General features: G+C 42.0%; 6 protein-coding genes and 1 non-coding gene across 11 annotated transcripts in view; 3 read left to right on the top strand and 4 right to left on the bottom strand.

Annotated features, from left to right (window-relative positions):
* The window catches only part of IPMK (inositol polyphosphate multikinase), a 21,528-nt gene extending 10,310 nt beyond the window's left edge, over nt 1-11,218 (bottom strand). The window contains exons 1-4 of the mRNA XM_075288060.1: nt 10,834-11,218; nt 3,787-3,872; nt 2,673-2,769; nt 2,117-2,289 (exon numbers count right to left, since the gene is read on the bottom strand). Of these exons, the coding sequence (XP_075144161.1) occupies nt 2,117-2,289; nt 2,673-2,769; nt 3,787-3,872; nt 10,834-11,044 (567 nt within the window). The 5' untranslated portion in view covers nt 11,045-11,218. The remainder of the gene's footprint in view (nt 1-2,116; nt 2,290-2,672; nt 2,770-3,786; nt 3,873-10,833) is intronic.
* Nucleotides 11,219-33,816: 22,598 nt separating this feature from the next.
* On the top strand, nt 33,817-38,905 carry CISD1 (CDGSH iron sulfur domain 1). The gene is made up of 3 exons (XM_075258319.1): nt 33,817-34,006; nt 37,831-38,033; nt 38,520-38,905. Exons 1-3 carry the CDS (start codon nt 33,982-33,984, stop codon nt 38,607-38,609), a joined length of 318 nt encoding a protein of 105 aa, XP_075114420.1. The 5' UTR covers nt 33,817-33,981; the 3' UTR covers nt 38,610-38,905.
* A 12,693-nt stretch (nt 38,906-51,598) lies between these two features.
* On the bottom strand, nt 51,599-69,057 carry UBE2D1 (ubiquitin conjugating enzyme E2 D1). Its single transcript, XM_075257585.1, has 7 exons — nt 68,870-69,057; nt 57,380-57,443; nt 57,253-57,284; nt 56,810-56,887; nt 55,767-55,872; nt 54,669-54,762; nt 51,599-54,321 (listed from the first exon to the last, which is right to left on the bottom strand). The coding sequence occupies exons 1-7, from the start codon at nt 68,891-68,893 to the stop codon at nt 54,273-54,275; spliced, it is 447 nt and encodes a 148-aa protein (XP_075113686.1). The 5' UTR covers nt 68,894-69,057; the 3' UTR covers nt 51,599-54,272.
* Nucleotides 69,058-71,113: 2,056 nt separating this feature from the next.
* Nucleotides 71,114-82,560, bottom strand: DNTTIP2 (deoxynucleotidyltransferase terminal interacting protein 2). Its single transcript, XM_075288260.1, has 7 exons — nt 82,501-82,560; nt 77,379-79,186; nt 75,616-75,754; nt 74,789-74,884; nt 73,748-73,912; nt 72,931-73,040; nt 71,114-72,398 (listed from the first exon to the last, which is right to left on the bottom strand). Exons 1-7 carry the CDS (start codon nt 82,552-82,554, stop codon nt 72,305-72,307), a joined length of 2,466 nt encoding a protein of 821 aa, XP_075144361.1. The 5' UTR covers nt 82,555-82,560; the 3' UTR covers nt 71,114-72,304.
* Nucleotides 73,387-73,517, bottom strand: LOC142183641 (small nucleolar RNA SNORA84). Its single transcript, XR_012711793.1, has one exon. It is a non-coding gene; the product is annotated as a small nucleolar RNA SNORA84 (small nucleolar RNA).
* Nucleotides 82,561-82,852: 292 nt separating the features above from the next.
* On the top strand, nt 82,853-89,401 carry TFAM (transcription factor A, mitochondrial). Its single transcript, XM_075257578.1, has 7 exons — nt 82,853-82,975; nt 83,922-84,073; nt 84,276-84,346; nt 85,081-85,230; nt 85,863-85,958; nt 86,853-86,909; nt 88,491-89,401. Exons 1-7 carry the CDS (start codon nt 82,899-82,901, stop codon nt 88,734-88,736), a joined length of 849 nt encoding a protein of 282 aa, XP_075113679.1. The 5' UTR covers nt 82,853-82,898; the 3' UTR covers nt 88,737-89,401.
* Nucleotides 89,402-130,494: 41,093 nt separating this feature from the next.
* On the top strand, nt 130,495-274,060 carry BICC1 (BicC family RNA binding protein 1). Of its 5 annotated transcripts, none has more exons than XM_075257495.1 (21): nt 130,495-130,762; nt 190,229-190,275; nt 211,501-211,570; nt 239,630-239,709; nt 241,508-241,666; nt 245,367-245,420; nt 247,309-247,503; nt 249,960-250,211; nt 250,431-250,562; nt 256,669-256,843; nt 257,852-258,013; nt 259,337-259,533; nt 260,195-260,333; nt 261,038-261,194; nt 261,281-261,437; nt 263,032-263,071; nt 263,518-263,672; nt 264,685-264,838; nt 266,674-266,831; nt 268,980-269,079; nt 271,961-274,060. In XM_075257495.1, the coding sequence occupies exons 1-21, from the start codon at nt 130,579-130,581 to the stop codon at nt 272,089-272,091; spliced, it is 2,898 nt and encodes a 965-aa protein (XP_075113596.1). In that variant the 5' UTR covers nt 130,495-130,578; the 3' UTR covers nt 272,092-274,060. The 5 variants fall into 5 exon arrangements, with proteins under 5 accessions (XP_075113596.1, XP_075113594.1, XP_075113597.1 ...); XM_075257493.1 differs by having other exon boundaries at nt 266,671-266,831; XM_075257496.1 differs by having other exon boundaries at nt 261,278-261,398; nt 266,671-266,831.
* The last annotated feature ends 14,298 nt before the right edge of the window (nt 274,061-288,358 follow it).

Raw genomic sequence — 288,358 nt, 5'->3', positions numbered from 1 at the left:
CAGGCCTTTGTAATGAGGGAGAATCAGTATTTCATGCTACCCATTGGAAAGGCTGGGCAATTAAGACCTAAATCAAAACCGCAATAAATTTTACATTCTACCTCAATTACAATTAATAGCGATAATTTAGATCACACCCCTTTTAAAGCTCGAGTACGTGTCGAGTGAATCTCACAAGGTTCGCCCAGCGGTTTCATTAGAATCTAATTATACTCTGGAGTCCCTTTAGATGCCAGAGTACAATAAGAGGAAGCCCGTGGGAGGTGATCTAACATGAAAACCAGTGTTACTCACCTCTCCTGGGCATCCTGCATGGATTCCTCTACTCGTCCGATCTTCTGATGGATGTCATGGACCACTGAGGCCTATAATTGGCCCTTAATCATGGCATTTTGATACATAGAGGCAAGCATAGTGATTCTGTGTGACTCTCATGACCACTGAGGCCCAGTCACATGCCTTAGCGGTCCCTGATGTCAGTCTGAAGAGAAGAGGAAGCTGTGCTGGAGCCCAGGAGAGGTGAGTAACATTTAGCACCATTTTCAAATGTTTGAATCCTTTAATAACTGCTATTCCACAGATTCTGGTGCAGTTGGAGGTTTTTCTTTCCCTCTAGCCCCCACCATTCCTGAGCAATCAGTGATGTTAGTTTCAACACCCAATATGCCAAGTAGATTGTCAAGTGGGTGATTCTAAGCGGAATCAGACAGGCAAGGAAAGCCCATCTGACCATTATTAGCATATTAGGTGGTGAAACTAAGCACCGATTGTTTAGTAACAGTGTGGACTAGCGACAAAATATCAAGTGTGGAAATTAGAGGTGCAAATCCTTCTGAAGCATGCAAAGAGTTGGAGTTATGGGATGTGATGACATAGGTCTCCTTTAGGTCAGTTTTTCTGGAGTCTACGTTGCTGGAATTTGCACAACATTTATGAAATGTCTTATGGGGCTTGATATATCTATGATTTCTGTCCTAAGATGTTCCTCCACCTTCTACACCAACCCCTAACAGGAGTGATATTGCAATTATTGCAACCTGTTATGAAGTAGCATATGACAACCCTGACTAACCCTAGACTAACTTCAATTTTTCTCCAACCACATTTCAATAGTTAAGTTATGTAAAAAATTATAATTTTTTTAATGCAAAAATCCACTTTGTAACTTTCTTTTCTTATGCCAGAATTCTGGAGTGCAAGGCTCGATAAATTCCTCCTATTGACATCTATGGAAAAAATGTCGTTGTCATGCAGTCACCAGTGAAGAGGTCATTTTGCAGGAAAAAGTAGGAGGTGAACTGTGACCATCAACTACTGAGGCTCCTGTTCTATCTTTATCTAGACAACATCAGTCATTGCAATGCCTGGGATAATAATGAGATGATTACTAAGAAGTGATCTCTACAGAACAGGAAGTGACTACCTATCGTAAGCTTCAGGAGCCATGTGAACTTCACATACTGTAGACAGAGAAGTGTGCCGTGGTAACACCATGTCATAACACAAGTCTTCCCCTTCATTTTCAGGTCTGACACCATATCTACACAAGCGGCAAACAAAGTAAGATCTGCCGAGTGGATGTAGTAACTTGCTTGGATGTAGAAAGTTTGGGGGAAGGAAAAACATAAGTCATTGCAGTGAAAATAAGAGGTCCTCCAGTTCAAGAGACACTCTTTGTAAGCGCTCTCCACTCAGGCCATGAGATATTGGCCATGAACATTGCACCGACTCTATTAACTCCAGATTTGTTAATAAGGTAAGTATGAGTATGCAGAATCCTTGGCCTCCTATAGACTACATTTTTAGTGCCAGAGTGTTCTTCATAGAGTTCAATGAACTGTAGTGAGCACAGCTGAACTCTGTATATAACCGGGGAGAGGCCAGCTGCAGTGGGAAATAGGACCGGAGCCAATGTACTCGAGTGTTGGAATTTAACAGCCCATTAACACTTTCCTAACTGAAGGGTAATATGTGAAAATGGAATGTGGGGGATAAGGGTACTGCAGAATTATTACATCAATATTTTAACATGCCACATACATTTTTCTTTTAACGTTTCAACTGCCACATAACATACTATAGGGGACCCCAAACCATAAGAAATACATACACTTACCCTCATGCCTAAAACCAGGAAACCAATCTCTTCCATCAAAGGATACTTGCTGATCTGCTGCTGGATCTTCTCAGCTGATGCATGTGGATCATAACTCTTTTGGCCGATTTTTACATCCATAATACATGCCTTATTAAACTTTCGAGTTACATCTTCCAGTTTTAAATAAAGATCTTAAAAGAAAATAACAAAAATAAATAAATTGCCGTGTAAAACTTTACGCTGTAGAATTCCCTCAACTCCTTCACATAACTGGCTGTACAGTTGCTTCTGATATTAATCTGGCAGTCTCTGGTTGCTGTGGGCTGTAATCTGCCGCTCTCTTGTCTTAACTGCACTTTCCATCTCAAAATCTATGAGGAAGATAGCTCGCACAGATTTCACTGCAGTCAGTGTTAAGTGAATGCCCCACGGGACATCCCACAGCAAAAAAGTGCTATACGGAACATGGGACAAACCACTTCCAGCCCCATATTGTGTAATGAATGACATCGGGGAGAAGGGTCTCTACTAATACCATACATTAATACAAGATAAAACAACATAATAAGTGTACCATTTGTAGATCCTGGGGGTGACCATGTTCCGTAATATTTTGGTAAAAATATTTGTAGTTCACGCAGCTTAGGATCAGTGCAGTCACTTGAGAAAACCTGAAAAAGAGAAGAAAAACACATTTTTTTGGCCATCTTGCTATAACTTCTGGCAGTGATCCCTGTACAAGAATCATCTGTGAAATGTTAACGTGACTGATCTTCATCTTTTATCCCCTTGGGAATAGAAAACATCAAATATACGGTAGCTGTGAAGTCAACATTCTGCCTAATGACTCTGTAATGGAGCAAACGTGAAGTTCACTGGTTCAGATATCAGACTATACTGCCAATAGTCGGTGCGCAGACAAAATGATATATCACAGCAAGCCAGTGAGGCTTAGGAAAACTCCTCAAATCAAAGAAAACTACTAATCCTAAAGTCTGGCCAGTATAGAAAGAACAAAAACCATCAACTGGGAACAAAAGTAGCAACTTGCAGATAGAAGGGAGAAGAATCAGCTCACATAGGTTGGGCTCAGTTAGTGGGTGCTCAGATTCTCTAATACCCAAACACTGTTCTCCGCTGTTCCTAAGACAAAGCTGCCCATCTCTGCTCAACACAATTGCCTTTTAGAAGACCCTCTTAGGCTAAGGCCCCACATTGTGGAAACGTAGCTTTTTTTGTGGTTTTTTTGAACCAAAGTCAGGAGTGGATCGAGCAGAAGGGAGAAGTATAAGAACTTTTTATAGAGTTCCCATTCCATATGTAGCCATTTTTGGCTATGGCTGAGAAAAACGCAACAAAATCTGCAACAAAAAAAAAGCTGTGTTTCCACAATGTGGGGCCTCAGCCTTAAAAGGAGTTAAGCCACCAAGAATATCTACACTGCAACGTAAGATAGAGAATAAATAGCTAATCGGTGGGAGTCTAACCGCTGAGATGCCCACAGATCCCAAAAACGGGATGTTTTCTCTCCCATTGTAAATTCAGCCTGGATGAATGTGGTAAGCCCTTGCTGGACGGGACGCAACACCAACACCTCGACTATGGACTCCATTCACAGAATATGAAAATGGGCCTTAGAACCAGATAACAGTTTTGCAATTCAGCAGCCAGACAAAATATGAACATACCATGTTATAGAAGTCCAGTTCTCTTGGTCCACGTGGTGGCGGCTGTAATTGCTTTAAGACAGAGCCATCAGGATGTTGTAGTATGCCTGAAAGTAAGACAAGATTGTAAGTGTTCAGCTCATTTCAGAGGCAAACCCCATGCGATAGTGCCGTACGACAGGCTGCCAACGCTCTGCCCTCTCATCTAAGATGGGTTCCCTTTGGTTGGAGGGGAGAGAGAGTATCTGGGGGTCAGGGCTGGGCTGAAAGGGGTTGTCCAGGGAGCAATAAAGCTTACCAGTATATTCTCTGCTCTGGTTACACGTTATAACCAATTTATATAGACTACCGACATTTACTTCTGCAGACGGCTGCGGGGGAGGCCAGAACTCACATTCTTCTGTCTCTCCTGCAACTGCCCCCGCTCAGTGATATCACCCACCTCAGACTCTAGACATGTAGCTCCATTAAGTAGAATGGAGGTGGCCATGTTACCAAGAGTCAGAGTGGCTGCGGTGAAGACAGGAATAAGAGTTCCAGCTTCCCCCACAACGGGACCCGGGATGTACATTAGTAATAATGTCTGACCAGTGCAGGGAATACACTAGTAAGCTTTAGTAGTCCCTGGATAACCCCTTTAAGCCTAGTTCCAACCCTAACCTCAATCCCTACCCAGATAACCCCCTTTCCACCACAGCTTTCTATTTAGGTTGTGTATCAACCCAACAGGATACCTAAAGCATTAACCATTGAGTGACATCTACATTGCACCAAACTGCACTTAGAGATTGTAAGATTTAGAGGTTCTGACACTTCCTGAAGCAGGGGCGAGCATTCGGCAGCCATTATACATTCTGAACTGGGTCAAAATATTCCCATCAATGTAATAATTTGTGCGGCGTATCTCTTTAATAAAGTTCTCCAGTGTGTGCATTTATCTCTATCACGTTTATAAAGTTTACGTAACACAATTATCCACTCACAATAGATGATGAACACAGCTCCCCTCCCCCTCCCTACACAGTGACCTTTACACAGGTCAAAGAGCATGCTCAATACACCCTCCCATAGAAGCCAATGAGTTGGCGCCAAGTGATAGGATCCCTATGGTACAAAAGTAATGTACAAAGTCTGACTAATATTTAACCAGTATCTTTTCTTCATCCTTTAGAAAAATCCCCTATAACCGTCACGGCAGGGCGCTAGCTTCCTCAGGGCATGAGATCCATCATCATTATGGTCTCATCGGTAGTACCCAATGATCCAATGTGCCCTATAACACACAGCCAATGTCCCACTGCAACTGCCAAATTGGCGCTAGTTCCCAGGATTTTAACCTCTCTTATTTGCCATTGCTAATCCCAAATGCTACAGATAAGATATTTGGGAGAGAGCTCCCTTAGTTTCATTAATCACACCCCAAAATGAGATTGCGGGGTCCCAATGGGTTACCACAGCAGAGACCCAACAAACACCCCCAGGTCTGTCATTGGTTGCTGCCTATTAGGCCATGACAGAGGCAGGATCATAAGACATACGCCATTACTCATTCACTATGGCAGTACGGTAACCTTATCAGACGCCAGAGTAAAGGAATTTCACTGTACTTTCTCCATGTTCTCACATGTCTCGTGCTGCACCTTTTCTTAGGAAAGAATACTCCGGCTAACAACATTGCTCTATGGGGTGAACAGGACACTTCAGCAAATGGATACACTGAACATGTTTATTATGTGGCTTTCTTACCCTCTGAAAGTGAATGTGGCTACCCATGGGAAGAACATGCACTAGGGAAATATACAATCTACATAGGGCCCCAAAATGCAGAAAATCTGTTTTTTTGTTGCAGATTTTGCAGCAGTTTTTTCAGTCCAAGCTTCTAAAAGAAGGGAAACTATATAAGAAGCTCTTATACTTCTCCCTCCTGCTCAATCCACTCCTGGATTCTATTCTGCAATGTGGGGCCTCAGCCTAAAATGGAGGTCAAACCCAAAGCTTAGCAAAAGCTGTTCCATTTACCAAAGTATTAGTATAATCAGAAACAACCTAAGCCCCCTGCCCTGCCAATACAGGACCACACTTGTCTTTAGGTTGTGTATTGTATCGCAGCTGAGTCCCATTCACTTGGATGAGCATAAGCTGTAATACCAGGTACAACCACTGGACAAGTATGGCGCCTTTCCTGGAAGTTGGAAGCAGCCTAGTGGGTGAATGACGCACACCCCCAAAAGTGGTGGTCTCAGTGGCCCCCAACCAATCATCCATTTATCCCCTATTCTATGCATAGCTGATCATTCATTTTCGTGGTTAACCCCTTACAGCTAAGGCCCCACTTAGCGAGCCACAGACACACAATGCTGCAGAAAAGACCATGGCGAAAATGCACCATGTTTTTTTTTCTGTGGCATTTTTCACAGTCCGCACGAGTTTTCCTCTGTGGACTTACTGCTTCTATGATGCCAATACAGAGGACACCAGCGTTTCCGGAGATATAATGGAGATGCTGCGATTTACATTTTCGCTATAGATTTTTCTTCTGTAATGTGTGGATGGGATTAGCAGCAGCGGCCAAAATGTCACATTTTTTCGTAACTTGGGCCCCGGTCTTAAAGGTGTTCATCTCATCAGAATCAAACACACAAGACAACAACATATAAGTCACTCAGCAAAAATATCTTCTGTACTTGGAAGGAAGTTAATGCAACATGGAGCACGTCAGCACTTTCTCAACTCGGTCTTGCACAGGACACATGGTTATCTTGAAACTTTATGACACCTCTCTACTATGTTGAGCCCGTAGCAACAGTTGCCCCCATGCAAAGCTCCAGCAAGCGATTTGTCAGCAGTGCTGTCACCCATATACACTCCTGTAATGATTCACAGTGCAAAGTTTAACCCCTAATGTAAACAATGTCATATACAAGGTGCGGCAGCAAAGGACTGCTCGGTGCGAGTGATATTCTGCTGTCTGCAATGGAAACACTACTAGAATAGTAGGAGCTGAAAGATAAAACAGCAGTCATCATTTACTAACAATTCACCTTGTGTCACCTCAGGAAACCGCACAGCCAGCAATTTCCTAATCCCTACTGCTACCTTGTCAAGCAGAACTGAGTTGGTTATAGAGCGGGGTATTAGTGGGGGCTGGCCAGCTCTAGGACACGAACATCACCACCTATAGAAGGAGTGAGTTACATAAATGTATATTCTTACGTGACCACATCACATAGCTTTACCACAAGGGAAGTTCCATCCTTAGTTATCTTAAAAATTAAGACGTGTTCACAGTGAGTGGAGGAGGAGGGGCTGGTTTTCTTCACACAGTGAACGGAGGAGCTGGTTCTCCTCATAGAATCTCCAGGTCTGCACACAGCTTTCCCTGCCTGTACACTGGGTGGAGTGGTTTAATTCAGATGTGTTGTGGAACCAGTAGGTGGCGCTGCCTTGGCTCTGGGAGTGTTAGGCTGAGTTCACACAGAATCCGCCTCAAAATACGCTGCCAAAACCGGTTCCCATTGACTTCAATGGGAGCCGCTCGCTTCCTTTTTCCTCTACCTAGTAGCGGAGAAAAGAAGAGACATGACCATTCTTGCTGCGAATTCCGGGAGTGACACTCTCTCCCGGAGCTGAATGTCGTGACTGTTGCCGTCAGCATCCAGTTGCAGCTAGCCGTTTTTTGGACCGATTCTGAAGCTGCCTCCACGTCAAAATTCGGTCCAAAAAACCCATGTGAACTTAGCCTTAGCTGTGCGATCTAGGATCCAAGTACCCAACCTGACTAATACCATGGACAGCGTTCTAAGCAGTATGGGGTCCATAAATCCTTCCAATGTATCACATCATTTAGGCTCGGCCACCCCAGCCATCTCTGCTCAAACCCAATTACTAGCTGACCCTAACCACAGAACCCCCTCATGGGACGCGCCCGACAGGACCTGATTTTACAGGGTAAATGAAGCCTAACAATTTTACCATAAAATGACAACGGTTGCAATTTCCCAGATTGTTATCTGACCAATGTAGCCGCTTTCCATCAGCTAAAAGTGATCATGTTGTCACAACACACAATACCAAGTGCCAGCGCTTACACAAGCCTCTGACACCAGCAACTAAAGGTGCCAGCTACTGACGTAAAGGAGTTGTGCCAAGTGTACAGTGGATAGGTGAGAAGTATCTGATCGGCGGGGGTGCAACTGCTGGGGGCTCAGGAATGGGGGTCTCTTGCAATCCCAGTTGAATAGAGTGGCGATAAGACAGGAGTGACATCATGTAACTCATCTCTATGGTCGGTACTTGTCTCCACCAGAGCAGCAGTACTACAATGTTCAGAGGGGACCCCTGTGATGATCGCAGCAGAAAGACCCCCACTAAGCAGCTATCCCAGGTGGTATATTGTAGAAGAAGCTCAATGGGGCTGAGCCAAGTTACATACAAGCATTCCCCTCACCAACAGCTATAGCACAAACCTCATAAGAGACCCTAGAGATAATATTTACAGTCCTATGAAAAAGTTTGGGCACCCCTATTAATCTTAATCATTTTTAGTTCTAAATATTTTGGTATTTGCAACAGCCATTTCAGTTTGATATATCTAATAACTGATGGACACAGTAATATTTCAGGATTGAAATGAGGTTTATTGTACTAACAGAAAATGTGCAATATGCATTAAACCAAAATTTGACCGGTGCAAAAGTATGGGCACCTCAACAGAAAAGTGACATTAATATTTAGTAGATCCTCCTTTTGCAAAGATAACAGCCTCTAGTCGCTTCCTGTAGCTTTTAATCAGTTCCTGGATAAAGGTATTTTGGACAAACAATTCAAGTTCAGTTAAGTTAGATGGTCGCCGAGCATGGACAGCCCGCTTCAAATCATCCCACAGATGTTCAATGATATTCAGGTCTGGGGACTGGGATGGCCATTCCAGAACATTGTAATTGTTCCTCTGCATGAATGCCTGAGGATTTGGAGCGGTGTTTTGGATCATTGTCTTGCTGAAATATCCATCCCCGGCGTAACTTCAACTTCGTCACTGATTCTTGAACATTATTCTCAAGAATCTGCTGATACTGAATGGAATCCATGCGACCCTCAACTTTAACAAGATTCCCGATGCCGGCATTGGCCACACAGCCCCAAAGCATGATGGAACCTCCACCAAATTTTACAGTGGGTAGCAAGTGTTTTTCTTGGAATGCTGTTTCTTTTTGGACGCCATGCATAACGCTTTTTTTTTTTTATAACCAAACAACTCAATTTTTGTTTCCAAAATGAAGCTGCCTTGTCCAAATGTGCTTTTTCATACCTCAGGCAACTCTATTTGTGGCGTACGTGCAAAAACGGCTTCTTTCTCACCACTCTCCCATACAGCTTCTATTTGTGCAAAGTGCGCTGTATAGTTGACCGATGCACAGTGATACCACCTGCAGCAAGATGATGCTGCAGCTCTTTGGAGGTGGTCTGTGGATTGTCCTTGACTGTTCTCACCATTCTTCTTCTCTGCCTTTCTGATATTTTTCTTGGCCTGCCACTTCTGGGCTTAACAAGAACTGTCCCTGTGGTCTTCCATTTCCTTACTATGTTCCTCACAGTGGAAACTGACAGGTTAAATCTCTGAGACAACGTTTTGTATCCTTCCCCTGAACAACTATGTTGAACAATCTTTGTTTTCAGATCATTTGAGAGTGGGCTGTCCATGTTCGGCGACCATCAAACTGAACTAAACGCGAATTGTTTTGTAGAAAGAAATGGTCCAAAATACCTTCATCCAGGGTCCAGGAACTGAGTAAAAGCTACAGGAAGCAACTAGAGGCTGTTATCTTTGCAAAAGGAGGATGTACTAAATATTAATGTCACTTTTCTGTTGAGGTGCCCATATTTTTGCACCGGTCAAATTTTGGTTTAATGCATATTGCGCATTTTCTGTTAGTACAATAAACCTCATTTCAATCCTGAAATATTACTGTGTCCATCAGTTATTAGATATATCAAACTGAAATGGCTGTTGCAAACACCAAAATATTTAGAACTAAAAATGATTAAGATTAATAGGGGTGCCCAAACCTTTTCATAGGACTGTATCATATGGAAACATTGTTACGTTTCTGCAACAAATCTGTGAAAGTAGTAAATAAATAACAAAGAAGTATTCAGGAAATGACAAAGGTAATCGCTATATCAGTGCCCCACAGATCACAAGTAAAGGGGCTCCGTACACCCCCCCTTCGCCCCAGTGTGGAGTACAGGGGTGCAAATGGTCACTCCATTTAGTTCTATGGGAATTTCGGTGATAACTAAGTATTGTAGGCTATGATCACAATTGTGCCAGATTGTGAAGATCCGCCAGAAGTTACCGGACGAAAAACTACCGTAAGTTCGACTTTTTTGTCTGGTGAGTTCAGTTAGAAAACGGACATCATTATAGACAAGGGGATCCATTTGTGTCATTAGTGGGACCAGAACAACGGACTTCCTAGCGCAGACGTAAACGTATCGGCCATCTCAGATAGACCAGAGGTGCACAGGCACCATTTGCTCCCAATTACATGGGGGCCCTGCCCTTATGACCAATGAGGGTCCCAGTGTTCAGACCCCACAGGGTCATTATCACAACACCCCCTATAAAAATTGTGAACGCCATCTCAGCCCCTCACCCAAGGAGGGGGGGGGAGGGGGTGAAAACTTTCACGTGTCATTAGCCACCATATCTGGGCTGACATACATAAATCAGATGGCGACAGTGCCAAATATTACAACCACAATACAGCTACTCACTATCGCCACCTGCAGTCAAAACACTGTGAAAATCTGCCCTATGTAAACATCAGCTGTACTATTACACCCACAAGATTCCTGCAGGGGTCTATTCACACATACAGGTTTTGTTCAGGTTTTTCATGTTCTTTTTAAAGCCAGAACCAGACAATACAAAGAAGTGAAATCTGTTGTCATCACATTCTCTACTTTCACAATCCGCCTCGTTTCAGCTTCAAACCCCGAATGAAAGAACCTGCCAGTGTGAACACAGCCCTATCCGTATGAATGAAGGATCGCACGGATACACACCAACTTTATATTTGCCATAGGTATGGCCGGCCACCTGATGCGAGAGGGGGACGCAGCCATTGAGTAACTTGTGGTCTTTGCGTAGCAGCTCTTTCTCCCCGGGGGTGTGAGGATGATGATGATGATGAAGATGATGATGGTGAAGATGACGGTGAAGGTCCAGGCTGCCCGGTGGCAGGGGCTCAGTGGCACTGTGCGGCTGGGTGGCCATCGTGCTGAGGTGACTGTGCCTATTCACCGGCCGCTCGCCATGTCCCTCAGCTCCAGCATGCCGAGCCCCCGCTCAGGTACATAGACGGCACCTCAGTGTGTGCGACAAGCGCCGCGGCTGGGCTCTCTGCCTCCTGCGTCACCGCGTTACTTTTCTGGCAGCCTCGGCACCGCCCACTTCTCCACTGCTGACGTCACGGACGCTCACACGTACAGAATGCATGGCCGGGAGGGGGCGTGAGCGCTCGGCGACGTCACCCGGGGTGTGTCCCTCATGCAAATCACGGCCGTAGGCTTGGTGCTGTGCGTTAACCCTGCTCTCCCCAGATCCTGAGCTGTCCTTTATTCCATAGGGCAATAAGGGTAGGGCTGAGGCTAAGCAGCAGGTGCAAAGGTCATGTATGTGCACAGAGAGATAGCACCGTGCATGTGCAGTGTAATGGCTTCAACCGGTGGCAGTCACATGACTTTGAGGCCAGGAGCCCCGAGCAGACCCCATTGGTTATACTGGGGGCCCCCAGGGATCTGTCCTAGTGGTTCTTTGAAAACCTTGCACCTTCCAAAAGCTGGCACTAGGAGCAAGGCTTAAAGGGGCTCTATCATTGGGAATAGTCATTTATAGCTAAGCACATCCTTGCATAGCAATATACAAAAAGAGTGAGGTGGCACTACTTAATGATTTATATTTTGTACATCCTTGCATAGCCTTTAAGAAAGGCTATATAACACCTAGCTTTTGTGTGTAAATTGCCTCAGTAGTTTCTGAATAAGTCCGTTTTATCCATATGCTAATTAGCCTTCTCCGTGCACCGGAGGTCTCACCGTGCACCTTCTTTGCTATTCTCTATGTGTATATACAGCAGAGGCTGCTCATTTCTCTGCTCTCATACACAGAGAATAGCAGACTGTGATCACAGACACTTCCGGAGTGCACGGAGATCGCTAATTAGTAGAGATGAGCGAATAGTATTCCAAACTATAGTTTCGAATACCTCACTCCCATAGGAATGCATGGGAGCGGCTGAACACCAAGGGGTTAAGCGCCGGCCGCTATAATGCATTCCTATGGAGTGAGATAATAGAATCAACTCTACTAATTAGCATATGAATATAAGTTTAATAAGCACAGTAATGTCACTGTCATGTTACAATAGTAAGATAGTGCACACAGTGATGTTATCTCCTTCCATCACCCACTGCTCTTAGTTGTTGAGCCCCATAGCAGTATGTGATGCCCTGGAAGAGACTTGGCCTGGCTACTGCACCACTTTAGTAAACACTAACTGATGACTGACTGTCTCTTTGTCTGTATTGCAGGATACCATGCAGCCTGTGGTAAGGAGGGTGAGGGCTAGAGTGCACTGTCATCATGTGACCAAAGATGGCCGTGTCGCCCTGTGACTTCTTCACTAATATCAGTGACTGGAGTCACATTGCAACGCTCACCCCCACCACCACCATTCAGTTAGATTCCTGGGATACATTCATTACCTGATCAGACATAATCTTGCCCATCATTTGATAACCTTTGTCATAGACTATCATGGTCTCAGCACTTGTATGGCCACCGACTGTCATGTTATAAGTGAGTATATTCATTGCCTGATCCCTATGGATAATACCTTGTAGAATAGCAGTTTCCTCTGGGTGAATTGTCTGTATAACACATGATTGGCTCCATTGTCCTGTCTCTACAAACATGTCCTCATTCTGGATTCTCCTGGATTGTTTGCTCTGTTAATATTCACCACTCTATTTATGGAGCGCCCACTACATTGTGTTAGCTGATCACATTGTTACTCTGACTCCTTATCACGGGAACTCCCTGTCTATCAATATTTGGTTTCATCTACATTTCCTGCATATGTTTATTTTGTTTTATTACTATTGAAATTATAAATAACTAGATAAGTCTATGACAAATATACATTGTAGATCCACCTTCTACACATAGGTGGGTCATCTTACCATCAGACATGAGAATGAATTTTTGTATCAGTTAAGTGTAGTACGGAGTCATCATCTGACCTCCATGGCCTTCTAGGGGGCTCCTCTCTACCTCTCAATGCCTAAGAATCCGGAAGTATACAGATACATTTAGGTATTGGATAAAAAGATGAAAAATATTCAGATCAATATCAGATCACCTAGCACCCCCACTGATCAGCTGTTCTCAGCAACAGATACACAGTGAATGGAGCAGGAAGCAGACAGCTCTGTTCTCTGTATAGTGCTCTTATTCATTTGAATCAGAGTTAAGCTGCAGTTGTGTATCAATTGCTGATTGGTGGTGGTGCCATAGTTGGACCCTACTATTCTAATATTAATATTTTTAGCCCAGAAAACCAATGTAAAGTGTGCCATCTATTACAAAAGCTATTCTCCCATGGAAGCATTGTTTCCAAGATAGAGTATCTTCTTGGCACCATAGAGATCACCATATGGCAGGGCAGCGAGTGTCTGTGACTATGTGCTGTGTCATACAGTCTTAGTCTTGTACATTATGTTTTAGGCTGGTTGCACATGATAAGAATGCTGTCCCCTATATACAGAACAAGGGATAATGGAGATCTCAAGAGAAATCCAAACTTTCTCATTTCTACCATCTTGTGACATCTTTTCTTGTGATATACATAGACTATCTTTGTAGCTGTCAATATGTAACCTATATGAGTAGTCCATGCACAGATTATAGGCTGGTGTACAGTCAACATTGCATGAAAAAGTGGTCTTCTAGAGAGGTGGTCTTCTTCAAGAAGATGACCATAATGGAAAACTGAAAATCTGTCACAAAAATGGGGTCTGGGTTAGGGGTTAGTCTCAAAGCCCCCCTATAATGAATAATACTCCCAAGTGCATCTTTAAATGAATAACCTCTCCATGTAATCCCTTATATAATGCCCCTTATTAATAATCCTCCATGTATTTCCTAATGAAAAGGTTTTCCAGGTCATCAATAGAGTAATCTGCAGGGTTCCAATACCCGGGACCCCCACTGATCAGCTGTTTGAATAAACCGTGGTACCTGTGTAAGCACTATGATCCCTTTTCTGTTTACATTGTATCATTCATAGTGGCTATGTAATGACCACCCTTCTATTCATAATGCCCCCATAATAATAATGCCCCCTAATGAATCCTCCCTTATAGTTATAAAGCCCCCTCCGAGCAACCCTTATACTATTAAAATACCCACAACTGGGCTAAAAAAAATTTTTTAAAAAAAACCTAAAAGTTATATTCACCTGCCTGTGATCCCTTGATGGACAGAGCTGCCTCCGTCATCTCCTCTTCTTGAGCTGCTCTCTATGTGCAGTGTCCACACATAGTGCAGAAGGTGCGTTGCTGTGACGTCATCGCACCCCACCTGTACCGAGACGCAGACATCTTTTGTCTGTGGTGCAGGTGTCTTGTGCCTGACGTAGCTTGCGCTTTACAATACAGTTACTCACAGGATGGGTCTTAATAGGTTTCCTGCAGTTAATAATAAAACATGTACCAATGGCGCCCCTGGGTGGGCCCATACATAATCAGTTGCACCCCCACTACCCCACCGGGAGATCTTCTTAAAGAGGTGGAAAGGTTTTCTTATATTAGTAATGTCTTCTCTGCACCTTTCCCCTGCTGTAGACCAGGCATAGACGTTTATTCGGTATGTGGTGCATTGTAGATAAATTTGTTGTTGAATATAGCATTTTCAGGTTCCGGCACACTCAGACTTTGTCATGGTATCCATCTCTCCCTTTCACTCTACCAGTGAAGCAGAAACGCAGTAATATCAGCACTTTTCCCTTCCTCAAGCATTTCTTGAAAATCCCATACTACACAGGTCAGCTACTTCAATCGAGAGTAACTTTTTCATGGCTTTGCTCTTTTCCATTGTACGTGAGATAATAAGAGCGATGGCTTCTGAAAAGGTTTGTTAATTTTGTGTTTTCATCAGCCCAGTTGCTCTATTTTTCGTGTTCCTATTTCAGAATTCACAGGAGCTTAACACCCACACACTGCCACAGGCTCAGGAGCTTTCAGGGAGCCTCACATTTCCATCTGTCATCCACCGCGCAGCACTCGATGGATTTCTTCTGCCTGCTCACCGCTAGTAGAAGCCTCGCTGAACCAGCCTGGATTATGGCGCTCACCGTGAAAGGTCACCACATATAAATGATAGGTTTCTTTATAATAAATGGCTGTGTCAAATGTATTACATAAGAAGTGCTCATGTCATCATGTAGACCAGGCCATACACAATGGGATATTTTGACCCCATACAATGATCTGACTTGAAAACTATAAAACCATGCACACCAGCTTTAGACGTGCATTGAAAGAGTTTGCAATGCTCACTGCCGCACCACTGCTTCCTCGTACAGTCTTTGCTATACATGACCAACTTCTACAGCTGCTGGGATCAGGCATTGCCATGAAAAGAAACTCTACCATTTAGTCCATGCTTTTGGTTTACTTACCATCTTCCAGAAAACTCAATGGGGGAAATTTACTAAGCAAATGAGCGAGAATCATGGAATAATTTAGGCCGAAAAACTGTCTACCGCCATATTTATCAAGTGTTTTAGGCACTTTTTACATGCATTTAGGTTGTAACTCTGCAGGAAAGTGATGTGCCTGTTGTGTACAGTACAGGCATGAGAAACAGCCCCTACAGATGATCCTAGGCTTAGGCCATAAAAGACTAATTCCAGGACAATCCTTATAACATCCCCCTTGGCATTAGCTCAGAGCTGCCAGGCAAGTGACCAACACCTTCCTCCGCCACAGCTTTCTGTCACAAACTTGTGTGCTCTTAAAAACGCATTCATGGAGGTCACATGGACCCTTTATGGCTCCTCATAGACTTTACTACACTAGTTGCTCACTTGTCACTCTAAGGCTGTGGACTAAATGCCCCGACCCCATGGCATTTTACAGCCCCTGAAAAGTGGACTAGCGAATCCCATTCCCACATTACAGAAAAAAAACCTCAGCGGAAATGCTGCAATTTCGAAAACCGTTCCATTTTTGAAAATCTCTGCATGTCAATTATACCTACGGAAACGCGGATAGTTACCCTGTAGGTTTAATTGAAGCAGAAAGTCCAAAGAGGAAAACTGTGGACTTTCTGTGAAAAGTGCGATGCGCTTCCACTGCATGAAGCGTCAGCCTTAAACCACTTCCCCAACATGGTGGAAAATAACCTCACCCAGAAAGCATATGATATTTTTTTTCTAATTGAAAAGGGAAGAAATGGACACTGGCAATGGCAGGAAAACACATCAAACCATGAAATGTCTCACCCACGTACGAGTGGTGACATCTTAGTGATTTGTAAGGGATATCTCAATAAGCAATGGTGTAACTAAAGTCTTGTGGGCACCAGTGCAATCTTTTATCCGGGGTCCCTTACCTCATCCCTAGAGTGAATTCTTAATAATGAAGGTAACGGGCGCTAAGGAGTTTAATCACCCTTACTGTGGTTAGGGTAATCTGTGATCTCCTTGGCATATTGGCCAGATGGAAGCTGCAATCTCAATACTGATGCCAGTGCTTATGGGCGCCCTAAGGCTCCAGGGCCTGTAACTGCACTCTCTGCACCCCCTCAAGTTACTCCCGTGTCAACAAATATAGCTAACTATTGTACATATCAGATCTGTAGGGATCTGACTTTCTGCTCCCTAATAAACAGATGTTCAAAGAGGCCATGGCCCTGAGCTAGGTGCCGCAACCTCTTAATTATATACGCCAGTCCATATACCAGAATGCTATACAGTGAGTATTTCAGTAATGTCCCATTCATTTAGAGACAGTGCTGCATATCATAACCTCAGCAAATCCCTTTAAGATCAATGAGATGCCATGGCTGTCCATACCTTTATATGAGAATCAGATGATAAAGGTTCCTTTTATTAGATCAAAAAGTTTTATCTCATTGGAGCTGTGAGCAAGAGTCACCATCGGAGAGACAAGAAACCCCGCGAAAAGTAAAGTTGCATGCCATTGGAATAGAATTTGCAATGGAATTTGAAGCATTGGACTCTCTCGGGGTAAAAAGCAAGACCGTGTCACTGTTGGAGGAGGGGAATTTAGCAACAGCATGTTACATTGTCGGGATAAAATCATAGAGCAAAAACCTTACATATGTTAAAGGTCAATTCAAGACAGTTGTACTGTACTCTTATAATGCAAGTTTGAAGAAAGTGTATAACGTATTGTAAGATGTAAAGATGGCCGTCATGTCCCCAGGCACTGAGTGTCAGGGAATGGGCTCTCTGCCATTGCTTAGGTATTACACTGGCCATAATTCCATTGCTACAAAGTAACATTGCTTACTGTATATTACATTGGTGATGAATCATAAGAATTGGACATCTCTTTGCAGGTGATAAGTCCTGACTATCTACGACCTTCAGTAATGGGATAGATATTTTTGCAATTCTTACCATTTACAGTACACTAAAATATCCTCATTCATCCTTTCTAAAACAAGTTTAGCCGGTTTTCCAGTCGACTGTATCTGGTAAAGGCCGGCCAGCAAGTTTTAGTAACAACAAAGCATATACAAAAGATCTTATATGTGGGTCTTATCTGCAGTGCTAATGGAAAAGTCAAGGGTCACCTCTGATTCACTATTAGGGAATCTATGAGGGAATCTGTCAGGGAAGACATTCAATATTCTTTGTTCCATTAGGTTAAGCTATACTTCGATTACCATATATATGGAGATATTGGTAACACTAGTATATAACAAGTGTGGTGGTTACAAGGTGGAGCTCTACAGATCTTGATAATGGTCAACAATGGACAAAAGTAACATTGGAGATTTAATGTTTGTCACAATGAACTTTAGCAGCTAATGTCAAGGAGGATGGATGGATGGATGGACATGAATAACGTAGTCTGAAAATCTAAATTAGGCTCCATATACAGAACCGTGTGCTTTGTCATTTGTGGCCGAATGGGAGAAACAACAGGAAAATGGTCAACGGACATGCGCAGTCGGCGCTTTTGGATGAAGACACGAAGGTGAAGAGGTAGAAGAAGTGGTCCAGAGAAGAGGATTGAGGCGTCAGACCTATCCATAGGATAGGTGCTCAGCATGTGATTTGAGGGGTCTGACACATGGACCACACACAGATCAACTGTTTTGGCAGGCTCTGGGTGACAGAAGTTACAATGTTCCAGGGGCCACACGGTGGCTCAGTGGTTAGCACTGCAGCCTTGCAGCACTGGAGTCCTGGTGTTCAAATCCCGCCAAGGGCATAAAACCATCTGCAAGGAGTTTGTATGTTCTCCCCGTGTTTGCATGGATTTCCAACCCATATTCCAAAAAACATACTGATAGGGAAAAATGTACATTGTGAGCTCTATGTGGGGCTCACAATCTACATTTAAAAAAAAAAAAAAAAAAAAAAAAGTTACAATGTTCCTCTCCTGTTGTGCAAACAGTATAGTATCTCTCTCCAGGCTACCCCCACAGTATAATTCCCCCTCCAGATGCCCCCATAGTATAATGCTCTAGAAGATAATGATCCTCTATGACCAGACATGTAACCATGTCAAGGAAATACTGCCTACATCTACAGGCGGTTTGGTCATGACTATAGAAGTTGTGTTGTTTACTGTAAGAGCAGGAACACCATGGAGCTAACTCTCAGCTATTACACCGTACCCACATGAGATTGCTGAAATGGGCTAATCCAGGCCTGTGTCTTATTGACATTGGGATAAGGATAGAATTTGTTTCCTCTTAACATTTTGCAACTGCTCCTAAGAAGGTTGTGTTTGCTTCCCGGGGTAGACTAACATTGTAAGGTGATACATTTTCTCTTTGTAATTGCACTATCTTATTAAAGGGATTGTCCAGTTTCAGCAAATAAATGTCATTGCTTCTATAATGATAAAAAATCTACAATTGCACATACTTTTATATACTTTCTGTCTCAATTCCTTACAGTTTTCTAGAGCTTTAGTTTTTACTACCATGTATCTGTATATAGACACGTCATCACCCTGTTGAGAAGGGTGCGGGGACATCGCATCATGTGTCCATGAAACTCCTAACTATGAGCACACTATATTCTTCACACTATATTCTGTTGGCCTAATACAGGCGCAAATCTGTCCCGGTAATAACTTTGCCCTTACTTTGACACTTTGACAAAAATCGTAAGGCTACACAAAGCACAGACACTTAAAGTCTTCTCTGCTGCAGGCCTCACTGCTTGACATATAAACACTTCTAACAGTGTCGTGAACCAGAGATTTCTTACTTTCAGCAGGAGGAATTTCAAAAGACCATTTAGAAGAACTATAAAACCATGGAAATGAGATCTAAATGACTTTCACATACTAAAAAGTGTATAATACAGTCCCTGAGACATTATAAATGGGCTGCTATCTGTATATTGTAATGACATGACATATAGAATAATTGCATATAATGTATAAGTTTCTAACAAAGTACCTTGCACTGTCTAAGGAGGTGCATGAGGTCGGTCAGTACTTATTAAGATATTTTGGCCTTGGCTTTATTAAATCTAATGTATGAATTCGATTCATCTGAATGTTTAGTCAAATAGCCCCTTCCCCCTCTCCAAGTTACCCCCCTCCTGTCTGCCACCATTTCCTCACTCCAACATACACGTCCAATTCAACCAAGAAATGGATTGGTGGTTGAAATACAACAAACCTTCTACATCATCTGTCAGAGGAGAGTTTGGAAGACTTAATACACATATGTTGACTGACTCAAAAATCCCCCCCAAAATCTTCCAACTCATCTCTAAGGCTGGATTCACACTAGCGTTGAAGTGTCCGTAGGGAGAGTCCACCACAGAATCCACTTAAAGAAGACCGCTAGAAAGCCGACAGTGCGATGAATTCAGAGGGGGCGTTCCTTACCGTTAGTCATGATGCTCAGTGGTGAGAAACACCCCCCCCCCCAACAGTACTCATCCATAGACATGTACTGTGGGGGTGTTCCTCACCACCCAGCATCGTGACTGGCGGTAAGGAATTCAGCGCACTGTCAGCTTTCTAGCCATATATACCATGTGTGCCCGAGGACATGAAAGGTCCTCTTTATCGGTGGAAACTGGGTGGAAACCTGGCAGACCCCATTATAGTCTTTGGGCTCCACAAGTTACCCTTTCTAACTTCTTTTTAAGTGGATTGGGTTTCCATCTTTCGGGCCCCATGTGTACTTTAAATACGGAAACCTAAATGCTAATGTGAACCAAGCGTACTATGCATGGGGCCCTTATGAGTCTGCTGTATTCTCCCATCACTTCTGTTAGCAATATAGCACAATATTTTCTGCTGTTTAGGCTAATAGGCGAGAAGCTCTTTCTCTATATACTAGTACTACAATATATTCAGGTGCTTTCAAAAGAAGAACACATACTATTGAGGCAAATATACCAACCTTTAAGTTTACCATAAGGTTTGTGGACCTTACAAATGTATAAACCTGGAGAATTTCCTTCTTTCTACAATATACTGAATGTAGGTGAAACGCGTCATGGCATCATAGCTTATGTTGAACCACAAATTAACAGTGCATTAAGAAAACCAGAACTAAAGATGGCGTCCAAATCTTACAGGATGCCACTGTTATCGATATACCAGATTATGAAGCATTCTGAACAACATATGGCTTCTCTCATATAGACAACTCTTTTTAACTTCTTTAGCCCATCTGGCCATATATTTATGCAATGTCAGGGTCCACCATGTGATATACAGATATATATATATATCTGGGGCTACCTGAACAAGCAGCATTGCACAACTGGAGATTCTGTGTTGGAGAAGTTGTATGTATGATGTCTACTTGTTGTAGTTGGACATACAAAATAAGGTTGTCAGTATGAAATAGCCTTTATTATAGATTCCTGTGCGTTCAAGTTCAGACACACAGTACGTGTCACTACGCACCGATCTCAATGAGGCATCTACTCATATCTGGAAATTTTAAGGAAGTCATACACATCATATAATTGTTAGTAGTAATTTCTCCAGACTCCACTATAAACCTGTACAATCCGGTAAATTGAGTTTACATTTTTATTACCATGTTAAGCGGGTAATAAAGTGATGCCAAACACCTCTGCCAGTGATTTATTTCCTATGGATCAAAGAATTTCAACATGGGGAACTTTCCTTGTGAACCGGGCCTAAGGATAGAGGAAATATCTGTGTAAAGTGATGTATACGAGTCATTCTGTTACAATTCATGCAGATTAAATCCTAAGCAATTAATATTTGCAAATTCTACATGTAACAATATAAGGGGCCATTCACATGGCAGAACATGGAGAGGAATTTTTTAAAAATATCCTCAAAAACAAAGCTTTTGGTACTGCCTCCCATTAAAAACCAATAGGAAGCAGATTCTGGACTTGCTATGTAAGGAGAGTTCTCGCACCTTTTTAGGAGTTCCCTGATTCAGGCTAGGTCCACACTTGCGCCCGGTCTCCGTTCTGGGATTCAAGCAAGCACATTTTTCAGATGGAAATCCAGCAGAACACATTATAGTCTATGCAGTAGCTAAAGTTTTGCAGGCCCCAGTGTGATCTTTTCTCCGGGGCCCCCTACCTTATACCTACAGCGAATTCTTGATAGTGATGGTTCCGGGTGCTAAGGAGTTTAACCACCCTTAGTGTTCTTACGGTAATCTGTGGGTCTCCTTGGCTTATGGGCCAGATGGAAGCTGCAATCTCCATACTGATGCCAGTGCTTATGGGGTCCTTAAGGCTCCTGGGTCCCAGTGTGACTGCAACCTCTGCACCCCCTCAAGTTACACCATTGAGTCTATGGGGTCTGTGGGTTTCTGCTGGTAACTGCTTTTTAAATGCATTGGGTTCCGTTTTTCAGTTCCCGAAGAATGGAAACCTGAATGCAGGCGTGAACCCAGCGTTGGCTGTTTCTCATTTCCGTCCAGTCCATGTTTGTGAGTATAGGTGGGAGCACCGCCTGGGGGGACATGAGAGTCACTGTCACCTCGTGTGAATTCTGGGTAGTCATTGTTTTAATCCTAATGAAGTTGCCGACAGTCCTCATTGTCCTGGGACAATCCCAGGATCGAACCGTGAAATGGGCAAGATTTACATATAATTCTGCCTAAAAATGAGTGGTCTGGGATGGTTTGGGGTCATTCCCAAGTATTCCTGAGAGGTGGGGTACTTACATGTCTCAATTGTTACCGTGCAAATGATGGCAAGAGTGCAACGGGTTCAACCAACTTTCCCCTTACGTGCATTTTGACTTTGAAAAAGTAAAAAAGAACTCAAACTTTTTAGGAGATAATTCCTAACTAAATCCAATGTATTTTAGAAAATGCATTAAATTTCTACTAGGCAACATGGTAGCACGTGCCGGAGGCTTTATTCTAGATCATCATTAGAAATCAGGACATGCTGTAATATTTCAATAGAAAAATAACATTAAATGCAATTCTTCAACTCTATCTGGGGTTAGAAAGATGAAATAGATACAATGATTAGATAAATCATTAAGCTAAAATCAATTAAAACAATATTGTTCTCTTTCCTACGTGACACGCAGGAGGAAATCTCAATTAACCAGACAACAAGACCCAGGGACATTGTACAGAGCCCATAATAAGATTAAAACTCACCATGGATATTATCAGTAGCCCTGAACAGATGAAACCCAGTGCCTGCGGCTAGAACAACGCAAAATAATAAGCATATGTCATTTAATGTACATATGTATTTTAGTTCTAAGTATTATGTCTAAGTCTGTGATGAGGCAGGGCCTTAAAGGTGAAGTTCCAATAATAATAATAATAATAATAATAATAATAATACATTTTATTTATATAGCGCCAACATATTCCGCAGCACTGTACAATTTATAGGGTTCAGATACAGACATACATAACAAAGAACGTCGTTTCACACAATGGGACTGAGGGCCCTGCTCAAAAGAGCTTACAATCTATGAGGTAGAGGGGGTGACACAAGAGGTAGCAGGGGCGGCATTGCTTATACAGTGTTCCAATTCCAATAGAGCATTTATGGATCTATCCAAAGTATATCCCACAAATGCCTTAGAGATGCACGTCCCACTTCTTCCACCTTCTAATTGGTAGTCTATGAATCCCTGTTTGCGGCTGAAATGAAGGGAGAGATGATAACACATGCATAGGTTCCTTTATTCACTTGTATGGGAGTTACACAAATAGCCAGGCAGGTAGTGAGCAGACCATGGGTGGGACCATATATATATTTTATACAACTTACGCATAGGCAACAGCCAAGATGGAGGAAGGCCAGGAGGTTGGGAGGAGTAGTAGTATCTGTAGTCATGATGTCAAGGATATCTACCAGGCCTCCAAGTGTTCCTCAGGAATGGTGTAGTACAGAGAAGGGTGTATGATGGTGGTTGCAGTATCCCAGGGGCCCATTCTAGTGGTGAGCCTTTCTGAGACTGGTGGTGGTTGGAGTGCCCTTGATAGTAAGTCCAGGATTAAGACTGATGTGGAAGTAACAGCTCACATTTCTTACTTGGAAAAGAACAGATAAATAGCAAATATTCATCTATACAATTGAGTTACAATTATTTAGGAACATCCATGTTTGCTGGGGCTGAGGTCGGTTGATGGCACTTCCTAGGTAAGTCAGTGTCTCCCTTGCTACAGCAGTCTTCCTCTCATATAGTGTGCTCTAACTCTTCCTCTTATCCACAAAAGTGACTGCCTTTTTCTGGCCCCCATACAGTATATGACCCCTATTTTGTAGACCACCACACAGTATATGACCTTCTTTTCTGAACCCCCCCACAGTATATGACCCCTTTTTATTGCCCCCCACAGTATATGAACCTCCTTTTTTGCCCTCCACAGTATATGAACCTCCTTTTTTGCCCCCCACAGTATATGAACCTCCTTTTTTGCCCCCCACAGTATATAATCCCACTCTTCTATTTGCTTACCCTTCCACGCTGATATCCAGGACAGCCCATTGGAACCTCCAAAGCAACTGTAGCCAATGCTGAAGAACACTAGGACGCAACTAGAGGCGGTGGAGGCCTTGCCTGGTCAGGGGCATGGATGGGTGAGTAAATTATTGGCCTATACCCAGTGGAATAATACAATAAAAAGCAGCATATTGTCAAAAAGAAAGACATATTAGCATATTAGCAAAAAAGAAGCCCCCCTAAATGCTGCACTAATGTCTGAATGCTGCCGATTTCTCATATATCTCAGATGTATGCGGCCAGCGCTTACAACTACACATGGCCGCTCACTTATAAATTCACTTATGAAAAAGACATTTTATACCAAATAGGGCAGCATTCACATACACAAACATTTATTACAAGTTACTTGCAGAGCGAATTGTTGATATTCTCAATTAGTACAATGTAACACATTCATATACAACAGGAATGATGAACTGTTTGGATTTCATATACACATCTGGAACAGGCTGCGTTTCTTTCCGATACATCTTGTTTAAGCAAAGGAGGAAGTATTTATTAAAAATGACATGGTACGTTAACTAATTCGCTGTCATTGAGATCATATAGTTTTAATTAAAACCAAAGATTCTTGCGTGCTGTCCATACGTTGCGTGCAATGTCATTGTTAAGAAACTAGTCTATATACGTGCATATATATATATATATATATATATATATATATATATATATATATATATAGACCAGTGTAGGAATTTCCAGTTATCCCGAACTACCCTTTAAAGGGGTTTTCCAGGTGAAATAAATGTTGACTTTAACATAGATCAATTAAATTCTGACAACCAGATTCCCATCAATCAACTGTCTGAAGAGCATTCAGGTGAGAGCATTTGTAGAGTGGTTGTACTTGGTATCGCAGCTCAGCCCAGTCACTTGATCTGCAGGGGTCCCAGATGCAGGACCATCATGGATCTTCAATTGACGACCTATCCATCTTGAACTGACTGCGCTGTTTGTAGGAAAACTTCCTATGGGTCGTATCTTGAGCTGAAGTGTGTATAAATCTAGAGGATAGCTTGTGTGTCAAGGATACTTGACAGTATTCAAGCTAAGATGTTCATTCTTTATAGGAGCATCTACCACAATCCACAGGGATTCTCATCTCCTATTAATACCATGTATGTGTGGACACTTACTCTATGTAAGATACAGAAACACATACATGATCGATGTGGATGCTAGCGGATAGACAAAATGGATTGAGCTTGTATCACATTTTCAAAATATATGTAATATATGTTTCTCGTGGCAGCACGGTGGCTCAGTGGTTAGCGCTGGAGTCCTGGGTTCGAATCCTGCCAAGGACAATATCTGCAAGGGGTTTGTATGTTCTCTCCATTTTTACGTGGGTTTCCTCCCACACTGCAAAGTCATACTGATAGGGGGAAAAATGGTTCTCGTGAGAAAATTCTTTATATATGCATTGTTGTACAACAGGCTTTGCCTATATGAATAGTATAAGTGACTAAAATAAACTTTGCAATGTAACTTATCAGATAAAAATTCTTCTCTCCACTTATCTGGTTCCTTTCCTCCTTCACCCCTCCTCATAAACTGATCATTGACTGCCAGATCTATTTTGAGAAACAAGATGCAATGTCACCTTACAGAAGTATCTGGTTATATACTGTCCATTAAAGTCTATGGAGAGGAGAGGGGAGGGGAGGGGAGAGGAAGAGGTTGCAGCTGCAGAATGAGAGAAAAGCACAGACATACACAGATGCTCTTGGGTTCTGTAATAAGTTTTTTATCTTACTCCAAGTGCTGGGGTCACAGATACACAACCCATTACTATTACTACTCTATGATATCCTCCATGCTGCTGATGGTTTTCGAGAGTATGCAATGGAGAGATAATGGAGCCAGACCGCCTCTACTCTAAGAGATGACATCATAGTAGCTAATCTCTGCCCACAAACTCAGGGACTAAGTAGAGATAAGAGGGGAAAACTGGTAAAAAGTGCCATATACAAGTATAGCCAGAAATGACAGCTTACGCTAGGTTCACACTAGCGTTCAGCAGTCCATTCTGTGGTTTCCATCCAGAAGACGGAAACCTGTCAGACCGGGTCCGGTCGTGAGCGAAACCGTTTTTTTTAAAAATCGCACACAGAGTACTGCATGTCTGACTCTGTGACCGATTTAAAAAAAAAAAACGGTTTCGCGTCGGAGAGCATAAAAAGCTCACCGGCACTCACGGCCGGACATCTTTCAAACCCATTCAAATGAATGGGTATGAAAGATGCCGGCAGGTTTCCGTCTCCTGCCTCTGTTTTGTGCAAGAAACGGAAACCTGCAGAACGGAGACCGGGCGCAGATGTGAACGAGCCCTTATCCTGACAAGTCACCTGGAATGAGAAGAATGCTTTATGGACTGTACTGTAAAAACAGTAATAACATCTTGTCTACATGAAATGTCTAAACATACTTAGCTTATATTAACAGCTTGGAGCTCGAAATGTTGTTTCTATCTCCAAACTAAAATTCAGAGAATCTCTAATAAACCAACTTATATTAGTCCAACCGCCCCATATCAGGCAATCATTTCTAAATGATCAAATTATTTCAAATGATATATTTTTATTTTATTTTATATATTATTAATTCTATATATTTTATATATTTTTTTTCTTCACTCACTATAATATTTTTTTTCCAGAGCTGTAAAGAGTGCCCATCGCCAAGTCTTCAATATCCCAATGACATATATTATCACCGTCCACCAAGATCATTGTTCATGACTACACAATGCAAAAAAAATCTCAACTAAATCCCCATGTGGCAAAATCGCACCATTGTTGGCGCTGTCTTTACAGTAACAGCAAAGTGAGTGAGATATTGATATAATCTCATCCCCACACTAAGCATGTTCATGGTGGCAGCATGTGGCTAAGAACATAGCATGCTAAAGGGGAATCAGGAGCGTTTTCCCAAAAGATTTAATAGGGGAAGAAAGAACAGAGAGGACATCGCCGCAAAAACTCAATGAAAATTGGTTTGGGAAAAAGTACAATGCATTTTTCCTGCAACAATTTTCATTTATGTTTTACTACGAGGTCCTTAGCCTAAGGCCCCGTTCACAGGGGGAGCGGAAGGGCGCATTTTGGCACCGAGAGTGATGTGGGGAGCTGAAATACGCTTGCCACGACTGTCACAGCTTCTGACAGTCGTGGCTTCCCCCTCCGGAGTAGGCTCAAATGAATGGGCCGACCCGGAAGTTGCTGCCGTGAGGCGGACGTCGCAACTCAACAATCCGCAGAATCTGCCTGAAGAAAGGGCAGCAACTTCTTTTTTCCACTATCGGCAATATGCTGCTAGTGGAAAAAAGAACGCTAGCGGTCTCCATAGACCACCATTGTGAGGGGGCGGATTATGATGTGGATTCTGCGCCATAATCTGCCCCCTCTGTGCCCGTGTGAGCGGGCCCTTACACTATTGTGATGAGAATGTCTTTACCTGGGTTCCTTTTGCTGCATTTTTCTTGGGCAGAGGGAACCCAGGTAAGACACTTTCATGTAAGTAGAGGGTAGAGAGCCCTTAGCATTATTGGGCTGCGCTCTGTGATGTTTTGAGACTTTCTGCATTTGCTACATCTTTGGAGCGATTTTGGTTGGAGGACTGCATTATGATTTTGAGGGAATTGGGGAATGATACTGTGTGGGTCCTGAGCTGGGACATTAAACTACATGGGGGGCCACTGAGGGGGTAGTATAATGTGTAGGAAGACTTAGGAGACAAAACAAAGTGTTGGAGTCATTAGGTAGAACATTGTGTAGGGGCATGAATAAGGCTCCTCCACCCTTTGACCGCCCCCTTCAGAAAATCCTGCATATGTCCCTGAAAGTGGTTAAGTTGTTATATCTCTAGTTTATGATGTGGTGTCATAAGGCTCCACAATGGAAAGCACCCGACAACCAGTTACCTCCTACCTAATCTGTCTCTTCTTTGGGGCGTCTGGGACCATCGCAGGGGTTACAGCTGTCGTGAAGACTTGAAACCTATAGAAAGCAGGATATACTTATGATCCATATAAGTCTATGGATGCAGCTAATAAAGAGCTCACGGCATCCTATTTGGTTATCTGTTACTCTCATGGCTTTAGAACATTTCCAGTAAACTGTTGGGATAAGAATAACATATTACATTACTCCGCTTTGTCGCTTCTTTATAAGTGAAGTTGGTTTTAGTTTTCGAGCTTTTATCTTTTTTAGCCTTTTAAGGTTTTCGAGGCGGCCAGAAGTAGCTGGATTCATTTAATGATATTCATCATCCGACAAGTTGCATGTCTTGTGCCAAAACTTTTCATTAAAGAGTATAAACAGTGAAGCCTCTGAAGTGACCTGTACAGCTGTTAGATTCTCACTGATGGGATTACAATTTGTAACAAATATTCCCTACCATAGCTGGGTGGAGTGCGGTCCTGCCAAGCACAGAAGACTGTTTCTATTTATGGGGAGGGGGCTGGATACAAACTCAGTGACAATTGATTTTGCATCATAAGACTATCAAAAAGGAAGCTGAGATTCCCCAAGCCACAACTAGGAGAAGGACAAGTCCCTAGTTACCAAACCATCATATATCACATCTAGTCAGGCTATACGCGGCAGAAACAATTCTACACCGCTGCTGATACAGGCCTAAACAGTTTGCCCAGCGAGACCCTGTACATCTGCCAACTTTAGATGATAACTCAGGTACCTATTAACATTATGTAATATTACAGGACGTATCGAAGAAGTCAGGGTGTATAATTAGGGAGACAGAGATGTTCCTGAACTCGTTAGCCTGTTTATGGGAAATTTGAAAAGCTAATTAAGAAGTATAAGAATAAGCTATAATTATGTTACATTAGGGAACTGCTTACATACAGTAATACAATGTATCCTCCCACTATTACAAATACCACGGAGTTATGTTCTCAATAAAAAAGGGTGAAGCTCATTTGAAAGGATTTAGTAATTCTCCATGGACAGTAATCAGGGTCGGATGCTTCTTATAGGCAATCCTGACTCTGGCTTCCCATGGCGATTACTTAAAGGTTTTACAGCTCCAAATGGATTTCTCATACAGATGACCTATCCATACGTCATGAGCTATCATCAGCATGTTATCTGTGGGGGTGCCATACACAGACCCCACACAGATCATCTGTTCTTGCAGCCTTCAGGCACCAGTACCTGGTGCAGTAGACAGGAAGCAGAAGCGGCCTACTCCAACTTACAGATGACCTTTCATGTCCTCCTGCACAAGCGGTTTTATATACTGCTCAATTCAGCGCACTTTTGGCTTTCCCGTTATGTGTCCCTGTGCTAGAGATATAAGAGCGATTAGTTTCGGCACTGATCTCTCCCCACTGTCAGAAAGGCATTCCTGACAGTCTAGCTGGGTTGTGAAGACAGCCCCTCCTTATCCATAGATTTGTACTGGGGACGGGGTGTTCCTCACAGCTCAGCGTCATTGCTGGACAGTAAGGAATGCCCCCTCTGACAGTACAGGGCTTATGGACGAGTACTGTCAGGAAGGGCCCAGCTAGGCTGTCAGGAACACCCTTCTGACAGTGGGCAGAATCAGTGCCAAAACTAACAGCTCTGATATCTCCAGCTCCGGGGGACATAATGGGAAAGCTGACAGTGCGCTGAATTCAGTCGGCTTTCTAGTGGTATATAAAACCACATGTTCAGGAGGACGTGAAAGGTCCTCTTTATGTAATGTGAGCAGAATACACCCTCGTTCACACTATAGAAGTCACCCCATAGAATTGCTGTGCTGCTCCTATAACTTGAATAGGGACTGCCTGCACACACTTACCGTCCGCTGCGACAGCTTCCAGCCCCTGGAGGATGCAAGAACAGCTGATCTCTGCGGGGTCCTGATGTTGGACCCCTACAGACCATATACTGACATCCTAGCTAGGTAGTATAAATATGAAAAACGTATTTCCTCCTTTCATTTGCAGTAGGTAATATTACAGCAGCAGGAGCGCACATCCGATTCTGGTTCTTTTTCACATGGAATCTGCTTCTCTGCTTGTTTGATCGATGTTTTCTTTAGTAAGTGATTTTTAATGACGGCTAAGTAGGTGGTCATTAGAAATCATTATGTATTATAGCGCATTACATTAACCATTAGTGACACTCATACCCGCACAGTTGTTTTTGTTGTAGCATACTATACAATAAAGTGATATCTTTCCTATAAACTTACAAAATATATCATACTGACAGATGAAACAAGGTGAATGGAACCTCCCAGCGTATATGCAGAATGTAGAACTGAAGCGCAGTGTGCAGTCTAACATACCCCCATAACTGTAGCTCCCTGGGCAGATTCTAGAGATCAGCTAGGTTACCTTTGAGTATGTTGACAGAAGGTCTAAAATATTTTAGACAGGCTTATTCTTACGAATATAAAGCAATAATATAACCTGCAGTATTGGCCATAAATAGATGACCATGACTATATACTGCCACCCAGTGGCACTTTTCTACATTGCAGCATGTATGAAGGACATTTGATACAAAGTATAATTGCGTATATTATTGTGTTATATGTTTGTTTTATAAGAGCTGTCACTAGATTTATATCAATACTCATTGGGTGTCAACGTAGAGTTTGCAAAATATTTAATTTTACCATGTGTTTCTTTAGGAGTGGCAAGTTGTACTTGCAGGAATACATGTACCTAGTTGCACCATGGAAACACACCGTTCTATATATAACCTAGAAATTGAAATGTTTAGTTTCCAAATTTTTAAGCCTGGCTTCAATGGATTTTTCACTAAAATCTTTTATGATATTGCAAGGGTGCATTTTAACATAGCGGTGGTAGCATTCGCCAATGGTCACTACACCGGCATCCAGTCGTGGCTGGCCGCAGGAGGTGTTTTTTGGAGCTAGATTCTGAGGTGGCCTCCATGTCTAAATCCGGTCCAAAAAACTTTGTGTGAACTCGGCCTAACAAGCGCACAGACTTCAGGCCACCTCCTCATGGATACGTTCTTACAGTGTTGGCCAAAAGTATTGGAACCCTGCAATTCTGTCAAATAATACTCATTTTCTTCCAGAAAATGATTGCAATCACAAATTCTTTGGTATTATTATCTTCATTTAATTTGTCATTTAATGGAAAACCACAAAAAGAATTGTCAAAAAGCCAAATTGGATATAATTCCACACCAAACATAAAAAAGGGGGTGGACAAAAGTATTGGCACTGTTTGAAAATCATGTGATGCTTCTCTAATTTGTGTAATTAACAGCACCTGTTACTTACCTGAGGCACCAAACAGGTGGTGGCAATAACTAAATCACACTTGCAGCCAGTTGAAATGGATTAAAGTTGACTCAACCTCTGTCCTGTGTCCTTGTGTGTACCACATTGAGAATGGAGAAAAGAAAGAAGACCAAAGAACTGTCTGAGGACTTGAGAAGCAAAATTGTGAGGAAGCATGAGCAATCTCAAGGCTACAAGTCCATCTCCAAAGACCTGAATGTTCCTGTGTCTACTCTGTGCAGTGTCCTCAAGAAGTTTAAAGCCCATGGCACTATGGCTAACCTCCCTAGATGTGGACGGAAAAGAAAAATTGATGAGAGATTTTGTGCAGATGGTGGATAAAGAACCTCGACTAACATCCAAACAAGTTCAAGCTGCCCTGCAGTCCAAGGGTACATTAGTGTCAACCCATACTATCCGTCGGCATCTGAATGAAAAGGGACTGTATGGTAGGATACCCAGGAAGACCCCACTTCTTACCCAGAGACATAAAAAAGCCAGGCTGGAGTTTGCCAAATGATGTTTTGGGGTTGCTTTGCTGCCTCTGGCACTGGACTGCTTGACCGTCTGCATGGCATTACGAAGTCTGAAGACTACCAGCAAATTGTGCAGCATTATGTAGGGCCCAGTGTGAGAAAGCTGGGTCTCCCTCAGAGGTCATGGGTCTTCCAGCAGGACAATGACCCAAAACACACTTCAGGTCAGCACTAGAAAATGGGGTACTATTCCGTTATCGGGCCAGCAGCAGCGCAGTTCAGCAGCAGCTTTCGGGACAGCAGTTCAGCAGCGGGAATTACAATGACATCCGAGGACTGCTGGCCCGATGCTTGTGCCCAGTAACCAGTACATCGATGACCCCCCTCCCCCATCCTTCTCCTCCTGCCAGTGCTGCCCCCCAGCTCTCCTTACATCTTCCCCGTACCCTCTCCCCGCCACACGACTAGGCCTCACCTCAGCGCTAGTACCGAGACCGAAAGGAAAGACACCGGGGCTCAATCCAGGCCCTGACAAGAAACACGCCGACTATAGGAACGGTGAGCTACAGCGAGCCGGAGGGACAAACTTTCTGCAGCGTCCGGCGGCTATCTAGTAGCATTCATTGCTCAAGATTTACGGTGAGGCCTATTACAGGGAGAGGGTACGGGGCAGATGTAAGAAGAGCTGGGGGGCAGCACTGGAAGGAAGAGGAGGATGAGGGCATCGATCGATGTACTGCCTACTACACACAAGCACGGCCTCTATCATCGGGCCAGCATCGGCTTAGTCATGTGGCGGGGAGAGGGTACGGGGTAGATGTAAGGAGAGCTGGGGGGCAGCACTGGAAGGAGGAGGAGATGGAGGGGGGGTCATTGATGTACTGGCTACTGGGCACAAGCATCGGGCCAGCAGTCCTCGGATGTCATTGTAATTCCCGCTGCTGAACTGAACTGCTGTCCCGAAAGCTGGTGCTGAAATGCGCTGCTGCTGGCCCGATAACGGAATAGTACCGAAAATGGTTTGAGAGAAAGCACTGGAGACTTCTAAAGTGGCAGCAATGAGTCCAGACCTGAATCCCATAGAACACCTGTGGGGGAGAGATCTCTTGATGGCAGTTTGGAGAAGGCCTCCTTCACATCTCAGGGACCTGGAGCAGTTTGCCAAAGAAGAATGGTCTAAAATTCCAGCAGAGCCTTGTAAGAAACTCATTGATGGTTACCGGAAGCGGTTGTGCGCAGTTATTTTGTCTAAAGGTTGTGCTACCAAGTATTAAGCTGAGGGGGCCGATACTTTTATTTTTGGAGTTTTGTGTAAAATGATCAATGATTTGACTTTTTTTTTTTCATTCTCTTTTGTGTTTTTTCATTGCAAGCAAAATAAATGAAGATATTAATACCAAAGAGTTTGTGCTTGCAATCATTATCTGGAAGAAACTTAGTATTATCTGACAGAATTGCAGGGGTGCCAATACTTTTGGCCAACACTGTAGCATCTATTAATAGGTTTCCCTCCACAGATTCCAGTCCGAATTTTTTCTTTAGCCCCCACCATTCCTGAATAACAAGTGCAACGGGGCACAAAGAAGGCACAGCTAGGAGGCGTGACACACATATATATATATATATATATATCTATATATATATATAAATTTTTTTCTTCCACAGCATGCTACCCCTCTCTCTTCTGCCACTTGGTAGGTATGATATAAGGACAAGCCTCTGACCTGCCTCTGTAGCACTACATGTTTAATACAAGAGCACCCCCTTAGCCCTGATATCCTATCCTGAATTATTCTCTCAGTTCCCATTACTGCCTCTTCATGTTCCAGCCCTTTAAATAACCAGCAGTTTTCTGAGCAGACGTCTTGCCAGAAACTGACATGGCCGCCAGAGCGCGTGCACCCGGCATTCCCTCTCATAACAGAGAACAAATACTATAGAATCATTGCTGTGGACGCCATTTTGTTGTAGCCATCTATCCTTTACTACTTGGTAGACGAAGTTGGCTGCGTCACACAACCTGCGGACCTATAGGTGTTGTCTTTGGCGCCCTTGTCTTCCCTCTTGTGTCTGTTTCTGTAGAGATCAAGGCTCGCTCTTGTGTACGCCGGAGAGGTAGTGCTTAGCGCCGGAGACGTGAGCCGAGTGCCCAGTGTCCTTGAGACTCCCTAGTACAGAGGGCGGCAGGAGAATGAGCTCTAACTACGGGGTGCGAGGTAAGAGGCCAGCGCGGCCCCTACTGTTGTGTTGGGCTTACTACACTGCCATGTCTTGTGTAATCACAGAGTAGCATTGGCATGTCCCAGCATACACTCCCTGGTCCTGGCTGAGACTTGTAGTCCTACTTTGCAGATTGCTTTCCTAGACCTATTTGCAGGTTATTCCTGCACACTCTTACTCTATAGCTTCTGTAGTGCTCACCACAATGCACATAAGAAAACCTATAAAGCATGGTGACCAGTCTTGAGTACACCATGTGACGTACATGTGCCAACAATCATTTTGTGCCGCCGCGGTTAATCGTTGCAAGGGTTTGATCCCGGCTATATAACCCCATGGCTGTTTATAGTAACATTGGGTGTGACTTACTCATTTATGCGTAAAAAAGTTGCAAGCCTCGGCTTCTTAGACTCCAGTTTGTGCAATAATTATTGCAATTGACGTTTTTCCACTTTCTATGCCAGTTACGTGAAACTTTCATTTACAGTGGTTTACTCACCGCTCTTCCACTGGCGCCAGGTATATGAAGGTTGGCATTCTTTATGTGTCTCCCCTCTCTGATTTCAATGTGTCTATTCCCATGGCATAAATAGGTTCTATCTATCTAGTAGCCTAAGGGAGGCCCATAAGCACTGGCATCAGTATTGAGATTGCAGCTCCCATCTGGCCCATAAACCAAGGAGACCCACGGGTTCAAGAATTTGTTGTAGGGGGCCCCGGACAAAAGATTGCATCGGGGCCCACTATTTTAGTTACGCAATTGTGTCTATATTAACAGATCTCTAAATAAACTCAAATCTAGGAGGGATCAGAAAAAAGGATGACGCGCTGGCGCTTGTACTGTGACTATAGCCTTAGATCAGACTTGACTACATCAGATTTATCACAGTGTCTAATGCTGAATGATAAATCTGGTGCATTTTTGGACTCTCTAATCTAGTTACACAACCTACTTATTGACTCAATTTATGCAAAAAAAGCCAAAGTTTTTCATATTGAGCCCTGTTGGTTTTCAGTAAACCCCTCCCCTCATCAAGCAAGATGTAAAATCGATTGATAAATCTGGTGCCGGATTTATAGTCACATTTTGTATAGGATTGTCATGCGCGGCAGAGTCTAGAAATCCAGTGTTGGCCAGGACTGAAGTGACGCCTGGCGCTGGATGTGACTGCGATGAATAATGTATCACTGCCGTTTAATCCTTTACTACTAGATTGCTCTCTGTTGGGTTGGGTTGAGCTTTAAACATCGCTATGTAATTTCTGCCAGATTATTTGTACTGAAGTATTTTGCACCAGACTGTGAGGTCTCTCTACAGATCAAAACATGACTTGCAACAATATCCCTACATATATAACGCCTACTCAACCGTGTCGCTTCTGGAGGAGAGTGCGGCGCCTAAAGGAGGCGGCAAGTGGTTCACAGACACACAACTTTGCTGTGTGCATGGACCTACATGGTGGCCAATCCTGTAGACTTCATCAGAACCGGTTGGCCAATATAATGTTCCTTTGCTCTCAGAGAAAGATACCTGGCAGCAGACGGTTTCCCTCTCCCTTCGGAAAACATGTGCATGCTCAGCTATACCGAGTATACATATGTGTGATGTAGTGGGAGGAATAGCGGTCGGCCTAACTCGCACTCAGCTATTGAAGATGTATGTCTACATTAAAGTTGTCCATACTCGTGATATAACAGGTCTGGTAGGGCTTATCTAAGAATAGCATCAAACCTCCAACTTGATTCCCCTCATGGTGGATGTTTCGTTGGTCGCTGTAGAAACCAGATTGACGTTGACTGTGTCTATGTCTAACCCCAACATTCACGTCTTTTTCTACCTTTTCCTACAATAGAAACTTCACCTATGCAGCCTATAGATAAGTATTTAAGGGTAATCTGACTGCTGGGGCCCTCATGATCATGAAACTGGGTTCCCATGTCCCCTGTACGAATGGTGCAGCATTACCAGTCCTTTTCGAGATGAGCGAAGTACAGCACACAGCTATCTCTGGCAGTCCTATAGGGCTAAATGGAGTAGCAGTACCCATGCCGACCATCATTCCACGTATACTAAGGGATAAAGGAACCCGTTGTCTTAATTAATGGGGACTCCGCTGTCAGAAACCCTATGAAAGAATGGGGTAGGGGATAGGTGTTTTACAGGGAAGGGTTTCAACTCCCACTTCCACCAACATCTATTGTAAATGAATCCTAGCCTTCCGGACTGGCTCCTGTGATTGGATCTACCAGCAGTTGGCCCCAGTTGGTCTTCTCTCCTTTCTCATGTTCACTGCTAGTTACCTAGGATTTTGGGGAAATATTGCAGAATAACTAGGCAGATTTATAAACTACTGATCTACCTTACTACAGAATTCTGGATGTGTGGGATACCGGATTTGGTGATATACCGGATTTCCTAGGTTTATATCAGTTCTACAGAAACTCATTATTTTGAGAAGTGGGTGTAGAGTCGCATTGCTCTCGCCCTCGCTGGTATGTAGTGTTGTTTCTTCTGGGCTGGGTGTGAGCAGTAGCACGTCTGAGTTATACGCCTCACCGTGACAGGTTGTCATGCCTGAATTGATGACTATTTTATACCTTGCATCTTGTCAGAAGGGTAAAGCATTGTAGGCTTTGGGCAATTCCTACTTGTGACGATAGGCTCATGTCATCCGTCGCAACGGATCGCATAAATGACAGACACAAAGAGATCCCAAGGGACCCCATTGACTATAATGGTGTCTGTTTTTTACTGAAACAGGGACTTAAGTCTAACTAATATATTTTAGTTTTCCTCAGACGGGCATCAGCCTTCTTCTAGATCAACTTGGTAGGTTTACAAACTGGACTTAGGACTTTTGTCTTCATCCGACCATATCTGCTGTGTAAGTAACTGTAGAAACTGCTGTGTCATGGTTACAGGCAGTTTCTAAGACTGAACAGTCCTGTACTATATTGCAGCTTAAAGGGGCTGTCCATGATTTAGTATACTATTTAAAGGGAATGTATCATTACGTTTCTTATTTTTAAAACCAGACACCATAGGCAGCAATAGGTTGGAGTAGTCTTATTGAAGTCTATGGAATAGGTCATTAATAAAAGGTCAGTGGACATCATCCAAGGGCCCTCCGTTGATCAGTTGTTTGAAGGGGCCACAGTGCTCTTACAAGCGACATGACCTCATCATTGTTTACTTTGCGCGCCATTTGTTTCATAGTGACTGTGCGATTTAACTACAGCCATGTCCCTTAGAAGTGAATGGTTAACGATTATATCACATAGCTGCTGCGGAACAAATGGCAGCAGATGTAAGGCCTCGTTGACATCTGTCTCGGTAATCCGTTCGGGCGAGTCCCCCCGAACGGACTACTGAACGCATTGGCAAGCGGTGTGCAGTGAAAGCACACGAATCCCTATAGACTATAATGGGGTCCATGTGTTTTCTGCCTGCATGACTGGTGAGGAAAGCACACGGACCTCATTATAGTCTATGGGGTCCGTGTGCTTTTACTGCACACTGCTTGCCAATGCGTTCGCCATGCGGACTTCCCCGAACGGATTACAGAAGCAGATGTGAAGGAAGGCTAAGAGATGAAGAGGTCATGGCACTCACATGAGTCTCACAGACCTCCTTGAAACCTGATCAGCCTGAGTCTCAGGTGTTGGACCCCTGCTCATCTTTTATTGATGAAATAAGAAAACCCCTTTAAGCTATGCATTGCCTCTCAAACCCTGCACTAGGCATAACACATTTTCAGTTTTTCCTGCTGTTTCTTTAAATGTCCCATGTATTATATCTGTTTCCTTTGTTTTTTGACAGAATGGGTTGGCGCTGCCGCTTTGGCTGTTGGCGCTGCCGCTGTAGGATACCTGGCTTACAGATCCCTCTCCTGCAAAGATAAGTGTTGCAAATCCATGGTGAACCAGGGCATACAGAAGGATAATCCTAAAGTTGTACATGCCTTCGACATGGAGGATTTGGGAGATAAAGCTGTGTATTGCCGTTGCTGGAGGTCCAAAAAGGTAACAAACGCCAAAAAAGTACAAAATGACCCACTGCGTTGTCACATGAATAGGGCTGAGTTATAATACCAAGCATGGCCACTACACCGTGCGCAGCACTATACAGTGAAGAGGGCTCATCTCTCACCAGAACAGCGCAGTCTGTCGGGTTTCGAACTCCTACCAATTACAAATTGATGACCCATCCTAAGGAAATAATCTATATAAGTCCTAGAAAAGCCCGCAAAATTGTTAAAGGGATAATTCACAGCACCAGCATTTTTTGGATGCCAACAGTCCGTAAATCAGCCCCTCTGTATTACAATACAGTGGCCTAGTAGGACACTTGACATGGAGTTCATGGACCCCTCTATATAGTATTTTATATAGTTGTTCCTTGTAGTACTTGTAAGCTTTGATGATAAATATGGAGTCTCCTATGTAACTCTTTATAGAGCATCTTTTCTGTACTACTTCCATTGGTTGACTCCTTTCTTTACCTTCCAGTTCCCATATTGTGATGGCGCTCACACAAAACACAATGAGGAAACCGGTGACAACGTTGGACCTTTAATCATTAAGAAGAAAGAATCCTAAACCATGAGCGACACTAAGAATATCCAATGACACCGCAGTATCCGTCATTGCTCTATAGCAATAGTCTACCCACCGCCCGTACCTGTCATCTGCCTTAAATGTTAAATGCCGCGGTGGTGGAAGGTCCTGTGTGTCATCTTCTGGCAGGGAAGTGGGAACTCTATTTGTTCTGTACGTGTTTGAAACCACTGTATGAGCCGTGTTCATCCCTCAGGTGGACGCTCGCTTTACTCTCTGTTGTGAAACGCAGACATTGGAATGTAAAACCTGGACATTAAATTATATACAAAACCTTATATGTGTGATGTTTACTGACATAGGAACTGGTACATTATAGGCAGAGAGTAACCATGACCACAAACAATACTGCAGCAAGTCCACTAGGGGCAGAATTAATCCACAAGTACCAGTTACATAGTTAGTACCGTAAAAAAAACCACATATGCCCATCAGGTTCAACCAGGGGATGGCAATGGATATGACATTCTAAAAATCTCCATAACCAACAATGCTATTTTTCTATAAAAAAAACAAAACATCTAATACTTTTTTGTAGCTGTCAGCTGTGACCAGCTCCTGCAGGTAGGCTATTCCACAGTGCAGAAGCCTTCTCAGCGTTTGAGATTAAACCTTGAGGTCTCCCCCTCTCCAGACAGAGCTGGAGTTGTCTCTTGAGGGGATTTTACATTGTTGCAACATAACCCATAATTAGAGATGAGCGAGTAGTATTCGAAACGGCAGTTTCGAATAGCACGCACCCATAGGAATGAATGGACGCAGCTGGCTCCATTCATTCCTATGGGTGCGTGCTATTCGAAACTGCCGTTTCGAATACTACTCGCTCATCTCTACCCATAATCTATAAGTACACCCAGGTCCTTCTCCACCAGTGACTCCCCCAGATTGACTCTCCCCCCGTGCAGAAGCGTGCAGATTATTGTTACCTAGATGCATAACTTTACATTTATCTACATTGAACCTCTTTTCTCATGTAGATACCTAAATACTCTCCAAGTCTGCGTGTAACCTACTTACATCCTCTATAGTCTGTACTGTACCTCATAGCTTGGTGTCATCTGCAAAAATAAAGACTGTGCTATTAATCTCCTCTTCAATATCATTAATACATGAGTTATTATAACAGAGGACCGTGTGATACACCACTTATAACAGTGTTGAACCCTGGGGTACACCGGTATGACTCTAGCATGGCTCCACCTTGCCAACATGCTCTAAACAGTGGGCACCTATCAATAATGATGAAGTAAAAGTTCGGCCGGCCCTTTATGATATCGACATATTTCACATTACGAGAGATTTTTAGCCCAAAGATAGATGGCAAGCACAGCTTTGATCGAAACTTTGGTGTGAGACTTGTCCTCTGCTGCGACTGTGGCAAAAAAACGAACGCAACTGAGGCGTTGCGAATTTCTCCCTGCCCTCCACTTCTTGCACTTGCTACAACGGAAACCTTTGTAATCTTTCTGACGCATACGCTTGGATCAGCTGCTAACTGTTCTGGTGCAACAAGCGGTGCCAAGAAAACACTGTTCTTGTGGTGGTGGTTGTTGCTGCTGGTGCTGTTGCTTGGAAAGAAGTAGCCATTTTGACTAGCGGTGTACTCAGAAGCCAGTTTCTCAGTGGATATTAGAGCACAAAGCTCAAACATACTGTACTAGGATCTTGCAACACCATTTTGGCTGATTCACAGAACGGTAGGTGGACATACTAGTAGAATACCTTGCTAAAAATATAGTAAATAAAGTAGAATTTTCAGTGTCGCACAGTATTACTATGGCGTGAAGGAGCCGCCTCACAGGCAGACTTGTGGAGTTGCCCTTAGCAACCAGAGCTCAGCTTTCACTTTACCTCAGCAGCGGGACACAAGCCCGATGTAACGTCATACATTTTTGTGGCGACATGCTAGAGTAACAGGACTTCACTTCTACCTAGGTCGATACATGATAAAGTAATACCGGGTACACCACTGTAACAGCAGACCCAGCGCTGAACCCTGGGGTACACCACTATAACAGCAGACCCAGCGCTGAACCTTGGGGTACACCACTGTAACAGCAGACCCAGCGCTGAACCCTGGGGTACACCACTATAACAGCGGACCCAGCGCTGAACCCTGGGGTACATCACTGTAACAGCGGACCCAGCGCTGAACCCTGGGGTACATCACTGTAACAGCGGACCCAGCGCTGAACCCTGGGGTACATCACTGTAACAGCGGACCCAGCGCTGAACCCTGGGGTACACCACTGTAACAGCGGACCCAGCGCTGAACCCTGGGGTACACCACTGTAACAGCGGACCCAGCGCTGAACCCTGAGGTACACCACTGTAACAGCGGACCCAGCGCTGAACCCTGGGGTACACCACTGTAACAGCGGACCCAGCGCTGAACCCTGGGGTACATCACTGTAACAGCGGACCCAGCGCTGAACCTTGGGGTACACCACTGTAACAGCGGACCCAGCGCTGAACCCTGGGGTACACCACTGTAACAGCGGACCCAGCACTGAACCCTGGGGTACACCACTGTAACAGCAGACCCAGCACTGAACCCTGGGGTACACCACTGTAACAGCGGACCCAGCACTGAACCCTGGGGTACACCACTGTAACAGCGGACCCAGCACTGAACCCTGGGGTACATCACTGTAACAGCGGACACAGCATTGAACCCTGGGGTACACCACTGTAACAGCGGACACAGCATTGAACCCTGGGCTACATCACTGTTACAGCGGACCCAGCACTGAACCCTTGGGTACACCACTGTAACAGCGGACACAGCACTGAACCCTGCGGTACACCACTGTAACAGCGGACCCAGCACTGAACCCTGGGGTACACCACTGTAACAAAGGACCCAGCACTAAACCCTGGGGTACACCACTGTAACAGCAGACCCAGCACTAAACCCTGGGGTACACCACTGTAACAGCGGACCCAGCACTGAACCCTGGGGTACACCACTGTAACAGCGGAACCAGCACTGAACCCTGGGGTACACCACTGTAACAGCGGACCCAGCACTGAACCCTGGGGTACACCACTGTAACAGCGGACCCAGCACTAAACCCTGGGGTACACCACTGTAACAGCGGACCCAGCACTGAACCCTGGGGTACACCACTGTAACAGCGGACCCAGCACTGAACCCTGGGGTACACCACTGTAACAGCGGACCCAGCACTGAACCCTGGGGTACACCACTGTAACAGCGGATCCAGCACTGAACCCTGGGGTACATCACTGTAACAGCGGACCCAGCACTGAACCCTGGGGTACATCACTGTAACAGCGGACCCAGCACTGAACCCTAGGGTACATCACTGTAACAGCGGACACAGCATTGAACCCTGGGCTACATCACTGTTACAGCGGACCCAGCACTGAACCCTGGGGTACATCACTGTAACAGCGGACCCAGCACTGAATCCTGGGGTACATCACTGTAACAGCGGATCCAGCACTGAACCCTGGGGTACATCACTGTAACAGCGGACCCAGCACTGAACCCTGGGGTACATCACTGTAACAGCGGACCCAGCACTGAACCCTGGGGTACACCACTGTAACAGCGGACCCAGCACTGAACCCTGGGGTACACCACTTTAACAGCGGACCCAACACTGAACCCTGCAGTACATCACATATAACAGCGAACCCAGCACTGAACCCTGGGGTACACCACTGTAACAGCGGACCCAACACTGAACCCTGCAGTACATCACATATAACAGCGGACCCAGCACTGAACCCTGGGGTACACCACTGTAACAGCGGACCCAGCACTGAACCCTGGGGTACATCACTGTAACAGCGGACCCAGCACTGAACCCTGGGGTACATCACTGTAACAGCGGACACAGCATTGAACCCTGGGCTACATCACTGTTACAGCGGACCCAGCACTGAACCCTGGGGTACACCACTGTAACAGCGGACACAGCACTGAACCCTGCGGTACACCACTGTAACAGCGGACCCAGCACTGAACCCTGGGGTACACCACTGTAACAAAGGACCCAGCACTAAACCCTGGGGTACACCACTGTAACAGCGGACCCAGCACTAAACCCTGGGGTACACCACTGTAACAGCGGACCCAGCACTGAACCCTGGGGTACACCACTGTAACAGCGGACCCAGCACTGAACCCTGGGGTACACCACTGTAACAGCGGATCCAGCACTGAACCCTGGGGTACACCACTGTAACAGCGGACCCAGCACTAAACCCTGGGGTACACCACTGTAACAGCGGACCCAGCACTGAACCCTGGGGTACACCACTGTAACAGCGGACCCAGCACTGAACCCTGGGGTACACCACTGTAACAGCGGACCCAGCACTGAACCCTGGGGTACACCACTGTAACAGCGGATCCAGCACTGAACCCTGGGGTACATCACTGTAACAGCGGACCCAGCGCTGAACCCTGGGGTACACCACTATAACAGCAGACCCAGCGCTGAACCTTGGGGTACACCACTGTAACAGCAGACCCAGCGCTGAACCCTGGGGTACACCACTATAACAGCGGACCCAGCGCTGAACCCTGGGGTACATCACTGTAACAGCGGACCCAGCGCTGAACCCTGGGGTACATCACTGTAACAGCGGACCCAGCGCTGAACCCTGGGGTACATCACTGTAACAGCGGACCCAGCGCTGAACCCTGGGGTACACCACTGTAACAGCGGACCCAGCGCTGAACCCTGAGGTACACCACTGTAACAGCGGACCCAGCGCTGAACCCTGGGGTACACCACTGTAACAGCGGACCCAGCGCTGAACCCTGGGGTACATCACTGTAACAGCGGACCCAGCGCTGAACCTTGGGGTACACCACTGTAACAGCGGACCCAGCGCTGAACCCTGGGGTACACCACTGTAACAGCGGACCCAGCACTGAACCCTGGGGTACACCACTGTAACAGCAGACCCAGCACTGAACCCTGGGGTACACCACTGTAACAGCGGACCCAGCACTGAACCCTGGGGTACACCACTGTAACAGCGGACCCAGCACTGAACCCTGGGGTACATCACTGTAACAGCGGACACAGCATTGAACCCTGGGGTACACCACTGTAACAGCGGACACAGCATTGAACCCTGGGCTACATCACTGTTACAGCGGACCCAGCACTGAACCCTTGGGTACACCACTGTAACAGCGGACACAGCACTGAACCCTGCGGTACACCACTGTAACAGCGGACCCAGCACTGAACCCTGGGGTACACCACTGTAACAAAGGACCCAGCACTAAACCCTGGGGTACACCACTGTAACAGCAGACCCAGCACTAAACCCTGGGGTACACCACTGTAACAGCGGACCCAGCACTGAACCCTGGGGTACACCACTGTAACAGCGGAACCAGCACTGAACCCTGGGGTACACCACTGTAACAGCGGACCCAGCACTGAACCCTGGGGTACACCACTGTAACAGCGGACCCAGCACTAAACCCTGGGGTACACCACTGTAACAGCGGACCCAGCACTGAACCCTGGGGTACACCACTGTAACAGCGGACCCAGCACTGAACCCTGGGGTACACCACTGTAACAGCGGACCCAGCACTGAACCCTGGGGTACACCACTGTAACAGCGGATCCAGCACTGAACCCTGGGGTACATCACTGTAACAGCGGACCCAGCACTGAACCCTGGGGTACATCACTGTAACAGCGGACCCAGCACTGAACCCTAGGGTACATCACTGTAACAGCGGACACAGCATTGAACCCTGGGCTACATCACTGTTACAGCGGACCCAGCACTGAACCCTGGGGTACATCACTGTAACAGCGGACCCAGCACTGAATCCTGGGGTACATCACTGTAACAGCGGATCCAGCACTGAACCCTGGGGTACATCACTGTAACAGCGGACCCAGCACTGAACCCTGGGGTACATCACTGTAACAGCGGACCCAGCACTGAACCCTGGGGTACACCACTGTAACAGCGGACCCAGCACTGAACCCTGGGGTACACCACTTTAACAGCGGACCCAACACTGAACCCTGCAGTACATCACATATAACAGCGAACCCAGCACTGAACCCTGGGGTACACCACTGTAACAGCGGACCCAACACTGAACCCTGCAGTACATCACATATAACAGCGGACCCAGCACTGAACCCTGGGGTACACCACTGTAACAGCGGACCCAGCACTGAACCCTGGGGTACATCACTGTAACAGCGGACCCAGCACTGAACCCTGGGGTACATCACTGTAACAGCGGACACAGCATTGAACCCTGGGCTACATCACTGTTACAGCGGACCCAGCACTGAACCCTGGGGTACACCACTGTAACAGCGGACACAGCACTGAACCCTGCGGTACACCACTGTAACAGCGGACCCAGCACTGAACCCTGGGGTACACCACTGTAACAAAGGACCCAGCACTAAACCCTGGGGTACACCACTGTAACAGCGGACCCAGCACTAAACCCTGGGGTACACCACTGTAACAGCGGACCCAGCACTGAACCCTGGGGTACACCACTGTAACAGCGGACCCAGCACTGAACCCTGGGGTACACCACTGTAACAGCGGATCCAGCACTGAACCCTGGGGTACACCACTGTAACAGCGGACCCAGCACTAAACCCTGGGGTACACCACTGTAACAGCGGACCCAGCACTGAACCCTGGGGTACACCACTGTAACAGCGGACCCAGCACTGAACCCTGGGGTACACCACTGTAACAGCGGACCCAGCACTGAACCCTGGGGTACACCACTGTAACAGCGGATCCAGCACTGAACCCTGGGGTACATCACTGTAACAGCGGACCCAGCACTGAACCCTGGGGTACATCACTGTAACAGCGGACCCAGCACTGAACCCTAGGGTACATCACTGTAACAGCGGACACAGCATTGAACCCTGGGCTACATCACTGTTACAGCGGACCCAGCACTGAACCCTGCGGTACATCACTGTAACAGCGGACCCAGCACTGAATCCTGGGGTACATCACTGTAACAGCGGATCCAGCACTGAATCCTGGGGTACACCACTGTAACAGCGGACCCAGCACTGAACCCTGGGGTACACCACTTTAACAGCGGACCCAACACTGAACCCTGCAGTACATCACATATAACAGCGAACCCAGCACTGAACCCTGGGGTACACCACTGTAACAGCGGACCCAACACTGAACCCTGCAGTACATCACATATAACAGCGGACCCAGCACTGAACCCTGGGGTACACCACTGTAACAGAGGACCCAGCACTGAACCCTGGGGTACATCACTGTAACAGCAGACCCAACACTGAACCCTGCAGTACATCACATATAACAGCGGACCCAGCACTGAACCCTGCGGTACACCACTATAACAGCGGACCTAGCGCTGAACCCTGAGGTACATCACTGTAACAGCAGACCCAACACTGAACCCTGCAGTACATCACATATAACAGCGGACCCAGCGCTGAACCCTGAGGTACACCACTGTAACAGCGGTCCCAACACTGAACCCTGAGGTACACCACTATAACAGCGGACCCAGCGCTGAACCCTGAGGTACACCACTGTAACAGCGGACACAGCGCTGAACCCTGGGGTACACCACTGTAACAGCGGACCCAGCGCTGAACCCTGGGGTACACCACTATAACAGAGGACCCAGCACTGAATCCTGGGGTACACCACTATAACAGCGGACCCAGCGCTGAACCCTGAGGTACACTACCATAACAGCGGACCCAGCGCTGAACCCTGAGGTACACCACTATAACAGCGGACCCAGCGCTGAACCCTGAGGTACACTACCATAACAGCGGACCCAGCGCTGAACCCTGAGGTACACCACTGTAACAGCGGACCCAGCGCTGAACCCTGGGGTACACCACATATAACAGCGGACCCAGCGCTGAACCCTGAGGTACACCACTATAACAGCGGATCCAGCGCTGAACCCTGAGGTACACCACTGTAACAGCGGACCCAGCGCTGAACCCTGGGGTACACCACATATAACAGCGGACCCAGCGCTGAACCCTGAGGTACACCACTATAACAGCGGATCCAGCGCTGAACCCTGAGGTACACCACTGTAACAGCGGACCCAGCGCTGAACCCTGGGGTACACCACATATAACAGCGGACCCAGCGCTGAACCCTGAGGTACACCACTATAACAGCGGACCCAGCGCTGAACCCTGAGGTACACCACTATAACAGCGGATCCAGCGCTGAACCCTGAGGTACACCACTGTAACAGCGGACCCAGCGCTGAACCCTGGGGTACACCACATATAACAGAGGACTCGGTGCTGAACCCTGGGTTACACCACTATAACAGAGGACTCGGTGCTGAACCCTGCGGTACATCACATCTAACCAAGGACCAGTCTGAGCTGCAGTTTCAATATAGAAGCCAACAATCCAGATATCCATACAGTTTAAGTCCAGCAACCAGGAGAGAATCCACAGCATTAAAGGGTTTGTCCCACAAACAATACATGTACTCTACCCACAAGATAAGTGTCTGGGTCCCACCACTCACAAACCAGTGGTCTCTTGCCCTGACAATGGAGCAATGGTCATAAATTCCTCTGTTGATCCATTTAGCTCTATAGGATGACAGCAGGGTTTGGTGCTGTATCAGACATTTGCAAATGTCTTTCCGTTAGAAGGGGGAATTGCTACCCCAATTCCAGTGTTTGGTAAGACTCTAAATAGAGAGGACGCCAGTAATTAAACACTTCTATCTTGTCTAGTAGATGGCATGTAAGTGTTGCCCATTTTTATACTATGACAGCACCAAACACCAGAGAGGATAAGCCTTGACCCTAATAGGAACTGGAACACAAAGAGGTTAAATCCCCCCATTATTCTCTGTTCCTATTAGTTTCAGGTCACAAGGAAGTCTCCGGTACTTGGAGCTTTTCTTTTCCCCTTCTGACAGTGGGGGTTGGGGACTTGTTTGCCTTGCACCCTAGGAGGGGCTGCTATATGTGGTGCAGGGATGGAGGCCGCCGGAGCATTTCCTGGCTCCCCATGTCATTCCTCTTACCAATTGAGGGGGAGAGGGGGGTTGTTGTGACTCCTTTTATTATTCAGAGAATAGAGAGACACCGAGCACACTTATAGTGTAGATGGTCTATTATAAATATATAGATGAATTATTTATGAAAGGAACTCAGGACCTGGTGGCCTCTCACCTGATCGGGTTGTGACTCCGTTCACAACACAGTTTTAAGCAATTTTAGGCTTCGTCAGAGTGGAAGTGGCAGCACGTCTCTATAACACTGGTCAAAAACCAGGAGGATGCACCAATGGAAGAACAAAAGGACGGCGCTCTCAGGTCCAAAGGAATTTATTCGAAAAGAAGATTGCACTAGTGCAATCTTCCTTTCGAATAAATTCCTTTGGACCTGAGAGCGCCGTCCTTTTGTTCTTTCATTGGTCCTTTTATTATTCAGTCCTTCTCAATCGTGCAGGAGGGGAATGTTACAGGCAACTCAAACTTGGGATGTGCCTGCAGGGAGACCTATATTGGGACAGACTGATAGGACAGGACTGACCAACAGCATCCTGCCCCTGCTTAAAGAGCACAGAACATGCAGTTCCACCACTGTCCACAAGAGGGCATGAGATGTCCACATGTCAGACACTTACCTAAGTACATACTTGCAGATTTGCTTTAACTGCCGTTTTTTTCTGCAGATTTCTGCCCAATTTCTATTCAGTCAGACCAATATCAATGCAGGTCCATGGATATTTGGGCGATGTTAATTTTTGTTTCTTCCCACTGAAATCTGTATCCTCTGCCTCAATACGGATCTAAGGTGCATGTATCACGGTCATAAGACATAGATTTTAGATTGTATAGTGTATATAAGTCCATTGTATCCTGACAATAATAATTATATAGCGCCAACATATTCCGAAGCAACTTACAAATCACAGGGTCCATGTACTGAGACATTGCATAGTAATAAATCAATGCACACAATAGGAGGACCGACCCTGCTCACAAGAGCTTACAATCTATCAGGAAGAAGGGTGGACATGAGGTGGGCATGTTTGTGGGTAGTAAGATCTAACTGACCCGGGTGGTGCATTCTAGAGAGTAGGTGCAACTTGAGAGAAATCCTGGAGAAAGTGGTAAATTTGGATTATGGAGGATCTTAGCCTTACTGGCAGCATGCAGAGCATGGGTAGGATGGTAGACAGGGATAAAGGAGGAGATAAGATGTGCAGCAGGATGGTATATCTGACAGCCAGTTCTCTCATGTAGTTCTTAGCAGTACACAGAATTTTGAGTCCTGTGTGGTGTGTCTACTGCATTATTGTCAGTCCATGCGTGGCCCAGCAGATAGACCTTTCCTTGCAGAGTATTTATTTTCAGTGGTCAGGGGTGCAAGGATGGTGGCCATATTTGGGCTCTAGTGCTTGTGTGGCCTTACTGTTAAGTAGTATTCTGGTTGGGATCAGTATTTGTAAGCCACAACCAGTAGAGAACACAGGAAAAACTATAATGTAAAGATTTTCATCACTGTGTTTACTGTGATATCGCTGTGTGCATCATCCTTGTACTGTGACATCGCTGCGTGCATCATCCTTGTACTGTGACATCGCTGCGTGCATCATCCTTGTACTGTGACATCGCTGCGTGCATCATCCTTGTACTGTGACATCGCTGCGTGCATCATCCTTGTACTGTGACATCGCTGCGAGCATCATCCTTGTACTGTGACATCACTGCGTGCATCATCCTTGTACTGTGACATCACTGCGAGCATCATCCTTGTACTGTGACATCACTGCGAGCATCATCCTTGTACTGTGACATCACTGCGTGCATCATCCTTGTACTGTGATATCGCTGAATACATTATCCCTGTACTATATCAGTGTGCATTATCTTTGTACTGTGACATCATTGTTTATTATACCATACTGTGACATCATTATGAGCATTATCCTTGCAGTGTGAGATCATTATGTTAATTATAATAAATAAAAATAGTTATCAATCATACAGGTATTCTACTCTACAAACATTGCTTTCCACAAAAGAATCTGGTGCCTATTATTCCCATACTGTAATGCCATGTGCATGAACCCTAAACATGGCCTAACGTTTCTATCTAATAATCAGGCAGAGTCTGTCCATTTATGTATGTAACGTCTAGTATCTATAGATCAGAAGCATTTAATATTCTACATAGAGATGTTTCATCATCTTGTAAGAAACTCCTCCCAGAGTCTTGATCCTTCTCTTTCCATAGAAAAAAATAATTGGAGATTCGGGCATGGTCACGGAGGAAAATCTTAACCTCCCCAATTATATCTTTTTCTTGGTGACACAATGAGTGATCCTACTATTCACACAGCGCTGCAGAGCCCTTCAGTACAAACCCTACAGATACTGAGTCACCTGCCAGGAGCTCATTGTCCATAGAGAGATTTCTAGATGTAAGAGACATTCACCCGGCACATTCTAATGGTAAAGTCATGTCCATGAGAACAATAATAATGTTTAATTGGGATAATTAGGAAGAGCTACTTAGTAAAGATGAAAGAAAACCTACACTACAGATGTGACCGATCCTTTATCCACGTCATAGGGGGCGCTGATGTCATCATGAGTGATCCTTTAAAAGAAATGACAGAGAATTGCTAAAGCAGAGGCATCAATGTAACATGGAATACAAAATCTGTAAGGCCTGGTTCACATCTGTGTTCAGTATGCTGTTCAGGGAGTATGCTCGGGGACACCCCCCTCCGAACAGAATACCGGACGCATTAAAAAGCAGTTAGAAGAGAAACCACACGGACCCCATAGACTATATAAAGGGGTCCATGTGTTTTCCTCACGAATCAGAGATTACCTCCACTTTTCCAGTCTTGTAGCGCCCCCCCTCCTTCCACTGAACAGAAATGTTGCAGGTGAAGGGACCACATTACGATCAATCTCATCCAAGGACTTTAGTAAATACCTTACATCACCAAGTACAATTAGTATGAGACTGTATAGCGGAGGTGGGAAAGAACCCTCTAAGTGCAGTCATTTCTATTCCTAACACTTATTTCTTACAGGAACGACTCCTCAATACAAGTGAAAATCTCTTTTCTTGGCTAGAAATGCTTCCTTCTGCACACTCGGAATATTTCCTTTTACACTTTAACAGACACGACAGCAAACATGGGAAGTCTCATCTGAGGTTTCACTGCCAATGATTTCGCTTTCAACTTCATGACCCGATAAAAGTTTAACCTCTTCACTACTGCTGTATAGCCAGCGTTGCTTCTAGTTACAAGTACACCACCAGCAGACTGTGTGCTGCCATATAGGTCATGGCTAGTGTATCACACTCCATGATAGTAAATCCAAACAACCAGTTTTGGATGGATTCTTGCTGCCCTTACACTAAGGCCTTGTGTTGGGTTGGTTGTCGGACGTGGATATCCTGCAGGGGACCCACCTGGAATAGTCTGCATTGCAAAAGGTTGAAAATGGTTCTGGACCTGACCTGCTGGTGGGTGGATTTATCCTCGGTGATGTACAGCCCAGGCCAGCATTATGGTCCCAAAGCCAAACTGCAGACTTAGCTCTGGATTTACAGGCTTTGATCAGGAAACAATCTAGTAGGGCTCAGCAGCTAAATGCACTTTGCAGATATGGCATTTATATTGTGAGCCCTGCATGGGACAGTGACCACAGTATCTGAAAAGTGCTGCAGAATATGATGGCGCTATACGATACATAAATCAATCACAGTGAAAAGACGACAGTAAATGGAGCCCTGGCCACTTTCTCAGGGACAACTTTTTGTTCCCCATTCACAATTTATTTTTTTTTATTACCCCTTTGTGCGACATTATTCTTGCTCTTTGAAAGGTTCATTATTAAAAAAAAAAAATTAAAAAAGACGATAGAAATAGTAGAAAACGCACTTTTATTTGTATGGAAAAAGCGACAGTAAGATTTGTAAAAGATTTGTGATTTGTATTATATTGCCCATATGAAAAAAAAAAATTAAACTAGAAAAATAAAAATACAAAAAAAAAAAAAAGAGCTAGAAATAAAGATACAGGTTTTCTTCTCAGCAGTGCAACTTGTGTTCACATTGCATTAAACTGGTCAAGTATGCAACAGAAATAAAAAAAAAAAATACAAAAAAAAAAACCAACCCAGGAATGAAAACGAAAAACTTCCCCCTGTAACTAGGAGACAGAAACTTACAAGTGCAAAGATCATTTGAAGTTTTTAAGAAATCTGCAGTCACTTAATGTGGAGTCCAAACTTTTTGAGACAATTTCACCTTAACAACGGAGTGCTTGTAGAGGAGGGGGGAAAAAAAAACAACAAAAAAACCCAAAAAACACTAACATGAGCTTACATACAACATTAAATAAATTTACTTAGTCTATACAGTAAAAAATACAAATTAAATAGTCAGCTAACAGAACGAAATCTGAACACGGACTTACGACAACGACAAAGCTTTATCATTAGAAGATGCAGACGTACAGGTGTCTTAAAAACAGCATTAGGCTGAGGCTACACTAAGGGAAAAAAAATACCGCAGCAAGATCTCTGCAACGCGTGGCCTCAGCCTTAGGGTGGTGACACACAATGTACCCCATGTGGCTATAGCTGCGCCCACTGATACGGTTACTTCTCTGGATTCAGATGAATTTCAGCCACATTTACTTACTGGCCACACGGTTTTGCGGCTATTGTGCGGCCAAGCATGAAGATCGAGCTGAAATGAATGGGCGTTTCACTTAGAGAGAAGGCTCTGGGTGCGGCTATAGTTACTTCCATTACATGCGGCACCACCCCTTAAATGTCTATTGCAAACTGCACAAACTCATTGTTCCAAATTAACTACAGAAACGAGCGTACACTTGTTTGGATCGGTTTCTTAAAGGGTATAGCATCCGTGCAACCAATAATTTCTAACTAGAACAATAATTAAAGAATGTTGCCAAATAATTGTGATCAAAATGTCCTATTGTTTTATGTCTATATCTTCTACGCAGATCTATGTGTTTCCTGGGTGACAGATTACATAGAAATCCTGTGTATCCCACTTCTGCAGTCTCTTACCTGTCTTCTTCAGGACTGTATTAGGACTGCAGGATCTGACTACACAGAGTTTGTGTGCAGTCTGTTATCATGGTGACACAGGCCTGGATAGGACCTGTAGACACATGTAGCAGTAGATTCCAATACTTTGCTCCCATAGGAATGCGTGTTAGCGGCCGGCGCTTAACCCCTTGGTGTTCGGCCGCTTACATGCATTCCTATGGGAGCGGAGGTATTTGAAACTATTCGTCGAATACTATTCGCTCATCTCTAATCATTACATTTTAAACATATTACAACGATTAGAAGACAGCATTGGTTGCTAAGGTGTATATACCCTTTATTGTACTGTCCTGAGGGCTAAATCCCCTATTCCCCTGGCAATGGCCGCAAGAACCTCTATCGATGACTTGGATCACATAACACATCAGGCTTTGCTGACACTTGATAGGAGAACAATTGACCTAAGACAATGCATTGAGAAGTGATCATTCTATATCCATTTCTGTAATAAGAAGTATAAGTGATCTATACTTTAATACAATCCTAGAAGCAAAATTTCACATTTATTAATTTAGGGTACAATAGAATAGGCACCTGAAGTGTTAACACTTTATAATAGTCAGACGTGAACCCCAAGAAGACCTGTCCGAAGGACAGAGGTGGTGATCATTTGCATCGCAGCATCCCATGTACATGTCTTCAAAGACAAGCTATATATTCCTGCCTACTGTTAGATTTTTTTTCTTTAGATACTAGCAGCCTAAATCATTCAGAGCATTTTTCTATTCTACTAGATAAGGCCACGTTGCTTTATTTCTAGAGCACCTTGTGCCGGTGACTCCTATTCAGGTCAACAGGAACTGTACACAAAGAGAACAGGTAATGGTGGCGACAGGAGCCCAAGACAATGCTCGGAGCACTACTACCCAAAGTCTATGAAGAAACCCCTTCAAATCATTCACACTTGTGCCCGATGTCCGCCCTGTGCCATTCTGCTGGTTTCTGTCCTCAGACCCAAGAAACTGGACTGGGAAGGGCTTTAAAACCCATTCATTTGAATGATTTGGTTTTTTTAAAGGTGACCGCCGGTGTCCGCCTGCGACCTCTCCACGGACAAACCATGTTCGACTTTGTGCCTGGCCGAAAAAAAAAACAGTTTCCCCGCGTAGAGGACCCAGGTGGACAGCGGCGGTCACCTTTAAAAAACCATTCAAATGCCAGGTAGCCCTCGCCAGTCCAGTTTCTCTGGGCTGAGAAAAGAAACCAGCAGAATGTTACAGGCCGGACACGCAGCGCAAGTGTCAACGCCCCATTAGTCTTAACATTTCAGGTGGCCAGTCTAATAGTCCCTAATGTATAAAGTAAGAGTCACCCTTAAATGATAGTTAGACATATTTTTTGGAACATCTGGAGAAGTAGTTAAATGCCCAGAACACAAAAATGTTTTGTTTTGTTTTTTCGGTCTCTGGAACAGTAAACTGCGCCTGGGATTCCTCTAATCTTGAAAAACCTAGAATGTACAGTACACTGGAATGTATGAAACGACAGCCTCACACGCCTGCATATCTCTGAGTCCAGTCTTTTGCTATTTTGTTGTATCTGTAGTGAGAAAAGAGGGAGGTTTAATAGAAAAATCGGAATATGACATTTCTAGTATAGCATATTATCAAACTAGGACCTCAAACACAACTTACCACCTATCCACGGGATAGGGAATAACTAAGTCTGTGGAGTCTGACGGCTCGGACACCCCATAAATAAGAAGACCTCAGTACTCCCAGTTAAGCAGAGTAGTGGTCGCACATACACCCAGTGGCTACATTCAATTCTAGGGGCCTGTAAGAATTAGCCAAGTAATGTACTCACACTTCTTGTGGATGGGGACAATGTGGGTACAGCCCCTTTAAAGGAGCACTAACGGAAAGATTCCATGAGGGAAAACTTACTTTTCCTTGTCTGTCTTGTAGATCTGTGCGATGTCTGGCACTAAAGGATCATCTGGGTTGGGATCACAGAGTAAGGAGCATATGGACAACAAAACTGGAAATAAAAAAACCCCATAAATAAAGTATATAAAATGTAATAGGTTCATCCTGACATTGATATACTTTAATATGAAACCTGTGTGCACAGCGCCTGGAATCCTGCTGGAAAGGAGAAAGAATTATGTGCTGCTGTCTGTCAGCCAATCAGCATCAATGGGCGTGTTCTCAGCCGCTTACATCACTGCGCCTGCATCGGGGCAGAGGTCACACTGTACAGACAGTGTAGGCCGTGGTTTTGCAGTCTGCACATACAGCTGCCATCGCTCACTAATGGGGAATTCTGTATGGGATTCCCCGTTCTTGAGTGATCAGGACGACAGCGCGTGTCCCAACAGAGAGGCCTCTGTGTTCCCTTTCTGGCACGCGTGCTATAGCTTCCCCTTCATAGGTCTAGGGTATCCTTATTTGAATGGTGTGGCAGCTGCTTTGATCTCTATCAGACTGGTAAAGAGAAGTCATCTCATGTACAGAAATGGTTTCTGCCTTGGGTTGCATACTGCTAGATGGCTACAGGGCTGTTACCGATTTTCCTTTGGTTTATTGAACAAAATATACTTCAGCCCAAGTTTATCTTTCAGACAGATCGAGACGAAATCCACCTAAAAAAAATGCCTCCTGACTATATGGGACGGTGATTGACCAAGTCTGTACAGAGCTGCAGACTATGTTGGCGCTATATAAGTAATAGTAATAAATGACATAGAATCAGACAGACCTGCTCTTTGCACTGAAATCCAATAGATAAATAGCTTTCTCCATGCGTGTTACCCTGAGTAAGGGGTGAAAGCTACCTGTATGCAAACAGTTACTAAAGGGCTTAATGTACTATGGAGGATTATAGGATGGAGTCTACTTACACACGGTAGCGGATGCATCTCATGTTCATGCATTTGATAGAAAAGTCTAATACACTGGATTTTTTTTTTTTTTATTACCATGGACATCACATTCATCAGACTCAAGTTTACACAGAAAACAAAGTCACTTGGTGTCATTTACCTTTTGATATAGTCAGCGCCGGAGACCACTGTGACCTCAAGATATCAAGACAGATACTTCCATTGCTGTTAATGTTTGGATGATAGATTTTTGTTGTGAATGCAACCTTGAAAATGAAAGAAACAATGATACAGTGTCAACTAGACAATACAACGCAATACTGCAGACAGCAACGAAGCTGGTACAGAAGGGGATGGGGGGCGGACAACAAAACTACAGTTCCCAACCAATGGCATGTCTACCCCAGTCTCATGTCTCTAAGTTACTTCTATATCTGCGCCAGAGCCACCGTTGTAGTGTCCACTGAAAATTGGCGGAGGAAAAAGTCCTGCACTGACGATCTTTCCTTCGTCGGCTACCACGGACACTCAATGAACCCCATTATAGTCAATGGGATCTGCTGGGCTCCAGATGTAACTGCTGGTTTAGCGGTCTGCCATGACCGTAGTGACACCAGTGTGACTGATCTACCGAGCGCTTGTAATGCTCAGTACAGTGTAGGATCACAGTTTTGGGGATATTTTGACATACGTTATTTGAGTAGAGGTACTTGGCTTAGTAAAGCTGTGAAACACTGATCCGGTCACTTTACACTGGTTTTTATGGTCTTCGCTGATAAAATATCCCGTTAACTCAGCTACAACTGTATACTAAAGTCCACTGAAGAAGAATATACCTACAAGCACACTGTTGTACGTTTTCCAGGACTGTAATATTGAGTTCACTTCTCAGATCAGTGACATCACATACATTGGTCACATGGCCATGATGAAGCTCAGTCCCATTCAAATTAACTGGATTGAGCTGCAATACCAAGCACAGCCCCTATACAATGTATGGCACTGTGCTGGGTAAGTAATGAAGAGGTCAAAGAAATGGAGATCCTAGTGCTAGAAAACCCCTTGTGTTAGTCTGTGACTAGTAAGAAACAGGCGTTACTGGCAACCCAGTGTAAAGTGTCTGGAGAAAGTCACTAAGGTGACCGATGTATCGGAAGTATACACAGTGGTATATAATGTATAAAACATAACGCATCCTCATACCTTTGGTGGCTTAAATGGATAGTCTGTGGGAAACTGGATTGTAAGATAGAAGACGCCACCTTGATACGGGCTGTCAGACTGCAGCAAAAAAACAAAAACAAAAAAAAAAACTACTCAACATATATTTGTTAGAAGTTCACAAATGTACAAAGTCTCTTTATGTTTTCATAAAGTTTTACATTCTCCTTTTCACATCAATACCCTATGGGGCGTCACAGCCTTAAGCTGGGTTAACGGCGCATTTTTGTAAAAAAAATAATCTGAAAAAACAGATATGGTTTTGAAAAACGAGCAGTTTGTCTATGAAACCTCATGAACTCCACCATGTAAAGCCAGCCCTAGATACCTCTGCCCATGGCTGTTTTTTACATGGTTTTTATGGGTTGCACTAGAAGGCAGCACAAGGACTGCTGTAAGACAAAGGAAAGATACGACATACTTACAGGTCCCATAATTGTCGCTTGCCAGTGAAACACTGTTGAAAAGACCAAAAAGGCAACAAATAAAGATTACCGGTGTATATGGAGAATAATGGACAATAAGAGATGCAGAGAAGGATATTCAGCTTACAGTCCTCGGAGACGGGTCCTGCTGAGCACTGGGCCGGGGGATCCCGCTGCAAGTCAGTCAACTCCTAGGAACGAGAGGGGAAGAGTCATCAGTATCTCCAGGACACAAGCATGACGTTGCACGTGGTTACAGGTAGAGATGAGCGAGTAGTATTCGATCGAATACCTCACTGCCATATGAATGCGTGTAAGCGGCCGTACACCAAGGGGTTAAGCGCAGTGAATATTTGATGAGCTTAACCCCTTGGTGTCTGGCCGCTTAGACGCATTCCTATGGCAGCGAGGTATTCGATTGAATACTACTCGCTCATCTCTAGCTATAGGTTAAAAAAAATAAACACTATATAGTGGATTAGTCACACAAATACATTGTAAGTTCATTTCTACATTCTACAATTCTCTGGCCTTGATGGTATACAGTATATATAGTAAGGGTATATATTACTCGGATACCCAAATAACTGCTGTGTAATACCACCTGGACTGCACATCCCAGTATTATACATTGATCTGTAGCGAGTCCCTACGTTATTGGGCATGCTACCACATGGCTGCCACCACCACTACGGCACAGCACTATGTGAACAGCACTATGTATCAGTAAGTACATAGAGCAGTGTAGGGATAAGGAACTTTGGGTATGAAATTGGGCTCACAGGTGCCCTGAGGGCATCCCGATACTTGGCAAGTGCTTTTTCGATTCCCCCATCCAATAGCCCCCTTGGTGTTGACTGGTGCCTATAACATTGTGTTACATCTCTCAGTATGGGTGTAGTCTTGCCCCTCACTCGGTAGAACTGCCCATGGGTATAATAGCATGGGAGACTTCAGTGCCTTACAGTGATGTAATACCACCAATCACCTGCAAAGCGGAGGTGGCACAGGCGTTCCTGATGAGGGTCAGAGCACTTGCCAGGCTTGGGACCGCCCTCACGGCACTTGAAAGATCATCTGCATATCCAGAGTACTTTTTGTCTGCTAAGACCCGTACCCAACACAAGACCTCCTACCATAGGTGTCCTGGATTTTTAACCGCAGCAATAAAGTATAGGGGAAAATGACGCAAGACAGGATAAAAGGATTTATTCTAAGACGTCTCCTTTAAGAAAAAACCCTACAAGACAAAGCTCAGCAAGCTCAGACATAACATTATCTTTTTTTTTGCAGTTCTATGGTAGTGTAATACGTCTAAGAAAGGAAAATATAACCAAAAGACTCTGCATGACATTTCACATCTAGAAGCGGCGAGGTGGGAAAAAAGCTATTAGCAGCTTCACACTTTACAGCCTGAAAATATATGCAGTGCCGAACTCCTACAGACCGCAGTCACAGCACAAAGGGCTGACTAAATGCACCAACCTTTCATAGAAGGCTTCGTGTGAGCAGCAATACATGGCAGAACTTCAGGACTACAAAGAAACCCGGTGAAATAAGACAAGGCTCTGATGTATTACTAAGGCTCTGTTCACACACAGTGGTAAACGGCACAGAAAGAGCAGTAAGACTATAACATAAAGGGAGTAATAAGATGGCTATGCTAAGGAACCTCCTGGAGCTCCAGCATTAAAGGGGTTAACCTGGCATATATTTACCAATAGCCAGGGGGTCCGCTCCAAATCCCCCACACCCAATCAGCTGCGACATTCCAGCCATGTCCTCTTATTTGATTACCAGACACAGCGCCTTTATTTTGATAGTGGCTGTGCCTGGTATTACAGCTCAGTCACACCTTCTTGAATAAGGAGGTCATGTACTGCAGTACCGGGCACAGCCACTAGTAAAAGTACAGAGACAACAATAATGGCCGCAAATGTATAAGTGCTGCATGGACCTATACAAGGATATCTATCCATACAGATACTCGTACATCAGTGGTCACAATCTGCACAGCGCTGTGGAATATTTTGGAGCCATTGGTTTTTTTTTTCTTCTTATTTTAGTAGCCAAGAAATAAGACCTCCTACCCCCCATAAATAAGAGAACAGCAAATGTCTTGGAGTGCTGGACACCCGGATAGAGGGATTTCGCCACTTACAGTAGATTCCTATTACAGAGACCGCTCTGTATACAAGTGAGAGCGGAATAAATGCAGAGTGTTCTTCATAGGGACGAGAAAAATGTCACTTAACCAGTTTATGTTCATCGCTGTATTGGGAGATAAGACACGGAGTACATAAACAGCGAAATGCAAACATCACGCGGCCGCTGCTAACCTTACAGCGACCTGGAGTGGCATCAGCGCAAGGTCAGTCATTTTTTGGTGCTTTCATAAATCCCTTCAGGTCAGTGTGAGGCCCCAGGCAGCAGCCACGCTTAATAAGACCCCATTGTAAGCCAACTATGACTTGTACCCACCTTGTCAGAAGATTGCAACGTATACTAATATATAGTAATAGTGAAGGATACATCACCATAGGCGCCACCTTGTAAAAATACGTATACTGTGCTGTATATGGTTTTCATTCTATACTATTTTATGGAATAGCAGAGTACTACGCTACGCCTTTTCCCAATCCACCAGTCCAACTGGGGCCAAAATGACACTTGCTTGGTCCCCGTAGGGTGAATGAAGCCCTATGGCTATACATCAGGAACACTACAAGGCCTAACCTAATATCCGTGAAAATGGCCGTGTGTCCCCGTGCAAGTGCAGATCTTATTCACATGGCCGCTGTACATTCTGTTCAATGAGTCTATTCACATGTCAGTTTTCACAAAGATAGCTGGTGTCAGTGTTTATGAGAACTGTAAAAGACAGGCCATCTATATACTGGCCAATGTGTGAATATACACTCTCAATTCAATGTGTTGTCAAAACAGGCATTTGATAGCGGCTGCAAAAATGTTCATCACACAGCGGTGTAACTAAGCCCCAAGAGTAAAAATTTGTAAAATTTGCCAATAATTTCGAAGCAGTCTTCAATTTCAATGGGCAGAACCTATATAGCTGTCGTATATACCTCAGTATATATACCTCAGTATATATACACACGTGAGATCTATCTCGTGACTTTGGATTTGACAAGTCTCACTAGCAGAGATCGCAGCCAGGCAATGCCTTCATTGTAAGTAATGAAACCGTGTTCCAAGTTGCCATAACAAACACAAGAACTGCACGAAGACTATCCGAATTGGATCTCGTGACCGCTGTGTTGTGGCAGCTTCGCATGTAACAATGTGACCGCATTCATTTTCGTTACCTGTGATGGAGGCGGTATTACACTGCGATCCTGAGATGAGCGATTATTGTGGCTTGTATACATCCCTACATGCCATACAGCTGCAATCGTCTATCATTGACTTTCATTGTAAAATGCTGCCAAAGGTCGGCCTTTCAGAAGTCTCAGATTATTCTTTCCCAAATGACTTCACATATCTTCAGGCAAGACCGCTCGCAGAATCCAGAGTAGGCCACGCGAACACCGGGTAAGGACAGAAGAATGACATGTCTATTATACGCTGTTCTACTTCAGTACTGTTCATTCTGCCTCTGCCCACTCTCGCTGGCACACTGCCGCGGACGTTATGTACAGTCTGCACGGAGGAACGTTACCGATTATTAGGTCTGTATTGTATCTGCCGGCAAACTCATAATATATCCTAAATCACGACAGAATCAACGCCATATATTTCGCAATCTGAAGTTCTCCAGGACTTGTTAATAGATGACCTATCCATAGGCCCCCCCTGGATCAGCTGGATGATGCAGCAGCAGCGCTCCCTGGATGCCACATCTGCCTCTCAGACCATGTGATGTCACTTTCAGTCACATGACCTGATCGCAGCTCAGTTCAATGCAAATGAATAGGCCGAGTTGCGATCTCACAATTGTATGTTGTTGGGTGGGTACTGAAAGGTCCACATCGCTCACGCAAAAACAGCTGAACGGGCCAGGCGTCGGACACCTGAGGATAGGTCATCAATTATGTAGCCTGGAACACCCCTTTTGATTTAGAGTGCAGTGGGCGGTCGTAGTCTGTGACTGACAGCTATGTCTATATGCATGGTTATACAGGGAAGGCAGTCACTGACTCCGTCCACTAGACTCTTAAGCAAAAAAAAATAAAAAATTAAAAGCAGTAATTAATCCGTAAACTACACAACATGCCGAATATTTCCCTCTATATCAGTCTACCCTGCTCCTCCTGTTCTATAACATGCTGCTAGTAGAAGGGACTGTATTTTCAATGTGATAGGTTCCCTTTAGCCCCTCAACAATGTCATGATAAATGTGAACTGGGTCAGTATGGCGTGGGCTCAATTCCTCTATATGCAGGGAATGCCCGCTATGTTACACAGCAGACCCCCTGGTGATAGCACAATGACTGCAAAATCTAAGACTTTACATCACATCAAGCCCACCATCTTTACTGGTGCCAGGATCAAAGGGATTCCCAGATGCTAGAGAATGTCTTAGAATACCTATTGACTAGGCGTAATCTTAGCATGATATACTTCTGATAAATCCATACGAACCCCATGTGACTTCAGCAGGCATAGGCAGGGTGTAAATGTTACAAGGAGGCCTAGGCAGGTGGCAGGTGTGTCTTCCTGGTCATATGATAGAGGAAAAGAAGTATGTGTTGAGGAAGTTTCAAGGCAGGGTGAAGTACCCCGGGCTCTGCAGTGTCAGACATGGGTCATTGGGGTGAGAGTGAGCGTACTGATGAAAACTGCGGCTCACCCTGCAAAAAGGAGAACAGCTCTGTAGATGGGTGATGGGTGTCAGAATCCGATAAAATTTTCAAGCTTGAGCCAAAATGACACTGAAAGAAAACCTGAAAGAAGTAATGTCTCTCGAAGAGACCGTCATAGGAATAAACATAGACAACCAGTACAATGGTGGACCTCATCACTTACGCCCAGGAGAAGAGCAGAATCTGGGCAAGCGGCCTAATTTGTGAACAACGTTTTGGCGGCTCAGCTTTCAGATCGGGCACGAGATCAGAGCGGGCGAGGGGCAGAAGCAAATAAATCAGTGAGACGGAGAGGTTACATTCAAGATACAGAACAAAAGACCAAACATCGGACGTTCAAGGCAGCGAAACACCAAACCTAAGGATATTTTCTATCCACGCTACACCATTGTCCCCGGATGAAAAGTGTAAACCTAGTTATTGTTTTGGCTACAAACCGTGCATGTTCTCACTAAGCAGGCATCCAGCATGTGGACTGGAGAGGTGGCAGAGTGCCCGGATGGAAATCCGACAGGCCAGGCATTTATGGATCTGTTACACCCAGTTTCAGATTTAAGTAAACATTATCTAACCCATCGACGGTTATCCAGAATGTAACTGGAGAGCGGAGAGAGAAAGACACAATAAGAGTGACATTGCGGCCTAAAGTGACTTTACAGAGTTAGATTTGGAAGGACTGTGTTATATATACATATTATACTGTGTGTGTGTATATATATATATATATACACACACACAAAACAACCTTGGCACCAATTCTTCCTCTCTGTAGTAATGTCTCTGCACTGCTGCATGGCAATATATCACCAAGCACAATGATGAAGAAATTGACAAAAATGCAAATACTACATATATTAATACAGTCCTATGAAAAAGTTTGGGCACCCCTATTAATCTTAATCATTTTTAGTTCTAAATATTTTGGTGTTTGCAGCAGCCATTTCAGTTTGATATATCTAATAACTGATGGACACAGTAATATTTCAGGAGTGAAATGGGGTTTATTGTACTAACAGAAAATGTGCAATATGCATTAAACCAAAATTTAGCCGGTGCAAAAGTATGGGTACCTCAACAGAAAAGTGACATTAATATTTATTAGATCCGCCTTTTGCAAAGATAACAGCCTCTAGTTGCTTCCTGTAGCTTTTAATCAGTTCCTGGATCCTGGATGAAGGTATTTTGGACCATTTCTTTCTACAAAACAATTCAAGTTCAGTTAAGTTTGATGGTCGCCGAACATGGACAGCCCGCTCTCAAATGATCTGAAAACAAAGATTGTTCAACATAGTTGTTCAGGGGAAGGATACAAAACGTTGTCTCAGAGATTTAACCTGTCAGTTTCCACTGTGAGGAACATAGTAAGGAAATGGAAGACCACAGGGACAGTTCTTGTTAAGCCCAGAAGTGGCAGGCCAAGAAAAATATCAGAAAGGCAGAGAAGAAGAATGGTGAGAACAGTCAAGGACAATCCACAGACCACCTCCAAAGAGCTGCAGCATCATCTTGCTGCAGATGGTGTCACTGTGCATCAGTCAACAATACAGCGCACTTTGCACAAGGAGAAGCTGTATGGGAGAGTGATGAGAAAGAAGCCGTTTCTGCACGTACGCCACAAATAGAGTTGCCTGAGGTATGCAAAAGCACATTTGGAGAAGCCAACTTCATTTTGGAAACAAAGATTGAGTTGTTTGGTTATAAAAAAAAGGCGTTATGCATGGCGTCCAAAAAGAAACAGCATTCCAAGAAAAACACTTGCTACCCACTGTAAAATTTGGTGGAGGTTCCATCATGCTTTGGTGCTGTGTGGCCAATGCCGGCATCGGGAATCTTGTTAAAGTTGAGGGTCGCATGGATTCCACTCAGTATCAGCAGATTCTTGAGAATAATGTTCAAGAATCAGTGACGAAGTTGAAGTTACGCCGGGGATGGATATTTCAGCAAGACAATGATCCAAAACACCGCTCCAAATCAACTCAGGCATTCATGCAGAGGAACAATTACAATGTTCTGGAATGGCCATCCCAGTCCCCAGACCTGAATATCATTGAACATCTGTGGGATGATTTGAAGCGGGCTGTCCATGCTCGGCGACCATCTAACTTAACTGAACTTGAATTGTTTGTCCAAAATACCTTTATCCAGGATCCAGGAACTGATTAAAAGCTACAGGAAGCGACTAGAGGCTGTTATCTTTGCAAAAGGAGGATCTACTAAATATTAATGTCACTTTTCTGTTGAGGTGCCCATACTTTTGCACCGGTCAAATTTTGGTTTAATGCATATTGCACATTTTCTGTTAGTACAATAAACCTCATTTCAATCCTGAAATATTACTGTGTCCATCAGTTATTAGATATATCAAACTGAAATGGCTGTTGCAAATACCAAAATATTTAGAACTAAAAATGATTAAGATTAATAGGGGTGCCCAAACTTTTTCATAGGACTGTATATCTCCCAACTCTTCTTTTCAGGATGTGACATCTTGTCTGTTGGTCACATGCTCAGTCTCATTCATTTTAATGGGACGGAGCTGTAGCATCGTCATGCGACATGAGGTGACTTATGAGAAGAAATTGGCCCTTTAACACTAACAGGGCCCAGGTCACGTCACGAGAGTTGTGCCACTATAATTGTGTAACAGTGGTCACTGCACGGCCGATGAATGATATCTATTGGCAATATACTGCATGCGCCTAAATTATTGGGCTGCGTTCTCTTTATACTTCTGGGAGATTTTTATTTGTATCAGCTCCTAAAATCTAAGCTCATACACACACAGCCATGAACACTCTGTATGCTTCACTATGGTGGATCCTACAACAGTGTATACTGAGTGCACTATAGATACACAATGATATACTGTAGCAGCGTGTACAAGCCCTCAGACAGTGGCGGCCCCTGTTCTCAGGTATGGTCCTCCGCTGCCCTCCCATCTCTCTAACAATGAAGTCTTTCATCTGCATCTACCTAGTGCTTCCGGATCAGACAGGTTTGGAGAGCCCTCACCTCACACCCCCTGTCTCCAGCTCAGGAACGTTCTTCATGGCTCATTAACTCTCAAGCTGTTCAATAAATATCCAAAAGCCCCTCAAGCAGGAAGAGGCCCCCTCTCACCAGGCCTGAGATGATTCACTATAATGGCAGCATATCTATAGACTGAATCACACTGGCCACTCAGGGGTTACTCACGACTGAATCACATTGTACTGAGTGGACAGTAGTCAGCAATAAAGCCCTGCTGACAGTAATACAGGGGAGGGGGCAATGCCGGACTTTAGAGAGAGAGTCCTGTACATTACATTAGAGAAGAACAATATACAGGCATGGAAAGTAACCCATCTAAGGGCTATCATCGGGCACCTTTATACAATAGGCCCAGACTTGGAGTAAGTGTGACTTGGAGTGAAGGGTCATAATAGGGAACAGCAGAGCACGGGGCAATATTTTAGAGACAGGGATCCTGGAAAGCCGCACATCAACCACTAGAGGACTTTCACTGGAGCAGAGAGCGAACAGACACCATGTAAAGCCAATAGAAAAGCCTGCAGACACTAAAAGGGAGTCTGTCAGCAGAACCCACTGATAGATAGGTTGGGGTCCCCTTATGAATCGCCGCCAAGATGTCACCATTTATGTCAATATGCAAAAGATCTCTTTGGAACAATGGGGGTGTTGTCATTGCCCCATAGAGGTAAATGGCAACGCCCTCATTGCTCCAAATATCTCATTTGCATATTGACAAAAACAGGCACTCTCAGCAACAGCAATTCATGGATAGATTGGTCCTAACCTATCTGCAGGCCTGGGTCAATAGGCTGCAATCTGATGACAGACTCCCTTGTGAAAACCTTGCTGACTTGCAGTAAGCCACGCATCAGATGTGAATATAACCCTAAACTGGAACAAAAGGCTGTGCGACTTTCTTTTTCATACAAAAGCTTCCCCCGGTGAATATCTCTATCCATAAATACAGCTATCATATATCCTCCAGTCTGCGCCTGTCCTCAATGACCCCTTGTGTACATACAATGTAACCATGGACAAGGTACGCATACATAACACTGTGTACACAATAAAGATGGCACTACGCTAGTGGCAACAGGTTCAGCAGCTCTATATATAACTCATGCAGGGCACGTGGCTCATCTGTAAAGTGTGTATATACGGGTGTAAGAGCGAGGTGCGCTATGGCCCTGGTATAGCAATAGTACACTATATATATATATATATATATATATATATATATATATATATATATATATATATACAATATATCAATAGGGACACAAATATCTACCCCAAGTCAGATAACCTGCAGCGCAGACGTCCTGAAAGGTCACACAATCACATAAAGGTCGGACGCCGCGCACTAATCCTCTTCTCATCACAAGACTCTTTAGCTGGAAATACTTTATTTCTGCAGATTTTATTGGACTGGAAGCTGCTATGGCTTTGCTGTAGGTGCCAAGTGTGTCGGGTGGAAGTAATCTCCTGCTCTCCAGCTGCTGTGGAACTACAAGCCCCAGCAGGCTCCATTCACTTCTATGGGAGTTCTGAGAACAGCAGAGCTGTATAACTACAACTCCCAGAATGCACCTACAAGCTGAAGTGTCAAGGGTTTGCTGAAGTTGTGCCCTGGTGCTAGGACTTTAGGGGCACAATGCCCACATGAGAGAAGATCAGTAATCTCTGTAATGACATGACGGTGTAATAACCAGCCAGTTACTAGATTCCAGTAGACCCGCAGTGTTTTGGTTTTTTAAATCAGATACTTTGTATGTTTTCAACACAGATACAAAAACAAAAGGAACAGAACATATAAACCTTAGTACAAGTAGGGGGAAAAACAAAGCTTATGACATCACAACAACCCCTATTACAACTCCACTGTGTTTATCCTCATGTACTGTGACATCACCATGTACAATAGTCCTTACCATCAGCTCTATAGTGTTTATTGTTATGTACTGTGACATCACCACGTATAATAGTCCTTACCATCAGCTCTATAGTGTTTATTGTTATGTACTGTGACATCACCACGTATAATAGTCCTTACCATCAGCTCTATAGTGTTTATCATCATGTCCTATGACATCATTAAGTGTATCACCACTGTGACTAGTATTATGGTGCTGTTACTTCCTTGTACTATGACATCACTATGAGTAACACCACTGTGACTAGTATTTCGGCACTATTACTTCCTTGTACTGTGACATCACTAGCTGTACAATGCCTGAGCAGAGATAGCACTGTTTATTACCTCTGGATTGTGAAATTCTGGGTAGAATAAATTGTGATATTATACTATAAACACAATAACATGGAACTATAATGAATACAGTGATGGAATATGACTTATAATATGACATCATCATGGTGCAGGTATAAAAGACGCAGTGGAAACTTACATCAGCTGTTCTTTGCCAGATACCAGCCTTATTACCTGCACGCACCATTGCAGCAGGCCCCTATGGCTCTCACTGACATCCATCTTATTGAGATTTTTTCCATCGATATATAGAAAGTCTTATCACTAGGCTAATATTTAAAAACCCCGTCTACACCAATTGTCCAATACTGGGATCACTGCTCAGCAATGGCCGCCATGATGCCGGCAATACAGCACATGACCACGGATTGGCTGCCGCAGAACCTGTACTGGATCAGTGGGAGATGGAATGGATATACCCGGTATCAGATACACAGCAGCGGCAGTGGCTTAGTCACTTGTACTCTACGGGCGGTCTGATCTATAGCAGTTACATTAATAACCCATGACCTGATCACAAGTGATGTGAAGTTATGGATGGTAGACCACCGCACAGTCCTCTAGTGCTAGCGAATGGAGTTGCATTGTGACCCCCAGCGACTTCAAATCTAGCACTGCCCAATGTTTGGGTGACTAGAAGTCGTAGCACACTAGGGGGTCACAATGTACCCCCCTACACTAACTTCAGTAAAGGAATCCCAGTGTGATCCTGCAAGCCTTGGTCATGCATCTGGTGCCACAACCAAAGCCACCATCTAGCCTTATGGTTCGCGGGAAGGAGTGACAGGGGATAATATAGCAGACAGAGCTCAGCATCATGGCTACAGGTCCTGGGCAAGGAACCATCACACAACACCCCCTGCAGATTGGCCAGCGGTGGTGCACGCTCTGCTGTGATATCACCTCCATGGACAATGGCTGGTACGGTTCACTATATGGTTAGGTTACATGCACACGTCTAAGGGCATGTTCACACAGCGCCTTGTGTATGGGACGAACATGCCGCTGCCGCCTTCCATTGTTTCTAGCTGCAGTTTCTTCATGGTCCCACAAGCAGAGCCAAATTCCTACGTGAAGTAGTTGCCTGACCCTCTTGGTGCGGTTTCGGCGCCGATACCAAAGCAGGTGACCACACACAGCTCAGCGCCATTAGCCTAGATCTGTATATATATATACCCACACAAAGTCACAGAACCTCAGCAGTGCGCTCCAATACGAACATACACAGGATTGTACATCACATCTGGTCAGATAAACACCAGGACCAATAAGGCAACCATTTTGAATCAGTCCAGAGAAAGCTATACATCTCCATACTGAATGTGATGTCATCAGAAAGCAGTCACTAGCGATGCAATGCAACTAAATGACGTCACATGGGTTAGAAACCATCCGGCAGTGCTCGGCCGCTAGGGGGCGCCCCGGCAGTGTGGTATTTCTGGGGAGATGGATGGAGATGACAGAGCAGCACAGCAGCAGGCGGCCTCCATTGTTTCCCCATAGTCACACTTACTTTCTGTATTCTCTTCAGTGCCATGGAGCAGCTCAGGAGCGGAGCGGAGGGTGAGACAGGATGCCGGGCTGGTGGAGGAGGAGAGCGGGTCCTGCTGCCGGTGCCTCGGGTGACGCGGGCCTGTCACTGCGGCGCTGCTGTGCTCAGAGGAAACGAGTCACTCGCGATGACTGCCGGCGCGTATCCTGATTCACTGTGGGCGGAGCCGAGCGCTGGTGGGCGGGGCTCCTTTCTCAGCACTTTTCTGTTTTTTTTTCCTTTCCGCTATTAATCGCTGACGTCACACGCAGCATCCCGGGAACTGTAGTCAAGCGGCTTTTTTTTCTTTTGAATTTATACAAAACAAACTTTATTGATATAAGAATTTAACAAAACACACTAGCTGACTGCCTGACTTTCTGTGTGTCTGTCTCCATAAGACAAATATACCATCTTTTATCCTTATACACATTATTATGATTTATAAAGGAAATTCACCCAAATTATACAGATATGAAGAATTTTTTTCAGACCTAAATAATTTATTTCTTATAAAATGTCCTAAATTTTCTTTTTACCAATTATTTTACAATATACGTAAATATCCCTAAATATGCTCACAGAAAAATGACCGATGATGTCACGTGTACAGGTGAAATATATGTGTTTACAGTTATCGTGTGTATATAGTGCCGCCATATTCCACCGCACTTTACACATTATAACCAACTGGATGATGTGCACAAACTAAGGCGATTTGTGGTAAAACACACCATTTTGTCTAGTGCCAGGTGTACAGGCGGCCTTAAAGGGGTTGTCCAGCCTCTAATCAAATCTTCATATTGATTAGCCATCCACAGGATAGGTTATCAGCAGGGGCATAACTTGAGGGGTGCAGAGGGTGCAGTCGCATCGGGGCCCAGGAGCCTTAGGGGGGCCCATGAGCAATGGCATCAGTATTGAGATTGCCGCTTCCATCTGGCCCATATGCCAAGGAGACCCACAGATTACCCGAACCAAACTAAGGGCTCATTCACACTACGTAAACGTTAGGTTTCACAAGACTTTAGTTACACCGCTGGTTATCAGTATGTGATCTGTCAGGGTCCGACAACCAAACCCCACACAGATCACCCGAACCAGCAAGGATCATTTAAGCTGCTAGTGTACAGGCGGTGTGCTCAGAAGTGCTCCTATTCAAGTAATAGGAGTGGAGCTACAGTTCATTGGAACCACAGATAGGCAGTTTTTAGCAGCCTCTGGGTATCTGAAGCAGCGTGCCGGTGGGCCAGTGGCGTGTAGCACGGCTCCGATTCAAGTAATAGGATGGACACAGCAGCCCATTGCATATTGGCGGTTCCAGTGAATTGCAGTGTCACTCCTATTACTTGACTAGGAATGCTTCTTTGCACACCACCTGTACACTAGCAGCTTAAATGATCCATGTTGTGTTCTGGTGTCATACCACAACATGTCACATACTGATGGCTTATCCTGTGGAAATTTGATTTGGGGCCAGAGAACCCCTTTAAGTTGTTTTTTTTCCCCCTGATAATATTGCAGATTTATTGCTCTATAAAAGAGAAAAAATAAATAAATAACCGCATGTTTTTTTATGATGTGGTAACTGACTGCATATATAATAAATATATTGTCTGGCGTATTCCTGCAAAGAGGTATTCCCACCTGAGACATTTATGGCACATCCAAAGAATATACCATAAAATGTTTAATAACGCAGGTACCATCTCTGGGACTCTCTCCTACCTCCATAATTAAGGTACTTTGATCCGAGTGAAGTTGACCCTGATGCACATAGTTAAGTGGCTGCTTGTGTTCTTAGCAGTTTCTGTAATTCCCTTTTACCAGGCTTGAGGCTGGTTGAGAGACTTATGCCCAGAAGACAGGTACGGATGGAACCAACATCCATTCATCCTTTATGGCACATCTTAACCATGTTACACACATCTGCCATTCTAGGATCTGAAAAAAAACATTTTAGGCTGAGAACCCACATTGCAGAAACGCAGATTTTATCTTGCAGATTTTACTCGGTTTTTGGAAACAAAGGCAAGATTTATTACAAAAAGAATGGGAAATATATAGAAAGCTCTTACAGTTTTACCTTCTGCTCAATCCAAGCCTGGCTTTGGCTCAAAAAAAATTTAGCAAAATCTGCCTTATGCTCTCTGTAAGAACCCAAAAAGACAACACCTTTGGCATCTATAGTAAACAGGATTTTTTTTTATTTTTGGATGTAAATTCTCTTTATGTGGTTTGTCTGTGCAAAATACAGTTTACCACAACAGACTTGTAATGTGTGTTTCATACACAAAGTTGACACTCTGTAGCTTCTAAAACCAAGCAGGTTTACTGCACAGGCCCGTGCGTGCAACTATGGAGGAATGCAACCAACATATAACCATCACACATCATGCCAACATGTTAAATAGGGGATTCCAGCTTCTAACATAGGCCATCAAGTTTAGATCTGCAGGAGTTCTGAGTATCAGACTGGTACTGAAACAACACAGCTCATGGTAATGTTGAAATACTATGACCCGCGCTGCTCACACGTTATACAAACTGTAGTAGGGAGTTGCACTGCTGCCTCATTGAAGTCTAAGCACTGCAATACTTACATCTGCCACTAGTTTGTACAGCGAGTGAGCCGCGCAGCTTGCAGTATGTGAAAATTACCGCAAACTACGCTGCCTAGTTACCAGAGATCTGTAGGGGTCCAGGGTGTCGGCCATAGGATAGGATAGACCATTCATGTTAGAAACCAGATAAGCCTTTTAATACTTGACTCAGTTCCATTTTGTTAAAAAGCAGGCTAACCCATAACTCCCAGTCAGGTGTCTACAAGGGTCATGTTCATTTAAAAATTTCTAACATGCCATAGAGACCTGCCAGATTTTGTGATTGGTGGGGTTTAGGCACCAAAAGATGTTAAAACAGTCACAAAAAAAAAAAAAAAAAAGATTGGTTTTTTTTTTTTTTTAATCCTCCACATTGGCAGTCCTGGGGTCTCCCCCCTTCCGGCGACTGCACAGCCAATTACTGACCGCTGTGATGTCTACGAAATGTTAGGGCAAGGCTTCAAAGAGAAACTTTCCAAGAAGTTGGAAACCCTTTACATATATTATTTCTCGGGACTAGTAGGTCTCAGCTCGCAGATTGTCACCGCTGACATCTTATAATGTGTCTGTGTTATGAATGAAGCCGTATCAATATATTACTGAACGTTATAGTCACATGGTGCATAATCGTAATATCTGCAGTATGGTTGGATCCACCTGTGGCTTCAGATCTCGAATATAAAAATCTACAAACATATAGTAGACCTAACAAAAATTAGGCCGAAATTATTTTTTACAATGAGTTTGTAATTTACATATTTCTTCTTACTGTCTTACAGTAAAAAAATAAAGAAAACTCTCTGCAATGTCCAGATTATTTCCGGAACTTTTTCTTCTTGCGATTCTTTTTGCCTTCTGCGCGGGCGGCCTTTTCTGCCATGATCTCCTGATACTTCTTTTTATTGTATCTAGAAATAATAAAAAAAAATGTTGAAGGACAATGCTGGGCAGAATATCGGTACCAAATAACCAGGGAACCCAAAAGAGGTTTTAACGTTTTTTTGTTTGTTTTTTTTTTGCAGGAAGGTGGCTAACCACTGAGCCACCATGTTGCCCCAATACAGGTGGTCTTTTGAGTGCAGGTCCTGAACTCGCGGATTCCTTACACACTGTACTGCAGACCCTATAGCTCAGCCCCAGACAGGACTCGTCGCTCATGGGATTACTCAAGGTGGCTCATAATTTCCCTGATGCCTTTTGCATGACAACAACTTTCCTGGCTGACAAGTCAAAGGAATAAGACGATCGACAAAGTCCAGCAATGCGTCTGACCCCCACCACCACTGTAGTCGTTTTGCTTTCTAACTTATTATTACCTACATTGACTGACAGCTTTGACACTGAGTATTTCATAAGATACAGACATGTACATGTCAACGCATTATCAGTAAAACTTGGGTCTGTGCTAGTTATGTGAACATCTATAGGAATGAACGTTACCTTCTAAACTTAGAATCTGCAATAAGTTCTTCAACAATTGTCCTCTTTCGGTCCTTCTTGGGAATTCGGGAATGGTAGAAGTCTATAGGGTTATCCACAACAGTAGCAACCTGTGAAGAAAAAGGGAAATAAAGTGTAAAGTGCACTACAAGTCAACACAGGGAAGTTTTCTGTGACCATTTTAATTAAATTTGATGTTAAACAACATATTAAATTGATTAAAAGCAGTTGCCCTTAGGATAGGCCATCAATATTAAATCTGTGAGGGTCCAACAGCCTAGGCCCCCTGAAGATCAGCTGTTCCAAGACTGTACAGCTCCTGGTAATGTTTTTGGGTTTTTTTACAGAATGATAGAGATTAGGGCACAGGGTCTGACAACTTACCACCTGGCTAGGTGACAACATCCCACATGTCACAGACACAAGACTGTACTGAAGGATGTCATAATAAAGGAAACCTGTCACTGCAACCGGGCTATGGCAGCTAAAAGGAGAAGTCAGCTGCCATGCATAAATCACAGCGTTAATATTGGCCCCTAATCTAACTGCAGCACTGAATAGGACTCAGGCTCCAGAAACCACAGGGCCCACTCCTGGTAATGTTTACATTCCTCGATCCTTGCTGCTCACTCACTGTACAAAGAGTAGTGACGGCTTTAGGTACTTCACTTCTTCTAGTAAATTCTATGGGGTACCAAAAACCCACTGCTACAATTGTACAGCTAATAAGCAGCAAGTCTCCAGGCATGCAGGTTGTGATTGTAGTAGCATGTTGCTTTATCTCAATAAGACAGACATTCTTCATCTCATTCCATACCTCAAAATATTTCGGAAATCCTTCACGATCATTCTTCTTGTAAAAATGTTTTGGGTCCATTGCAGATCTCATTTTCAAAGCCTTCAGGTCATTCTTTAATTCCTCTGTCATATCTGGGGCTTTCATATCAAACCATCCCCTGCCGGTTGATTTATCCCGTTCCTCCTGCAACACAAGATGAACAAATATTTAATAAGTCATATGTAAAAGCTGGATCTGTGTCTTTGTCCTACTCATTAAATTCACTCGTTAGAATTTCACATTGATTTTAAGACGGATTCTGCCTCAAAATCAGCACCAAATTCCATCCCAATTCTGCTATGCCTGGTTTTCAATGGAAGGCAGATATTAAAGTAGGGGGTTGAAAAAAATAAGCATCTTGCTACATCTTGGCGTGAATTCCTCACCAGATTCATCTGCAAAACCCCCAGTGGGAGCCATTCAGGTTCAAACAACACCAATCATGGGGAAAAGCTGTGTCAGAAAGTGAAAATGAAAGCGGAATTTGATGTAGAATTACACCTAAACTCAGGCCTGAATGAATGAGCCTAATCAGGAGGGAGCATTGCACCGCTGAGTCAGCCACGGAATCCGCGCCAAGATAGGGCACGTTGCTTCTTTTTCCCACTAGCTGAAAAAAAATCGCTATCATTTAAAAAAGCGAGAGACTCCCATTGAAATGAATGGGAGACTTTTTTGCAGGTGGATTCCATGTCAAAATCCGTCTGCAAAAAACTGTGTGAACTGATCCCTAGTTTATTTACACAATTTTTTTTTTTGGTTGTTTTTTTTTTTTTTTTTTTTTAACCCAAATACATTGAAAAATGTGTCACCGGGACCCGATGTCAAATTTAGGAATCCCCTGTAGCACTTTACCAATATAAAAGTGTCTAGAATTTTTGTGGGAAGAGAAGGGGACAGAGGTGTCAATGAACAGCATTGAATATAAACCACTGTTCTAACCGGACGGATGAGCCTACATGAGTACCCTGGGTCGGTGAAATCAGAATCATTATCCAATTAGCTTTGTGTCTTACTTACCTTGCGCAATCTTTTTAATTTGTGATAGGATTCTCTATACGGTGGGACACTTTCTTTCTTCTCAAAGTCAGGAGTTATCACACTTTTCTTAAGAAGCTAAATACAAAAGCAGATAAAAAGACAAAATCTGAAGCCATGTGCAAATTTTCAAAGGAAATGATTCACTTTATTTCTGTACTTTTATATGCATTCTAGAGAAAGGGGGTCTGATCACTAATAAAATGAATTGCAGTGCATTGTAAACTAATGACAATTCTATTACAGGCTGCACAGGACAGTCTGTAATAGAAGTGCATGCCATATAAGCCTTCAATCAGCTCCAGGCTGTCATGGCAAAAGATTGCTGGCCCCAGATCTCTATTTTATGGGGAAGCGATCCCCCCCCCCCCCAAATGGATTCCACCATGCGTATTATACAAACCTTGGTCAGTTTTGTATAATACAACAAAGACCCATATTTAAATACCTGACGTCCACCATAGTATTACAGCAGATGTCGGGAAAGGGTTAAAGGAAGATTGTCACCAAGACCCAGTATATCAATCCAGCACCACAGATGGGTGAGGATCACCGGATTCTAATGGAGTTTTTCTCCTATGAATCGGTGACTTCGTTTTGAAGATATCCCCATTTTTGTCAACATACTAATAAGCTCTTTGGAGCAATGAGGGATTGTTGTTTACAACTTTAGATGCAATAGATCCAATTATTCGGTGACCCGAACCTATCTATCTGCAGGGCTAGGATGATATGCTGGATTCTCATGACAGACATGCACACATGAAGTACATCTATGCAAAGTATGTGTCCTACATGCGAAAAAGTACCTCATCTTTCTTCTTATTTCCCTTCTTCATTTTGTCAATTAAACTTGGACCAGGATTTATCTTTTCGGCATCAAAATTGATATACAAGCCTCCCATCTTCTTTAGGCTGATTCCAGTGTCTATACTGGTTGACAGGGAACTGAAAAAAAATAAATAAATTACTAACAAAAAAGAACAGCATTTAATATGGTGTTAATGAGCATGTGTTATCGCCACTCAATTCAATCTAGGGGATCACATATGGAAAATTGTCCCTTAGCCTGTGGATAGGGAATAAGATTGGACCCCTTTAAAGGGTTCATTTATACCTCCTGATGCTCGGGCAGGACGAGTACTGGTTTAACATACTGATCATTGCTTCTTTGGATCATATTTTACACAGGCTTCTGCAGGGATGAGAATCCTTAAAGGAGTTGTGCTGTTATGCATACCTATCCCCTATCCACAGGACCTAAGTGTCCGATCTCTGGAAGCTTGACCGTTTGGACCAACCAGTGATCAAGAGGACAGAGGACTGAAAGTTCCCCTAAGTTAAATAACTAAATAAATGGAGTGCCAGTGTGCTTGTGTGAGCCATAATACATTCACTTCTATAGGGCTGCGGGTAGTGCTGCAGATTATAGTCCCATTGTAATTGCATTGAATGGGACTGGAAGCAGCTCTTCTCCTGTTCACGTAATAAGGGCAGTGCTGCAGCCCCGTCCGCTGTATAGCAGTGGTGTCAGGGTGCTGCAGTACTGTGCTTATTACTTGGACAGGATCCTTTCAGCCCTGTCCAGTGCACTAGCTTTCGGTGGTGGGAGTCAGTCTGATCAGCTGATTGATGTGAAGTCCATGAGTTGTACTGACAGCAGATGACAACCTATCCTTGGGATAAGTCAACAGAATAAATATAAAGCCCACCTAAGGCATGGAAAATTCCTTTCATACACCGTGTATCCTGCCCAAACAATATGGACTTTACAGCTTTTACGACTTGTCACCGACCGCCTCTGATGCTTTTTTTTAACTTAATAACCATGCTACCAATGACACAGTCAGAGACACAACCCCGTCACATTCACACTAGTCACCCCTTGTCAGCCGCCATCTATACTTATAATGATGCCTGAACCAATCACCAACTGTCTTCCTTCATCACGAGCCAGGACTCCTCCCATTTGAATCTGGCACCAATCAGGTTAGGGGATATCTAAGTACAAAACACTTGTCCGTAGCAACCAATTACAGAGCAGCTTTCATTTCAAATTTTGCTCTGCAAAATTGAAAGCTGTGCTGTGATTGGTTGCTACAGGCAACTAAGGCAGCTTTTCTTTTAGACAATGGCTGACTTTTATTCCTCCAAATTCCAGTACAGAAAAAAAAAACATTTAAGAGAAAGATTGTCTTATTGCTTATGGGAACCCACTACAGGACAGCTTTCATTTCAGCACTAAAAGACGACATTGGATTCTTTCAGTTTCATAAATTTGCCCCTTCATATTTTTCTAGATACAAATCTTGCACCTAATTCAAGAATGGAGGGGGTCAGGGATCTCCTTACAGTGACCTCTATGAATGGAGAGGTGGTCACACATACACGGCTTTCTCAGTTCACTTCTATGGGCTAAGCCCACGTACTCAGCTACAGATGTGAACGAAGAGCGCTGTACCTGCACAACTATCTCTCCGTTCAGGAGGGCCCAAGTCTTCCTGAGATAGATGCAGGCCCCATCTCTGGAATCTGCACATATCAGACATTTATGTCTTATCCATAAACTTACAATCCAGTTCTCGGTCTTTTTAGTAACGTTTCCTCTTCATCCTCATCTTCAGATTTATCTATAAAATCTTCCTCCTCCTCCTCCACATCATCCTCCGCCTCCTCCTCCTGTTCATTTATCTCCCCTTTATCAGTGGCTTCCTCTTCTTTATCACTGACATGATCATCAAGGTCCACAAAATACTTTTTACTAGAGTCCATCCCAGGAGTTGTGTCTATAACAAACAGTCCACCTGTATCTACATTTTGCAGCTTGTGCGCGGGTGCTTTTTTGGATTTTTGCTTCTCAACAACATGTTCATTGTCCTCCTCATCTACTTCTATATCATTCTCATCCTCTTCCTCCTCAACTTTATCAATAAAATCATCATCATCTTCATTCTCATCATCCTCCTCCTCAGCTTTATCAATAAAATCTTCATCATCATCATCATCTTCATTCTCATCATCCTCCTCCTCCTCAGCTTTATCAATAAAATCTTCATCATCTTCATTATCATCAGGTTCAAGGAAACAGGATTTACTAGAGCCAGGAGTTGTGTCTATTACAAATAGCTCTCCTCCATCTACATTTTGTAGCTGCTTCCCAGATGCTTTTTCAGATTTTCCTTTCTCCATAACTTGTTCATCTTCCTCCTCGTCCACATCATCATCACCATGTTCTGACTCTTTACTGTCATGACTATCAATTGACAAGCATAGGTTAATGTTAGCAGACACATTCAGGTTTTCCTGCTCATTTGGAAGGTTTTCAGTCGTATCTTTGTCATCTGTGACATGGCTTTCCTCCACCGTAGGCTCTTCTTCCATGAATTCTTCTGGAAGTTGAACCAGTTGGTTGGGAAGATTTTCTTCTGGCTCTAATTCACTAGATTGCAATAAAGACTTCTCACTGGTTCTCACTTCTTTTGTCGCCACGCTTTTCTTCTCCTCACCATCATTTCTGGACTCATCATCAGAAATAAGAATAGCCTTGTGTTCCTGAACTGCTGGCCGATTTCGCAATTGTCTACGAGGAGAAGCCAAAACATTTTTTTCTCCCACAGAGGGTGCGGCGTCTGATTTTACATCTTGCATCTTAGGACTCTGTTTCTTCAGATTCTCTTGATCATCATCTTTATTAGTTTCACCAATTTCATCTATCTGGACATTGGGCTTATTTCTCCTGCTGAAACGTCTAGCAACGGGTTCTAGAGAAACTCCAGAGCAACAAGATTCAGCATCAGACGTTTCTTCCATTTGAGCCCGATTTCTAGAGCTCCTTGTATTCCTAGTGATAACAGATTTAACTTGTGAAACAGAAGACTCTGATTCTTCATCTGAAACATCTGCAGGTTCTGGTAGAAGAATTGACCTTCGACTTCTAGTAGAGACAGAACGTGAGGCAGTTCCAGGTTGTTTTTTAGTGGCCGGGGTAGACACCGATAAACAATCTGATTCTGCTTCAGATAATGCTGCATCTTCCTTGGATTCGATAATAGGATCAGTGATCAAAGTAGACTGGTGACGTCTCAGCTTTCTGGTGGAGTCTGTTACTTGCCCAACCCTTTGCCTACTGCGTGTTAGTCTCGTGGAAGTATTGGAGGCCGTAGATTCTACTTCAGAAACATCTGTATCTGACTTTTCACTCCTATGCCTACTTCTGGTGGTGATCCGTGGACTGTCTATCACTGTGTCTGATTTTAAGGGACTTCTACTTGTTACTATGGATTTACTCTCCTCTGTGCTATTATCACTAGTCTGGACATCTTTCTTAACAGATCTTCGGGTGTGCACTGGGGAAGTTGGGGGATCAACTTCCTCTGGTGTCTGAAAAAAAAGAAAAGAAGAAAGAAAAACAAATATTGTTAATGGGGTTGTCCAGCCAGAATAACTAGAAATCATACACTAGTCTAAACATCCTCCCCCCCCCACTTTCTAAATAACATCATTTATCAAGAATGGATAGTTAACCATATCCCTGGGGTGGGCATGTGATCGCCCCAAGGACATTTTCTGATTATCCGGTGACTATCTGTTTCCCCATTTCCGGAAACGGATCGTCACTACTACTCCACCCTATTATACTTACCATCCAGGCTTCTTCCTGCGAGATGGCTCCTCCCTCTGTAATGACTGTGTCTATGCTCACGCTTCTCCACCTCTACTGGGCTTCCACACATGCGCAGTAGAGGTGGATCATCACTGCTGAGAAGGAGGATTATAGGAGCAGTACTGGAGGAGCCATCTCACTGGAAGAAGCGTGGAGGGTAGAGATGAGCGAGTACTATTCGAAACGGCAGTTCCGAACAGCACGCTCCCATAGGAATGAATGGGAGCAGCCGGCGCACAGGGGGTTAAGCGGCCAGCCCCCGCTGTGTCCATTCATTCCCATGGGAGCGTGCTATTCAGAACTGCCGTTTCAAATAGTACTCGCTCATCTCTAGTGGAGGGCAAGTATAAAATATTGGTCGGGGAAATGGGGCAACACGGTGGCCCAGTGTTTAGCACTGTTGCCTTGCAGCACTGAAGTCCTGGGTTCGAATCCCGCCAGGAACAACATCTGCAAGGAGTTTGTATGTTCTCCCTGTGTTTGCATGAATTTCCTCTCATTCTACAAAGACATATTGATAGAAAAAAAAAAAAAAAAGTACATTGTGATCCCTATATGGGGCTCACAATCTACATTAAAAAAAAAAAAAAAAAAAAAAAGGGAAAATATGGATCGGGGGTTGGGCTAGGTAAGTAGGTAAGGGCGGGATAGTTAGAGGTATATGGGTGCATTTATTAACCCATTAGTAGCACTAACTGACATTTTTTTTTTTTTTTAAACAACCTTTTTTTGCCCAGAAACCCCACTTAATGGTATATGAACAGTTCAATAATAGACTATAAAAGAAAATCCACAGGTGGCAAATTCACAAAGAATTTGTGTCAAACTGCCATATGGTTTTACTAAATTTTTTGCACTAGTTTTTAGAAATCTGCACTCATGGAAGTGACTAGGATGAGAAACACTGTAGTGATACAGGCTGTGCATAATATTTGTGGGAAAACATTCATGTTACTTATCAGAACGAAAACAAACAAAAAAAGGAATAAACACCAGAGAAGGTGAAGCAAAAACAGTAAATAAAAGACTGAAATAAACTCATTCATATTGTAGTACATAGGGGCAGTATTCTAGTATTTAGTGCTGATTGATTAGGTTCTCCATAGGAAACCCAAAGGACGGAGAACCTGTCCGCTTGAAAAGCGATTACCAAAGGACACCCACAGACTATAATGGGGTCCGCCAGGTTTCCAGCAGTTTTATATTAAAACGGAGAAGAGTAAAGTCCTGAATGCAGGACTTTGCTCTCCACCGATTTCAGACGGAATCTGTGACGGAATCTCCAACACAGATATGAACCTAGCTGAGTAAGGGCGGGTTCACATCTGCGCCCCAGGTCTCCGTTATGCAGGTTTTTGTTTCTTGCCCGAAACTGGGCAGGAGACGGAAACCTACAGGCATTTATCAAACCCATTCATTTGAATGGGTTTGAAAAGTGTCCGGTCATGAGTGGCAGCGAGCGTTTTGTGCTCTCCGTGGCGAAACCGTTTTTTTTTTTTTAATCGGACATGCAGGACTTTGTGTCTGGTTAAAAAAAACCCGGTTTCGCCGCGGAGAGCACAAAACGCTCACGGCCGGACACAGTCTGCCAGGTTTCAGTCTTCTGTCGGCATTGGACAGAAACCTGAAAACGTAGATCTGGCGCTGGTGTGAACCCAGCATAAAGCTGAAATATGCAAAGAGCAACGTCATTTTCCTTCCACCATAGCAGGAAACATGATAGATATATATACACAGTGGGAAAGAGTTATCAACATTAGTATACGCTATATCAGTCTTGACAATCCCTGAGCCACTGGAGGATAAGCTTCATCACCCTCCTCATCATTTTAAAGGGGTACCCCCATGAAAAAAAGCCATATTTAAATTCATAGAAAGAGTTTTGCAAACATAAAAAATGATATCCATTGTCTTGATCTATTAGATATGATTGGACATGGATATGACCATGAATGCAGGAACTTTCTGTGGTCTGGGACCCAGCCGAGATTTCCTTACTATGGCCAGGTTATCAGGCAGGGAAACTATATGTATGAGAAGATAATCAGCTACAATAAGGGAATCATGGCTGGATTACAGACCACACAAAGTTCTCGCATAGATGTATCCATCAAGACAACAGACTACCCCACTTAAATGGTTAGAGAAAATTCTTTAAAGCTCTGCAAAATTTGTCATTGTTTATATTGGTAGAAATGTTTAACTTTTCATTGTCTAAAAATGTAAATACGGTTGTGTTTGTGAGGATATTCATGGTAAGGCCTTGTTCACATCTGCATTCAGTATTCCAGTCAGGGAGTGCACTTGGGGACCCTCCAAACGGAATAACGAACACATTAAAAAGCGGTCACCTGAGAAAGCTCACAGAGCCCATAGACTATAATGGGGTCCATGTGTTTTCCACACGAATCATGCAGAGAGAAAAGTGCTGCAGATCATAACCCCTGCGGGAATAGAGCAGTGTACAACTGTGATCACCTCGATGGGGCTAATTCTAAAGGAGATACAGCAGAGGCCCCCAATGCTGTACTGTGTAATGGGGCCCCTATCCATATTATGCCATTTAAAATAGTGGTATATGTGGCAGCAAAAGCTGTCCCTGAAATACGACGCTCTGTTAACCCCTCAGAAGTGAATATAGGTGTAGTCAGCATGTGCACTACAACTGTATCCACACGGGCAATTCAGGGCCCCCTGTTTTGGTGGACACTAGAGGTCCCTCTACTGAGATCCACAGAGATCAGACACTAATAGGAACCCCCTGTAACAGAACGGACCATCACAAGACTATAACACCACCAGTCATGCTCAACGTCACCTGCTACTTATAAACATCTGTGGATTACTTGACATTTTACCATGTAACCCAGACGTTGTAGTTATATGTCCAGCTATGGAGGTGCCCAAAATACCAGACATTTCATTTTATAGCCATACGAGTACAGATGGACTTCCCCTTTAAATTCATCTGTGCTGCATCTAAGGTCCAACAACCACACAGCCCACCCATTATCCCCCCTGGATACATTACCGGCTCCCCCTGCTTCTGTGGCTCTACACGCGTGCTTCGCCTGGTCGCCACCATCTTGCTAACTAGCAGCTAACTCACGCATGCGCACTACGCTGCCTGAGACAACTACCTTTACTACGTGCATCCCTGAAACCGCTCCGACTGGAAACATTGCGGTTGCACCAGCGTTCCGGGACCATTCACCTATATGAACTCAGTCTGTTAAAGCAATTAGCATTAAGTCAATAAAAGCTCTTCCGACATTTATTATACAGAGTTCCAATAGATATAATTGTATAGAACGCGGTTATTTTCTATGTTTGCCCTTATATGGTAAGCGGAAGTGACGGACGCGCCAGATAGGACCCAGCATGCTGTGCGACTGAGCGGGACTCCAGGGCCGTGTTTGTCCCGCAGATATGGTGTCCCTGCTGTCAAGAGGTGTCGGTCTCCTTGCAAAGTCCTTGGCCGGGCTGAGCTGCACACAGGCTACAAGGTGTCAGCCATGGGGCGGAGGGGGATGGTGTCTGTCAGCCATAACATTGCACATGGCCTCCTGTGTATAATCTGTTATCATAGAGGGTCATATTACTAAGGTCTAGGCATGGGCGCTCAGAAAGCATTGACGTGCATGCACACTGTGCAGTTAAATGTGCGGTAAAACTGCAATGGAAAAAATTGCATGCAGTTTAGTTTCATTTTTTGTGCAGTGTATTTAACATGGTGCACCTGTAACGTAAGAAACTGGATGCACCCTTATACAGTGTATTAACCCCTTAAGTGAGTAGTCCAGGATCAAAAATGTTATATTATAGCTACGTGACAACTTAGGTGATGTCTCCCACCATATGACCTAAGATTTATTAATTTTAGTGAATAAAGTTGCATTGCTTGCTTATAAAATATTGCTCAGCTTTTTTTTTTCTTTTTTTTTTGCCGTTAAAGTTGGGACACTAAGATTTGCAATGCAACTCCATTCACTAACATTCGTGAAGGTGTCACAGGATTTATGGCCAATATCACAGTTCAACCCTAGCCCTAATTTTAATATTCACTGATACTTTCCTACTTCCCACACAACCTCTTTAAGGATGCGGTCTATTTTGACACTGCATTCACCCCCGTCTCCCCCCTCCAAACAAACCCCAAAACATAAGAAACCGACATCTCGATCTACCTGCAGCACCGCCACAGTCATATGTTCATTAATAGAAAACGCTTCATATACTGGCTAAAGGCCACCCCTTTCATTTTGTGTACTTACTTTCTGGACACCGTGTGTGTGTGTGTGTGTATATATATACTGTATTTTTTATTAAAACATAAACTTATTTGGTATTCCTATAATCCTGGTGACCCATAAAGGGGAAATGTGTAAACCTCCTAGTGACCAGCACAGTGATATGAAATGATAATTCGGTTACTGTACCTCTCCATTGCAGATGCAGCGGCCTCCAGGGCTCACTGTCGGCTGTACACTGTATCTCAGCCAGGTGGTTCTCAAACCAGGAAAGAGAATTACCAAAACGTCCCCTCTCATCCTATTTCCGTTTTGTGATCGAGCAGCGACCGGCACTATCGAAAAAGTATCCTGGTGAGCACCCGCAACCGCTTTGATATTTGGGATAGACCTCTTTCCCTATATGACATAGCGATCAATGTCTGTCCCTGAGTTCAGACTGCATGAAGCCTTAGACAATACAATCTTTATATATCCTGTGTTTGAATTAGGAATATTTGGCCCCATATATTTTTTGCGTATTTTTAATATATTTGCTTATTTTTTTATTACTTAGAGGCAAAACCAGCAGAAATTGCTAAAATGCTTGGCCTGGAATGGAAAGGACTTTCAGAATCCTCAAGAAAAGTAAGACGTATTGGAATATGAGACATGTCGGATTTCTTTTCCTTTATTTTAAGCAGTTTGGTTACCATCTTTATTTTTCTAGATGTTAAGGAAGTAACAAGTAAATTTACTTACTGATGAAGTGGTGCCTCTGGTGTCCTTCACCATTCACTTGTTTATTACGGTGCACTCCAGTCCCAATATGGCTGCTGCTTAAGAGTCATGTGATCAGATTAGTGCAGGAGCACTCCATTGAGTAACACTGTGCAGGGCACTGCACACATGCTCCTTGCCCCCTGCAGTGTAAGCCAGTGCTTGCTAGTGATTTATGCCATGATACACATTGCAAAGCATGTCAAAAGCCTCACAACTAATGGAAATGAATGTGTTTACTTTCACACCTGCAATTTTATGCAAAAATCCATATTAAATGGGTTCTCCTAAGATCGCAGCTTGTCACCTATTTGCAGTACCCCCACAATTACAGGGATCCCATGTTATTTGTACAGACCAGCAACTGAACATGAGCATTGCCTCTCCATGAAAGACTGGACACAGGATCCCATTCCATATACCGTGGGGGTCTCAGTGGTTCAATCCCCTATTCAGGCACTTGTCACGTATCCTGTTAATATGTAATAAGGGGCAAACTTGGGAGAACTCCTTCATATAAATATATGCAATAATTCTCAGTAGCCTGAGCTTGCACAGCCAAAGGGAAAACTGAGTCTTGTTTTGGTTTTATTTTATTGTAGCTATACATAGAGGCAGCGAATGAAGAACAATTGAAATACAAGGATGAAATCCGAAAATACAAGGAGAAATTGAGTCCCCTTGAACTGGAGCTGTTGAAGGAACAAAGGAAGCGAAGACTGGTGAAGAGAAAGCGCATAAGACTTAGCAGGGTAAGAGGACGTAAAGCTGCGGATATCAAATCAAGATATCAAGTTTCTAAATCTGATCAACGCTCTGCTCACATCACTAGAGTTCACAGCCGAGTGCTGTCCATGATGCATAAAAAGTAGAGCACCCTTTGCTTACTGTGCGATCTGAAACACTGCTTTGTTTTCATTGACGCCAACTTTTCCATTGAAATTCAGTGGCATCGTGAAAAAGTGATGCCATCTGTGCCATGGAAAACATGGCCGAGAATCCTCATGCAAGTGTAAATATAGCCTAAAATCACGGCTAGATATGGTAAATGGTACATATTGCTAAAATACATGCCTGTTACCAACACCGTGTGAATTATGACCTAAATAAAAATTGCAATTAATTGGGCATTTTAAGATGAATGATTTTTAAAGCCCACGCCTCTACAGGTGGATTGACCATTACAACCTTTTATATGAGGTTATAAAAAACCTGACTTTGGGTTATTGAGGTCTTCAGGTGATGGCTTTGTGGATACCGAATTGAGGGCAGAGTAATCATGTCATGTCTCCCAGTATATTTTGCAATCATTGTTTTCTAGGTGTTTTGCCATCATTGTTTTCAGTCTATAACTTATTGGGGTTTTTTTTCTCTCTCTCTTCAGGAGCTGACAATACTTGGAAAACCCAAAGGAGCCCGGAACGCTTACAACATTTTTGTATCTGAACGTTTTCAAGAAGCTACAGCTCCTTCCTTATCGGTATGCACTTACATTGTTTGTTACAGCTGATGTGGGTTTTTATGTTAGTTTTTCTATTTAGCTACAGTATAAGAAGTATTTTATTGTGCTGATTGAGGGTTTTCTTCTTGGTGTTTAGATTGTCACACTTGGTTTAGCTACATATAGTATTTTAGGATTCTGCAAATCAGCAGTTCACTAATATTCAGGCAATATATCAGCAAACCAGAGATACATCTTAACAATTCAGTAGCCCCTTCTTTTTTGACTTTAATGACTTTTTTTTTTTTTACATACTAGTCTTCATGGATTGGGATCAGGCAGATGTGTCACCACTAGACTTGCTTTTATGGGACCTCTGTGGTAGATTAGGGAAAAAGTTAGTTTGGTGAAAGATATAAAACTATAGGTTGGGGAACACTTATTGCATCCTTACTTGTCTGCCTAGTTTTCTATTGTGCACAATTGCCATCCTTTCTGAGTTGGTGCTCCTTTGTTTGAGAAGCTCAGTGGATTCCAAGTAGCAATATACCTAATAGCTCTGTATTTTATGTCCCAATCTCCTTTTTTCCCCCTAATCTTGGTCCTCTTCTGTAGTCTATTCCCTAACTGAGGGGTTATCACTGGTTGTAGTTTAAACTTTTGTCGGCATTCCCATGGTCTAAACATCCATAGCATATAGCCCTCTCTCCTGAGCTCTACAATGAGCTGTAGATAGCATAGTTCTTCACCATTGTAACCCACCCAACAGCTGTGTGAGTACATAGGACCAGTTGTTGGTCTCTGAATGTAACCAAGATCCACCAAGTAATGTAAATGATTGCCTATGTTTAGTATAGATAGATAGATATGGGATTGTGGGGATATTTTTGTAGGAAGTTTACCATTACAAGAATGTTATCTGTTTTTATACAGGGCAAAATGAACTTTCTCCATGGTGAGTGGAAAAAACTGTCTCAATCACAGAAGCAGGTGAGAGGGGTTCTTATAATCACCTTTTACCTGGTTGAAATGTTTCACCCACTTCAAACACGTACAGCCCTATCCACAGAGGTCTAAACACTGGGACCATTGACAATCATGAGAATGGAGGTCCCCGAGTACCCTTCTGAATGACACAATAATGCTCTTGTGTGATCACTGCTCCATTCACTTCCATGGGACTCACAGAACAATGTACTCTTCTATCTGCATAAGTCCTAAAGAAGTGAATAAATTGGAGGTCACATATGCACTTTACCACTCCATTCATATATGGGACTCATGGACCTTGTGATTGCCAGGGTCCAAGTGTTGTTCTCCTTTATAAATGATCTGTCGTGCCCAATGATGTACCGTACCTCATCTGATAGGTGTTGTCACCCTGAGCATTTTAGTGTTTTGTTGAGCCAAATCTGTTCAGGCACTCCAAAGATATGTCTTTTTAGTATTTGTGCAAATTAGATTATAGTAGCCAAGCGGGCAGAAACACTGCATGATTTAAAGTACACAGAGAGCCCAGACCCTAGAGAAACCACCCACTAGAATATCCTAAATTGCATCAACCATTCATGAACAGTGGGCATTAACACTGTGGTTCTCTACGTACGATCGTGTTTCTCCTAAAATAAGACCTACCCTGAAAATAAGCTATAGCTAGATTTTTCCAGGTTTTTTGGAGTAGGCTTGAAACATAAGCCCTACTCCCTCCAAAAATAGTTTAACCCCTTCCCGACATCTGCCGTGTGAATACAGCAGATGCCAGGTCCTTAACGCTCTCCCACAGACTGCAATACATTGAATTGCAGTCTATGAGACAATGGCAGATTCAGGGGTTTTTATAAAAAAAAAAAAAAAAAAAAACTCAAACAAACAAAACTTCAATTCCCTCCACTTTCTATAGAATACATATAAAACAAAAAAAAAATTACTGTGAAGCACGAGGTGTCCCTGTGTCCGAAAATTCCCAGTCTGCAAAAAATCAAAAGTGCTGAAGTGATATTTTTCGCCTTTGATAAAAATTGAAAGACGTCCTCTGGTTAGAACAAAAAAACAAATACACATCTGAAAAAAGTCTTCAGCACAAAAGTCTATATATAAAAAATCCCAATTTTTATTTGGTAAATTTAAAAAACATTAGTAGACATCCCTTCTGATACAAGTGGACCAGTTGTACCAAATAAAAATTGGGATTTTTTATATATAGACTCTTTTGTGCTGAAGACTTTTTTCAGATGTGTATTTGTTTAAATTAAAAAGTGGTCAAATGTGTGACTGAAAAAATTAAGACCTACCCCGAACATAAGCCCTGTCTTATTTTTGGAGAAATACGCTATATGTCATGCAGTGCTTTGCTGTGAACCTTTGAGGCCTGGTAGTAGGTAATCCTTGAAGATCCTGCACTTACCCGTTGGGTAATGAGTTATACCTGCACTGCACTAAGTTTCGAGCACATGCTAAGGAATGATCATGTACCGACAGGGTAGAGCCTTCTTTTTTTTTTTTTTTACCACTTCAGTCTTCTTCATCTAACTTACTCGGTGCGCTGAGATGATTTTTCATATTTTCTTACAGATGTATATGCAGTTGGCTGTAGATGACAAAATCAGGTACGAAAATGAAATGAAGGCTTGGGAGGAGCAGATGCTTGAAATTGGGAGAGAAGATCTTTTACGGCTGAAGTCAAGAAAGCGACTTAAAGTCAAACCCGGGATGCATATAACACATCCTGTAAACAAGCCCCTTAAGAAGACCGTCAAGAAGGTGATTAAACCTGCTAGAGGACATGGGAAGACTGACAAGTGGAAGAATGAAGAATAATACCTGGGCGGGATCCATCTTTATATCCGTGCCATGCAGACTGCCTTATGGACCTTAATGGTAAATTACAGGCCCATGCCCTAGGGCTGCTACATCAGGATGGCAGTGATGTGACAACCAAGGCCATGGCAAGTGATTGTATGGACAGTTCTGCCATGAATAATGTGGTTTTTGGTTTCATCCTAGCCCAAAGAGGACTGTCCTGTTGTCCACAATGACTCCATCCATTTCAGCAACACTGTTGGTCAGTTTGACTGTTAAAACTTTTTGCTCTTAGGGAGCGTTCACACTACCTTCGGTGTCCGACAGGTAGTGTCCGCTCAAAATCTGTCACGGACATTAGGAGCGGACACTAGCTGTGTCCGTGACACCTGTCATTCATTTCAATGGACTTGTCGGACATCTTCACTTGTGGACAGGAAAGGACGGGCACGGAGTGCAAAAGAAAGCACCCGATGCCCATTGAAATAAATGACAGGTGTCACGGACACAGCTAGTGTCCGCTCCTAATGTCCGTGACAGATTTTGAGCGGACACTACCTGTCGGACACCGACGGTAGTGTGAACGCCCCCTAACATGCTATTAATAATCTGCAAGTATCAGTGATTGAGAGTTCATTTTTTATATTCAAAGAAAAAAATAAATAAACGTATTCTAAATCTCTGATCTGCCAAACGTTGGTGATGATTTCCTCCCCTAGACTATTATGGCATGCCATTATTTTGCCAAAACCCCATTGATCCCATGAATGAGATGATTCTAGATCTCAGATAATTTACTCAGTTGACCGGAGAGTGATCATACATGTGTACCCATCTCTCCTCCAAGAATGGGGACTACGACCCCCATCATGCTGGCAGTGACCTGCCATAAAAATCAGTGGTTAAATACAACACGGTAGTGACCTTTAAAAAGTTCTAATTCCAACATTATGGGCAAAAATAGCACTTTTGCCCATATGAACAACAACCCAAATGAACCCACAGACAACAGCGAGCGTCCCATAGGGAGAAACATTCTCAGCAATTATATTCAAGGGACCTTTTAGTAAGTAGAGATTGTCCAAAGTCAAGAATGCTTACATATATCGTCACTAAAGCAATCTATTTCACTAGATCTTCGTTTTATGGTTCCGATTAAAACATGGAAAAACTTAGTTTTCAGTGCAAAGTTAGGAAAAACTCTTCAGGCCTTGTTTACACAGTGCTGTTGTGATGCTGTTTTTGATGCATTGCTGTTCTTTTGGAAAAAAAAAAAAAGTAAGTACTAACTTATGGGAGTCCATGAGCTGAATCTGCAAGAGAGAGGAAGATGGCGGCTGTTTGGTTTTTTTTTTACAATAGACAAAAAAGTTGCTATTCTAAGCGTCCATCTACCCGAAACTATCACCATCTAATCCAAAACTCACACGGACACAGGTGAAACTCGGTTGTGTGATTCTAGGCTTTGCTGTAGAGGTAAACAAGGGGATAAGATTTAGGGATGAGTTCGATGGAGTTATATAAATGTTTTTCTAGATCTTCATTTCTTTGAGGAATTATTATCCATATGAGTCTCTGATCCATATTCACAATTAATTTCCATTTCTTTGCCATTTTTTTTGTTTTTCTGGGACAAAGCAGCTTCCATAAAGGTCAATTAAAAAAATTCACAATCTCAGATAATCTGTCTATTAAGAATTTCAGATCTATACGGCTGCTCAGCTGAATCCCTTGGTGTGAGGATAGTAGTAAGATCATTAGCTACATATACTAATTCCTAAAATGACCTGGAGGGGGTGCCATAAACACACACAATGCATAAGCCTAGAATTGTGGCAGACAGTGCTGAGACCAAACCTTTTAGGAGATTTATAAATCAGGCGACCCTGTGTTGTGTGGCCTGGGTCCTGAGGAAGTCTTATACATCTTCAATATAGGCGGGAGATTCAGGCCTTTGGCAGGAGATATGTTGGGATCATGGGTTTCCTAGATGTCATTTTAGAAATCAGATTTGTTTCTGTTCCAGCTGCTTTCCAAGATGTAGGCCATGTTCTCCAAAGATATTACGCTATACTTAAGTATGACCCATAGTTTGAGTGGGTTTGTAGTGCAGATCTCTTATGTCACATCACCTGATATTGGGGCTTGGGTCCACCTCTGGATATTTGCACTCTCATTTTCATAGTGGATCACAGTTCTTTTCTCAGAAATGACAAGTCTATCAGAAGCCAGAAGTGGGCTCGTGCTGGCCCCTGGAGGTCTCTGAGGCAGGATGGGGCTCCCAGCCCGAGCAGTGCACAGAACAATATGCTTACTGTCCTACGAACATCTCCACCAGCCAATATATCCATGGAATAAACACTGCAGCAGAAGAAGCGCACTCCAATCCTCCCCTTTTATGATTTCTTTTTGGAGAGCTGCTCACTTGCTGCCTTATGTACATGCCGTCATCTGCCTGATCACTTGGGACTTGCACCCACTGACGGGTCAGGTCTCTTTCTGGTGCTGCTCTATACAACTATCCATGTAATAAACAAGGCGCACTATTTCATAAGCTATCCAGTTTATTATTATTATATAGATACATCTGCTAGTACAGATACATCTGATATCCAGGTGCAGGGACAGGCTAACCAGTGTCCTCTCTCCGCAGGCTCCATCTTGGTTGTTAGGCCCCAATTACCACTGTGAGTATCCATCCCTGGATCACAGAACTAAGAGCTGGATACACTAGTAGAATACCCGTGGCTAGTAAATAAAGTGAAATATAATAAAGTAACATTTTCAGTGTCACACAGTATTACTATGTATTACTGTATTACTATGACACCTCAGTAATGAAAACCCCCTCACAGGCAGACTTGTGGAGTTGCCCTTAGCAAACCAATCAGAGCTCAGCTTTCACTTTACCTCAGCGGGGGGATACTAGTGAGATGTAACGTGATACACTTCTGTCAAGGTGGAGACCTGCTAGAGGAATGGCGAAGTAACTTATGTCCATGTAGCTCTACAGGGGCCTCAGTGTAAATTTTAGGGTCTGGCCCAATGCCCTCCAGTCTGACACTGGTCACAGGTCCTAATGCCTAATGTTACCGGTCTAATACTCATACAGGAACTGACAGACCGCCTTTGAGGGTACATTTACAAAGTGCAGCTGCCATATGTGGACAATGCTCTAGACAATGCCCTTCCTATCTGCGGTGACCATTGGCCACACGATTTTGTAGGTAAAATTGAGGATGATCAGGCTTTGGGCTGTTTGCAGTAGATGGGCCATATGTAACTTGTATATACATGCTCATCCTCAAGTATTGTAAGGGGCCATAAACACTGGTAAACCTGGTTAGCGTCCTCAGTATTAGGCCCCATAAGCATGAAGGGATCTGGATTGTACTGTGTATGGTGAAGGACAGCAGAGCCACGAGGAGGTCCGGACTCTCAGCATCATAGATCACTAGGAGTCCTGGTCTCCTGCTTATGTACGGACCACATTGCCCCATGTGGCCTAAAGGTGGGAATCTGTAAGGGCTATATTGTTAATAATATAGACAGAGTATAGTAGTATTATATGAACAGTATGTCAGGTTAATAGTAAGAATAAAAGTAACAATTGTCTTATTCTTTGGAATCATTAAAATATTAGTGGTCCCTATACAACTTGTCAGATACCCTACCCTGTTCATAGTGGTTGGTACTACTATTTTCACAGTATATGGATATATATTTTTCTACCTTACCTATACTTATCATGTAGTACATATGTTATTTGACACACTTGAACACTTTATAGCTCTGTTATTAACGTCACAGCGTATTGATATGATGCGGTAGTTTTACAATATTAGATCAATGGGGTTCCAACTGGCGGGATAAAGCTGCAACGCTGAGCCCAGCTAGTAAAGATATATGCATGAGATCTGCATCCCCATCATTCATCTGATTGGTGGGAACAGGGCCATAGGGGTGCAGAGGTAGAAATCGCTACTGAGCCCTCAAGGGGATCCCCCAAAGGTTCTGCCATAGAAAATCTAGTACTATACTAAATGGCCCAAAGTAGTAGATAGGGGCCTCATTACAGATTTTGCATTACAGAAGTTTCATCTTATGCCTCTGGGCGGGAATGAGAGTTGTTCCCCCAGAGATCTAATATTGATGGACTATCATAAGGATGGGCCACCAATTGTAGAAATCTGGATGACCCATTAAACATGGATATCATTGAATTGCTCGGCTCCAGTAAGTAATTGTTCAGATAAGCTAATTGTGTGTTTTCTGTATCATCGCCTGAAAGGCCCATCATGTTTTTGGCTTTCATCACTGCATGCCAGAGATGACTATAAGCATTTTTGTGAAAGGCCAAGGTTTTAATGCACAATGGGATTGTACTTGTACAAAATGCTTGTTTGTGTGACCTATTACATCATGTGAATTGGCTTAGATTATCAGGCATTATGAACAATTAGTTTATGAAACAATTTACGCAACTTAAACACAACCTACGTCCGTTCACATTGGAAGATCTTAAGGAACCTTACAATATATTTATATGAACTTCACAAACCTTCACCCTTTGCTCAGCTCTCAGGGGGACCCTACAGCCCTTGTTGAGCTACCAAAGGTGACAGATTCAGCAATCTTCATTAAATGTAACCCGGGACCTTATACAAAAATGTGGAACTACAAGCCAGATCTGACACCTGTGGTGTGATCCTAGTTTACTGGAAAACAAGTATAAATAGAGCCTAAGAGACCTCCAGATGTTAACTCCATTGCTAAAGAAGGACACCGAGGGTAAGATGTAAAAAAGGAGACAAAGCCAGTTTTGGCGTGTCAGCTTGTTGAATACAAAGACCTCATAAATGGGTGTAGAATTTGTTAATAGGTATACGTGGGCTATCATTCTTAGCATAGGCAGAATATAGAGAATATTTCATGTCCTCTACGATGTGACATATTATACTGCTGCGACACTGACAGTCCACTGAATTCAGCACTCTGTTAGTTTTGCAGGTATATGCCCCAGTGCCAGAGATATTGGTGCTATTATTTTCATCCGCCAGAGGTGCCGGACTCAGAGTGCAGGACAGTGAAGAATGCCTCCCATGACTCTAAACTTATATAGACTTGTACTATCATGGAGGACGTTCCTCACCACCCCGCAATGACGTTGAGCTGTGAGGCTGGCCCCTCTGAAAGTGTAGTGATGTTGGTAACCTAATCTAACAGGACCGATATCTCTGGCATTGGGTGTGTACCTGAAAGGTAGCACTGCACTAAATTCAACTTTATATTATATGTCACATCATAGAGAACATGAAAGGTACTCTTTGAAGGAACAGACAGAATTTGTAGTGAGGTACCAGGTGATTGTAAAGTCCTAGTATCTCAGCGGCAACAAATCTGAGGCTCCCTACTATGGCATGCAAGGTCCAAATACAGGGTGGGCCATAAGTATGGATACACACAGAGAGGGTAACACATCATCACGTAGCAATTGCAAATACCCAGATTTCCAATGATGAAGTTGAATCCAAAATGGTGGCTTTGTAGATGGCTGCCATGGGCGTCACCCGGCCACAAATATTTCCGCAATCCCATGTACCAATATGCAACAAATAGTAAAGTGATATTAGGAATCACTTCCATTGTATCTGGGTGTATCCATACTGACGGCCCACCCTGTATAGTCGATATCAGGCAGGGCAGACGTCATCTTGCTGTCACTGCACTGCAAATATAAAGTGCTTCTAATTTCAATGGCCAGATAAAAGTATAGCTAACGGTGGATTATAAAGACGTTTTGGGGATATCTTGTCGATGCCCTGTCCTATACAGCACTGTGAATGAAGACATAGAAGGATCTGCACAAGCTTATACCTAGAGAAGCTCTGTGCTTAGTTCTCCAAATTCTCTGGAACAAACTGTCTCTAAGTGTACCTAGAAGAATTGATGGAGGCCGAAGAGTGGTCGTACCAAATATTGATGGGATTTAGATTTCTCTTTTATTCATTCACTTCATTGTGTTAATTGACTTCTACTTTTGAAGGTATTCTTAATTTGCAACCTCTTTCCCACAAAACTTTTACACATTACTGTAGCTTCCAGGAGGTTTCAAGAGGCTTTGGCAAGCAAAATGAACTCTTCCCAGGCTGACCCATCCCTGCCCCAATGGACGTCTTTGATCTTTTGCTGGATCTGCTCTTGTGGAACATGTGAGGTCCAACATCAGTGCATTAGATGGCAGCCTCGTGAACAACCTTATTAACACTATCGTGCAAAATCTTTCTCTTATCTGAGGTTGAGGTGGTAGATGTAATATTAGTCTGGTTACAGACAGATTGCTCCTCTCATTAAATGAATTTTTTTTATATCATTTGATAACTTGGAATGTATTTGGAGAGTTTATCTAGAGGAATTTCTTGCATGTTTATATTGCTACCTATTTTCTTCTCGCATTTTTCTAGATTTTTGTTTAACCTGACATCCATGCGGCTGAGATAAGGCAATGACCTGCTGGTAAAGACAGGTGAGCAGGACAGAAAGAAGACTGTTTTATTGTTTCCAATGAATGTGTATAAACATTTACTTCGCCCCCATGACTGATAACGGCAGAGGGTAATATGCTAAAGGTAAGCTGAAGTCAGTATGTGTCAAGAGACCAACTCTCCAATTAATAGATGTATTGTATGTATTCTGCAGCCAATATTTAGTACAGGAACAAAATGAAAAAATAATTCCTTATAAAATAGTCTGTTTTGGCTTGTCCTCACTTGGCGGTTTTATATGGATAATTTTGCAATTCTATACCGGTCCACTTCTGCTGCACGTGGCTCTTATTTACGTAAGATTCTCGGGACATTGGCATCTTTAGATATCATTTTGCTATTAACGGGTCCTCCAGCCCCTTGATGTTATGAACCAAATGCAGTGCAAGACAGAGAATTAGTCCCGGGAAACCGGACTCCCCTGCATACTGAGGTAAAACAGAGCTGAGTGCCCAACGCCCTCCGGGTGTTTGGAAAGAAGAAGGTGGACAACCTCTCGAGGTTAAGGCCCCATGTAGCGAACCGCAGCTAAAACACAGCAAGATGGAAGAGTACAGTCCTCACAGGCCAGCGATGACACTTAGCTGTAAGGCCCATCCGTCTGACACCAGGGCTCATACCGGGAAAGCAGACAGTCAGCTTTTTAGCAGTATATACTGTATAGTATAATATAATACCGCTAGAGAATAAAGAATTTTGTGGGCGTGCTACTTTAATAACAAGCCTTTTTTTCTGAAGGTTCCTACATGTGGGAATGTCACTGCTTTCCCTTGATATACAAGTAGAAATTTCAGTATACGACTCCTGTTATTTATAGTTACATAAAAGTCAGAAGTACATATCAAATCGAGTAGATTTTATTTGTTTCTCTCGCTTATCTCTAAATTCTTAATGTATACCCTTCTGCAGTTAGAATCCCTAAAACTAACACTTCTTTGGTTAGGCTCCCGCATTACTCCATAGGATATGATGCCGTTTCAGAACATAACTTTGACGCAGTGGGATGCATCTCTGTGGCAATGTGGCACATATGATTTGGATAGAATTTTCCGACGTGGATAAATGCGCCATGATGCGCCAAAATAGTGTTGAAAATTTTTGGCACAAATTAAGCCCATTAAAGGGATATATAAATGCAGACTAGACAGTCTGGAGATACACCAGATTTATCATCCAGCATCAGTCACTGTGATAAATCTGGCTTTCCACAATCTGAAGTCTAACCAGGACTCACATATCAAAATCAGGAGGATAAATCAGGAATGTGAATATGTCCAAGCCAAAAATCAGTCTGAGAGGTAACGTCAGAGCCAAAATCAGAAGACAAGCGGATTAACAAGCCAAGAAGGAAGCGCTTACACTTGTTCCTTCTGATAAATCCACTCTTGGTTTTGTCTCATAAAATACTGCTAATTCTGCAACAAAAACATACTTTTCTGTAACGATATCCATAGATATATCACTGACTTAAAGCCTTAGAACCACAACTACTCTTCCTTTTTCACGTTCAGCATACTATAGTGAGAAATCATTTCGACGCTGGCAAGCATAATGCAATAAAGTATTTTATTAAGTGTGATTCAATACTTGTCATTTATTTATTAAAACGACCTTGCGGGTTTGCTTTACAATGGAAAACCGTTCAGATAATGATGCAAAATAAGATTCTCAGATGTAAAACATAAAAGTTTCACTATGAAAAGATATATTAAAAACACATAATTGCTGTTAAATACCTATATAAAAGTACAACACGTCAGGCCGCCAAGCTTGGTGTGGACATTTATTACATCTATTACATCATTGTGGAGTGGTTTATATGTATTTTTGTTTCAAGCTAACATTTTAATGCTATAGGAACATAATTACATGGTGCCAATCACTGTCAATGTAATGGACACATGGTAAACCCAGCTAGACACAGTCTACAGCAAATCTGAATGGAAGTCATTGTTAAGTTATGCATTTACTCTATTATTATAACTTGGCTTGGGCTGAGTTTACACAAAGTGATTTTCTCTATGGTCCAACCAAAAAATGTCCAATCATAGAGATAATTGCTATGTGTAGATGGGCAAAATCATTGGATATGACAATCAAATGACCTGTAAATGATTTCCCTTTAATCACTATTGAATTTATATGATGGGAGAAGAAAAATCTAAGTGTATCGGGAATGTGTCTAAACATATTTTAAAACCAAGTCTACAGTAAAAAACGAAAACTTTGCCTTGCTTTTACACCTACGGTATACTTACAGTACTTCTATATATTTTGTAGAGGCTTTCTATTTGAATGGTCACAAATTTTTCAGACAGCTTAGTCCCATTTCATAGAGCATGGACCAAGATATAACACCCTTTAATTGAAAAATGTTTTTTGCTTGAAAACCTCTCTAAATTTTCTGCTGCTAGGTGTCTCCCTTCTTGCTAATCTGTTGTTTACTCCCTGTTACTAGGGAAGATCCATCATTAGAAACCAGCAAGCTCAAGACCAGAACACAGGAAATAAATGGCAGATCTCTCTTCACAGCCTCTGCATGTTTATGGACAGATTTCCTTGCCTGTACACTGCACATAGGTGAGTCTGCAGCTTATCATAGCTCACAGTGAGTATAAGGAGAGTCTATCTACTTCTGACTAGCTGCTTATGTTATTTCTCATGGGATGCTAGTCATGGACTGTAAGCAGATTTCTCTTTATCAGGGATATTTTAAATGCATCTTATCCCGTATCTCCTATATTATGGTGTCTTGGGCTTTTCTCAGCTACGGGTTACATTAATTTCTGGCAGAATGAACATCACATTAAAAAAAGAATACAGGAGTAGTAATAATGGATGGGGGACATATGTATTGTACAAGTCCCCTGCCTCAGTGAGAAACACAAAATGTGCTGTAGCCATAATGGGGCTATTAACCATGTATGTAGGCTTATACAACTGGATTGCTCAGACAAGATTCTGCAGATATTTCCACTATGAATAAAACGTCAGATACCTTGTAAAGCTCAGATGTTTGTTCTCCTTCCTAATTCCTAACCCTTATAAATATTTGCTATGTTAGACATGTAGTAGAAGTGCAACCCAATCACAGTCACTGCCTCTACATACTATATTTGCTAGCTCACATTGCACGTAATACGCCTCACTCTCTTCTGATAGTACACACTTGTACAATAGTGCCAAGGCTGCTGTAATCACAGGACTTTATTAACCAATGAGTTTATTTCAGCAATATCTGTCTATATCACTTGCCTCTAACTAGCAGCTCAAAGGGAACAGTCTCTACCTGTATTGCATATCCAACCATGTTATTAAGATGATATAGCATGGCAGTATTGGACATAAGAAAGCCGCATGCACATAGACATTTCAAATTTAGAATAACATTTATTTTTCATACTTGAAGGATTCCTTTTTATAGAGTTCTGAAAATATAATGTCCAATCAGCAAAATATGCACAGTGGTCCCACAAGTGATCTCTGGTTGAACATTTTTCAGCGTTTCATTGTAACATGAACCATCACATACATTCTCTTGGTAAAGTGGTTGGGAAGGGCAACATAAAATTGGTGGCAACCAGAACCAATCAGTTTGCTGTGCATTGCTGAGATGCATCTGCTGATATGCATCCAGTTGTGCTTTTAGGCAGTACAGTATTACATGTACAGTACCGTTCTCTACCTGTGTTACATGTACTATACTGCTATTGCCTTGTATTGTATGTACGGTTATGCTCTTTACCTTTGAAACATATACTATACTTTTACCAGTGATATATGTACTGTACCCTTATCTACCTGTGCCTGTGATACTTGTAGTGTCCTTCTCTGTACTTGGTGTGGGGGTAGCTCAGTAGAAGCAGTGGTGCGGACCCAAACAGTCAAGACACAAAATGTGCAGCAAACAGGTTTATTTAGAAAAACAAGAAAATAAATAAACCTTCACTTCAGACATAAATGAGCAAAACCAAATACAGCCTTAACTTCAGGCAAAAATAAAACAAAACCCTGCTCGTCCGAGCGACTAACTAAACAGAAATCATAACCTAACTATACGTGTGGCTTACTACCAGCCAAACAAACAAAAGAAACACAACTTTTTCTCACTGGATTCAGGGTTACAGGACAGACCCAGCCACCTCCTCTCACTCCTTGGGGTGCAGAACCTGCAGCCTTTTTCTGGCCAAGGACTCACACCTGGAGCTGAGGCCTACTCAAGACCCGCACTGGACCACACATAAGTTAAAAACCTGGGGGAGATATAGCGAGGTTCCAGCACTCTGCCTGTCACCTTCTCACAGTGGGTTACATGTACAACAATATGCAGCTCTGTACCTGTACTGCATGTACTGCTCCATACCTGAAGTACTGTATACATAATGTACTGTCCTTTAAGCCTGCTAACTATGCAGATTTTTACCTGTGTCACATTTACTATTGAAATAATAGGAGCAGAGCTGCAGTACTTTTTCGACAACCGCTATAGAGTGGATAGGAATGGACTGCATCTTCTCCCCGTCCACTGCTGTAGCTTATGGCCCCTGGACACTGATGGAAAGGCTGATCGTTGTGGGTCCAGATATTGCACTAACCTGTGGATAGGGCATCAGTATGATAAAAGCATTTGGGGTTAGAAAAACCCTTTAAAACAATTTCTATGTAACCATGTACCCAATGGAACCCCTCAAACAACCCCACACTGTGACCCCTCCTACAAGTAACTACTAGAAGAACATTTTACAGCTTCACACGGTATTTCTTCATTATTTCAGTAGAAAACACTTGACAGCTACAATCCTCAATATCTCTGCTTATTATATGCTGTCATGCCGAGCAGCCATTGGAACCGTACACTATTACCATTTAAGTCACTAGAATATTGTGCTCTTCATTGCAAACCTTTTCTGCTCTTTCTACATCGTCGTCCCGTGAAATAAGGCATTTTTGGCATGTGCCTCTGCTTATCTTCATGGCAGGACATTAAGCCTTCAGAATTACATAGAAGACCAATTGTATTTTATTGAATCCCTTCCAAGTTTCCGGTGTATTTTTAACTAGTGACCTCTTAAAATATTGATGTAACATAGTATTATTTGGATTGAAAGGTGTTTGCACAACAGATGTGCTACAGACACTGCGATCTATAAATTTGACTCCAAAAATACTAGTTTTGGCTTTGTATTAATGCTTTGGCTTTATTAGAATTCATTTATTCCATGTTTCATCCATTTCTGCTGTCTCACATTTAAGGGAAATCTGTCAAGTCAAAATTATTTAACCGTCTGATATTTTAGTATTCCGTCATTGAGTTAATCCCTAATTTGTAGTCTTGGGATGGTGCCATATATTTCCTAGAAAATGATCACTTATTTTGGTTATTATGTAGGTTTCCGTCTTTTGACTCATTGACTCATGATCGTTGCCCCTTTGGAGGATGTGTTATTGGAACATCAATGTAGAAGAGCCCTTAAAGGAAACCATGTACCCACACAACATAGCAACAACAAATGGATGACATTTAATTGCAACTGTTGAGGAGTTTTAGCCTGTGGGTATGCTGTAGAAAGTTTACTATTTGATTAAAACCATTTATCCAGAGGATATGCCATAAATGTCTTATAGATACAAGTCTGCCTCTATAACTCTTATAGATGTAGATTCTACTCTAAATGTCTTATACATGCAGGTTCCACCTCTAATTTCTTATTATGTGGGCACCATCTCTTCCCATCTTATAGATTCGGTTCCATCTCTAAATTTCTTATTATGAGGGCACCACCTCTTCCCATCCTATAAATTCAGTCCTTGTCTCTGGGCGAGTTCTATCAGGAATAGGAGACCCGTTCCTCAATGCTCAGCGTCATCGCAGGGCGCTAAGGAACGCCCCCTCTCAAAGTACAGCGCACTGGACGTTACTGTGAGGAAGGGTATTCCTGACTGACTGTCAGAAACGCCCTTCTGACAGTGAAGTGCTACGGTAACGACATCGATGGCTCTTCAGCAGGGACACAGAACATGAAAGCAGACAGTGCGCTGAATTCAGTGCACTGTCGGCTTTCTAGCGGTGTATTATACCACATGTGCCCCGAGGACATGGAAGTTCCTCTTTAAGGAGAAATAGCACCACTCATGCACTAAGTGTACTACTGTAATGTGTTCATAAGTCAATCCACAGGAAATGCTGATCAGTCCAGTCCCCTATCATGATGATGTATCAATATGTTCATATGTAAGAATGAGTATATGTTATAGGTTGGACTTGGTGGACCTGTGTGTTCTTTCAATCTCATCTAATTGGTACCTATGTAAGAAATATTCACAATCATGGAGTCTCCTTCAAGGTGGGATCAAGTATATGTAGTCAGAAACTTGGTGTAATGGAAGGCTTAGTAAAGGAAGAGAGCATGTGGCTGGAGAGACTATAGGGATGAGTCCTTAGTATGGAGAAAATAAGACTTGACCAGAATAATGATCAAGTAACTAAAGGTATGGAAAGTGGTTCACTAGAATTAGCCATTACTTTCCTCAGTGACCTCTAGGCACTGGCCTGGCCAAAGAGGTTCAGGTGACTGCTGCATCTAGGAACCACTCATACGTCAAAAGTATCCAAAATGTGACTGCTGAGGCCTTTGTGTCTGCACTAGGGGGTAAGTGAGTATCACTTTTTTATTTTACACCATCCCCTGGTGCTCTGGGTGTTTCCTTTTTATACTGGAAAACCCCTTTAAGTGACTACAGTATTTGTATAGTGTTACAGTCCCTTCAGAGCAACACTGTCCCATTTACCTGAATGATGCTTTGCTACAGATTTCATACTATACACAGTACAGAGTCAGAAGTAGTTGGCTCCATGCCCTGTATAGTGGTGGGTGCCAATACTGAAACTCAGTACTCTGTACTGGTGGGCAGTCATTATACAGGGACTGGAGGCTTCTAACTCTGTACTCTGTATAGTATGGGCATCGTACGTGTCTTCATACTGTTCATCTATTTGGGGGCTGCACATCAAAGTTTGAAGCCTTAACACACCATTCTACATGCTTTATCTATCTCACCCCTGTGCAACCATTTCCACCTTCCCCTTGACAGAACTGACCTATTTACAGCTCACTCCAGGCATAGGCAATTCATAAATTCTATATTTCTATAAAACTCCATATTAAACACTTGCAGATTATGTAGACAAGTTTGTAGTAACTTAAAGTCATCCAAAGTGTTATTTCTTAGAAATGAGCCAATGGGTGAGTGAAGAAGGATGAGAAAAACATGCCACTCCATGTAATAAGACCCAGATGGCAATGTTTATCACTTACGACAGGTTCTTTATGGCAAATGGACAAATCAATTTAAAAAAGTAACCTTAGAACTAAAGCAAAGTTCTGTGTAATTCTAGCAAAAAAATGAAGGGAAAAGTTTCTGGAGCCATTTGGAGTTCATTGATTTTATTTACTGGGATTGTCGAGGATTTTAAAATTGGATGCTATTTTTTCCAAAAAACAGCACCACACCTGTCTGCAGGTTGTATGTGGTACTGCAGTTTAACCCCAAGTATATAAAAAGGACATCACAAGGTCTGAAACGCTCAATGACCTACATCATCCTATAGGAGCTGCCACTCTAAGAATTTTGGTGTCCTGTTTATCCAAATCCGTTCATCCTTTCCAAAGATATAGGCCCAAACAGCGCTGTGGGGAAAAAAAATGTGGCGGAAATGTGTTTTGTTTTTTCCCACATCACTTTTTACAGAAACTCTGCAGAGTTTTCCTCTGTGGACTTTCTGCTTCAAATATACCTAGACGGAAACACCCAGCGTTTCCATTAGGAGTAACTGACATGCTACCATTTAGAAAAACGCGCCGGTTTAGGAAAACGCAGAATTTCTGCTGCGGGTATTTTTCTGCAATGTGTGGATGGGGTTCACTAGCATCCCATCCACTTTGCAGGGACTGTGTTTTTTGCCACTGCGTTTAACTGTTGTAGAAAAGTTAATCTACCATGTTGAATTTTTTTGGGTCATTGCTTTGTGTCATAGTTGAAAAGTTGTTCAGGCTGAACGACAGATCTGTATTCAGTCAATGGAAACCTTATCTTAAAAGGAGTCTACCACCACCAACATTGCCTCGGAATCACTTATATTGCTGTTATAGGTCTAGTTAGGTACTATTTTCTGTCAAGCTTACAGTACCACCAATGCGATATGACCACCAATGCAGAAACTTTCTAAGGTCAGAAAATCAGCCACGATTTCGTTATTGTGGCCAGGATATCTCTGATATGAAGTGAATGACTTTTGGGATATAGACACATGTAGCATAACGCAACTAAAAACATTGCAGAAATTATTTTTTTTGTGGAATTGTAGCCAAAAAATACCGCTGCTGCCCAGAAGACTGCGGTGGAATCGCATCACGTTTCCAGACTCTCTGTCCCTATTATACATACAGTCCTATGAAAAAGTTTGGGCACCCCTATTAATCTTAATCATTTTTCGTTCTAAATATTTTGGTGTTTATAACAGCCATTTCAGTTTGATATATCTAATAACTGATGGACACAGTAATATTTCAGGATTGAAATGAGGTTTATTGTACTAACAGAAAATGCGCAATATGCATTAAACCAAAATTTGACCGGTGCAAAAGTATGGGCACCTCAACAGAAAAGTGACATTAATATTTAGTAGATCCTCCTTTTGCAAAGATAACAGCCTCTAGTCGCTTCCTGTAGCTTTTAATCAGTTCCTGGATCCTGGATAAAGGTATTTTGGACAAACAATTCAAGTTCAGTTAAGTTAGATGGTCGCCGAGCATGGACAGCCCGCTTCAAATCATCCCACAGATGTTCAATGATATTCAGGTCTGGGGACTGGGATGGCCATTCCAGAACATTGTAATTGTTCCTCTGCATGAATGCCTGAGGATTTGGAGTGGTGTTTTGGATCATTGTCTTGCTGAAATATCCATCCCCGGCGTAACTTCAACTTCGTCACTGATTCTTGAACATTATTCTCAAGAATCTGCTGATACTGAGTGGAATCCATGCGACCCTCAACTTTAACAAGATTCCCGATGCCGGCATTGGCCACACAGCCCCAAAGCATGATGGAACCTCCACAAAATTTTACAGTGGGTAGCATGTGTTTTTCTTGGAATGCTGTTTCTTTTTGGACGCCATGCATAACGCCTTTTTTTATAACCAAACAACTCAATTTTTGTTTCCAAAATGAAGCTGCCTTGTCCAAATGTGCTTTTTCATACCTCAGGCAACTCTATTTGTGGCGTACGTGCAGAAACGGCTTCTTTCTCATCACTCTCCCTGACAGCTTCTATTTGTGCAAAGTGCGCTGTATTGTTGACCGATGCACAGTGACACCATCTGCAGCAAGATGATGCTGCAGCTCTTTGGAGGTGGTCTGTGGATTGTCCTTGACTGTTCTCACCATTCTTCTTCTCTGCCTTTCTGATATTTTTCTTGGCCTGCCACTTCTGGGCTTAACAAGAACTGTCCCTGTGGTCTTCCATTTCCTTACTATGTTCCTCACAGTGGAAACTGACAGGTTAAATCTCTGAGACAACGTTTTGTATCCTTCCCCTGAACAACTATGTTGAACAATCTTTGTTTTCAGATCATTTGAGACTTGTTTTGAGTAGCCCATGATGCCACTCTTCAGAGGAGATTCAAATAGGAGATCAACTTGCAATTGGCCACCTTAAATACCTTTTCTTATGATTGGATACATCTGGCTATGAAGTTCAAAGCTCACTGAGGTTACAAAACCAATTTTGTGCTTCAGTAAGTCAGTAAAAAGTAGTTAGGGGAATTCAAATCAATAAAATGATAAGGGTGCCCATACTTTTGCACAGGTCAAATTTTGGTTTAATGCATATTGCGCATTTTCTGTTAGTACAATAAACCTCATTTCACTCCTGAAATATTACTGTGTCCATCAGTTATTAGATATATCAAACTGAAATGGCTGTTATAAACACCAAAATATTTAGAACTAAAAATGATTAAGATTAATAGGGGTGCCCAAACTTTTTCATAGGACTGTATATTGAAACCGCCAACGTTTCCGTAGGTATAATTGACATGCTGCAATTTACAAAATCACCAGCATTTTTGAAGATATTTTTCTGCAATGTGTTGATAGGATTACCCAGAATCCCATCCACTTTGCAGGCATTGTTTACGCTATATGTTGGGCCCCAGCCTAAATCTGCATTCAAATACATTTTTCAGTGTACTTGGGGCATGACCACATTCACACCAGCATTTTTACCTGCAGATGCTTCACATTGAAAATTTGAGACCTGTCAAACTTTACATTAGGAGGTGGTGCAGTGGTGTTGCTATGAGTCAGGAATACAATACAGTCTGAGATGTATATGTTTTTGTAACAAGCTGGTTCTCCTATTTTTATCTGCAGGCTTTGGCAGGCACGGCCATGCCTCAGGTGCATGGGACAGCTCATTTGCGTACAAATTAAAAATTGATTTTCTTGGCAGTAAGATTACACTTTGACACAAAAAGGTCACAAACTGTCCCTACAACTGCATGTAAACTTTTAAGAAGTGATTTGGTGGTGGCAAACTACCTTTATGTTGCTGAAAATTGGCAATTGCAAATATTCCAACATATTTTTAAGGCAATTTCCCTACGTCCCTATTCAGGCTAAATATGAAAATAAAATTGTGAGGCCCCCATAATAGTGACAAACAGAGGACACTTCAAATTCAGTCAGCCACATGAACCTCATAACAGTGACAACAAAAGAAACCCCTCAAATTTAGTGCCTATCACAGGAACCTCATAAAATTGATAAGAGGGACCTTCAAATTCAGTGCCAGCCACAGGACCCACCTAATTGTGACAACAAAGTGGCCCCTCAAATCCAGTGTCAGTCACAGGACCTTCGTAACAATGACAACAAGAAGAGCCCTCAGATTCAGTGCTAGACACAGGACCTTCATAACAATGCCAACATGAAGAGCCCTCAAATTTAGTGCCTATCAGAGAAACCTCATAAAACTGATAAGATGGGCTTTCAAGTTCAGTGGCAGACACAGAATCCTCATTGCAGTGACAACAAAAGCAGCCCTCAAATCCAGTGCTAGACATAGGATCTTCATAACAATGACAAGAGGAGCTCTCAAACTCAGTGCCAGCTGCAGCACCCACATAACAGTGACAACAAAAGCAGACCTCAAATCCAGTGCCAGACACAGGACCTCATAACAGTGACAACACAAGGAGCCCTCAAATTCAGTGCCAGACCCAATATCTTTACAATAAGGACAAGAGACCTCTCAAATGTAGTGCCTATTACAGGAACCTCATAAAATTGATAAGAGGGACCTTCAAATTCAGTGCTAGACACAGAACCCTCATTACAGTGACAACAAGAGGAGCCCTCAAAGTCAGTGCTAGCCACAGGACCCTCATAACAGTGACAACAACATAACTCCTCATATTCAGTGTCAGCCACAGGATCCTTACAGCAGTGACACCACCATTGTGATGTTGAAAAATATTAAATTGCTTGATTTAGAAAGTGAACATTATAATTTTGTTATCTTACATTTTAGGGTAAAGTTGTATAAAAGCAGATATTCCCTTTGTGTATACGAAAAAATGGCCTGGTATAGAATCACTTTTTGTTTATTGAGGTTACCATTTGAGTGTTCTGTCCATGTTTGTCATACAGCATAACCTGCTTCCCATAAATCACTAGCTAATATGTGCCTGTGTCTGTCTGTGCTAGAGCCCCACGAGGTGAGATACTGCTTAGAACAACTATGGTCTTTGTACTAGGCTGTGTGATATGTTTGCTCTCTATAAATTAGACTAATAATAATATCTATGTAGTCAGCACTAAACCTGCCTGTACGATGGATGGACATGTAATGGTCAGATAATACAGGTCACACTTCATCATTCTCCACAACAGCACCATCGCTGCACATAGGATACAACAATATCAGCAATGTTCCTGGAAACGGTATATTGTATATATGGATCCTATGAATGGAGAAAGTATTAGTGTTGAGGCTCTGACTAATCGCAGCTACACATTACGAAAAAAAAAAAGAACGCTGGCGAAAAGCTGCATTTTCGAAAACACTTGCATTTGAAAAATGCAGCATGTCAATTTTACTTATTGAAAATACTCGCGTTTTACCTATACATTTAATAAGGGAAGAAAAAACGAATAGAAAGATGAAACAACAACGCCATGAAAAACTGTGTTTATTAGCTACATTCCCTAACATGAAGCCTTGGTCTTACACACTGTGTTTTCTATCTGCGTCTCACTACATGGAACCTTAGACTCATCTAGGATTAGGCAATTGCAAGGTTCCATGGTTGCCATAAGACTCTCTGATTCCCTGCCTCTCCCTATGATGAGATCACAGGTTGACAATCACATGCCATGGTGTGGAAGACAAAGAATGGAAGGAAGGGTAGTAGGTAGAGGAAGGTGTTAGTAGAGTAGGTAGGGGAAGGTGTTAGTAGAGTAGGTAGGGGAAGAGGTTAGTAGAGTAGGTAGGGGAAGGGGTTAGTAGAGTAGGTAGGGGAAGGGGTTAGTAGAGTAGGTAGGGGAAGGGGTTAGTAGAGTAGGTAGGGGAAGGGGTTAGTAGAGTAGGTAGGGGAAGGGGTTAATAGAGTAGAGAAAACAAGTACACTGCTCAACTATCTCCAAAATGTATAGAAATGTATGAAGAATGCCCAACCTGCTGCTCCATTCATACAGGGCACCCCATGACTGGAGCCCCGGAACCAGATATTGTATTTAACTGTAGGTTAAGTATATAAAGGAAAGCATCACTTAGAGACTAGACCTGTAGTCCAGGGTCAGGGTGAGGGGCAGGACTGGGGTCCGACTTATGTGTCCCTATTTTGCCAACTTGAACGTTGCTAAATGAGCATATTGTATTCCTCTTCAGTAAATGTCACCCCTCTTCTCCAGGTTTATAATACTTACCCCCAATTCCCTCCACCGCATGTATTGTTCTCAGTCCATCAAAGATTTCCTCTCCAGGGTCCATCCCTCATCTCCTACCATCCCACTCTAGACATCTGCATAGATTCTGTATATCCTTCCAGAACTTGCAGAATTTTTCTTCCAAACTTCAAAAACTTACTTGTTAACGTTGCTTCCTATGAAGCTGTAAGTGAAGGATGGGCACATTAGCTTTGCTTTGTTTGCCTTCCAAACATTACTGGAAATAAATGCGCCTTGTTAGATATTTAGACCTTTGTACATTTTGGGAGATTTCTGCAGCTGCAGTAACATGGTGCGTAGTGAGAGTTACATAATTCTATTGGAATCATCCGGGCAAAAGAGGAAATATTGTCAGACTGAGTTTTTCCATGGATTCTGGTTGCATAAATGTACATATTGCCAGTAAATTGGTGTCTGTATTACTAATGTAGATAGTTGACAGGTCTATATTTTACCTTACCTATAGAAGTATTCATGAATTTCATAAACAACAGATGTATTATTAGAAAAGATAAAAATTCAGTAGTTAATCTCTTTCAATGGCTAATGGTAGGTTTTCCATCCTTCAGGTCTGCATGGGGACCCGAAAGACGAAAAGACGTAAATCTTATCTGTTTAAAAAGCACTTGCATGTGGAAACCCACTGAACCCATAGACCAAATGGGGGCTGCATGGTTTCTGCCCTGTTTCCACCAATATGATACTGAAATTGTTGGAGAGAAAAGTCCTCCTTGCAGGGGCACGGGACAGGGAGTATGTTAGGGTGCATTCAGACTACGTAACGCCGGGCGTGTATGAGAGCCGTACACGCCGGCATTACGGCAGACTGCCGAACACTTCCCATTCACTTCAATGGGAGCGCTCGTAACAGCGGCGTTTACGAGCGCTCCCATTGAAGTGAATGGGAAGTGTTCGGCAGTCTGCCGTAATGCCGGCGTGTACGGCTCTCATACACGCCCGGCGTTACGTAGTCTGAATGCACCCTTAGTGTGAACCTAGCATAACTGAAAAGATGATGACAAAGATGAAAATTTAGAGACTACTTAGGTCTCTTCAATGGGCAGGATATAACACAATATCTGAAGACTCACAAGTTTATACACATCAGGACATAGTAACACTGTGCTAAATGAGACAAGTGATGGAAGACAGAGCTCTCAATATAAGGAGTAAACAATCACAGCAGTAAATATTGGAGGAGTTCTTAGATAAGGAGTGTGAGTTTTATTGTCCCCTGATTGAGATCTGCTCCCTGGTTGTGATGCCCTCACCAAGTCTAAGGGCACATTCCTTCAAGTGATGTAGAATGGTCAAAAGTTGTCTTGAGTTTACACTCCCACACGTTTTTGTTTCTCTAAGGGGGCGTTCACACTACCGTCGGTGTCCGACATGTAGTGTCCGCTCCTAGTGTCCGCTCAAAATCTGTCACGGACACTAGGAGCGGACACTAGCTGTGTCCGTGACACCTGTCATTCACTTGAATGGGCATCGGGTGCGTTCTTTTGCACTCCGTGCCCGTCCTTTCCTGTCCGCAAGTGAAGATGTCCGACTTCTCAAGCGGATAGAGGAACCCTGCATGCTGCATGGAAATGTTCCTGTTGGAGAAGACAGTGAGCTCCTGGTGATGATGTTCCTTAAATTAGGGGGCTCTGCCTATAACACAGGAGAGGGGTCTGGGAATATTGATTTTGAAAGGGTCATCTCTTTGTAATACTTGATGGTGAGGGTTGTGGGTGACAACCATGGGCACTCCGATCGGTTTATGGCTTTGCTTTGTACTGTAATGACTCACATCTTGGTGCTCTGGTCGCTCTAGAAATTTGGTTTTTAACTGTTTTTGAGGCCACCAAGATGTTTGTCCATATCTTCAGCATCAGAACATATGTGGTTTTATCTGATGGCTTGGCTATACATAATTGAGTCTTTTATATGTTTCAGATGATAACTGTTCCACCTGAGGGATGTTGGGCAGTCACTTGGCTTCTAGTAAATTGAGGTCTCACTTTTGTTGTTCTGTATTTTGAAGACAGTAAATTAGTAGCTGAGTGTCAAGTTGATAGCGGGATGAAACTGATAGAAACACTCATGGAATGTTTTCCATTATTGTTCAGAACCCGTCTAGATAATTACATTTTACCATTGGGGACATTTTCCAAATACCCCCCAAAAAGCGGCAACACACTTTTGACAATAATTTGGACCTCTTAAACTAGCCAAATATTTGTGCCTGACTCTAAACTGATGCTCCAATTAATCTCTGTAAAGAGGAACCCTGAATGAAAATCATTTATATTTGCTTTCCAGTAGTAAGCAGAGTATCACTATGTAGAGACCAGGCTGTAGGGAGAGTGACTACTCACTGAGTATGTGTGACCACCAGCATTCAATTCATTAGGTGAATGGTGGGACAGACTGCTCTCTATTGTACATGCCCCTGCATCAGAGACAAATGCAAAATATGCTGCAGTCATAAATGGGCTATTAGCAGAAGGAGAATGATAGGACACATGTATAAAGAATTATACAGCCTGCGAACAGCCCACCCAGCAAACCCTGCAGATATTTCAACTTGGGATGAAAACTCAGGCACCCTTTAAAGGATCTGATGGTAACAGATAACACATGAGATGAGCCTTAAAACAAAAATCCAACTCTGACTTTCTGGTCCCCACCAATTGCCATCCCTTGTAGAAAAGAATGGTAGCATGACCTCAGTTTCTTCAATCTATTTTTCTTGCATTGTGTGGGTGGACTACCAGTAATGTTGAAGAGGGATGATGCCAACCTCAGCTGAAACCGCTCCTTCCCAAAGATGCCACAGCATAACTGCCAAGACATGTAATTTACAAATTGGGCCAACCAATACAAGTCATAATAATGCATCAACTATAATAATTTGACATCAATTTTATTGTACCTTTCAACAAATGTTTTCAATGTTGATGTTCCTCAGAAATTCCTGTGCCGGCTCAAAAACTGAAGTTTTCTTTTCCTTTAAAATTTTGACTCAAAAGTAGAAGTAAAATAATACAGATAATTTCCATTTTGCTTCGACATCCAAAAAGCACTCTTCCAAGAATTTCCATGACACGTGACTTTGTCAGGGGAATTTGTTTAGTTATTCCTTTCAATCCCAAAGTTTCAGATTACCAACAAGAAAACTGGCAGAGCTGCTCAATTACTTCTTATAAGTTCCAGTCAAGAACAATTTCAAGACACCGTGGAGAAAACTGCCTGCAATAACAAGAACCTCTGACAAATTAAACTGTAAATAAAGTTAGGAGAACATTTACATATTATATCCAAAGAATTTTGTCTCACCGTACGAGATGTACTTGGAGCAGGAAACGTGCGCTCTCGGCAGTCTACCATTGCTCGTTCCAGCCATGATAAACTAAGAGAAACACACTTTGAGTATAATGGCAAAACAATCACAATGGCAAAGCTTGATAAACGGGTTTGAGGGGTAGAAGGTCCTTCAAGACCTCTTAACATGTTTGTGCTCTTTCAGTTGAAGTATAACAGGGTTCTATAAATAACATTTAGCTTTTGGAGTCCATTTGGAGCCTCATGTAGGAAATATTGGTCTTGTTACTCATGGCAGCCAACCAAAGCGTTCATACTTTCCAAGTTTCTGAGAGAATAAAGATGGACAACAACCTGCTCTTGTTTTAGTAGCAACCATTGTTGAAATTGGTTTGTAGTATTTTAAACATGGGCAGCATGGTGGTGTGGTCCTTAACATGGTTGCCTGGAGGCATCAGGATCCTGGCTTTAAATCCAACCATAGACAGTATCCATATCCATGTGGAGTTTGTATGTTCTCCATGTGCTTGCGTAAGTAGTCTCTGATTTTCTCCCACACTGCAAAAATATACTGAAAATCTTTGTACATACCTTGGCCAGGCAGGATCGTCTCATGCCCACATGGTGCCAATCGCTGGGCCAAATTATGTTTATACTCTGCCTATATATGGTGTCCAAGTTATACCATAGAGTGTTTACACAGTGCTAAATAATACCTGGATTGTCAGGGGGGCAACACGGTGGCTAAGTGGCTAGTACTGCAGCCTTGCAGGGCTGGAGTCCTGGGTTCAAATCCTGCCTGGAAAAACATCTGCAAGGAGTTTGTATGTTCTCCCTGTGTTTGCGTGGATTTCCTTCCATTCTACAAAGACATACTGATAGGAAAAAAATTGTACATTGTGATCTCTATATGGGGCTCACAATCTACATTAAAAAAAATAAAAATAAATAATACCTGGATTGTCAGACACGCCACATAGTCCTACAATGCCAACATAGTGCATTGACTAACTTATCCGGAGACTCTTATAATTCTCCCATGACAGTATTGCTTACAGAGACCGTTCATTCTCCCTTCTTTGTGCTGGTTTCGATGCAAATCCAAACTACTTCTGCATTGTACGTTAGGATTCTGCAGTTTTTTGGCAGCAGAAAGTCAGTTAGAGTAAAAAAAAAAAAAATCATTAAAAATAAATAACATAAGACTCTCCAGCAACACTTCTGTCTTCTTCTCCCTACCGCCTCTTCGCCACGTCATCGGCCGCTCTTCAGCCGGCAGAGACGAGAGCGCATGTCAGTTCAGCCATTTTCCTGTGGCCAAGTGGACGCTCGTGTAAGAGGCCACATGAAAATGGCCGAACAGACATGCACAGTCAGCTCTTTTGGCTGATGACGTGGCAAAGAGGTGGTCGGGAGAAGAAGACAGAGGCGTCACTGATGAGAGTTCGGACAGTACAGGGGACACCCCCTGTGCTTTTTGAGCAAATGGGAATGCCCTCTGTGCTTTCTGAAGACTCATTTGCATATGGCGAAAAACCAAATAACAGCGGAACAGCGGCGCGGATCAGAATGATAAAGGTAGGAGAAGAATAGCCTTTATGTGGCCTTAGTTCAAAAAGGAATTCTAATGATAGAATCCCTTTAAAACAAAACTTTTTCTACAAAGAGACATAAATATCTATTATTGTATTAATGAGGTACATAATTAGAAAACAATCGAAGGAAAACCATAAAAAATTAATAAAACTAATAACCACTAAACTATGGTGAGGCATGACTGGGTAGATGGTATTGACAGATGTAATCAAAACCTGCAAGTTTTGTCCTTTTTATCCAATATTAGATACATTTTATTTGTGCGATGGACTTCTACCTTCACCATGTTATGGAACCAAAGCTTGACTTTTATTTGGCTATTGCAGCACTGCTACTAGTGTCATCTTTGTGCGGTGGATGCTTTTTACTGATACTGTTGCCCATAAACTTACACTTTGAAGGGCCATACTTGTGTGGGGTTTTATTGGTACAATTCATCCAATTTTGTTTGGTCCTTCAAGATTATCCCGTCAAGCTTTGACTTTTGACTACAGCTGCTTCTGTTTGCAGATGTTTTGCCAGTCTTTGCATGTCGAGATGCGATTCCAAAACCAGTAGACCACAACACACCCATCAACTCAGGTCACCAACGCCCCTACCAGGCATACACCAATATTCAATACCTTCTGAAACTCTGCCAGGTCCGAGATATCAATCACCTAAAATAAATACACACATATTTAGAACAACACAAGTAATAAAATGTATTAATAATGATAAAAACTATGTGACTGAGAAAGAAGGGGTCATTGATGGTGAGAAAGAAGAGGTCATTGATGGTGAGGAAGAAGGGGTCATCGATGGTGATAGCAGGTGGGTCAGGAAGTTATGTAAAAATAGGGCTGTTCCAGTTATTTTGTCCAACCCCTTATACTGTGAAATTTTAATAACAAAACAACTCTCTTAAGAAAATAACTAATGAACCTAGACCAGATTTTTCCGTGCCCTTGTATGTATGTTGATCCTTTCCTCTGGATGGCCTACTCAATAAGATTTCACTGTATATACAGTCAGCACAGAAGGAACCTGAACTTTCGTGTTTTTTTCCATCATTATACGGGCACATAGTAAGTTAGGGGTTGGTACAGCTGCTCTTGGCAACAAGTGACATTGATGAATGAGGAGATGCTTGGATGACTATACAAATTCCCGCTCGGAACCAACAGGACATGTAGTATCCAGGCAGCTGTCACATTAGATAAGGATCCTGCTCAGTGAAGCCAGTAACATTTTGGTGTCATTGATCTTTGCTTACTTATAAATGGTTGATAGATGTTCTTCTGACATATAGTGGAGGGCACATGAATTCAGAAGAGTATTACATAGTAACATTGTGATGACTTACAAAGATCTCTATAGTTACTATATTGACTCAGTGGTTCTACGCGTGCTGCTTTTAATACATTGTACCACAATTTTGCTAAAAGAAAGTGACTTGGATAAGTGAAGTACATGTTTAGCCGGATGCCAAATTTATAGAGTCTATAAACTTAATGGAGTCGCTAATTTATAAAGTTTATTGCTTGATTCTTGGCTTCTCTGATGAGTTTCAATGGATAGGTGTAACTCTTAGACATGATGTAAGTTTACATTAAAGGGGTTGTCGAGAGGGCAAAAATTTTGTTAAAGGGGAGCAAAATGGTTTACAAAAAACCCCCCAAAATATAACCAATCCTCCACCATATACTAGGTCCTTGCTGGTCTCTACTTGCTGGTCATGTTCTGACACAGAGGAAATGCCTAGACATGGCCTTTTATCTAAATTCTGGCTGCAGTGGTAACCCGCCTGTTCTGGCATTTTCAAGTATTTCCTAGTTAGGACCAGGATGTAGAGACCTGTGGGGACTCGATTTATTATTCCATAGCACTTTTACAGAAATTATCAACACTGTCCCATGTAGGGCTCACAATCTACATTCCCCATCAGTATGTCTTTAAAGTGTGGAAGGAAACTGGAATACTCTGAGACTCCTTGCAGATGTCTTTTGGTCAGATTTGAACCTGGGACTCCAGCGCTGCAATGCTAATCTCTGCCCAATAAGTATCTAGCAACCACAGCAGTTGGGGAATTAAGAATTATTTAGGCTCGTGTGCCTGAAGTTTAAAGCTTATGCACTGAAGTGGGGTGTCCTTGGATTCAGGGCACAATACACTTGGGTAGGACTCCCTCAGTGGACTCATCTCATCAGACATCAATGACTGCTAAGGTGGCAAGCAGTGGTACGATGCACTGATTTGGGACCCTCAACCCTCTAGCCACTTAACAGTGTGTTTTATTGATCCCAAACAGCCTGTTTCCCTTATTTAAAACAAACTGCATCAATAAAACCTGAACATGTGTCCTTACCCTTATTAACTAATAGACACTTCTCTTGTCAGATTCCTCAAGACCGATCAGACTATTACACGTAGACAAATAAGACAAGTATTACAATGAAAAAGCAAACCTCAAAACATAAAGCTTACCAAACCTCTTATTCCAAAAATTTACATGCATTGCCAAAGTGCTAAATGAAAAGCATAAAAAGTACAAAAAAAAAAAAAGGAAAAAAGAAGTCTTTATTTCAGCACTGTGCAAAATAACAGGATTGGTTGGTGGACTTGTGCCATAGTAGACGTGTGGTAGATTATTACATGATTACTGACACATGTTCGAGCAATAAATTGCTCAAATCCTGTTATTATCCTATCATATTCTACTTCAACACCAACCCAAAAAACACAGCTAATAAGCCAGTGTCCCTAGGAGAACTCCGCTGCATGATAATCCGATCTACCGTACTATTTCATTTGCACTTTTGTCTACTAAATAGGTTTTCACCGCTGGTGCAAGGCTGGAGAATGAATGGTGACTACTAAAGGGTTTATCTAATTTTTGGAAATGTTTTAGGGTTAATGGAACAGCTCGCCATAGTAGTCAATGGAAAGGGGGGGGGGGGGGAGAGTGTGAGAGGGAAGGAACAGACACATGCGCAGACAGAGCCCACTGATGCTAATACTAGATTCTGTTCTTTATTGATATCAGTACAGTTCAGTACTTCTCTTTAATGTCCTGTATGCTGCTGCTACTTCTGAATTGGTTAGGTTTCATTCACATGACTTTTTTTTTTTTAGAGATGAGTTTACAACCAGAAGTAATCTGTTTACATGGATCCTGCATAGATGTAAGTCTGCTGAGGAATCTGTGAAATCAGTCCAAGAAATACCATGTTTTATTTGATCGTTCACACAGATCATTAATATGATAGATCCATTGAAGTTTATGGGGCCATGTGCTGACCGTTAATACAATGGCTAGCACGCGGTTGTAGAATCCGGTCATGTGAGTGAGCCCTGAGTGTGAGAGAGAGTCAGAACTCATTAAGGCCTCGTTCACATCTGTGTTTGGATTACGTCTAGGGGAGTCCTCAACTGCAAGCGGTGTGCCAGTGAAAGCACATGGACCCCCTAGACTATAATGGGGTCCATGTGCTTGCCGCCAGATCTCCAGAGGGATCATGCGGACAGGAAAGTAGTTTGCAATCTACCTTACTGCCTGCATGATTCGTGCGGCAGCGTGCAGCCAGCACACGGACCCCATAATAGTCTATAGGGTCCGTGTGCTTTTACTGTACACCGCTTGCAGTTGCGTTTGGTATTCCGTTCGGGGGGTCTCCATGCAGACTCCCTGAACGGAATACCGAATGCAGATGTGAACGAGGGGTCACAGCCATTTTTGCAATGTCCGTCACATGGCCATTTAGAGAACACATTCATTTAATGTGTCTATTCACGTCTGTTTTCCTGACTGACCGTTTTTAACAGCCACCAAAAACCTGACATGCTCTACCATTGTCCTTTTCCATGGACATAAGGAGCCAATACAAACCACTGGATCCATCTTTAACAGCTGTAAGTCAGGCATACGGTTTGTTCAGGCATGCCGTCCCTGAATCCACTTGAAAAATGCAGAGATATTTTTCAGGTGGAAACCGGGCAGAAACCCAGCGGACCACATTATAGTCTAGAATCCCATCCACTTTGCAGTGACTGTGAAACACTGACGTTTTTGCTGCAACGCTTCCACCGCGACCAAACCACGGCATTTATGCCACGTGGAGTTCCAGCCTCATTGTGATTTTTTCTATGCCACTATTCCGGGGTGCATGGCTTGATATATCCCTTTATGAATCTTAGGGGGCATTCACATGGAGTAAAGCAGCGCTGATTCTGCCACAATAACTCGCAGCAGAATCAGCGCTGATAAAAGACTCCCATTGACGACTTTCTGCTTCAATTATACCTATGCGGAACACACCACCGTTTCCGTAGGTATAATTGACATGCTGCGCTTTCCAAGAACGCAATGGGTTTTGAAATCGTAGCATGTCCGCTGTGGATATTTTTTTGCAATGTGTGGATGGGATTAGCCAGAATATTAGCAGATATTGTAAAACACAGCGGCGTCGCCTCTACGTGGGGCTCGGCCTTGAAATATCTTAAGTAAAATGTAAGAGTTATTATAGACTTGTTACAAGGATTTGTTCCAGAATTCTTTTCACATACCCTAGAAAAAAATAAATAAAATTTAATACAATCTTGTAAAAGCATATTTTGTTGAAATTGATGTTTTTCTGAAAAAAGACAGAAGCGAGAACAAATCCCTTACACAAGTCTGAGATGAGCGTGTTTCCTCCGCAGCATTAGCAACCTACTAAACTGCCTGGAGAATCTCTTGCTTAAGATCTCAATTCCCCGACATTATTTATTCCATATTGCAGGACCATTAGAATATATCTTTTCTATCAAAAATGAATCCCAGACGCCGCCGTCTTTGTAGCAATGTTTGTTCAGTTCAGTGGTATTACTCGCTTAGGACAGTCAGGCAGCCAATTGTGAATGGTGCTGAATACCAACCTCTAGGTGTCAGTAGTGTGCAACCAAGAGCGTAAAATAAAGTATAATAAGGATTATTGCTCAAATTTTTTTGGTATTTATTTAGAATTTTTCCTTGTGTTTGTTTTGTCTACACTTCCTAGTATGCAATGACTACAATCTAATATACGGATAGTATTAATAAGACTAAACATATGGCATACATAAAAGCTAAATAACTGCGCAACAAATTGGATAAAATATCTTACAAGGATCCAGCATTACCGCCTGAATTATATTGGACAGCATTCACAGTTCTGCTTGCTGACAGGCTTGTAGTCAGACACATTGCAGATTGGCAGCGCTCCCACAATGCATGGGACAAAACGTTCCTACATCAGATTGCCGTACGCTTTAGTAATTTCTGTGATTTATATAGGGCCAACATATTCTGCAGATCTTTACAGATATTGTCCCATATAGGGCTTACAATCTAAATTCCCTATCAATGTGTCTTTAGAGTGTGGGAGGAAACCTCACGCAAACAAGGGGAGAACATACAAACTCCTTGAAGATGTTGTCCTTGGTTGGATTTGAACCCAGGACCCCAGCGCTGCAAGACAGCATTAGTAACCACTGAGCCATCAAGATGCACAGTTATCCTGTAATACAATGCTAAATGAAAACCAAGAATATGGTAGCGCATGGAGTCCACAAAATGAACCTGTAGTAACTTTTGTACTGCTACATGGAGTCAATGCACACAACATTGCCACTTGGGTAAGGCTGGGTTCACACAGTACCCGATCTCTGTTCATGGATTCCGTTCCGATGCCTGCAGGACTTTTCTCACCGCATTTTTCAGGTGGAAACTTGACAGAGCCTATTACGTCTATGAGGTTTGTAGATTTCCGCGTGTAACTGCTTTTTATGGGGATTAGGTTTCCATTTTTCGGGACCCCAAACAGACCCAAACAACCTGAAACCTGAACGCAAATGTGAACCTAGTGTAAGCCTATAGGGTGCTCGTACACAATGGGCTTATTTACTAATAGAGATGAGCGAGTACTATTCGAAACGGCCGTTTCGAATAGCACACACTCATAGGAATGAATGGAAGCGGCCGGCACGCTGACTTTGCCGGCCGCTTAACCCCCTGCATTCCGGCTGTGTCCATTCATTCCTATGGGTGTGTGCTATTCGAAACGGGAGTTTCGAATAGTACTCGCTCATCTCTATTTATTAATAAAAAACCAACATTTTTATGTCTACATTTACGTCAACATTTATAGTGCGCAGCATTTACGACATTTATGGACAGTGTGTACTGGGAAGAACTGAAAAATACGACACCCTCAACTCTTTTTGAAAAATGTGCCCCAAATAGACATGGTGTAATAGTTCATGAAACAGAAAAGAACAATTATGGCGCAAGCTTACTTTTCCGAAATGTACTGAGTTTAAAATGGCGTAAACTTATGAATTTTCGCCAATTTACTTGTGTGCCATAAATTCCTATCGTGTCCTACATATTTGTCTCCTCAGTAAGCAAAAGATGATTTGTGTCTGCTTATGTTGTGCCAAAAATTGTAGGTTTTTTTGAGGCGTTTGGGAAATATATGTTTCTCACAGAGTGCACGTTATGTTTTTTGTCTACATGTTTTGCACCTAAAATGTTTATATATTATGAGCGGAAAATATTTGTTTCGTGGTGGAGCTCGACACTTGTAGGCTAGGATCATATCTGTGTTTGGGTTTCCGTTTGAGGGGACTGCTTGAGGAACGGGAACCTGAGCTGCTTAAAAAAGCGATAACCCACGGAAACCCACAGACCCCATACAAAAAATGCAGAAATAAAAGCTCTGTTTGCAGCACTTTTCTCTCCACATTTTACAAGTGGAGAGGGGAATGGAGGGGAATGGAATCCCCGTATGGAGAGTCAACGCTGCTGGGAACCCAACCTTTACTCAGATATTAGAGTAAAAAAATTTGGCTTCTAGAAACTTTCCATACTTATGAAAGTTCACACAATAAATAGGTCTAAATATGTCTAAACCTAAAATTAAAAAATTGTCATGCCTTTCCTTTCTTCATTACATAAGACAATACAAGTATTTGATCTAGTAAAATAACCATTGAATAATTGTTTCCAGCGGCTGAAAAGATGTTTCCATTGTGCTATTTATCCAACGCCACAACAATTAGATTCTGTCATCAAATATTTCACTAGTGTTTTTTTCCTTATAATTATGTCATTTTTATTAACTTTCTATTATTTGCCTATTAATGTGCAAATGGTTTAGGCAGGTGCGGAAAAAAGGCTGCAAAGTAAGAACTAAAATAGAAGAGTTAATAGAATATTTTTCTGAAGAATATTTTTAGCAATAGAATATTTTTATATTAAATAGATATTAAATAGAATATTTTTAGCAATTAAAATTAAATGAATCTAAATTCCATCAATACTGGTGTGAACTTTGCCCTTAGGAGGAGGTGTCCTGGAAGTGATGATATGGCCCCCATAGAGCCCTGAGCTCAACATCATCCATTCTCTCTACAAAAAATTCAAAAACTTTTTCAATGCATCATATGTACTCCATAGTTGTATTATTCATTTACAACCAGTCTTGCAAAAAACAAGCCCTAATAAGACTTACATTGGAAGAAAAATAATAAGTTTATAGGTCTATGGGGATAAAACGTGAAAACAATGACAGTGCCCCGAAGGCCGCCTCCTCCAAGGGTTAGAGCACATATCCTCTATTCTTAGCCCATGACCAGGCATTGTCATCCACTACCGTTTTTGGCTTTGTGACTGACACTTTCTGGTCTTGTTCTCCCAAGTCCTTATCTAAATTTTTGTCTGTGACCAAATTATTGTCTTTCGGAAAATTAGGCTCAGTGGTCACCGAGACCTGCAGTGAAGTGATGTCATTTGACTAATAGATACACATAGAATGTCATAATTTGTAAAATAATGGGACTTCAAGCAATATATATTTTTTGGAACTTAAAGTAGTCATGAAGAAAGAAAAACACATTAAATTCATTGCTTTGTGATGTATTAGGTTCCCAATGTTATTGCAAGTTATTGTAGCTCGCCCTTTATTCATGCCGTAATATCCAGCGCACTGCCAGTTCTATAATAATTGTACGTTAGACTGAAATTTCATTCTAAAGATGAATATAACTATAATTCAATAAAAAGGTTACCTTACACCAGTGGTTATGAATGGCTATGAGTGACATCTTGGTGGGAATCCAATGTAAGAATTTAATGGATGGATTTTAATAGATGAAACCATCTGCTGACAATTAGAAAAAGGTAAATCGAAAATGATTTAGGTTTGGGTTTCAAGTACAACTTCCTGAAAGATTCATCGGCCAATGTAGTAAAAAACATTAGAATAGTTGTCACTCCTGAATGAAGCACTTCACCTCACTTGGGTGCTAACACCTAACAAATCTGTCCTTTTTTATCCTTGTTTTTTATAATTTAGTCAATATTTATTGTATTTCTACTGTCTCCACTATTAGATTCCCAATTTTTTGGAAAATTTGATTCTGAAAGTTGTTTCTACTCTGTGAATATTGGCACAGAAGTTGTTACATTATGACCTATTTAATGGATAGAATATAAAAATATATATAGTATAATAATATAAATATATATAATAAAAATAAAAAAACTCTGTTAGGCTGTATTCACACTGAGTAACGCTGGCGTTTTTTGTGCTTATTTTTGCACATAGCGCTGTGTTAACGCCGGGCAACGCCACCGCAAAATAGCGCGGCGTTAAGGCGGCGTACACGCGGCGTTAACACGGCGCTACGCGGCGTTAACGCGGCGCTATGTGCAAAAATAAGCACAAAAAACGCCAGCGTTACTCAGTGTGAATACAGCCTTATACCTGAAAGGGATTCTATCATTAAAATTCCATTTTTCACTAAGCCCACATCGAGATAGCCTTAAGAAAGGCTATACTTTCTTCTACTTTTAGAATTCTTCTCTGTGCTGCCGTTCAGTAGATATCCTGGTTTTCGTCGTTATGCTAATGAGTCTCCAGACAGCACAGGGGACTTTCCCCCATTCTCAAACAGCACTGGGTGCGTCCCCTGTTCTGCTTGAAAACTCTTCAGCACCGCCTCCATCTTCTCCACCTCTTCATCCAAAAGCACTGACTGCGCGTGTCCGTCGGCCAATTTCCTGTGGACAATCAGGAGAGGCCACAGGAAAATGGGTGACGAACATGCACAGTCAGCCATTTTCCTATGGCTGAACGGGAGAGGTGCAGTTGGCGCTTTTGAATGAAGACGTGCGGTGACACGGGAGAAGAGGCAGAGTCTCAGAAGAAGATGCAGGCGGTGCTGCAGAGTTTTCAAGCAGCACAGGAGACGCACCCAGTACTGTATGGAGACTTATTAGTATAACGACGAAAACTGGGATATCTACCGAACAGCGGCGTGGAGAAGAATTCTATACATAGAGGAAGAATAGTCTTTCTTAAGGCTATTCTGACATGGGCTTCGTTAAAAACGCGATTCTAATGATAGAATCCCTTTAAGGCTGAGGCCTCATGTAGCGTAAAATCACTGTATTTTACAGTACCTGAAGAGTGGATGGGATTCTGACTAATTCCATATGGTGAAAACCACTGCGGAAAATAACGTAATGCGTTTCCGTCTCGGTCCTTTCCAGTGTGGGGCCTTAGCTTTACAGTCTGGGTTTTCTGTAATCTCATCCACATATTGTTCATAAAAAAAAAAAAACACTACAGAAATTCTGTGTTTTTGAAAAACACTACATGTTACTTTTACCTACAAAAATGTTGTGTTTTCCCCATACACATATATGGGGTGGGGAAGGTAAAAATGAAAAACAGAAATACAGTGAAAAATTCACGGGTTTTGCAGAATTTTTTCTATGTTTTGCTATGGTGGTCTTAGCTTGAGAGACAGAGAGGCTCTCGTGGCATTTGTAGAGGGTGCTAAAAAGCCTCCCCATCCAGGCCAGGTCAAGACCTTTTCTTGTTTCTGGGGTGAGACAATGGTCCATCTAGCGCTACATTACAGACTTTGGTTACATCAAAGTAAAATATTGGATACTGGTCTATACTTACAACAGAGTGTAAAATGGTCGACGAAAAAAACAGTAAACAAGTAATGAGACGGCTATTTAGAGTGATTCACATCATCACGGCACCAGCACACAGTGCCCATAGTGAATGGCGCTTTATAGGACGGCGCAGCTTACACAACTGTATTGACCAATTACTTTGTAAGGGAAAGAATCCTTTTATAGCCTTCGTTAAACCCATGAATAGACCCGCAGCTACGTTACTTATATTGGGGCAGCGCACAATGCTTCAGCATTCCTTCAAGTGCAGTTCTCAAAAAGTATTGTTTGTCCTTTAAAGACAGTCTCATGAGTGAAAATGTCCAAATAATTGAACTACATTGTGTTATTATGTAGGAGCAGAAATACCTGAGAAATCGACATGTAAATAATAAGTACGGTACACCGCCAGTGTGCAATATGTATTACATGGCATCTACATAGCAATGTAGACGTATTTCAATAGATATGTGGAATTTATGTCTTAGAAACGTAAGGGGACAAAGTAGAGCAGCGCTTATAGAAACTAATAAGCATCCTGCTCTCAGATTTCTAGGTCCGTTTTTAATTTTGCATTACATATGGATACTATCCTGCTGTCCTTGCATTTAGGCAAGTTAGGTCACCTATTTTCAGATATCAGGTGCCCAGGAGCTGAAATAATTGTAACTAGGTTCTATTGGCCATCTGTCGGATGAGTAGGTTCATACTGATGCAACATCCGCCTGCCGTACAGGTCAAGGCTCCTCAGGGGAGGAGCTTGAGGCTCCGGGGCTACAATACAAATTCTGTAGTAGGGCCCCTATCTACCTTGTGCCATTAAGAATAACGGTACATTTTACATAGTCAAAGGACCCCTTAGGGTCCAGGGCCCTGTAGCAACTGCTACCACTGCACCCCTTATAGCTATGCCCCTGAGTATTCTCAATCTGCATCAACAATTCAATGTCAAGCCTACTCTATGTACTAGTTTGCAATTTCTTTTATATTGAATATGAACTGTATATAGGGGGCCCATACGCACTGGTATCAGTATTGAGATTGCAGCTTCCATCTGGCCCATAAGCCAACGACACCCAAAGATTACCATAAACACGCTAAAGTAGATTAAACTCCTTAGCAGCCGTAACCATCACTATCAAGAATTTGCTGTAGTGATGAGGTAGGGGGCCCCGGACACAAGATTGCACCGGGCCCCACAAGACTTTAGTTACACCATTGGTGCCAAGAGTATTTTTTTTTCCCCAAATCTACAAAAGTGACATACATAAAAAATAATTCCTTCTGGAAAGAGATTGCAGTAGAGTAAGAACAATTCTTATATATTTGGTCCCGTTTCATGTCTGAATTACCAGAGTTTCACTTAGTCCTCCAATTGCACAACCTTATCGGTCATATCTAGGAATGTCCTCGTCTACTAACCTGGAACAAATGGCTCAATATAATTATCCACCAATTTACACAGTCATTCCGCATAATAGAAAGAGCTTCTATTTCAGAAATATATTACTGTTTTCCCAAAAAGTATGATTGTATCATATTTTTATCTATAAATACACAAACCTAGTCTATTTTTGCTTGGATTTGCCTGATGTAGTGTACGCAGGATGCATACCAATGAATCAGGGGCGTAGAATCTGGATTTTGCCTCTGGTTCTGGGTGCGGGCCAGGACCTCTTTTCCTTTTGAATGCCACAGAGGTCCTTCCTTACAAGGGTTAGCCAAGGACCAAGTTACTAAACAATCATATTGCTATATACAAGTAAGTCACTCACTAAGGGCAGAATTTTTTTTTAGCCGAAAAATTCAGCTTCAGGAATTTGAAGCTGAGTTTTTCAGATTAACTAAATTCCGCGTCAAATTCTATGTCCAATTCTGCTCCTGCCAGTTGGAATTTTCTGTCTCCCATTCACTTCAACTGAAGATATCAGGAGGATTGAACATGATGCTTGTCTTTTCTGCTAGCTGAAAAAAATGAAGGCTGCGGAATTTGGGGCTGATTTTGAGGTGGGATCCACCTCAAATTGATTGCCAAACTCCTCCTTGTGAACGTACTGTGAGAAGGTGACAGGCAGAGTGCTGGAGTCCAGATTTATCATCCCCAGGTTTCTGACATATTTATGGTTCAGGGTGGATCTGGAGTAGGCCTCAGCCCAGAGGTAGATCCTGAGTTCTTTACTAGGCTACAAAAGGCTGCAGATCTTGCACTGCACTGCAGGTCTATGGGATGAAAGGAGGTGTATGGTTCTGTCCTGTAACCCTGAGTCCAGTGAAACAATATTTCACTTGTTTTGTTCGTGTGACTGGAAGTAAGCCACATGTATAGTTAGGTTATCCATTCTGTTAGTTGCTCAGACGAGCAGGTTTTTATTTTGTTTTTGCCTGAAGTTAAGGCTGTATTTTGTTTTGTTGATTTTGTGCCTGAAGTCAAGGTTTATTTATTTTCCTGTTTTTTCTAAATAAACCAGTTTGCTGCATATTTTGTGTCCCTGTCTTGACGGTTTGGGTCCGCACCATTGCTTCTACCAAGCTATCTTCCCTACAATACCCAAATACCCTGTCCAGCTTCTTCACTAGTGCTCTCTCAGACAGTTCCTACATGGTGGAAGGTAAAAGGGAATATAATACTGGGTGACAGGATTAGGTGTTGACTCCTATCCTGAGTTTCCATCTATGTTTTTGAGCTTTATTTCCTCCCCAAAAAGTAAATAGTAGCAGGTGCTGAACTACATGTGCCCTGCACCCATGAAGGTTTCCTGTCCTGATTTGTGAAGTGATACCAAGTACTGAAACTAGCAGATGATCTCCTGGGTATGGTTCTCACCTTGACACATGGTCTTTGTGTACAGCATATTAGCATATGAAGGGGGAACTCTAAGGTACTAAGGCAAGGACATTAGGACTGTCAACAACTGTGTAAACAGATTGCATATCATTAAGGTAAGGTAGTTTAGGAAAACTCCATCAACTCAAGGGAAAGTGGTCTCTCCTTTGTGTACTGGTACCAAATATCTAAGTAGAATGAAACTGGTTGTTATCAGTGACAATGCAAACATTACAACAGAACTTAGCTTCATAGATCAAAACATCAAAGCCTGAAAATTCAGATGTGCCAGCAGTTACCCTAATGTCCTGCCCCCGCTCCATCACTCACAGGGGCCCAGAAAACTATAGACATGGGATGTTCTTCTGTGGAACTTGGCAATATGTCATAGACTATGACTATGTAAATTTAAGAATGTATTCACACAGTGGGGGACATTTATTAAGACTAGAATACAGTATGCCAGTCTTTATATCTCCAGCCCTGCTGGAGGATTTGCTTAAATTAAGACGAGGTGCGTATCATAAGTGTATCCTCCATGCGACTAGACTGAAATCTATGACTGTCATTTTAATGCCAAAAGATAATGTAAATGTGGAATATGATGGCATTATATAAGCAAGATAAATAAATCTGATGCGGCCATTGCGTGCCCATACCATGCCCCCTTTTAGGAAAATGACAAGGGTGGCATTGGTATAAAATAGTTTGCATCATTGATAGTTAAAACGTTGCAATTGTGTAGGTACACATGGGGGAATATAAATCTCCGTCGTATTCATATTGTGGCTTTTGGAACACCAAGCAATAAAATTGTTATGACTGCAAAACACTTGTCACCATTCCAGTGTATAGAGAGCAATGACTGACAATATATTAGTGTTATAAAGCTAAACTGAACCGGGGAAGTAGAAGCTTCATGGGGGATTCTATAAGATTCGCCGCAGGGCGCCATTCCACTCCCACGTTATGACGGGTAACGGCTAATGTTGCAGCTCGTGTAGGTTTCTGTGTTTCCTGAATTCTCATTCACTTCACATGTCAAACGACTGACATAAAAAGCTCCATATTTAGCAAAAACCCTTTTATGCAAGTCAGAAACTCAAATAGGTAAAAGCATAAGCTGTATATCTAAAAACAACCACAAGGTAGGTCAAATATTCCGGCCCAACTTTTACCAATTACAGCTGTTTTTCTACTAGCGCAGAAGGACCCAAATGATGGAGAGAAGGTGCAGATGTGAACCTAGCCTCAGTGTCCATTCTGTATAATAAGCCCTGTCTGTAGCTAAAATGTGTGGTGATCCTCAGTTATCCCTCCTGGAATTGTATGAACAAATTGTGAAACAAAGGGTTAGAATTTGCCGTCAGTATTGTGCGTCCCTACAGTGACAGTGTCAGACTAGGAATGGCATTGAAAAAGGAATCAGTAAAAGCCAGAAGTCCGTGAATCCATACAGGACACTTTCAGGAAAGGAATGTTACGTAAAGATGCTGCAAAATGTATCGTTTATGGGGATTGTATTTACTGAAACATAATGATGAAAATACAACAGAACAAACATAACGATACATTACATACGCTATACTAGACACTTCTCCAGTTTATACAATGATGCAGGCAGTTTGTGTAAATTTAAAGAAGATGTGCCAAGAATGGCTACAAAAAGAGTGGGATAGGCCGGGGCCCCATGGGCTGGAAATGCCGCGATTTGCCCACGGCGTTATACAGTACAGGCAAAGTGGATGGGATTCATGCGAATCCCATGCCCACTTTGCTTTTAAAACCGCAGCGCGGATCCGCTGCTATTTCCAAAACCGGCACGGTTTTGGAAATCACAGGATGTCGACTATATCTACGGAAACGTCGGCAGCTTCCCTATAGATATAACGGTATAAGAAAGTCCGCAGAGGAAAACTATATGAACTTTCTGTTCAAAGTGCTGTGGAAAGAACCACAATGTGTTCCCGTCGCGGTTTTTAGAGCTGTGGAACATCCCATGGGGCCTTAGCCTAATATATAAGAAGTTCTTATACTTTTACCTTCTGCTCAATCCATTCTTGGCTTTGACTCAAAAAACTGCAAAAAAATCTGCCACAAAAAAGCTGCATTTCCGCAACGTGGGGCCTTAGCTTTAGACATGTGGCGGGCTGCAGTAAAAAAACGCTGCATGAAAAATACAGGCGTAAACACATTGCGTTTTTTCAGAAAGTTTCATCCCCACACATATAAGATGGTCGGACGGTCTTGTCAATAACGTTTCTCTATGTGTATGGCGGTTGAATTTGGAGACGCCTTACTAGTTACGGCTTCCTAGTGACGTCCATCTCCTTCTCACACACCAGGCCTCTCCAGAATTATATTTTTAATTACTGAAAATATTTTTTTTTTCACTTCTCAGAAACACGACCACTTTCCCTTCTTTATGTATCGTTCCCCTCGTGGAGACATAAATTAGATCTTTTATGTTGCAACCAGGACTGTGTTTTACAAGTTGCATTCCTCCCGCATGCAGAATATATTTATCACTTACATTTTGTTTAATCTTGTACCAGGCAAGGAAACGTCTCTTTGCAAGTACCTGAATCTGTGCGCGGAAGGTAACGTCCATGTAATGTGCAGGAACCGTCTCAGTGTTCGGGAATGAAGGATTCTTTGTAGTCCAAATGGAATGTAGAAACAGTGTCCTAAATGTGGCCCCTGTAGATAGTACGGGGCCCGAGCAGAGATTGACCTCTGTTCAGATTGGACCTCACCTGCAGTAACACACAGACATATGGAAATGAGGACAAAAAATAGCATTGTCAATACACCTCAAAGATAGTAATTCCATCAAAATTAAAGGTATATATATTAATATCAATTTGTGAGGGCCCACACCGATCAGCTGTCTAAAGGAGCTCTTCATTGCATACAAGGTACAGCACCGTATAGTTTGTAGTGACCGGGTGGAATTCATCAATCCCTCCATACCAGATAAAGCACCTACAGCAGTTCTTCTCTATTCACAGGGTGGGGATAAGGGTCTGATCTCTGGGGGTCCGGCCTCTGGCTGCTCACTGCAATACACATGTACCTGATGACATACAATACGTATACCGTACAGCAGAGCTGTTGCACAACAGTCACCAGAAACTCAATGAGTGTTGCAAATAATTAACTCTACGTAGTAAAGTCATGACATTGCCGTAGTATAGCCATTCATCTAGAAAGGAACAACCACCTGTTACCATTCAGGCACATGACTAGAGTATTGCTTCATTTCGGGTGGTGTCATAATAGGCCATACAGGTGAACGAGGCCCCCACCCATTGGACACAATATATTTTTATCGGGAAGGGGGGGGTGTCAGTACATACATAACCAAATGGAGCCTCTATGGCTGCACATGCCGCTCTATACTGCTGAGCTATTAGGTTGGATTGTCCCCAATGTGGTATCATCTAGTGACACCAACAGTGTTAACACCCGCTAACAATATAAGGTTTACCTTCTAGCACCCACATAACCCTACAATATCAAAGTAACATTGCCATAGAGATCCCAAATAACACTGAAGGTTTCTTAAATAAGGGTCTATTCACATGATGCAGTTGTGAGCTGCTTGTGGCGGACAACATGCACATGGTTTACTACAATGCAGCTGCATGGCATATTGGGGAACCACAACCAAATGTGGCTGCGGCTAAGGGCTAGTTCACACGGGGGCAAAGAGGCTGATTTTGACAGCGGATTTTGCTTCAAAACCCGCTCCTTTACAATAGTGGTCTATGTAGACTGCTAGCAGAGAAAAAGAAGCGACATGACCTTTCTTCAGGTGTTTTCCGACTGAAGAAAGCAATAGAAGTGAATGGGAGGCGAAAACCGCACGTTTTTTGCAAAAAAAGTTACGCGTTTTTTACAGCCCATTCACTTTACAGGAGGGGAAAACAGCTTGGCTTTTTTTTAATGCTGTTTTTACAAAAAAAAAAAAGCTCCAAAAAAAGCTTGGCAAGGTCCAAATTCCTAATTAGGAAGCTTTTTTTTTTCCGGTGCCAAAATAAGCCACACGTTATTTACGTGTGAACTATAAATCTTCTGTATTTCCATAGGTTTCAGCTTTAGGCGCGGCCCGGGGTGTGCACGCTGCAGGTGACAAGGGCATTAGGGATAATGGCGCCTCTAGTAGTAATAAATAAGTCACCCTGTACAACCCCACTGCGATATAACACAACACCTTGTGACAGCTAGGACTGTGTTCACACTAGTGCAGACCATAAGTGAGGCAGCTCATTGCGGCAATCAGTCAGCTCATCACTTATGGGTTATTAGGAGATTATTGGAGGGCAGCGGTATACAGCACAAGTGTGACCCTGTGACGTACATACAAGTGAGAGCCGCCACTGGTGACATCATCAGCAGGGTGAGCGCACATGTATGTGTGTCCTCCTGGTGACGTCACGTGTAGACTTGTATGTGAGTGTGTCGGGCAGCCAGAGAGGGAGCTCACTCACTGACTCAGTCCGGCTCCGGTCCTGCAGCTAGCGGTTCCCGGGCTCTCTCTTCCCCAGCCCTCTGTATATGGTCGGCCGCTGGAAGCGCTGACTTGGGCGCATTTATTCTCCGGTACGATGGCAGCTCAGTGCGACTCCATGAGCGGATACATGAACCAGTCAGACCCGGGCTCCAACAGCGAGAGGAGCACCGACTCCCCGCTCCCCGGCTCCGAGGACGACTCTCCCGCCCCCCACGACCCGGACTGGGGAGAAGAGAGGTTCCGAGTGGATAGGAAGAAGCTGGAGACCATGTTACAAGGTAACGGAGAAACTTCAGCAAACAATGCAGCCTGGAGCCCGACTACATGTGTGACTCATCCAGCCCCGCTGTCTGGAGAGAGAGCCCCGCACTGACTATACTGGGGAGCCCTCACTCAGTGTATAGGTATCCCAGGATAGGGGGCCCAGCACTCAGTATATAGGTATCCCAGGATAGGGGGGCCATGCACTTACTATATTAGGGAGCCTAGGATAGGGGAGCCCTCACTCAGTATATAGGTATCCCAGGATAGGGGGGGCCATGCACTTACTATATTAGGGAGCCTAGGATAGGGGAGCCCTCACTCAGTATATGGGTACCATAGGATAGGGGGCCCAGCACTCAGTATATAGGTATCCCAGGATAGGGGGGCCATGCACTTACTATATTAGGGAGCCTAGGATAGGGGAGCCCTCACTCAGTACATGGGTACCACAGGATAGGGGGGCCCTGCACTTACTATATTAGGTATCTCAGGATAGGGGGCTCCAGCGCTCAGTATATAGGTATCCCAGGATAGGGGGGCCATGCACTTACTATATTAGGGAGCCTAGGATAGGGGAGCCCTCACTCAGTACATGGGTACCACAGGATAGGGGGGCCCTGCACTTACTATATTAGGTATCTCAGGATAGGGGGCTCCAGCGCTCAGTATATAGGTATCCCAGGATAGGGGGCCCTGCACTTACTATATTAGGGAGCCCAGGATAGGGGAGCCTTCACTCAGTACATAGGTACCACAGGATAGGGGGCCCAGCACTCAGTATATTAGAGCAGCCCTGCACTCAGTATATAGGTACCATGGGATATGGGAGCTTTGCACTCAGTATCTAGGTACCACAGGATAGGGGAGCCCTGAACTTAGTATATAGGTACCACAGGATGAGGGAGCACTGCACTCAGTATATAGGTACCACAGGTTGGGGGAGGGGGGCAGCACTCAATATATAGGTACCACAGGATAGGGGGGGATGGGGCAGCACTCAGTATATATGTACCACAGGATAGGGAAACCCTGCATTCAGTATATAGGTACCACAGGATAGGGGAGCCCAGCGCTCACTATATAGATACCTCAGAGTTCACTATAGGGGACCACATTGCTCATTATATAGGTTCCTCAGGACTCACTATAGGCGAGCCACAAAGTTACTATATAGATGCCTATGGGGGAGCCCAGAAATTTACTATATAGATACATTGACTTCCTATATGGATAACTCTGGACTCTGTAAGCAACCACAGTACTTATTGTAGAAATTCCTCAGGATTCTGTATAATAGGTAGCCACAGCACATGTTATATAGATATCTGAAGACTCACTATAGGGGACCACAGCACTTAGACTACGGATATCTCAGGACTCACCATAATAGAGGAGATATAGATACCCCAGGATAAGGAACTTGCTATATATATATATGTCAGAACTCTCTATAAGAGGGAATACCTGCACTTACTATAGGGGGTAACTTATAGGGATCTCCAGACTCAGAATAGCTACCCCAATGCTTACTGCATAAGTTTTTCAGTCAGGACTTATAGAAACCTTACTATAGGGACCCCTGCATGTACTATATAGGCAGTTCTATCAGGCCTTGGTATAGGAGACCCCAGCACTTACTATATAGAAACCTCGTTACTTACTGGATAAAAGAAAACCTCAGCACTTACTACAGGAGACCCAATATAGTCACCTTAGCACTCCCTATAGGGAACCTCTGCATTCACTGTAGGTGAGCCCAGAATTTATTGCATGGAAAACTCTGCAACTCTCCCTATAGGAGACCCAGAAATAAATATATAGGATCCTCACAGTTCTGTTACCTTATGGGGTCCCCAGAACTCACATTATTATTTAGGATCCCCAAGATTCAGCTTGTTTTTTGAGTCTGTTTTACAAACTTTGTAGAATTACCATATACTAACTTGTTATAGTTTCCTCTGCACTCACTCTATCTATCTATCTATCTATCTATCTATCTATCTATCTATCTATCTATCTATCTATCTATCTATCTATTCTAATCTAATCTATCCATCCAATAGGGTTGTATCCAGGTCTTGTGGATTGCTTGTCACATGCTACATTGCTCTATAGGGTCCTCACAGTACTTTTTATCTGACTCTGCAGTCAAATTTATCACACATGGATCAGATTTGAGATACTTAAGTGGTTCCTGAGTCAGTGGCTGGGGGTTGGGGAAGAGTATCAGGATACCACCACAATGAGTTATGCTACTTCCAGGTTCCAAGTGCAATGACTCGTTAGCGCCACCTATCAATGCTTTCATGAGAACTTTTATAAACAAATATCTTATAACTGGTGTGTAGCATTGCCCAGCTGGATACAACTCTCAACAAGTTGTATTGTTGTTACAGATGGAGGGGCACTGCTTGGAGACCTCTGGTGTATTGCATTGGTTTATTATATATTTTTCCTGGTTTTCTATGACGTCCTCATACTGTATAAACAGATGTGTATACATTAGTAACATGACAGTAGTTTCTTCTCAGCAGGTCCACGACACATCAGGCTTTTACCATTGAATGGACTTAATGGCCCAGATTTACTAATAGAAACTCATCAATTTCACCAGATTTATCACAGGGGCTGGTGCCGGAAGTAAATCTGTTTTTAGTTGGCTTACTTTGTCAGAATTTTTCAACACTGTTTTGATGAATTGGGGCACGTTTAAGTCTCCCCCCCCCCCCCGCTTCCTCTTTTCTGTGCCTACAATTGTGAATCTGGGCCAATATGTGGCTTTAGTTGTCTATTGAACAATGCAGATGACAATTTGTGTGTGAACATGGTCCTACTAACTAAAGAGGTGTCCAGTTGGGGTAGCTCTTTTAAAAAGGTTTATAGTGGTTTACTTCTGAAAATAATGCCACACTTCTTCACAGGTTGGTCGTGTTATTGCAGGAATTGTCCAGTAAAAATGGGGAGTAAAAACAAGAATTGGCATAAAATAATAAAAGCAGGATTACTTGCAATGAGATCTCGTCCCACCACACTGGTTTCCCCACTATTTGTTTACCAGGTTGTAGTACTGATGTTATGTGGTCGCTGTAGGGAATCGCTGACGGATACGCTGAGGTCTGTGATTGGCTTCAGCAGGAACAAATGGTCAACTTGATGGTCTCTAAAATGACATGACAAAAATAGTAAAAGGAACAAAGAAAGAGGGAACGAAAGGGGGAGGCCAATGTTGCCTTAATGCATCACATATGGAGGAATAAAAACATTACTACAATACAAGGACATAGGTGGTGGTATAAATGTATCTATATACTAACAAGTAGCTAAAAGAACCCCAGTAACAACATGTGTACAACAGAGAGTGAACTCATAATAATACGATCAAGTGGATAATAAAGTTATACAAAGTGGCATTATCATAATAAAACACTGCCATTCTGTCCTTAGAATTATAACATGCGTCTCACCATATGAGAAAGAGCCCCGAAGAAACCAGTATGGGGAAACATGCATCGGGGCACGTTCTCATATTTTTGGTGAGACTCATGTTATATCTCTAAGGACAGACTGGCGGTGGTTTATTATGATATTGTCACTTTGTATATCTTTATGTATCCACTTGATTGTGTTATTATGAGTTCACTCTCTATTCTTATACACTTTGTGTCACTGAGATGCTTTTAGCTACTTGTTAGCATATAGATACGTTTATGCCACTACCTATGTCCTTGTATTGTATTAATGTTTTTATTCCTCCATATGTGATGCATTAAGGCAACATTGGCCTACCCCCTTTTTTTTGCTTGTTCCTTTTTACTATTTTTATCTCATTTTATTGATATCCTTAATAAATTTATCCCATTTTACAATTGGTGGGTCTGTCTTTTGACAAAGTGCTTTCTTGAGGATACAGACGAGATGTGACTGAGGCAGCGGGACTGGACCCGGAATCCAGGACTGCCCCGCTGAATATGGGATGGTTGGGAGGTATACAGCTTGCTTGGAGGGGAAATGAGCACATCTAATGTCAAATACTTTTGGCAATATCCGCTATGCTTGGATCACCTGAGTGATGAGACCTCCCCTTTAATTATGTTTTGGATCCCATGTTACATTCTTAGAGCTGTATTTGACATATTGCAGTACCAGAATCCATTAATGCTAGTTACCCTCTGAACTGAGATTTTACAATCTTTTTATTTATTTATTTTTCCGTAGGAAGTCTCTAGCTTGTTTACTAGGTTTTCCCCTAAGGAGTCAAAGGATCTTAGTCCTACAAGCGACCTTTAACCCAGAACAAGCAGAACATTGCTATGTATTTCTAGGATTAGTTTTATATGGAATGTGTAAATCCAATCGGAGGGCAGATTTATTAGGTTGGTGTTTCTTTTGCCAGACTTATTCTTATAAGGTGCAAGATGCTCCGTATTACTGAGAGGCGCCATCCTCTTAATGTGTGCACCTGAACCAAAATCTATGCCGGTATTGACTTCTGATATAACTCAAGTCTCTGTCCACTATCCAAAAAAAAAGTGACGTATTGTTTTATGGGGTACAACTGCACAGAGATCCACAAGTATTATAAATGGAACCATTACAGATTTCGCTATGGGGTCCCAGGTTAGGCCGCAATGTAAGCAAGATGCTCCTACCTAAACTTTCCTAGACTCATTTATATTGCTGGACCGTCCTTGTAGCAGCCTCTTCTATTATAGTAAAGGCCAAGGATGGGACGAAAAATGTTTTTAATTGAACGTCGTTGTTGGGCCCTCAGAAATCTCTGCACAATAACATAATTTACAAAATGAAGAACATCTGCTTCCAAGTTAGGGGCTTGGAGCTTTCTAAGGAAAGAATGTAGCCTGAGCACAGATGAGGAAGAAAGTGACTTGTATTACAAAGGAGCGTCGGCTGTGAGTATTTATATGAAAGTGCAAGTTGTGGGGGTGGCGGGAGACGTAACAAAGACACATCTTAAGCGTTACCACTGTCAGGAAGACGGAGGCTTTCTGGGAGTTGAGTGAATCATTTCGCCTGCCTATAGTGTGTGATTTGAGGCTGGAAAAGGGATGAATAATCTTCCTCGGAGCCGCCAGAGTCTGGAAGGAAAATCTCCTCATTTCAAACTGAAGAACTTCCTGTATTGCGACCTCCTCGACTCCGATCCAAGTTGTATTTTAGTTCAGGCAGCGTTGGACAGATGTTGTGGCCGACGGTTTCCACATCTCTCTGGATAGTTTTGCCTTAGAATTGCTATATGTCTATTTAGCCGGTTGCATCATTGCAGCGGTTTGTCTGGTTTAGGAGATTTATTTTACCTCCCCTATTAGTTTAGGGTTAATAGAGAGGGGGGGGCTTTCTGGTTCTGTAATAGTTACAGGGAATGTTCCTTGCTCTGGTTGTCTGGTCATATTGGGAATTACACAGAAAAGCCATATGAGGATTGTGGAGTTCTTTGTGTCTCCTGCAAGGAAATGCATTACAGATATGGTGATTTCACCTGCAAACTGCTCCACTATTGTCAATGGACGGTGTCTGGTATTGCAGTTCCGTTCAAATCTCAAAATTGGAGTGAAGGTGACACATCGCAGAAACGCAGTATGTTTGTTCTCTCCCCCTCCCCATCAACAGATTTTGCTGTGGTTTTTGTGAGCCAAAGTCAGGTGTGGATCGAGCAGGAGGTAGAAGCTTCCTATAAATTTCCTATTTCTTTTGTATACATTCTTGACTTTGGCTCAGAAAACCCTGCAAAATCAGCAACAGGCTAAGGCCGCATGTAGCAGGCTGCAGGGAAAAACATGGCGTCCATGCTTCATGGTTTTTCCCGCATCACTTTTCATGGAATGACCGCAGGGGTGGGCAAAAAAAAAAGTGCCTCCCTTCCCTCATTCCCCCATTTCAGCATTGTGTTCCCCGTTTCATTTGGGGGGCTCATGTCAGTGCTGTCACAAAAAGCATTGATGTCCCTGATGGCCGTCAGGTGGCCATTGAGACCAGTGCTTGGCTGTGGCGCTTACCTGAGCCTCTTCATTTCTGGTCCAACCAGTAGAACTATAATATAAATAATTTTAGTTTTGAAGCCCAAGTTAGTAACTCTTTTTCTGACTCTACCCAAAACTTGTCCCAACTCCATGACTTTAACGCCAATTGCAAAGTCCTGGATGCCAAGATCAAAACCTACAAACATCTCAGAACGGAAACCCAACTTCTACTATGTTGTTCCTATTGTGGGGGCTTCTGGGGCAATGCATGGTTCAGGTTCAGGTTCCTTGTCATGTTTTGCCCCTTCACACCCGGCTCTATGTATAAGTGCTAACCGCTTAACAGATTAATATCTAGTCACACAACCATTGATCTAAAGTTCAACGAGTCCAACTCTACACCATTTATTAAGGGCTGCTTTACTGTTTCCAGCTTGGTATTATGGTGGCAAAAACTTATATTTGGGTTTAAACCCTTCGCTGTCACATTTTCAGCCCTCCTACTAGTGCATACATTACATAGATATGTGCTTTGTGAAGATCCAGTTTTTCTACTACATAAGTGATATAAAAGACCCGTCTTGGGAGACTCCTCTTGCTGTCAAGGTTGTAAATGCCCCGTGGCATGTCACCAATAGAACGCCATTGTGTTTCCTGCTTCTTCTTTTGCAGTAAACCCCTATAAGGCTCACATTGCGCACTTGGAGTGACAACACTCACAGATACAACTGATAGACTAACAAAAAGCTTCATAAAGTCAAATAAAATAATCTGCGCTCTTACAGAGAGTAAGTTGACCAACAAAACGATGAATTTTTGGTCATTTTATCTAGCAGGGCTGTTCTTGTGGAATATAATACATCACACTAAATCTATCAGTACGAGCTCTGCACATCTGCAGAAGTAGTTCCATCCGATCACAGCGGGAAAGCGCGCAGATCCCCGGTGACTACATTTGAATGATACTTGGACAGAGCTGTTGATCGCTGTTTTCGGCATTACGCCTCCTCATGTTTATTGTAGCATTTAGGTCAATGCATTGACTGCTGTAGTTTGTTGGCACTAAATTATCTAAAATTTAAGCCAAACTTGAGTATTAATATATATTTTTTTAATTAAAATCAGAAAACAGTATTTTTTTATAATCTGACTTATTTTCAATTTTTTTTCTTTTCTATTTTCTGCATTTGATTATGGGGTGGCCTACTTTATGGCCTGTGCTTTACAGCACAATCATGGCCATAGGCAGCAATAGTTTGGCGCTGACTCGCTGAGGTTTATGCGAGGGTAACAGATAAGCTGTGGCATTATTCACAATAGTGGATGCCATGATGGGTCCCTGGTGTTATTTTATGTTGTAATCCTGTCGATTGTCTGTAATGCAAATACAGAGAGAATACAGATTCATCAGAAGATAGTCTATTAGGCTTTGTGGCCAAAGTGAAAATTGCCGGATTTAGTATTTGGTTTTAGATACTGAGTCTTTTCAATTTTGAGCAGCTATGGTCCATATACATTACACACTGCCCACAAGTTCCCTGTGATTTGCAGATGTTGCATAAAATTTGAAAGTTCTGTCATGAAGCCTCCATTTTGTTCCAGTCTAAAGTCGTCATACGAGGAGTTTTGTATGAAATCATTATAGACCCTGTCAGGGTCTGGGGTTGCTAGGTGGGGTGGCATAGACGCACAAGTCCAGTTTGTTTAGTCCAAAACAAAAGTAGAGTTTTATTTTCACTCACAAAAGGCAGTGCAGCAACAATGGCAACAATACAAAAATAAATCCCTGCCCGGCTAGGCTCTAACTAAACATAGAATAGGTTACCTCACCTAGAATCACAGAAATCCAAAAGCCAGTAGAATCATTCAGGACACAGCTCCAAAAATATGACCTATCTGTCAGCTCTCCAGCCAAGCTCTGCCAAAGTGTTGCTGCTGGAGCTGGCTTCTTAAGCCTCCTTGACGAGGAGACTCTCTACAGCGAGTTGCTGCCGGAACATCCCCAAAGTGTGGACTGGAGGGGGGTGGAATGACAGGTCCCACTACCAATCCTACCTGCCATTCCTAAAAATCCAGCCCAGTACTGAGCATTTACCAAAATGCTCAGCAGAAGAAAGTTGTCTGCTGAGAACAAACATTCCTTCTGGAGTTTTCTCGTCTCACCCACCTGAGTAGTCTGGGTGAGATGTACAACCCCTCCATTACCTGACCAGCCATCGCCTTATAACCCATACAGATGCGTGGGACCTTACTTTACCTTCATATAGTTCAGACCTCATACAAAAGTACAAATCTGAAGAAAAAAATGTGGCATACTCCCTAAAATATCGTATTATGGAGTTATTCTCCATAGAGCATTGTCTCTAAAGAAGAGCGTCTCCCACAAAGGGCACCAACTAACCAGAATCCCAGAGAAGGATCCAAGGAAGTGTTATGACTTTTATTTCCACCTGGTGTTCAGTGTATAGCAATGTATTCCCAGTTCTCTGTACATTGATCCCCTGTTTATTGCAGAGCAGCAAACAGAAGTAGCCGTCTTCCCTGCATGTGCGGGAAAGAGAAGAACCTCTGGAGTAGCAGGGGAATTTAGCTGAAAAGACGCCTGCAAGGGACAGCATTATATTGTCAGCTACCAGGGGGGGAAGGAGACAGATTCTGTCCAGAATCTTTCTTTAGTAGTACATATTGTAGAAAAGGGAAAACATAGAAGCAAAAACATGGTTAACTACATTCTTATGGTCTCCATTTTTTTGCTTGCAGTAAAATCGAATGTTAATGTGAACATTGCCAACTTCATAGCGTTTCCCTTTTGCTTAAAGGTTATACAATAGTGGCGACATTTGTTTTCCATGACGAAACACGGATGTGGTGGTGGTTATGGTAAGTCCCAGCTTCTCACCAACTACAAGTCACTATGGTGTCCTAACTTTAGAGAAGATGAGCCATCCCTTCATATATGTGACATGAGGACTGGTGAGTTTCCATTCTCCTGTGTTTCCCAGTAATGTCCTCGTTGTGTCACCAGGTTTGTTGATATTCTGTGTTGTTCAGTGAAATGTCTAGTTGTCTAGGTGTCTGTCTTGTATTCGGAAGCATGTGCGTTGGGTTCCAGCTGTAACAGCTGAGATTTATTGTGTGTCTGAAGACAATGGAGAGCAGCTGAAATGTCAAGTCTGTGAACTTCAATGGAAAGAAACCTCATTTATTAGGCTTCTAAGTAGAATCAATGAGATCCTTAACCTGCTGCTTCACAGTTTGCAGCTAAAGTATTTTCAGTAATAATCTTATAATACGCCGTGTTCACAACTGTGTCCGATCCATCATAAATTGGTAGACAAAAAACTGCTGCAAGCCCAACTTCTTCACCCGTCATCTAAACAGAATGGACTCAGTTATAGTCAATGGGGTCCCTTGGGCTCTGTTCTCATCTGCTATTTTTACAGTCTGTTTTTCTGGTTCTCCAATAGACACTGGGGACAATGTCAACCTAGCTATAAAATGAGATTGTAAGAAGTAAAGCTTAGGGGACCTCTTGGTAGTGAGAACACCATCTCTGTGTATAGATACCCTTATGTTGCTGTGGTCACTGCTCTCTTGTTAAGTTGGCCGTAAACATTAGATTGGCAGATACACATCTAATGTGTATGGGGAAGTTGAAAATTGTGCAATTGGATTTTAGTATACCTGATCCTTATATTTTGGGTAGGTAAGCCCCTGCCCACATTGCTTGGCTTTCTCTCCTCTACCCGTCCAGTACCCATACACCGTTTGGCCACACGCATGTACATGGGTTTGTTGGAGGAGATGTCAGGCGACAGCCATTTTATGCTTATGGCCCGTTTAACAAACCGGTTCCCTGTGTATCACATGACTGGGATAGGCCATTGTGAGAACCAGATTGGGCCCAAACAATTACTTTACGCAGGGGTAAAATATTAGGTTTAGATAAATAGTGGGGATTTCTGGCCCCCAACAGAGTTTAGACTGGCAACTGATACGATAGGCCATCAGTGTCTGATCAGTGGGGGTGCAACAAGTGGACCCTGCACCGATTAGCTGATGCTGGAGGTTACTGTGTATCAGACCAGAAGCAGCTCTGCTCTTATTACCCTGTATGAAGGGGGAAAAAACCAAAACTTTAGGCTAAGGCCACGGTGGGATGATATGCAGCACTAAAGCGCTGCGGGAAAAACCGCTACGGGAACGCATCTAATGTGATGGATGACATGACAAAAGTCTCAACACTTTGTCCGATTTCAGGCAGACCTTGCAATGGAGTCTCCAACAGAGACTGCAGCGCGCAAGTGATCGAAGCCTAACCGGCAACTTATTGAATGTTATTTACTGTACTGGAGAGCCCCAGAGCCTTGTGCCCTGTATGTATACAGCCATTACTACTGTATATATTTAGGCTGCCTCTTACAGGTAATGGTCCTGGCTAGATATAAACACAGACATCTGCGGATTGTTAGATAACAGGTGGAATGGAAAAAATAATAGGAATGTCAGATGAACTTGGAATAAGCCAGATGTATTCTGAGGATAGAGCAGAAGAGTGTCGGCTTATTCCAGGAGTCTGTGTAGCTTGTGCTTTGTATTTATTATTACATTTTATTTATTTTACCAATAACCTCACTGTATTCTAACTGGAGAGAGAAAGTAATCCCCTCTTCATATATCCAATACTGTATTGGGCTAAAATAAATAAATGTAATATAAATAAAAATATATTTATTTATATTCTTCATAGACCATCATGTAGCTACAGCCAGCAGCAGATTCACAATAATAGACCTTTTTCTTCTTTATAGCTAATACAGTCTCAGAAATCTCCTTGCCTAATATATGTATAATTTTTATTTTTTTTCTAGGATGTAAGAATAGATGACTTGACCTTAAAATAGGTCATCAAAGATCAGCTGAAAACTTCCCCCTTCCCAGGCATATGACATCACATTCATTGGTCATATGGTCTGTATGCAGCTCAGTCCCATTCAGGTGAATGGGCTTGCTATGATACCAAGCACAGCTACTATATACTAACTTACAATGCTGTGCTTGGTAAGCAGTGAAGGTCTAGCACTCACCAAAATGTGGCCACCTCAGACAAGGATCCTAAGGTCATCAGTTAAGCCTAGAAAGCCCCTTTTAATACTGGAATTAACTTTAGATGGATTTTCGGGGTGTAATCTTTTTTTGGGGTGTCTGTTGAGACTTCTAGGGTTGCCTATAAATAACATGTCTGGATAGTCTAATCCATTGTATGAAGATGGAAGGTCTGGCGCATAATAACTTCCTGGTACTCCTAAATAAATGTCACTTCTGACCTTCCTGTCCTAGCTCAGTAATGGTCCACATCTACAGAGGCAGGTCATATTTGTTGGGATGAGGATCGGTCAAGACCGGTGTTGGTCCAAAACTGCTGTGGGTTCAGGTTCTGATAAAGGGCATGGAGGAACTTGGAGGACAAAAGCAGACCAGATACTTTCTATACCACTTGTCGGCCGATTCTTTTACATTTGTACCCAATATTGGTTATTTCTAGCAGCACGGTTAATGTCGGCTCACCTGTATAATCTGAACATACTATTTATTATGGACACATTTATTTCTATCACTTAAGTTGCAGTAAATTTGCTGTTTACATAACAAGAGGTCATAGACTTATATCCAGAGGAATACATTTTTATTTTTTTCCGCTTTGCACAGTCACTTTCTGTGCAGATGTCTCCAAGTTTGTGTGAGGACATGATGCTGAACAAGCTTATCCCTCTGATCTGCCGAGTACATTTCTGAAGTATGTCTTTTAATTGCAAATTTAATAAAATGTAACATAAGCCTAAAAGTCGCACTGTTGACCAGTGTTACAAACAGAGCTGTGTTTTTGGCATCTTGTCTTGGCACGGAGGTTGTAAGATTATATTCAACTTTGCCATTCAACGGGACATGAATTAGGTGTTTTACTATTAGGAGCTTTATCCTGGAATTGTATACCATGGGGCGCAGACTGCTCAGTTCTGCCATAGGCTTATGCCTGGTCCTGCTATCTATATTCTGTCATTTTTAAAGTGTATGTTGAGTTTTCATATTTTGTTCATAAAATGTATAGAAAAAAGCAAACCAGTATAGTATTTTATATATTACCCCTCCCCCCCACCTGATCTCCTTTTAAAAACAACCTGACCCTATATATAAGCATTATGTCTATGAATGATCTTATCAAATGACCTCACCTTTACCTGCGGCTGTTGTAGGATTTTGGACAACCGGGTGCAAGGACACGATTGTTACGCATAAATTGCCTTGTTCCTGACACGCATACCTTACAGATCTCCTTCTGCTTTCCAGTCTCCACACATTTCTGTACTTTCCTGGCCTCAGCAATCACATAGGGGTCAAGATGTCCTTGCTGATCTGGGAAGTACATAGACTAGTTGGGTACAGACAACTCCTTTAAACATTGGTATACATGTCATGCAGTAGCTACTATAGTCTAGGCTCATGATGGTGAACCTATGGCACGGGTTCCAGAGGTGGCACTGAGAGCCCTCTCTTTGGGCATCCATCCATGGAACAGATTATACTGTGTGGGGGCCGCTGTGGAGCAAATTGTACTGTGTGGGGGCCACTGTGGAGCAGATTGTATTGTGCTGGGGCCACTGTGGAGCAGATTGGACTCCGTTGGGGTCACAGTGGAGCAGAAGGCTCTATAAAGCCCCATTCGTATGACCATATTTTTGCAGGTCTGTAATTTTGTGCAATTATGGATCCGCACATTATTAAGGTTAAACTGCTGTGTTGGCACTTTGTGATAAATTAGTGGGTTTTGGGTTGCAGTTTGGGCACTCGGTCTCTAAAAGGTTCACCATCACTGGTCTAGGCTGTGTAATTTGCAGAGGAACGCCTCTCTGAATTCTGTCCGTGTGCATTACTTGCTATTGGTTCCAGACACTATAGAGCTGGTCACCCTGTGCCTTACGCTGCTAATTCTGTGGCTGAATCCACTGTGGAATCTGCAGGCAGATTAAACAGGATGCCTTTTTTTTTTTTTTTTTTTTTTTCCTTGAGTGGGAGATTTTGGCTTTTGGAGCCAATTTTTAACTTGGATCCAGCTCAAAATCGTCTCCAAGTTATGCTGTGTGAACCTAGCCTGACACGTGCGCACACAACCAGCGTGGTTGCATATAAAAAGAAAAGTTTCCTTTCAAGGTTAAGATCTACTAAACCTTTTCTTATATAATAACCATAGTTAGGATACATGGTGGAGTATTAGACTTCTGGGACACGTGTATGCTCTACATTCAGTGTTGGGTACCCAGTTATGCACACTGATGTTCTAGTGAGGGCCTTGTTATGTTACTAATTCTTACAAATCATCTCCCAGCACAGTGGAGGAGTCGGGGGGGACTTGTTGCTTCATAAAGGCTTATTTGCCTCTATTTGCGACTACCTGGTAATGTTAGTGTTAGTTTTTAGGTTTTTTTGTCTGATTTTATAATAATTGTTCCCTTCCTAAAATTGAAATTTGCTCTTCATACACGGACATCCTGGTTCCAATGATGGCAGGAGGGGTGTCTCAGACTACCTGTACTTGAAGGACCAAAGCCCGTGGCCTGGGTTTTATAATGGAAGGAACCGCGCTCCACCACAAACTTAGATCCAAGAAATCGACTTTATTAGCTATTACATTATGTGCTTTTGGGTATGCCACCCCTTTATCAAGTATATATAATAGCCTGAAGAACAGGAGGGGTCTCAGACTACCTCAGTCTACCTGTAGGCACTGTAGCTAAATATAGATATGAAAATTCATATCTCAGCTACAGAAGCTCCAATTCACATGGGAGAAGGAATTGGTGCTTATATCTCCAATGTTATTGTCTTGAGTTTACAACAAACTCTGGTGTCAGGTAAATTTGGCAGAAGTTCCTTGTGTCCATTTTCTGGACTTCATTGCACCGTTTTCCCCACGAGACACATTGATGAATCTGTCCTCTCTTCCGTGACCCTTTAGAAAAGTTCTTTAGTGGTTTTTGTTTCTTGTGCTGTGTACTAATGGCTTGAAGCTCTCTTCTATTCCTTTGTGTTGGGTTTGGTGGTCTTGCTATTGTCTGAGCTATTTATGGGATGTGAAGGGTCCGGGGTATGAAGCAGTCGTTCTTGTATTGATAGGTGGCTCTACATCACCATGGTACTTTATGGACTACGGAAACATTGTGGTGGGAGTTACGCTGGTAACGTGAACTTGGTATAAAGAGGAGATGTTAGTCTTTCCTCTCTCTGACAGTAAATATACTTGAGGAACTCTTGAGGAATTCTCAAGGAAGTATCTAAAGGGTAACACTTGTAGTCAGGACATCAGGATTTTGCTGGTTAGATTTATGTTCTAAATTGTTAACGGTGAAGTAACATGTGGTGTAAGGTTTCTTAACTGTATCCGAGTCTTGCTTACACGGTGTAGTTTTTGTGCATCATTTATTTTGGAGTTGGTTCTTAGGACCATTTTCACATAACAGTATTTTGTAGCAGCGTTTTTAAGCCAAAGCAGAAGGGCTGCGATATATGGAATACCTGCAAATCTTTCTTTTCTACTCCCGGTTTTGACTTAATATGGATGCCAAATATGAACAGAAATAATTTTGTGTAAAAAGTAGCCTTAGGCCTTCAATTAAAAAGCCCGAAAATCCCCCTATCCTTAGACAAGGTCGTCCAGTCAATTTTGAAGATTGGCCAATGGTCCTACATCCAGGCCTCCCCAGATATACTTTTTTGTAAAAATGCTTGAAATTTTCTGGCGTGGAACTGCAGATGTGGATTTAGAACATCCACTTCTCTGATCCGTGGAAAGGTGGGTTAGTTTTGTGCTTTTGTTTTCCATCAGTCAAATGAAGATGTTGGTATATGGTGGTTAAATTTCTTGTCTTCATTAAATAGAGTTCTACATGTATCAAAATCCAGAGAAAAAACTTCCTCTGGCCATAAAAACCATTAAATGTCAACTGCTGATGTCCCTCATCCATTCAGAGAAGGGTATCTGTATACCTCATCCATTCAGAGAAGGGTATCTGTATACCTCATCCATTCAGAGAAGGGTATCTGTATACCTCATCCATTCACAGAAGGGTATCTGTATACCTCATCCATTCACAGAAGGGTATCTGTATACCTCATCCATTCACAGAAGGGTATCTGTATACCTCATCCATTCACAGAAGGGTATCTGTATATCTCATCCATTCACAGAAGGGTATCTGTATACCTCATCCATTCAGAGAAGGGTATCTGTATACCTCATCCATTCAGAGAAGGGTATCTGTATACCTCATCCATTCAGAGAAGGGTATCTGTATACCTCATCCATTCAGAGAAGGGTATCTGTATACCTCATCCATTCAGAGAAGGGTATCTGTATACCTCATCCATTCACAGAAGGGTATCTGTATACCTCATCCATTCACAGAAGGGTATCTGTATACCTCATCCATTCACAGAAGGGTATCTGTATACCTCATCCATTCACAGAAGGGTATCTGTATACCTCATCCATTCACAGAAGGGTATCTGTATACCTCCGGTCACAGGCAGAAAATGTATGAAGTTATTTTACATATTTCAGTGAAAGCTTTTAATTACTTAACCCTTTGCAGCCAAATATTTCGTCTTCACAAGGTTTTCATGTGTACACAGGGTATGCATGGCATTACATTGGCTTGGTGATTAGGAGCTGAGGAATTTGTCTGAAATGAGCAGTCTGCTGGGGGTGAGTTAATGGTTACTAGGTGTTTGTATTTTATTTTTTGCTTTCTATAGGGTTTTTACTTTTTTGCTTATTGAGAGCTGTGGATGCTGTGAAACTGCTTCTTTGATGATGATTTATTTAGTTGTTCGCTACTTGGGTGATAAAGCCATAGAAAGACAGATCATAAGTTGAAACCTTTTTACATTATCAACCTATAGTACACTTTTATGATTTTTGGAAATGGATCATATAGGAAGTGATTGAGGAAGGACAATCATTGACCTTGAAATGAGCACAAACCACCTCATAGGGAAGAAAAAAAGAGATCCATACTGTATGTATTTTAGCTTCTTGAGAAACCTAATGGGGCATATTTATGAAGACTGGCATATCGTACACCAGGCCTGATCGGTGCAGGTAATGACTAGAGATGGACACCGGTTGGGATCTGCCATATATTTCCATTATAACTCGCGCCACAAAACTAGTACGAGTTATGGGGCCACACGGTGGCTCAGTGGTTAGCACTGCAGCCTTGCAAGGAGTTTGTATGTTCTCCCTGTGTCTGCATGGATTTCCATCCGATAGGGAAAAAAATGTACATTGTGAGCTCTATGTGGGGCTCACAATCTACAGTACATTGAAAAAACAAACAAACAAACAAAAAACTAGTATGAGTTATATGAATATGCTGGGTTAAGGAGCCGCTGCACTGGCCCTCCCTTCCCTGCTTTGCCTACATTGAGAAAACTGGCAAAAATGAATTGAATCTCCCCAATACCTTAAGGCTGAGGCCACATGTTGTTGAAAAGATGCTAATTTTAGCGACATCACCGCATTTTGCTGTGAATTCACTAGATCTGCTGTGCAGGAATGGAACAGAAGTGAGTGGTAAATGGGGTCTTTTAGGTTCTGGTTGTGTCATTCATAGAATGGATCCAATGGTGTCTCTTTAGAGATGAGCGAACAGTAAAATGTTCGAGGTTTGATATTCGTTTCGAGTAGCCCCTCAATATTTGACTACTCGAATCGAATATCAAACCCTATTATAGTCTATGGGGGAAATGCTCGTTTCAGGGGTAGGCAACGTTCGATCAAATTATACTTACCAAGTCCACGAGTGAGGGTCAGGCTGGATCCTCCGAGCAATCTTCTCCTTGCAGCCTAACCGCGGTGTCTTCCAGCTCTTCATTCACTCTGACAGGCATCGGGCCTGGGCAGAGCCGACTGCACGTGCCCGCACTACAAATGTGTGAATGAAGAGCCGGAAGACACTGCGGGGAAGCTGCACGGAGAAGACTTCTAAAGTTAGGAGAAGAACCAGCATTGATTGGCCGACTGTATAGCATTCGGCCAATCAATGCTGGTTCTGCATCGAACTTTTACATTCGAATAGCGAGTGGTACTCAATCGAGTACGAGTATTTCGAATACCGTAGTATTCGATCGAATACCTACTCGATCGAGTACTACTCGCTCATCTCTAGTCTCTTTCCATTCTTCTGATCCTCTTTCAGACATAGAGACTTCGGTGTTCAACCTAGCATTAGAAGCCTACCTGGCACTCCCAATTGTTTTTTTTGTTTTTTTCTTACAACATGCTGTTCTATCTAGGTCTTGTGGGTCTTCTGTTACCATATTATTTCCATGCACATGAGGCTTTAGGCTGTATCACATAGACTATTTTGGACCAGGAAACTCTGTCCATGGATCAACTCGGCTGAACTCCTCTGAGGCCCGGTTCACATATGCATTGGGTATTGCTTTTGGGGACCCACCGAACGGAAACATATATGCATTGAAAATCGGTTACCTAAGAAACCCCATGGACTATAAAGAGGTTAGTGTGGTTTTCGCTCATAACATGCGGAGAGAAACGTGCTGCTTGCCGTACATTTCTCTCTGCACGGATCCCATTATCGTCTGAGTCCGCGTGTTTTGCCAGGTAACTGCTTTTCTATGCGTTTAGGTTTCCATACGGAAGGGCCCGAATGGAATACCGAACACAGATGTGAACCGGGCCTCAGCATGTTGGCCCAGCTGACCTTAGTTCAGATCAGTAAATACAGCAGATGCATGGACCAAGTTTCCAGGCCCGAATTTGGCCTTCGAGTCAGGATAAATATAAAAATGATAGATTTTAACCCCTCCATATTACTCCGAAAAGGCGCACTCTAAACCTAATTCTTGCCTTGTCTGCAAATGATTGTGTGGGTTTTTTCTCGGCTTGGAGGAGTTTATCCCAGTGATCTTGATGAAAGTCTAGACTTTTCTGGCAGATGTTTAACCCTAAATAAATAAAGTGTCGCTTTTTTTTTTTTAATTTAACTGTTTTAAATTTTTTTATCTCGCTTTCATACTTCCATCAGGAAGCAATATGTCTGACACTGGAATGAACCCGCTACGATTTTTAGCTGTTCCTCAACAGATTTCTATCAGGGAAAATATTTTTTATGCCCCAGAAGTTTTAGTGGCCGGGGAAATCTCGCCAAGGCGTTTTATTACTTCTATATGAATTTATTTTTGTGGCAATGCACCAATGTTTATGCACTTTGAAATTGGACTATTCTGAAGTACTGTAAGCGGAGATCAGCAGTGAGAGGGAGTCTAGAAGAAGGCTGGTTACTTAGAAAACTGTAAGGGGCTATTTGGGGACTCAGTGATTCCTATTTCCGGGTCATGCTCTGCATGGTAGGTTTCCCAATTGGTTCCAATCTGTGGGCATATGATCAGAACCAGCACACAAGTCAATTGGTCTCCTCAGTAGTGTTCACTAGTATTACCTGTACTATTGGGGGCTAGATTTGCTGTTACAATGATCTACTCTACGAGCCCACAATAACAGAGTTCATACTATTGAATACGCGGCAGGAGGTGGATGCTACTTCCAGTCATGTGACCCGGAATTGGAAGCAGCCAGGAAATCCATAATATGCAAAAAAAAAATTAAAGCATCAATATTCTCCATATTGATCCCTTGCTGCCTTTGTTCCAATGCACCCCAACCTTTACTACGTTGTGCCCCTCAACACACAGATAGGGGGCTGCTCATCCAATTGCTGGACTGATGACTTGGGTGAGTTGCCATACCAGTGTTCGGTTGAGCGGCGTTTCCTGTGTGTCGAGATGGACTAGGATATAGAGACAGGCTAGGACCCAGGAATCATTAGAATGGGTTTTTTTTTTTTTTTTTTTTTTTTAATAAGCATTCTGAGCCTTTTCTCAGCAGTTCCTCCCCACCAGAGAAGTCCCTGTAAGAAGTACACGTGCACTCGGTTTATGTTCAGTCTGGGTGTAATGATTTGGTTAATTGCATTTGCCTCGACTAGAGCAGCTCATGTATGGAGGAAATGTATACAGTATGAACCTTCTCTGTTTATACGAGGCCAGACATGGCGTCCAGTTAACCCTTTTGGCAAAGCACACAGTATTTTGCACATTCAGCTAACCGCTTACGCAACATCTAGTTCTTATCTCCTTCAATGCTTTGTCCAAGATGGATCCGAACCAAGGAAATGTTCAAATTGACAGATAAAATGAAAAATGAGCATCCCCTTGGAATTTTTACATCATTAGCTTTGGGGAAAGAAATATGCTAACAGAAAGCTGTTTTTAACAAATAGACTTGCATTTTACACCGCATTTGTCTCCCACATCTATTTGCTGATTGGGGGATTGGATAACAAACTTTCAGGACTGATTATCTTAGCAGAAAGAGTGGGAGATGGAGCTGGATCCTCTAAGTGTTTTGTGGAATGTGTTTCTGGAGTAAATGTGCAGTAATAGTATTGGAAACATCGTCTTTATAGCTCCAAACAATCCAAGTGTTATGTAGATTAGACTTAGGCTTTGCCAACTCATGTGTGTTTTGTATGTACATTGAGGTTGTATTAAACATATGTATTGTGAAGTTAGCTCGGTAGAAGCAATGATGTGGATACAAAATATACAGTAAACTGGTTTATTTAGGAAAAAACAGGAAAATAAATAAACCTTGACTTCAGGCACAAAATACAGAAAACAAAATACAGCTTTCAGGCAAAAACAAAATAACACCTGCTCGTCTGAGCAACTAAACAGTAGGGTAACCTAACTATACATGTGGCTTATTTCCAGCCAAACAAGTGCAATTTTTTGTCTCGCCAGACTAAGGGTTACAGGACAGACCCACACACCTCGTGGAACTGCAGGCTCTGCAGCCTTTTATGGGTCACTAATGAGCCCAGGATCTAAGCTTGGACTGAGGCCTACTCCAGATCCACCCTGGACCACACATATGTCAGAAACCTGGGTCTGATCTATCTGGACTCCAGCACTCTGCCTGTCACCTTCTTAGAGTTTGTAGTTTAAAAAAAAAAAAAAAAAAAAAAGTCGAAGTCGGTAAAGATCCTATAATTCATAAAAAAAATTGAGTTTTCGTTTTAGATATGTAACCAACCATTGTGTAATTAAAAATCATTTCAGTAACTTTTCTGCTTCTACCCAAAGTTGACTCCGAATGCAGAGCGCTATATATATTTTTCACCCCCTGTTCTCAGCTATAGCTCTTCTTTGTTTGTGTGAAGGGTATCAGTTTTGTTCCAACTAGTACACAATTTTGATCCTGTTTTGATTTTTCATTGGCTGCCCTGCTGGTTGGTGGTAAATGATAGAACATTTTGTGCTATTGTTCCTCTTAAAATTTTATTTTTTAATATTTTTTTTTTTATTGGCTTTTTCAGAACATGCAAACTACATTTATGCTGAAGAGAAAAGTATAAAAGAGAGAACCGTATTTTATTTATTTTTTCTTCATCTGTAAGATGATTTAGCCATGGAGATAGTAGAGGTTGTGGCTGGTGGGCGTTCAGACTGTGCATGCTTTACTATTATTGGCATTGTGCCAGTAACTCTCTGGTTGATCCTAGGATGTGAATATTCTTGTATTTACAGAACTGGCTCAGAGATTTCCCAATGTTGAACAAATTTTTTTTTTTTGTCTTTTTTTTTTTTTGTTTTCAATAATTTACTCTCAAATGTCATTAGTTCTCTTAAAATATTAGACCTTCTACATGAACTAGAGAAAACCTGGACCTTGTGATCATAGAACAGGTCATGACTAACATATATATAATTTGTAGGCGAATGTGAAACCTTTCCCCTTAGGAGAAATCTGATTAATCCGTTGACCACCCACTGATCATATGAGGGTCATTTATCTTGTTTCCTATGTGTGAAATTCTAGAAAAAAATCCAATAATGGAGTTATCCAGCAATTTAAAAGATTTCACAAAAACAAAATGTAATGAGGCACCATCCTAACCAAATCCCACCACTCCCGATCCTGCACTTTCTGGATCCGCGCTGGTTTCAACTTCCTGATCCCTCCCATCTCACAGGAAATGACTTCTCCGACAATCCTTGGAGGTCATTTTGAATGTGGCGAGAGGGATCAATAAGACTTGGGGACAATGGGACTGGAAGTATTGGGGGATTGGTAACCTGTCGCTTATTTTTTGGAGTTTGTCCTACACCGTTTTATCTGTCTGGGCAACCTGTTTCATGCACACTACACTGACTACAAGGAGACTTAGCATTGCTGACACTATTTTTCTCTCTTTATTACCACGTTCTTAGTCAGATTCTTATAAAACTCAATGTAGGTGAATTGGATGTCTTTCTAATGGACCATCTACTGCGGAGATTTGAGTACAACATAATTGAAGTTTTTTGGGATTTTTTTTTTTTTTTTTTTCCTCAAGTGTCTATAAAATCGGAGAACGGAGAAACTGTCTAATATTTTGTTACACATCTTTTGCTTCCCTAGGGAAAAAATAAATTGCTGCCCAAAACCTGAGTGTGAGAGCTTGTAAAATAGATGGAAAGTAAACTGTGAAGTCAACGTTAGAAAAGATCTGATTCACTAAACTAACGTTTTCCTCTTTCCAGTAGTGAGGCGCGTGGCTTTACCAGTGTTGGAGTTTAGTGACGGACATGATGTTGGAGCTTCTGATTTGTTGTATTTTAGTGGGCCTTGGACCCTTCTTTTAGAAGAATGGTGGGAATTTCTTAAAAAAAAATAATTAAAAATTAAAAAACTGCACTTTTATATAGACAGTTTTCAAGAGGCCATGGCCATAGTCAGAAATTCTTCATCTCCTTAGCACACGTTGCTCTTTCATCTGAAAATATGAGCAGCTTATAAAGTCTGTGCCCTGTTTATAGTTTTGCCATTCCTCCTAGCAAACGAGCTGTCGAGGTATTGGAAAGTTTAATACTATTTCTCCTTGGGAACGCCATGGGAGGTAACCATGACTGGACGCATAGATTTGCTGAGAAAGAAATTTCCTGGATCAGTCTAAACACTTAAACAACATGAAATAACTCTTTGTCCGCGGGTCATTTAACGCGTCCTTACGTAATTTCTCAATGACAGCAATGTAGGCATTTCTGTGAATATCTTCAGGTTTGACTTCATTCTCCCTTGTGTATTATAGTTAATTTATCCGTGTTACAAAATGAGACATGACCTGTTTGTGTTTTTTTTGTTTTTTTTCCCCACAAAAATACCAAAATGGCCAGCTTTCAGTATAGTCCAACAATGTGTGATTATTAGGCTGCTGATCAACAGTATAATGGCAAGAGAATGGGACAGAGATACAATACCAGACGTACCTAAGTGTATGAATGGGTCGCTGTACTATCATGACCACCTCAAGCCCTTCATTAAATGTGATCAGACCCCCACCAATGTCCGTGACCTTTTAATGTTTTGACCTCCCCTTGAAGGGCTTGTTCAACAATTGCAGCAGTGTAAGGCACCTTGCAGATGACCCCCTGCTGGCCGTGATTGAACGGCATGCGGATATCATCCATGTCCCGCACTGGCTGTGCTTCCACGGCTCCTATCCATTGAATGACGCACGGCTGCAAAACTGGACTGGAGTAGGACCTATCCTGTGTTTTGCGGCCTGCACCTGGGATTGTGTAATACACGACAATTGAAGGAGTCGGGGTAAGTTCACACGTAGTTTGAGCGCCTCCGCCTCAGGTTCCGGTCCAAAAAACTACGTGAACTTACCCTCCGTGTGCTATCTGGGAAAACCTGGATAGCACAGTCATCTGCAAGGGGCCTAAGGGTCTGATCATTGGAACCCCATGATCTTAAAGAGGACCTGCCTTCTCCAACTTCACTTCTTGACATCTGATAATAGGCACTACTCCACGGATTGTGAAAAGTTGGAAATTATTGTTTTTTTTTTTTTTGTAGCTCTCACCATTCCTAAGCAATCTGTATATAGTTAATTTTGACACCTTTAGGTTCTGCACTGTTAGGCGGACTGTGTCAGGCAGGAGCAGGAAAGGGCTGTGATTCAGAGCCCCAATCAGAGGTGGACAGTAGGAGATCGGGGTATTAAAGGTTTTCTGTAGCCATCTTAGTGGTGACATCTTTTATCTTGGCCAGTTGCCAGTGGCTATGACCATGAGTGCAGGTACTGTATGTGGTCTAAGACTTGACAGTAAACCAGCCAGGACTTCTTTGTGGGTAGGTTATCAGTTTGGGAATACAACATGTATGAGAAGATAACTTGGCCACAATAAGGACCTCATGATATTATTCTGTGTGCAGGTTTGTTTGTTTTTTTTTCCTACATAATCTGGTTCTGGGACTTGTGTTGCTGACTCTCTATACAAAGTTTGACAACAGTTTTGGGTACTGCATGTAGTAAGGCAGGTAAGCAGCGTGACTACTAGCATGTAACATTACCAGCAGCCATGTGGTCTTGGAGCAGCTGATCCCTGGTCTAATATTAATGACCTATCTTAAAGCTAGACTATCAGTAGTAGAATATGGATAATCCCTTTAAGTCAGTGGAGGTTCTAGCCAATTGATATGGTGTATGGAAATGGACATAGTCCTTTTGTGTGTGATGTACACTGTATAACGCAAAACTTTAAGGGGGAATGGGTTTTTCATTACACTTGGTGAACTGTTTGAGGTGTGAGTAGTAACAGCGCTCTTTCTCTGAAATCTAAGCTTTCTCTTCCAGGGCCGGTTTCTGTTTTTCGTCTGGAAGAAATCTACAGTCTTAAACTTAACTGCTTTCTTGCCTTAAATTCCTTGCGTGTCTTCCATTAAACTAGTGCCGATGCTGTCAGCGTTACCCTGTCATATGTTCCAGATCTGCATCCGCACTGCAGCATCCCATACACAAAAACCTTCCTACTACAATTTTTTTTTTTTTGGGGGGGGTATTCCTTCAAGGTTGTAGCCAGTACCAGGTTCACATCTCTGATCTCTCTAGAACCAAATGCAAAATGCTCAAAAATTATGGCTGAATTTGCTATAAAACTTGCTATAGTACACTGTGCGTGTCAGATATTTGTGTTGGACTGTTTTTAAAGGGTTGTGGATAGGAAAAGTCCTAAAATATACCAATTTACAAGAGTTTGCTAACTTTGGAACAAATTATTGGTATAAAGTACACCATCCATAAGGTGGTGTAAAGAAGGCAAGTTGTACCATATTGTTGTTGTGTTCCACTTTTTTGATGGATCTTTAAAGAGGTGGCCTCTTTAAAGGGAATCTTTCACAACCTTCACCAACTACAGTTCTTGTATAGATATCGCTCTGATTCCAGTGCAGTTGGATGACTGTTCTTAAGAAAGTTGGATATATTAAGTAGACTCCACTGTTAATTTGGTTGTCTTGGGCAGGAGCAGATTAAGGTTGTGATTCTGACATTGTCCTCCTTTGGTTCTGACATTGTTGTGGTCGTCCTCTTCCGGTTCTGGCATTGTCGTCCTCCTCTGGTTCTGACAGTGCCTTTGTCCTCGTCCTCCTCCGGTTCTGACAGTGTCCTCATTCTCGTCCTCCTCCTTCTCCTCCTCTGGTTCTGATATTGTCCTGCTCTGAATCCCACCTTCTTGGCTGTTCCTTAAGACCACCAACTTGCTAGATTGGCTTATCAGGCACCAAACTATCTGCTTGGATTACTTGGAAACAGTGCTAGAGAAAATTCCCAAATGTACCAGAATCGGCAGAGTCATTCCATTGTAGAGTCAAAAATCTGCAGTTGGTGAAAATGGTTAAAGGTCCTTTTTAAAATGGGTCTTTTAAGACCATGTTGATATTACATTATGGCCCTTCTCTTGGCATACATATGACTGGTCTCCACTTCCTCGATTCCATCTTGAGAAACACACAAACACCAGTGATGTAAGTAATGCTTTTATTTTATTTTTTTACACGTTGCCACCATGCGATTTCATGTCTCGGCTAGTCACTAGCCATCGTGAAGGATTTCATGTTTCTATACATTTAAGAATGTTAAATCTTTGATGTGCTGAGTCAGCAGAAACATAAAAAAGTTAAGTGGCTTTGTAAGATTGAAGGTTAAGTTAAATCCTCCATTTTTTTTTTCTTTATCCTTGCACAACAATTGTAAATAATCACACTTCCTTGAATTTCAGGGCAGAAATAACTCCAGTGTGCTATCATGGTTTGGCCCCAGCATCCAGGTTAAATATTGCTGCTTAGCACATTCCACTTGGTTACATTGTAATCCTTTCTTCCAGTGGAAAGTATGCCACTTTTGTCCATGTCTCGGGTCCGTCTGGTTCTGTCCACCATGCTAGTTTAACACTAAAACAAAGGAATGTGTGTTTTTATTAGGAGACGATACAGATGGATTTCTTTTATTAGAAGCGAAGGTCATTTCTGTAGTCTGACCTCCGTGCATATGTGCAAGTTCCTTTTCTCGACAAATCTTGCTTTCTTTCAAACCACAAAAATTTGTGAAATGTGCCTACGTAACATTATCATACAGGCGGGCCACTTCTGTCTTCCTAATGCTAGGTAAAATAAACACTTTGCCACAGTCCTTGTGCTGAAAAGTGACAGCAGATTTGTCTTGGGGAAAGGGCTCCGTTTCCTATGCAAGCAGTGTATGTGGTCTCGATGGCGACTTTTACTTTTACTTGGTCCCAGTGGAAATCGTTGGTGGTTTTTGTATTTATGGAAGGATCCATAGTATATTTCTATAGCTGTGGAGATTGAGGTATACAGCGTAGATTTATATAGGCCATTTCCAGTGTCTGGGGGGGGGGGATTAGATTTAACCTTTTTATTTGCCTTAGACCTTATTCACACAACTTTGAAAAATTGGTCTTGTTGCCACTTTTTTTTTTTTTTTTTTAAATTTGTCAGAAGGCAATTTTAATGGGTGAGTATTCACGTGTCACTTTTTGTCATACAGAAAAATAGTCAGTTATAACAGATAATCCATATGTGATTGGTGGGGGTCCAACACCAGAGACCCATGCTGATCAGCAGTTTGAAGCGGAAGCTCCGTTATATAATTGATGCAACCTCCCTCGTGTGCTGATGACATGTCCATCAGTTATGTTACAGCAGCAGATCAGTCCCATACAAGTGAACGGGGTTGAGCCACAATAACAAGTACAGCCATACTACATAATGGACAATGTTGTGCTTGGAATTTGTCCTCTTCAATCAGCTAATCCGTGGGGTTCCCACTGTTGGAAGGATAGGTCACCAACACTCGTTTTCTCTATTGTTGATGAGGGCTCACTCTTCTTCTGTACAGCTAATTGATGGGGGTGCCGGATGTCAAAAGGATAGGTCTACAATAGAGATGAGCGAACAGTAAAATGTTCGAGGTTCGATATTCGTTTCGAGTAGCCCCTCAATATTCGACTACTCGAATCGCATATCGAACCCTATTATAGTCTATGGGGGGAAAATGCTCGTTTGAAGGGTAGGCAACATTCGATCAAATTATACTTACCAAGTCCACGAGTGAGGGTCGGGCTGGATCCTCCGAGAAGTCTTCTCCTTGCAGCGTCCCCACGGCGTCTTCCGTCAGGAACTTTTGGAATGGACCGGCCCATAATGCCCTTGTTCCATCACTCTGTATAGCCTCAGTATACAGTATCTTATGTAGTGTCCTTGGAATGTACAAGTCATGAAGTTAAAGGGAAAAACTTACAATTGTCTTCCTATCAAGAAGTCGGACTGACAAAAATGTATCTTTTCTGCTGAAGGTTTGTAGAGAACTAGATAGTAATGTTGGACACAAATGAGGTTTCTATTAAAATATTCTGGTTTGATGCTCTTACATACAAGACCTTAGAGTTCAGATCTGTAAATCTTTAACATGGTAAGCCGGTTATTTCAGATTGCCAGAGAAGACGCTTGTAGAAAGCCTAAAGTAGTTTTAACCTTGAAACATGTTTGTGCAAGCTATTAGTATTTCTTTATGTCTCGGCATTATTAGAGCTCATGGTGAAATTCTAGTTCCTTTCTCCACTTACCCTGGAGGATTTCTTCTCCTTCGATATTGTCTTGAAGACTACGTAAGCCTGGAACATTTACTAAACTTTGTCCTAATCTGGGCGCATTTAGAGGATCGTCTCATCTGTTCCTGCTTTGTTTTAGTTTTCCGTTCAATAATATTAATTTCATCCATGGATGGTTTAGACATATAATACTTATTCCTTATTTTATTGGAAAATTTCCAGCGATGATTAAAGTAGTTTTTGGGTTTTTTTAATCTGCGCTTCATGGAGTGCAATGATAAATTGTGGCGGTTTCAATCGGAGATCTGCTCCAGTATGGAATGGTGTGCTATACGTGCTCCATCTAGTTATTGGAAAACCACTAGGCCTAACATACAAAGCTTTCTAATATTAAAGCCACTTTCACACTTGTTTGTTTCAATTGATATTTGTCAGCCAAAAGCAGAAGTGGAACTTGTAGAAAAAACTATAATGGAAAGATTTGTAGCACTTCTATGTTTTGGACCAGATCCTGGCTTTGGCTTACAGACACTTACAGTCCACCTTTCCGGTCAGACCTGGCTCCTTTTTAGGACAAAAACACACTTAATTTGCTTATGTAGGATAGGCTTTGGGAACTTTCACATGCGGCAGCTTAGCTATAACTGAATCTATTCCCTAGATCTGAATTGGTGTTTATGTGCAGGTTAAGCATGGGGCTTTAGACTACATGATCTCAAAAAGAGGAGCAAAATAGTAAAACTATACATGCTGTCAATGATCAAATTATGGAGGAACCTCATCCTTGCCATTACAATAGGTTTCTATGTGGCTTCTTCCATATGGAGCGCTCAATATTTATTGTACAGGGTCATGTAAATTACATTGCTGCAGAACATGTAATTGTCCAAGGAAACGGAGTCCTGCTGTGCCGTGGGGAGTCCTGCTGTGCCGTGGGGAGTCCTGCTGTGCCGTGGGGAGTCCTGCTGTGCCGTGGGGAGTCCTGCTGTGCCGTGGGGAGTCCTGCTGTGCCGTGGGGAGTCCTGCTGTGCCGTGGGGAGTCCTGCTGTGCCGTGGGGAGTCCTGCTGTGCCGTGGGGAGTCCTGCTGTGCCGTGGGGAGTCCTGCTGTGCCGTGGGGAGTCCTGCTGTGCCGTGGGGAGTCCTGCTGTGCCGTGGGGAGTCCTGCTGTGCCGTGGGGAGTCCTGCTGTGCCGTGGGGAGTCCTGCTGTGCCGTGGGGAGTCCTGCTGTGCCGTGGGGAGTCCTGCTGTGCCGTGGGGAGTCCTGCTGTGCCGTGGGGAGTCCTGCTGTGCCGTGGGGAGTCCTGCTGTGCCGTGGGGAGTCCTGCTGTGCCGTGGGGAGTCCTGCTGTGCCGTGGGGAGTCCTGCTGTGCCGTGGGATTAGTATATTATTAGAACATGTTGTACTGCTCCTTACGTTGTAGGAATTGGTTCTCTTTTATGTGTCTGAGGACGGTAATCCCGGTTTCATAATGTCAATTTTAAAAGATGATGGATGTGGGGATTCTGATCACGTGACCCAGGGGGGCCTTTGAATTTTGGTTTGTTCCGCTCCCCATACTACTTCCCTGATTTTCACAGCATTACCTGTGCTATGAGGGATGACTGTTTATAGTAAAGCCAGTCGCCATACCTCGCCTAAGTAAGATCAGAAGGAGAGAGGGTGGGTTCCAATTATGTGTCCTGGAGATCGGAACCAGACCAGAAACCCCCAATCATCAAGAAAAGACTCCCTTCAGGTGTTCCTGACGTTTGCCTGTAGTACTTATATGTGACCCAGTCAGCAGCCATGATGCTCTGTCCTAAGTAATCTCCAGTCAACCACTGATCAGTTGACCTGCACACGTGGGCAGAATGTGATGACAAAGACCTGGGACCCAAAACTTTGGACTGTGCTGCATTCCCGGCCAAAAATAGTTTATTTTAAGCCTTTGTACCCATAAAAAGAAAATAATTGGTGTAGCCCTTTAAGGCTGGTCTGTTTGGCTAAAGCAATTGGTTGGTTATGATGGTCTGACTATAGACCTTTTCTAAGGTGTTTTGGTGGAAGCTGTCCTGTCTTGAGGTCTGTATAATTTTCAATACCGGGATGTTTGTTATGAATACTTCAATGTCAGGTTTACGATGGGATAAATTTATTAGATCTTTCATGGAATTTTATTACTTGTTGTTCAGAGTCAGTCCAGATGATCAGGATATCAGGACAATTATTTTGTTTCTGTTGTTGAGAGCAATGTATGTGTTTTTTCAGCTGGCTGAGCTCATAGAGCTTTCTCTGTCCGACTTTCAATTTTTTTTTTTTTTTTTTTTCTGCTTTCCGTTGTATGAACTGATCAGTCTTTGGGTATAAACTGATCCTTCTAAACACCATTGATTGTGATGGGGGTCTCGGCTTCAGTTATGGTGTCTGGTTTTTTTTTTTTTTTAATCAAACTGGACAGACTGTACAATAATCTTGTGATACAGATGTGAATGCGTGTCCGGGCATTAGAGGGTGTCCACAAATTATAAAGTGTGTCCTTTATTTGTCTGCATTTAAAGCACAGACAAGTGTAGGGGATCATACAAGCCATTTTGTGGATCTGTATTCACATGTTTTTGCAGATTGCTGATCAGTATATACGGGCAGCAATACCACTACGGTTGTGTTCATGTAACTTAATATTCAACATAAGGGTATACCTACCAAAGTGAATGAGGAGGACCCCGATGTACATTTCAGTCGCATGTGATGGGCATCCATTACTAAATCCTATATTGTCCCCAACCAAACACAATGCTGAAATAAGACTAGGGTACTGTATAATGAGTGGGGAAAAACCCCCATATATATATATATATATATATATATATATATATATATATATATATATATATATATATATATATATATATATATCTGTCCTCTGTGCCGCTGCTTTACCTCCAGTCTTGAACATCTGGGACTGTAGTTTATGCTTAAAAAAACAAACAAAAAAAAAAAACCCCACAAACCCTTCAATTACTAAGCACTTGGCTGTATGTATATGTTTCCAAATACTATGTGCATTATACAATTAGAGTTCTTTATACGTTGGTTCCAGGGTTCGAACGCTTCAGTGAGATTTTGAATAAAAAGCATGGCAACTGAGTGAAATTTTATCTTCTGGCCCCTGCCGTTCTTACTTATCAGAAGATCCAAAGCTTGTAAAGTAAGCCCTTCCAATGATATATTAGCTAAATTGGCTTACTTTAGCTTTCAAATGGATACCAAAGAATCCTGGAGGATCACATCTGTTTGTGGTCTGCGAGGATAGCCCTGCACACTATTCTATTCTTGCTGTCAAAAATACAAAAAATTCTGATGGAAACCAAATCGTACAAGTATAAACAGAGCCTTACAAAATGCTATGGATTTTAAGATTTTTTTATTTTTGTATTTTGAGGCTCCATTCACATAGTCAAAGGCTGAAGAGAATGCTCTTCTTCTTGACTGTTTAAGAACCCTGTTCTGTTTTCACAGATCTGACTCTTCCATTGAACGTCAATGCCACACATGGTGCTAACTTCACTTTGAAAAATGTCATGATCATGTGAATCTAGCCTAAGGCAAAGTTCACACCTACGGTGGAGTCTCCATTGGACGGTTCAATGCTTTGCACCGCATGGTCAACTTGAATGCATGTATATCCCTGTCTTTCGGCATCTCGGGACATGTGCGAGATGTGATGTCACTTGTGCTGAAATACCCTGAAGCTGGGGTCGTAGTCCTGACTTCAGTGCACATGCATTAGCGTTATCTATGCACTGCTGAAGCATGGGACGGGCCAGCGCCATTTAGCTAATGTCGGAGAGGCTGGGCGGGTTCCAAACAGTGGAGGGGGTGGGGGTCTGTCACGGGATGGTTAGAGTCTATACTATAGGCAATGTGTAATATATATTTCATGTGGAATGTATTCTCTAACCTGTTGTAAACATCAGTGTGTAGTTGGCTGATTCGGGTCTAGTGTGTTAGCACATTGTATGCAAATACCTCTAACTAGTGAGGACAATGGGTGGAGATAATCTGATCAGTGTCTCCAAGAAGATGTTGGATGGTGCATTGTCCATAGTAGACAGGGAGTCTGCTCTCCTTGGCATAGGTGAGGGGGGAAGGATCTGTGGCTCAGCCCTTCCCACCCCCAGGTATAGGTGTAACAGTTTAGTATATAGTATATAGCTAGCAGTTAGTATGTGTTAGCCGGCCTGTGCACAGCTCTGCAGAGAGCCAGAATTTAGTTACAGGACCAAGGAACCAAAGCTATCATTGGATTGTGACTTCTGTGGACTTATTGTTATTACGGTTGATGTGACCGCCGCCGGCTACTAACTTTGTGGATTACAATAAATTGCTGTTGTCTCCCGACCTCTTGCGTCCCTGTTGATTCAAAAGACCATCCGGAGGAAGACGTATACCTTTGCTCCGTGACAACTGGTTGGCAGCGGTGGGATCAACAGCGGATAGCGAGATGGACTACAGCAGCCCAGCGATTAATGGAGCCACAACCTCAGAATACAGGAACTGGACTATGGCAAGTCTACAAGTAAGGGCCCGGGAACTAAACCTGAGTTACCAGGGAAGAACGAAAGAGCAACTGATCGAGGCACTGGAGGAGATGACCCTGCAAAGCGACCATGAGGAGGGCTGCCCCCAGGAGACAGTAGAGATACAGGAGTGGCAGGTACAGACCCAAAAGAGCAGATGGGTTGTTTTGTATGAGGAGGAATTGGCAGTGCTGGGGCTAGGAGCAACTGCAGAGCAAAGGAGTAGAGCATTACAGAGGGCTCAGGAAACGGAGAAGGAGGAACAGAGAATGGCGCATGAAAAGGAAAGAATGGCGCATGAAATGCGAATGGCTGAGATAACTATGAGGAATTATAATCAAACGTCGACCCCCAGCCCAACAGTGAGAGAACCACCATATGTCTCCCATAAACACTTCAAGACCTTTGAGGAAGCGGCTGGGGATGTTGATGGATATTTTCAGGACTTCGAACACCAGTGCCACCTGATGGAAGTCCCAGAGAAGGATTGGGTCCGGTATCTGGTGGGGCACCTACGAGATGGGGCTGCGGAAGCTCTCAGAGCCATGGACCCTAGTGATCAGCGGGACTATGAGGCCATTAAAAGAGCGGTGCAGAAGTATTATGCAGTCACTCCAGAGACCTACCGAGTTCAGTTCCGCTCTTTGTCTTACAATGGGGGAAGCTCCTTCCACATGTTCGCCCACAAGTTGATGCAAGCGCTGGCTAGAAGGAGAGGAGGCTGTCACAGTCGATAAGATCCTCCAAGTCATACTTAAGGAACAGTTCTTTTCCCAGTGCCCCGCTGAGATCCGTGAGTGGGTGCTGGAACGGAACCCAGCCACAGTTGAGCAAGCTGCTTCTCTTGCAGATGAGGGCCTGACCATCAAGCCGCAGTGGAAGAGGTTGTTTGCAGAGGAGCGGAAAACTACCACAGTCCCCCAGACACCCTTCAGCCAGCCAACCACCTTTCGGGCCCGGCCTCAGGATTACAATTCCCCCTCTACCCCTGCCCCAGCCCATCGGCCTCCAGCTATGAACAACCCTGTCCCTAGACAACGACCTACTGGAAGAATGCTAGAGCGCAGATGTTTTGGGTGCGGGCGGCCTGGACATTTGCAAGCTAGTTGCCCTGTTAACATGGGGGCACGGGCCACCGTGGCATCCCGGCCTATTCACTACCTGGGAACCACTCCTAGGACAGAAAGTTTGGCCCCATTTCCAGATGACTCCATGAATGACACATCTGTTCCACCTCCAGGGGTCTATGGGATTCAGCCTTCCGCCACACATCCCGCAAACCTTCAGAGGAAGCACTTGCAGGAGGTCCTACTGGATGGCCGAACAGTTGTTGGATTCCGGGACTCGGGAGCTTTCCTAACGGTAGCGGACCCCCGAGTTGTGCGACCCGAGGCCCTAGAGGAGGGTCCTGGCATTTCTATCAAGTTGGCAGGGGGTACTCAAAGACGTATTCCTAAAGCTACCGTGGAACTCGACTATGGTTATGGACCAAAACGATGCACAATTGGTGTGATGAGCGGGCTGCCGGCCGATGTTCTGTTAGGCAACGATGTTGGAAATCTACAGTGCCACTTTGTGGGAGCAGTGACCCGAAGCCAAGCTCAGGGAGAAGCCAACATGGATCCACCGGATTTTCTGACAGATGCCAGCCCTTCAACCCTACAACTTTACCATTCAGTACCGCCGAGGGAACCAACACCAGAACGCGGATGGGTTATCCCGGCAGGAGGACATATGAGCTATAGAGACTGATGTGCATTCCCCAATTTACCTGTGTAGGCCAATTGTGTCATGCACATGTTTTGAGAGGGGGAGGGGTTGTCACGGGATGGTTAGAGTCTATACTATAGGCAATGTGTAATATATATTTCATGTGGAATGTATTCTCTAACCTGTTGTAAACATCAGTGTGTAGTTGGCTGATTCGGGTCTAGTGTGTTAGCACATTGTATGCAAATACCTCTAACTAGTGAGGACAATGGGTGGAGATAATCTGATCAGTGTCTCCAAGAAGATGTTGGATGGTGCATTGTCCATAGTAGACAGGGAGTCTGCTCTCCTTGGCATAGGTGAGGGGGGAAGGATCTGTGGCTCAGCCCTTCCCACCCCCAGGTATAGGTGTAACAGTTTAGTATATAGTATATAGCTAGCAGTTAGTATGTGTTAGCCGGCCTGTGCACAGCTCTGCAGAGAGCCAGAATTTAGTTACAGGACCAAGGAACCAAAGCTATCATTGGATTGTGACTTCTGTGGACTTATTGTTATTACGGTTGATGTGACCGCCGCCGGCTACTAACTTTGTGGATTACAATAAATTGCTGTTGTCTCCCGACCTCTTGCGTCCCTGTTGATTCAAAAGACCATCCGGAGGAAGACGTATACCTTTGCTCCGTGACAGGGTCACCTTCACCTTTATCACTAGGTCTCTACTCATAACTTTATGCAACTAAGTTGTATGAAGAATAAGTTATTTTATTCCTTTATTTTTTTTCTGAATATTTATGAAGCCTTCATCAGGACTTCCAATGGAGAAACTATGAGATGGCCTGCCAGGTACTGTTCTTGGTTTCAATATCCAAAATCTGCTGACAGGTTCCCTTTACGTCCAATGATTTAGTCTTCAGAGTTTCATGTAGGCGTAAGCTGCTGTAATTTTCTTGGAATCAATGTAGAAGCGGGAACTGATGTATGGCTTCTTATTTCTAAAAAGAATGAAGTTTCATTAACATCCATGCCAAAACCTGAGCTGTAATCTAAATATAGAATATGGGGCAGATAGGAGCATGGTTATGAGTTATGACAGTATTACCGTGTCGTGCTTCCTATATAAATGTATCCTCCGCAACCCATACATCTGCTTTAAATTACAGCTTATGGTTTTATGAGACTGCTTTCTACGTAAAGATCCATTTATATTGGGAAACCGGTTCGCTCCATGATATAATTGTACAAATAATTGAGTTCCATTGGAACCGGCCTAAGAACCTTCTAGATTAAATTTATTAAGAAGTTTGACTAAGTTTGACAGACCAAAAGTTTGGACACACCTTCTCATTCAAAGAGTTTTCTGTATTTTCATGACTATGAAAATTGTAGATTCACACTGAAGGCATCAAAACGATGAATTAACACATGTGGAATTATATACTTAACAAAAAAGTGTGAAACAACTGAAAATCTGTCTTATATTCTAGGTTCTTCAAAGTAGCCACCTTTTGCTTTGATTCTTGCTTTGCACACTCTTGGCATTCTCTTGATGAGCTTCAAGAGGTAGTCACCGGAAATGGTTTTCACTTCACAGGTGTGCCCTGTCAGGTTTAATAAGTGGGATTTCTTGCCTTATAAATGGGGTTGGGACCATCAGTTGTGTTGTGCAGAAGTCAGGTGGATACACAGCTCATTGTCCTACTGAATAGACTTAGAATTTGTATTATGGCAAGAAAAAAGCAGCAAAGAAAAATGAGTGGCCATTATTACTTTAAGAAATGAAGGTCGGTCAGTCCGAAAAATTTGGAAAACTTTGAAAGTGTCCCCAAGTGCAGTTGCAAAAACCATCAAGCGCTACAAAGAAACTGGCTCATATGAGAACCGCCCCAGGAAAGGAAGACCAAGAGTCACCTCTGCTGCAGAGGATAAGTTCATCCGAGTCACAAAGGCTTCCGGTGCCAAAGGCTTCAATTAATTGAATTATCATTATTGTATAAATGTTAAGTATTTACCTTGATAGAAATTCAGTCGCTAGGGTTTCCTCCATCCCCTTCCCAAATAGGAGGGCCTTCTGTCTGACGGATGTTGTCAGCCATTTATGAAGGAGTTGGAGTCTGAGTTGGACTGTCGGGAAAATGGAGGCGATGGGGTTGGTGGTTTGGCCTACCATAGCCCTGGGTTGAACAGCGTTTTCTTTTGTATATTAACTTTAACAGCATTCTGAGACTGTTTAAAATACTAAAAAAATACAAGGAAAAAATTGTCCAATGACCCTTTTTAATGTAGCTGAACTATTGGCCCGTTTCCTAGTATTGAGAATGAATTGAACTTTTCCCATTGCTGTAGGTAATATTAATCTGTAAATGATTGGAGTGGCACAGGGCTCCGTATCACTTGGCATCACTGTGGATCTTGTCCGCATATGCTCTATGTAAAGACAAGAGCTTGGCCTATCGATTAATATATTATATGACCAGGCTAATAAGCATCTGCTCCTCCATATGTTCAGGCTCTTTTTAAAATATTTGCATTCTAAAATATCAATTTGCTTAATTTCCGAACTGATACGAAGGCCTTGTTTTATCCGTGTTGGTAAACTTGGACAGGTGGCATTTATCGGCGCTTCGGAAAAAGAATTGACTCGTCCTGTTCTGATCAGCGCATTTAGATGTGAAGATGAAGGCCATTTAGGTGCAATAAAATATCCTTCGTATTTAGTCTATCAACATTGAAAGGTGGAATGATCCTGAGTACTAGTGAGTGTTCACAGATGTTGTACTGTAACAGGTGCTTATAGCTCATACTACAGTACAGGGGTTATTGGCTTTAGGTTTGTAGACACTTTCATATTACTAGTTTTAAAGAGGACTTTACATTAAAAAAAAAAAATTACAAAAATTTTATTTTTCAATGTAGCTTTACGGATGTTTGTCTTGTTTCCAATTTGGAGGCTTTAAAGTTTTGTAACTTTCTGAAAAGAGGAACTGTCACTATAACAATTGGTATCCCCATAGAACGCTACTAGTTTAGCTTATTTTCATAATCTTTACCTATTTTCCCCGGACTTGGACTGCACAATGGCGGCCATACTTGTTTTAGGCCCAGTTCTCTACATGGAGCCCTAGTGGAACTCTATGTACTAAACTTCTCCCAAAGTGCAAAACTCTTCTATAGGAAATGCTACCTGGTTTTGTGGAGTCATAGGTGATGATTCTTTCCAGATCTGAGAGCCCATATGGTCTTGATATATGACAATGTCACCATACCTTACCTCTGTGTAGACTCCACTCCTGGTTTTGGGTCACAATCTGACAAACACTGATGTGTGATTATTACTGTACCAATATAATGAATCATAAATCACACACAACAGAAAATCTGGTTTGTACATCACCTGGATTTCCCAATCCAAACCTAGCCAAGGGGTCTCTGCCTCCTTTAATGTCCCGTACTGTATAAAGTACATGCAGTAGACCTGCAAAAACTTTAGAGGCAGGGACTCCCAGTATGATAGAGTACTAGGAATCAGAGGAGTCCCATCTCCTGACTAGGCTAGGAGCGGGAAATTTGGTTGACGTACAAGTCAAATTTTCCACTTGAATTGCCCTGTGTGCACATGGGGCCTAAACAGGTCTTTCGCACTGACCGATTCAGCTCAGATTTAAGGCTTGGTTCACATCTGCGTTTGGTAAGTCCACTTGGGGACCCCCCAAACGGAAACCGAATGCATCGACAAGCTGTGAGTTTGAGAGCACATGCACCCCATAGACTATGATGGAGTCTGTGTGGTGTCCGCATGGAACATGTGTAGAGAAAAGTAGTTCATGAAGTACTCTCCTCTCTGCACGACTCGTGCGGAAAGAGCATGGACCCTATTATAGTGTATGGAGTCCATGTGCTTTCATTGCTCACCGCTTGTCAATGTGTTCGGTATTGCATTTGGGGGGGGGGGGGGGGGTCCCTGAATGCAGATGTGAACCAGGCCTAAAACCTCTTCCTTGCATAATTTGTTGCAGTCAGAAAACGTTCTACAGCTTTGCAGGGTAACCATGAGATTCCCTGTAGCCTCGCACCTGTATTATGGCAGTCCTCCACTGACAATAATCGTGTATGTTCTGTAAACCTAAACTATCCTATTATTCACCTGTTCCTAATGTATATTGTATGTCGAGACCATTCTAGTCTAATAGTGGAGTGTATAGACATTTTCTGTATTTGTTGTTACTGCTGACCCAGTGTAAATCTATTAATATTTGGACAGAATCGCAGCATCTTATCTGTCCTGTATTCTCCATGGCAGGCTCCATGTACGGTCACTTTTGGAACTTATGTCGCCTTGTCCTGCTTTGTCTTACTTTATTTGACACTTGCAGTGCCCTGCTTTCTAATACAAAACTTGTCAGTGCTTTGAGACTTGGCACAATGCTATACATGAGTTTTGTGAATCCTGTATAGGATGACTGTGCCCTCTGCTATGTCCTAGTGAGAATATATCATCCTGGTTACAACAGTACAAATACAATTGGCGAGTGGAGAAAATATCAACCGTATCAAATCCAGTTGTGGGGTATCTGCAAGATTATTGTACTAAGTGCAGACTGCTGGGAAATGGAGGAAATGTAAAGTAATAGAAAGCATTGCTATTGTACTGCCCCTTTAATTCCTCCTTGTACAATGTATGACATCATCGGGAGAAGTATTTGGACCTGCGAAAGTATGTGCGGGCACCACAGCTGAGTTATGTTTAAGCCTACACATCATATGGATTGCAGACAAGCAAATTGTAGTTTTTTTTTTTTCTCTTTTCCGTATATTGTCTTATTTTCAGCTGTGCAGCATCTGCAACATAGTCTGTGCTGAACTGCTAATATATAGTACTTGTTCCAAAGCTAGTAATTATACCCGTGCATATCCAGCGACTGTCACAAGGTGGCACACTCCTGGCTTAAGTGTCCTGCATGAACAGGTGTGCACGAGTGTGAACAAGAAACTTCAAGATTTACAGTGTTCACGTTTTCTGTATTAATAATTACTAATGTGTTTGGTTTTTTTTAGTTTTTTAATTTTATTTATTTTATTAATTTCTGACCAGCTGGTGGTTTTTTTTTTTTCCTTTTTCGTTTTTTTTTTTCTTCACTCCTCTCCCACTTTGTGAAGCTATTTTTGTGATAAAAATTGTGAAATTACATTTACTGCAGAAAACCAAGTGGGACTATAATAGAAGTCAATAGAAACAGTTTTAAAACTGATCCATTATAGCAGTGAGTCCTCTCTTTTTCATGTGCAAATGACATTCTGACTCTATTGGAAAACTTATTGGAACGACAATGTAAGTATATTAAATAGTTTGGATTATTCAACATTATAGACAAAAACCATGAAGAGAAGACAAAGCCTTCGGGTGCAGTACTCGGCCATTCTGGCTCACCACTAGACTTTACAGCCATTGCATAATTTGATCGTGGGCCATGATGACACAATGTTATTCTGTTTGCTATCCTGACACATGACGCCACCTTCACTCTCTACCCTGGGGCCGCATTTGCTTTTTCTTCAGAGTTCTTCTAGTAAGGTAAAGACAAACCCTATTGATCTGTCCCCAGTTAGGTGATGCTCAGGTCACATTTGGGCTATATATAGTTAAGGCATGGTTTTTATATAACCAAAAAACATTGAATGGGACAAAGGCTTCAGTACTCGGCACAGTTGCTACTAAGTGTACAGCATGGTGGTGTACAGAGCCTAGCTCCAATTTGACTTTGTTGGCCTGTCCTAAGAATAGGCCATCAATATTGTAATTGTAAAAACCCCTTTTAATACACACAAAAATTAAGCAACTTTGTAAATCTGGTTAAAATCCCTACTGTTTTGTATCTGCAGTTCTTTGGCAAATCTATACATCTCTATGGTTACAGACTACAATCAAAGGACCTGTGTAGTCTGATTCTGTTGTTATCCCGTCATCTTGTTACCAAGACATATAGGTTTGCCTTAGACAGTCCTTGTTAACTGTGTAGCCCAATGTCCAGGCGTTTGGCCAACATTCATTCAGCAGATGTCAAGAAGGAGGAGCATCAGCATGTTGAGTTTTAACCTACCCGATCCTTTTTCCAAGTGAGATACGCCAATGCTGGAGATGCATTGAGAAAATATTCATGCTCTGCCATAGACCAATTCAAGTTGGAGTCAGAGTTGGGGAAACCAGACTTTAAAATAAAAGCATTTTAATTATTATACAATTAACATTGTATAATTAGGTTCCTAAATTGTTTACTTTCATAAGAAGTCAATTTAATGATTTAGATGACATTACAGCTTCTGGCTGACCCTGGCTGTTGGCGTTGGAATCCGACCATGGAGGAATAAGAGTCCGTGGTTTGGCCGACCAACGCCATAGCCCTGTTCAGTCAAAAAATACACCTATGGCCTTTACCTATCCTGTGGCTAGATGGTTTCAATCTTGGGCCATCCGCAGTTTTTTTTGCCAAACTTTGTGTATTTAAGCTCCTCGGCTTGTGTTGTACTACTTCATCGTTCTGTTGAGACTACGTGTATTCATTTGGAAAATGTAGCCTCAGAACTGTAAATATTCATAGAGAATTCCCTATTTGTTTCCACCCTCTGCACTTCTATCATCTATCTATGTAACAAACCTCCCATGGGATAGTTATATAAGGTCATCTTGACCCGGTAAGACGCGTGCTTGTCACTTCTCACTGTATTCTGTTGACCAAAGCAGCACATTAGAAATGTTAAATATCCGATTTATGAGCCAGTCCCCAGCTGAAGGTAACTCGTGCATCTTGTTAGCCAAACCTATTCCCGGAGAAGCTGTATTACCTTTCTTGCGATGTTTATGTTGTCAAGAAAGGAGTTGCCAAATGACTAATGTTGTGGAAAGCAGCGATATTGAAACTTGTCTTTAGTGCTCACTTTTGTATTGAGAATATGCGGTCACAGATATCCCAGAAGGTTTTTCTGTTTTTTTTTTTATTTCTTTGTAGCCAAAACTTCCCTAATAAGAAGCGCAACTTCTGAAGAGTGAGTCATGGCTTTCCAGAATGTCCTTATTGAAACCATAATATCTGCAGTGATGGATGGAGACGCTAAGCCTTACATAGGTTCTTCCATCCTTTCACCCTTAAACCGTTTCATTTTGTTTTTCAAACCCAAGTTCTTATAACTCCCATCATTTGCTCTTTATTGTACAGGGCAGTAGATCCTCAGTGTAGAATCCTTAGAAAAATCTGCAGCAAATCTGCCTTGTGTGAACATGGTCAATACAAAAAACATTCAAAGCCCCTTGAATTTTTTTTTTCTTTTTCAACGGCAAAAAGTTTTGTGGTCCAAGTTCTAAGAACCCATCAATCACTAAAACAAAGGCGCAGACACTCTCAGCTGAGTGCTGTGCTACTTAGTTTCTCCTCAGCCTTCCTTAAAGAGCCCAGCATACATTGTACCGATTTATGGAAATCCCATATACTTTCTGGGAATCTGTAAATGACCTGCTTGCCAAGCAGAGAACCATGCAGGGTCTATCAAATCTGGAGGAACACGAAATCTGTTGATTGCTTCTTCACTTTGCTTTAGAGATCGGTGAAGACCTCCGCACCAGACTCCCGCCATTTAAAAAATGTTGGCATGTCAGAAGGTTGTAAACATTATGGGAACCCCTGTTATCATGTGGCTTTTCTGGGCTGTCCTGTCAAAAGTCGAAGATTGTTGGGTGGAGTTTGAAAAGTTAGTGAGTTAAAGTAAATCCAGCTTCAAATTAAAATAATTTACTTTTAATAATGATACAATTATTGATATTCCATAATTTAATGCATAATTTGTTGAATATTTATTTTATCAATCCAGTCACTGGACTTCTCATGAATTAAGAGGAGCTTTAATGCTTCTGACTATATGGTCCGCCATTGATGAAGTAGTCGGAGCAGGGGTCTGAGTCGGAATGTGGTAACAGAGGATCCATGTGACTTTTTAGTGTATTCTTTGCTCTTTGAATTAATAAACTATTTTCATAATGGTTTTTTATCATTTGAGCAAATTGAAATTTTCCCATTTCAATGGTAATTCCTAAGATAGAGCAATGTAACTCCTCTCTTGTACTCCTATCAAAGTGAATGGAGCGGTGTCTATGCTGCCAGGCCAAGACTTTGTTAGAAACGGGCTGGGAAGCTCCATCGTTTTCCTGATCTGTGGGGTCCCCACTCTTCTGCCATTTATACCCCATTCTTGTCCAGATGGGAAAATTTCTTTAGTTTCTTCTTAAAATTTTAGAATAAATAGAATTTTTTTTTTTTTTTTTTTTTTCCTTCAAGCTCAATACATTACATTTAAAGTGTTAGCAAAAGATGTTTGTGAGAATCTGTCGCTGCATGAACTCGTTGTCTTCTCCAAAAATTGTTAAGGCCTAACATGTTTGAGTAGGCCCCTTTTTGACTGTTGTTTGTTAATTTAGTAATGAAGAATGAAAATCTGTTTTCAATCAGAGGTCCCGTGTGCAGAAAGTGCTGTCCTGGGCAAGATTCTTGAATACTTCGGGGCTTGATAAAACAAAACCTGAAAGTGCACATGTAAAATTTCTTTTCCGGAGTTTTGATAGAATATAAACGGGAAGAAAAAAGAAAATTGTTGAATCAGAAGTATGTGTGTTTTGGAACCTGGCAATGCAGAAAAGCTGCTGTTCTGTGTATTTTCTTTATTCCCCCTCTTCTTTCTCCTTAACTCTTTCTAGGTAGTAGACAGTTCGGTTTATTTGTATTAATATTTCATAGCACTCGGTGGCCTTGAGATGTTTCTAACCCATATAATTATTTTCTAGTCTTGCGTCTATGCTTTTATAGATTGGGACTTGAATGAGGAGGATTTTTTTTTCTTCATACATATGTTGGAATCTAAAAGTGATCATAAAACACAAAAAAAAAAAAAACCACAATGGGTAAGGTTTATGAAAACTGGCGTTACTAACCCCATTGCCAGCGGAGTCAGACCAGGTTTGGCTGTATCTATTGTAAATGTGCATAGGTTGCCTAATAGTTGCATGTATTATATATCTTATGTTATTCCATAGTGATAGAGCAGTCCATTCCCAATATCTGCTGCCGCGTCAGCACTTGTAATGGGGCTAAAAAAAATCATATTAAAAAAACAAACGTAAAATCTGAAAATGACCAAATCTTTCCATTTTGAGTTCTCACCATGTCCCTGTGAAATTACACTTTTTGGAACTGTAAAGTAGATTGTGATTTTTGACACATTTTGTTGGAAATTTTAGAAGAAATGAAAAAGATAGAACTATGGCTGAGACCATCAAAGTCCTGCCAAAGGAATGATAAATGTAGGAGCAGAATCTGCTAGGTTGGAAAGTGGTTTCTGCTGATCTTGAGAGAAACCTTTGCTTTTATTTCATTTTGCGCTGCAGTGTTTTGGTGCGTGGAACTTTTCCCAGTTCGTTTTTGGCATGAGATTGTAGTACAATTAAAGCACGCGAAGGATAGAAAACATTGTGTCATTCTATGGTTTTTGATGATCCTTTTCCTGGCCTGTTGCCAGTTTACTTATATTACAGATGGGGTAACGTGCCTACCATATCTGTGAGCTAGTTCTAAGCCCCTGTTGTTGTATTGTTCTTATGAAGTTGACTATACCAGAAGTATAGAAGTTCTCCTTGATAAGAGCATCGCTTTTCTAAAGGTAAAGTTTCTTTATTGCTTAGTAACTTTTTAATAAACGTGGCATAAGGCAATACTAAAAATGAGGCTGACTGTCTGTTCCCTCATCCTTTTGCTAAACTGACTTTCACTCTGAAAATTCTGCTAACTCTCTCAGGATGTACTGCAGTACATGGGGTTTGGTAAGATGCTAGGAGCAATATATATGTGACATCAATTCCATGCATCTTAAACAGGGCCTTTCACCTCCTGGGGCACATGCGGTTTTATATACTGCTATATAGCCGACAGAGTGCCGAATTTATTGCACTATTGGCTTTCACGTTCTGTGCCCCTGGTGAAGAGTGATCAGTGTCGTTGCCGTAGCTGTTCACTGTCAGAAGGGTGTTTCTGTCAGTCAGGAATGCCCTTCCTCATAGTATGGTCTATTGCACCGTACTGTGTGAGGGGTTGGTGCTTACTGCCCAGCGATGACTGTGAGGAACGCCCCCCCCCCCCCCCCAGTACTAGTCTATGGACGAGTAATATCAGGAGGGGAGGAAGACGTTCCTCGCCACTCTCACAGTACAGCGCAATAGACGCTACTCAGAGGAAGGGCGTTCCTGACTGTCAAACTCCCTTCTGACAGTTAAGAGCTACGGTACCGGCACCAATAGCTCTTAACTGGGGGCACAGAACGTAAAAGCCAATAGTACACTGAATTCGGCGCACTAGCTTTCTAGCGGTGTATTACACCGCATGTGCCCCAGGAGGCGAAAGGTCCTCTTTAAGTTGTTTGTTCAGTGTTCCAGTATAAGCAGTGGTCTTGTTGGCTTACTCAATTTGTTGTTACCCTGATTTACTGACCATAGAAAAGGATTAAGCAATTGATGTGCTTATTGTCCAAAATTTAGAATCTTGGCTGAGTGCTTGTTTGTGAAGATGTCAGAGTAGGTCTCTTTTCGCAAACACATGTGCATCTGTTTTCTGGTGTTTGGCCAGTTTTTTAAAAAAAAAACTAGTTTTGGTATTTTATTGCAAAATCAAATTCAGTTTTTGAGTATCTGACATACTGCATAGAGACAATTTACCATTTGGTTCAGGCAGGCTATGCCGGTTTAATTTTATTTTTTTTATTCTTTCGTGTTATCTGAAGGCTGTTCTAATCAAAGGTTGTAGTTCGCTTTGTAGTATTTGCTTGGACTGATCCCAACTTGACTTGACTGCCATGTTACGTGAACACTTGACTTTCTTGGACACCTTTATGCATGTAGCTACTTTTATATACTGGATTGGCTACAAGAAACACGATTGTAGTTGAAGACTGTTATGCTATTTGAAGTCATGGGCCTGTCTACGGTTAAGGAATATGTCAAAGATACAATGAATCAAAGTCCGAGTCATTTGTGGAACGGTCGGGAACACGCTGAAATAGACTGGAGCCGAAGCTTATTTATCTGTCCAGCTGGTTTTAGTTTATTATGTATTAGATCTGTAATGTTTGGAAAGTTTGCTATCCGGTTATAAAGTCAGATTGTGAAATTGCTTGGATTCGCAGTAAAATATGCAACAGTTCCTTTCTTAAACTGGAAAAAAAAAATTGTACAGAAGAGCTGTAAGACTATGTAGAGGAAGTGTTGGGCTGCCCAGTTTTCACAACAATAAAACGTGTATGGTTTTGGATCCATAATAGAGACGGAGTGTCTTCAGAGGATACATTGTCAAGAATCATTCCGTTGTGTAAGGAATTTGTGAGATGTGGTGTGATTAAAGAGGATTAATTGGCCTGTATCCTGTAAGGAATAAGAAAGCCTTAACCAAATATTTGAACAAGACTTGGTTTCCATTCTTGCTATTCCCAATTTAGCTTCGTAAGTGCAAGCTTCAGACAGGAGGTCGTGAAAATGATCCGCCTCTTGGCCATATTTTTCTCGTCTTCTCTTAAATGGTTCCTTGTTTTTACATATATACATTGTCTGAGTGTTGTGTTACCAGTCTTAAAGGGAGACTGTCACCAGGAGAGGCATACACACCCAGCAAGACAGATCAGGTCAGGCTCACCTGAACATAACACATTTCACCCTATGAACATTTTGTGTCTCCACTGCATCGTTATTAATCTAGAATGATTAATTTGAGAATATGCAAATGACCCATATAACATACAACGCATTTCGGGGATTTGAACTACCCTTTTATCCAGTGTGCATTGAACTCTACCTGTAAAGTTCACCTTGGTGAAGAGGAGGCCCTTTATGGGTAGAGTTTAAAGCACACTTCATATAGGGGTAGTTCAAATCCCCAAAACGCGTTATATTGATGTTTGTCTGGAATACAATTGTTACTCATTTCCTTTGGGTTCACGCAGTCCTTAGTCTTCTGGTCCAAACAGTTGTATGCTCAAAGAAGGGAAGGAGGGCACATTAGGGAGAGGGGGACATAGGCGTTTGGAGCAGCTGAACTGCCATTGGTGCTCTGGATTGTGTATTTGCATATTCTGAAATAAACTAATATCTTGGTAATGGAGGCCTGAATTCTCATGGCAGAGAAAGTGTTGGACCTTTGGTCTGTCAGTTGTTCGTTTTTCTATTTGATGCACATTTTAAGAATTCAAAGGTTTTTATTAAGTCACAAATATGAAAACCTTTATTAGAGATCAAGGAACAAACTTAACCCTGGATGTCCTGGCCCCTAAGTTTGGTGAACTACTCTTGCACTAGGCCGTTCCTTGTCCAGATTTGCCTGATGAAGGGGTAACACCCAAAACATTGTATGTAACACATATTTTGAAGTGGCATACACCTGTCAAGCGTTGTTTCTCTTGATTATATGCTACTATATTTAGGGTGTGCCTGTCATTGAGAAGAAGCCCTAGTAAAATGCAGGACTTAAAGGGACTTATTGACATGACCTGATGTGAATAAAGAACTTTGGATGGGTCCTATTCCTAGTCATGTGACATATCTATTTCAAGACAGAGCAGTGATTCCAGAGTGAATGTCAGTTTAAGGGTAGGGAAAGCTGTGAAACTGCCCCCAAAGAGCAGACAGAGGCTTTTCTCTCGGATCAGATATATAACGGAATCCTGTGCTGCTCATTCATACAATCCTTCTTGAAACATCACTGGCTATATCAGCTAAAATTGACTCCATTTTATTGTTTGTTATAGTAAATTTTCGAGGCCCCTTTTCTATTGACATGGCCCATGTTTTTGGAAAAGGATTGTCTAATTATGAAATTATAGGAATGCTGAAGAGCACAAGGGCCCCACTGACATGGAAGAGGACCTTCTTTCCAGTGTGACTGGGCTGTTCTTGCAGTGACAGTGTATATCCCATATATAGCGGTATAGCCGGATACTATGTTATCAGTCAGTGTCTACTATAAGAAAACCTCTGTTCTCTGTCGTGTGTTTTCATCTGCTTACAATGAATCTCTTCAGTGGAAACTCTTAATAAGCATATTGCATAAAGCAAAGTCCGGGAAGCGAATGCATTTCTCTTGTTATGTATTGGAAATAAAAATATCCAGCTGCTTTCTACGCCTACTACGAAGAGATGTTTGGGGAACAAGCTTGGGATATTTTGAAGAATCCTAAAAAATTCTGCTTTTGACGTACAGGTTAGGCAGGACAGGAAGACATTTAGCATTGCAGAATTTGATGGTAGATTTTTCTTTTCACCGCTGTTTCCAATTTCCCGAATGACATGTCTGGATAGTATACCATCAAAAGAGATTTACACCGTAGACATTAATATGATGATAAATTTAGTTCTGGGTGTTTTTTAGATCTCATTCAGACAGCAACATAGACCTCCTACTGCGGAAACGTGAAGCCGGCTTTCTTTCATTAGATCTTGAAACTAACTGTATACTTTTTTTTTTTTTTTTTTTTTTTTTCTGTAGCATCTGAACTTGGCTTTAACATGCGATTGAGTAAAATGTGGACTCTCTATAGCAAAAAAAAAAATTGAAAGTCCCCATCATGCCCCCAAATGTACAGAGATTTCCATTATCTTTACTTTAAAGGGAGCCTGTCACCAGAGCCCAACCTCGCAGATAGATAGGTTACAGTCATCTGAACCAAACTATTTTCCCCTTGTGAATCCGCCTCTGTTTCTGAGATATAGCTGTGGCAACAACCTCCTTATCCACACACAACTATTGACAAATATCCAATATTCTTGGCATCAGAGGTACCGATGTTAACAAAGGGAGACCTTTCTGTTTCAGGTCACGTTAATCTCTATCTGGGGGGTTCAATTGATACGCTGGGTATTGGGGAAAAAAATTCCCTTAAGTGCATGCATTTTCCTGCACGGAAAATAGGGTTCTTATATTGTGGAAATGTTTGCTCATTTTTGTTTTTAAAAAAGTTGTGCAGCAGTATAGAATCTTCTAGAAGTGAGCAGAATCGGTAAAAATTAATAAAATTCCACCGCCTCACTGATCCCTTGCCATTGGCTACCAGATGGGTTTTGGGTTCCCCACAGCTCTTTACTTCCTGATCCCTCACAGCTTAGAATTGATCACTCAGCCAATCACTGGCCATGGTAGTGTCCTACCCCCATACATTGGTGGCCTTAGTGGGACCAAGAAGTAGCAACAACCACCAAGGAAGCGAATCCCTGCTGCTATGTCCAGTTACAGAGGGGACCACTGGTGTCCTAAAGGGTTCAGGAGACTTTAAAGGCCCAGATATTGCAGTACTTGAAATGTAAACTGAATAGGTGATGTCACCACTAGGCGAGTTTAATTGTTCCTATATCTATCAGAAGACTAATTTAGAAAATATAAAGTATTTTTTGTTTTAATGGAGCCTAATTTAGACGCGGTTTACTGGATTCTCAGCCAGTTGTACAGACTACAATATTTTGTCTTTCGGAAATGAGACCGAGTTAGCGTTTTATCAAGAGTCATGAAGTACTGTAGGAGTAACAACTGATTTATTTTCCATCTTACGACGGATGCCAGGAATATATTTAAAGACGTGTTAATCTTTTAGATGCTCCGTAGCCTGGAATTTCATTTTTCCATAGATGTTGTCTACATTTAATTTTTAAGTAAACTGAAGTATGCCAGTGTCCAAGCTGACCGTGTTAAGTGAGCTGGCAAACTGCTATCCAGGGCAAACAGTAGATAAAGATTTTTAGCTCCCTTACAAACACATCAGAAGTGATTGACATGTTTACAGTGTAAAGTTATCCAGCAAGATTTAATTCTCATTCATTTCTTAATGTTCAGGCCAAAAACTCACATCGGAGTCTTCTGGCTCATTCACCCTTCCATTAACTTTTGGTTGGGTTATGAGTATTTTTAGCAGATTTTTGCAGTGTCCCTTGGTGAACCTGAATATGGATCCTGTTTAAGGCCGGAGCCCCACAGGTCGGGGTTCTTTTACCACTTGAACCTACTCCAGCTCTTTTCATCTTTTATTAGGCATCCATCCATTGATTCTGGCGCACTAAGCACTTGTTCTCTAGCTCCCGGACAGTCAATCTAATTAATTTTGGTGTGAGTTATGCTAACTATACTCTCTAGTCAAGTGGGTGGTTTTGGACTGGAGCAGGCAGGGGGGCACAATTCCGAGATCTTTTCAAAGACCACCCTATTGGAGGAGAGAACCACACCCTCTTGTCTAGTGGGTGGTGTCATACAGGAATAGACATTAGTCTAGCCATCATGTCAGGCACTGAAAATAACTGCACTGAATGATGGCGGCTACAAAAAACATTCCAAGTGCGCCAAAATTGGTGAAACAGCACCTGTTAAGGGACGAAAAGACCTCAAATTGCAGGTGGTGAAAGGATCTCTTTCAGGCTTGTGACAACTAAGGAGTGAATGTTCTTCAACACAGATCCATTGGATTTTTTAATGCATGTTCCTTTTTGGTAAAATAGAGGATATTAGTCTTTGGACAAATGGAGAGTACAAGTTTGGCGATAGACTGACATGAGGGAGGTGAAGCACTATGGAGAACTTTGTAGATGAGGTGACAAGTTTATCTTCTATAGTGAATAGGCAGCCAGTCATAAAAGTACAATTGATGGGAGCAGCTTCGTAGGACCGCCATCTACACAGAGAACTTAGCGAAATTTTAAGCATTCGTATCCTACCTTATCACCTAAAAACTAATGGAAATAGGTCAGAAGCTCTTTCTAGTGGTTATAAATGAGATTATTCTGTAATATCAAACAGTCTTGTACTTCTGTGTCAGTTGACATATATTGGGTAGTAAAACTGTGGCACTAAAACTTTACTATATATTTTCTGTCATGCTTTGGAATTGTCGGTATGGGTGAAAATCGAAAAATGTATATGGTTTTTTTTTTTTTTTTTTTGTATAGATAATCTCATATTTTCACCTTTCTTTACCACTGAAATTCACAAATCGTAGACTCATTTTCAAAGTTTCTCCAAAGAGAATATTTTTTCAGCTGGTAACTTTTCCAGACTCTTTCCAGTATGGTGCGCACGTCTGCTTTTTGTTCTCATTACTTAAACAGTGATTTAATTTCCTTTTTTGAGAATCTTGTTCTTTACGAAGAAGAAGAAATCTGAATCATCTAAAGCTATGTTGTGAATTACCTTATGGCCTCTTGGTGAATTTCCATTTCATAGACTTTTACTCTATATTGATGGATTTGTCATAATTTCTAATACATATTGAGTTAAGCTAATGCATGTTCTATCAGGCGTTTGTGGCTTGTATGGTACTTAAGGTACATCTCAGTCCCATTGACTAGGAAAGGAATTTAGTACCATGGAGTCGTGTTCTGTTTATTGATGAAGGTCCCAGGGATCAGACCCGTGCCAGTCATACATCTGGGAAAGGTCACCAATGTGCTTTCCAAGAAAACCGCTTTAACATGGTGTCACCCTGCATCTGTAGTAGCTATGTTGTTCCAGATTAAGAAACCAAATAAACTTAAACTGAAAATTGTTAATAAAACCCCCCAAAAAACTGTTAATTAAATCTGTGAAACCAGAAACTGCATGGTATTTTTTTTTTTGTTAAAACTTCACACAACCCCTTAATGTGTAAATAACGCCTTGGTGTACCGCCCACCAATCTGATATAGGATGTAGAGTGATGTGAATTCCTGCTGGGCGATGTAGTTGTTGAGGCACCCATGTGACACCCAGCGAGTATTGTGTACAGGTCCTATTAGGATCTCTGTGTGGCCATAAGCCACAGAAACTGAAGAAGAACTTACTTGCTGTTTTTGGTCCTTTGCTGTTGGGTTTAATTTGGCATACTGGAACGTCTACGTCGTATGGGCCATTCCCACTGTTTACAGACTAATGTAGAATGCACACTAGAATCTGCGTGTGTGAACATGGTGGTGTTGAAAAAGTTGACCATGTGGGTATTCACTGGACAAGGTACAGTTGCCAAAGCCAACTAGAACGTGTTTGTGTCTCTCCACTCCTGATGTTAGACTAGATGGGAGAGTACACTTTAACCAGGTCACGTGTGTACTACCCCAAATGCAGATCATTGTCGAAGATTTTCCATAGAAAAGTGATGTTTAGTTCTGTACTATTCGTGGAATTATTTTATTTTTTATATATAAACCCTTTGTTCCACTTTTAAGATTTCCAAAATTTAATTTTGGAACTTTTAGAGTTCAAAATCATTCAAAGCTGTAGAGTCGGTGGTGCATTCGGAACATACACATGATATGACCCTTATTTTTGAAGCAATTTTGGCCACACATAAAAAGAAATGACGAATTTGGACCTTGCTCAGCATTTCTGTGGTGAAACACCAAACCAGACTTGGTAATTAGTCATAACGCGACATAAAAAATAATTGGGAGTATTTACGCTCCAGGTATAAGCAGATATTTCCATTGGATTATTGCGTATTCTTATGCTATGGATAGCCCACCAAGGAAGTGGTTGTTCTGCAAAGACAACTCCCTATTTTTAGACTTTTTGTATCCGATCCAGAGAGAAAATCTGCTTTGGGTAACAGAATGCAGGATTCTTTTGGACATCTGTTAGAAAAGGTGAATTACTTTAGATCACAGGGTCTGACTACTTCCAGATGTCCGATGCTGCTTGTAAAGAATACACCACATTCACTCAAAGAAAAGCATGAAAACTGCTTACTTAGCACATGTTTATGACGCGTTTTCAGCAAGTGATCGATTTGGATATTTTTATATCATGCGTTTCAGCAATGTGCGTCGGTAACGTATCGGTAATGAATGAAATGATTAGAAATGTAGGCTCTTTGTTCGGGATCTCTTGTAATGACTCACTAGTGTGTCATTCCAGGAATTCTGAACTCTTGAACTTGGTGTAAATATACAAAATCCCAAAGGGATGTAACTGTCCATGTCTTTCTTTCAGGAAAAATGTAGGCTTTAATCATGTTTAGGGTATAGTCAAGGTGAACGGGTTCAGTAGATCTATGAAGAGGTACATTTGTACGTATAATATGGACGTCATCTGAGTGCTCAACACCATCAAATCCTCATCCCTGGATTTGTGAATGTGACGTTTAGGTGGACACTGTACAAAACAAATGTAAAAGAAAACCATCTTCGACTACTAGAAGAAAAGTATCTGATGGATAGTCCCACCATTTCAGTTCCTGCTAATGGGAAAGAAGATTCAGCATGACAAGATGGGAAGATTAATTGTCTAGCAACAGCATTTGCAGGATCCATGACTGACAGATAAGATAATCCTTTAATGGTCCCACCATATGGAAATTGAGTGTTACAGCTGCATGGATAATACAGTAATATATTACAAGAAATTAATACATACAAGCTCATAGCAGATAGAAAAAGATACTAGGAGTTATAGCAACTAAAAAGAAAAGACGACTTCAGGATCATTTAGTTCTCTGTGCGGAGTGATCTTCACTTAGCCTGATGTTGATTATACAGCCTGACCGTGGTTGGGAGGAAGGATCTCTGATGGCAGTCCTTGTCACACTTGGGATAAAGCAGTCGGTCATTGACATTACTGACCAGTGCTATCACTGTCTCATACATGGGATGGGAAATGTTCTCCAGCATGGAGCTCACCACAGACAGTATCCTTCTGTCACCCATCACCTGTGCTGGGTCCAGGAGCTCCCCAGGACAGACAGGCAAATAGATGGATAGATACCAAACTTGTAGATGCATAAAGAATGAAGCCTTTTTTTTTTTTTTTTTTTTTTTTTTTTTTTTTTAATTTTCATTTTTGTAGCTTTGTTCACCATTGTCTTTTAGTTGGACATATAGTTGGAATCAAGATGCCCAGACTCAGTGGGCGAAGAAGTCATGTGCTCCTTTCTGATGTACTATAAGCTGTATATTGTGGGTGAAGAGACAATTTGTCTGACTTTACTATTCATGATTTATCATGTTTAAAAATTTTTATTACAAATTTTGTGAGTTTTGTGACCCTCCATGATCCTAAAGTGACTGTTGTGAATGGGGCCTTGTTGTGGTTGTGATACTGTACAGGGTTAAAACTTGAGGACTTTTTACGAAATCCTCCAACTCCTACTTTACATAATTTAATAAGCAGCACTCTAATGACTTTGGTACAGCTGAAATATTTCTTCTTTAGTGCACAAAAATATCAGTGCTGTTAGTTTAGTATATGATGTGGTAAATAAGCTGTCAGGTGGGTGGTCCTTGGATAGAACTGACCGTCTGAGACCTCCCACCTAACAGGAAGCAGAATTGTAGTGAAACAGTAATCAATGGTGGTGGATGGAGAAAAAAGTGACTGTGCTAGAATCAGTGGAGCGGCAACTATTGAAGCAAGCAAAGAGTTGGAGTTCATGAAGGTGGTGAATGTTCCTGGATTCTGAGGATACAGAACTTCCTGGCGGTTAGAGAAGGTGATAGCATATCTTACTAAGACGCCATTGTGTTTTCTATGGTGGTAAAACCACTTTAAGAGAATGGATGAATCCTTCTGCCTGTTATGCATGTCCTAGACAATATCCCCATAATCTAGTGAATCTGTGGTTATTTGCTAATGTCTAGTATGGGATTTTTATTAGAACTGGTTGTACAGACTAATATGGTGCATATTGCCTGTGTAATGCGGTCTCTCTTTAGCGGTTATTAGATATGTCAGACATGCCATACTGGACCAAGTTTGTGTGTGTTTCTGCACATTTCAAAGTATCCGGCTTGTTCCTATGGCATTCCTAATAGATGAGATGTGGTGTTTGTTAGGATTGCACAATTGTGTACTGTCTTGATTTGCTAGTACATTGATTTTTGACTACATGTCCTTCCACGATCATGGTAAAATAAGACTTCTTAGTGAAATCCTTCTTGTTGTCTTATGATTAGGATAAAGCAGGAGCCATAAAACCAATATTTATAGACAGGGCTGTGAAGTCTGAGCCAAACCTCCAACTCCTCTAGTTTACTACAGTCCGACTCTGACTCCTGCTCTCTGTAAAAGGTTGAAAGTCATGGACAGTCAGAAGCAGTAAGTCTCCTCTAAGTCATTAAAACGTTAGTGATTTGCATTCCTATGACAGTAAATACGTAACAAACTATGTAATTATACAATATTAACTTGTTAATATAATTAAAAATATTTCATTTTATTTTGAAGCCAAAATTACTTTTTTACAACTCACCAAATTTGTCCAAACGTCACAAGTCTGACTCAACAGCTCTGCTTATAGACAGTATTGTCACGTACAGACTGTCCTTGTATGTGATATGGGAACATATCTGAGGTTAATGCACTACACTCACTCAATCTTGTACTTTAAGCTCAATTTGAAGTGTAAGTGAAGGTTAAGTCACACCACAGCACACAGTCCATGCACCCCAGGTACACACTGCCACCACCTACTGATTTTAATGGGTAGGAATCCAACTTGTATATGCAGGTGTCTCTAACAGATTGCAAAAACACTTTAAACAATGGGTTTGTTGAGCATATGAAGACCACTAAATGGTTTTGTGCTCAATAAAAAAAAAGTGACAAAATGAGCAAAACAGTTTGTAAAATAAAAAGGGAGAAAAAACAAACAAACCTTGTAAATTATAATCTTTATGATTCCATGGAGCACCTAGTGGTAGCTGCTCCAAAGGTGTGACAATGTTCTCTTGGTATCAACAGTTTTTGTAATGGCGGGCCCTGGCTCATTCAGACATGACCCCATTGTTTCTTTTTCTTCATGAGGTGGTGGTTGAAGTGTTCTCTCTTTGCCAAGGAAAGATGGGTTGTTCCAAACCTCTCATGTCAGGCAGAAGTTTTTTTGTCTGGCAGTTCTAACCCCCTCTCTTACGGGTGACTGACTTTGTTGGTAACAGAAGATATTGAACTCCACAGCCCTGAGACAGTGTTGATTCCTTTAGCAAGCGAAACCTGTAATTAGATTGTCAGTAAGAAGAAAAATATTTTGTTTCCTTTCATTAATTTGCCAATTATTGAGTCCAGAATGCAAAGGTTATGCACAGGAGACTGTGGACGTTGGCATATCTGGAGGGGTTACACTCGGTATAATACGATTACTTTAATGTCTGTCTTCAGTATAATAAACACCATACTCGCTGTTTCTTTTGGAAGGGCTTTGCATTGTATTAGTGGTAAGGAAGGGGATTCCAATGTTGGTTTTTTACAGATCTGCACCGCAGCTGTGGAACTTCCTGCATACTTTCCTAGAACACTAATTGGGTCTCGAGCCTTGGTAGGAGGGTCCGGTAGACTGACACAGGCGTATTGTCTGCGGGGTTCATGCTTCTGTCATAATGATGCTCGTACTTGAGCCGGCTGTATATTTGTTCAGTGAATGACCTATGTCTGGATAACCTTTATGGAAAGCAACTCTTGATTTGGGGTCAAGTGGATACGAAGGTGTGTGTGAAGGTTAATGTGAAATTTATGTCTTCTGTAATCCAGTACATCATTGTAAATTGTGTGAATTTAACTGAAAGCGGAGCGTGTTATTGTTGGCGTTGCAGCCGCTGGAACGTGTTCCCTATGTATAACATTAGTCATTAATGGGGAGATGGCATCTGGTCTTATTAGGCTTTATTGGTTTTCAATTATCAAAGCCTCAAGTGAAATTGGAGCTTGTTTTTGGGTTTGCGTTAGATTGGATCTGTTTTCTTGACCTCTTACAGCCAGAGAAGAGATGGTTTAGTGTTAAATCGATTATTTTAACATGGAGCCACCTTTCGAAAAAAAATAAAAAAAAAATTGCAACCTTAAATTTCCCAGTCACCTTTTTACCCTTATACTCCTACCAATTGGCTCTTCCACCTTCCCTTCACTTTTTACTACAGATGAGAAATTTTAGCCAATGAAAGAAACTGTCAAAGTTGAAAACCCCTCTTATCCATTTTTTTTTTTTTTTTTTTTTTGTGCTAGGTTCACAGTGTGACTATTTAGTCTGTTGTTTTGGTCCATCACAAGTCGGACCAGAAAAAGTAATAGACTGATGCAAAATGAGAACATTCTATCAGTATTTGTCATCATTGATCGGAATGTTTAAAACCACTTAAAAGCAACATTATGATTTGGATATTTTTTTTTTTTTTTTTTCTGCCCCCCCTCCCCCAAAACGGAGAAAGTTCTCTCTTGGAGACCTTATCTTCACTTTTGAAAAGTAAACAAGGTAGAAGGACTAAATGTTTTTTTTCTTTTTTTAAAAAGCCATCATTAGAACAGCTGATGATGACGAAGGACATTCTATTAGGATCAGAACAACAGGCTGAACAGCTAAGACCTGTATACCCAGCTTCAAACTTAATGCATCTGTTATGTACATTGGATTTTGGTGGTGGGCAACATTTTGAGATCATATACAGATATCTAACCATTATTACAGAACCTGTAGGTATATGACCTTTTATTTGGTTGAGGAGCTCTAGTAAGGAATAGTAAGCAAAAAGATTTTTATTTTTTATTTTTGTAAGAATCTGTTCTGGCAGGCAGATGTGGTACTGTATAATTTTGTGATCGGTTTACACAACTGGACGGATTCCTGCACATGTGGCTGCTGGAGCATGGAAACAGACCCTGAAGGTACCACCGATGGTTGGGCCAGTTTCAATAGTGATTGATTGATTTTACTTATACTATATAATTCGTCACTGACTTTCAGACGTTTGAGAAACTTGCAGTTTGTCTGACCATGGCTTCAGTCATGGCAATTTTGCCTCCCAACGCCACAACCCTGCTGATGGCTGAGGAGACCCACCATGTTGTGATCAGTCCATGGTTGGGATACACGGACTTTGGAACAGTATATGAATTGCGTATCAATATATACTTTTAGATAAGGCAAACCACAAAAGACTGACAATGAGGCAGGACCTGATACTCAGATTTGGTGCACTTGGTTCATGGGTTCTTAAATCTCTTCTTCTATCCTGAGCATGCCCATACACCTTGAATAGTGGTCAACCCAGTGCTCATGTAGTTGACCTTGGTTCTTTCAGGTCCCCTTCTCATCATTCCCCTTTTGCTCCCTTCTGGGGCATGGGAACTTTTTGGATATGTTTGATGTAAAGGGACATTGTGAACAGTCTCTAAGATTACGTATTCAGACAATGATGGTACCTTACATTTGGATGTGACTGGTCCTAGGACTTCAGACTAGGTATTTGAGATCCTAAACTGCATATGTTTTCTGTATTTTGGTTTTTATAGTCGGTAATATTACTGGAGACTGGGATATAGATCTAATTTTGGTTGCTGCTCTTTGTTACCTTCTTTCTTGTATTCTGCCCGTCCTTATATATGTGACATAAAGATTTAACTTTCCACAATTTTAATTGTTCATGCCAATGATTCCAGCATATGTAAATGAACTTGGTTGAAGCCTCCACATGGAGCTAAGAGGTTAAACTATGTAAAAAATGTTACATACTTAGTCAGCTTTCATTACTTACAGAGCCTGAAGTTAATGGGTGATCTAATCGCTTACGGTCCCCCAGAAACTTGTCCACCATCAATGAGTAACCTGGACTGCTAACCATTAACATGCTAAACTATGTGAACAGAAAATGTCTTATTCCAGCTACTGACCAGTGTGTTACATGAAATGTACTAGATCATCACGGTTTGGCGGTGTACCATGGACTTAGAGGACTGTATAAGTAATGTTACAATGAGAACATGCAGAGTCTGATTTGCCTCCAAGGTGTAATCTTCTGCAGATGTATGGAACCTTTTTTGATGTGTATGTTTAAGGTCAGGGATACATGGGGCGAATTTGCAAAATCACTGATGGCTAACCTTTGATGTATAGTAGCAGTGAAGTAATAGTTAAAAACTTGCAGAATAAGATACTTTGTGCTGCAGGTTTTTTTTTTTTTTTATCGATCTTAATTATTGCTGCCTATTCAGCCACATTTTCCAATCTGAAAGCGGGGCCAGCAGCCGAGGAATCGTATCTGAAAGCCATCCGATTTCAACAGTTTCTTGCTGTGGGCAACTTTGCTGTATCAAATCTGCAGTGGACGTGTCCTGAATGGCCAAAATTGGACCTACAATAGCATTCAGATCTTCAGTACTCGTCTATGAACGAGCGTCATGTCTGGGTGGTAAGGAATGTCCCCTCACAGTACAGCGCTGCGGACAGACTGTCAGGAGGGCGTTCCCAATTAAACTGTCAGGAACGCCCTTATAACAGTGAAGCACTATTGGTAAATGCATCGATAGTCAACCTGAGTATCCCAGACGTTAATGGTTAACACCTGTTAAACCCGGGAGATATTTTCATTGGCGCTCACGTCAGTAATTCAATAGTTCTTGCAATGTAGAAAACTGAGAGCGTATATGGCAGACTATTGAGGGAAGATTTGGATGAAAATTCTAATAAAGCTGAATACATTTTCACAAGAAAGGGCTTATTACTGGCCAAGTGGCTGAGGAATGTGTGTATGGTACCAAAGAAATCTAAAGGCTGGTATGGTTTATTTTTTTTGCTTACCTGCCCAGCAATGAGTTTGGTTTTTATATTGAGTATTTTTTTTTTAACTTTTTTTTTTGCTTAATTTCTTCTAATATACTTACGTTTTGTTTTGTTTTGTTTTTCTTTTGTGTTAATAGGAACATGGACAAATCTAGCTGACACAACTTTGCATCACTTTTTTACTATTTTATATAGTCTGTAGGAGATTCATCAAGAAAGCTTCCATCATATTTTGTACATTGGGTTAATCCAGTCACACCCAAAGGATGGAGTCACTGCCGCATCTGTCATTTAATTTAATGTCCGTTGCTGTCCTCCTGTGACAGATGACAGTAATGGACATTAATAGTAGTGTGAGCCTCGCTAATAGGATGCTTACTGTTTCTTAATTAACAAAATTAAGTGAATGAAGAAAAGAATAAATGAAATCCCATCAATATTTGATGCGAACTTTGCCCTTTGAAGGAAGTCTTGGAAATGATGATACAGCCCCCACACGACCCTGATCTAAAAATCTTCAAGTCGGGGCAACACTGTGACTCAGTGGTTAGCACTGCAGCCTTGCAGCGCTTAAGTCCTGGGTTCGAATCCCGCCAGGAACAACATCTGCAAGGAGTTTGTATGTTCTCCCTGTGTTTGTGTGGATTTCCTCCCATTCTACAAAGACATACTGATAGGATAAAAAAAGTACATTGTGATCCCTATATGGGGCTCACAATCTACATACTGTGCTTAGTTTGGGACAACCTTCCTGCAGAGTTCCATCAAAAACTGTAAGTGTCCTGAGAAGGATTAATGGAACGTAAAGGGCAAGGGTCACAACAAATATTAAACGACTTTGGATTTCTCTTTTATTTACTTAATTTTAATTGACAATAAATATTACTGATATTTCTGATGGGTACCGTCACAATTTTAGGAAATACAACAGTGAAACATTCAAATGCATGTGATGGAATGGCGGTTTTTTTTGGGACTTTGTATAAAATGTGGACTGTTAGGTTGGCCAAGTCAGTGAGATCATAAAAGGATGGTAACATTAGTGGTTCTTGGTTCTTGAATCCATATGGTTGTATACACCGCCACTAGCTTTACATTCAGTGCAGGACATGGAAGTAAAGTGACAATCCTTATTAATGTCCTTTGGTGTCATGGAGTAGTGGAGTTAGTGGCCGCCATACAGGCGCTCATCCAACACCCACAAGGGTTTCACAGGGAGCCAGTTTACCTATCACTATATATTTTGCATATTTGAGGAATTCTGAGTAACCAGAGGAAACCCAGACAAACAAAGGGAGTCCATACAAACTCCATGCAGATGTTTCGCTTTGACCCCAGAGCTAACCCCTGAGCCTCCATGCTGCCCCTAGTATGTACTCTGTTATATTTGGCCTAGGTACATATCTATCTATCTATCTATCTATCTATCTATCTATCTATCTATCTATCTATCTATCATAACTTTATGCTATGCATTTCCATAATGTGTCCAAGCTGCACTCTGGCCAGTGGACCCTATAAGATGTCAGGGCTTACTCTGTACCTTCTTGTCTTGTATACGCTGCTAATAACTTACTTCGTCCCTGACTTGTATATTCTACTTACATGACTATTTTCTTCTTTTACAGCAGCGGCCGAAGGAAAAGGCAAAAGCGGCGAAGACTTCTTTCAGAAGGTGAACCCTTTTAATACACTTATTGCAGATGTTGCTTCCTCCTGACTTTCCTTTGAGTCCGTGCCTGCGTTTGTACTGGTGTTTGGCTACCGTGTTTTTATTGCAGTAAAGTGCTGTTGTTGAAAATTCATGACCATTTGACTTCCAATCTCTCGCTGTGCGTTCCTGAAACCTCTCCTTGATTAACATGGGTGCCAGACATAGGATGTATTATTTTCATGTTTTACTCCGATAACATCGGCTTCCTAAACGGAGCATCCCAGACTCCTACTTAACAAGCCAAATGACCTCAGTCTATTTTTTTAAGCGGCTCTGTGTCCCACCAAGAATAATGCCTGGCTATAAACATTCATCACTTTGCTATTTTTTTTCTTCTTTTTAGCTGTACTTATTGTGAGATGATTCATAAGCTTTGTACAATATGTGCAGATGTTTCTAATTCATGTGCATGGTTGTAATGCTAGACTCTCCCACTAGGTGGCCTTGAAAGGAGATCATTTACTAAGTAGACTTCATCCTGTGAATGCAGTCGGATACTAAATAGAAACATTACAACATGCCTATAGTGGGAAATGCACAATCTATGGTTTCTGAGTATGTTTAGTAACATTACAGGATTAATAACATTGTTTTTGTAATAATAATAATAATAATTAATATATATATATTTTTTTTTACTTTAAATTTGGTAGTGTTAAAGGGGTTATACAGTTTCTAAGATTGATCAATATTAGATCTGTGGGGGTCCAACACCCACTTGTGATCCCTGCAGATCACCGGTACCATAGCGTCCAGTGTAGGTACTGCAGTGCTGCCTTCTTTTAGTCTATAGGACAGTGCTGCAGAACCTACACCCGCTGCAACGTGGCTCTAATGTGCTGCTTCGGTACCGGTGATCTGTAAGAGTCTCAGGTGTTGGGGCCCCCATAGATCTAATATTGATCTCGTGATAGGACATCAATCTTAGTATCTGGATAACCCCTTTAATGGGTTGTAACGGGAAAATGGGGCAGCAAAAAAAAAAAAACTTGCAGAATTGAATATTTCAGGAAATTCTAGTTTTACTCTTAATATGTTAAAAAAGAGTGCATAGGCCCTATTTAGCAGAGGCTTTTACTACAAAGTACTAGAATACTATCATTAGAATCCCTTTTTCTACGAAGACCACGTCAGAATAGCCTTTATAAAGATATTCTTCTTATTTATTATTATTATATTAATAATAATTAATAATCTTCAGTTTGTAAATGAGTCTTCAAGAAGCACAGGGGGGGTTCCCTGTAATGTCCGAAGTCTCTCAAGCTACGCCTCTCCCATCTTCTCCCGACTGCCTCTTCAACCCAACCTCAGCCGGCAGAGCCGACTGCGCATGTCTTTTCAGCCGCCATCCTGTGGCCTCTAACACAAGCGTCTGTTTGGCCACAGGAAAATGACCGAACTGACATGCGTAGTCAGCTGTGCCAGCTGATGATGCAGCAAAGCGGTGGTCAGAAGAAGACGCCAGAGGCCTCGCTGGAGAATCTTCGGACAGCACAGGCGACGTCCCCGGTGCTTTCTGAAGACTCATTTGCATACGGAAGAAAAAAGAAATGGCAGCGTGGTCAGGATTATAAAGGTAGGAGAAGAACAGCCTTTCTAAAGTCCAACATGGTCTTTGTAGAAAAGGGGGTTCTATTGATAGAATCCCTCTAAGCATTGGCGATTTAGTGAGGGTCCTTCACCTCAGGTTTTGTGAGATATATATAGTAGTATCTAGTAACCTTCTGGGCAAAGCTACTGAAACACAACAGACCCCATAATGGTCCGTGATCTATCGGTTGCCGTTTGTATCTGTTGTATTCGGATTTCGGGCCCTCTGAGCTTTGTCGTTCAGCTCTTATAACAGCGGATATAACCAGTGTATGTGAACAGAACCGTAAAAGAAGATCCCCATGTACCACATTTATTGGGGCTACCAGAGTGGTGGTAGTTTTATCTGGCTACAATGTGTGATTTAACACAATTGCCTATACTCTAGACCTGCACTGTATCAAACCTATGTAGTCCTGGTCTCTATAGTGACCGGCACAAAACAAGAGCGAGAAATGTTAATAAAATACTCCACGCATCCACGTGTGAAGAAAGACAGAGATTTTCTGCACGTTTCCCTATTATTCTAGGCTAATCTTTCTAGTGTTATTGCCCTTTTTTTCGTCATTTGTCAGATTCGTGGAGAGGATGAATTACAGTCAGCGCCGCTGTATAAACAGCTTATAGCAGAACAATGTTTCATGGTGATATACTCCAAATGTACGAGCTTGTTGTACAAGAGTAGAGTGGTGACTGGGGCAGCTATCCCCACCGTGCAGGGATACATCAGATACTTGTCAGATACTCAGGAAGAATTCTTATCCACTTTTTATTTAAAGGGGAACTCCATATAGGTACCTAGTTTCTCCTGAGCATTATCAGTGTTTGATACCATTACAGTCTTATGTGAGTAACAACATATCAGACAGTATGTGCCCGAGTCTTTGTATGCCAATAACTCGGGAACCCTGTGTGTTCTTCTATTGTCACTTGTTCTCCTTTTATTTCCTGCCAGGGGTATTGCACAGCAATGTCCTAAAATCTTCTTTGCCTGCTCTTCATTGTGCCAGAGCTTTCATGATGCTGCGCAGGGCACATTATTTTGCCTCTGACAGTCAAAATAAAGCCCTTTGCTTTTGGCGACACGCACACGACCAATCATGACTCTGCCACCCCATTCACTAATGTCGGTGCACACAGGCTCCAAATTGGACAGGAATAGAACCAGTCCTGAATTTTTCCCTGGGCTCACAGACCCGTAAATAAAACCATGAAAATACACAATTAAGTGCATGGGGCCATAGAAATGAATGGGTCAGTGTGCTAGCAGTGTGCATGAGACCTTTCCAATATTGTGCTAGGATGTTTCCCCGACTCTCCATAACCCATGGGTCGGCTGCCCTCATCACATCAACTGTTGTGGACTGATATGTCTTTGCATGCTTTCTTTCTCTGCTCTTCATAGAATACTCAAAGGTGAATTTAGCATGCTGGATATTGTATTTTCCCAACAGCTGGAGTGCTTAAGGTTGCTAATCCCTGCCATAGGCCTGCTTCTCCCTTTGCTTTTCTGGCCAGGTTTTGGAGGTGTCAATATACTACACAACTCCTGTTCCCTTTAAAGGGGTTGTCCCTTCTCAAAGATCCAATCTATACTGGTAGCTTTTGTAAATTGAAGATTTTTCCTAAATATATTGCTTTAGAAATGCTGCTTTGTTTTCCTGCTATTTGAACTTATTACTCCCATTGTTGACACAGCGTTACCATAACCACAAACCTATGAGACAGGACAAGTGATGTCACTCACTGCTCTGCCAGCAGGACAATCAGTGCAGCTAATTGTAGTTTACTGATAAAGCCCAGTCTGTTATCTCGCTATGTAAACACATGGATAACATGGAGTCCTTTCTCTACAAGCATCTGCATAAATACTGTGATACTTCTCAGGCCTGTTCAGCAAGAGGGGGGAGGGGTTGGGGGACAAATACAGGAAGTGAGAAGAGACAACAGACAGACTGCTGAAACAGTAAGATGAGAAAATCCCTTTAAAGGGGTTGTCTGGGATAGAATGATTTAACACTGAACTAAACACTCTCCTCCACCTATCTCCTAACTAACTAACTTTATGAGAAAAAAAGAAAATGTATTTGCCCAGATTACTGGGATGGTCATGTGACACCCCCCTTCCCCCACAGGCACACTTTCTGATTTTCTAGTGATGTTCCGTTTCTGGAAATGGAATGTCACCAATACTTCTGTCTTCACGTCCGGATCTTCTGGGCACGAAACGTCACTTCCTTCACTTCCGCCTGCACAATAGAGCCAGAGTGTGGCACTCCAGCTCTATAGCGCAGGCGCCGACAGAAGTCAAGAGAAGAAGCCAGCACCATAGAAGAAAGTGATGTCCAGGACAGGATGATAGGTGTGACTGAGTTAGGTAGGGCTAGTAGTCTGGAGTCTATCTAGAGAAAAAGGGTGGGCTGTGAGAGGGGAGATCTGAGTGAAAAAGCAATGCATCATGGTAGTTGTAGCACAAGAGAGCAGAAAGCTATCTATGCAAACAAATCTAGACTCTGCCCAGAAAATGCTCAAAACACTACTAAAAGTATTTGGGTGCACTTAATCCTAACAAAAAAAAAAGGTTGCGGTGGTAACGTAGCTATATACACCTATGGCTGCGGTGGTGATGTAGTTGTATACACCTATGGCTGCGGTGGTGATGTAGCTGTATACACCTATGGCTGCGGTGGTGATGTAGCTGTATACACCTATGGCTGCGGTGGTGATGTAGCTGTATACACCTATGGCTGCGGTGGTAATGTAGCTGTATACACCTATGGCTGCGGTGGTGATGTAGCTGTATACACCTATGGCTGCGGTGGTAATGTAGCTGTATACACCTATGGCTGCAGTGGTCACATAATGTCGGTATAGGGCTGTGTCACTGCTGCAACTGACTAGACAGAGAAGGCTGTAAAGGAGCCAGAGTGGCAGCACTGGAACACTGGTGGAATAAACTTATAAGTAATGATTCTTCTATTATATTACATCCTCTCCAATGGTCCCACTCCTTAGATTTGAAAACCCCATTATTCATTGGGGGACCCCACTCTGAGACCCACAACTATTAGATGCTGTACATAAGAGGACATTGGGGTGTTGGAGTAGCCCCTAATGGTGACTGTGCTGAGGCTCATTATAAGTCACTTGACCGAAACCTCTGATATAATGCAAAACATTGAGAAATAGTAAAGAGAGAATAGTTTGTGAAATGTTCCCTTCACATTGGATAGTCTGTTATGTCACACACTGTATGATTTGTGATTTTGGCTTCCTGTTGGTCCAGACATCTGGCTGCAAATGTACACAAACCATTTAAAAGCCATAAGTGACTTTATACACATTAATATCCCGAGCTGTTCCATATGCTGAAGTGGTGATTATTTCACATGTACCATTGAAGGTTCCACATTGTGTTTCTATTTCATGGGTAAGTGCGCTGAGTATACTCTGGTTCATGCTTATTTTAAGACAAATGTAAGCAAATACAGTAGAAGCGGGAAGGTATGCGGTCGGAACGTGTTTGCAGATACCATCTTACTAGGGATATAGTAATGTGTTTCACTAGTAATTTTCTGAAAAAAACAGGTGATCAGCAGGTTATTCGGGGTATATAATTTGGTAATGTGTGTTTTGCTTAGACCCCTGCTGCAGCGAGTAACGGAACGCAGCTAGAAACTTATCCAGCCTTCACCGGCTACACATACCCTGATTGTTAGACTTGGTGACTTAGGATGAGAGAGATGGAGGTAGCAAGATGGACATTTGTGTGTGTGTATGTGGCTATCATTACAAATTGAAGTAAAGCGCCACTTCACAGCAACCTTCGGTAACCTTAAAATGTACATAGAAGTAAAGGGTTGTGGTATCTGATAAATTTAGAGGAGCCAACCAAAGTCTCCACCAATATGGCTACATTTCCGGTTGTCGCTTTGAAGAAGCAGACTTCTGTTTTACTTACAGAGATATCTAGTCAAAAAAAAAAAAGTATACTGTTGAGTATATAGTGTGAAATGGAGAGGGGTATAGTGTGGGAGAACTGCTGTTTTTCCCCCCAAGACTGTTGCAGTATGCATAGGTGTTTAGCTTGTAGGTCCCGGACTGGAGTAAAGTTCGGACAGTCCTGCAGGGCAATCCATTCCAGGCTTGGAAACAGACCGGCAGAGCTCTGTAAGTAGCACAGGTGTGCTGTTTAGTGAGAGAGAGGGGAGAGAGACTGAAATACTGACAGTCAACGAGCCTGAGAAAGCTCTGCCAAAAGGACGCTGTTAAAGTGCCGGGTATGTGCACCCCTTGTTTATTTGCAAACCCTGATTTGTTAGGAGGTCAGCAGTAGGCTGACCCCCTGGTTAGTGAGGGAATAACTTGTTTAGTAAGCCACCGGACAGGCGTAGGTCTTTATTTTCATTTGTTTGTTTTGACACGCTGAGCAGCACTACCTGTACCTGTAAGCTTGTCTGCTGCAATAAAGACTGCTTTTGGGAAAGAAACCAGAGCTTCTGAATCCCCCGTACATCACAATAGGTATAGTTTATTTTTGTGCCTGTGTTTTTACTTTTTTCCCTTGTTTTATTTTTTTTATTTTTAAATTTCAATTTTATTTTATTTTTTTTCCTGTCATTGATATACCATAAAATCCTCCTGATGTATATCTCCACAGGACACATAGAATGCAGTGTGACATCACCCTACTATATGGCCGCTATTATGTTTGTATAACTTTTTATTTTATTGCGACCCTGTTGGATAGTACTTTAGTCACTCATTATTACTTTTACTGCGTATCACAGATTTTACTATGATTTTTTTTTAAAATTTTTTTTTATCATGGGATGAAGTTCTTGGCTCTTACATCACTACAGTACAGACCCAGTCCATGGAGACGCTATGCAGGATGTTATTCTTTGACTAGTACTCATTATAATGTAATTCCTACGCGGTGCGCGTTCAAGGTCGTGTTACCTGACTGCACGTTCAGCGTATATCGTACATTACATGCGCCGAGACGTTGAAATGTTTCAGATTTTTCGGCTCTGGTGTTAAGTTTCCTCAGGCGTTCAGGTCTTAATGGCAGGCTCGCTCTCTGGGCTAAACCATATTATGTTTAAAAGAAGATTGCTAAGTTTGGAATATATTAGTGTAATTTCCAGAGCAAGAATTGATGATTTTGGAATGTGACAGATTTTCCATGTTCTGTTTATTCATCTTTGTAACAGAAGTAAAGGAAAAATGTTCCATTTACAGATGTTGAGAGGACATTGTAAATTGCCAGTAGACTCCCCTGGGCTACAAATGCACTTTTTGGTCAAGCATACTGTACTTCCATGCTATAGGCCCACGCATTTCTGGTTTCCTAGCTGTACTGCTGCATGGTATTGATTTACCTGCTTGTCAGGTTTAATCCATCTTGGGAAAAGTCGTAATTAAAACATATTTAAGAAAACTTTTTACCGCACACCGACTCAAATCTAAACCATTAAATGAGCCTTATGATGGAAAGGAAAGGTCTCGTGTTCAAAAAGATTTAAGACAAAAAGTGTCAACTCTTCACAACCAATCAAATTCCATTTCTCATTTTTGAAAAGTTTGAAATTGAACCCTGCAGTCTGGTTTCTGTGGGGGAACAATGACACTTTGAGACTTCTGGCCTCATTTAGTAACCTTTGTGTCGTTCATTGGCTACCTCTTACCACACATTTTGCACATAAAGCGGATCAGTTGTCATCGTATACTCTCCTGTGCTAGGACATCGTATAACGGTACAAACGCATGTTGCATACTCAAGCTGCAGCAGTTTTCTGATTAATAAATTAATTGATGGCTTTATTGTTAAAGGGATTGTAAAGGATGGGAAATTTGATACGGGTGACCTATCCACAGGGATGTCTGACCCCGATTATCAGATTGGTCAGGCTCAGTGTTGGATCTCTGCTTTAATCTATGACCTATTGTAAGGATAGATCTGGGAAAACCCCTTTAATGCACAACAGTTAGCACAAAACGAGTGTGGTTTTCATGGCCAAATTGGATTTGGCTGCATCATATTTGCTGCCTCAGCCATGTGTTTGTGACTGCTTTGGCTTCTATAGGGAACTAGCTTTCAAAAGGTGGCATTAAAGTTTTACTTTACCCTCAAACCGATATATCCTAATACTCAGCTCCTCCTGCTCTATAACAAGCTGCTGCAGACTGGGCTTCCTTTTTATTTTTATGTGACAGCTTCCATTTTAAGATTTAGTTTCAAATTCATTAGAAAATATATCCAATTTTTAATAACTTTATTTTATTTATATTTTTTTTTTTTTTAAAGAGCGCTTCCTTTTGTGAATTTTTTTTAATTTTTTTTTTTTCCCTAATTTAGATCGTGAGCCCCATAAAAGGCTCACAATCTACTTTTTTTTTTTTTTTTTTTTTTTTTTCTATCAGTATGACTTTGGAGCATGGGAGGAAAAACACGCAAACATGGGGAGAACATACAAACTCTTGCAGATGTTGTCCTTGGCAGGATTCAAACCCAAGACTCCAGTGCTGCATTGCTAACCACTGAGCCACTGTGTTGCCCCACATGAATTATTATACTTTTGTGGGGCTAGCACAAAATGACTGATTACTCGAAGATACACCTACTTATGTCCAGCCATCACCATATAAGCCAGTCAGTGTAAATACGGTATTTTATGGACGATATTTTTGGATCCAACTGAGATTTACAAAACAAAATTGGCAATTTTTCTGGAAAAAACCAGGTAAAAGGTCATGTACCAAATTTATTAGGTGTTTTTGAAACCTCGACGGTTTTGCTGATAAAAATGGATTGTTATTTAATAGCGGAATCTTTTATTGTTAAGATCGTGAAGATTTTGATGGGAAGCCTTTTAACGTTCCTGTTGTAAATGGCTGACTCTGGCTTGCTCTGACCCGTGGGGGCTATGGCAGATCAGTCTGCTATGCAATGTGACGCTCTCTCGATTTCCTGCCTAGACTGTAAAGATTCAGATCTGTGTCATAAGCGGATGAGAACCGCTCCATGCTGTTACCACCCAATCTCCAGGAGTTTTTAATCGAATTCTCTTTAGAAGTTGTATTAGTTACTGTGAATACATTTGCCATTGAATGAGTCACGTTTGGCTCGGAGACCTTGTACAGCTAACTTCAGAAAACACCAGCTGAAACATTTTAGAACTTATTTCAAAAGTTGTCTATAAATGTTCTATCAACGTGCACAGTTTTTTATTATTGTTGGCTCGAAAGCGCTCTATTTTAGGAATAGCAAATATTTATTCCTTATATTAATATCTAAGATCCGAAATCTAACATATGTTCCCCTTAGGGCTTTTCACTGTATATTTGATTTGAAATAGTTGCTAGCGGAAGACGTCTACAAATGACCTAGAGGCGTAATGATTTTACTTGAGGTTTCCCTGGTCACATGCCAATCCGTGTCACTAGTGTTTTCACACTCCCATTATTACAGTCCGTTGCCGTCACCTGTCATAGACTGACCGTAATGGACAATAATGGTGGTAGAGTAATGGACACAGGTGGAGCGCCATCCATTCCCATTGCCTATAATGTAAAAAACACTAGACTTTTTTTTTTTTTTTCTTTTTCTCTCCGCATGTTTTGTGTGGAAACTACACAGACCCCATTTTAGTCTATGGGGTCTGCGTGTTTTCCCAGGTAACTGTTTTTCTATGTGTATAGGTTTCCTTTTGAGGGGGTCCCCAAGCAGACTCCTCAAACCTAATTCTGAATGCAGATGTGAACCGGGCCTTATGCCACATTTCATGCCTCTGGAGTGCAATGTAATAAATACATTTTCTCATTACACTTAGTGTTTTTGTGTTTAATGCGGAGGCCCCATGTGGCACAAACACCATGGCTTGCCTGCGACAGAAGTGCCGAAAGAAAAAAACCGCAATGTTATACAGTCACAGCAAAGTGGATAAGATTTTAGCGAAGTCCATCAGCACTTTGTGTGAAAATATTCACAGTAGACTTGGAAATCGCAGCATGTTAGTTATACCTACGGAAATGCCGGCGACTTCCCTATAGGTATAATGGTAGCAGAAAGTCCACAGAGGAAACTTCTGCAGACTTTGAAAAGTGCTGCAGGAAAAACCATGATGCGTTGTCACAACTTTTTTTTTGCTGTGGGATGCCACATGTGGCCCTAGCCTAAGTGTGATTTTGTTTTTTTGAGGCTTTTTTAACTTTGGGCATCTGACCTGTGGTGCGGTTTGGATCAGGCCAGGTGCAACATAGATGAGGAAATGCTGAAATTAGTCTAACCATGGTGGTGGATCTTGGTTGTCCAGCTTTTATTATTTTTATTAATGATATCCTGTCCACCGGATAGGTCATAAATATCAAATTGTTAGGGGTCTGATATCTGGCATCCCATTGATCTTCTGGTCAGGGCAAGAATGGAAACTAGACAGTGAAAGGAGCCCGGACCAGAGGACGCCATCTATTTAGTAGTCATGTGGCCCAGATATGATATACACATATACATACACTATATATTATACTGAATCCTTTCCTGCAGACTTTATATCCATCTTCTCAGCTCCTTCTGCTCTATAAAGTACTAGATTATCCTTGATCTGGTAGCAGCTACTTAAAACTTGCCCTTCATTTTCGCTGTGCCTAGGAATTGGATCAGCTCCATATTTCCCGACCTTGGCAAGTAATAGAATTTCAGTGGTCATAAGAAGAATTCTACGTGTAGTGTAATACTGGGCTGGCAGGGAATTTTAAGAAATGAAATTTTTGATACTTTTAATTTTTTTTTCCCCCACAATTCCTGCTGTTTTATAAGTGATGTCAGAAATAACTAAACAAAAAAACCCAGTATGACTATTGGGATTCCATAGGGAATGTACAGAAGCTTTTCTCTGCATTTTGTGGGCACAGATTTGGCTCAGTATAGTACATCAATATTATTATTGCCACCACCCAGTTTGCAAAGGAATTTTCTAAAAAATGCAAACTAAGCAAAGCTTTGCCAGATCAGGCAGCACTTCTGTAAGCCTATTAAGTGAACATGGTAGGATAGTACCACAATGTGCTGTATATTCCAGTTACAAAACAAACACTGGTAACATTTGCAGGCCAAAGCCCAGAGGTCTGTGCCGTCCTCTCGCGGGGAAGGGCAGAGCCATAAAATGCCAAACTGTAATGAAAACTACTTACATAATGTTATTGTTGAGTAGCTTCTAGGCAATGAGAACTCGAGATATTCCATGTAACTTGCTATGGGAAGTCAAGTGAGGGGTCTCTACAGGTTTTAGTAAAAGAAGGAAAGGACTTGTTCTGGTTTGTCCCCGGTCATATTTCATTAACGTAATTGTCTGCAATGTTCTAGTGACAGTTTTCATGGAAGAAGTTGCCATATGTAATGTACAGGCACTATTGCTCAATAGAAGGAAACCCACCCCCAAATTTTTAATCCATTTTGATTGGAAAAATGTTTTAAACTTTTAGTAAAGTTTTTTTTAAAGATTTCTGCTTACCATCTAAGTGGCAACAGTCTTTTTTGTTTTGATCAGTTGCCAATGGATTCGGCCATGAATATAGGAATTTTCTATGATCTCGTATAACTAGCCATCAACAAATACGGACCAGCCTCCTCCAAGGAACAGGCAAGAACGTAGCGCTCACCCAGGTTCATAAACAAACTTCTTTATTGGCACAACGCGTTTCAGGCAAACCTAGCCCTTTTATGAACCCGGGTGAGCGCTGCATTCTTGCCTGTTCCTTAGAGGAGGCTGGTCCGTATTTATTGCTGTCCTGATGACGTCCTTGTGGCTTGTTCCAGCCGCTGCCCCCATCTTTCCCCATTGATTGTACACCAGAAGGGTTGTTGTGACCTGCACACCCCAACCAGGTGATTAGCCATTTGTCTGCTTCTACCGTCCACTTAAGTGGTTTTACATGAGATTTGGCTCAGCGCTGTTTTTTCTTGTTATTGCAAAACTAGCCATGATTTCCTTTAGTGTCCGGGTTATCTTGTCCCAGCATGTCCACAATAAGGAAACCATGGTTAGGTTTAGGACTGATGCCAGATCATAGAAAGTTCCTGCATTCATGGTCTTATCCATTGGCAACCGATCAAGACAAATGATGGTTATCACGAAGAAGGTTAGAGAAAATCTAGTATTGACTACTTTGTGTGGTTTTTGGGATCATGGTCATTGCAGGTGACATTGCAAGAAGTTGATCATTTATGCCAGTGCCCATGCCAACCCCCTTTTGGGTAAGTGCTGAGGGTGACGTAAACATGACACTTGTGCAAAATTTACGATAACCATGTCTCAACTCCGTGTTTGGCAAATTTTTTGATGCCGGTTTTCTGGAGTAGAGCAATGTTAACTCTCCCCAATATGGCCATTACATTACAGGATAACTGAGGACCGAATGCAGAAATTAAATGACATTTTTCTATTTTAGATAACTGTAGGTACTCTGTATACTGCGGTAACCATGTGCATTAAGGAAAAGCATCCATCATTCCTTCTTCCAGCTTTGATCGTCTCCCAAGTAATCCAATGATGCAAAGCAGAACGGATTTGTTTACTCGTTCTTTGCTAATGTGTAGATGTTGATGGAGTGTCTACGTTTTTATGCAACAGATTTTCGTCTACCATTCAGCTATTAGTACCAAAAACAATAAACTTGTTGCTAAATTATAGACTTCATAAATGGGAAGGGTCTCCCGTTCTGAAAGAAATCCTATAGGTATTAAAACTTGAATGTTGTAACTAATGTGTTATTGATCGAACTATAAAGTGCAACCTGAACCCTGAACATAATTCGTGATAGAATTAAATTGGTTCCTAAATATTCCATGTATACTGGTCATATACTGTTTAGATGTTGTTTTTGTGTTCGGCTTTATTTTTGGAGGGTTTTTTTTTTTTTTTAGGCTAAGGCTAAAAAAGACTTAGCCCTCTCTAATATCAGATTGACACCCTGCACCCCCATTGATCCGCTGGTGGTATACAGAGAACGGAGCAAGAAGCCGATGGCTCCATACTTGTGCAGTGGCCAGACCATGGAAACATGGCTACACAGGATCCCTGGTCTTGTGATCGTTGGCAACCCATCAGTGGGACACCTGTCCTGTGGATAGATGGAAGGTTAAGTTTTCTTTGTGGGAAAACCCGTTCTAGGGCCATCTTACACAATTGGGATATGGTATAGCTATACAGGGTGCAGCGGTGAAGGTTGCGGCTGGGCTCTAGACCCTGAGGGAGCCCCATAACACACACAATATTGCAGTTCTAAAAGGTGCATTGTAAATGGGTCCCAATTACAGATTTTGAGTCACGGCCCTGGAACTTCGAGCTATGCCTATTGGTCCATATGTTGTCCACAGTTACTGAATCGGGCTTGCGGCATCATTCATGCTGTGAACTTCTGCATTACCCTGGCTGTATTGTATAGCATCCACAATATGGCTGCATGGATCGTATCATGGTTGTGATAGTCCAGTCTTTTTAGAACAATGGAAGTTGTCACCAGCTTGACTTTCTGTGATTTTACATTGAGTTGTTCTGCAATACCAGACATGGCCTCTAGCATATGAGTCTCACAAAGCAGTTAATGCACTGCCAAGAATAGGCTAAGTAAAAAATCTTGGAAAACCCCTTAAATTCCTCCACCCTTCTTTTTGATGTAGTTTTCCCTTCTCTGAATTAAGTACTGGCTGTTACCACTACATGGGAAATGAAAGCAGGGTGCCCATGCCAACCCTGATATTTGTGTTGGTACTACCTGCCTTTCTGTTTACAAGGGGGCTAGAACTTGCGGATTAGGTCACAGTAGGGGAGCTAGCTGTGCCCTTTGCGGCTGGACTCATGGCAGCTGGCAGTGACTTGTACCCATTGCATAAGTTTTCTAATATGTTTGAAAGTCATTGACTTGGCGTCGGTCGTAGATGAGGGTGTTGATTTCTCTTTGATACCCTGTCTAAGAAAAAGTAAGGGGGGCAGAGAGCCCCCTCCACAAACACATGACTGATTAACCTAAATTTAATTTTGTCTTGAAAATTTTACTTGGAAAATATGATTCCGCTTATGCCAAAATCCAAAGCAGTGTTTTCTAGCGTGGCAAATAAATGTAGTATAAGCGACCGTGTCTGAATGTTTACAGAGCGTGTTAATGGAGTGTTAAATCAGCGCGGTATAAACCGTGTTACACGTCGCATCAATTCATTAATGCTGCATGTATTATGTATATTATGTTGTAAGCTACTGTAAGTGTTCCAGCTTTTCCGTTATTTAAAGGGGTTTTCCTGGCTTATAAAGTGATGGCGTATTTTATAGCTCTCATATCCACAGCATGGCCCTATTTGAATAAATGGGGTCGGATGCAGTGCCCTACAAGGCTGGGTGGTCGGGAATACCAATATTCCAGGAGAACTTAGAAGAGGGCTCCGCAATAAATCTGTCTCCAGACCAGTGGGGGGAAGGGGGAGCAGTGGTCGGGCCACCGTTGATAATACAGTGATGGTGTATTCTGAGGATATGCCATCACCTTACAAAACAAGAATAACCCTCAGTTTGTGTTATAATATAGGACCCATATTTTTGGAATGTCCGTTCCCAATTCAATCAATGTGTTCTAACAAACGGCCATTTTGATGTTCTTATTAGTTCAGCCATAAGTGGAGGTTGTCCATTACTGATAGGACCGCCTCCTTGACTTCTCAGCATAGGGAGACAGATGCTGAAATGACGGGTTATACAGAATCTTTTCCCACCAAACTATATATTGGTCTCTGCTCCTCCTGCTCTATAACATGATGTGACATGTGAAAGGGTCTCTTTAAAGACTTGTCTAGATCTCTATGAACTGTTAATGTGAGGACTTTCAGGGATGGGACTGGGATTAGGCAGGTAATGAATTTCCCCAAATTTAGGTGGTGTACATCTCGAAAATGTCTCCCGAAGTGTTTTTAAAAATTGGCCATTACAAAGTCTTCTCATGGCTGTTTTTCATTGTTGTAGGTGTGTAGCCTTAGGAGTCCAATGGGTGGTCTGTATAGTCGATCACTTAGTAGTCCCTCCTACTGGACTCCTAACCCTGAAAGGAGTAGAGTAAATTCAGGATATGCTGTATGTTTTTCCCACAAACCTTGTCTATCAGTCCGCTCTTCTCTAGAACACGTTGCCGGCAGACCGCCCAGGATGGTGAATGTGATATGTTTGCATTAAGACAGTGGTATTAGCTACAGGGAGAAGTTATTAGCTGATATGATTGTGTATATATAGGCTCTGTTCATTTCAGGTATATCATATACATTCACATGTACAAAATAAACTAGTGAAATTCCATAAGCGATAGCAAATGAAATCTGCTGCGTGTCGGTAACGTAATAAGCTTGTTCTATCAGAAACACATTGGCATTCTGGCAGGTTATTGGACATGCAAATCCCCTTCCAGGAATGCCAATTGTTGCTAAGCAAAGATAAGTGCTTCAAACAATTAGATTTCTGGAAGAGAAATTGGTCCGTAGCCCAAAGTCTTCCTGGTAGAACATCTGGAGAGCAGCGGTGGTGGTGTTGGCTGGGCTCGGCGCGCCGCTCTTATAAATACTGTAATTGTTTATACGCTCTTCCACTATTCCAGCATGAACTGTCCAGAGATTTCCATCCCCGCTGTCTGAGTCTTATGGACACTGTTCAAAACTTGCAGCGCTGCAATATTCAACATCAAGTGTGTATGGGTGGCCATCAGTTACCCCGGGAAGCCATGACACAACTTGTTCATTATAATATTTTCCGATCGGTTGATGAAAATCCATCGCACGCACTTGCTGTGTAACACAATTTGGCTTTGCCTACTTTCCACATGCTATGTCTGACTTGCTGGTTTGCATTTGGTAAAGACAAAATTTTAGGCTCTAACATACTTGTTTTTTGTGTGTCAAAATAGGAGCTCTGTATTGTTGGGAACCTGTCATGGATTTGTGGGCCACCCTTGCCCAAGTCCTTATGGACAGATTGGTTTAGTGTCCCGACTAGCTCTATGACAGCAAATAAAAATAGTTTATGCTTGCCCGAATCCTGTTACACCTGATGATTGTGTAGCTCTTTACCGAATTCAGAGCAGTACACCCTGGTCTTATTGTACATGCACCAGAGCTTGGGTACATGCGCAGTTAACCCGATGTCTGCTTCGTTGCAGTAAAGAGCTGCACAGGTGGTGGAAGAGCAGTCCAATGTGACTCTTCTGACTCCCCTCTAGGTATGTTTAAAGGTTTTTATTTTTAATTCTGATCAGGGACCGCATTAGAAATTGCTATTGCGGTCACCAGAACATTGGCCCATAGGGACCTGTGGTTGGTTTAATTTTGGGGTATTTACCATTCAAACACTGAAGAATTCGGGTCATGCAGTGGTTTTGTAGTTTAGTGTTGCATGCAATGATTTGTTGCTTACCCATTTCCCACTATGGCTCATAGAGTTCCCGCTGGGTAGCCAGTCTCTAAGGTGTCAGTTTGCCTAAATAAGACTCCTAAGGCACGCATCCTGCCTGACCTGTCTTTTTTATACTGTATGCACTTGAAAAAGGGTTCTACCCGAAACGCGTTGTGCTTCTTCTGTACTTTACATCAATAAATATCGACTTAACTCCACCTGTCGATTGGTTTTCGTTCTCCCCATATGACCATTTGAGCGCGGATCCTTGCCTCCCCCTTTATATTATAAATAAGACTCCTGGAAAGGGTTTTGTTGAGATGAGACAACCTCCTCTGTGACTGAAAGATCCACCATACTTGGTGTGTTGGATGTAAGCAGCAGTGGCAGGTAATCCAGGGGCAAATTTAATATGTGATGGGAAATGGGGTGCAACAACACTTGGCACCCTCTTTGGTACTTGGCATCATCCTTTGTCTCAACCGACTGATCTGCTGTAACTGCTTCTGATGGAAGTCATCAACCCTCATCCATGAGAAGCAGAAGGTGGAGTATCTCAGATTGCCAAAAAAACCCAAAAATTTTATAACCGTATCAAGGAGACCCTAATATGGTGGATCCATTTTATCCTTGGACAAGAGGGTCACTTTAAATTTACAATCCATCACGGAGTCGCCAAGGTCTGTCTGCTATTATCTCGTGATGAATAATCCTCAGTTTTTTGAGCGGCTTCTAAGCTGGGGTTGGAGGGATCAGCTCATGCTTTACATTTACAGGCACATGTGTCACTCCAGCAGAAATGATAGTGATGAGTCACTGAAGCTCCCGCTGGTTGATAAAACGCTCAGACATCTCTGTAGGCGTCCTGATGGCAATTAGGAAAATTTAGAATTGCCATCTCTTGTCACATCCAGCTGTGCTGATTCATGTCTTTCGTATATTGTGTTGGTGCCGTCATCCATACAAACTGTGATTTAGAATTCTTTTACAACTTTGCATATATACAGTGTGTGTATGTATGTGTATAATATGTTTATATTTATTTTTAGGATTTATTCACACTTCAGTATTTCTGGTCACACGTCACTGTTTTGGTCAGAGATTTGCATCATCTCAACCAACCACTGACTGTGTGACAGCAGCGTAACGCTACACTCACATCTGAGATTTCTGGCACATACATCAGAACAACTTTTCTGTTCTTGAGTGGTACCTCTTTTATTACAATGGGGTTCATTAGGTGTCCATTTTCTAAAATTAGCAGAGATAAAATTGGGCTTGCAGGACTTTTTGGTTTGGGGTTCTGACAGATCTGAGCTTGAGTAGATGTGAGCTCAGTCTTAGGTCTGGTTCACATCTGCGTCTGTAATCCGCATGGGGACCCCCCCCCTTCCCCCACACACACCCTGAATGGACTACCAAATGCATTGGCAAGCGGTATGCAGTGAAAGTACACAGACCCCCATAGACTATAATGGGATCCATGTGTTTTCCACGCGGTGTCCAACATGCAGATAGAAAAGTAGTTCACTATCTACTTTCCTGTAGGCATGACTCGTGTGGAGAGCACATGGACCCCATTATAGTCTGTGGTCTGTGTGCTTTCACTGCACGCCGCTTGCCAATGCGTCTTAGTTCATTCGGGGGGGGGGGGGGGGTGTCTTCATGTGGATTCCCCGAATGGATTACTGACACAGATGTGAACGAGGCCTTAGGCTTCATGCACATGATGACCTTGACCTGTATACAGGACTGTAAAAATACGTTGGTATTCGTATGCTGTCCATATTTTTTACTCGCCCATATACTTAAATGAATGGTTAGAAGTCAAAAAATAGACAGATATAGGACCTGCTCCATATTTTCCAGCTCTTTTCTATGGTCCAGACACAACACTCGCTACGGATGTTTATATGGGGCCGTAGAAATAAATGTCTGTTTATTATCCACAAATACGGATCTATAATTGTGGAGAATATACATCCACTATCCATGGTTGTGTGTACGAGTCCTTGTACGTCCAGTTATGAGACGAATCAGGTGGTTGCTGGTCTCCTAACAAGAGGTTGAGTAAGGAGACTGGGTGGTCCTGTATCTGAGGTAACCATCCAACACCTCCATTATAATTCATACAAGCATTGCAGGAGACTCTTCTGGCCGGGTACAGTTGCCTTGGTCACAGGACCACCCAGTCTCTCTGCATTCTCTTACTGGGAGAATGAAAACTCTGTGCACTCTGATCATCTTATAACTGGGTGTCCATTAATTTTTTTTATTTTTTATTTTTTTTTAGTGCAGCAAAAAAGTATGAAATGAAAAACCTATGACAGAGTTGTAACAGTACAAGAAAAAGGGATGCAATCATGATGTACAGAATAGGCAACAGACCAACTGATCGGTGGGGGTGCTGCGATCCATTCCCCCAGTAATCGAATATTGATGACCGAATTTGCTTCCCAAACCTAGACCTAACCTTCCATACAATAATGCTAGGTAAAACCTTAGAGCTGGAGGATATTGGCTTGGCGGTCAGGAGACCCTTTTTAGGGTCCTATACTTGGACTTTACATTTTACACAGTGTCTTGTATCTCCTTTTTACTTATCTTAATAATGGCCTTTTTTGTTTCTTCTTGATGTATGTGCCATTTATGTGCAGCTGAAATGACTTCTCTAATGTTCCTAAGTGCGTAATTTGTTTATCCCGTGCATTTGCTGCATATCCTACTGTTAAATAAGTTGGGGTTTCTCACTTTGTATTAGGATTTATTTCTAAGCTTTGGCTTGGCAGCGAATGGTGCTGTGAGCGAAAATGACTTTGTGCTAAACTCTGTGGACTGTATAATTCTACAATATTGGAGGCCATAAGTAATCTAGATATTACTTTGTATACTTGCATTCATATGCATTCCATGCGTTTTTCCTTTTTATTACGGAATATCAATGGGATCACTTTGGGGTCCATGTAATCTAGTAAATCATGTTTATTTCCTTTGAAGGTGGGTGATTGTGGCTAAACTACATAGCAGTACTTCTGTATCACATTACCAGCCTATTAGACCCAGTCAGAATATAAAGGGGGAATTAAAATGTGGCATTTTAATTGCTTAATATCGAGCACCTAGGTGTACATAGTCACTGAGCCGGCGTGTTCACTATTGGCTAAAAATTATTGAAAAGCCAAAAACCTACCACGAATATCTGAGCCTGAACCATACTGAGAAATTGGGCAACAAGCTGCTAGTTGTGTAGTGTTGGTAAAAGGAATGTTACATTATCACTCATGGACGGCTTCCTGCAATCCTCTGTTATGCATCGAGTGCTTGATAGAAATCCATTCCTCTGGGAAGTTATCTTATCAAATTGGAGTTTTTGCCCTTTTATCATTTAGGCGAAAGAGCTTGGCACGTCCACACAGGTGAAAGATACTAGAGATGTCTCAGGTTTATCGGTAGCTCCTCCACGTGCTTGCTTGACAGGTTTTTGGTACCATCTTACTACACCCTCTAAATTTCTCAGACTTGTAACTCCCAAGAAGCTTCCGCCTCGGGCTTGTTTTCTCCATTGTAACCTGCAGTATGACTATTGTGAAATTTACCAACTATTTTTTTTTTCCCCCTTCTATAGGCTTTGAACTGTAGTTTTTGGCTTTGGGCAAGTCACGTCTTTAAAATTTCTGTATCCAAGATGTCATTTCTGGTGTAGTTTTAGACTCTCCTTTTATTGTACCTTTTGACTTAGTAGATGTGATTGTATCTGCAATTTGTTCAGGCATACTTGACCTTTTATAATCGGCGGCTGAAAAGAAAACCAGTTAACCAAATATACATGTGCCGTATATGGAAAATGGAGGATGAATGGCTGTCTGATACCCTATTCGGGTAATGAAAATGGGCAGTTTCTTTGCTGATTTTTCAGTGTTTCCACCTTAAAGTACATAATTGGGGGTTCCTATCAATCACAATTTGGAGCATGGGAGGCAGAAGATTAACTCTTCTCTGTGAAGTAGTTGTACAGATATGTCCTTCCTTAACTTTCCACTTGGCTAGGCATAACCAACTACGTGTTTCAAAAGATGACCAGCTTTTCAAAACAAGATTACTTTGTGATACTCTTTCACATTATATCTTTCCCTTTGTGTGTCTGTGGCCACCTTTTGGTTGTGTTGTAAATTGTAGCCTGTGAAGGTTTTCCGCCAACATGTAGCTTTATTCCGTTGTTTTACATTCATTAGACATTGAAATTCTTTCCATAAAGTCTGAACAATTATTTTTTCATTAAAAGTAGTTTCCAAGATAAGTGTAAAATCTGAGGGGCTGCGGTAAAAAATTTTTTTTACGTCTGGTTCTCCATTTGGCTAGCTCATTCCCAGTTTTCTTTGATGTCAGTCCTGGAAAGGTAGAAGGTTAGGTGAATGCTGCGGCCAATCACTAGCCACAGTGGTCATTTGAGTCACTTCTAGCCCAGGCCAGTACTGACTCCCCATAGAATGGGGGATGTACCACCGAAATGTTAGGCTGGGGCAGGTAAGTAGCACATTAATATTATACTTTGTGATGACCTTTCAACACACTTCATTTGGTTTACAGTCACTGTAAGAATTTGCACACAATTTTAAAGCCCTATTTCTGGTAAATACCCAATTTGTAACTATCCTTTTGCTGGAACGTATTTTTGCCAATTTGGTAATCCTAGATATTGAAAATGTATGAAAGTGGACCTCTAACCTCCTCCACCAACTACTCTTCCTAATGGGACTCTCTATGGTCAAGAAAGTGCTCGTGGGCTGGAGTGGATTGTCCATCTGACGGTGGAGAGACTGGTGGTGAAAGGTCTTTGAGAGTACTGTTTGGTAGAGGAGTATTACAACTGTGCTTATTGTACAGCCATGGACCATATCAAAATTTGGCTCCACAAAGTTCATCCATCTTCTTGGAAGTAGATTCATAATTCTTGCAATACACAAGTCGGTTTCGAGATATAGCAGATTTGTAGTGGGTTCCTGACAAGGAGGATATTGATGTAGAAATAAGGGTCACTGTCTGATCAGGGCTGTTTGTCTCAAATGTGCTTTGACCAGACTTTGAACTCAAGATGTGGTGGTGAGAATTTTTCTTTAAACCAAAGGGGAACTATTAAATTACTTAAGATACGTTCACTTTCTTTCTGCAGATTATGGAAGAAACAAATACGCAGATCGCTTGGCCGTCTAAATTGAAGATAGGAGCGAAGTCAAAGAAAGGTAATGTTTGTTTTTGTAATTTTATTTTAACATATTGTGAATGAAATGGACCCACCACCTCGAATTAATTTAAAAAAAAAAACTAAAATAAATAAAAATCAAATCTCTAAAGCCTGGGGGTATTGCTTCACCATGTATAGATCTATCTAATCTATCCCAACCAGCAGTGCTCCCTGGGAAAAGTATGCAGATTAGCTCTCCTGCAGAAGGAAGAACACCGAATTACAGGGTAGATGCCTATAGGTGGCACAAGAGACAATCCATTAAAGCATTTTGAAATACGACTGAAATGATCAGAAAAATCAGACCTCAATCTGTAGATGGCAGTTTTGGAGTTCTTGAGCGTGATCTGAACAGTGGAGGGTGCTAGTTGATTAAGTGAGACACCTTAGGTGCGGCTCTGAGGATTTATGATTCTCCTTGCAGAGATCCAGCTGGTGTGGGGCATTAGCTCTCCTACCCAAGGGAGAATAAAATCTCACAAGTGCTACCTAGCTTCTATGTAAGATCTTACTTACATATCAGTGTTTTGGTCCTTGTTTTGCGTCCAAAACCAGTGGTGGAGACTACACAGAGATAACAGGGGCAGATCTTTCTTGCACAACTTAACTATTTTTGTGCCTGTCCTGGTTTTTTCTTGCAAGCACTGATGAAAACACTAAGCTATGACTAAGGCCGGAGTCCATTCTCCAATTTGTATTGATGAGATAGAAAAGACTCGAATTAAATAAGCTGTCCAGCAATAAGACAAATTGCTTGTGTATAGTGCAGTATTAATGAATTCCTTACAAATAACATTATTGTGAAAGTATGTGCTCCTTTCCAGAGCACTGCTCCTCTGATGCACACAGTGGCCAAGATTTCCTGTAGTAATGACTAGACATTAGCATAAATTTGATGCATCTAGATGGAGCAGAACGTTTTCTGACTTGTTAGATGTGTCGGCAGGGTTTAAATCCAGCAAAATGCACCAAAAATGTTTCAAAATTCTGCCTCAAAGGAAGCAAACCTAAAGATGGTATAAACTGAGAATAGACCGTGTAAACCTACCTGTAGTGATAATCTGTAGTCTGGAAATGCGGCAGATTTAAGTTTTCTAACGATTAGTAAATATGGGCCAGTGTTCCTGGGTAGCACAGGGGGTCAGGCTCACAATGAATGTCTAATATAACCTTGGTCTGTCTCCAATAGAACTGTATTGATAGTTTAGCAACCGGTTCATACAGGAAACGCTTTGTGCATCATAGGAGCAGAGGGGACATCCATGCTCTGGAGGGGAGCAAATAACTTCTCAATAAAGTGGTCATTAAATTTTTCATAAACATTTCCATACACATAGACTTGTTTTCAGAGAACAAAATATTTTACTTGGAATTCTTTAAAGTATGGGATCTCAATAACCAGATACAACCAAAGTAGGAAATGTCTACTTTAGGAAGCAGTTCTGCAGTGATAGACCAATGCCAAATTATACAATGGATTTTGTTGCACCCAGGTGTCTTATTTATACATTTACAAAGGTTAGAATTTTAATTATTTCTTAAACTCTCCAGAAAAAAAAAATTGCACTACTTGATCTCTGATGCACACAGTGATGAGCATTGTGAAATTGTCCTGCCGTTTGTAAAGCAAACAATCTATTCTAGTGAAATTAAAGCCCTACTAGACCTACATTGAGTCTGATGTCCTGTTCATAAGGAACAGATATGAGGTCAGTGCTTCAGAGGGGAGAATATAACTTCACAATAATCAGTCATTGAGTTATCTATGTAAGGATATTATACTGCACACCCTCATTTTCAAACTAGGGAGAAGAGGGACTCAACTGTACAACAGACAATTTTTTTATTTTTTTGGTACCGTTTTTGTAAATCTACCCCATATGTATGGCACAGCGCCTGGTAAACAGTGAAAAGGCTGCAGTGCTCACTCGGGTGCCATGGACTCTTTAAACAGCTTATCGGTGGGGTTTGAGAATCAATGTTCTCATATTGATGACCCATCCTTAGTATAAGTCCTGGAAATCCCCCCCTTAATCTGACGTTCTGAGCAATAGAGGAATTCATAACTGTTACTTATTATGGCCTGTAGTTCTGAATCCACAAGGAGGGTGATGTGATTGTGTTAAGGGCTCATGTTCTCCCTCCCAACCTCCAATAAAAAAAATTTTGTACGGACTTCAAGAATTTCCATTATTCACCACCGATTCATTCAATGTTGATGGCTTCTCTAGCATGATACAAAGATTTAAGTAGTACCTTTTATTCAGATATTTTACGGGGGTGGTAATATGTTGGCTATTTTTATTGTGTGTTCTGGAAGTGAATGATCAAAATATTTCCTATGTGCCCTAACACTGAAAACGCCAACTAGATGAGGTGATAGTTTATTATAGCCAGTTAAAAAGTGATCATTGACCGGGCTGATGGGTATCGGACACATAAGGAATAAGAATTGAGACACAATTGTTTATATGGTTAAACTAAATAATTGAAAACAAAAAAAATCCCTGAAGCAAAATCCATCACCATTTTTTTTCCTTAGACATTTGAATTGTAAAAGTTAATTATTAGGTAGAACTCGGTGACGCACCTCCGTAGGCCAACTCCATTTATGCACAGGAGAACAGTTTACATTAATGTCTTTTCAGGATAGCATCGATGCTTGCCAGTTCTGCTGAAAATAACTACTTGTGCAGACACCTCATAACTTGTGCACTGACTCTCCTGAGACTTACATCAGTTAAGGTTAGGATGCAAACCAAAATATATCCACACTAAACTCTGAATTCTCGATCTACCTGCAGCGTTTCTTGCTTTGTTTGCAGGTCACTTGATAACCGTAGGAAACAAAATTTTGTAGGCCATGTCCAGTGGTTTGCCAGGTCTTTGTAGGCCGAAAATGTATTTGCTCTCTGTTTCAAATTAGCCTGCAAATGGAATCCTGTGTCCATGCTCGGATCCTCCTTGGTCATAAGTTCAGTCCCCAATTCTTCTACATGGCTAACTATTGGAAAAATTGTGAGAAGGAGCCCAAAGGGTTTTTGACACTTGAGTTGAAGAATTGTGAAAGTTGTTGAAAACTTATACCAGCTGACCTTCATGTTTGAAAGATATATTAGGCAGCCAGATCTTGGACCCCCACCCCCAGAAGTGCCTTTCAACGTGAAAGATGTTAATCGGCACTCATTTGCTCTGGCCAATGCAAACTGTATGGAAGTGGAATAATCATAGGCTGCATGGATTAGCAGCACTGTCCGAACACACAGGATGATGTATTCGTACTCTTATTATAAAAGGGGTGTGACCTAAATAATTCTATTCAGTTCTGAAAAGCTGGCAAATGTTACATTTTTGTAGCATATCTTATTTAAGAAATATGGTTTCTTCTCAACTCAATGAGCTGAAGTACGTTGTACATATTAGTCTTTGGAGAGGGGAGTGGGGAGGAGGGGGCTGCTGGAATAGACGCACTGCAGGATCTTCAAGATAAGACTCCACCCCTGCACAGAATGAGGCAATAAGTCAACTAACAAGCTCCTACTCTCGCTCCCCTCTCTATAGAGTTGTGTATGGGCTAGATACAGAGGCTGACTATATGTAAATAAACAGTCTGAGTGAAGATGAGGAGGAGAGCAGCTTATAATAAGTCTAGATTCACATCTGCATTGGAGTCTCCGTAGGAGACGCCTTAAAATAAGTGGAGAGAAGTCCGACATGAAGGAATTTTCTTTCAACCAGTTTAAGTCTAAAACTGATAGAAACTGGGCAGAAATCCCATAATGGGGTCCACCAGTAACTGCTTTTTAAGTGGACTGGATCTCCATCCTTCGGGTCCCTATGTGAAGGAGAGCCAAATACTAGTGTGAACCTAGCCTAAGTGCTGAAGGAAATAGATTTCCTTAAAAGATATATTACAAAGATTCTTAGATTGAGCCGTATTTATTTATTTATTTATTTATTTATCCTACATATTGTTAATATTCTAAATGAGAACTACTTAAAAAAATTAAAAATAAAGTGGAATTCTTTATTAGATGAGGTTTTTTCCTCACTGTAATAGGTTGTAACTAGTCCAATTTCACTGTATTATTCACACAATGGTTTCTAGATCCAAATTTTATTTTTCCAAGGCGCTGTATTTCACAAGTGGAGTAACAGACTTCACGCTACCTAAATGGACGTTGTCGTCCTCTTCTTGGCTTGCAGTTTGACAAGCTATTTGTGCTACTTCTAAAGTATCAGATGTGTCCCCTGTAACATTTAATTGGCAGTCTGTTCTTTTTTGACGTGAGAATTTTGCAGGGAATATACTGTATATATGATACGTCCACTGTAAGGAATGGGGGTTGTGCACTAGGACTAAATTATGCTAAATGGAGTGAGCCCATAATGTGCAAATGTGGTGTACAAGCAATAAATTGTCTATGGAAAAGTTGGGCTAAGAACTCAGTTTTTGATTTGCATTAAGATCTATTTGGATCCATTGGACTGGTTTCTCACAAGAGTCATGACTAAGTTAAAAATGGAAGCCACGACATTAGTATAAACAGTCAAGCCCAACTGAGACCTGTTTGAATTAGAAACATGGGGTCAGGAGTTACATGCACAATAGAGTCTGTTTTTGGGTGTCCAAGAATATTTGGTGTGCATATGGCACACGCTGTTTCTCTTCCTTTTACACACATTGGATATTACGGGGCTACAATGTGCTCCAAACTCTTCACGTTCAGTTCTTCTTGGAAGATTTACATTTTACTTATTTTACTTTATGGTTGCTGTAAAAAATAGATGACTCCAGACACAAGTCAGGTTCCCCACAGTGATCTTCTTGGACTTTTACGGTTATTTATGTAAGGCTATGGTGGCGCGAGCCCAGGGAAGTGCAGATTTCACTGATCCTGATTCTGTTAATAATTGTCGGCAGCTGGATATTATACATTTTGGAAGTTCCCTATATTTCCAAAACCAATAGTTGGGTTAGTGGAAATTGGATCCTCTTGTGGTTTTGGAAAGGAACCATTGTTTGAGACAGTTTTTGTTTCTTAAACCTTGTGTTTGACAGGATACCTTCCAGAAAGTGATCTGTTTGCTTTGTGTTCTGAATACAAGAGTTCTTGGACATAATTCATACTAACAATATTTCATTATCTGAATGTAAGGGTTATGTTTTAGTAAGTCGCTTAAGGTGGTTTGCCAAAGGCAAAAACTTTTCACCTATACGCAGGATTGGTGGTACGTTTCAGGTTAGTGGGATTCTGAGTATTAGAACCCCCACTGAATGGAAGCAGCGCCCCCGTTTGATCGCAACTCTGTTGAAACTGTAGACACTGGCCTAGTGATGTTAAAAGCGCCCAGACCCAAACCAATCGGGCACTTGTCAGGAAAGGTAAAAGTTGCTCTCTTAAATAACTTCATTTACTGATTTTTGAAAAGTATATAAAAATTTATAAGTTTTAACACTTTTTTTTTCTTTCCCTTGATTTTGTATTGAGAGCTGTTTCTGTTGTATGAAAGAAGACACGGTTTTCAACTAGTAATATTGCTTAAAGTAATATAACTCTGGAGATAGAAGTGTATGAAGTGACCCTCCCCTCAATTATATGTCACACAGCCCCGTATACTCCCGTATACATTAACATTCAGTGAGAGACAGGAACAGCTTTGAATACAGCAAAGGAAAGGGGTAAAGAGATACAGGATTTCACACAGAGGATCCAAAGTTTACACAATTTATTAATAATGACAATACTGCCGAAAATCAAAAGTTGTCCAAAAGTTTAGTTACACTTTAAGGGGGTAGACTTGATAAATCTGTCTAGATTTACAAATGGCCCCTATAAGAAATATTGGAAAATGCTGTCTGATAAAATTCCCTCAAAAGACAAGGGGGCACAGGAAAAAAAAAAAAATCTCCAGAGGCGTCAAGGTTGCTTCGGTGTAAGGACTGTGAATCTGTGGAATAGCCTGTACCAAGCGACTAAGATTGCTTCTTAAAGGGATTCTACCACTAAACCCACTTTTTTTTTTTTTTTTTTTTTTTCTTAACCACATTGGAATAGCCTTAAGAAAGGCTATTCGTCTCTTAGCTTTAGACGTGGTCTCTGCCATGGCGTTCCTTATAAATAACATTTTTTTTTTACCGGTATGCTAATGAGCTCTCCGCAGCATTGAGGTCGGGCCCCAGCGCTCAAATGGCGATGGGGACATCCCCACTGCTGCCCAAGAGCTCTGTTCCAGCGACTCCTCCATCTTCAGCAGCAACCCCGCCTCTTCTGTCTTCCGATGCGGTCCAACTTCCAATGCCCGCGCAACAGGCTCCTGTATTGAACTACAAGAGCAAGAGTGGCCTCCCAAAAGTGGCTACTCTTGTTCTTGTAGTTCAATACAGGAGCGTACTTCTGGCGGCCATTTTTGGGAGGCCGCTGTACGCTCCTGTATTGAACTGCGCAGGCGTCGGTAGTTAAACCACGTCGGAAGACAGAAGAGGCGGGATTGCAACTGTAGATGGAGGCGGCGCTGGAACAGAGCTCTTGGACAGCAGTGGGGACAACCCATCGCCGTTTGAGAGCTGGGGCCCGGCCTCATTGCTGCGGAGAGCTCATTAGCATACCGGTAAAAAAAAAACGGTATTTCTAAGGAACGCCATGGCGGAAACCACGTCTAAAGGTAAGAGACTAATACCTTTTCTTAAGGCTATTCCGACGTGGTAATTAGAATAAATGTGGGTTTAGTGGTAGAATCCCTTTTAAGGGTCTTCATCGATCATATTTTGTATCACTGGTAAGATCAGTAAATGCCATTCATAGGAACATTGGGCACTGATACTTCTTAGTCTAGGTTCACACTAGCGCTTGGTCTCCCTTCGGATTTCTGTCCCCCATTGGGCTTGAAAAATGTGGAGAGAACTCCTGAAAGTAGGACCTTTTTCTGTCTGAATTTTTTGGGTGGAAACCCTGTGACCCCCATAATAGTCTATGGGACTCGACTAGAGATGAGCGAACAGTGTTCTATCGAACACATGTTCGATCGGATATCAGGGTGTTCGCCATGTTCGAATCGAATCGAACACCACGTGGTAAAGTGCGCCAAAATTCGATTCCCCTCCCACCTTCCCTGGCGCCTTTTTTGCACCAATAACAGCGCAGGGGAGGTGGGACAGGAACTACGACACCGGGGGCATTGAAAAAAATTGGAAAAAGTCATTGGCTGCCGAAATCAGGTGACCTCCATTTTAGACGAATAGTGGATTTCAAATCCGGGTCATATGAGAATGTGAACTTTGTGACTATGAGACAGGGATAGCTGTACAGGCAGGGATAGCTAGGGATAACCTTTATTTAGGGGGGAATGTTATTAAAAATAACTTTTTGGGGCTCTATCGGGTGTGTAATTGTGATTTTTGTGAGATAAACTTTTTCCCATAGGGATGCATTGGCCAGCGCTGATTGGCCGAATTCCGTACTCTGGCCAATCAGTGCTGGCCAATGCATTCTATTAGCTTGATGAAGCAGAGTGTGCACAAGGGTTCAAGCGCACCCTCGGCTCTGATGTAGCAGAGCCGAGGGTGCACAAGGGTTCAAGTGCACCCTCGGCTCTCCTACATCAGAGCCGAGGGTGCGCTTGAACCCTTGTGCAGCCTCGGCTCTGCTACATCAGAGCCGAGGGTGCGCTTGAACCCTTGTGCACACTCTGCTTCATCAAGCTAATAGAATGCATTGGCCAGCGCTGATTGGCCAGAGTACGGAACTCGACCAATCAGCGCTGGCTCTGCTGGAGGAGGCGGAGTCTAAGATCGCTCCACACCAGTCTCCATTCAGGTCCGACCTTAGACTCCGCCTCCTCCAGCAGAGCCAGCGCTGATTGGCCGAATTCCGTACTCTGGCCAATCAGCACTGGCTAATGCATTGTATTGGCGTGATGAAGCAGTGCTGAATGTGTGTGCTTAGCACACACATTCAGCTCTACTTCATCGGGCTAATAGAATGCATTGGCCAATCAGCGCTGGCCAATGCATTCTATTAGCGTGAACTGAGTTTGCACAGGGGTTCTAGTGCACCCTCGGCTCTGCTACATCAGATTGCTACATCTGATGTAGCAGTGCCGAGTGTGCATCAGATGTGTAGTTGAGCAAAACTGACTCAGCACTGCTAAGTCTGCATTTGCATAGGAATGCATTGGCCAGCCTTCGGCCAATCAGCGCTGGCTCTGCCGGAGGAGGCGGAGTCTAAGGTCGGACCTGAATGGAGACTGGTGTGGAGCGATCTTAGACTCCGCCTCCTCCAGCAGAGCCAGCGCTGATTGGTTGAGTTCCGTACTCTGGCCAATCAGCACTGGCCAATGCATTTCTATGGGGAAAAGTTAGCTTGCGAAAATCGCAAACTGACAGGGATTTCCATGAAATAAAGTGACTTTTATGCCCCCAGACATGCTTCCCCTGCTGTCCCAGTGTCATTCCAGGGTGTTGGTATCATTTCCTGGGGTGTCATAGTGGACTTGGTGACCCTCCAGACACGAATTTGGGTTTCCCCCTTAACGAGTTTATGTTCCCCATAGACTATAATGGGGTTCGAAACCCATTCGAACACTCGAACAGTGAGCGGCTGTTCGAATCGAATTTTGAACCTCGAACATTTTAGTGTTCGCTCATCTCTAGACTCGACTGTAACCACTTACCAAGCAGGTTTGGTTTCTGTTTTTCGGAGTACCAAGCGAACCCGAAGAATGGAAAATCAAATGCTGGTGTGACCCTAGCATCAGTTGTGCAGCATTGCTGAGAAGTAAAGTGAGTGTCAGATCCTCGTATAATTTGTCAGAAGACAGTCCATTGGTGGTTTAGAAAGTTATGTGATATATAATGCCATAGCTCAATTATCTGTATCATCTTCCTTTATATGAGTGGTAGGATCTTGCCAATATGTGAAAAAAGATGGTGGTGTTTGGATGAAACCCATTTACCCCAAGTTAAGAGTGGGATTAGTCCAAATGTGAATAATTCCACTTGTTTGTTTTCTGTCACTTAGAATACAGTTTTCTACATGTTATAACTTTTTTATTTTACTGTTTTTGATTGCCATGTAATATTTTTGGCCTTATTCAGCGGTACAATCTTCTATTCTATTGCGTGCGGTTCTGTTTGTGTGATAATATTGATAATCGCTCTTGTATAGTGTCCTTCAGACCAAGAATGATAGCTTGGTTAGAGTCTAGATCTTTCCTGCCTCACTTTATATGTCTGTCGTGTTTATTTTCCTTCACATTTGGCAGCGTTCTGGTCTGAATCTGGCAGCTCGCTTACTGAAAAGAAATACAGCTATTTTTGGTTACAGCTCCAGAAATGCTTGCCACGTTTCAGAGCAATTTTATTTTCTAACCCCCAAAAGGTATTGTAGTGGAATGTTCATTTACTTGTCCGCTCTTGATAAATGAAAGCTCCAGAAGTTTGACAAGGGAATAGGTAGAGAAATGCCAGTCTAATATACTGCAAAAGGAGCGCGCCCGAGGTCCATGTAACTTCCAACAGAGTAACGTACTCAATAATGTTGCTTTATTTTCAGACTTCTAAAAGATTTTCTAGTTTATTATATTCTTTTATTGGTCACTTAGAGAAGACAATCAATCGTGGAGTCTTTGGCCCGGTTCACATCTACATTTTGGATTCTGCTTGGGGACCCCTGAACGGAAACCTATATGCATAGTAAGCAGTTACCTGGGAAAACGTGGACCCCATAGACTATAATGGGGTCCGTGTGGTTTCTGTATGAATCATGCAGAGAGAAAGTGCTGCTTGCTGTACTTCTCCCTTTGCATGACTTGTGCGGAAACAACACGGACACCATTAAAGTCTATGGGGTCCACGTTTTTTCCCCAGGTAACAGCTTTTCTATGTGTATAGGTTTCCATTCAGAGGGTAAGTGGCAACGCCTTCATTTGTCTAAAGACCTCATTTTCCTATTGACTAAAAACAACGTATTGGCAAAAGAGATACCAATTTTCAAAAAGAACACCATTTCATCCAGGCGACCCTAACCCTGTCTACCTGTGAGGCTGTGGTTTGGAGACTCTTCCATTAAGCCCATAAGAGACGAGTTTTGGATCGATAAATTACAAGTTTCATTGAAACTTTTCCAAAACCCTTATCAGTCGTCTTCCTCAAATTGAACCGTTGCAATAGGGCAGGTTCCCCTTTAAGCAGCTCTCTCTTATGTAAACACTAAACCAGTAAAGTGGTTGTGTATGACTGACAACTAGACGGTTGTTTCCAGCAAACTATACAGCCGTATACCCTTACATAGCAATTTGTCTGGACCTCAGGAGCATAGTCACAGACACTAGTGTATTTGTTTACATGGAGCATCCAAGGAAAAGGAATGTTTATATGAAGCGTCCAAGACGGAGGAGAGCCCTATCTGTATACTCTAATCCCAGGACACAGCAACGCTCATGTAACAGCTGTATCTTATGGCCATTGACTGGCTGATTCATTCCTATGTGTCTTACCTTAATGGACACCATGCCATGTGAAGAGCTTCTATCCTCACCTACTTACTCTATCCTCTTCCTCTATCCCTCTGTACCAGGTGATTACTATAATGGTAATATTTTTGTTTTTGTGGATTTTTTTTTGATTTGTAAGCAAATCCCTCTTCACATGTAAAGCACCATGGAGTCAGCCATACTAAAAATAAAATGCGTATCTTACAAATATTGTTCATGACCCAAATGTTTCCATAGAGTATCCACCCCCTGTAAAAATACCCTAGTGGAGCACTTGTTATGATTCATATCTATACAGATGTCCGCCCTTCATACTCGGAATAAGCTTTCTAATAATTAAACACTACATCATGGAAGACATCTATCATTGTCTGTCTGCTGCCTCCTTTATCCGTGGGCTCTATAGGGGGTCTTCATGGTTGGCTGCATCTGAAGGAATCTTCACTGGGCTAGAAACCTGAAACTATCTGAAGTATGTAAAGTTTGATATATTGAAGATAATTATGTGTCAATAGAATCCAACCCTAACTTCTCTTAGGATTTTGCATAATGCTTTTTGCAACTAATTTAATTACCATATTTTGTCACCATTGGTTGGTAAGGCAAGTGTGATTCATGGCAATGTCTTCCGTGTTTTAAGAAGTACCAGTAGAAGGAACTTGGAACAAAAAGATGCTTTACTCCGTGGCTTTCTGCGTGGCACCTTGCAAATGGGTACATAATGGTAATAATGGATAAGTTGGGTTATTTTATTAATCCCAAACATCTTGTAGCAGTGCTGAGTGTAGGTTGAAACCCGGCTCCGATGTAGCAGTCCTGGCCGTGTGCTCAGCTCGCCTGCATCTTTGGAGTAGTCGAGCTGAGCGGACGGCCAGCTCTGCTACATCTCGGCATAGGAATGCATTGACCAGCGTTGATTAGCCGAATGTCATACAGAGTACAGCATTCGGCCAATCAACGCTGGTTCTGCCGGAGGAGGCGGAGTCCAAGATCGGTCCACAGCAGTCTCCATTCTGATCAGATATTAGACTCCGCCTCCTCACAGACGAGACTCCGGCAGAACCAGCGTTGATTGGCCGCATGTCGCAAGCTAACAGGGATCCCGACGTAAAACAGTGACTTGGGCATGTTAGATGCCCCCAGACATGCTTCCCCTGCTGTCCCAGTTGTATTCCAGGGTGTTGGCATCATTTCCTGGGGTGTGATAGTGGACTTGGTGACCCTCCTGAGTGGAATGGTGGGATCCCTTGAAACAAAGCATTTTTCCCCATAGACTATAATGGGGTTCGATATTCGTTCGAATAGTTGAATATTGAGCGGCTATTGGAAACGAATATTGAATATTTTACTGTTCGCTCATCTCTAGTAAGGTCCAGTATTACAAGACTCCGTAAATCAGGAGAATCCTAGAGCCGCAAGCTTTGTACAGCTGTGAAACCCCCAGAGCAGTGGCATCATCCTAGCGTATCAGCCGCCTCCATTCTCTGCATTCCTGGTGCATGTGCTTGTGTATCCCCGGTAACCTCCCCGGCCATGAACAGAACCTAACATGCTAGCGCTGGAGGAATTTGGGATGTCAGGTTTATTGAGGCCCGGGTCCTTTTGTCTGCTTTCTCCTATAACGCTGCTTGTCTTTGGTTCCCAAGGTATAAATTGTAGGTCTGACTTTGTTACTACACAGCCAGGGCTTTAACATTTCTGGCATTTCACTTTTTTTTTTATGGCGATCTCCATGACAACAGAACAAGCGGTATAGATATTCCGTGTCAGAGGATTAACTATGAAGTAAAAATTCCTTTGCAGCTTGGCTGGTGCGTCTGCTCGGCCTCCTTTACAAACTGAGCAATGGATTACTTTAACAAATCGTGTTCAAGCTACTGAACATTGTTTTAATTAGAAGCGGCTAATGCATATTATAGCATGTCGGCCCATATGGCTGCCCGGCCCGGAGTGCCGCCCCCAGAGGGGATAAACAGACGGGTAATTACTAAGGTCCCACTAGTTCCTTATAAGCTATGGGGATGGGATTAGAATTTTTCTTCCAGGATACATATATATTTTTAATTTACAATTTATTTTTTTTTTTTTTTTTTTTTTTTTGGGGGGGGGGGTCTATGACCAGCTGCAATAGTAATGTATAGAATCTCCCATAAAATGAAGAAAAAAAGCTATTTTTAAAGGTATTTTTTTAAAAAAATTATATAAATAAAAGCTGTAAATCCCTCCTTTCCTTGGAATACATACAAAAGTAGAAAATAACTGTGAAACACATACATATTAGATATCCCTGTGTCTGAAAGTGCCCGGTCTACTGAATATAGGGGATCTGCAGTGCTCCTGTTCCATCGGGAAGGGGTTAATAGGAGCACTGCAGATACCCTATATACAGCCAGGCTGAATGCCAAGTGGGGGAAAAAAACCCAGTCCTCAAGCTCAGGGAAGGGGCAGACAGACAACCCAAACACCGCCTCCCCTTCCCCAGCAACTACTGCAACCAGAAACTCCAACTATTTTAATCCAGTAGCTGCTGCATTACCCCCCCCCCCCCCCCCCCCCCCCCCCCGGTTTATACTTGAGTCAATAAGTTTTCCCAGTTTTTTTGTGGTAAAATTAGGGTCTTTGGCTTAGATTCGGGTTGGCTTATTCTCGAGTATATACGGTAATTCCCTTTCCATTGCTGCTCTTCTGTAATCTTTCAATTGCAGCAAAGTGACATTATAAATGTTTGTTAATGGCGTCTTCCGGGAGTCACTGACATCTCTCTGGTGACCTAGTGCGTTTGGGGGTCTGTGAGGGAGAGGTCATTCAAGCCCAGGAGGCTGAAGACTCGGATGAAGCTTCTCCCTGCCCAACATGATGACCCGGGCTCCCTTTAAGTTATGATATTGCTGCAATGTCCATGGAGTCTGATTTATTTCTCTTCACAACTGCAGGCCATAAGCATACATACAGCCAGGGCTGTGAGGCCAATCCTCTGACTCCTGTGTTCTTCCACACTCCAACTCTGACTCCTTCAGAAATGGCATGGTCGTTCTCCGTGCTCCTGCCAGAACATCAAGACTGTTTTACAATATGCCAGTACTGATGATCCCACCCCCATGTGTTTAAATAGCAGAATAGACTCAGATTTACGGTTTATATAAATTTGGGGCTTTGCAATATTGGGAGTTGTTAGGTCAGATGTTTTGCACAGTGTGGTGCCATAAGTTAGGGCTTCCTCCTGAATGTAGCATGCAGTATACACTATATGGGGTGTGTAATATCGCTGTCATGTGTGCTACAGCTGTATATTCTGTAATATTACGCTGACTGATGCTTTTGGCGTCCATGGCTAGTTATTTTCGGTAAGTCGTGTAGATGACATTATCCTGTATTTCCCAATAAATGCCTTTAGCCGACTGTTTTAACAGTTTTTAAAGCTGCACAATCAGAGCCTGCAATGTAATAAATGGTTAGTGCCCCCTAGTGTCTGAAGCTTGTATTACATGAGTCATCATTTAGCTGGATGTAAATATTTATGTAGAGAGGAGATTTGGGTTCTCGTACCATTTTGTCTCTTATGAATTCCTCCACTTAAGAACATCAGGAATCTTTGCTTTCCTTACAGTTGCATAGACCAGACTGGCTGCATCCAGATTTGGTTGGACATCTCCAGTTACAATCTTAGGAGGGTTATTATTTGGAGCTCTGGATGGCACATGTTTCTAAACTGGTTGTATGGTCGTGATAAATGCCCCAAATACCGCAGCTGGTTATGGACGACTGTTAATAGTTTTACTTCTGAAGTCAAGATGAAGTTCAGAACAGATGACGGAGACGGCTGAGGGCTGGATTTGGTCATTTACTATCCACACTTAGGCTGCGTTCACATCTGTGTTGGAGACTCCATAGCAGTGGCAGCTGAAAATCACTGGATGAAAAAGTGCTGCCTGTCTGCTTTTTAGTAATTGGAGTGTCTGACAGAATAATGGACACCCAGGCGCAGATGTGAACCTAGCCTTAGTCTTGTGTATGTTACTGCCATAGTCGCCCCATTTACTCTCTTTTGGACTAGTGCACAACAAAGAAAAACTTGCAATGATGTTAACAACTTTGGGCACGCTGCACGTCCCACTGCGTATGTGGGAATATGGGCCAGAAAATTCTGTACATACACTGGACTGATTTCCTGGCCTGCACCCAGTCAGAAAACGCAAAGCAGCCCAGCTGTCTAAGCTTCTAGATGAAGGGACATATCCACTAGGGAGAAATAGATCCCAGCGGTACCCCCACTTGTAACGCAGTAGAGAATCTCCATTAGTTCTGATAGGAGTGCTCTCTTTGCATTTCTAAAGTAAGCCTGGCGTCCATGGTCATGCATGGCGTCCACCTGGGTAGAAGGGAATTGCATGCAGTGCAGCATGTCATATAGACCAGTGGTTCCTAGCTGTGGGGTGTAACCCATGGAGTACATGCAGCACAGGTTAAGAACCATTGCTTTATAGTATATGTAATGTTTAGTGATGGGATCCTAGCATCATAGATCAATATGTTGCTTAGAGCTCAGGGTCTCCTGACTGGGTTTGGGCTGGCTGCGTATAACTGGTTTGGTGCATTTTAAAACAAAAGTGACAAGTCTTCTAATTTGGAAGCTGCTATTACCCAAATACACTACTAGTAATACCTGTGTACTGTTTGGTAGGTCTTTAGCAGCATGAAAGCCTACAGAATATACATCGGAAGAAAGCAGCACAGGACCTGCATTGCAGAAGCTGCCCCTATTGAAAACCATTCAGTATCCATATTCTTCAAGTTTTATGCCATGTGAACAGTGTCTAAAAGTTTCCTTTCCTTGTATTATTGTTGGCACAGTTCAGATTATTATAGGTACCGCAGTGGTGGCCAGAAGTACTTGTTCGCCAAGATGAATACAAACTTAAAGGGAAATTGGTTGTTCAATCAGAAAAGACGGCATGTTAATTTTACCTGCAAAAACTCTGCGTTTTTCCAATAGACTTGTATGGGCAAATAGAGGCAGAGTTGTAAAACACAGTGAAAGTTTCTGGCATTTAGGACTGTTCTCCATTGCATTTTTCTGCTGATATTTTTTTCTTTTTTTTTGTGGTTTTAGCCTAAACTGGTGGTTTTGTAATACAGAGAATAGAGGATAACTATCTGATCGGTGCGGGTCCAACCACAGGGATCAGGTTCACCTCCTCCCTGTATAAATGGAGCAGCAGGTTGCACTTGCACACCGCCGGTCCATTCATCACTATAGGACTGCTGTAGAGAAGCCAAGTTCAGAGGTTAGGGGGTAGCTTTCTGATCAGTGGGGGTTCCTTTGCTGAGAGCCCCAAAAATCTCAAGAATTGGTGGGTTTTTGCATCACCAACTTCAATGGAGTGGCTGATGTGACTACAAAAACTTATCAATTCATTTAAAGGAGGATGGACAAGTTACACTTTGCTACAGACATCTAGACTCCCATCAGTCTTATAGGTTTGAGTTGAGTGGCCGCGCATGTGCCGTGATCCCTGGGACCTCCACTCCTGTGAAAAGGGTATAATGTATAGTTGCTGGGATACCCCTTTAACATTGGTGGGAGAGTGTTGTGGGCATGCTCTGTGCGGTCACTCTGGTCCTGTTTTGTCTGCTTTCAGCTTTGAGTGGTTGTAGTGTTCCAAAAAGACCAAAGATAACCAATGTTTGTATTGTTCCCTTAGAGAAACATTCTGATGGAACTTTTTTTTTTTTAATGGAATGTTGAATTTGGGGTTTTCTTTGTCGTTTACGCAATTTTTTTGTTCTTGCTGTAAATGAGCTTGTTTTTCTTGTGAAATTATAGTGTACATTGTGGTCTTATCACATCTGCTCAGAACAACACATCTGAAAAAAAAAAAGTAAATAAATGTTTGGAATGAGACAATCGCACCCACGCACATAACTTGTGGGGCTTAATGAAAAGCAGATGTATCCCACATTACAATGGCTGCATGCATCCGAGTCCATCTGGCAAATCCAAACAAAACAGATTGTCAGAAACCCAGGAACTTTAAACCTTGCACTTCAGGAAGTTGGGAGTCACTAATATGAGTGTCATCTGCCCCAGCAGAGCTTGCAATCTAATCTTCTGAAATCAGATGCATATATACAGTAGACGCACCACGTGAGGCACAGATGTGTGATACTTCAGTGTACAGAGTTTTCACTTTGTTAAAGGGGATGTCCACCTTTTTGTAATCTTTGTTGCAGGAAGTGCTTGATATTAAAGGGGTTATCCATAGATAAGCTATTTCCGTCAGCAGGCGGCTCCCAGCGTTTTTTGTTGCACCTCATGTCGCTGTGTTCTAGACAACAGCAGAAGTTGTGACTATTACAGTAGTGACCTTGAATGGGACACCACTGTACTAACAACCTATTAAAATGGTTATGCCAAGAAAACTATCCTCTATCCAATGAGGATACACTACAGAGACTTGTGGATCTGACTGCCGGGTCCTCCACTGATGCTGAGAATGGCAGATGTTTTACTCCCAATGACAATGTAGCAGTAGGTGCGGACATGTTCCCCATATTGAGGACATCCCTCAACTATCTCCTCTCCCCCCTCTGTTCTCAGAACTGGTTGTCAAAGCGGTCTGACTCCCTCCAATATGCAAGTTATTCTTTATGCTATAGATAAATGATAAATAATTTTCATGGTATAACCGCTTTAAGGATACTGAAAGGTAAGCAGCACTTGACATGTAAAAACCAACGCCAGGGTGTTGAACCTGACCTGTGGGGTCTCCAACAGTCAAATACCTTATATATTAAAAAAGGTTATGCCATGACAAGTAATTATTCTCTGTCTAGCACTTTTCTAGCTCCAGCACTCCCATTAAAGTGAATGGGAGCACTGTCCATCACCAGGCACTCCCTCATTCAGCCTAGCTGCAGTTAGGCCATTTTTGGGATTGGTGGTGGTCTCTGTGGATAGATCCCCACCAATCTGGTATTTACCCTCTATCCTATACTTACCGTGGCATAACTCTCTAAGGATAGGTCATCAATATTAAAAAGTGTATAACACCTATCATTTAAATAGTAAAGTGTTTGGGTTGTATCTGATACCACTTTTATTCTATGTTTATTCCTCAAGGGTTGCATGATGGTTAGTCATAAATCTTTGGTTAATTAGATTACTTTTTCTTTTTTTACAACTTTTATCCTTTGTGTCGGTCTTCACAGTGCATGATAACAGAAATAACGCTGACTACGCTACCCTATGCTTTCAAGTACAGTAGCTAATAAGGTGGGAATGCTAGTTAACATGCAGATTAAAGGGATTGTCCCATCTCAAGGATCCTATCTATACTGTTAGCTTATGTAAATTGAAGACTTTTCCTAAATATATTGCTTTAGTAATGCTGCTTTGTTTGCCTGTTATGTGCACTTATGCCTTCCATTGTTTACACAGTGTTGCTATAACCACAAACCTATGGACAAGTGACGTCACTTGTCTGCCGCAAGACAATCAGTTCAGCTATTTGCAGTTTGCTGATAGACTTGTCTTATCTCTATATAAACACACAGATAACACTGAGTCCGTTCTCTACAAGACTGTGCATATTATCTGATCTGCGTAAGTATTGTGATCCTTCGCAAGCCTGTTCAGCAAGGGGGGGGGGGGAGGAGAAATACAAGAATTGAGAAGAAAAAGACTGCACTGAGATAGGAAAACTTCTTTTAAGCCAGTATGACAAAAAATCATTCTTTATATTTTAGTTTATCTGTTCTATTATTTCATCTTTCATCAGCACCTTTCGAGTAATGTAGTGCTAGTAATAACATTCGGATTGTTTAGAATGTGTGACCTTGCAGGGTCCGCGGGGCTCCCATTGACATGTTGTCTATTCTTGTGATTGTTGGCCGCGGTGTGGCTTGTTGGTGGTCTTCATAATATTTTTGCGATTATTTATATATTCTCTTCATTGTCTGATCATGGTTAACTGTTGTGATCATATTTATTAGTGTTACGTTGGGTACAAACTGAGGTCATGGTTAAGTATGGACATGAACTTATGTAACGCTGTTGTGGAATGTTTTGTTTGCTTATGTCTAGCGTAATAACCAAAAAAGAAAATTCCAGTTGCTACACAGTTTGTCTTGTGTTCTTTCTTCGAGTTGGATCTTATGTTCTTCGTTCTTCCAGTTTTTGTGCAACCGACACGTGAAACCATTGTGACCAGTTCCTCACCTCCTTCCCGTACCTATGCCTTTAATTTCCGTACATGATCTTAAAGAAAGCTGTGTGGGTGGCTGGGATGCCTGTGGTCAGCTTGCTCTACATTTGCTTTTCTAAATAGTCATGCTGTGGTTAAGCCTGAAGTGGGATTGGGAAACCGACCTGATATCTTTAAGAGACAGCATGTCCATGCTTTGTGCTTTAAAAATGTAGGATCTATTGAAAGGGCAAATAGTTCTTGTAAAGTGCCAAAATTAAACTAAAAACAATTTGGAATCGTTCGGACGATAGGCTCGAAAAAACCTCAAAACTCTTCAAAAACATCGAGAGACCTTGACATGAGTAATTACTGGACTATGATTGTGAAGATTAGGCGGCGGTCAAAATATGTGAAGAGGAAGGCTAAGATGGTGGATGCCAACGGTGATGTGGATCATTGTTTTCCCCAAAAATGGTCTTCTTTAAGATCTGTTTCATGACGTTGATGACATGACGTTCTCCTGCTTTCCACTGTATTATAGAACCATTGGTATGAAGGGAATATCACTTGTAAGTGCTCAGTTTTCATGATGGGACATATTAAGATGGTGCCCTCTCCATTAGATGTGTGCTCAGATCTGCAGTCAGCTACCCCATCCATGTCCCAAGAAGTTGTCACGTTGAAACGGGCAGGTTTCTGGAGAGGTCTACAAGGTGGTTACAATATATTTAAGTGGATTAAATCTAACTTTGGGGCAGGGGGTGTTTTCACTTTAAAGATTTTCGCTCATTTTTATTGAAACTTTAAATAGTTAATTAAAATGTTCTTAGTGTAAAAAGACCTTTATGTCTCCATGGTTACAGACTACAGACAAGCCCATTATGTAGTCTGATCCTGTTACTCATCCATCCGCTTCCTCCTCTTCGAACAATTTCTATATACTCTATGTTGGAGCATTTGTTTTTTTGTTGCATTATCATTTGGATTATATTTTTCTGTACTTGTCCAAACATTTTCCGGAGTAATCCGGAACGTACAATAGGTCGGGCCTCTTGCAGTGATTTATAGGTTTGTGTATCCTAGCCAAGGAAGGGCTATTTATCCCAGTTGTCTTTCTCTGTGCATCTATTCAGATATTTAAGGAAATCTATTCTTTGAGTAATCATTGTCTAGATAGTGGCATCGGCCTTAATGTTGATGCATGGTTTTTTTTAATATTTTTAATCTTTTTTTTAATTTTTATTTACCACCCCATACCCATTATGTTATTTATTTGCAGTTAATGCGTACATTATAACTTAACCACTTCCGGACCACCCATAAACTATAAACGTCCGGGAAGTGGTTGCCTAGTTCTGACAGGACGTACTGGTACGTCCAATCAGAACACAGCAGCTGCACGGAGATCGTGCAGCTGCTGAAGCTGGGAGCCAGCTGTAACTGCAGCCACAGCTCCCAGAGAGATGGCGGGGAAGGTTTATTCCCTTCCCTGCCTTCTCGATCGCTGTGTATACAGCGCTCAATGAAGTGGTTAAGCACTTACTATAATTGGTTAGGTTATAAAGGTCTGATCACTGGTGGATCCCTCTACTGGATCCCTGGCTGATCGCAGCAGTCTTGTATGCATCTTGTATGGGACTGACTAAGCCTTGGCTCACATCTGCGTTGGTAATCCATTCGGGGAGCCTGGGGACGAAATGCAGATGGCAAGCGGGGTGTGCAGTGAAAGCCCACGGATCCTATAGACTATAATGGGATACGTTTGCTTTCCGCGAGATCTCCGTACTAGTCATGCAGAAAGCAAAGTAGATTGTGAAGTACTTTTATGTCTGCGTGTTTCATGCGGGCAGCACGTGGAGAGCACACGGACCCCATTATAGTCTATGGGGATCCGTGTGCTTTCACTGCACACCACTTGCCATCTACGTTTGGTATTCCGTTCGGGAGGGTCCCCAGGCGGACTACCCCGAAACGGATTACCGACGCTGATGTGAACGAGGCCTTAGACAGCTGAGCCTTAACAATGGATATTGAATGGGATGTCAGCTCCCATACATAAACAAAATTTCAGATCTTGCGTTGAGGGTCACCAGTAGAGGGAGCTTTGCTACACAAATCTTTTTACATTCAACTCTGTAATAAACTGGGATATCGTTCCACCTAAGTGATTCCTAGTGGTGGCATCGGGCAACTGCATGTGTGTTGGAATGGAAAGAGATAATTTAGAGCTTTCTATCAGAAAAACAGCTGCTACTAAATGTAGAAATATGTCACTTTTAAGCTACATGCCGTTTCCTTTGGAGAAATTCAATATCAGTTTTTGAGATATTTACTGCCATAGTCATTGTATTGCACAGTAGTGCTATTGAGTCACAGTTCCTTGCTTGTAATATTGCATTGTAAGCCACGTAATTAAATCAATGTACAGTGTTAGAATGGATTATGCGCTTTAATATCTCTATAAAACCTTGGCAAATCTCCAGTCCACATTAATCCAGCGAAGGTCATTAGTCTGTAGGATAGTGGTCTGGACACACCAAAGTTAAACATTCCATCTGCGAAAAGGAATTTTAACTTTTTATGTAAAGTAAACTGTATTATCTTAATGATGTCTCACTTCCATTCATTGTTTTTATTCTTTTAGACCAGTATCACCGCATCTTGACCTGAACAGAAAAAAAAAATTCAAAAAAATAATTCTGCTTTGCTCAAAACCTGAAACTTTAGTTTTGACTGCAGTTAACCCTAATATCCCCATACATATATTACACTTAAAGGGGTATTCCAACTATAAACACATATCTGTAGCATAACTCATGAATTTCTGGTAGATGGTAACCTCTCACCACCTCCACCCAACTCACAGTGGAGTGGAGTTTATTCCTGAATGCAAAGTCCATAGCCCACACCATTCCTGAGCAATAATTTTAGCTTCAACACCCATGAAACTAAATAGGCTGTTGGTCTCGGGCTGCCTACTGCAGCACAGAACCACCCGTCTTCTAGTATAGCACCAAAGTGGTCAAAAAAGGATTGACCAGAGAGGAAAATGCTACTCCCACTCGCTCTTCCAGGATTTTGACACTGGTGATCTTTGTTGACCACTATGACCAAGTCTAGGTCCTACTTCTTTTTGCAGCCACTATTGGGGTAATGCAGTGCATGTTTTAGACATGGACTCCAAGGTTTCCTCACTGGTTCATCAGTACAGCTGTTCAGTTGAAAACCATTAAAATAAGTGTTTTGGTTTTTTTTTTCTTCCTGCAAAATGGATCCAGTGGCATGGGGCCGAACTACCACTAACTAACCAGGAAAATTTTAAAGTGCTTTCCTACGAGTTACAGTCCTCAACTTAGACTAACTCAAGACTCACTGAAAACATGTCTGAACTCTGGTTAAAGGCTGTGCTGCCTAACCGAAAAACTCCTTCCACCTTCTAAAAAAACTTAGACCAGAAGTCTCTCCGGTTTACAGTATAGCATAGGAATTTCTAGGTAACAATTTACCAAAATTAAAAAAAAAAAATGGCTCCAAACCTGCCACCCTTTAATACAGCTGTCTACTAGTAGCAGAGACCCTTCAGGCAGTAGCTTCTTCATTATCAAAGCTTTCTTGTTGTATTGGAGGCAGAAGCTTCGTGTCTGTATAGTGTATGTGGCTTATGTACAGCCCCCTGCACCAGTGGTTAGTGTCCAAGGCATTTATTTAGCTTATTTGTATAGCGCCGTCATATTAAGTAGGAGGTAGCGCATACATAACATTAATTCTGCTATGCAGCCTTACCAAGGCATCCAGCAGTACAATATGGCTTCCATTAACTGATCCACCTTTTAATAATGAGATAACTCTGCTCTTCCTGACCCAATCTAGCAGAAAAAGGAACCCATTGAAGTCTATTTAACTTCAGGCAAAAACAAAATAAAATCCTGCTCGTCTGGGCAACTAACTAAACAGAACTGATAACCTAACTATACATGTGGCTTACTTCCAACCACACAAACAAAACAAGTGCAATATTGACTCACCAGACTCAGGGTTACAGGACAGAACCATACACCTCCTTTTACCTCATGGAACTGCACTGGAATGCAGGATCTGCAGCCTTTACTGGCCCAGTAATGATCCAAGGATCTACACCTGGGCCGAGGTCTACTCTAGATCCGCCCTGGACCGCACATATCAGAAACCTGGGCCTAATATATCTGGACTCCAGAGCTCTGCCTGTCACCTTATCACAATGGATGGATAGATATTTTTTTATTTTATTTATTTGTAATGTCAAAAAAATAAAATGCAAAAAAATACAATTTCCTTTTACACATTTGACTCACTTCTGCGTATTCTCTTTTGAATATATCTGCTAAACTTTAGCTTGCTAATTAATTATGCAAATTTTTTAGCGAATGTTAAGGCTTTCATGTAAATACTAGCTTTTGCCCACGACTTCGTCTTCGATGACTTAAGCATTGGTTGCATAGAGACATTCCAAAAGTGCGTTTAATGTGCAAAAGTGAATGTTATAAAAACTGGCATGCATTATATTGCTTGCGTTGTAATACACTGGAACAGCTGCACATTTGTGTTCAAGTAATTACTAGAGATGAGCGAACAGTGAAATGTTCGATTCGAGTAGCTGCTCAATACTCGACTGTTTAATCGAATATCGAACCCCATTATAGTCTATGGGGCATAAATAATCATTTAGGGGTGGAAACCACTATTCGACTCAGGAGGGTCACTAAGTTCACTATGAGACCCCAGGAAATGATGCCAACACCCTGGAATGCAACTGGGACAGCAGGGGAAGCATGCCTGGGGGCATCTAACATGCCCAAGTCACTGTATTACATCAGGATCCCTGTCAGCTTGCGATAAGCGGGAGCTGACTTTTTCCCATAGGAATGCATTGACCAGAGTTGATTGGCGGAATGCCATACAGAGTACAGCATTCGGCCAATCAACGCTGGTTCTACCGGAGGAGGCAGAGTCTAAGATCGGTCCACGGCAGTCTCCATTCTGGTCCGATCTTAGACTCCGCCTCCTCACAGATGAGCCTCTGGCAGAACCAGCGTTGATTGGCAGAATGCTGTACTCTATGGCATTCGGCCAATCAATGCTGGTCAATGCATTCCTATGGGAAAAAGTCAGCTCGCGCATATCGCAAGCTGACAGGGATCCCAACCAGATAGAGCCCCAAAGAGCTGTGTGAGTAACATTCCCACTTAAATAAAGGTAATCCCTATCTAACCCTGCCTGTACAGCTTTCCCTGTCTTACAGTCACATAGTTCAGTCTCATATGAACCGGATATTAAATCCACTATTCGTATAAATTGGAGGTCACCTGATTTAGCCAGACAATTATTTTTTCGGATTTTTTATTTATTTATTTTGTCAATGCCTCCATTGTTGTACTTCCTGTCACACGTCCCCTGCACCGTTGTTGGTGCAAAAAAAAAGCGCGCCAGGGAAGGTGGGAGGGGAATTGAATTTTTAGTGAGTTTGCCACCTGGTGTTCGACTGTAATCAAACATCTCGAACAGCCTGATATCTGATCGAAGCGTGTGAAATAAGCTGATCTTCTGTTGAGTGGATGGCAAAAATCATTGGTAAATTCAGTTTTCCCATGTAAATCTGTTTGTAGTACACACTCTCCGATCTCTAGTAACTTGGAGGCATAGGCACCTGCCTCAAAATCATTGAAAAGTTGGACCCGCATGTTGTACGTAAGGTTTAGCTTTTCGGCTTTGCACCACAGTGGCGACGCCTTTAGACACGCATTCATCTCATCTACTGGTGTACCTCTCTCAATGACAGGCAGTGTCTGTCTGAAATCGCCAGCGAGCAGTACTACCACCCCTCCCATTAGAGCTTGGTTGCCACAGATGTCTTGTAGACTGCGGTTCAATGCTTCGACCGCACATTTGTGTGACACAGTGCACTCGTCCCACACAATTAACTTTGATTGTTGCAATTCAGCGCCTCGGTGGCTACTTTTGCTGATGTTGCATGTCGGGGCTTCTTCAATGGCCAGATTTAGTGGCAATTTGACAGTGGAATGTGCCGTTCTGCCACCGTTCAGCAACGTTGCAGCAATTCCTGACGATGCCACAGCCAGGACTATGTTACGGTCTTTACGAACTCGGGCCAGCAGTAGGTTTAGCACAAATGTCTTGCCAGTTCCTCCTGGGGCATCTAGAAAGAAGAGTCCTCTATCGCCACTATTTACGCGCTGGATTATTAAATCATAAACATGGCGTTGCTCAGGCAGCAAACGTGGGTACATGTCATTTACAAAAGTATCTAAGGCTACGGTATCGTAATTAAGTTCTCTCGCAACTCCGCTTGTTAATTCTCCAGTTCGTTGGGGTGTGGGCAAATCAAAATCTGTCAATTTTTGCCAGATAAGTGAATTATTTTGTCCTCTATTAATTTCAGAGCCTCATTATCTATCAATTGCGTATGCGTGCCTTGTAGCCTATGCACAATATCCTCTGATAGTGCGTCTTTGTATTTATTCCACAGCTGGGGAGGGTTTGATAGTCTGCAGGTGCTTACTAAAATTGCAAACAGATCTTATTTTGTCAGCTGAGCGACACAGGACGGCTTCTTCTATGGTTAAGGCCCAGTGATTGTCATCCTCCAAGAGCCCACGTGCCTGACAGGCTTCTCTGAATGTGGCTTGTTGGCAGCCATTTATTGTTTTCAGTGCTTCGAAGTTAGAGGGACCCCGCACTTGATTGAGTAACATGCGTAAACAGAAGCATTCAAAGTTTGTAACGTGAACAAAGTACATAAAACGCTCACCAGCACTCATGGCCGGACACTTGGGGGTTTGAAAGATGCCGGCAGGTTTCGGTCTCCTGCTCTGTTTTGTGCAGAAAACGGAAACCTGCAGAACGGAGTCCCGGGCGCAGATGTGAACGAGCCCTGATCATTTTCCGTAGGTATATGTATTATTTATGCCGTACATATTACCTGACATTTAACTCTCTAAATATATTCCCTGAAATGAAACACATGTGGCAAGTTTCTAAGTTCTTATAAATATTTCTTGTGTTTTTGACGTCTTAAGTGATTTAACTTTCTTCGAGCCTTTGAATCTTTCACCGACATGTGTGAAATGTCTATACATTCTTGTAAGCGTTGCCTGGCAAATGGGATCTAAGAATTTGAAACGCAAGTGGAAATAGCATGTCGCTTTGTACAGGTTCCCAAGACGTACTAGACTAAATTACTTCAAATGGCCAGCTACATAAAGAATACACGGAGGAATTTTAAAACCTGTGTTTTAAGCTGGAGTTATGAATAATTCATACTATAAGATCTTGCCATTTAAAAAATTCCGCTTCTGCTTTTCATTACCAGAATGTCTTGAGAACGGAGGCTTCATTCTAGTCTATTACTCTTTATGCCACTTTACAGCTCAGTGTAGTAGGACTTGGTATGCAGAACTAATTTATTTTATTCATTTTTAGTCTTCTTGGAATCTTTTACACATTAGTCTGCTCCAGATTTGCCCCACCTTCCTGTATTTTTGTTCGCGAAGTAGACAAGGCGCCAAATTGCAATATGTTGGCTGTATGTGTTACATCCATACAAATAGGAGCATACAAAAATCAAACCAAAAGAGAACCGCCATAGAAGAGTAAATTTGTAATTTTTCATATAGCTTGATTTGGATAGTCTATCATCTCCAGGGCGGATATGATGTTGGATTATTACATCTGGATATAAGAAATCAAATTATCCAGAAAATTAAAGCCTATCTCCACCCAAAGCCTGGAAATTCAGGTCTCGCTGAAGTAAACCAGATCATACTGACATCCGAACTGCTGTTCATGGTTTTACAACAAAACAAAATTGTTGTGAATGCTGTGGTCTACGGTAGGTTTTTTTTTTTCTAACCATTTTTGATTCCTTAGTTTCAGAGCCATCATTTTATTAGGTGAAGCTACTGGTCAACAGGAAGATGGCCTCCATGGTCTTCAACTTGAGTATGACTTTCAAAAGCAACCTTTCACCACCACCTCCAGTTCTAGTTCTTAGCATCTGTTAATTGATTCCAGCGCAGTTGGAATTTTCTCTCTAGTCCCCACCATTCTTGAGCAACAAGTCAAGTTAGTTTTGGGGTCAGTTGTGCTATTTGAGCTCTAATGTCAGAAGGGCGGTGTTAGTCAGGGGATGTGGTTCAGAGCTCCAATCAGAGGCAGCCTGTGTCAGAGATCAGAATTGCACCTCTTGTCTGAGCTGAAACTGCCCTCCTGATAGTGCATAGCTTAAATAGCATATTGGGCACCAAAGCTAACAGCATTGATTGCTCAGGAATGGTGGGGGCTAGAGAAAAAATTCTTACTATGCCAGAATCAGTGGAGTGGCAGCTATTAAATTATGTAAAGAGCTGGACTTATTGGAGGTAGTGAAGGGTCCTCTTTAAAGGGGTATTCCCACGTCACATACTCACCAGTCTTCCCTGCTGTAAAATCTTTTTTCTTCCTGGTTTCTTGTCATTTGGTGGGCGGGGTTTCACATGCAACCTACCGTTTAGCTCCTCCCCAAATTAGCATGTAGCTCCGCCCACCACATAGGTCGGCTGAAGGTCCTGTGATGTCATCAAGGTCCTCAAACACTATATGCACAATATTGGACTATGAAGTACAGGCAGGAGCAACTCCATTCTGTGATACATACAGAGACTGCCTGTCTCTGCCATAATGAACACAATTGAATTAGCTAGCCTGATAACTGGGAGCAGGGATCTAGATCATGTGGTGTAGACACAGGAATAGCTAGAAACACAGGCTCGCTCCCGTGCACTTATCCCCTCCTCCCTCCCCCCTGAGAGCAGCAGATGCATCACTTGACTTTTGAGCAGATAAGTTAAGGGCTGTGTCAACAATGAATTGAATAAAGTAAGATAGTGGACACACAAAGCAGTTTTGCTGAAGCAGTGTATTTAGGAAAAGTCTTACATCCACATTAACAAGCAGTATAGATAGGATCCTTGTGATGGGACAACCCCTTTAAGTTCTGTCATTTGTTTTTCACAGTTTAAAAATGTTAGGTTTTTCATTTCGCAAATTGAATTTTTTTTTTCGTGGCCCATTTTCTAATTTTTATGGAAAATATGGTATTTTTTTGTCATTTTTAGAATTTTTGACTTTACGGAGAAGATTATAATCCTTTATTATCGAAACTTGGTTCTTTCTAATATACAGGGCACAAATAGTCTATCTATCTAATAGTTATTATTTAATAAAATTCAGCAGATTTAATTTTCTCTCCACTTTTACAAATTCAGCACCTTCTGTACATGACTCAAATTTTTATTTGTTTTCTTTTCCAACTCTAAATCTAATAACTTATCTTTTCTCTGCAGACCCACATATAAAAGTATCTGGGAAGAAAGAAAATGTTAAGGAAGCCAAGGAAAGGATAATGTCGGTATTGGACACCAAGGTAAATCAGATTCAAATATTGCTCGGCATTGGAAGTACTTTTATTAGGCTATAGGAATAGAGCGGCTGTAGGATCAGCTTGTGTCTTCAAAGGGTGCGTTTATATGTATCAAGATTAGTGAATGATGAAAGGGGCATGCCTGTCCAAAATGTCATGTCTGTATGGGAATATCCCCATTTGTTCTAATCTGTTTGGCCATCGTTGATCAATATAATGAAGAGTTTTCCATGATGGAATTCTGAGAGTTTATTATTTTCGCATGGGCATTATAGGAACACCATTGGACAACGCATGAGATGCAGCGTAAGGTACTAATGGTGCATTGTGGGGTTAAATCACATTGACAGATTCCATTTAAAGCAAATCATCCCAGGTGACCCTAACTTTATATCTTGTGTGTTGGGGCCTACATTGCCAAGATATAGTCAATAAGGGCGTTGCTGGTGCTCCAAAGAGGCAACAATGTCCTCATTGCTCCAACAAGCTTATTTGCATGTTGTCAAAAACGGCAATATCTCAGCAACATCGGCACTGAAACGCCATTTCATTCAGATGCTTCTGTATGGATTGGTTGATGTGCCGGGTTCCGGTGACACTTGTTCGATAAAAATTTGCTGAAACGTAACTTGTGTCGTTACATGTGCCTTGGCCAGTTGTCGTCTTGATACCTGGGAGTTTACTTTCGGACAAGTCGGGGGGTTTTTTCTGGGAACTTTGGCTGGATTGTTGAGTTGTTCAACATTTTGCAACCAGGTTTTCCAACTGCAAATTTGATAACTGCGTTTTGTGCTTTTGCCAAGTCTCCTCTTAAATCTAGTTCCTGGATCCTTTCCTGATCTGCTTCTGTATAAGTAAACATGTGTGAATGAAGCAGCGGCCATTGCTAATCTATCTGGTGCCATTTAACTTTAGAACTCTAGATATAGCAAAGTTTAACTTGACACGTAATGTATTAGCTGTACTGCGGTACCGAATGTTAACCTAGTTATCTGTGAATCTTTATTTTTTTGGGTTCTGTCACCACGCCGCAATAAATTTTCAGTGCCAAGTTAAAGTTTGTTACATCTGTAGATGGGTGTGTAGCTCTAGGCATGTAATTTATAGCTTTATTTGAGCTGTTCATATTGAAGTCAATATGTCTGGTCCCAAAAGACAACAGTCCAAAAGCAGCTGTGTAGGGGGTGTTAAAGTGGTTCTCTGCATTGGACAATGCCTACTTGTTAGATCTAAACCAAGATTTCTAGGTATCTTGCTGGACCACTCAGCAAATGGCTGTAATTTGTGTGGAAATGGTCAGTAAGTATTCCGTTTTCCTGCAGCTCCCCCACAGGAAAAGGTTAGCATTACACCATGCACATTCTAATTGGAGGACGTGTCCTGTTTTTTGCTTTATATAGAGTGAGATGTTCTTTGCTACTGCTCTCCATTAGATAATAAAGGATCCCCCATATTGATTCTGAATTGTACTCTTCATCATCTTAGCCCTCAAGCAATTTATTGTAGCCCATTTTCTTATGCAAGCCATCTTTGACTTCCCCATTCATCATTACTGTCCTAATAATTTCCATTACTATTAATGTTATGTAACTATTTTTCTACCCTAAACCATCAGGTGTATTGGATATTAGTCCCTGAATGAGTTTAGAGAAGTAGACAGCAATAATCTGTAGCCATTCTAGGGCACTATTTATATTGGCGTTAAACCCGTCAATACTTTGACTATGAATGTTCCTGTAAAATACGAAAAATATTTATTAATATTTTTTTTTTTTTTTTTTTTTTTGCGGTTTTCTTTTAGAGTAATAGAGTTACTTTAAAAATGGATGTATCTCATACTGAGCATTCACATGTCATCGGTAAAGGTGGCAACAACATCAAGAAGGTTATGGAGGAAACTGGTTGCCACATACATTTCCCTGACTCAAATCGAAATAACCAAGCAGAGAAAAGTAACCAGGTAAAAAATTGTAATATATATTTTTGGTTTTAACCAAACTTTTCTCTACCTGGGATAACCTCATAATTTCTAATTCACACATAAGAAGAGTTTTCTGTATTTTCATGACTACGAAAACTGTAGATTCACACTGAAGGCATCAAAACTATGAAGTAACACAAGTGGAATTATATGCTTAACAAATAAGTGTGAGACAACTTAAAATATGTCTTATATTCTAGGTTCTTCAAAGTATCCACCTTTTGCTTTGATTATTGCTTTGCACACTTTTGGCATTCTCTTGATGAGCTTCAAGAGGTAGTCACCGGCAATGGTTTTCACTTCACAGGTGTGCCCTGTCAGGTTTAATAAGTGGGACTTCTTGCCTTATAAATGGGGTTGGGACCATCAGTCACATGAGGACCGCCCCAGGAAAGGAAGACCAAGAGTCACCTCTGCTGTGAAGCTCATCCGAGTCACCAGCCTCAAATCGCAGGTTAACAGCAGCTCAGATTAGAGACTAGGTCAATGCCACACAGAGTTCTAGCAGCAGACAAATCTCTACAACAACTGGTAAGAGGAGACTTTGTGCAGCAGGCCTTCATGGTAAAAAAGCTGCTAGAAAACCACTGCTAAGGACAGGCAACAAGCCGAAGAGACTTGTTTGGGCTAAAGAACACAAGGAATGGACATTAGACCAGTGGAAATCTGTGCTTTGGTCTGATGAGTCCAAATTTGAGATCTTTGGTTCCAGCCACCGTGTCTTTGTGCAACACAGAAAAGGTGAACGCATGGACTCTGCATACCTGGTTCCCACCGAGAAGCATGGAGGAGGAGGTGTGATGGTGTGGGGGTGCTTTGCTGGTGACACTGTTGGGGATTTATTCAAAATTGAAGGCGAACTGAACCAGCATGGCTACCACAGCATCTTGCAGCGGCATGCTGTTCCATCCGGTTTGCGTATCTTTGGACCATCATTTATTTTTCAACAGGACAATGACCCCAAATACATCTGCAGGCTGTGTAAGGGCTATTTGACCAAGAAGGAGAGTGATGGGGTGCTACGCCAGATGACCTGGACTCCGCAGTCACCAGACCTGAACCCAATCCAGATGGTTTGGGGTGAGCTGGACCGCAGAATGAAGGCAAAAGGGCCAACAAGTGCTAAGCATCTCTGGGAGCTCCTTCAAGACTGATGGAAGACCATTTCCGGTGACTACCTCTTGAAGCTCATCAAGAGTGTGCAAAGCAATAATCAAAGCAAAAGGTGGCTACTTTGAAAAACCTAGAATATAAGACAGATTTTCAGTTGTTTCACACTTTTTTTAAATATACAATTTCACATTTATATAATTCATAGTTTTGATGCCTTCAGTGTCCAAACTTTTGGTCTGTACTGTGTGTTCGTGTGTGTGTGTGTGTATGTATGTGTATATGTGTGTATATATATATATATATATATATATATATATATATATATATATATATATATTATACACTGCTCAGTCCTGCCAAAGGCTGCTATAAAAAGTGCAGAGAAAGCAATATTACCGCTTCCTGTAGCAGGGCTCCTCCACTTTTCCATTGACCTCTATGTAATATGGGCTCTACCTGTTGTCACGCTGAAGACCGATCTCTCACTGAATTGAGCAGTTTAGCAGGCAGGAGAGGACCTGGTAACAGATAGGAGCACTTTCCTCTGATAAGATATATTACAAGTTTCTTATACTTAAACTATTAATGTACAAAAATAAATTGAAATGTCATTAACTCTTTCAATCAGATTCTTGTGTTCTCCAAGCGCGGTCTGATACTTCTGCTCCGGCATCTTCACAGGTTTCTTCCTGAGTTCTGCTGAGTGACCGCTAATGGTAGTCAGTGGCCTCAGCAAGCGTCAGGAAGAGACCAGTGATGTCACAGGTAGTGACTTCTCATGCCCTTTGCTGAGGCCACTGATTGGCCTCAGTGGTCACGTGTGGCTGGGACTTCTGCTACTGGACTAAGACGACCAGACCGCGGTGGAAGGCAACAGAGTACTAGGGAAAAAAGTGTGAATTTATTTTTTTTTGTCACTGTCTGAAGCTGATCTAAACTTTTAAATGGTTGTGCATTTTTGCCTGGACAACCCCTTTAATGTTTTCTCCCTTTGCAGCCGTGATCTCATTATCATCATAGGGCAATATTACAATGACAGACCGATATCCCCTATATATAGATAAATCCAACCTCTGTATCGTTGTCCATGGGATGGTTGTAAAGCCCATTTCTAAATACTGCAAAAAGCCATTCAGTCAAGATGGCTGCCCACATAAACATGTACAGAAAATAAAATAAAAAACTACAATTAGAAATAAAAACAAGTTAGAAGAAGGGTGTATGGATCCCTAGCCTCACTTTATTTTGTAAAATATATATGTGTAATATGTATGTAAAATATATTATGTTCTCAAAGTTTGAGCAACATGTTAACTGAAGTCTAATTCTACATGTCTAGTTTCAGACGGATAAATTTCAGGAATGTTTTCCACAATTGTGGTAAAGTCTTGCCAGTCGTCTTCTGGTTGTCCTATAGTTTACCAGGCTTCGTACCCACAGACATTTGTAACATGTATATGTAACCACAGATTAATAGTTGTGTTGCACGGCTTGAGAAACGGTTTAGACTTTGTGTTATACAGACTGGGATTCTGAACTCGCCATGACATCAAACAGAAGATTTCCCACTGATGGCAGACATAACATTTAGGTTGCTTTATTTCTTTTGTTATATTGAAAATAACTTGTCCCATGTGTGAGAGAGGACAGAACAAGGTGTGGCCCCATTACTGCTGCTTTCTCATCACAAGGTCTACACTTTGTATCCTCGCTCCTGGAATGGAAACGCACCCATGAGTCAGCAGTGACATCATACGACCAGACGGAGAAGTTCCCAGGACAATACACTTGAACATATGTGGTTGTTCCAGGAATGGGGCTCCCTTAAGAATGACTTCTATTTATCATTTAACAGAGAACTGGGGTTAATAGAACTTTATATGTAACTTTTATAGTTTTACTGCTTTATTTGCCAATAGGGTATAACCAAGGATTTGGACTTTATAGTCAAGGTTTCTTACGTCTGGTCCTCAAGTAACCCAATAGACACAACGGTCTGGATATAACTCATTGACTTCTATGGCAGATTTTTCTAGATCTGCTGTATAATGTGTAGGGAGGGGGAATAGATAGCAACGACCCTTTGTGAATGGTGGATTTTCTCTAAAACAGATGTTATCTTTTATTGTAAACCTGCCTGTGATAAGATGACTACTAAGAAGTAAACAGAATGATGTACAGAACAGGAATTGTCCCCTTATTATTAGGCTTGGTGGTCATTGTGAAAATTGCAGGATTTTATTATTTGTGACATAGCCTATTCAAGTAAACATAATTAAAATTGTCTTAAAAATGTTTAACATTTAAAACTTGATTCAAACAATGTTTGTATTATGCATTCCCTTTAAGAAGCTATATGGGATTGGGAAGAAATGATTTAGATTACAGTCTCTGTTGTGTCTCCATAGCAAAGGAATTACAGCAGAAGGGGGCAGACTAGGACGGGGCTTCTTGCTGAGGAGTTATAATTGAATGAAGTTCCATGGATACTTTTTTTTTTTTCGGTGGAGGCAGGAGAAGACAACTTAAGAAAAATATCAGTAACCATTGTATTTTTTCATTTCAGGTGTCAATTGCCGGGCAGCCGGCTGGAGTAGAGTCTGCAAGAGTAAGAATACGAGTAAGTCTTTGCTCTTCTATTAACTAATGTATCACATAAAACCTCATCGGATTCTTTCTTTGCTTAAAGGGGTTGGCCACCTTTAGACCAATATCAAGAGACAAATGTTATGGTTTGTATAATAAAAAGTTGTACAATTTTCCAATATCCTTTCTGTAACAATTCCTCACGGCTTTCTAGATCTGTTTGCTGTCATTCATTCTGTTACTTCTAGTGGCTAAAAGTCTGACCATGGTCATGTGATTTACGGTCCATGGTCATGTGATGAGTACACAGGTGCCGCTCGTTATAGTCACAGCACAGTAATCGGAGATCTGATTGGTAATCAGCTGTGCACCTGTGTATATCACATGACCATGGACCGTAAATCACATGACCATGGTCAGACTTTTAGCCACTAGAAGTAACAGAATGAATGACGGCAAGCAGAGATCTAGAAAACCGTGAGGAATTGTACAACTTTTTATTATACAAATCATAACATTTGTCTCTCAATATTGGTCTGAAAGTGGCCAACCCCTTTAAAGTACATCTGCCACCTCACCGTGCCCTACATGTTATGCCATATATAAGAGAACTAAAGGGTCATCAGGGCTTCGACTGGTAAAGACTGGGGTCACATTATTGACCATTCAGGGTCTCTGCCCCCCATTCTGCTTAAAATATATACGAAATGGGGGACATTTTCATTTGACTTTTCAGGATAAGCTGCCATGTGTATGCGGTTTTATGACTTATTTTCTGCATTACCTAGATCTCGGCTAACATTCTACATAGTACAACATTTTCTACTGTACTTGCTAGTTATTCCACTTCTGTAGTTATCACAGTTTGTGAACCTTAAGCTCTGTCTTTTCTGCACATTTTTACATAGTTTTTCTGAAATTTGGCATTTTCAGTCCTTATTAGATTTTCCGGTAGTCTGACTTAATGCATTGAACCAGGACGCTCTGAATCGATGCCCTATAACTTCTGATTAGAGTATTTGATGGATTTTTGGCTAGGTTATTACCATTGTGCTGTGTTTGGGGAAAAAAAGCAAGAAACCTTTCTCTAAGTTGGTTTGGCTGTTTAAGTGACATATTTCAGATTTCCTCCATTGCATTGTGGTTTCCAAGTCATCAGTGTTTGAGACGGTATATAGTCCAGACTAAACCAGCTTTCTGCATGTACTTATCCCATTCGTCATGTATTACTGATCGGCTGATGACTGCTAAAGTACACACAGGCAAAAGGATTGAAAGATTATGTAGAGAAATATTATGTTAGAGAAAGGAGTTCAGCAAAAATGTCTGACCCATGATGGCGACTTGTATATCCAAAGCTGTGATGATCTTAAAGAGGATCCATCACTAGGTGGGAAAAGTGTATAGTGACGTATATCAATTGGCACACTCAACCTGAACATTTTAGGGGTTTTACTTATTCAAATCTGTTCAGCTATTCCAAAGTTATAAGCCCTTTTAGCGTAGCTGCAAATTGAGGTTTATTAGCTAAGTAGGGGTTCACACAAACCCCACCCACAAAAAATACAGTATCACTGCCCACTTGGCTAGTAGAACATAATTTCCATCAACATTGAAAGGGCTTATATCTTTGGAATGACCGAACAGATTTTCTCTTTAAGAAGCATTGCCGAACATACTGGTGAATGATATTAGTGTACACTTTTGTATCACACCTTTCTGTATACTTTATCAATAGTCTGTAGCCCCGACTTCTAGGCTCATACCCATAACAAAAAAAGAGAAATTATTACAGTATGCAGCTTTTCATAAAATGATGGAAGTCTGGTGGATCCCAATATAGCCATTGGGATTGGTAAGATAGATATATCTTGTTAATTTGTGTGTGTATATACAATATTAAAGGTTTTTCTCTCCTACAGGAACTACTGCCATTGGTGTTAATGTTTGACTTGCCCATAGCGGGTATTCTGCAGCCTATTCCCGATCCAAACTCTCCCACCATCCAGCACATCTCCCAAACCTACAACATAACTGTTTCTTTCAAGCAGCGCTCAAGAGTATACGGTGCCACTGTGATTGTAAGAGGGTCTCAGAATAACACCAGTGCTGTCAAGGTAATTCTCTACTAGCCATTTGTCAGAACGCTTTACCCCGAGGCTTTACTATGAATAAACCAGGTTCATTCTGCAGCCGCGCATATTGTATGTTTTTCCAGCTGTTAAACAGTTCATCCTGAATTTGTGCAAACCATAGGGAGAGTTCATTTCAGTGTCATGTACTGATGCTTGCTCTCGTTCCAATACCTAAACCCTACGCAAGGCATCGGAGCGTTCATGACATGACTCTCCTGGTGTTCACAGGGTCCTAATTCCCTCATGTTAATGTGCTGAACCTGTATCTGGTAAATCTCTTTTCCAGGGACTTACGATTTTGTTTAATGGAGTGAAATACATTTCATATCGGAGTCTTTAGGCTTTTTCAGAGAGATTCAAAAGGATTCGGAACATAGAAACCTTACTTACACACTTATTTCCCTAAGGGCAATCAATATTATACTGGTGGGGTCCAACCCTTGGGCATCCATGCTGATCAGCTGATTAAAGGAGCATTGGCACTTAGGTGGGCACTGCCATTGTTTACAAGGCTCTGTCCACATCTGACTTATAAGAGCCATGCAATGTTTTAAAGCTTTGTCCCATTCCATTGGATTGGGTAAAAACGTAACATTCTGCACCACTACTAAGTCGGCAGCATGCAGTGGTATGGAGCAGTGTAAACACTCACTTGGGTGCTTGTACAGCTCCTTTAAATAGCTTATCAGCTGGGAAGCCAAGGGTTACAATCACCAATCTGATATGGATAGCCTGTCCTAAGTCATCGATCCTGGAAAGCACCTGTAATAAGAGATTAAAAAACTTTTGAATATCATGAATGCCTTGTGTTTCTATGGACTGCTGTCTACAATAAGATCTTAGAGAATTTTTTGACTATATTTTATGACTTGTGTATCAATCCAGTGTTAGGTTTGAAATGATACTCCAGAGCAGCACTCGTAATTCTGCTGTAAACAGATTGACCCTAATAAAACTTTATCGTAGAGACAGTTTATTTCCAAAACACTTGGTTATAAAGACCACATCCCATAATAGATATCTCCAGAACAAGTGCTGAGCAAACCCCTTCCCGTCCATACTATTCATTGTGCACAATGTGACAGAAGATAAAGTATGAATATTTTCTTTTTCCGATATTGTGGAATGTTTGCAGCCATTTCACATTACTCGCATTTGTTTCCAGTTTAGCCATACACCTTGTATATATTTCAGCCACATCTCCTACTTCACATGAAATTCCTTCACTCATTTCCCCCCTGCTCAAATTTAGCCTCCATCAGATGTCCTGGGAGGTCTCCAGTGAATATTCACATTGGATTATATGCACTTTTTTTCCCAGCTAAGTTAGTAATACAAACGCTTTTAATGCCTTCTCATCCAATAAATACATACAGCAGTTATGTTCTTTGGACTATGTAAAAACATAGATACCATGTAAACTGTATAGTTTACAGAGGACTTCAACCTGGTCTTAAGCTATGTAATTATCTAAAGACGTAACAGATGTTGAGGCTCTCATTTCTACAAATACATCGAAATCCCTTGGTGTGTTGTATGGAATTCTAGATTTTGCTTTCCGAACTTGGTTGCAGTGTTTAGACGGCGCATCTTAAGGCTAAAAGCTCCAAATGTAAGCGGTCATAAACATTGCTAGATCTGTAAATACTGTACATACTCAAATATTCTTTCTCTTTATTATATTGATAAAGTTTTAATGTTGATATTAATCCTGGAGTTTGTGTGTTTTGAGGAACAGGATCGTCCGTGGCCTCATGGACTGGGGTTATGCCATTGCCACCATTGGAATAGAAACTGCACTTATAAAGCCAACTTTGCATTGTATGTGCAGTGTTCATAGCTAGGAAGACTGAAGGACCTGCGATGGCATAATCACCAAGAATCCATAGGTCCTTTACTTGTGTGTAGGTCTGCCAGAGTTTTCAGGTTTACAAAAATTTATCCTCAAACTCAATCAGAGAAATTACAGAAATATGATTCAAGCTTATTTAAAAGGGTTATTCCCATCTCAAGGATTCTATCTATACTGGTAGGTTATGTAAATTGAAGACTGTTCCTAAATTTGTTGCTTTAGAAATGCTGCACTTGCACTTTAAAGCCGAGTCTGTTATCTCTATGTAAACACATAGATAACACCGAGTCCATTCTCTACAAGCATGTGCATATTATCTCATCTGCGTATGTATTGTGATACTTCATAGTATCCCATTCAGCAAGCTGGGGGGAGAAATACAAGAAGTGAGAAGAGGAGGCATTTATATTACATTTAACCAGTGTTCATGCTTTCAGGAATTACTTGGTACATGTATTGCCTGCATTCGCTTTGAACTTCTGTTTTCGACCAAATGTTTCTTAAAAATACTCATTCTTTACTGTACTGTGGTCGGTGTCTGCGTTACACAGTAGTTTGACACTCTCTGCAATGTTGTCTTTGATAGGAAGGCACTGCATTATTGCTGGAACATCTTGCTGGTAGCCTTGCCAATGCTATACCTGTCAGCACACAGCTGGATATTGCTGCACAACATCACCTCTTTATGATGGGCCGAAACGGCGGCAACATCAAACACATCATGCAACGAACTGGTGCTCAGATCCACTTCCCGGATCCCAATAACCCTCTGAAGAAGTCCACAGTCTACCTCCAAGGCACCATCGAGTCAGTCTGCCTGGCCAGACAATATCTCATGGTAGGTATCTGTAAAGCTCTTGCCGACCCTGCAGAAGTTCCTGGATACATAGTCAGTCCCATCAGTCTAGCTCTTTTTAGAAGTTCTAGTAGTCAGTTGTGTTAATGTGCAGTGGTCTTTACCTTGGTTTTATCTCACTTGCCACTCTCTTGCATAGTCTGAATTGACTTGGCCACACTTATGGTATAGTAAACCCTTTGTTTTTGTCTCTTTTTACAGGGCTGTCTCCCACTAGTTCTGATGTTTGACATGAAAGAAGAGATTGAGGTAGAGCCACAGTATATAACTCAACTCATGGAGCAGTTAGATGTATTCATCAGCATAAAACCAAAGCCAAAGCAGCCAAGTAAAGTAAGTTTTATATACAAAAATGATGACTTAAAGGAATTTACCACCTGTTTTTAACCGGTTAAGGACCGCCGTACGTAAAATTACGGCCTGCGGTCCAGGTACCTAAAGACCGGACTATTGTAAAAATACGTCCTGTCTTTAGGTACCTATTTCGCAGGGGGATGGGTGCGGGGAGTACGGGGGTTAGGTGTTACTAACACCTAACCCCTTCCTCAATAACGTCCAGTCGGAACTGAGTCCGACTGGACGTTTTAACCCTTTCGATCGCGCCGTGAAACATCACGGCGCGATCGAAAGGCATCCGCCGACAATTAAATCAGATCGGCACCCCCCGCGGCGAGATCGGAGGGTGCCGATAGCAGTAAAAGGTAGTCTGGGGTCTGGCCAGTGACCCCAGACTGCCCGAAGCCCCCACATACCTGGTGATCCTGCCAGGACCTTCTGATGTCAGGCTGTGCGTCTACACAGCCTGACATCCTGCTACGGAATGCCATGTGGGACACCTGCAGGCTGTGTCTCACATGGCATTCTATATCAGCAAAGTATTGCTGATTGAAGTGTCCTAAATGGACACATGAGAAAGTAAAAAAAAATGTAAAAAAAATAAAATGAAGTGTATGAAAAAAATTAATAAAGTTATAAAGCCCAAAAATCCCTTTTTCTCAATAGAAAATGAATTATATAAAAAAAGAACTAAAAAGTAATAAAAACAATGCATATTTGGTATTGTCGCGTCCGTAACAATCTGTACAATAAAACTGAAATAATATTTAATGTACACGGCGAACGCCGGAAAAAAAAACCGGAAAAAACTCGCCGGAAGTAATGATTTTTCGCCATCTCACCATACAAAATATGCTATAAAAAGTGATCAAAAAGTCATATGCATCCGACAACAGTACCAATAAAAAGCGCAGGTTGTCCCGCAAAAAATAAGCCCTCAACCAACTCTGTCAACTGAAAAATAAAAATGTTACGCCTCTTAGAAGATGCGATGCAAAAAACATTGATTTATGTCCCCAAATGTGTTTTTCCTCTGCAGAACTAGTAACACATAAAAAAATACTATAAATGAGGTATCGCCGTAACCGTACCGACCCGCAGAATAAAGGGAACATGTTACTTATACTGTACGCTGCATGGCGCAAAATTAAAAAAGTAAAACTCAATGCCAGGATTGATTTTTTTTTTTTTAAATCCAGCAAAAAAGGGTTAATAAAATGTATTCAATAAGATGTAGACACCCAAAAATGGTGTCATTACGAAATGCATCTCATCCCGCAAAGAATAAGCCCTTATATGGCCGCATCACCAGAAACATAAAGAAAATATAGCATCTCACAATGTGAAGACAAAAACCCTCAAAAATCGCCAAATTATTAGAACACAACTGGGTGCGTCATGTAGGGAATATATAAGCTGTGTGAGCGGATATCAGGGGACACCCCAGATTTACAGCTTATGAGGGAACAGACACCAGAAGTGACCCCTAAAGTGACCCCCAGAGTGACTCCCCCAATCATAGGAGCTACGGGGACATAGTAGGGAATTTGGTGTTTGCAATGTCCTCCGCACAGCTTATACATTCCCTCTTCGCCATCCGCTGTGCAGTCACGTCCGGGATACTAATACTCACTACACCCCCTGATAAATTCTTTGAGGGGTGCAGTTTTCAAAATGGGGTCACTCCTGGTACCCCATGGAATCCACTTTTCTGGTACCTAACAGGCTCTACAAACATGACATGGCGTCCAGATACCAAACATCTGAATCTGTGCTCCAAAAGCCGCATAGCGCTCCTTCCCTTCTGCACCCTGCTGTACGTCCAAACTGCAGTTTGACACATGTATGACACATGTATGACACTGGTGTACCCCCGGATAACGGACATAATGTCATATGTGGGTATAAACTGATACTAGGGCACAGCCGGACACAGAAGGGAAGAAGGGTCATTTGGTTTTTGGAGCACAGACGGTTTGGTTTTTGGATGCCATGACACTTTTGTAGAGCTGAAACGCCAGTAATTTGGAATCCCCTGATAAATTACCTTATTTTGGAAACTACACCCCTGAAGGATTTATCCAGGGGTACAGACAGCATTTTTAACCCCCAAGTGTTGCTATAACTTTATATATATATAACTATAACTGTAGTGGATTGTGAGAGGTGAAAATGACCATTTTTCCAGGAATACGTCCTTTCAGTGCCTAATATATTGTGCCCGACTTGTATCAGAGATGAACGCTCTAAAAGCTGTTGTGCCTGGGATACCCGTTTAACAGTTTTTGGAGTGTCTCTGCTGACATAAGTCGGGCACAACATGTTGCACACTGAAATGGCAAATCTGTAAAATTTTCATTTTTAACTTCTCTATCAGTTGCGATTTCATTTCTGGAAACTAAATAAATGCAACACTCAAGGGTTAAAAATTCTCGCTACACCACTTGATAAATCCCATCAGTGGGGTAGTGTCCAAAATAGGGTGACATGTCTGCGGATTCCACTTTGTTGGCAATTCAGGGGCTTTGCAAAAGTGGCAAAAAAAAACCAAACTGTGCTCCAAAAACCAAAATAGCGCTCCTTCCCTTCTGTCCCCGGTTGTGCCCAAACAGCCGATTCTACCCACATATGGCATTAAGTACGTTATCCGGGGTACACCAGTGTCATACATGTGGGCATACACTGCTATTTGGGTACCCAGCAGGGTGCAGATGTGAAGGAGCAATATGTGCTTTTGGAGTGCAGATTTAGATTCTTCGTTTTTGGACACCACGTCACATTTGCAGAGACCCTAAAATTGCCCCTACAAAATGGGGTCACTTCTTGGTGAATTCCAGTTTACTGGAACCTCCAGGGCTCTGCAAAAACATCATGGCGCCCAGAGGGTCCCTCTAAATCTGTATCCCAAAAGCTAAAACGCACAGTGGTCCTTCCCTTCTGAGCCCTGCTGTGTGCCCAAGCAGCAGTTTACACCCACATATATAATTTTTTGACCCCCGGGATGGCCCACTTAATAGTTTTAGGAGTGCAGGTCTCTGACAACACAAAGTGGGTGCAACGTATTGGGCACCGAAATGGCATATTTTTAAAAATTTCAATTTTCATTTTGTAAATTAATTTTTGGGAAGCATTTTAGGCTCAAAATGATAATACCCCTTGATACATTCCTTGACAGGTGTAGTTTCTAAAATGGGGTCACTTTTGAGGGGTTTCCATTGTATTGATACTTTAGGGGCTCTGCAAATGCGACATGGCACCTGAAAACTATTCCAGCAACATCTGCCCTCCAAAATCCAAATAGCGCTCTTTCCATTCTGAGCCCCAGCATGTACCCATACAGCAGATTTTGGCCACATATGGGGTATTGCCGTGTTCAGAAGAAATTGTGTAACAAACTGTGGGGGGCTTTTAATTCTTAAACTATTTGCAAAATTAAAACTATGGCGCTAAATGGACAATTTATTGGGAAAAAAAGTAATTTTTCATTTTCACGTCCCAATGTTAATAAAATCTGTGAAACACCTGTGAGGCCAAAATACTCACTCTACCCCTAGACAAATTCTATGAGGGGTGTAGTTTCCAAAATGGGGTCACTTATAGGGGGTTTCCACTGTATTGGTACTTTAGGGGCTCTGCAAATGCGACATGGGACCTGAAAAATATTCCAGCAAAATCTGCCCTCCAAAAGCCAAATAGCCCTCTTTCCATTCTGAGCCCCGCCATGTTCCCATACAGCAGATTATGACCACATATGGGGCATTTCTGTGTTCAGCAGAATTTGTGTAACGAACTTTATGGAGCTTTTTCTCCTTTATCCTCTTGTGAAAATTAAAAATTTGGGGCTAAATTGACAGTTTGTTGAAAAAAAAGTAATTTTTCATTTTCATGGCCCAATGTTAATAAAATCTGTGAAACAGCTGTAGGGTCAAAATGCTCACTCTACCCTTTAATATGTTCTGTGGGGGGTATAGTTTCCCAAATGGGGTCACTTTTAGGGGGTTTCCACTGTATTGGTACTCTAGGGGCTCTGCTAATGCGACATGGCACCTAAAATTATTCCAGCAAAATCTGCCATCCAAAAGCCAAATAGCGCTCCTTCCATTCTGAGCCCCGCCATGTTCCCATACAGCAGATTATAGCCACATATGGGGTATTGCCGTGTTCAGGAGAAATTGTTTAACAAACTGTGGGGGGCTTTTACTCCTTTAACCCTTTGTGAAAATGAAAACTTTGGAGATAAAGTGACATTTTAGTAATTTTTCATTTACACATCCCAATGTTAGTAAAATCTGTGAAACAACTGTAGGGTCTAAATGCTGACTATACCCCTTGATGAATTCTGTGAGGGGTGTGGATTCTAAAATGGGGTCACACTTGGGGGGTTTCCATTGTTTTGGTACTCTAGGGTCTCTGCAAATAAGGCATGGCGCTGAAAATTATTCCAGCAAAATCTGCTGTTCAAACACCCAGTGTCGCTCCTTCCCTTCCATGCACTGCCGTGTGCCCAAAAATCAGTTTACACCCACATGTGGGGTATTTCTGTGCACGGGAGAAATTGCACAATAAACTGTCAGATGCATTTTCTCCTTCAACCCTTTGTGAATGTGTTAATTTTGGGTCTAAATGAATGTATTAGTGAAAAAAAATGAAATGTCTAAATTTCACTGCCATATTATTTTTATTCTTATGAAATGCTTAAAGGGTTAACAAACATCCCAAATGCTGTTTTGAATAATTTGAGGGGTGCAGTTTTGAAAATGGGGTAATTTATGGGGGTTTCTATTATACAGGCCTTTATAATTACTTTCAGAACTGAAGTGGTCCCTAAAAAATTGGTTTGGAGAATTTTCTTGTAAATCTGGAAAATTGCTGTTACACTTGTAAGCCTTGTGACGTCCAAAATAAATTAAAATACAATCAAAAGATGATGCCAATATAAAGCAGAGATATGGGAGATAATATTTATTCATGTATTTGGATGGTATGACTATCCGCCTGAAAAGCAGAGAATTTCACATTTTGAAAATTGCAATTTTTTTCAAATTTCCATCAAATTTCCTAGTTTTTTTTATAAATAAATGCAAAAATATTGATTAGTGTTTACCACTAACATGAAGTATAATGTGTTACGAGAAAACCATCTCAAATTCATTTGTGTAAGTTAAAGCGTCTCAAAGTTATTGCCATTTAAAGTGACACATGTCAGTTTTGAAAAAAGAGGCCTGGTCTTTAACATACTTTTGGGCCTGGTCCTTAACCGGTTAAATATGTTCGGCTTCCATCTCCATTACTGGTCTGGGATCTTGGCCACTTGTTTAGTTTCTCAAGGTATCATTACTTGCAAATACTGTCTACGTTCTTAGCCATGAGCTTTTACAGAAGTCACAACTCCTTTCTGGGAGATCGTCCTTCATCTAATCAAGAGTTGGCCGTAATATGGAGTCTTGTATAATCTGGCACTTGGAACTAACCCTGGTAAATTGAAGGAATCTTCAGGAAATTATTAGGGTGTAAGGAATGTGTACGAATGCCAAACAGTGGTGCTGAATCATAGTGTATTCTTTATATGGGTTCTTGGTTGTACGATGGAGAGATTGTTATAACCAGATATGATGGACATCTAACAAATGTGTAATAAACTGTTATGTAGAGTTTTTAGCATTAATTTTTCATATTAAGGAGATATTTTAGGTTTACCCCTTATCTAACTAAATGTCTGATTGCTAGGAACCCCATTGTTCATGAGAAGGGAAGGAGCCCACTACTGCATCAGGCATTCTGTATGGGGATACCAGAGGTAGCTGAAGATTGTACTCTATCTCTGGCAGTCCCATAGAAGTATTTGGAGTGGGTGCACATATGATTCACTTCATTTGGGGGTACTAGAGACCATATTTTTGTGACTTGTGGGCGTCCCAGAGCCCTGGGATCCCTTATGCAGTGGATAACTGAAATACCTCTTCTAAACTTTGGTTTAGAACTACAACTTTTGGTGGAATTACACAAGTTATTTCTGGACATATGGTGGTCTCGTAGATACCACATTCTCTTGCTCTGACAGTTTTTCAACTTAACGTATATCTTTTAAATTTCTCTGCTTCAGTCAGTGATTGTAAAAAGCGTGGAACGAAATGCCTTAAATATGTATGAAGCCCGAAAGTGCCTTCTTGGACTTGACAGCAGTGGAGTCGCCATCACAAGCCAGTCTACGTTATCTTGTCCAATGCCTTATCATGGACTTGATATTCTTACAGCAGGTTTGGGCCTTACTGGATTAGGTGAGTAAAATAGAAGCCTGTTTAAATAATAGATTTGATAACTTTTTATATGCTTGGCTATGATCTGTTTTTATTAAAGGAGATGTCCAGTGGGATAAAATATTATAGGAAGGGTGCAGAGTAGCTTTACAAAGCTTCACAAGCTTCCCTGGCCCCCAATGGTTTCTACTTCTAGGTCCCCATCAACTCAGGAATTAATACTCCGCCAATCACTGGCTGAGTTGGGTCAATACTTTGACAAGTAGATTGGCCCAGTGGTAATTTCATGTATATTGATAGGGATTGATCAGGATCTATAGGGAAGGAAGAATCCCTGGAAGCACCAAAATGACAGCAGCAAGGGCTCGATACAGTCATTAAAGACATCTTGTATTTCAAAATTTGCCCATCCATTTTATTTTTATTTTTTTAAATTGTCCTTCTCGGGCATAGACTAAAAACCCTTGAAGTGCTACCATGATGAGCAAATGGCTTTGTCGCTACAGGAAGCTAAACAAGTGGAGTAGAGCAAGAGCTGCCACATATGTATTCCCCTACCACTCCATCAGCCCCTGCTGATCTTTGCTTTCTGGCTTGCAGTGATGACTTGCCATCCATGTGCACAAGACCTTTGCAGAAGATCACTCGTCCCAACAGTGATGCCTCCATGTTTAGCAAATGATCACGAATGCCAGAGTGGGAAGAAATTAGAAAAGGGAATGTATATTTTTGTTTGTTTTTTTACTACGTCCTTCAGTCTTAATTTTTCTGCCCTGGTCAGTCCCTTTTAAACTTTACTCATACAAGCTACTTGCACAAGTCCTCATTGTCACTGCAGACTAGAACACACTGTGCTTTGCTCAATACACTGAGCCCCAGAGAACCTATTTTAATATTTGATGAATGAACGCTGAGATATTTCCACATTACACTGAAAAGTTCAAACAATTTCTTAAAACGGAAAGAAAATTTCCTATACTTCTTCTTTTTTTTTTTTTAATGTAATGCTTGTTTTTGCTTCTTCTGCAGGTCTCTTGGGCCCCAATGCTCTATCTATTAATTCCTCTACAGCCCAAAATACTCTGCTGAATGCCCTAAACAGTTCCGTCAGTCCTCTACACAGCCCCAGTTCTGCTGCATCAAGTCCAACGCTGTGGGCCACTTCACTCGCGAACACCACCAACGCTGCAGGTGATTGAAATTAAAATTTAAAATTTTAACCTAGAATCCTTACACAAAATGCCCTGTGTTGTTGGATGGTTTTTATAAAAAAATAAAATACCCTTAAGTGTTTAATCTAATGTCTTCCTCTCCAAACAAAATCCTCAAGGGTCAGAAGCAAGTGTAAAATTTACAGAATTCCCAAGTCCAACTTTTTGGTTAGTTTTTGTCTAGGACCTATAGGATCACTCGGAGTAATATTACATTTGTAAGATATGATCTGTTGATCGTGTCCACATAAAATACATTTTTTACACTCCTACTGACTCCTTGAAATCCAAAACCTTAAGAAAAATGACGTTATTGCCAACAACATTGTAAAATTATATCGGGCAAAAGTTAAAATTTTTCTTTTCAAGTTCTCTTTATTTAACCGACAAATCCTAACCAAAATAAATTGCAGATTAATCCGGGCAGAATGTTTGACCTGTTTTTTGTTACTTCTGACAAATTCCTGAAGTTATATACTTTCCATTATAACCTGCCGCCGTGCCATTAGACATAATTACCGGTTGCAGTTCTAATCCATCCTGGGAAATTTTTTTTATTTTTTTTTTCTGACCAACATTGTCTTTAGAATGGAAAATGACTTAGAATTGCCAAAAAAGCTTGGAATCTAGTTTACTATGAAAACGAGAAAACGGTCTGAAACAGAATGGGCTGTTCTTGGGAACATAAGACTGTTACTGTGCGGCTCCACTTTACTGCTTGGTTTTCTTTCTTGCCTCTTAAGTAATGAAATTAATTAAAGGGGTCCTACATTTTAGAAACAGTCTTTTTTTTTTTTTCTTTTTTTTTAAATATTTTTGCCCTTCCTCTATGGGCTGTTTAGTGTTGCATCTCAGTCCAAGAATACTAATGCTTTTTTACTTTTCTTTTTTTTCTTTTTTTTTTCTTTTTTTTTTTTTTGGTGGGCCTGTTATTGCAGACAAAGGGTGACGCCTGTTTTATTTCAGTTTCTATCATGAAGTCATAAAAGGCTATTTTACGGTTTATCTTTGCCCATTTTGTTCACTGCCAGTGGAGCAAGAAGAATACCGCTCGCATAGTGTCCAAGTTGGCCATAGGTTTTAGCCCATATTGTTTCCTTACGGAAACAGTCTTACTAAAAGGATACGCACAAATATTTTGCTGTTGCCGGAAAGATTGTTCCAGGGAAAAGGGAGACTCTTCCAAGATGCTAGAAACAAGGAAGCCCAATGGCAATCGCTTGTTAATGGTCATTTAATAAGAAATGTGTTAACTTTCTTAATCAACAATTTTGTCATGCTTTGGTCTCTTTTTTGCTTAAAGGGTTTTCTGCTATACCACATATGATGGTGCCATCTGCTGCACAAGCCACGTTAACTAGCTTTCTCCTATCTGGGGTGCCCAACTATGGTCAAAATACCCCATCCCCACCGCCTGGACTGACCCCAGTTGATGTCCATATGAATGGAATTCACTCAGAATGCAAGAAGGTGGCATCTGCATTAAATGGTCATGTAAAAGTAAGTACACCCGACATACCGAGTCTTACTTTCGTAATAAAGCAGATGACGTTATATGCAAGTCATTGAGCAAAGCTTACTTGAAACTTGTTTTTCATTTAGGGCACTAGTACGCTCAATAGGCAAGTAGAGTTGAGCCTCACTGATCATAGTTTAAGGCATCCTATATACACACACAATGTTTTTTGGGTTTTTTTAATGGCCATCACACAGCTGCATTAAATTCAATGCATGTGAATAGGGAACCAAAAACTATTTTCTTCAAGGGGTTGGCCCGTGAACACAATCAGTCCAGGTGCCCTCATATGGTGCATGGACATCTTAGAGATGGGTACCCCACTACTAGACAAATGGAACAGCCGTTCACAAAGAGTGGCATTTACTGTAATGAGACAGTCTGCTGATCACAGTGGGTTAGAGAATGTACTGCATTATTAGCCGCCTTCTATTTAGTAAGGGGTTGTCTTCATGATGCCAGCCACTAATATTTTACCACTTTCTGCTCCAGAAGCTGTATGTGTTGTACTATTATTTTTCTCCATGTAGTGTTTCATAGTGAGTATTATTTTTCTATTATTGGTGGTATCATTTTTATATTTTTAGTTTTAGTATTTTTATACTTGTGCATTGAAATGTTCTAATCCAGCCTTCAATGTTACAGTCAACAAACATGAAATATGGCACGATATCTACATCATCTCTAGGAGACAAGGTGATGACCTCTCACCTACCCGAATCATCTAGACAGTCAAACAACCGCAGCTCGCCTGATCAAACCAATGTAAAGTCTGATTCAGAAGGTGAGAGCTTAGTCCGATCTCTTTTCTTTCTTGGCCTCTTTCCATTTATCTTACAGTTCCTTTTATTTCAATCAAAATGTTTTTAGAAATCGTATGGTACAATTAACGTATTTTATTAGAAGAATAATTAGCCCTCTCCTGCCTGTGAAACTGCTCAGTTCACTGCTAAGATCTTAATTGAAGTGGGCATAGTACTCACAGACAGATCAGATTACATAGAAGTCTATGGGAGGAGGGAGAAGGAGCACAGTCATAGGATTATGCTACCTAAGATAACCGCTTGAGGCCCCTTGTGGAGGAAACATTGAATCCCCATTTTTTTCAGTGAATGGAGTTCGTTTTTTTTTTTTTGAAGACTAAGAGAACAGTAAGTGTTCAGCATTTGTATGCAAATTTTCCAGCATGTTGTATGATCACTGAGCGGTACAGACATGCATGAACCTCTGGTGAGATGGATATCTTACTGTATCTGTGATATGTGTCATTCTGCTTCTCACTAATGCTTCTACCCTAGCTCCTCCACTCTCCATTGACTTCTATGATCTGCAGCGTGTCTTCACTGAGGATTGGCAGTGAAACGAGCAGTTCAGCAGATAGGAGAAGACCAATAAAAAGACATTGTAGCATTTTATTCTTGTGAATTATATTATATAGTTTTATAGTCACCCGAACTATCACTTCATCAGTTTGTCGTTGCTTTCCAGGATGTAATGATGCATTTGTAGAAGTAGGAATGCCAAGAAGTCCATCACATTCAGCAAATACTAATGATCTCAAACAAATGCTGAGCTCAGCCAAAGTCCCTTGTCCAAAGAGGCAGACAGTGGAATTATTACAGGGCACAAAGAATTCTCACTTACAGTAAGTCCTCGCTCGGGATGTTTTAGCGACTCTTACTGAGCACATGAACCCTGTTTGCAGAAATGTTTTTCCTTCTGTTATAGTAGTACAGAACGGTTACTCTCTGATTCAGAGATGAGCTCCTCGGAAGGTCCTGTCACTGACAAGAAGGCCCCCGGAAGTGAGCGAGCAGCCGAAAGGGCCGCACAACAGAATTCAGAAAGGGTACGACTTACATCGCAGTCATCCTACACCAATATGCAGGTAATCCAAACTCACATCTGACAATACTGTATGGGAGATTCTTCTACAAAAGGCAAATGCTTCACGTTACACTATACAGGGACAGGAAAGTCAATAGGCCCAGTAGGTATACTCCTATACCGTATGACCATATGCCAAGTTGGGCCTCTAGTGTCTTTGCTTAGACACTTTAAGACTTTGTATCCATGAGATAATTATTACTTGAAAGCCACAATATCTATCAGAGCAACTCAATACTTCTGATGAGGATTAACAGAGATCAATATTGGTCATCTCCAGAAGAGCTTAGAAGGCAGAACTTCTTTCCAGAAGATCTATTGTAGGAATATACCCAAGAGTCTTAGCTGGTAATGGCAGACAGCACAGAAAGAAGACAATTTTCTGCAGCTTTTAATTTGTTGTATAATGAAGTTTTATGACAGCAAATCCTGACATTTACAAGAGTACGGCTAATTCTAATGAAGCTTTGAAGTGACTTATATTACCAGTAGCATTGTGCAATAATCCTGTATATTGATTCCACTGTGAATTATAAAGAACATTGCTTGCTTTCTGTATGGACAAGTTGTAGTAAGTGTGTAACTGAAATATATTGTATAATTCTATCGTATTAGGAGAATTAAAGGCCAATAAAGGGGGCAGTATACTGGGTGGCGGGGATAGTATACTGTGTGGGGGCCCAGTAAGGGGGCAGTATACTGTGTGGGTGGCCTGGTAAAGGGGGCAGTAACCACAGCAATCCTGCATAAACTATGGATGGGTGCAGCATACGAGACCCAGTGGTTTACTGGATGAGGAAGCACAGCATATTACACTATTTTGGCCAGGGTTTTTGACCTGCAAAAGGGCTTTCTATAAGGAAATGCCATGGCCTAAAAATTTAGATTAGGAATGGATGGCCCCTGAAATGCAAAATCCACCCATGACGCGATCCATATCTCCTATTGAGTCATATGGATACCATAGGAGTGGGTTCCCTGCTTGAGACTCCCTCTTGATGAACTTTTTTAAATTTATTTTTTAAAGGGGTTGTCCCATCACAAGGATCCTATCTATACTGCTTGTTAATGTGGATTTAAGACTTTTTCTAAATACACTGCTCCAGCAAAACTGCTTTGCTTGTCCACTATCTTAATTTATTCACTTCATTGTTGACACTGTGTTCCCATGGCCCTTGAGATTATCTGCTCAAATGTCAAGTGACTTAGCTGCCTGCTGTCAGGAGGGAGGGAGTAGGGGCTAAGTGCACGGGAGCGAGCCTGTGTCTGTAGCTGACATCACAGGCCCTTCAGTCGTCCCATAGGATTATGCTATGTGGTGGGCGGGGCTACACGCTAAACTGGAGGTAGTCGGACTGTATGGCTTTGCAAATGAAACCCCGCCTACCAATTGACGTCGAAAACCAGGAAGAAAAGTCTTTGCAGCAGCGAAGACTGGCGAGCAAGGGATATGGGAATACCCATTCAACCATTTATTATATACCGTATAATGTATATGTATTTACTATTTATGTGACTAGTTTTACAGAGACTACTATGAATGGTTAAACATGTATTTTTGTAACTTTTTTTTTTTTTTTGGCTTCAATCTACAGGCCTACGACTATGAACAAAAGAAGTTGTTGGCAACAAAAGGTAGGCATTACCTTTAGTTCAGGAACTTTTAGTTTATAGTGATACTTTGTCTTAAGAAAACTGTTGTACAATTATTAATTGTTTTATTAATTTATTATTAGTGACATTTGCCAGGCCCACAAGGAAATATGTGAGATGCCCTGTAGGATGGGGCAGGTTACTCACCTCTAACACCAGCCCTATATAGGAACATATGAATGCATTATAGATTGTTTGTCTTCAACTACGTGAATGGATGTAGCTCCAAACTACCTCCTTAAAGGGGTATTAACTGGGAAATTTGTGGAATACTCTTAGGATATGCAGTAAATGTACGATAGGTGCAGGTCCTACCTAAAGAATGGAGGCCCCATTGATTGATTGTTTTTGCCTTGAGTATTATATACATAGCTGAATATCTGAGCTTACATGAATGCCTTAACGAATCCTTATTCCCTCCATCTCAGCAATGTTGAAGAAACCAGTAGTAACAGAAGTGAGAACGCCAACAAACACCTGGAGTGGACTGGGCTTCTCCAAATCTATGCCGGCAGAAACCATTAAAGAACTGAGACGAGCTAACCATGTGTCATACAAGCCGACCATGAGTACGACGTATGAGGTATCTCTTTTGAGTCAGGGTTTAGCGCTCGCAGCTCCTTCTGCCAGACTTTATTATTTTTTATTGTCTTGGCTTCGGTGGGGACATTGTCAGTGTTCCATGAGTCGATGTAGTTTCTGCTATGGCGTGCATGGAAAGTCTAAGTCATTCTAATATCCGAGCTGCAATAAAGTTCCTCCTGCTCCCATATGTACATAGATCAACCTTGGTAGCCTGGATGTGATTCTGTAATTCTTATTTTTGGCACATAATCCATAATGGGTCAGAAATTGGAGTCAAGTAGATTTTTATGTCTGGCGCTAAGCGGAGAAAAATTTTAATTGTTCGTCTTACCTGTAGTAATAGGTCATTGTGAGTGCAGTATATAACAACATCCACTACTAAGATAACTTTATAGCTAGGATTGTGTCCATTTAACTGACCAGATTTACTTTTTGCGACAAAAAAATGAGTAATTCAGGCTACAGTCTCATAAGTCTGTATGACCAGGTCTGTGTCACCATTATATAGTAGTGTTTAAAAACTTATTTCCTTTGGGTTGTACTTGGTGTAAACCTTGAGTTTCTGGGCTTATTCTGACCCCGAGTCACGTGATCGGAACAAACAATCACATCTCCTCCTCTGCTGCGTTCTCTATACTATGGGGCCCAGTGATCTTCAATTCTTAGGGCGATTATAGTACAGGTAACTGCCTGTGAACGCGGAAGAGGTGGGAGGAAATAGATCAATTCCGGGTGCTGGTTCAGATCACGCAACCCAGAGTCAGTTTAGAAACCAGAGGTTGGGTCCAAATACAACCCAGGTAAGTTTTCAAACCCCTTTAAATTGTGGGGTTTGAATATCTGAGCTTACTTGGATGCCTTAACAAAACCTTATTCCCTCCATCTCAGCAATTTTGAAGAAACCAGTAGTAAGAGAAGTGAGAACGCCAACAAACAAGTGGCGTGGACCATCCTTGTATATCCACATGCTGGCTATATGTAGAATTCATGCTGAATGGTCTGTTTTTCAGGCACCCTCAATGTCACTCTCGCGGTCAAACAGTCGTGAACAACTAGGAAATGGAAGCGACTCTGATAACTGGAGGGACCGGAACGGGATTGACTCATCTCATAATGACTACTCCTCATCCATTGGAAGTCCTAAGAGGAAGCAAAATAAATCTGGTAAGCATTTGTTAGGAACTATGATATATGCATATCCAGTGAGTATATAGTCAAAAAGTGGCAGGGATACAAAAGTGAAGGGTGCTAGGCAACGCTGCGTTGGCGTCTTGTTGAAATATGACAAATGCAAGTCTTATACCTGACGGTCTCCCCTGTATGGTAGCACTCTGACCGGCACTATAAGATTCTACATTCCCTACTTGTAAGAGATTTGTGGTGGTCGGGTTTATGTGAAACAATGTTCTGCAGAAGTCTAGCTGGAAGAGTTAATAATCCCGGCTATTACTCCTTCAGAAGATTATGCGTCACCTGCAAGTATTTGCTTTTACATATCCATATAACACCTCTGAGGCTGCAGACATGGAATGTACTATTTAACATACCCACATTTTCTCTAGTGTTTAAGACATCTGTTTCCTGTGGTTCTGTGCTTTATGATCTGTTTCCTAGAATATGGATTGTACATGTGATTAATATGTATTCATTGCCTATGCCTTTACATTGCAGGGTGTGTAGCTTCTAGTTTTTACATTAGTGTAGACTATAAGCAAAGCTTCATCAGTGTTGGGCCCCTGGGCTCAAACAATATGGGGTCTTGCATCCAAATATGCTTTTGGAAAGGTGAAAATTTAAAGTAAAACTTACAGAAATCCACCAACCTAATATTCACATACGTGTACTAAAGCGTGCCGCCAGTTACATACAACTTTCCATAAATGTATAATACAGGTGGATATAAAAAAAAAAATATTTAAATCTGTTTCCTTTTCTACTTACAAGGATTTTTTCCTTCTCCTATTCAATCAGACTTTGTCTGATCCAGTTCACACAAGTCTATGGAGAGGGGAGGGGGAGACTGCTGCTGGTTAATTGATTTATTGCCTGATAGTCTTTTCTGGAAGATATAGTAGTGTTAAAAGAGCTATTCTTCACTCCCGGAGTAGCAGAGTGTAGCAGCAGCAATTATTGGAGTGTCTTTTCCAATAGCCACCTCCTCTCCTCTTCATAGACTTGTATGTAGAAAGTAACTCTCCTTGATAGGAGAAGAAGGAAATGCATTTCTTTAAGATGTAGTGTTAAAGTTTTTTATATTCACCTTTTAATATTAATTTATGCAATGTTGGTTAGAACTGGAAGAACACTTTATTCATAGAGTGAACATGAAACAACTGTAAGTGCCATATAGTGTCCCGATAACAATGCCTTTCGGCTACTAGCAGCAGTAAAAGAATCCACTAGACATTCACTTGGTGTGTGTGGTGTATTCATGAGTAAAGTCCCCCCTGCTAACATCCCCCACCCTTCTCTGCAGTTATTAACAGGATGTTGTATATACATGTGTATATGGCTTACATAGAGAATATTGAGCTGATTGAGCAGCTTTAGCAAATATTGCTGGACTTAGGCTAGGTTCACATCTACATTGTACTCCATCTAAATTTGACGGAGAGAAAAGTCCAGGACGGAGAACTTTGTGCTCCACCTGTTTCAATATAAAACTGGGGAAACCCGATGGACACCCGGTAGACCCCATTATAAGCTATGGGGTCTGCGGGTAACCACATTTCTTTTGCAGACAGGCTCTCCGTCTTTTGGGTCCCTATGCCAAGTGCCATGGTAAAGGTTTAGGATTTGCTGCCAGATGGAAAGTGGATTGTGAAAAGCCCTCTCATGTTCCTTTTGGCTGAAATCTTACAATTTTCTGCATTTGCACTGCCTGTATGTAAATTTAGCATTTAGATAACATGTAAGCTACATTACCATGTTCTAGTTTTAGTAATACTTAGCTAAACCTGTATTAACCTTTTTTTCCCCTTTCCCATACTTCACAGCAGAACACTATCTGAGCAGCAGCAACTACATGGACTGCATCTCCTCTCTAACTGGAAGCAATGGATGTAATCTGAATAGTTCATTCAAAGGTTCCGATCTCCCGGAACTGTTCAGCAAGCTTGGACTGGGGAAGTATACTGATATCTTCCAGCAACAAGAGGTCAGTGTGTTTACATATCCCATTAGAGCTTATGGCTCATGAATATCACCGGCTTTAGTTGTTGCTATTATGAAGACATACTCAATTCACTTCAAGCCAGTGTGAAATGTTTATGTAGAGCGTGTGGACAGTTTAGCCGGTTTCTGGCATTAGATGATCTGGATATAAACTTCATCATCCTTCCTGACCTCAGCGGGAGTCTTAATATCCTAAAAATATATATATTCCGTTTGTCAGTTCCTATTACAGTGACAATTATCTTGCTTTAACATAGCAATTCTATTGGAATCGTCTTGTATATAACTTGGCAAACATTATGTTCCCTACCTAAGACTGGGAATTAGACTCTGTACCTGCACTCGCAACTTTGAAGCTCTTGAACCCAAAACAGGCCCCCTACTTACCATATAATACTGGTGTCTCCGGGGTCTAGTAGTAATGGCTACCACTGCACCCCCTATCGCTATGCCTTTGTGATTCACAGTTCAATAACCAATATATTAGAAAGTTTCTAAAGACTTGCTTTTGTGATATGTTGTCACAAAGTGATACGCTACCTAAACTATGTCTATAGGTACATACCAGTGGGAGGAGGGTGGATTGCGGCCATTCAAGGCTTTTGTTAGACTGGATTCACACTAGCGCTCTGTTTCCATTTGGGGATTCCGTCCCCCATAACACTTCAAAAATGTGGATAGAGAAGTCCAGCAGGTGGAAACCCCCCGGACGCCACTATAGTCTATATGATCTGCGATTAACCACTTTTTAAGCGGATTGGACTTCAGTTTTTCGGCTCCCCAAGCGGACCCAAAGAACGGAGACTCGAACGCTAGCATGACTCTACCATTAGTATGTTGTGTTAACTGGTTCCATGGAAAATTTAAGTCCTTTCCAAACTGGAGATTGGTTAAGTGTGAACACGTGTACCAGGTAAGGCGTTGTGTGCACTCGGCAGAGTTCATGGCAGAAATCTGTGATTGACTCTCTGGTTTCCAAAGTGGATTTGCAATTTGGTGTGCTGTTAATCTGTATGTAGTAATCCTGTTGTACACTGATGTTACATCTTGTCTGTACGGATGTCTGTGCTCATTCCTATTGAATCCAAGTGGAAAAGAATTTCTGCGGTGTGAACATGGCCTTACTGGCAATTTGTACTTGGATTGATGCCTGAATAACTTAGGTTTCTGAGTACAGCAGTAACCTATTTGCCCCCGTTGTAATAATACCAGATAATAATTACTTCTGTTGTAAAATTTAATTCTTAGAAATTATTACTTTTCATAGCTTTGTGATGACATTTTTACCTATTTGGTTTGGGGTTTGACCCTCACTCAGGAACACCCTCTTGCTTGGAGCCAAACCATAGTCATATGATTAGCCGGGATCTCCCTAGAGAACAAAATTTGTGATATTTACCAATTATTGTTGGCAATTTGTATTCCCGCTTTTAAGAAATGTAAATTTATTGCTATGTACTTTGTGCCCACTCCTTGGTAGAAATCACACCTGGACTTGGACAATAGTTTTGCTTGAAATAAACCTCAGAAATATTTTGGGCAGATCAAGGATATTACTTTTTAACAAGAAGAGAGTCTCTGTTTGGTTTGGAAACCACAGCCTACATACCTCCAGTCTTAAACATAATAGACTTGATTTGACCAAATATTGGAGATTTTTCCAAGAAGAAATCTGGTTTTGTTAGACTTGAAAATGACATGTTTCATGTATCTAAACCTTTTGTTGGATGTTAATCTACGGTGTTAACCAGGGGACAAATTACTTCCCTGGCTTCACTAGACTGAAGCTTTATTGGGTGTGTCCGGTACAGCCATCTGGTTATATACATGCATACCTAATGGATGAACTACACTAAATAATGTCATTGTTTTCTTTATCGGTAAGGCGTGTAACCCCAAACGTGCTCTGGTTTTGCTTAGCCATCTTGCCAGGTCTGACATAGAACCAAGTGCAATTTTCTCAGGATTCTGCCCTATTATATAGAGATTTTTTTCATGTGGACAGATTGTACCAAATCCCTGTGATTACTGCCCATCTATGTAGGGCTTACCGTAAGAGCACAAAATAAGGTATAATAGTATTTTAATGATTTCTTCCGTTCAGTAACCACAACTTTTTGTGCTGCTCTAGATTGATCTACAGACGTTCCTCACATTGACCGATCAGGACTTAAAGGAGCTTGGCATAACAACATTTGGTGCACGAAGGAAAATGCTGCTGGCTATCTCAGGTAATATGCCACTTACCTTCAACATTTTTATCCTGTCATTATTTATCTATTATGTATCCGGTCATTATTTTATCAATTTCATAACTGCCGAATTCATGTGAAGCGCCTGTCAAAATCTGCACAATGCGGAACAGTGGGTTACACATTGTGCAGATTTTGACAGGTGCTTCCCGTGAATTGGGCAGTTATGACATTGATCTTTTAAAAGTCTCCCAGGTTGTTGTTGTAACTTTACTGTACCTGCAGATGGCTGAACTTTTATAAAACCTTAGTCATAGTATCATGTCAGAAGGTTTGATAGGTGGGTTCTGGGTGCTGAAGCCCCCACTGATCTCTAAATTGAAGGGGTAGAGAGGCTCTTCTTTCAACAGCTCTTCTAAGAGATCTGAGAGTGCAGTGTATGGGCTCTTGACTTTCATTGACTCTGTAGTGTACAGATCCATCGAAAGATGAAGGGGCACAACAGGTGAGTATTTCTGCCCCCTTCTTCTCAGCGTTTTTTTGGGGGGGGTTTGAGGGAGTCCCAATTGTCATACCCCTGCCGATCTTAAATCGATGACTTGTCCCAAGGATAGGTCATTAATATTTTTAATATAATTTTAGAATTGCAAGTAATTTCACTAGTGTATGTCCTACTATCCATTTCTCCTCAATTTTTAAGTGGATAGGGTTTGCATTTTTCAGGTCCCCAATTGGACCCAGAGAGCAGAAACCCAAACACTAGTGTGAGCCAAGTGCTAGTTATCACTATTGTGGAGCATACCAATAGGTGAACAAGTTATGTGGGAAAATAATAATTTTGGGATGCGTACTCACTGCACCATATCAGGAAAGATAGTAATTTTTCACAACGCTTCAGGGGGTCATATGACTTTGCACTTTGACCCTACTGCTGACGTGCCAACTCTGGGTCATATGACTGATCCGCTCTACTCCGTTTACAAGCAGGATGAGAACAGGGTTGGTCATTAACTTACCTGAGATGGTGCAGTGAGTACAGTGACCCAAATTAATATTCTGTACATAACCCCTTTAAACACTTTCACCATATCTATCATCCTGTGGCATTTCTTCCAGTTTTCATTGCAAAGTATAAATACAGAACAGAATAAGTACGAGGAACCGTAATGGTTTAAAAATAATCACTTGACTGAGATCAAAGAGACTGACGTGCGCTGAGAGACTGTGAAGGTTTGTCTGCGGGCGAGTTGAAAGGCATTTTAAACATTTAACAAATGTAATATTATAAATGCAATACATGTCATAGTGTCTGACAGCCGAGATCACCTCTCCAGCTAACAGGATAGTCTAGGAAATCCTTAAGAATATGGAAGGAGGCGTTATCTGGAGACGTCTATTAAGGGCTTCAATGATAAGTTTTCTCTGTGTATTTTTATCCTGTTTAATATTTGATAAAGAAAAAATAGCTTATGAATGTTTCAGCTTGCACAGGAATACAAGGAGTATGTTTGTGTGTAATGTACTATTCGGTATTAGCCCTTATACTGGAGCCATATGGAGACTTTTTGTAGTGTCTTAGCACTAGCGTTGTATGTCCTATGCAATTGCAGCTCAAAAATTCTTCTGTAGTCAAGACCCAAGTTGGCCTTGATTTGCGAAATGTACGGTGACCCTTTGGCATTGGTCTCAGAGAGTAAATTAACAGAAAATGAGGTGTAAAGCATGGACACCAGCTTTTTGTCGCAAATTATGCTAGAATTCTGGAGCGTTGTTGTATGTTTTAGACTTGCGGAAACACAACTTTTATTGTTGCAGATTTTGCTCCAGTTTTTTGAGCCAAAGCCAACAATACCTACAAAGGCAATGGGAAATATATAGGAAGTTCTTATAAGTCTACCTTCTGCTTAATCTACTCCTGGCTTGAGCTCAATAAAACGCAACAAAATCTGCATTTCTGCAATGTGGGGCTTTAGCAGCTAACAGCTTATTTGCCTTGTCCAACATGTCGGTGGGGTTTGTCAAAAAGGGAGTGAAGCTCAATGTTCAAAACTGTGCACCAGACATTGCTTCAAAATTTTGTCGGAAACTGATAATGTAAAGTTAGACTCGACGCTTTAAGAGTACATTTGATTTTCAAACAGCATTAGACACTATAAGATTGTCTAACTGTTAGACAATGTTAGACTAGAGAGCATTAGTTCATCTGCCCCACAGTGACCTGATGCTGAAGACTCTAGTAAGTTTTATATCTCGCCCTGCAGCATCACTGCTCATTACCATTATATATTGTCATCCATGTTGCCACTGCTTCGTAGGTTATAGACAGAAAAGAAAGACAGAATTTTCTCTTTTCTGTGCTGTATATGGGAGACATCCTAGCCACAGATTCCTGGTTCTCCATAGACTTCTAGGGACAGCATGTAAGCTTCTTTCTTACTGCAATCGAAGAGCCGTTTCCTCTGGATTAGATCAGTGAATTGAGCAGGCATAAACTGTTTAAGAAGCAAAGGGAGACAGAGGTAAGCAGGATGAGTAAGAAAGAGGCAATGAATGAAGAATTAATCTCTCAGATCTCAGAGCAGGATGAGTAAGAAAGAGGCATTTTCTAGTAAGTTCTATGACAAATGTGGAGAAAGAGGCATTATTCTATTAAGATATGACAAATGTGGAGAGGTATTTCTCTAGTAAAATATGACAAATTCTTTACTTTATTTGCACTAGTCATTTATGGAAGTGTTATCTATAACAAGTAAAACAAGTGTTATACAGAATGTCTTTTCCTATATATAAGGTATGTATTTCTATAAGGAATAATTATGTGATACCAATACAATGCAATATTCATTTATAATGTCTCTTAATAAAAGCAGGGTTATAAATTTATATCTATTTCTAAATCACATTTATTACATATTCGCAGAACTGAATAAAAACAGGAGAAAGTTGTTTGAGCCAACCAATATCCGCTCTTCATTCTTGGAGGGAGGAGCCAGCGGGAGGCTTCCACGCCAGTACCACACAGACATTGCCAGTGTCAGCGGTCGCTGGTAGCAGTCAGCAGGATCACTTGACCATAAGTGCAGAGAACATCATGGCTGACCTGTGGACAAACATAGCTGCATATTCTTTTTTTATATACCATCAGCACTTTAACGTCAAGGTACCACGGACCAAAGTAACGTGTTCACACAAGTACTCGTTGTTCGGAACACCAAATGTGGGATATGTTTTGTTTGACTGGACGGAAATGCAATAGCGGGGAAAAAAAAGTTTAATGGTTTTATGTTTTAGTATTTTATGTATAACTATATTGTATGCACTGAAAATTTTACCTTTACTGAATGAAGAATTAATCTCTCAGATCTTCGAGGGCATGACTTAATGGTTTTATCGTGAAGGAATTTTCTAGTACTCTGTAGTCGTAAGAATCAGATCTTTCTGCACTTTACATCCTCCCAACTGTGTCTCCTGTGGAAATCTCATGTTCTCTCCTCTTCTGTTCTCACTTATCGCAAGTATAGCCGGATACATTTCTAGTAGCAACCATTCCTGCTCTGTAAGTATTGTAAAGTATTTCAATGATGCCAACGTTAGCTGGAAACTGGGAACCTTTTTGCAATGACTGGTAGATGAGACTTTTTTGTATTCTGTTATTTAATATTCTCTGAACGCTTACAATGAAACAAGTTCACTGTAACAGATGTAAGGACCAGGGTGGACTTTGTAGTTTAGAATTTTCTCCTCCTTTGCACTCATCCCCTGAATGACAACGTTCGCTACGAAGCAGGAGATGAGTTATGCATTTTTAGTTATTTATACCAGCAGAAATAACCCATCTCCTCGTCCTATGGCCTCTTATTTATGTAAGCAATACAAGCCGCGCCAATGGGGATACTCTGCATGTCAGTACCCAAAGGTGACTTATCAACACATCAACCACATCCATCACTTTTATACTGTGAAACCTCAAGGAAGCCTAACGTTACACTATGTGACCATAAGGAGGCGTCACAAGTTGCCATGTCAATTCCAGAAGGGGGCGGCCGGGTTACATTTCCAGAGAACTAGGAATTGCATGTACTGTAAACTATCTTGGACTGTAAAGAAGAAAGGTTGTCATCTTTACACCTAAAGCCTTAAAGCTCCACTTGCGGAGCCACACCAGCAGTGAGACATTCCACCTGGACAAGTGCTCGAGATTAGTGGCACCTTTAAGGGTCTGAAAGCATGGTACGACCTATAGGCCGATGACACTCGTGCCAATGGTTGCTTTCGTAATTAACTTGCCACATGACTATTTGCACACAAAGGGAATGTTTTTTTTTTTTTTTTTTTTTTTTTTTTTGTTTTTTTTAGATATAAATATATATATAAAATATATTTTTTCTTTTGCTGCACAGAGTTACATTTATGGGCATAGGCAATGCAGCAGTAAAATATTGATTTCTTCTAATTCACTATTGAGTGGTGGTTTTGGGGCTTTGCACACTACATTTGGTGAACCACTTCCTTTTTTATAAATTTGTGGTGTTACTATAAAGCATTTATGCCATATGGATCTTTTTGGAATCCCACATTTTAATAGAACACATATGGGTATGAAAACCTTTTATAATTTTATAGAGTGTCCCTTTATGTACTATATTGATAAAATTCTATGACTTCGATTTATAGCTTGATGTGACAGGGTGTGGCACGGGAATATTCTAGATCACCCAAAGGTACTGCAAGAGTAATCACAATATACATTGTATGGACAATAAACCTCGTGAGAATTCTTCTCAAATTCTTTTTAAATCTTGTTCCATAAATGACAGAATTTTCCAGATTATCTTCATCCCGGTGTTTGTTACTTTTATGTTGTGCCTTGAGAGAGACAAGCTATCTGTAAATGTAGAACAGATACAGATTGTATTTCATTCGGGGGCGGGGGGCAGTTTTTTTTTTGTTTTTTTTTACTTTTTTTAATTAAATGTGGATTGTGACCATTAAAATGGAATTTTGTTTTTTTTAACTAATCGTGTTATTTTCAAGAAAATAAATTTATAACCCCCCAACTTGTGTGATGATTTGTTTTGTATGTTTATTTTTGTCTTTATACAGATTTGTCAAATGCATGTAACAGAATTGGGCTCGGTTCACATCTGCATCCAGTCTCTGGACATTCTGTTCGCCTCTCCGCATGAAAAATTCTGAGAAAAGTGAAGTGGTGCTTTTCTCTCCGCATTTCTCACCCATTTCGTGCGGAAGCCGAACGGAAACACACGAACCCCATTACAGTCTATAGGTTGTGTCCAGTATTTCAATTGAAGTATGTGAGTTGTCATCTCCCATGGTTACAGAACGTTCCTAAGGCTAGATTCATAGGGTTTCACGCCTGAAATTTGGTCTGTGTATTTGCTGGATTTACTGTCCTGAAGTTCATGTCGGAAGAGGGACTCCTAGCAGTATGATACTAGGAGTCCCTGCCTCCAAGCAGCATACTGCTCCATAGTTATCATAGTACAGGACAGTATGTCTCTGGGAGGCAAGGACTCCTCGAAGCTCCCGGCCTACTGTTCAGGCTGGTAAGTCCGGCCAACACATAGTGAAACTCGGTTGTGTGAATCTACCCAAAGTTGATAGGATTAGGAGGAATTGTACTGTTGTTGGCAAGAAGTTTGAGGAGCGAGATTATCCACAAGAAAGTTTTGAAAAACGACAAGTACAGAATGGGAAGGATGTAGTTCATAGGAAGGAGAACAGTAAAGGAAATGTAGAAGGAGTACAATAGGAATTAAATGGGTATTCCCATCTCAAGGATCCTATCTATAGCTTTTATAAATTTAAGAGGTTTCCTAAATCCATTTCTTTAGCAATGCTGCTTTGTTTTCCTGCTATGTGAACTTATTCCTCCCAGCGTTTCCAGGGAGCTGGACCTGTATGACAAGACAGGACAGATGACTTCACTCACTGATCTCACTGTTATCTACAGCTCTGCCTGACAAGACAATCACTTCAATTAATTGCAGTTTGTCCTGTCTATCTCTGTATGTAAACACACAGATGACACGGAGTCCATTCTCTATATGCATCGGCATATTATCTGATCTACATTTATATTAATTTCTAGTAATCATAAGTATTGTGATCCTTTCATAGTGTCCTGTTCAGCAAGCTAGGGAAGGGGGAGAGGACAGCAGGTAAAGCTGAAAACGGAGATAGGAAACCCCTTTAAGTTGTGGTAAGGAAAATATTGCAGAGAGATGTTCTCGGATCTAAAATTGTAACGGCTAGTGCAGTTAGTAAGCATCAGAAAGTGGATCTGTAATCTTTAGATCTAGGTTTACAGAAATGGAGTAAGATCCCATGACAAAGTACACATGTCTATGAACAGATTCTTTATACTGACATTATTGATGTTACTGTCCTAAGCATGAACCTCATACGATTTGGGAGAAGTGTAAGAAATGTTTATACAGAGCTGAAGAACTTGGGTAAAGTTAATAGAATGAATGCTTTTATTTCCTCTTTGGTTAGGTACGGTATGACCACAATCTATGCCTCAATGATTGGACCTCCCAAACCATTCCAAACAAATACTTGGAAACCACACATTTTGGGGCACACATTTTTATTATATAGGGAGACCACCCAAGATTGTAAAGTGATGAATTAACTCCTTAGAGAGACCTGATCTGGACCTTTGTAATTTAACCAATCTTTACACTAACATCTTAATTCTATAAGTATTCGGTTTTGGGGGGCAAGTTGTACCCCTTAAAGAAGGCATTTTGAGGTACATTCCAGCTACACAATAGTAGAGGGGACACTACAAATACAATGTGAAAACATGTTCTACTTTAAATAGTGTGAAGCTGAGGCCCTACTTTGCAAAAATTCAGTCTTGCTGTTGCAGCGTAACAGTGCTTATTAAGCGTATATTCACATATATGGTTTTCCATAAGAGGAAGAGATTTGCTGAAAGATTTTTTTTTGGGGGGGGATCGGTGTCCTGCTCGATCTAGGGGGTGTTGGTGAGTTATTAAAGGTCCCACTACCCCTTCCAACCATGGCAAATTTCATTTATTTATTTATTCTACAGTCTTCCAAAATCTCTACCTTCTACATTTTTCTGTTCACCTAGCTATATAAGGACTTGTTTTCTGCAGTAGAAATGTAATATTCCACATGATTTACCTATAAGCCATAATAAAATAAACGTGAGTGAATAAAATCGGAACATAAAATGAAGTTGCACAATTTTCTAGCGAGTTTTGTTTTTACAGCATTCACTATGTTGTACAAATGACACGACCTTTTACATTACACATACGGTCAGTAGGGTCACAGCGATGCCGTATTTATAAAGTTATGTCATACCTTTTTTAAAAAAAAAAAAAAAAATTACATAATTCTTTGAATTTATATTGACACCCGTAGCTTTTTTTCCCCCTCTATAATTCCATTTATAAAAATCTATAGGGGCCTTTTTTATTTCTTTTTCCATATGGGGTATATCTGACTTTTTCACTTTTTATTCAGTTGAGTTGGCCAAGTGCACAAAAACAGATTTGAGCAGTTTTTTTTTCCCCTTCTTTTATAACATTCATCACATAGGAAAAAAAAAATATTTTATTAACTCTGGTTGCAGCACTACCAAATATGTAAAAATTTTTGTGAAATACGTAAAACAGGTGATTCATTTTTACCTATGTTTTACATCTGTATTGCTTGAGTGCCGCACTTCTATTGTATCCTGCCTGACTCGTGACAATCCAGAGCAATTTGCATTCTATATGTTATTAAATTTACCATCTTTTGGAACATAGAGGGCCACTTCAGGCTAGTGCAGGAGCAAGGAAAGAGCACAACATTTTAAAGAAGGTACACAAAGACCACTTGTACATAAGCTGGGGCAATAAAACAGGTCAGTGTAGGGTAAATTTTCACTGGGGCACCTTGTATGGCGTATCATGCACATGGATGGATTCAGGGATCTGAACTCTAACACCTATTTGTGTGTATTTTAGCGGACTACAGATCCCTGACTAAAGTGTCACTACCCGAAATTACCTTCTGTATCCAAACCTTCATCTGACTACCATCATCCATTGTCTGATTTCTTTTTTTCATCTCCATTCTGTTCCGGTCATCTGCTGGTAAGTTACTATGTCAGTGCACTCTTGTTACGTGCTAGTGCTGTCCTATGTGATTCCTATTTGTAAATCCTGGGAATAACTGAATACCAGAAGGCACTGTTGGTACCCAGGAATGGGAAGGCTTTTAGGTGAAGTCCAGTTCTGCCATCTTGTGTCCAGTCGGCATCATTACAGAGCAGGACGAGCGGCGCAGACTGATTTATAGTTTTATGGGAAAGGATTCAGTATAAAATATTATCTGTAATTGATTCCATTCTTAATAATAGGCATCTAGGTCATGACTGTGTGGGTGGTCGGAGAAGAGACTACCAGTGTTTGTCAGCTATATCTGCATGTAAAGCAATTATGTATGTATGTATGTATGTATGTATGTATGTATGTAATATTTGGAGGTCTGTCATTCACTTTGTAGTCTTACCCCCATGACCTGTAACCATAAGAGTATAGATCGATCCAGTCCTCTCCTCCTGCTTTAGAACATGTCGCCTGCGGATTTCACTGTATTTTACATTTGACAGGCAGCAGTCACACCATTAGATAAGACAATGTTCCAATCAAAGGTGTCGCAGACAGGTCTAACTATTGTGGTCCCCTTAATTGCCCCCTATCCAAGGCCACAGTAAAGGAGCCAGTGTACTGCTATGGCAAATCAGGTCCTGATCAAAGCATCTGGCTCGTCCAGCTTTACCTGCTTATTAGGTTCTGCCTGAGGCAGGACCTGATTGGCCAGTTGTCAGCCAGAATAAATTTACAAAATCCCATAGCTAAGTCCCTTCCCATCTGATTTCTGGAATTTAAATATGAAGGCCGTTTATATTATACAGCAAACAGTCCCAGGTCCCGGAAGCGCATGATCACCACCATTTTGGGTAAGATCACCAGTGCCCAGAATGAGACCCGGGCCTCCGATCCATTGCTATGACAGCCTGGAGCCTATTGAAGGTTCCTTGACATTTACTTCTGCAGACTGCTGCATGCAGCCTGTAATAGAATGGCTGATCTTTTGTGATGCATTGCATTAATGATCAGGTTACCTGGGGTTTAAGACCCCCAAGAGGGTCTAATAATTAGTGATTAAAAATAAAAAGTGTATATAGATATTTTATTAAAAATTGAAATCGGCCATCAGTACACATAAAAATAAAAAATATAACCATGCAATACATACAAATTATGTATCCCTGTATTAAAAATACCCGGTCTCCCCCCCAAAATTTTTACACTTATGGTAAATGTCATAATGGGGGGGGGGGGGGGGGATAAAAAGTGCTGAAACGTTGTTTATTCATTGTTCTCTAGCAATTTTTTTCACCTCTTCCTGACTTCTTCCATACTAGTACGGCGGATGCCAGGTGTTTAAACATGGCGGGCGCTCAGGAATCGGGCGACCGCCATAGCCGCCAGGTGTCCGCTGTTTTCTAGTAGCGGTTACATACAGAGCCTGGCAGCCCCATAGATTATATTGGGTCTGTCGGGTTGCCATCATTTTAAAGAGGACCTTTCATGGTTTGGGGCACAGGCAGTTCTATATACTGCTGGAAAGCCAACAGTGCGCTGAATTCTGCGCACTGTCGGCTTTCACGATCTGTGCCCCAGGTAAAGAGCTAGCGGTGCGGGTACCGTAGCTCTTCACAGTCAGAAGGGCGTTTCTGACACTCTGTCAGGTACGTCCTTCTGTACAAGCAGCGCCAATAGCGCTGTACAGTGTGAGCGGGGAGGAACGCCCCCTGCCCTCCTGATAATACTCGTCTATGGACGAGTACTGTGAGCAGAGGGAGGGGGCGTTCCTCCCCGCTCACACAGTACAGCGCTATTGGCGCTGCTTGTACAGAAGGACGTACCTGACAGAGTGTCAGAAACGCCCTTCTGACTGTGAAGAGCTACGGTACCCGCACCGCTAGCTCTTTACCTGGGGCACAGATCGTGAAAGCCGACAGTGCGCAGAATTCTGCGCACTGTCGGCTTTCCAGCAGTATATAGAACTGCCTGTGCCCCAAACCATGAAAGGTCCTCTTTAAAACTGAAACCAGCGGAGGAAAAAGTCTTCTGCGCAGGACTCTGTCTGCTGATTTCAGGCAGACGTTGTGATAGACTCCAGCACTGATGTGAACTAAGCCTTGCTTAATTTTTTTTTTCATACTGCTTGAAAAAAAAAAAAATCTTTAGGGAACTTGAGCACCTTCATTGGGCCACTTGTAGTAGGTACTATAACAACTCCTTATTGAGACCACACCAATTTTCTGTTTTGAGGATGCTCAGACCCAGTTCACTAGTAATGCCATACGGGGGTCTCACTTTCTTATTTTTACTGCTTTGAACACATTAGCCTTAGAAGCCAACTATTCACTTGTTCAATATCCCCCCCCCCAGACGGATGCTATTATACCGAGATAACCAACGTTAGTTACTTGTCAATTGGTTTTACATACCGGATGATCTATATGTTCAGCAATGAATAACATTGACAAGAGACCGAATTAGTTAATCCATAAGTGAACACATCCTAACTCAGGCGCCCATGCTGAGTAGCCGGATTGGACCTCTGACCGACTGTGCTTCAGCATTCATTGTGCAGACAAGTGCGCTCCCCGGGGCAGAATTATGTCAAGACAATATCCTGTAACATGATCACAAGTCTGACTGCTCCTGACTGTTTCAATTGTCTTATGCTACACGAAATTAATGTTAACATTGAAAACATTGCGCATTTATATCTAGGGGAACGCCAGAGCTCAGGAGAACACAAAGATTGTAAGGTTTGCTCAAAATCCAAAGAAAAGCTTTACTGAACACCAGGTGAACCTGGCACCATTACTCTGCAATATAGACTTTAGATTAAAATGACATTGTTATTTCTGATCAGTGGCGTAACTAGGAATGGCGGAGCCCCGTGGCGAACTTTTAATTCCTCCCCCCCGATCGATGCCGAAGACCTCGACTGACCCCCCTCCTACGCATTCCTGCGCGTTCTATTATGCCCCATAGTGGCCCCTGCACACAGTATTATCCCCCATAGTGGCCCCTACACACAGTATTATCTCCCTTAGTGGCCCCTGCACACAGTATTATCCCCAACAGTGTCTCCTGCACACAGTATTATCCCCCTTAGTGGCCCCTGCACACAGTATTATCCCCCATAGTGGCCCCTACACACAGTATTATCTCCCTTAGTGGCCCCTGCACACAGTATTATCCCCAACAGTGTCTCCTGCACACAGTATTATCCCCCTTAGTGGCCCCTGCACACAGTATTATCTCCCTTAGTGGCCCCTGCACACAGTATTATCTCCCTTAGTGGCCCCTGCACACAGTATTATCTCCCTTAGTGGCCCCTGCACACAGTATTATCTCCCTTAGTGGCCCCTGCACACAGTATTATCTCCCTTAGTGGCCCCTGCACACAGTATTATCTCCCTTAGTGGCCCCTGCACACAGTATTATCTCCCTTAGTGGCCCCTGCACACAGTATTATCTCCCTTAGTGGCCCCTGCACACAGTATTATCTCCCTTAGTGGCCCCTGCACACAGTATTATCTCCCTTAGTGGCCCCTGCACACAGTATTATCTCCCTTAGTGGCCCCTGCACACAGTATTATCTCCCTTAGTGGCCCCTGCACACAGTATTATCTCCCTTAGTGGCCCCTGCACACAGTATTATCTCCCTTAGTGGCCCCTGCACACAGTATTATCTCCCTTAGTGGCCCCTGCACACAGTATTATCTCCCTTAGTGGCCCCTGCACACAGTATTATCTCCCTTAGTGGCCCCTGCACACAGTATTATCTCCCTTAGTGGCCCCTGCACACAGTATTATCTCCCTTAGTGGCTCCTGCACACAGTATTATCCCCAACAGTGTCCCCTGCACACAGTATTATCCCCCATAGTGGCCCCTGCACACAGTATTATCTCCCTTAGTGGCCCCTGCACACAGTATTATCCCCAACAGTGTCCCCTACACACAGTATTATCCCCAACAGTGGCCTCTGCATACAGTATTATGTCCCACTGTGGACACCCATAAACAATTATTATACTCTGGGGTCTTTTCAGACCCCAGAGTATAATAATCGGAGACCTGGGGAAATAAAAACATTAAAAAAAAACTACTGTTTCTTACCTGTCCCCGGCTCCTACGCTGTCTTCTCCGCTGCCGTCCCTCGTCAATGATGTCGGACGCAGGCCGGGTTCATGTGACGTCAGAGACGTCAGTCAACTAGGAAGGAGGCCTGGCAGGATCATGGAGAGGTAAGCAACAGTGTTTTTTATGTTTCTTACTTCTCCCGATCGCCAATCATTATACTCGGGGGGGGGGGGGGGGGGGGGTCCAAAAAGACACCTCCCCCCCCCCCCCCCGAGTATAATGATAGCAGCGGTGGCGGCTGTCACCGGGCCCCTAATATCCCGGGCCCTGTGGCAGCTGCCTCTGCTGCTATGGCGGTAGTTACACCACTGTTTCTGATAATTATAAATGAATTATGAGCAGATTATATTGGTATCTTAGTCATGTCCTCCTGCACATGCGGTTTTATACACCACTAGAAAGCCGACAGTGCGCTGAATTGGGCGCACCGTCACCTTTCCTGTTATGTGCCCCAGGGGAAGGGCTAGCGGTGCTGTTACTGTAGCTCTTCACTGTCAGAAGGGCGTTTTTGACAGTCTAGCTGGGCTGTGAGGACAGTACTGTCCATAGCGCTTTACTGTCGGAGAGGAGCTCCTTCCCCCAATACCCCCCGACAGTACTCGTCCGTAGATTAGTACTAGGGAAGGGGGGGATCATTCCTCACCACTCAGCGTCATGGCTGGGCAGTAAGAAACACTCCTCTCTGACAGTATAGCGCTGGACATTACGGTCACGAGGGGCGTTCCCAGCTAGACTGTCTAAAACAGTACACAGAAATACACAAATTTCTTTGAGCTGCCATAGTAACACCCCTAACATTTTTTAGTTAAAATGAAAATTTTTTTAAAGGTATGAAAATATAACATAATATAAATTTACTGTGATACTACCAACCTCCTGGTATATAGCTAATATGCCATTTTTTACTACACACAGAGTAAATGCCATATAAACATCCAGAAGAAAATGGCACATCGTACAGGACTTTTGGTCTCCGGCGATTTTTGGTGGTCTCTGCCACGGACTCTCCACAGATTCATTTATGGAAAATTGATTTATAATTGGAGGTATGTGTTAAGTCTTGGTCCTTAATCTGGTTTTATGACAGTTTAATATTGATGACTTATTCTTAGAACATGTCATTGATATCTGATCGGTGGGGATCCAACATCTGGGACCCCCATAAATCAGCTGATCAAAGCAGTAGTGCTTGGCTGACCAATACTTACACTTCATCATACGCATTCATCACATATTCTGTTTCCCAAGTCAGTCCCATTCAAGTAATTTCCCCAATGTGGGACTATTAAAGGATTATCTTAATCAGGGTTGAGCTTCAATTTCGAGCATAGCCTCTACGTAATGAGCTTTGTGAAGTAGCTGCAACACTCACCTGGGTGCCGAACCCTCACTGATCATATATTGATGAACTATTCTAAGGTTGGATGTGCTTAGATCTGAAATAATTGCCACCTGATACTACCTGTCTGTACAATCTATGTAGTAAAGGATAAAACTATTGGTCTCGATTAAAGCAATAACTTATGGAAGCTATAAGTCACCCATTCTCCAGGCGTTCCGTCGCCTAGCACTATATCTGTTGCGTTGCTCGCCAGCTGTACCAGGAGGATGTTACAAATTATTTTCGTGCTCCTGGCAGCAAATTAAAAATTAAACTGCTCTGATTACAATAAATATTCCCGCCGCCACTTCCCTTCTCTGGGCTCCACAGCAGTTTTGACACATTTTGCTTAACAGAGGCATTAACTCTGCGTTCCGTCTTGACAATCCACAGGAATGCACCAGAGGAGATTCATTGGCAGACGTCAAATTACATCTCTAATGATTTTGTGGTTGAAATACTAAAAGAAACAGCGCTTATGGGAAATAAAGAAACATCTCTATTGTAAAATCACCTTCCTTTCCAAGGATTGTTTTCTTTCCATTTTCATTATATAAACCACGTCATTAACAAAACATCGAAAAGTGTTTCTATATGGGTTACAAGCCAAATGCTCTGCGTGCAATAGGTCAACGCTCTACGCAGCAGGTTCCCTGTATGTGCATTAAAAGGGGATTTCCTGCCAAATTATATTGATAACACTTAGGTCATCAATATGAGATTGGTGGGGGTACAACACTGGGGACCCCTACAGATCAGCTGTGCTCGCCAGCCACTATATGGAGAACAGAACTGGAAACAGATAGCAGTGTCTTCGTATAGGGGCTGTGCCCAGTTATTACAGCTCAGCTCCAATACACTTGTATAGGTGCTGAGCCGCTGTACTTCTTAAATCAGAACTATCTTCTCAGTTCTCTGTGTAGTTGATCAGTGGTGGTTCCAGGTGTTGAACCCCGCCAATCTGATATTGAAATCTATCCTAAAAATAAGTCATCAGTATAATTTGCTCTGGAAAACCCTTAGAGCACTGTGAACTCTAATAAGACTGTCATGTACCGTGAAGCCAAGTCTGCTGGTGCTTCATGGTGAGTAAAACTATTTTGGTGATTTTGAACAATAAACCCCTGATCAATGAGGATCTATGGGGGTGGTTTACTGTCCCAAACCCCCCTGACAGGTTCCATTTAGAGGTAGGTGACCTGTTTTGGAGTTATGACTCCTACCTGTAAACTATTTGATTTTGAGCGGTGAGGACTTCCCCATCTCCCACAACATCTTTAAAGTCAGCTTTTTGGGACTTTTTAAAAGGTGGACAATCCATAGCTTCCACCCATCCCGGATCTAGCAGGACAGTCCCGATTTTACCCTGCTGTTCCGCCATCCTGGATGACTTACAGCTTGTCCCACTTTGCCACTGAAGTGTTTTGCTCATTAACAACATACCCCGATTCACTAGTAAGAAAATCCTTCCACATGAAGAAAAGTTGTATCCCATGTGCAATGGATGAACATAAAGAGATGTAAGGTGTAGGGTGTACTGTGGTGAGGGGAGAGATGTGGGGTGCAGGGTGTACTCTGGTGGTAGAAGAAATGTGGGGTGCAGGGTGTACTGTGGGGGGGGAGATGTGGGGTGCAGGGTGTACTGTGGGGGGGGAGATGTGGGGTGCAGGGTGTACTGTGGTGGGGGGAGAGATGTGGGGTGCAGTGTGTACTCTGGTGGTAGAAGAAATGTGGGGTGCAGGGTGTACTGTGGTGGGGGGAGAGATGTGGGGTGTAGTGTATGGGGGAAGGAGAGATGTGGGGTTCAGTGTGGACTGTGTTGGGGGAGAGAGATGTGGTTTGCAGGATGTACTGTGGTGGGGGGAGAGATGTAGGGTGCAGTGCATGGGGGAATGAGAGATATGGGGTGCAGGGTGATGTGGGGGGGAGAGAGATGTAGGGTGCAGTGCATGGGGGAATGAGAGATGTGGGTACAGGGTATAACCAAAGAGAAATAGGTGGTGTTGGGCAGAGTCAATTTAGAAGTGGGTGGAGCTAAATTTGTCACGGCACACATGCTGTGTTGTTGTTGCGGGGATGCAGCAGGGCCTCTGCCATCACCAGATGAACCTCCTGCTCCTGGCAATTGATTGCAAAGTTGCTTGTTTTATTCCAAGCACGAATGTGAAAATGTCAAACAATACAACTAGTCCACATAAACAGCAGGCGGAAAAGATTTCCCTGGAGACATTTATTCAGTCAGAAATGTGTAGCCGACTACCTGAGCTGTCGTCTTTTACATCAATGAGATTGGTGCAAAAAGGTTTTCAGGAAGATTGTAGAGCATTTGGGAAGCCATAAATAGACATATTTGCAAATCGCTCCAACATCAGGAGGTTTTGTTCCATTGGCAAGGAGGAGCATCCCACAGTGGTCCATTCCCTAGCCCAGAAGTGGGAATTGGCCCATGCATTTCCTCCTCTAGCTGATTCCCAAAGAAGGAAAAGTCAGGAAGGGGCCATTTTAATAATCCTTTTTTGTTCAGATGTGGCTCATGAAGGTCGCCTTAGGATAGGCCATAAATAAAAACTTGTGGACAATCACATTAAGCATCTTTTTCTGAAAACCATTGTATGGTAGCAGTCAGAATTACAGGCCCTGTCATCTCTCCCTACACAGTTTTCTATGTCCTGTTGGTGCTGTCATGGGAGAGGGGCAAATGAGGCTTACTCCCACCAGTAATTTCCTCGATCCCATCACCGCACCCCTTATATCCACCCATGGTGAACATACTGTGACCTTTTTAAAAAAAAATTTCCTAAACCAAGCTTGGTAACTACACTGAAAGTGGAGAGCAAAGGATGGTAAACCTGTCCCGATATAAGAGCTATATGTCCTAGATTTCTGGAGATCTGCCATTGACCCAAGGATTTGTTCTGACTGCCATACGTGACTTCTTTCTCTAAGACGAGGCACATTGGATCAACATGGCGGCATAATCGGTAAGTTGGAAGGACTTATGTCTTTTTTCAACATTACTAACTGTGACATTTCCTTTGTTCGTTTCATAAGCGGAAAAAAACTCAACTTCAAGTCTATAATTATCATATCGAATAACTTTGGGTAACGTTTTTGCAGCAGAAAGCTTCCCGTAAGCTGAAACATTGCAGAAAAGTGTGATAAACTATGTAAATCTTTCCTAACATGTTTAGGTTTCTATAGACTTGTCCTGTCTAACATCACTATGGACGTCTTTCCATTTCATAATGGATGTAAAGGAAACCTTAAGACAGCCATATAAATAAACAGCTCAACAGAAATCTATATGGATTTCACTTCTATTGCTTCTGTGGGTTGTCATGGCAAGGGACCTTCCTTTGGATCTTGTTTATATGAAAGGTGCTATGTGAAAGCCAATCCTTTCTCGTTTTAATCCTTGTGCCAAAAAACATACTTTCCAGTTTCTTTCCTGAAATTTGCAACCCAAAGAAACCAAAGGAGCTTGGCATGTCGACTGCGTGTAATTTAATGATGGATAGCGTGCATGGTTGTGGATAAGGTACCGCGCGTTTGATCTTCAGGTTGAGAATGCTAATGTAAATATAGAGCACCGTTTTTCTGTAGATTTAATCGCAGTGGAAAAATAAACCAACTCAAGAATTTGTAAAAAAGAAAAAAATAATAATATGAAAACTATCGGTTACAAGCCATTTACATTACCATGATCAGTCTGGCATTTTTGTAGGCACAAGCTACTTGCAGTGGTAGTTAAAAACTGGCACGTCCATGTATGATTTTGCTTTCATTACAATGGACAAACTCTGGACATAATACTACGGTCTCTGGGGTTATTTGGGGTTTCTTATGTGGTGGAGTCTTAGAGTTCAAGACTGGGTTCAGCAGTTGTATCCTGTAGGCTTCTACATTGGATCTACCAACAGCTGGCTGAGGGCATTGAGGCCATTAGATTTCTCATTTGTACTTGGAAGTCATCAGTTCTAGACCAGATCTTGCCCCATCTTTTCTACAGGGGTGCGATCAACTGAGATTGACGCTCAACCCCAAGTACTTAAAGAGGGTGTCCGGGATAAAAATTAATTTTTACCTAAAACTAAACAATCCCCATCTACTTTATAATTTTCTTTTATTAACAAAAGTGAATATTTATCATGATCGCTGGGGCAGTCATGTGGCCACACCAGGCACATCTTTATAGTAAATCCAAAATAGAAGTTGATTCCAGCCAGGTTTCGTGGAAAATTGAAAGATTCTTCTTTATTATTTAAAATAACATAACATGTATGACAGCACACATCTCAACAGGAGCATGGGCAGATACATCTTTATAGTATCCTGTGACTCTATCTCGCTGCTTCCAGAGATGGAGGTCACATACTATATCCCTCCTCTCTCTCCTCCTGTCTCCAGCCCTCCTATCTCCTTACTTCCCGTCCCCTCCCCTCACTACATTGCTCCCATCATCAGCCCTCCACTCCCATCTCCTCACTTCCCATCCCCTCACTACATTGCTCCTGTCTCCAGCCGTCCCCTCCAGTCTACTCACTTCCCATTCCCTCCCCTCACTACACCAGATCCCACCATACTTACCTTTCCTTCCTACCGTCTTCTCTCTGGTTGCATCATCAGCAATGCGAGCGCATCAAACCATTGCGCATGCGTGAGCCGGCTAGCTAGGGAAAAGTTGGGGGGGACAGTGAGTGTGAAAGGGAGGTGTGGCTATGGATAGCTAGGATTCTAGTGATGGCTGCTGAGGGTTAGTGGGAGGGCTAGCTAAGGAAACAGGGAGGGGGGAGTGTGTGAGAAAGGGTGAGGGTCAGTCAGTGAGAGAGGGAGAAGAAGTGAGGCATCAGGTAACTTGTAGGAAACACAGAAGGGGAAGTTAAGGATATATATACGCAGAGGATGCAATGAAATCACTGAGAACCCCAGAAATCACCCAAAACACTGCTAAAGGTATTTGGTGGTATTTATTAACCATTAATAGTCTAGCAGACTAACAGACCTTTTTTGTAAAATGATTTATTTGCTTGGAAAACCCCTTTAAATTCCAAAATCTTCCTTACACACATAACAGCTCTGTGTATCATGGACCAAGTGACAGCTCCCCAAATATCCTACAATTCATGTAATTTTGGCAAAGGTAGAGTCACAATAAAGGGAATGGCACTGACCGTTCTATGCGGAAACCAGGAGCATAGACTGTGTAGAGGTAGTAGCCACTACCAGGACATGGCTCTTGGAGGTCCCAAAGATTGCTCTGCTACTTAAAATTTAACACTATTTTATATGACGCAAAGTAGGTAGTGGTCCCAATACAGATTGTAGATTGAGACCCAGGAGCTGTAAGTTGCTGTAAGAGACTTTCTAGGCATTTGAAACTGATTACGCATTCTGAAGATAGGTCATCAATATCAGATTGGTGGGGGTTCAACTCCTGGCAACCTCACTGATCAGCTGGTTTAGGTAGCAGATAGCTCCCTTTCCTTAAGAACAAACTAAACAGGAAAGTAAAAGCAGGAGTAAGCACTATACAGTGAATGGAGCCATCTTCCTTCAGCTCTGTCTACAGTATATTTCCAATCAGCTTATAGGTGGAGGTACCAAGCATTGGACCCTTGGAATCTAATACTGATAACATAGAAAGATAAGTTGCCA

Source organism: Leptodactylus fuscus, chromosome 10, assembly GCF_031893055.1.
Source record: "Leptodactylus fuscus isolate aLepFus1 chromosome 10, aLepFus1.hap2, whole genome shotgun sequence".
Classification (NCBI taxonomy): domain Eukaryota; kingdom Metazoa; phylum Chordata; class Amphibia; order Anura; family Leptodactylidae; genus Leptodactylus; species Leptodactylus fuscus.
The sequence above is the reverse complement of the archived record's forward strand: the minus strand, read 5'-3'. Positions and strand labels throughout refer to the sequence as shown.

Bases quoted from the DNA above. Each gene is read 5' to 3' on its own strand.
- DNTTIP2 (XM_075288260.1), bottom strand. From the start codon at position 82,554: ATGGTGGCGACCAGGCGAAGCACGCGTGTAGAGCCACAGAAGCAGGGG. The intron at 73,913-74,788 runs GTAAGTAAGACA...CTTGTGTTGCAG, and splicing joins AATTAAAAAGATTGCGCAAG to GAGGAACGGGATAAATCAAC. The intron at 72,399-72,930 runs GTAACGTTCATT...TATTATTTCTAG, and splicing joins GCAGATTCTAAGTTTAGAAG to ATACAATAAAAAGAAGTATC.
- BICC1 (XM_075257492.1), top strand. From the start codon at position 130,579: ATGGCAGCTCAGTGCGACTCCATGAGCGGATACATGAACCAGTCAGAC. The intron at 211,571-239,629 runs GTAATGTTTGTT...TTTTCTCTGCAG, and splicing joins AGGAGCGAAGTCAAAGAAAG to ACCCACATATAAAAGTATCT. The intron at 269,080-271,960 runs GTAATATGCCAC...ACATATTCGCAG, and splicing joins AATGCTGCTGGCTATCTCAG to AACTGAATAAAAACAGGAGA.
- UBE2D1 (XM_075257585.1), bottom strand. From the start codon at position 68,893: ATGGCACTGAAGAGAATACAGAAA. The intron at 57,444-68,869 runs GTAAGTGTGACT...TCTCGTTCCTAG, and splicing joins CACTGAAGAGAATACAGAAA to GAGTTGACTGACTTGCAGCG. The intron at 55,873-56,809 runs GTATGAGGATGC...TTCATTTTCAAG, and splicing joins ATCCATTTAAGCCACCAAAG to GTTGCATTCACAACAAAAAT.
- CISD1 (XM_075258319.1), top strand. From the start codon at position 33,982: ATGAGCTCTAACTACGGGGTGCGAG. The intron at 34,007-37,830 runs GTAAGAGGCCAG...GTTTTTTGACAG, and splicing joins CTCTAACTACGGGGTGCGAG to AATGGGTTGGCGCTGCCGCT. The intron at 38,034-38,519 runs GTAACAAACGCC...TTTACCTTCCAG, and splicing joins GTTGCTGGAGGTCCAAAAAG to TTCCCATATTGTGATGGCGC.
- TFAM (XM_075257578.1), top strand. From the start codon at position 82,899: ATGGTGTCCCTGCTGTCAAGAGGTGTCGGTCTCCTTGCAAAGTCCTTG. The intron at 85,959-86,852 runs GTATGCACTTAC...GTTTTTATACAG, and splicing joins CTACAGCTCCTTCCTTATCG to GGCAAAATGAACTTTCTCCA. The intron at 86,910-88,490 runs GTGAGAGGGGTT...ATTTTCTTACAG, and splicing joins TGTCTCAATCACAGAAGCAG to ATGTATATGCAGTTGGCTGT.